This window comes from Microcebus murinus, chromosome 13, assembly GCF_040939455.1.
Source record: "Microcebus murinus isolate Inina chromosome 13, M.murinus_Inina_mat1.0, whole genome shotgun sequence".
Classification (NCBI taxonomy): Eukaryota; Metazoa; Chordata; class Mammalia; order Primates; family Cheirogaleidae; genus Microcebus; species Microcebus murinus.
The window spans coordinates 61,991,811-62,254,089 of NC_134116.1; the positions used below are offsets into that span (position 1 = coordinate 61,991,811).

At 42.7% G+C, this 262,279-nt stretch overlaps 2 protein-coding genes across 2 annotated transcripts; one reads left to right on the top strand and one right to left on the bottom strand.

Annotated features, from left to right (window-relative positions):
* The first annotated feature begins 487 nt into the window (after nucleotides 1-487).
* On the top strand, nucleotides 488-28,203 carry TMEM272 (transmembrane protein 272). The gene is made up of 5 exons (XM_020290276.2): nucleotides 488-603; nucleotides 7,400-7,480; nucleotides 15,650-15,709; nucleotides 20,238-20,320; nucleotides 24,267-28,203. Exons 2-5 carry the CDS (start codon nucleotides 7,423-7,425, stop codon nucleotides 24,630-24,632), a joined length of 567 nt encoding a protein of 188 aa, XP_020145865.2. The 5' UTR covers nucleotides 488-603; nucleotides 7,400-7,422; the 3' UTR covers nucleotides 24,633-28,203.
* A 45,633-nt stretch (nucleotides 28,204-73,836) lies between these two features.
* On the bottom strand, nucleotides 73,837-233,782 carry WDFY2 (WD repeat and FYVE domain containing 2). The gene is made up of 12 exons (XM_012782651.3): nucleotides 233,451-233,782; nucleotides 164,797-164,864; nucleotides 153,998-154,071; nucleotides 126,216-126,270; nucleotides 120,771-120,921; nucleotides 112,034-112,146; nucleotides 100,311-100,437; nucleotides 88,925-89,030; nucleotides 83,818-83,919; nucleotides 82,886-83,016; nucleotides 81,023-81,131; nucleotides 73,837-80,003 (listed from the first exon to the last, which is right to left on the bottom strand). The coding sequence occupies exons 1-12, from the start codon at nucleotides 233,585-233,587 to the stop codon at nucleotides 79,974-79,976; spliced, it is 1,203 nt and encodes a 400-aa protein (XP_012638105.1). The 5' UTR covers nucleotides 233,588-233,782; the 3' UTR covers nucleotides 73,837-79,973.
* Nucleotides 233,783-262,279: the final 28,497 nt, after the last annotated feature.

The following is a 262,279-nucleotide window of genomic DNA, read 5'->3' on the forward strand; positions in this document are numbered from 1 at the left end:
TCTGCTACTTGCTGCTTGCTTGCAAGGGCGACACAGCCCCACAAACGGCCTGTTCCCTGTTCCATGTCTAAGACGGCAGCTGTTAGAAAGTTTATTCCTGAAAGAGCCCCGTTCTGCGTCCCTGTAACTTCACTCCGCCTCCCATGTGGCATCTGGATTGGGGGCGGGGAGGGTCCTTTTACTCCCCGTGCACGGGGCAGTCCTCAAGTACACGGGCACCTGCCACGTCCCCAGCGCGCGTGGATGGCGCACCCCCACCCTCCTTCCCAAGCCAGCCCGTGCAGCCCGCTCTTGCTCGAGCGCCCCGCCACGCGGCGCGGCCACCAAAGCCGGAGCGCCCTCCCCGGCTGCTGCGCCGCCCCCTCGCGGCCGGGCCGCTCCGGGTGCGCGCGCCGGCGGGCGCCGACCCACGCGGGGGAGGGGGCGGGGCAGGGTATCCGCCCCGCGAGGGGGAGCCGCGAGGTGCTGTCGTGCTGCGGGAGACAACTCCGAAGCGAGGAAGAGACTCCGCGAGCGGCGGCGGGGAGGGCAGCCGCGAGCAAGGGGAGCCCCACCGAGCTGGCCCTGCCCGCCTCTGGGTGCGCATCGCCGTCCGCTGGGAAGGTGAGTCGGGACGCTCTGTGCAGCCTGCAAAGTTGGAGAGACACTCCTAGCAGACGGGTTCTCGGACTCATTCGTGGGAAGAGGACAGTGTGCTGCTCATTCATGCTTCCTGGAAGGGAAATGAGTGCACTGTGGAAGTGCTTGTCTTAACTGTGCGGAGAGAAAGGAAACAATCTGCGCCGAGTCTAAAGAAAATGGTTTTCCTAGCAGAGGGGACAGCGGTAAAGGAGCGATGGCCTGCGGGGCGGGGGCGTGCTATGCTGGGCTGCCAGGAACAGCTTGCGGACCACAGGGCAGCGAGTGGCCATCACAGACTGTCACCTCCGTGCCTTACCTAGTGGGTCTCTGAGCAGGTGCCTTTGACTTGTCATTTTTAAAGTGTGGTAGAGCTCAACTGAAGTACATTTTTCATTTCACGGGAGCCAAACAATGAAGGAACCCTAGGGAGGTGGTGGAACCCCTCTTGGACACAGTAGGGACACATGAATCCAGTCGCCTCCACTGGATTCATAAATGAGGGCATAGTGAGGGGAGGAAACAGCACGGGATACACAGCTACAGAGAAGGAAGGGTCGTGTCCTGAGCACCCCAAACATTTGTTGAAACGAGTCAGCAATAGGTTAACAGCTTTAAAGGAGCAGATACGGAGACGGTTAATGTCTAACATTCAATGTTTATTCAAAAGCAAGCAATGAGCTTTTCACATCTACTTTAGGAATGAGCAGTTTCATTTACCAGGGCAATCACTAAAAACGCAATCACCCCGTCAGAGATGTGTTGCTGCTTCAGGTTGGAGCTTTGGGGCAAAAATAAGTAACGCTAAATGCTGACCCAGTGCTACATGTTAAAAACTTACACACCTACACACGCAGGTTCACTGTCGATTTATGACACAAATCAGAGGTTCAACACAAAATAGTATTTTATAAATGTGAACACTAAAACTGGGAATGTTAGATATAAAAGAGTTTCTCAGACCTAATACTACTGACATTTTGGATCAGATAATGCTTTCTTGTGGGGCACTGCTCTGTTTCTTGTAGGATGATTAGCACATTTCTAGCCTCTCTTTTTCACAGCCCTTGTACCAGTCATGACTATTAAAAATATCTCCAGATATTCCCAAATGTCTCTTAGGGGGCAAATCACCTCTTGTTGGGGTGATTTGAACCACTGAGATATACCAAGTGGAATGAAAATTGAAAATGTGTTGAGAATGTCATTTGGCAATGTTTATTGATTAACTCCTTTCCTGCCTTTTATCATCACTCAGCTTCTAGGAGAGGGAGCAAGAAGGGCTATTATCACACCTTTATGGGTGCAGAAGCGAGTGTGAGACACACAATCCTATCACAGGCATACACAAGGGTGGGCTTCTAAGTCACTGTTCTCACTGGAGAGAAGGTACTTGCCCAGCCTACAACTTTAACCTCTTCCTGTTTCAAATTTCTACCAAATAAGAAAACTTTCTACCAAGTAAGAAAAATGTGCGTTTTCTTATTACACAGAATTTTTAGAAATTGACTAAAAGCTGTGTCATTACTGCCAACATTGGCATGGATCCACTCGACTGAGGTGTCCTGTATTTGAGGGACCCTCTCTCTCTCTTAGAGGAGTTGCCATTTGAAAAGGCTAGGGGGAGTGTGTGATTGTGTTTTGTGAGTTTTTCAAATTTCCACCATAATAGTGAATAGGTCTTTTTGTAGTATATTTGAATCTGTAAATTCACACAGTGATTTCAGTGAATAAAAAGGCAGATTCACTGCTAGTTTCTCAAATTGCAGCTTTCTTTGTGGGCTTTGAATTGAAATAAATCCATATTTTAGATCATAAAAACAAATTCACAAACAGGAACATACAACTGGAAATAAGCTTAGAAAGAATGTACAATATTACTGGCAATGAAAATTGTAAGTTAGAAGTATTAATTTCCACTTTTGCCTATGAAAGGAGTAAAAAAAAATGCTTTAGTCTCTCTCTAACACCCAGTGCTGGCTAGGGCGTGGTGAAACCAGCACTGTCATATTGCTGTTGGCACTGGAAATGGATACAGCTTCTTTCAAAGTCAATTTTATCTCAAAAACCAAAAAATTCCTTGTGCTTTTTAAATAAATAATGATTTATTCCAAGAGAGCTATCTAATGCATGAAAAAAAAGCAATTTTTCATGGAGAGGCATGTCTCTTAGGATTAGTTATAATAGTGAAAAGTAAATATCCAACAGGATGTGGTTAAATATAGTTTGATATAGCCTACTCTGTGGAATATGGTTCATCTGTGAAAATGATAGTTATGAAGACCACATAGAAACAGAAAGAATCCTCATGTCCAAATGTAAAGTGTTCGTTTAAAATGTGTGTGCACATCTGTACGTAACATATGTGCATATACATATGTATGTACTTAAAAGAAAAGCTCCAAAATAGTATGACTTGTTGGGCTAGAAGTTCTGCAGTTGTTTTTAATGACAGATAATTTTCTTTTCTCTATGATTGAATTTTTTTCTGCTAATTTACTTTCATAATTTTAAAGAAAATATTCCAGAAGAGAAAAATACTCCCCACCACCATCATATCATCTCTCTCTTTTTCGTTTTTGCTCCCTGGTAGACTTACTTCTTCCTGGTTATTGATGCCCCTACAAGCTATTTTTGAAAAAAAATTCTGGACTTTTGAAAAACAATTAAGCTACTTTTCAAATAATGCTTCTTAAATGTTAAAAGATTTTAAATAAGAAATTTTAAATTATAAAGGTAAAACATAGAAGCCTGAGTTGCCTAATGGATAAAACATTGGCCTCCTAAAGGTAAAACGTGCTCATGGGGAAAAACCAAGGCAATATTAGGGTATAGAGGGGAAGTGAAAATAGTCCCTGCCTCCAGCACTTTCTTCCCTACCCCAGACCTGGTGACCCCATTTCCCTGTACCTTTCTCAGCAGGCAACAGTTATTCACAGTGGCTTGGTGCATTTGCTTCTGGTCTTTTCCTATGCCTTTATGTAGACGTGCAGACATTATTACATGAGTGACATCATATTATATATATATCACCCTGCATACACAAATTGTGACAGATTGTGCTGAATCCCTTACCAAACAAGTGGCACCCATTTGCATTCTCACTGACACTATGTCCTTAGCCCTGTTTCCTTCCCTCCTCCCTAAAATCCTAAACTCTTTAATCTTTGCCAATTGGATAGGTGAAAAATGACACCTCATGGCTGTTTTAACTAACATTGTATTCCATGTAAGTGAAGTTGAACACAATATGCCACGTTTCCTGGCCAGCATTTGGGACTCTATGTGGGAATTCCGTCTTCCTTCCCCTTCTGGTGGGGTGCCAAAGCTGAGCTCTACTGTCACAGCTACCTGTCTCTTAGGGAGTGTTCTTTAGGGCATGAGAGAACTAACAGCACATCATTCTTTTTTTTAGTTCTCACCCATCTTGCCAGTTTATGAAAATAATAGGCTTGAAGGAATAAGAATTGCCTCATTTATAAAATAGATCTGATACCTACGCCTTGTGTTGCTTGGTTCTGCTGGTTACCACCTCATTGGTTCTAATATTATTACGAATAAGGATATCATTGCTTTTTTAATTGATGTTTCTACCATTGTTTGCACGTAGTGGCTAAAAAGATCAGCCAATTTGGGATACTTGAATTTTGAAAAGTCTATGTGCAGCCTGATACTGCTTTTTGTAGCAGAACATCCTTCTTCAGGATTCTCGGGAAACTACAGCATGTGCCTTGGCTTGTATCCCAGTGGCCCAAGGTACAAACGCGTTGTTATAAAGCGACACAGACAAACACAGATGGTGTCCACAAAGCTACTGGGGATTTAAAGACTGGAGTGCCTTGGGTTGTGGGTGTGAAAGAAGCAATTCGGCGTGTTTCAGAGAAAATGTATAAATCAGTGGCAACTCCGCTGTACAAGTATGAGCAGCTTGCTCTTGTTTCTCTTCCCTGTGTTACGTCCCTTCTGTAACGCAGGAGGAAAACGTTGTGGCTCATGGTTAGAAGATGTGAGGTCCACACCCACCCCTGAGAAGAAAAGTCTGCTAGCTTCTATATCGCATATCCGTACAGCAGCCCAGGTAGAGGGCGTGGGTTGTCACAGTTTGCCAGTCCTAACTGCGACAGAGGGCCACAGTTTGCCAGTCCTAAACGCCACAGGGGCTGTGAGAGCAGGGACCTAGCACACCTGGGGCTGAGACTCGGGATGACAGGCGTGTAGGCGCTGGGGACCCCAGAAGCCCCAGCAGGCCCGGAGCGAGCGGAGGGGCCTCCTCACAGGACAAGAGCCAGCGCTCCGTGTCTCACGTGAGGCGCCCTCCTTTTCACCCAAGAAGAGTGAGGAACCCATCTTCTGGGCCGTGAGGAGCCCTGACGGGCCGTACTTCTCCTGCTCCAGGTAACTGGGCTTGTCCTCGGTAAAGGAGGGTTGCTTTTTGCAGACGGGGTTTTAAGTGGCTCGGCGTATAGAGCACTCACTGCTGTGGCAATCGACCTCACCAAGTGTGGCCATCGATAATACATCTGTAAGTGGTGCAGTGGCCTTTTGTCCATGAGTCGGGGCCTACTTTCGGTTTCACAAAGATGTGTGCACTCGGCAAACTCCATTGGGCCAGAGAACGGGTCTAGTTTCACCTCGGCCCTTGAAAAAGCCACGCACAGGGATGGGGAAGGAAGCTGTTCTTTGCTCAGGGCTGCCAGTTTCCTGATCTTCTGTGTGTACGGACACCACAGCCACAATTTTTGCAAAGACATTGTGGCAAAAACAGAGCCTTGTGAAGGGACAGTAGAATAGTAGTTTGTGGAATTATTCAATCCAATCTAGCTGCATGATCTTGGGCGAGTCCTTAACTTTCTGATCCTCAGTTTCCTCATCTGTAAAATGGGGATAAAAATTCTTACCTGGTTGAGTAAGATCGTGCATGCACAGGGCCAATCAAGAAGGTACAGTGATCCCCTTGCGCAGCTCCTGCCTCACTTGAGGAAGCCTTTTCTTTCTAGGTTTCTTCCCCTTTGTTCTTGCTCTGGGGTGAGGGGAAGAGATTGTGGGGTTTGAAGTCACAGAGACCTGGTTTCACATAGTCACAGAAGCCTCATTTTAAATCCCTGTTCTGCCCCTTACCAGCTGGGTGACTGAGCAAGCGAATTAATCTGAATCTCGGTTTTCTCTGGAAAACGGGGGCATGCCTGCCCCTGGGGCAGCTGGGGGGATGAAATGAGGTAACGAGGGGAAGACCTTGGCTGGCGCTGGTGCTGCCCCTATGGCTGGGGACGGTCCCATCTCCTTTCACACTGCCTCCCCGCACAGGATAGGCCCTGCAGACCCCAGAGCCAGGCTTCAGCCATGACATGGCCCAGAAGCATAGTGACGGGGAAGAAAACCCCATGTCGCATTCTCATCCTGGGAGCCTAGAGCTCTGGCCGAGTCCCCCTGCCTGTGAGCTAGCAGAGGGTTGGGCAGCTGCAGAGAGAAACTACCAGAGGAAGAGCTGCCCGTGGTGTGGCCTCCTGGCCTCACCCGCGCCCACTGGCAGTGGAAGAAATTGCAGTGAGCTGCACTCTGCCCAGAGCCAGCTGTCCCCTTGTCATCATCCCCACCTCTGTCCCTGCACCACAAGTCCTCCCCATCCCCACCTGCCCCCCCACCCTCCGTAGTCCCTTTGGAAACTGCGCTTTCAAAGGGAGCCACGCCTCCTTGGGACAGGATCCTGGACAGGCTTTGGGCTTTGGGTAGGAAGTCAGCATGTTTGCCCCAGGCCCTGTCTGGACCCGCCAGCCCCCAGGGAGGCTCACTCCTAACAAGGAAATAGGAGGAAGTGGTAGAACTGTCCACATCCAGGCCTCAGGGACAAAGGGGACAAAGGGATGCCCCTCCTCTCCTGCTGTCTTTATATTCCACAGTGCAGGAAAATCTTGATGGGTTGGATTTTTGTTGTGAGTTTAAAATTTATGGCTGTTTCTTCCAAGGAAGGGAAACTCTTTCCCACGGTGCCAACTACCTCGCTCAGACCACACGGTCCGCAGGGAGGGCTGAAGCCTAGCCAGGCCCCTCGGTCTCAGTGCAGCCTGCTCTGGTCAAGTCCACGGCTCCCTCCCACCTCGGGCGCTAGGAGAGCGGAGCACCAGGCATGTGTCTGGAAGTGAGAGGGGCTCCAGCAGCTACACCCAGATCCGTAACATACCTCGACCAAATTTGGGCTCTGCCAGTTGCCAGCTCTGGCTTTAGGGTGAATCTTAACCTGAGTTTCCAAGGCTCTATCTGTGAAATGGAGTCAATAAAACCTCCCAGGGGGGATTGTTGTGGGATTAAATAGGAGGCGATGTATATAAAAAGCTAGCACATATGCATTGTGGAAATGGGGAAAAAAGAAAAGAAAAACAAATAAAAATTATTAAAAAAAATTGAAAAAAATAAAAAATACATATAAAGAGCTAACACAATGCCTAGCATGCTGCCACTGCTCAATGAGTGATGGCTACTCTCATCTCCTCCTCCAGGACTTGTGTCTTCCTGTCTGGGTGTCTCGGGGTGAGCCCCCTCAGCCTCTCTGAGCTGGGTTCCCTCCTCTGTGAAATAAGAGTTGTTTCTCTATATAACAGATATAACTGTTCTCACCACTGACAAGGCCACACCTGCAAACAGACCAGGGTGGACTCTGGCACCCAGACCCCCAGGCTGACCAAGGCCACCCTGCACAGGCCGCAGCTGGCACGCCTCCAGGTATCTGTTGGTACTGAGCAAATCCTTCTACCAACCTTTCTAATGGATTATTTTCCATCCCCAGGACTTTGTCAGCCAGCAAGAACGATGCCAGGAGGTCTGGAGAAGGCGTGTCATCAGTGCATTTCTAAAATCGCCAGCAATGGTGAGTCACAGTGCTAAGAAATGCCCTGGTTTTGGAGGATTTGGGGATCACATGATGAGCTAAAGCCAGAGGGGGTCATATGGACGGTCTGAGCTTGGCTCAGGGTGGGGCTGGCATAGAGATGGGGTGGACAGAGTCCTGCCCTCTGTTGGCGGCCTTCCCCTTCTACTCGTTACCTATTGATCTTAGGGATGGCTCAGAGGGCCGCCTCCCTTCGCCCCGGGAGCTGGAGCACCGCTGTGGGGGCAGGGTGGGCGGCCGTGCTGAGCCCCTGCCCCGAGGCTCTGGTGCTCGGCGGGATGGAGACACACAGGTTGCTTTACCGCCATGGGGAAAGGAGACACCACTGGCTCTACCGCTGCTCTGTATCCTCCTGAAACTGACTCCCCACCCCACATACGCATCCTACCTGTTCGTACAAGAGCCCCGACCAGGTTAGCAAGAGAGGAAGTATTGCTTTCAGGGTTTCCCAGAAAGGGCGTGTTTCCTGGCTGCATAGTAAATCCACTGGCCATTAACGCCTCGAGTGCCCTTGAAGGTGACACAAGACTGCTGTGGCCCTGCCCTAGCCGTGGTGTCCTGGATCCCCGAAGGAGATCTCCCTGCTTGTGAGAACAACTCCACCTTCCGGCTGGATGATGGCGAGGCCTCCTCGCTGTCCTCCCGCCTCTTGCCTCATTTCCTTGGCATCCTCCAGGGAGGTCCCTTGCTGCGCGACGACTTTTGGTTCCTGCAGAACAGAGTGGACGCTTCAGATCTCCCTTTGTGATCTGGCCCCTGCTTATCTCTTATATCACTTCTTCTTTCCCTTCTCGCCCTGGAAAATCCAGCTGGATGAAAACATTTTAGCTTCCCTAAAAACACCAGGTTCTCTTTGTCCCCTGGATCTTTTTTTTTTTTTTTTTTTTGAGACAGAGTCTCGCTTTGTTGCCCAGGCTAGAGTGAGTGCCGTGGCGTCAGCCTAGCTCACAGCAACCTCAAACTCCTGGGCTCAAGTGATCCTTCTGCCTCAGCCTCCCGGGTAGCTGGGACTACAGGCATGCACCACCATGCCCGGCTAATTTTTTTTATATATGTATCAGTTGGCCAATTAATTTCTTTCTATTTATAGTAGAGACGGGGTCTCGCTCTTGCTCAGGCTGGTTTTTGAACTCCTGACCTTGAGCAATCCGCCCGCCTCGGCCTCCCAAGAGCTAGGATTACAGGCGTGAGCCACAGCGCCCGGCCTGTCCCCTGGATCTTTGAAAATGCGTTTCTTTGCCCAGATTTTGCTTTCTCCCACCTGCCCCTCAGATAAAGGTTGGACCGGGCAAGAATGATCAATTGATGCTAAGTCTAAGAGGAAACGTCTATGGCAAGCAGGATGTTTGCATTGTCTTAAAGTCTAGGCTCCTAGCTGTAGGCTCCTTATTGCAAGGGAGAAAAAAAAATAATTACACAGTGTAGAAACTGGGCCAAACTTTGATCAGAGGTTAAAATTAACATCACTAACAAGGGACAGATGGCCATCACCTATGCAGTAATGAGGCCAGGAACGCATAACCTTAATCTAGACACAAAAGGGGACACCTGACAAACACAAGATGAGGAATGTTCTGTTAAGAAGAACAGAGAGGACTGTATTCTTTGAAAATGTCGACATCATAGAAAATAAAGAATGGCTGTGGAAATGTTCTAGATTCAATGGGGGTGTCTTACCAAAGACTGGGTCATTTACAATGAACAGAAATGTATTAGCTCACGGTCATGGAGGCTGGGAAGTCCAAGATCGAGGGTTCAGGATCTGGCGAGGGCCTTCTTGCTGCATCATCACATGGGGGACAGAGAGAGAGAAACGGGGTGGACGCCCTCTTTTATAACAAACCCACTCCCATGGTGACAGCAGCAATCTAGTCGTCCGCCCTCGTGGCTCAGTCACCTCTCATTAGGCCTCACCCCCCAGTGCTGCTGCATGGGGGGTCAGGCTTCCAACGTATGAGCTTTGGGGACACGTTCAAACCATAGCAGGGGCAAAGGAGATGTGACACCAAAATGCAACACCTCACCTACGTTGGATCCAGGGACTTTATTAGGTCAACCTTGAAATATGGATGGTAGATGAAAGGATCAACTTAAGAAGCTGCCACTGCACTAAGGTTAGGTGAGACGGCATCTTTGTACTTAAGAAATGCACACTGGGATGATTTCCAACTAAAAACTTTAAAACCTCAAAACTAAAAGCCATGCAGACAAAAACCTGAGTGGCAGGTATCTCCATGTTTGTTCTGTTACTCTCTATACTTTTATGAATGTTTAAGAATTTTCACAGTTAGTGTTCCTTTTAGGATTTAGGCTGGGAAAAATTGGCCCCCTTGGCCCAATCCCAAACTTCATAAAACAGTGCACTAGATGCATGTGTTTATGTTTCTAGTGCACATACACCATGGTGTTTTCCTTTCGAGTGACTTTTAAATTTTCTTCCGTATTATTTTCCGCATCTTCCACATTTCCTATAAATCTACATACTTATAGATCGGGGGAAAAGTCATGTTTTAAGAACAATCTTCAGCTATCCCCTTAGGTTGATTTGTGGCTGTCCCTGTCCACGGGTGGAGTTAGCTAAGTGTTGGGGCCCCAGAGGAGTGGCCTGTCCATCTGGGTGTCCGTCAAGGGAGCAGGGTGGTCTCCGTGCCCTAGACCCCAGCGAGCCACCTGGAGGAACTTTCTGGAGCTCTCCTGGGCCCCTGGCCCTCGGCCTCCCCATCTGGCATGTTCTCTCTGCCCAGCTCTCTCTCTGATGCGGAACATTTGCTTCCCTGCGCCCTGCCGGTGCCCTGGAGGGTCACTCCCATGACGGGGCAGCAGTGGAATCTTGATGGATGCGTGCGCAGCGTGCGCAGCGGCCTGCGGCCCTCACAGGATAGCTCAATTAAACAGACAAGCGTGGTGATCCCGGGTCATTGCACCTGTCGGGGGGGCCCGGGAAGCCCTCTTCAACTCCACATGGAGACAGCAGCAGGTCAAAGCCCAGTTTCAGGGGGACACAGGGACACAGGCCTTCCACCCAAGCCTGGAAGGCAGGGCGTGACCCTGGGTGGTGCTTGCAGCACCCCAGAGAGGAGAGAGGCTCACGCAACTCAGCATACTGAATAGAGAGTGGCAGGTTTTATTCTGCAATTCTGGCAATGAGAAATAGTGCATTTTAGAAAAAAAAAATTGTTTAATGTACTTTCCAAACTTTAAAACTTCTCTAAATAAAATTAATCTGACTCCAAGCTCCCACTTGTCAGAGTAACATGAAAATCAATCCTGGGCGTTGCGGCTCCCAGAGAATTCGGGTGTGGAAGTCGGGGAGGGGATGGAGGTCACCTCTTTCGTGGGTCTGGGGCAGGGGGTGCCCCTGCTCTGTGGCAAGGCCATTAGGAGCCTCTGCAGACCCTTTGTGCAACTTTTAAAAAGGTGTCCTCCTAGTAGTGGTGGCTTCAAGGACACACAGGTTAGGAAAGATGGTGCTTTTGGTGGAAGAAAAGGTGCCCTTCTTCCATGCAAGGGGGATTTTCCTCTCCCTTTGCTCACCCCCTTAGCCTCACAAAGGCCCCCTCTTCACTGCACCAACCGCGCAGCAGCACACACTGTCCTTGCCGTTGGGCCAGCACCGGTGCCAAGCCAGGCAGGTCAGGGTCTTTACAAGCCTGGGCGCTGGGTGTCCCTCCCCAGGCGCGCCTTGTAGCAATTCCCTCTGGGCGCTGCAAGGAAGGAGCCACAACCACAGGTCCATCAGAGAACTCCATTCGCATTAGCTGCCCCTCCGCTGCTCCTGCCCGGTCCCTCCTCCCTGGGACAGGCCCAGAGAACTGCTGTCAGTGGGCTCCAGGGAGCACAAGGTCTCCATCTCTTTTCAGGCATCAGGGAAAGAGTTGGCAGCACCAGTATGTGAGGAAGGGCCCAGCATTTCCTACTCACTCATCCTGTTCAGGTGTAACCGAAAACCTTTAGAAAGTGAAGAAAGCCGGCAATGGAGGTTTTGGACACTCTTGGAGCCCTGGAATCCCAGGTTCCCGTGAGTTCACCTGGCATGTTACCTGCAGTGAATTCTGAAACATGTTCTTTCCCCAAAGCCCTGCCTCTTTCCATCCCACACTTCTGTCAACAGCTCTACCATTCTTGTCACCCGAGCACAGCGCATGAGTCATTTTTAACTCCTTTTTCTCTTCATTCCCACACCTGGCTGGCGCTCGGGGCCCTCCCCGAGCCTTGGGGACTGCTCTTGGGGCCAAATTTTGGATCTGCCTCCTGCGTGGTCTCTGCCCCCAGCACCACCCCCAGGTTTGGCCCCAGGTTCCCAAAGGTTCGACTTTGATTATGTCACCTCCCAACTCCAAATCTATAGGAAGTCTGTTCCTAGAATCCATAAAGCAGATTAGGTGCTAAAAAAAAAAAATCCCGTCTCATACAAACTGCTGCTGACCAAGCTCCCTGGGGAGTGGCGGGAGGCTGTGGGACGGGGCGATGCAGGGTGCTGGGTCCGGGTGTTGGGAAGAGGGGTGCGTGGGAAACATGGGGCAGAGACAGAACTGCTGGATGTAGCAGGAGAGGACAGGGTGTCACCGCAGACACGGGGAAGTGCAGAGAGAAGTTTAGCTGGAGTTTATCCTCAGGCACTCTTTGCCAGTTGCCTCCTGGGCATTTGGGAGCTCAGTGGAAGCCCCGAAGGGTGGTGTTGCAGAGAAAAACTATATAGAGTCCTCTTCTGGGTTTCTGCACTTAACTGTTTAAGCAAAAGATCAGGGACACATTTGCTATAGATAGGAGACAGATTCTGGAGAGCAAATTCACCCCAAAGCTCCTCGCTCTTCCTACTGACACTACACATTTAAAATGCTTTTAATGCTGCTGGCTACCCATTAGCACCTGCTAACATGCCTGTACCTCTCACAGTCCCGGCAGCTGCCAGCAGCAGTGGTGAGAGCCATCCACAAATAAATCCACTTCCAAATGGGAGCGAGAGTCCTGAGCTGGTAATCCACAAACTGTCCTCAGGAGGGCGCCCTTCCCAACGATCTGTCTGTCTGGAACTTTCACAAAGTCCGGCATCAGTTTAGCTGTGTTCTTGGCATAAAGAATGATTTGGCTCCAACGTTCCGATTCTAATACTCTCGCACGATTGCTGAAGCGTTTTCTCCCTCGGGCCCCTCAGTTGATTTAGTTCTGTCACTCAGCTCTTTCAAACTGACTTTATAGGTGAAAACTTTTGTTTTATCAGAAGCCAGAATGTGGCTCCGAGTTGCATTGGAGTCGGTGCTTAATAAATTCGAAGGCAGAGCACTTTTAACAAGCAGTGGCCACTGCTGTCAAACTGCCGCTGTGGCCACAGCAGCATCACCAGGAAACTCAGCGTCTGTTCCAGAGAGCTCCAGTGACCGAGGGCTGGGCAACGAGACGCCCCAGGAGGCAGGAGCCGGGGAGAGGTGGGGATCCCCGATCCCTGGCTGCAGCTTGGTGTCCTTATTAGGACTGAGTGGTAAAGAATCTCTAGTGCTGCGAACTACCCGTGACTTCTGTCCCAGTGGGTCCCACAGCAGAGCCCAGTGCCAGCGTCCCAAACAGGCTCTAGGAGGACTCTGAAGAGTCTCCATCCCGGCTCACAGAGAGGCGGCTACTTCACGCTCCCCTGGGAGTTGCTTCAAATGCAGATTCCCAGGCCCTGGTTGTAGTGACTCCAGTCTGTTAGGGATAGGTGGCCACCTAGACTCTGAGAATGGTGGCCCTGAGGTTAACGGAGTGATACTGAGCCTTATTAGACCTGACTATGACGACCTGGAGGGGCTGACGCTAATGAAAAGCCCCTGAGGACAGGGATTTGATTTATTTAACACAAGTTAATGAAGACCCAAAGCAGTGGCAAAACCTGAATGCTTTTATACTGGGCTGAACAAAGACAGGCAATTGTGGAAAAGTAATCGCCAGCTCTGTGGGGAGGCTGAAGGGAGATAAGAATGATTTCCACAAGATCTATTTGTACAGAATTCTCTTGGCCCCAATTTCCCATCCTTGATGATAAGAATGTTACTTTCATTTACTATAGGGAGGATGTCTTCTATGTGGGGGTTTTATTTCCCTAGTTGAAGAAGAAAAAAGAGAGGATCAGGGTGCTTTTCTTGCACTTGCTATTTTTTTTAAATGTCTTTAGCTCAAAATAATCTGTATGCCAAAGTGGCATAGTCTGGGGTGGCAGAATACTGTCACCATTCAGTAGGAGGCTTGGGTGGCAGGTGCCTCCTCAGGTGGCTGCTCCATGTCTCTGTGTCACTCAACACCTGAGTTACACATGTGGCCAGGTGGCACCATCTGCCCCAAGCCTGTGGCACAGTGAAGGGTTCTCTGGGATGCCAATTGTTTTTTCTCATGTTTGTAACAAGCTCCAAGGACAGAAATAGAAAATGGGATTCAACAGCCCCTTGGTTTTCTACCTTTTACCAATAAGAAATTCCTTCCTTGACCCCTAGTCTAAATCAAACAGATGTAGCTAAATTAACTGAAATTTTCTCCCTAACTGGCCACACCGGCCAGCAGCACTTGTCACCCACAACCAACAGCACCTGCTACGTAATTTGCAGGCCCTGGAACAAACCAAAAATGCAGAGCACCTTGTTCAAAAGGTAAGAAAATAGCACTTGTTCAAGGTACTAAAATGTAAGCTTTTTCCTTTTTGCTGCAATCTGTCTTTTGACCTGTTGCAGTGTTTTTTATGTGCTATTTAACAGCACTTTTCCAGTAGAGGGAAATTACAATTTTAATTATTAGCATAAATTTTACCATTTATCTTGATATTATATAATGCCCTTTTTAAATGCACCCATAAGAGCATTTAACTTGTATGTGGAGCCAGGGAAGTGGCACAATTTGTGTTTCATAGCTCTTATATGTGTATTTTGTTTTTACCAAAACAGCAGAACCACTGCCCGGAACTAACTTAATTGTCTTCATTTTGCTTCTTGATGTGGGCACAGTCTCCCCACACTCTCTACCTTCTGCTTACTGATGATTAGCAAGGTCTGCAGAGAAAAGGAGCTGTGGACTGCTCTATCTTTCCCTTCCCTCCACGTCACCAAGTGCAGGGAAGTAACATGAGTCAGAAGGGAGATGACGGGGCTCCCGGTTGTTCGCGTTTCTGGGCACGCATCGCCTTCTGTCTGCGTCTGCAGCAGTTCTGGTTCCCAGGCAAACGTGCCTCTCGGCTGTCAGCGCCCCGCTCACTCAGCCGAAGACACAGCGGCTCGCCTGGCGCCGGCTTTCAGCGGTGCCGAGTCCCTCCCACGCGTCACGGGCCCACCGGCTTCCACCAACGCAGTGCGCAGATGTGGCAGCAGGGAGCGTCCCGCGGGTGCCTCTGCTGACATGCGTGCTTCACTGCCCCACCAGGCTGCACTCACGGAACTCAAGTTCAAAGATGAAATCACTTAGATTTGCAAGATGGCACCAGGAGAGCTTCACATCAGACGCTGGGCCCTCCTGAGCAGGGGCCGAACGGGTGCACGCCGGAACTCAGACGGGGCTGGTTGGAGGGGGAGTGGACATGGGGTCAGACGGCTCTACATGCCTGCACCCTGCACATCTCCTGGAGGTGAAGGTCAAGATGGGCAAGGAGGGTCCGTTCAGAGCTCTGTTATACTGTGCCCATCAGCAAGTTTAGGAGACCACCTGATATCACATGCTGGGGAATGTATAACCAAATCAATGGAAAGGGAAAAAGATTTCCTGAGGCAAATTCCTTGAGTGATAAAGTGAGCTGTCAGTGAATTTTACCCAGGGAAGAGCCATCTGGCCTGGGTACAGGTTCCCAGGAAGCGCGGGGTTGATCCTGCCTGGCTCCGTGATGCCGGAGGCTCCTGGCATCCTGGCACAGGCAGAGCACAGTTTATAAACTCCTTTTCTCTGAGCTGCCAGACTCAGAGAGGTCGTGCAGGAAATCTGGGCCTTAGCATGTTCTGCTCTCTGAAAAATGTAAGTCTCGGTTTGCACCCACCGCGCGGGAGCCCCGGGCAAGCAGCGACCCTCTCCTCCAGTCTGCTGACTCGCCACACGGGAGGGGAGGCCAGGTCTCCCGGGATGCGTCGGTAAACTGCAATGAAGAGGAAATGAAAGGGTCGGTGTTTCTAATCCAGCGCCCGCTCCTTCTTCTCCTTGCAGCCTGCTTTGTTTGCGCGCTCTTCGCCTTCCTGGCCCTGCCGCTGGCCATGGCCTTCACAGGTGAGCTGCTGCGCGCCGCAGGGCAGCCGGGCCGGACCCATCAGGCCCAGACACCTACTTGCCATCTCAGAGTGACTTGGCAAGCGTTTAAAAAATACAGATTCCTGTGCTCCATCCTGGGAAATACTGATACGGTACATCTGGGATAGAGACAGACATCTGCTTTTTAAAATCTGTCCCCAGATGATTCCGATCCCTCTAGCCCAGGTTTGGGAGCCACTGGGTTAGAGGTTTCCCAGGGTCCCTTCCCAGTCCCTATGTTCCCATGTGGAAGCCTGTCGTGAGCAGTATGAAAAATGCATCTCGTGCTAGGGTGACGTATGGGCACTCTATGCATTTTTTTTGCTTGCTAAATGAATGAATAAATACTTCCATAGGTCACATAAATTAAACAACCTCCCAATCTAGAAGTGTGAAGAAGAGGGGAGGTGTGGGAAGAGATGGGGTGGGGGAAGCTCCCCGAATAGCTAAAAATCATCCTCATGAGTCAGTGGAATTAATCTCACACTCCTGAACATTGCTAAGGGGGCCCCTGAGCTCTGCATGCAGAACCTAGCCACCCCTATTTACTCAGAGGCCCAGCAGGCCGGGTGCCCTAGGTTCCAAGCTCACAGCATATTGGGGCGAAAATTAAAAGGGCATGGGAGTTGTTGCAAAACAATAACAACAGCAATAACAACAAAACCAGTACCCTAATTGCTTAATGGATATGGGGTTTCCTTCTGGAGTGATGAAAATATTTTGGAGCTAGATAGAGGTAGTGGTCGTACAACATTGTGAATACACTAACTATCACTGACTTGTTCACTTTAAAATGGCTAATTTTTAAAAAATTTAAGATGGTGTAATCCTCCTAATTCAGCCTCCCGAGTAACTGGGACTACAGGCACATGCCATCAGGGTCAGATAAGTTTTTATTATTTATTTATTTATTTGAGACAGAGTCTCGCTTTGTTGCCCAGGCTAGAGTGAGTGCTATGGCATTCAGCCTAGCCCACCAACCTAGCAACCCCAAACTCCTGGGCTCAAGCGATCCTCCTGCCTCAGCCTCCCAAGTAGCTGGGACTACAAGCATGTGCCACCATGCCCAGCTAATTTTTTATATACATATTAGTTGGCCAATTAATTTTCTTTCTATTTATAGTAGAGACGGGGTCTCGCTCTTGCTCAGGCTGGTTTCGAACTCCTGACCTCGAGCAATCCGCCCACCTCGGCCTCCCAGAGTGCTAGGATTACAGGCATGAACCACCATGCCGGGCCGATTTTTTATTTTTTAATTTTTGTGTAGACACAGATCTCGCTGTGTTACCCAGGCTGGTCTTGAACTCCTGACCTCAAGTAGTCCTTCCAACTCAGGTCTTACCTGAGTTGGGAGGTCCCAACTGACCTCAAGTAGTCCTCCCAAAGTGCTAGGATTACAGGTGTGAGCCACCATGCCTGGACTAAAATGGTTAGTTTTTTGTTATGTGAATCTCACCACCTTCCAAAAAACCAACAATACAAAAAAACTAAAACAGTATCCTTAGATCTGTAAGACAGGGAAGCTGACAGCCTGACAGGAAATAAAAGGATAAAATAAAATTTTGAAGTGTGCAGAGAACTCAAACAGCAGAGTAGTCTGGGATTGGTTAGTGTAAGAGCAAATCATTCAACCACTTTAACGGGTCCTGACACTGTCATTATTACAGTGCAGTTCAAAAATTAATGTTTATTAGATGGCTCTGCTCTTTCCAGAAGAGTTTATAAGATAGTAAGTATACCCTGCTTAGGAAGTCAGGGGTACCCTTCAGAGTGTTGTATGCAAAATCTATAGAGTAAGAAGCTTAGGCTTTGGAGCCTGTGGTTTATTATCTTGCAAATAAACTTAACTGGAATGATTCCTTATCCACAAGGTTGCATAAATGAGACAATCCCACAAGGCCATTCTCATGGACATTTTACTAAAATCACTACGCCCACTGCAGAAGGGGATTATTGGGAAGTTATTGTTTATGGAGCAACATTGGTTAGAGAGTTTGTGTTTTGGGGGGATGAAAAATTTTGGAAATTGATAGTGGTGATGGTTGCACAAGATAACGAATGCAATAAATACCACTGAAATGTACATTTAAAATGGTTAAAATGACAGTTTTTTTGCTTAGCTATTTTATCACAATAATAAATGTAACAACAACAAAAAACCCCTGCTACATCTGGTAGCTGTTATCAACTGTACTGGGGAGAGAGTTCTAAAGACAAAAGGAATAATCCTGACACGACAGATCAGACAGAAAGAAAATCTAGAGCTCAGATAGGTCCTAAGCAATATGTGAAGAACACAGGGGGAAAGACAGCTTTTATTAAATTTATTAGGATCTTTTAAAGCCATCTGTGCACTGATTGACTCTCCTGTGAACAGCAGCTGTTTTTATTCATTAGGAATGAGCAGCTATATAAGTCATTACTCAATGTTCATTTCACAGCTGGGTTTTGAATCGAAAGGCAGTTCATACCCAAGAAATCTGGCATCAAGTTCTTAAAGGTCTTTGCGTGCAAAGGTTGTGCTGAGACTTGGGAGGCATGTCCGTCTAATAACGGATGCAGCTAAACAGCAGAGACAGCTCGAAAGCAAGCCTCTAGCTAGGCTGACGATGGGATCAACGTGTGGATTTGACTTTGCTATGGCTGTCTGCATACCTACAAATTTTTGTTAATTTCAATGGAATATGGTGTAGCCATAAAAAATGGTTTATTTCCTCTGCTTAAGTATCAAGGCACTTATGGGAAATAAAATGTCAAATCAAAGCTGTTTAATGTCATTTAAACAGGAGACTTTGGTTCTGCAGTGAGAATTCCCTTTTTGGGGCCCTGTTGACCATGTATTGGTATTAGTCAGAGAAACCTAACTGTGCTAACAGTCACAAGTTAACCTTGGAATCTCAGTGGCTTAGCACTATAGAGGTTTGTTTCTTGCTTATGCAAATGCCATGACAGACCTGGGGCCTCTCCAAGGCAATGCGATGACTTCATCCTCCAAATTGACTCAATATTGAGAACCAACCCTCTGAACCCATGGTTTCCAGGTCTTTAAAACAGGGAATCAAACCAAGGATTATGTATCAGTTCCTAATGCTTTGGCCCCACCGTGTCCCACAGCCCATTGGTCATAACTGTCACTCAGCCCTCCCATAAGGGGCCGAGTGATGCAGGGGCACAGGATGAGCAATCAGTGTCTCTGCACAGCACAGGCGTGTGTGAGAAGTCAGCGGGAGCCTGGCCGCTTGAGCCAGACGGGTCACTGAGGGAAACAGGCTTTTCTTTTTTATATTTCAAATAGATGCATCATATCATTGGTTAATAATAGGCATAGAAGATAAAGAGCTGAGAAAAGTAGAGAAAGTATTGCTCTAGGAAGAAAACTTACCATTAGAAAAGGTAGGGAAAGCCAGGCGCGGTGGCTTACACCTGTAATCCTAGCACTCTGGGAGGCCGAGGCAGGCGGATTGCTCGAGGTCAGGAGTTCGAAACCAGCCTGAGCAAGAGCGAGACCCCGTCTCTACTATAAATAGAAAGGAATTAATCAGCCAACTAATATATTTAGAAAAAATTAGCCGGGCATGGTGGCGCATGAATGTAGTCCCAGCTACTTGGGAGGCTGAGGCAGTAGGATCGCTTGAGCCCAGGAGACTGAGGTTGCTGTGAGCTAGGCTGATGCCACGGCACTCACTCTAGCCTGGGCAACAAAGCAAGACTCCGTCTCAAAAAAAAATAGAAAAGGTAGGGAAAGCCAGGCACAGTGGCTCACACCTATAATCCCAGCTACCAGGAAACCCTAGCAGGAGGATTACCTTGAGCCCAGGAATTCAAGGCCAGCCTGGGCAACCTAGTAAGACCCTATCTCTACAAAAAATAAACAAATAAATAAAGGAAGGGGTTCTGAGCCGGCTTTAGTAGTATATCTGGTTGCTAAGGATATGTCAGCACACACAGGTTTCCCAGCCTGGCATCTGGCAAGTGAAATGGTCAGTGGTGATAATACAGTGAGTGACATGAATAAAATATCAGCGGGTTCGCTGCACAAGGAGGAAGAGCTCTCTGCCGGCCCCTCCCTGCTACCTGGCCCCTGAAAGAGCCTCACTTTACCCAGTGGATGCATTTTGGAAATGTGACCCACAAATAGAGTGTTCTTTTAAACATATCGAGGAAACTGTGTATTTAAAGGGATTCTTTGTATCCTGAATCCTTGAAAACAGGAACTGTCATACATTGGCTTTTCATGAAAGCAGAGTACAGGCCATGGCGAGTTAATGCCCAGACAAAGTGCAGTGACCCCTGGTCCCTGCCGTCTGATCATGTACTTGCCACCCTTCTGCTGCCAGTGGGCTCTGCTGTGTCAATTCACTGAGCATCTGGGGAACAGGTTGGCAGTGACACATATGGTTGGCATGATTAAGATTTGGGCTTTTGTAGGTATTTTACTCATTTTCCTAACCAGGCTCTATACACTCAAATGCATTTCTCTCAAGCCTCTTCTGTTTGCCCTGCGTAGGAATGAAGTTTTTGGAGGACTGCCCTATACAGCCCCTCATTCCTCTGTATTTGCTAGTGGGCGGGATCGTCGGAACCTTAAAGGTAAAGTATATGTATCTGTTGTTCGTAGTCCTGTAACAGAGTAATCACCCCTCCCCCCATAGATGTGGAAGCGTAAAATTGAGAGTGGGGAATACATAACAGAGAGAATGGCCTGGAAAAAAGGCAAATATCTCTTCTGTCTCTTTAAAACACCCTCCACCCTCCTTTCTGAGAACTAAAACCTGCATCCCTGCCCCAGGCCAGTGGCTCAGAGGAGCAGGGAGAAAGCCTTTTGTTCTTATCCCAGGTGAGAGCCAGACCCCTAGGTGGGCCCAGGTGGGGCTTCCTCTTTGGCAGAGAAGGGAAGATTAGAATATTTAACCACAGTGGCCTAGAACTGAGGCACTCTCTTTAAAAGCTCTGTATTTCTGCTTATGGGCAGGGAATTTGGATTTTGAGAGAAGGTCTACCATTTTCCTTCCTTTGCTGGCAAAGTAATGAACTTCTCTTTCCGTCTCCTCAAACCACTTGTTCTCCTTCTTCTGATGTGGCCTCAGGGACAGGTGCCCAGCTCTCAGTAGCAGCCCTTGTAGAAACTTAGCTTGCAGGCACTGTGGAATGCATCTGTTAATTGTTTGCTACTCACACAAGAGCCAGAAACTTCCCCCCAAGCATGGTTGTTGAAGTGACTGGCTTCAGAGACATGGATCTTTCCAGATGCAGGGTATTCACCCTGGGCTGTGCCTCTTTGCAAGAGCTTCCTTCCTGCTGCGGAGTCCCACGGGTCAACAGGCTTTTGGTCTAACAGTTGATGCACAGGCGTCACTGGCTGCCAGTTATCCTGTTGATTCAGCCAGTGAATTCATGGCCTTTCTCTGCGCTTCTTTTAAGAAAGGTTTCCTGGCCGGGCGCTGTGGCTCACGCCTGTAATCCTAGCTCTTGGGAGGCCGAGGCGGGCGGATTGCTCAAGGTCAGGAGTTCAAAACCAGCCTGAGCAAGAGCGAGACCCCGTCTCTACTATAAATAGAAAGAAATTAATTGGCCAACTGATATATATATAAAAAAATTAGCCGGGCATGGTGGCGCATGCCTGTAGTCCCAGCTACCCGGGAGGCCGAGGCAGAAGGATCACTCGAGCCCAGGAGTTTGAGGTTGCTGTGAGCTAGGCTGACGCCACGGCACTCACTCTAGCCTGGGCAACAAAGTGAGACTCTGTCTCAAAAAAAAAAAAAAAAAAAAAAAAAAAAGAAAGGTTTCCTGTTGAGGGCAAGAGAGTTGACATTGATTAAGATGTGTTTGATTTAGCAGTTCATATTTTAACTGTACCCCCTAGTTCTCAGTTGACTACCATAGAATTAATTGGCTGCATTTATCAATCAACCATGAAACCCTTATGTCTGGGGGTAGGGGTGCTTCTCTGGGACTCTCAAGTTGTGCAGCTGATTTGCTCATGGGTTGTACTGACATCTGTTTAAACGGAAAAAGCAACTGAAGAAGAAAAAGCAGGGTCAGTCTAGCCTGAAGTTGAGTTTCCAAAATCCCTGGCCCACAGAAATGCCGCACCTACCGAAAGTACCTTAGGGCCACCTCCATGTATCCATGACTCTTCCCGACCATCCGAGCCCAGCTCACAGCTGCCTGCATCAAAAGCTAGAAGACACAAGCATCTGCTTTTCCAAAACGGTTTCATAAAAACAAAGCAATAATGCAAGAGAAAACAGAAGCCAGAGCACCACATATGAAATTTCATGGGGACCCATGGTCCGATTTCTTTGCCAGTGACCCTTCTGGTGCTGGGGTGCTTGAGAAGTTGCTGGCCAGTGGCGTTGGTCATGCTATTGATCTAAGACATCAAAGGAATGTCTTAAAAACTGCTGCTCTCTTTTGCAATTGGTAGCCACAAGCTCACTTCTGTCTTGGGAAATGTCTGATTTGGGGCAAACCCTTGGAGCCTTTTGTCTGGGGTTACTTCCCTGTTAAAAGTCCTCATCTGACAGCAGCTGGTGAGCAATGCTCTGAAATGTACAAACACACACGGTCCCCATAACAACATCCCCATGCAATCCACCAGGGACTCTGTTTAGCTCCAAGGAAACCCAAAGGCTCTTGGTTCAACAGGGCTGCATTTTCCCCCTCGGCCCCCACGGCGTCAGGGGAAGGCTCTGATGGTTTGAGCGCCATAGAGATGCTCAAAACAAGGGCAGAGTTTTCGGCAGTAATTACCTCTGCCCCTCCCTCCCTCCCTCACTTGACAGAGTGGAACTTTTCTTTTAGAGATGTCACTGTCCACGGGGTTTGCTCCTCTTAATAATAGCAAACTTTTCCTTTAGGAAAGCCTGCCCAGAACCCGAGGGTAGTTTATGTTAATGAATAAATGGGGGCCATAATAAACAGCATTGATCTTTTTCTCCCCCTGACAATCTAAAACTGTTTGAGGCGAAATTAAATTTCTGTGCTCATCATAGCAACGTAATACACAGTGAGTCTAAAACCACAAGAGCAGGGGCAGACAGGTTCAGGAAGTCCCTGGAGGCAGGAGTTTGCTTGTGGTGATGGCCCTTTGCATATTTACCCTCAGAATCTGCACATGGAGTCCCGGCATCCTTCGTGACGTCCACAGATGCCATCCTAGTGTCCTGTTTTATGAACAGTAGGCATTTCCTGGAGTTACCAAAAAGAACTGAGGGTCATGACCCAGTACAAGATCATGAAATGAATTTAGGAGGTTGTGACCCGCTTTTTAAAAAAATAACATAAGAAATTAGAGTGCCTAGTAAGTTTCGCATGATACTTACATATGTATACGTGTAGTGTCGGGTGAGTTGACCCTGTGATTTATCATGCACCCTGGGACACTTTGGAGAGTACAAGGGGCTCTAATAATCACCGTGCCAGGACAGCAGCATAGACCAGGACTTCTCTGAGCCAACAAGGACACAAAGTCACCCAGTTACCAGGCCCTGATGTAGAAGGTATTTGTTACCAGGAGCCGTGTTAAAATCAAGTTTCTGAAACACTGGTTTGGTGACCATTCTCTACCCCACATTCCCGCATCTTCCATACCCCTCTCAGTGGTGACTGCCACCTAGCTGGTGCTGCACGAAGGACTCTGCCCCCATTTGGAACCCAGTCAGCCCTTGCAATGCCCATTTGAGTCAGGTCCTTGCATCAGAAATCAACTCTGGACAGAAAATCAACTCTGGCTAACTGAGGAGGTAATTTATTGGAAGAGCTCACAACCTCAAAGGTTGGTGGAGGAGGAAGGAACCAAGAGGTACCACGTGCCACGGCCCTCTGGGGGCTGGTTCCTGTCATGGTGCTCAAAAACCAGTCCTGGGAGGCAGCCAGACCTGCGGACACGTGGTGGGTGGGGATACCTCCGAGGTGTGGGCCCTGCAAGGAAGGGAGACGGATCTGAGTGACAGAAACCCGAGCTGGACTCCGGGTTCCAGTTCAGATGAGGGAATGGCCGGGCTGGGGGTCAGCCTGACCTCACAGTCCCCCTCGGAGGAGGCCCTGCCCACCTCTCCCTGTGCACCAGGCTCAGAGTATGCCCCCTCTGCCAGGAAGCCCTCCCTGGATGCGTCAGCTCTAGGAGGGTGGCACTCTGGACTCCTCCAAGCTCTTACTTGCCTTTTCTCGTGGGAATGTTCTGCTTCCCAGCCAGGCTACATGTCTTCTAGTGTCCGAACCAGGTATCATTTTTATGATTCCATGTGGGGTGCATGTGCCAGCACAATACAAGGGAAAGCTGGTCCGAGCCTTGCTGCAGCGGTGAGCAGCACCAACTAACCCCTGTCCAAGCCAACGCACACCTCTAAAAGGAAAAGGCCACCGAGGATGCTGACTATGGATTTATGCCTTCATCCTTGCCGCTTCTAATTCTAATTCTTCAAACTTGAATTTCACTGCTCAGTGGCATTTCTAACTAACACCTCTCTCTTTCTCCTCCCTCCCCGCCCCCTGCCACTCCGCCCTGCGACCCTCACTCCCTGCCACGACCCAGGTGTCTCTCCTTCTGTACGACTCCACCAGGATGAGGCGGCTTCTGTCCAAGGCCGTGGTGATCGATGACGATGATGATGATGATGAGTACCCCTGGAGGCGGAATGTGCACAAGTACTACATCCACCTCATCCTCAGTCTCTTCCTCTTCCTCTGGTTCATCCTGGGCAATTACTGGGTCTTTTCTGTGTACCTGCCCGATTTCATTCCCCCTTTCCAGCAGCCTCAGGGCTACTGTGACAAAATCCTGTACCTCTTTGCGGTGGGGGTCCTGGCGCTCAGTCACACCGCGCTGGCCCTGCTCGTCCTGGGCAGCGCTTGTGTCTACGTGTGTTCCAGGGGGAGATTCGCTGCCGATGAAGACTGACAGCCACCCCCTCCAGCACACACGCTCGCGCAGTTTCCGGACAACGGCACACTGGAGGGGTAATAAAACCCTCCCTCCGGGCATTCAAGAACCCACCGATGGACATGCACTGACTAGTGGAGCAGGGGAAGGAAACGCTTGCCTTCCTGGCACTCGGGGAAAGCGCTTTTGCTGGTTCAGAATGGAACTTTGTACTCATAGGAGTCTTCCAAGGGTTTCTTTTTTTGTTTTGTTTTGGAGGGGGATAAAGTGAAGGAGGCAAAGAATAGGAGACCTTTGCATGGTGCGAGTCCCCTGAATGGTACAGGAGCAAGGCTGGTTGTAGTTCCCGCTGCTACTGCTGTTGTCGTTCAACCACAAGCACCGTGATGTCACAGAAAGAATGCAGACTTTCAAACGAGACATAGCCCAGCTTCACTTGCTGTGATGGCTTTTGGTATTAGAAGGAGAAAGGTGCTGTTTTAATGACTCCAGCTGCCTTTTGGGAAAGTGAAGAGCAATTTCTCCCAACCCCGAATCAGATGGGCTTGATCTGATGGGTGGGGACATTGCAGGGACAGCTGTAAAATCTGCCGAGGTCAGGGAAGCAGCTGCCACCTCGGGGTCTGGGCTGGCCCGCTAGCCCCGCATTTGCTAGCATTCTCCACGGGCTGCTACTGCAAACTCTTTGCTTGGCCTTGACTCTGTTTCTTTCTCTGGCTAGCTGACTGCATCTTTGTGATTTGTGGCTGGCTATGTGGCATGAGCCAGTTTTGTAGGTTTCTGGCCACACTGCATGGGTTGAGGTGCCATCAGTGTAGGGTTTTTTTGGTTTCTGAGCTTAAATATCATATGGTAGCTCCTCTTAGTGTCAGGTTAGGCTTGGGAGCCTTTTGGAAATCAAGATGCCTGGAAGTCTAGGATGACACCAAAGAGCGGCCACGAACCTGCACTCTTGCTGCTGCTGCTGAGAGCTGACGTTCGTGGGAGCTGTGGAGCTGGGTCATTGTGTTGGTATTGGCAAGTGGGGGACCCTTTTCCCAAGGGACATCCTCAGGCTTTAGAATTTTAGATAAAGACACTGCCGTGTGTCTCTCTAGGAGCAATGCCAGGGGGAGCATGGCACCTGCTTAATTGTGCTTCTCTATCAGCCACAGGCACAGCCTGTCTGTGTATTTACACGGTGCTGAGCTCCCTCCCCCCCCCTTTTTTTTGCTTTATAATAAAACCAATGCCTGAGTGGCCATCAATGTGAGGCACCTCCCTTTATCAGAAGCATCAGCTCAAACTGGGAGGCTCACTCCTCTCTGTGGCTTTCAGAGAAAAGGACCCCTGAGCCCCTTGGAGACGTGCCACTTGAGTTTGCAAGCACTCCCCAGGCGTCTGTCACCTGGAGTCACGTTTGTCCTCCCAGGTGAGAAGAAGGTGTTTGGTGCGCCCTCTGCTGGGCAAAAGAGGAACAGCCCTTTTCCTGCCCCCGTCCCTCTGGGCAGTTCCTGTTTTCATTTTCACTTGAGCCTTGGAAGAAAACCCCTAGTGTGTGGTTTGTGGATCCTGCCTCACTTGTGATGCCCAATTCCCCCATCGTGCCCCATGTTGCCCTCTCTGTGCTGGGGCTGGGGAGAGGCTGCGGGCTGGGTATGTGTGCGAGGGGCTCCCCTCCCAGCCTCCTTTCCCCAGGTGATGACTTGTCAGCCACCCCCAGTCATGTAGCCAATGTTCAAACATCTGTGAGCAGCAACGACCTGAGCCCAAGGACCCCTGCACATCTCCCGCATGGGAGCGTCTGAGGCTCCTGTCGCTGAGGCCTTGGCAAAGGTGGAAAGAGCCAGTGAAAAACCACGAGTGTAAAAATGTCTGTTAGCAGATGGCAGATATCGGTGAGTGCTTTGGCTACATCAGTAGCTATGTCTCAGATGTTAGAGAGTCCCAGTTTCTGGTAGGCGTGGATATCCCTGGAGTGTGGCAGAAATCTGTATCTTTGCCAGAGGGGGTGGTGGACGAAGTGTCCTCATTCTCACAGGTAGCCCCTTCCCACCCCCTCCTGCAATGGAGAATGTCGGTCCTAAATGATTGCTACACCTGGACCACGTTTTTGGCTTTGAGTTTCCTTGCCACCCAAGCAGGAAGAAAGATATAATGATCAGTCGTAGGCTGCACACTTTCCCAGGAGTAAAAAATTCTCCCTCTCTGGAGAAACACAGGTTAAGTCTGAAAGATAGTGTTCATGTGCATCGATTCATAGAGGGGACACAGAGTGATTCAGTGGGTGACATCTTTAGCATAGCAGGCTTCGAATGATTGTTTATTAGGGCCTCCCTCAATGGATGGAGAGATGGCTATTAGGACGCATAGTTCAAGAAAGAAGTTCTGGGGCCGAGGCAAATGGCCTACAACTGTGTGGTTCTTTGAAGTTCTGCTTAATCCAGAGATGACATCAGACTGTCTAGGAAGGGATGTACTGCATGGCCTTTAAGTCAGTGGTCTCCACCTTTTTTGGCACCAGGGACCGGTTTCATTGGAGACAATTTTTCCATGGTCGGGGGTTGGGGGAGTGGGGGTGCAGAGCTCAGGTGGTGATGCACAGCCTGTTTCCTAACGGGCCACGGACCGGTACTGGTCTGAGGCCCTGGGGTCCAGGACCCAAGCTTTAAGTGATGCCCTGTTAGTATTATTTCTCTCAGCTGGGGGGAAATTTAGGCAGGTGAGTGTAAGCAGCTCCTGGCTGTAATGGCTGGCACGGCCTGAAGAGGGCGTGCTGCACTGGTGAAACGGGCCGTGCATAGCTGCAGACTGGACATGCCCACCCAAGAGTGACCCAGGAGACGGCCATTCCTCCTCTGTGGGAACGTGGCAGGGCAGTGGCCTTCCAGGGGAAATGAACATGAGAACACCTCAACTTTCTGGATGCTATAAAAGCTCAAGGGAACAAATCCATATGACCGGAAGAGATAATCAATTGTTCCCATCCAAAAAAAAGACTGCAGCAAAGATAAGCTGTATGTTGAAGTCTTTTGATTGTATTTGCTACATTGGGCATCATTCTAGAAGTCATTCTTTGCCTGAATCTATAGAAATAACAGTTGAAAGTGGTAAAAGTGGAACCATTTCACTGGTGTCAGTCATACCAGTGGTTTCAAACCTCAGTGAGGAATTAGAACTACCCAGGATTTGTTTCAACTGCAGAATCACAGCGCCCAGGAGTCCTGCTTCGTGAGGCCTCCCTGGTTCTGATTCGGTGGGCCAGAGAACCCCACGTGTGCACTCAGGCCATGAATAAAACGTGGACTGACCCACGTCAGGCCTATGGTGGTTGTCGCCATGAGGACAATGTGATGTGAGTTCAGTCCTTCATGTTATTTCCATCTATTTTAGTATGAGAAGAGGCAAAGTGATCAATAGCTTTCGTTTTTGTATGACTGGATCTTGTGTTTCTTTTCTTTGTGGGCGTGCTGCATTTTTGATGGAATAAACTTCGTGCAATTTGTTCCCCAGTCTCTTCCTTGACTACCCTGGGGGAAGAGAATCCTTGAGATGCTTTGTTTTTTCTTCCAGTGGGTTCCTGAGGGCACACACTCTGTACACAGAAGCTGTCAACCACCAGTGGCCTGCTCTGGGCAAATTTTGGTCCATAAAACTCCTAATCCTCAGGTGGGCAGATGAGTCTGTAGTGGAGATTCTAGAAAAATGAATTAACAGGAAATCTTTCTTAGTGATTCTAGTGATAATTTCTCTTTTTATAAGTATAGAACTAAGAAGAAAACAAATCTCTCTTTTATAGAGATAGAATTTCAATAGATTGCCTTTCTTAGCCTAGTATCATAGCAGCCAAGTTATCCTGGATATCTTGGGAGACAGCATTTTGCCATTGCAAGTAGAAGTGAAATAAGAGGGGGGTGTTTTCAAATGCATATGTTGTTTTCTCTAGAACATTTCCTTTATGACATCACGTTTGGAGTTTAAAACTTACTGCATTGTACGGAAGTAAAGCTCTGCTTCATAGGCAAAAGAACAGTATTAAGGGTTTGCACATACAGCATGTTCTAATTGGGCTCCCAAAGACCTCTGTGACTCAAAAAACGTCTGTGTTCTGATCACGACGTCCTATCACCCCATTGTTGAGGGAGGGGTTCCCTAAATAGTATAAGATGGCTGAACACATGATTACCCACACTGGACACATGAGATTGACAGCAGCTTATTAATCACATAGACTCATGGCCCAGGGGAGGGGGACACAGTGTCAGCAGGGCCATGTGGGGTTGCCCTCAGGAGCACAGAGAACCACTAGGGGCTGTGGGGGAGTAAGAGGGTGCGGTAATCCTGGGATTTCATGGGAGAATGTGACAGGCCTGAGTAATGTCACAGGCTTGCAGGGGGCGGAACCCATTAGGTTGGTGACTGGGTGAGATGCAGCCAGTGCAACTGATAGGGGACTAGCCAGGAGGGGGCCCTGCCTGCTGGGTCAGGGGCATATCTGGTGAGGGCAGGAGAAGTCACAGTTAGGCCTTTGGGACCCTGTGAAGCTCAAAGATGTCAAAGCAGCCTGTGAAATGTTAGGCCTTACCATACACCCTGCCCTTTGGCATTTTTCCCTGAGTTACGTAGTCCTGGATTCAAATCTGGCTTTGAATTTTCTCAAATGCAAAGCAGAAAGGGAGATATAATCAATAATTAGATATACACTGTCCATAAATTAAAAGGGAAAAAAAAAACCCTTCTCTGCAACCATCAGTAGCCCGATTGGAGCACACTGCCTCCTTCCCGAGCTGCCCCTTCCTGGCCAGCAGCTCTGAGCTCCAGCCTTCCAATGATTTGCCCAAAATTGCCAAACTCTTGCCATCTGAATGGATTCTTCCAAACGGATTTTCTTTTACTCTTTATTTCCTCCTTTGAGTACTCCATCTTCTAAAATGTCCTGTATAGTCTATACTTTTCCATGGCCAAAAGAAAAAAAAAGAAAAAGAAATGAAAGAAAGAAAAAAGAAAAGGAAAACATGGCATAAATCAATTTACAGTTTATAAATTTGTTTACAAGGAAGCCAGTTTGGGTTCAATTCCCAAGTCACCGGGGAAAGGAACTATGGCCCAGATTCCCTTGGGATCCCTCTTGTCAGCTCAGTGCCCCCAGCAGCAGGTGTGGCCGCTGATGGCTCACACCTGCACCCTGTCTGGGGGCCTGTCCTGGCTTGACTGGAGCCAGCTGCCAAGGGGTGCCTGGGAGTTACCACTCCCCTCTCCCACGCCTAGTATCCATGGCTAGGGACTGGTGGGGCAGAGGGAGAGAAGGCCCAACCCCCTTGTTTCAGGGCAGGTCAAACCTGTGTTGTTATCTATTCTCCAGAGCTCCCACAGGAATCAGTTGGAAGCTACCGTCTTCCCTTTTCCTGTCCTCCTTCCATTAGTTTTTGTTTTCCAGACATGCTCTTCTTGACACATCACTTTACACGAAGCCCATCTCAGACTCTGCTTCCAGGGAACCAGCCTAAGACCGAGTTATTTCTCCACAGCTAGAGGCATGAGAGAAATCACTCACATATTGCCTTTTATAATGCCTTTCATTTTCCTAAAATGACTATCTTAAAGCTTTATTTTTATTATAAAAGTGATACCTGCTATGACTAGAAATTCAAACAGTGTCAAAGGGTTTGAAGTAAAACGTAAAAGATTGCAAGACCCACCTCAACCCCCAGTCCCAGTCTCCAAAAAGATTCCAGTGTTTGTTTTTAGTATGCATCCAGAATATGCCATGCATATTTAAGCATAAATATATGCATTTGACATCAATTATGTCAGACTGTAGAACAATATTCATATTCTTCTACAACCTGCTTTTTTCCACTCCTATATCATGGATGTCTTTCCATTATCAATGCAGAAATCTGCCTCAAGCATGACCAGTGTTCAAAGACTTGCTTGAAAAGGCACATTCCCTGTAGCTGGCATGCTCCATCATTTCCGGGAATCCAAGTGGGAAAACCAGTAATGTGAAAATTCATTTTGCCATGTGAGCAACTGAGAGCTCAGTTTGAGAAAATATTTGCCATCCTCCTGTCGTGTACCTAAGTAAACCTCTGACTGAGTCAGAAGTGCTGAGGAAGCTGGTTGCAGAACCTTTGGATTAAGGCATGTGATTCATCTGAGGACACACCTGTCACCAACAATGGATTAAGCTCCTGAGAGAAGAGGGGTGGATTAGGTTATATGTTCTTCCTTATAGTCCCAGGAATATGAGCATCAACAACAAAACCACATACCTGAGGATCAAACTATCCTTTCAGTATGATGTGGGTGTGTGAGCGTGTGTAACTAAGATCTATTAGTCAATGAATACAAGGTGGAGGTGGGACTTGAATATCATAGAAATTATTAAATATATTTTAAGATACATAACAAATAATAATATACCACCACAAGATACCATCTCACACCCATTAAATGGCTACTATTAAAAAAAAAAAAAAACCTGGAAAATAACATGTGTTAGTGATGATGTGGAGAATTGGAACCCTTGTGCAATGTGGGTGGGAATGTAAAATGATACAGCCGCTATGGAAAACAGTATGGAGGTTCCTCAAAAAATTAAAAATAGAAGTGCCATATAATCTAGCAATTCCACTTCTGGGTATATTCACAAAAGAATTGAAAGCAGGATCTTGAGATATTTGCACCCCCGTGTTTATAGCAGCATTATCCACAATAGACAGGAGGTGGAAACAATCTAAGTGTCTATCAACAGATGAACAAAATGTTGTATATTCATGCAACAAAACACTATGTAGCCCTAAAAAGGAAAGAAATTCTGCAATGTGCTACAACACGAGTGAAGCTGGAGGACATTATGCTAACTAAAATAAGCTAGTCACAAAAGGACAAATACTGTATGATTCTACTTATATGAGGTATGAATACTTAGAGTAATCAAACTGATAGAGACAGGAGAATGCTGGTTACCAGGGACTGGGGGGAGGAAATGGGGAGTTAGTGTTCCATCGGGACAGAGTTTCAGTTTGGTAAGATGGAAAGTTCTAGAGATGGATAGTGGTAACGGTTGCACCATCATCTTGTAACTTCATAATGCACTGTACAGTGAAAAATGGTAAATTTTATGTTGTGTGTATTTTACCACAATTTAAACATATATATGTGTATTCCTTATCCTCCCAAGCCTCTGAAGAATGACAGCATTGACCAATATTAAATAGCCGAAGCACAGGGTCACTTGGTCACCCGCGCGTACGCAGGGACACACACTCCCAGGCTGCGACTGAGGGTCCCGATGCCCACCCCCCGTCTCTGAGTGCCGCTGCCTTGGGGCTCGGGGGTGGGAGGAGTGCTGGCAGAGGGAGCCGTGGGACTACAAGCCACCCAGTCACACCCAGGAACAAATCAGCCCACCACACAAGGGGAGGGGATTGCAGTGGAAGTTCCTCGCCCCACGGAAGTTACTAGAAAGAAGAAACTGAGGAGGAGGCGCCATGGGACATCCCCCATCTTCGCAGAAAGGGCCTTCAGCGTGTGGCTCTGCACCCAGACGGTCAGGCTGGGGCCCCGGCTCTGCTCCTGTCCAGACGTGTGGCTGCGACTGCGGACGCGCCGCTCCTCAAATTCTCTGTGCCTGGTGCTCCTCATTTGTAAGGAGGCTAGGACAGGGCTTAGCACACAGTGTGGAGTGTGCGTGTTCGTTAAATAAGAGAAACTTTCCTTTCCTTCATCCTCGCTACTGTGCTGTGAGGCCTGTACAGTTACGCTCCCAAGTGGCGGGGAAACTGAGGCTCAGAGAGGTGCAGTGTCTTCTGCGAAGAGGCGACAGCACTGAATGTGGGTCTTCTGACTGGATCCCATTCTCACTGGCCGCCACGCTGGGTGGCACCTGGCCCTGCCCGCGTCGTCGGTGCCCTTGTCCCGGGCGGGTGGCGGCACCAGGCGGTGCAGGAAGGCGGCTGCGCCACATCCGGGGCAGCGCCGCGCCCCCAGCGCCTCCTGCCGAGAGCGCAGCCGAAAACCTGCTGCTTCTGCCCTCAGAGCAGAACCGGCCTGCTGTAAAACCAGAGCCCGAGAAACAGGCTTCATAAGAGTTTAAGACCAACACGAGTCACGTTTGTGGGACATCATTTTCATCATCAACGTGACTGAGGACCCATCTACCTGGGTCACTCTGGCCACGCTTTTGGCCCGTCTCACGGCCAATGCGTCCAGTCCTGGGAGGGTAGACAAGGCTGGGGAAGGAAGGGCGCTCTTTGCGTGTTTGCTGTCTGAATTAAGTGGATCACGCACACGGCACAACACCAAAGGGCACTCAGTGTGCACGGGGTCTCCCACCTCAGCTCCCCCCTGGCAAAGTTCCTGCTAGAGGCCCACACTGTGATTAGCTTCTTGTGAAAGGAAGGAAACCCTTAACTCAAGTGGCTTTGTGCTTTAGGAAGTTGGCTCGGATGGGCAACAGACAACCCTGGGGCAAGTGAGTCTGTACAAGATGGTGTCACCAAGAGAGGCGGGGAAGCCACCAGAAAGGCATCCCCACATGGTGACTTTATCAGCCACTGAGCCGGCTGTCTCTACCGTCTTCCCTGGGCTGCTTCTCTCCTCTGCGAGTGCGAACACCAGGAAGCTGTCGCCTTGGGTTTCTTATAAGCCTGTGTGATTGAGGCTGGGAGCCTGTGACACCCCTCCCTCCTTGTCATTAGGAAGAGCCCAGTTCCTTAATCCATGCACAGGCAGGGTCAGCACCTGTGCATGAGCTACACTGAGAAATAACACAGATCGGCCGCAGAGACCTTCCCCACCCCCTGCCTCATGCTCTCTTCCTTTTTGTTCCTTTCCCTCTGCTTTCATCCCTGTTCCCCACCCCCAGTTGCACACTAAACATGTACGGGGAATGGTGCCTAGCTTCCTATGGATTTATGATTTACGGTTATTCATCTTATTAACTAAGTGGCTTTGCCAGGTAAAATATTAAGGCATTATTGCCATTATGACCTTGTCTTCCATGATCTCATTGGCAGCTGGTGTTGCCATGACAACTTGGCTAGAGAAACTGGTACTGAGCGTCAGTGAAGGCGATATGAACACTGGTGTGTGTGTGTGTGTGTGTGTGTGTGTGTGTGTGTGTGTGTGTGTGTGTGTGTAAGAGGATGCAGACTTCCCATCATGTGTATCTGTTGTGCAGGAAGCCATAGATTTCTTAGTCTACACCTTCTGCTTCTCCTTCTACTTTGGTCAAAATTAGCCTCAGGGATCTAAATCAATTGGAAGGAAGCTTTGAAGGATGATTTCTTTGTTTGGCTTTTTGAGTGGCAAATTGGAACCAGGGACACATAAGAAATATCTTAGAGGCTTTCCACCCCTGCGAAATGAAGGAAGCAACCATACCCACTTTGATGTTGCTCTTAACAGTGCCTTGGGCCTAATTAACATCTTTATGTACTTATTAGACTTATATAAAGTTGGAGCTGGGAGGGGCCCAAAATATCATCTAGTCTGACCCCCTGCTTTGTTCAGATGAGAAAACTGAGGCCCAAAGAGGCTAAGTGACTTGCCCCCGTATAATGTGATACAGTGGGGAAGGGAGGAGCTGTGGACTCATGCTACCTGGCCTCAAATCTTGGCTCTGCCATGTATTTACTGTGACCTCAGTCAAGTTACTGAACTCCTCTAAGTCTCAATTTGCTCATCTGTAAAATGGGGATAATAGCAATAGTAACCTCATAGGTTACCATGAGGATTAAGTGCCATAATCCACAACGCTTGGCACATATAAGCCTTTAATACACTGTTACCCTAGGTCACACAGGGAATCAATGGCAGAAATTGGAGTAGAATCCAGCTCAGCTGGCTTCTTGACCCTCTGCCCCACCCCCCATTAACTCCATGGTAGCCTCTGTTTTGTGTATGTGTTACTTGTCATCCAAGCGAGAGTGGAAGCTCATTTTCAGACGGGGGCTGGCTTTTCTTAAAACCTCCTGTGGACGTGTGTATAGTGCAGATATTACTTTGTGGATATTTGTTTATTTGAGGCTAAACATTAGACACTTCATGCACTCATGGAACATTTATTGAATGTACACTGCATGGGCATAAGTGTAGGGGGAGAAAGGAGTGAGAAGAAAGCATAAGGAGGGAAATGAACACTTCTAATCACTTCATATGATACTAAGCTCTTTATAATGAATGTTTCTATCGTCACAACCACCTCATAAGGTAAGCATATTCATACTCATTTTACAAATAAAAAAGCTAAGACTTAGTGGTTACGCCGCCTGCCCAGGCTCAATGGCTAATTGAGAGAGCCGGGTTTCCATCTACCCTTTTATTTCAAAAGCTGTTGACACCCTCAATAGACTTTGTGGTTCAAAACAATTCCTCACCCCGTCTCTGTGAACCAAAAGCCTGTTTCCTGAGGTGGTCAGAGAGATCCAGAGCAGACTGGCACCTCTTCCATCGCTGACACAAAGCAGAGTGTACAAAGCACAGTGTGTAACCCTAGGGATCTAAAATACTCTCCCAGCCTAACCGGACAGGCATTGAAAGTCACACCAGGCTGGGTGGTTTTGCAAAATGCCACTTGTTAAAACTTCCTTTCATCACTCTGCCAGGAATAAGAGCAACGCAGTGGAACTTCAGAGTCCTGTTTGGAGAAGCAAGCTGTTCTGGGGAGATTTATTTCAAAAGTTATTCTGAAGTAGAAACACGACCACTGGGGGATGGGGGTGGGCAGTGATGCTATGTCCTAAGTAATGAGGCCATTAAAGCAGGCGGCCTCTGCACACCTTATGTAAGAGTGGCTCAGTCTCTGGGTGACTTGGGTAAGCCAGCACAGAATTTAACCAAGTGCCTGGGATTGAGGACAGCAGTAAGATCCATCTCAAGTTTGGCTTTAGGGATGGAGGTCAGATGTGGCCAGGGGTGTGAGTCCTACATAATAGGACTCCGAATGGGGCCAAATGACTAGTCTGAGATCTGAGTTCACGCAGCAACCATTCTCTTTTTTGCTTACACTGCCTGTTTATTTGAACATGGAGGGAGGGAGGCTGATGAAGATTTGGAGAAGATCAGGGGACCCTCCTTAGCACTGCCTGAAGTTGCAGAACTAGTGGCAAAAGTCTAGATTTTGGAGACAGAATTACCTCTCAGGTGGGAGCCCCAGCCCTGCCCCGTGCCAGCTGTGTCACTGCCTGCACTTCATCAACCTGACCGCACCTGCTGGCGAGGGGAGATGTACTAGGCCGCTGTGTCAACTAACACACGTAGGAACTTGGAGGATGCTAGTCATTACAATGACCCTTATGATGACACTCATTAGATGGAGAAATTTTTTTTAACATCATAAGGTTCATCTTTTTATTCCGCATTATTTTCCAGGCAACCAAATCCTGCGAGGTGCGCTGCGGGCCGCCTTCGCACCCCGGGCACACGCAGCACGGGCCCGCACGCGGGCACTCCCGCACGCGCGGGCGCCCGGCTTCCACCCCGCGGTGACTGCGGCCGCGGGAGGGCCGGTCTCCCCCTCGCCTCCGAGGCTGGGGCGGCGCGGTCCGGCCGGCCCGAGACCCCCGCCTTCCCCGGGAAGCAAACCCGGAAGCCGCGGCTCTTACATAACCCGGATGACGTAAGGGCGGGAGGCGCCGGGGGCGGGCCGGGGGCGAAGGCCGCGCAGCGGAGGAGGCCCGCGTCCCCGCACCGCCCCGCCGCGCGGCCCGCCGAGGGGCCACGCGAACCCGCGAAGGAGGCGGGCGGCGCCGGGGCCGCGGAGGGGCGGGGCGGGGCGCGCTGTCACGTGGCTCGCCGAGGCGCGGGCGCGCAGGACTGGCGGGGACGCGCCCGCGGCTCCCTCGCCGTCTCGGTGAGCGGACCAAGCGAGCCTTGAGCGACAGCGGCGCCCGCGGCCGGGCAGCCCGTGGGTGGGCGTGGGGCGGGGCCGGGACCGAGGGGCGGGGCCTGCGGCCGAGGGGCGGGGCTTGGCCGCGCCCGAGCCCGCCCCGCTGCCGTCAGGGGGCGCTCCCGTGCGTCCGCTCCCCGAGCCGTGCTCCGGGCTGCCGGCGGCGTCCGCAGCGCTAGCGCTAGGTCGCTAGCCGAGAGTCTGTCTTGGTAGCTCTCTGGGTGTGTTTTCTCGTACCTAGAGGATGCGGCGCGTGGACTGCGACCTCCTTCTCCCGCGGAAGGTTTCCGAGCCTGGGTTGCAGGGCCAGGGTGCACTGTGCACCCGGCGTGCGCTAGGGGAAGGGTGCGTGACGCTGGCCCCGGCCGGCTCTCCGCCTCATTGTGGGCTTGAGGGGCGACACTTTCCGGCGGAAGAGAAATTGAGATTTTTAATCTTAAAATGAATTAGGCTAACCAGTGGTTCTCAACTCTGCACATTAGAATCACGAGGGGGAGAACTTAAAAGTACCAGTTTTCGGGCCCCACCCATGGAGAATTTGAGTCAGTGGGGCTGTCCTGGGGCGTGGACTGGCATTTCTAAACACCCCCCAGGTCATTCTCCTCTGAGAGGTCCTCTCCTCCCCGCACTAGAGCCTTATCAGCTCCTAAGGCAGCCCGGGCAGATTCCCATCATCCCGGGGCCCAAGGCAGAACTCCTAGGAGAGGCAGGAGTTGCTGCGCCCTTCTCTTCACCCCACATCTTTTCTGGAAAAAGTTCAGATCCGCTGTAAGGCTCCCTGCTGCAGAGAACGGTGGACACAGGCGAATACTGTGGCAGCCTATTTCTTTGAAAGGGGTGTCCTCTGGCAGTGGCCACTAATTGCTGGATCTTTCCACATTACGCAGAAAGCAGCATGAAGCTTGAGTCAGCTTCTAACCCAGGGGCCCGCCCCAGGGAAAGTAGGCTTATAAAAATCTCTCCTGGGACTCTTTCACCCAGCTTTCCCCACCTTGAGGGAAGGTAGAAGCCAGGCCAAGGGGCTCAGGCCACAGCAAGTTGTGTGGGGAAGGGCAGGAGAAGGGAATTGGCCGGAGAAGGCTGGTTTCCGGGCTGTTGCGGATTGAGTGAATGGGAGGGAAAGACAACAACCCCATTTTGGTTTCAGTGTGAGGGCCCCTAGTTAGCGTTTACAGTGTTTCCCTTGGCACAGCAGAGTTTTTATAAAACCTCCCTATATTGGGCCCCTCAGCAGCAATATCCAGTCTGATTCCTAAACTTGCCCCGAACCTAACAGTTTTAAACAGACTCTTAAGCCCCTGGCAGGGGTGGACGGGACCTAAGTAAATTCCACATTTGGGTAAGTTGGGGAGGGGGGTCACTAGGCCTCCCAGCTTGCTCCCTGGCAATTCCTAGCATGTGAGGTTTAGGAAACTGCTAAGTACCACGGTCCTCTCAGCTTCAATCCAATCCCCCTGGAGGGCCTGTGAAACGGCACATTGCCAGGCCTGCCCCCAAGTGTCTGATTCTGGGGCAGAAAAGGCATTTCTAACAGGTTTCCAGGTGATGCTGATGCTGCCTGGCTGGGTCAGCCTGGGTGTTGCAGAATGGAAACCCCCCCTTTGCTTTGTCACCTCCTGTCTGGTGACCTTAGACAAGTCATTTATGTCTCTGCATTTGAAAAATAGACTGATGTCAAGAGTTCGTGAAGATAAAATGCTTCCCCCAGAAGGGGCAGGGGAATATGTAAAAGCCAAGTCTTACTATTTATAACAGATCAGGCCAGGGTGGAACATTTGGGTAGAAGGCACAGAGCCAAGGCAGAGGACAGCAGGAGGGCAGGGCGTGTCCTGCAGGCCAGGCTGGCACTGCCCGCTTGGTGGTGCTCCCAGCAGGGAGTCTGAGGAAGAGGTTTAATCCACAGGAGCCGCCCTCAGCAAACATTCACCTCTAATACGGATAAATGTGGTCTGTAGCTGGATGTCACCGAGAAAAGCCTCTCTGCTTCCTGCCGCTGAAGAGGGGAACTTCCCATGACACGTGTTCCGATGGCCTGCCCTTTTCCTGGCTCTGCTGTGGTTTGGGAAGCTCTTGCTAGTTCCCCAGTTCCCCACGGTGCCTTCCCCTGGCGAGGCCCCTAGTCCTGGCTCTTTCTGGGGAACCCCTTTGCCTCTGCCAGAAAAGCCTGTCACTGTGATTCCAAGACTCCCCTGAACTCACAGGGGGAAAGAAAATCTTCTAACTTCCTCTTTGTTTGTAGTTTAAAATGCTCTCCAGCTTTAAGAAACAATGGTGATACAGCACCTCTTGTATTTTCTTGGATAGAGCTGGAACCCATTCTACTAAGTATCTCAACAATGGAAAAACAAGCACCACATGTACTCACCAGCAAATTGGTATTAATGGATCAACACCTAAGTGGACATACAGGAAAAACATTTATTGGGTGTCGGGTGGATGCGAGGGGGGAGGAGGGGATGGGTATATACAAACATAATGAGTGAGATGTGCAACATTTGGAGGATGGTCACACTTGAAGCTCTGACTCGAGGGGGGGGCAAGGGCAATATACATAACCTTAACATTTGTACCCCCATAATATGCTGAAATAAAAAAATTTTAAGGCCGGGCGCTGTGGCTCACGCCTGTAATCCTAGCTCTTGGGAGGCCGAGGCGGGCGGATTGCTCAAGGTCAGGAGTTCAAAACCAGCCTGAGCAAGAGCGAGACCCCGTCTCTACTATAAATAGAAAGAAATCAATTGGCCAACTGATATATATATATAAAATTAGCCGGGCATGGTGGCACATGCCTGTAGTCCCAGCTACCAGGGAGGCTGAGGCAGGAGGATTGCTCGAGCCCAGGAGTTTGAGGTTGCTGTGAGCTAGGCTGACGCCACGGCACTCACTCTAGCCTGGGCAACAAAGCGAGACTCTGTCTCAAAAAAAAAAAAAAAAAAATTTTAAAAATAAAATGCTCTCAAAGTGCCTACCGATTTGAAAGGTTGGGGGCCAAGTGAGCCCAGTTTTGAACATGAAAGATATTGTTTTTATTAATACTAACAATGGTGGCAACTACTATTTTTGAGCCCCTAATATGTTCCAGGTGCTGTGATAATGCCTTGTACACACCAGCTCATTCAGCTGCCTGAGAGGCAGCTCTTATTATCCCCTGTGAGCAGACAGGAAATAAGAGCTCAGAAAGGTTAAGTTAGCACACAAGAACACACAGCTATTAAGAGGCTGAGCTGACTTAAACCCAGGTTGTTCAAGCCCTTGTTAACTGATATTATTTTTAGTATTAAGTCAACCTTTCGGGAAGGCTTTGGAATAAGAGATCTTGCTTGTCACACTAACTTGGGCCACTCACAGCAGGAGCAGTGGGTAGGGTGTTCTCTGAGCTGCCCTGGATGTTACAGGTGGTGGAAACGGGAACATTCTTCTTCTCTTAAGAACACCTGACTTGACTGAGACAAGAGGGGCTGCCTGCCCTGTGGCAGTGGCTTCCAAACCAAACCCAAGCTCATAAACATCCTTTGGCCTCTTCCCCGAGTGTCCAGGGCGTGTAACGGGCAACTGTGTCATACCAGGATGTGGGACGGGAGAGCAGTGTGGGTGTGAACAGGGTGTCTCCAAGGCAGGGGAGAAATCTCTTGGCGCTGTGAATGAGAGATACAAGCTCTGAGAACCCAGCCTGCCTGAGCGTGGGGACAGTCTGCTCTCTGGGCCACCTCCTGCCAATCCCACCATTCTGCCACCACTGCCCTCAGACAATTCATAGCCAGGAAAGTAGAGATACAAGAGGAAAGTAGAGATACAAGCGGTATCTCAAAAGGAAAGGGAGAAACAGATAAAGAACTCAGGATTGCTTTTGTCCAGTATGATGTCTTTTGTGGAAATTAGCAAAAGCCCTTCTTCTGCAGTATGCTTTGCTGTCATCTGCCAGAAAATTGTCATAAAGCAGATACAAATCTCCCATCACTGTGATCTGAATGGCACCCCCTAGAGTTGTGCAACACAGTCCTGTAGCCGTGAAGGAGCCCTGGCTTCCTCTGATGGGGTGCAAAGCTGAAATACCTCTACCTTTTTCCTCCTTCGTTCCCTACTTGCAAATCTGCCCCACTTCTCCAATTAGGTAGTGATACCTGTTCTGCGATGCAGTAAGCGTGATGCTAATGTCTCCTAAGCTTCTCCCTTGCCCCCAAATGGGAAAGAACAATCCACCTGTCAAGGGATTTGTGTGTGTGTGTGTGTGTGTGTGTGTGTGTGTGTGTGTGTGCATGCCACTTCCCAGTATCAGAGGCAGTCAGAGAGAGTTTGGATGCCAAAATGTTGGAATCTCCAAATATTTTTAAAAGTTCAGAAGACAATGGTCCAGGAAGTGTAGGCCCTGAGATGGTGTTGTTCTTGAGACCCAGGAGAGAAGCCAGGGGGCGGGGGAGGAGGAAGCTGTGTGATGCATTGCAAGAGGCAGAGGGCAACCCCGGAATTAGGCTTTCTCCCTGTAGGGGCTTGTGTTCCTGGCTCCTTGCAGCTGTCCTTTCCATGGGTCTCCTGTTTCTAGGAGTGGCTGTGAATCGGCATCTAAGGACTTTGTCCCTGATGACGTGGAAGTCCAAGTTCCTAGAATAGTCTTCTTGGTCACTAGAGGGAACAGTGGCATTGGAAAAGCAACTGCCCTTGAAATAGCCAAGTGAGGTGAGCAGCCTGCCAACCCGTATGTCCACGGAGCCCTCTGGCCAGGCTGCAGCTGGTCCACCCTGAGGAGGGCGCCTTGCGTCACCGGCAGGTCAGCAAGTCCTGGACAGCGATCCTGTGGTCATGGGCACGGCTGCCAGCTTTCTGAGCTATGCCTTGAGCTTCCAGCTAGTGGTGGATAGAGCAAGCGACTGGACTGGAGCCCTTCCCTCAGCACTTAATTAACTCACAGCAGAGCGTGGGTCCTGCCCTCTTGTCACAGGGTTTTCTGATTAAGAGTGGGGAGGGGCTCAGGCAAACTCTAGTGATCAGAATCCCCAGGGGAACTTAACGACAACGAAGAAAAAAACACTAGGGACACCTGATTTCTAGCTCATGTCTTCTAATGAGAATTTCTTGAGGGGGCTGGGGGAGAGCCTAGAGCCCACCGCAGTTGGGACGTGGACTGTGGTTAGGAACCAATGCTCCCAAAACAACTGGAGGGGGGAGTGCACTGATGTAGCTTCCTCCTTGCTGGTGTCCCGAGCCAGGTTACAGCCGCCTCCCGCTGCCCTGCCCTTCCAGGTGCCCCGTAAATCATTCAGTCGGCTGAAGTCTTCCACAGGGCAAACGCCAGAGTGTCCTGCATGACCTCAACTGCCTTGGGTCACCACAGCGCTCTTCAGTGGCTAGAAAAACTTTGCCACGTCTCTCTGGAGTCTCTTCTCCAGGAAAAATTGATGTTCTAGCACACGTCGGGGAAATAGGTTGGGGATTTATCACTTTTCAAGATGCTAAAGATGTTTCCTTTATTTTTTTTTCCTCTAAAACCAAGTTAGGCATTTTCCAGGGGAATATTATATCATTTGGAGCTTTATTTAATTATCTGCCAAGTCAGGGAGAGGATTAGCTGCATCTTAGCAACTGGGAGCACTTCGAAGTGGGGAGGATGGCTGTGGGGAGGACGGCGGGGTGGGGGGAGGGCTGGCCCCGAGGTCTGCCGGGAGCCTCCCGTGAAACACCCCATTCAATAAAGAGGCGAGTTTTGGGGAAGAAAGCAGACTCTATAATGATTACTTCTTAACTGCCGCAGCCAAGGCATTCTCCTTTAAATAGACCTTGATTGAAGATGGCACGGCATTTGCTGGAATACTATGAGGGCCATTTATGGATTCAGCATTCAGGGAATATTTATTGAGTCCCTACAACATGCTAGGCCAGTGATTGTCTACTCTGGCTGAGCATTAGATCCCCTGGGGAGCTTGTAAAACAAACCCAGGCCTGGGCCCATCATCTGGAGCGTCAGAGGCTGCCCAGGTAAGTCCAAAGTGCAGCCAGGCACGAGACCTGTGGGTCAGGTACTGTGCTGGATGCTAGGGACGGAGCTGTGACCAAGATCGATATCTCTTATCTTCCGTGTATTCAGACCCTTAACAAAATCAGGACATTATCCCAGATACTCTGTCAATCAGCCCCGATAGGCAAGAGAGAAGGTTCATCTATCACCCTTGCTATTGCCCTGGCTCATCTAACAGTGGGGATCAATCATCTGGGTTGAACAGAATAGTCTCCATCTCAGGTATTCTTTTTGTGAGCCTACATGCCTTAATTTTTAATTTGGAAAAGCTGATTTCTGTAGCCCTAGCTATAACTCACAGATGGTTTCGTTGAATTCCAGCAGGTGGCACAGTTCACCTGGTTTGTCATGATCCAGAGGCAGGTGCCAAAGGTGATATCATCCATGGGGGAGTGGGAAGAACAGTAACCAGGTGAGCTGCTCTTCACCCTCCTGCTGGGGCTTCTTGCCTCCGTGGTCAACTGTGAGCGGGCTGGACTTCTGCCCATGTCCCCTGCTGGCATCGGCAGTGGCCTGTGTTTGTGCTTCTGATTCAGAAACAGACTCAGCCAACAGGGAACTGGAGCCCTGCTTTTGAATAGCTAGGTTTGATCTGGGGTAAGTGGGGGCCCTGGCTGCCCACAAAGCCAGAGGAGGCCAGCAGGCAGGGGCCCATCCTTGCTGCAGGGACAATACACTGGACAATGGCACTGCTGGGTTGTCCACCCCAGAGGGACCTCACATCAGTGAGATGCATCGAGTGTCACTCAGGTGCCACCGAACCATACGTTGACCCAGTGGCCTTCCAGTGTGTTGGTCCTAATGAGACCTATCTTTTTTTTTTTTGAGACATAGTCTCACTGTCACCCAGGCTGGAATGCAGTGGTACCATCAGAGCTCACTGCAGCCTCGAACTCCTGGGCTCAAGCAATCCTCCTGCCTTGGCCTCCCCAGTAGCTGGGACTACAGGTGCATACCACCATGCCTGGCTAATTTTTCTTGTATAGTCGGCTGGTCTCAAACTCCTGGCCTCAAATGATCCTCCCGCCTTATCCTCCCAAATTGCTAGGATTACAGGCGTGAGCAACCACACCCAGCCAAGAGAGCTATTTTCTAACAGGGCTTTCAGACCTGCCTCTTCTGAGAGAGCTGGAACCAGGATCAGCCACATAATTTGCAGGGCTCTGTGCAAAATGAAAACGCAGGACCCTCGTGTAAAAGTTACTAAGAGTTTCAAGGCGGCAAAGGCCGAGCAGTAAATGAGGCCTGGGCCTGATTCACTCCCCAACTCGGGCTGTGCCGCTGTACAGATCGTTCTCCCGTGATTCAGCCAGCAACCGTGAGTCTGGCCCTGATGGAAAACCCTGACCCCTGCTGTCAAGTGGAGAGGAAGGACCTCGGGGCGGCCCCTCTGTCCCTACAGTCCCTCACTGTCACTAAAGAATGTCCTCATTTTATTCTGACCTCTCTCCTGGGAGCCTCTTTCTCCAGGAGACCCCAGAACTGGGGGGCCCACCCGCAGGCATGGATCGTGGCCAGAGAGAAAAATGCCCCAATCTAGAATGAAACATTTTGCGTCGGCTTTGCACTAACATTTTCGAAGCGAGTGGCTGTTCCTTTCCCCTTCTCACAGAAATCCCCGTCTGGCGCCAGCAGAGGCCTTACAGAGGCTTAGCGTGAGCGAGAGCGAGGGTCTCTAAATCTCCCCCTGATGTGTGCGAGCGCCGCCGTGCGCTCTGCGGGCTGCGTTCGAGACTGAGCGCCGGCTGGCTGCGGATCGCTCGCAGTGGCGCGGCGGCACGATGCACCGAGCATACTAATCTCAGGCCCCGGCAGGAGGAGCGTTGCCTGGATCCCAGCCCGCTGCGGTGCGGGCCACACGCTTTCAAAGGGGATTCACATGGAAAAGGGTGATGATGTGGTTCTGTCTGTAATCTCAAGCCATCCTGATACCCAGTCTCACCATCCTTAAAAGGGGGATGGAGCAAAAACGGGGGGAGGGGGCAAGCGCAGGTGCCCCGGTGGGGAGCACATGAGCGCTGGCCTGCGTCCCCTCGCTCCAGCTCGCAGGTGGAGTTGCAGGATCCCAGCGCACTCTGGAAATCTGCTCCTCTGTGTTTGTGGGTCGTATCAGCTGGAGCATCCAGGGCTGAGGGCACCTGTCAGCTGATACCGGTGCCTGGGGTTCCCCTGACTCAGTGTCTCCTCCGGGCCCTGCCAGGGATCAGCTGCCCTCCCTGTTAGTGAAGTGGCCAGGCTCCCCACTTCGCCTGGTCCCCCCCACTGGTAGGCAGCAGCCCCCACACAAACCATGTGGCATCCAGGAGGGAGGGGTGCTCTGATCTGAGTCCGGGTTCTGCACTCGCCTTGTCAGCCCGGGCAACATTCTCAGCTGTCCTGAACCTCTGTTTCCTCATTGAAAAACAAGGCAACATTACTTTTTGAGTATGTATTTGGTTGTGAGCCCTATGTTAGACAGTGTGCTGGGAGCTGGGGACACAGAGGTGATCAAGGCAGACACAGCGCTCTCCAGTCTGGCGGAGGATCCCGGCGGATAACAAGCGATCTCTCTGGAGCTGTGTGCCTGCCCCCGGCCTGCCTGATCTGCTTTGCAGCACAGCGGGGGTGGGCTGGGAGCTGATGGTATGGACCCCGGGTATGTGTTCCTCCAGCTCCTACACCAGGCCGCTTCTGCCTGGGTTTGGCCAGTGGTGGATATTAGGGGAGATTGCCAGGTGGGAGGAAGGGGGAAGCCAGGATGCTGTCTTCCCTGGTGATAGCTAAGTCTCCTCTCTGGTCCTCCTTTCTGCTTCCTGGACTCAGATCACACTGTGTTCTCCCTTTGTTCCTTGATCCTAGAACTGGCAGTAGCTTCCTGCTATTATTAATCTCTGGGTTACTTCACCAATTCCTGTTGAGTTCTCATCTTCTTTCATTGCCTGGGAAACCAATGCCTGCATTCAATTCCCTCTGTTGAAAGAGGTTTCTGTTAAGCCCTGGCTCAAATAACGTGATAAGGACAACTTGGGGTGCTCAGGGTGTCATAAGCACGTATAGTTCTCAATCAGTAAGAATAGCTATTATTATTATTGGTTTTATTATTATTATTTATGCTAATACTATTACCACTCTGAACCTTACAGTCTCTTCTACAAATCCGCTAGTTCTCTTTAATCAGTGGTTAGGCCCTGCTCAGTGGGAGCTGGAAGCCTGCAAGCTCCCAGAGCAGCAGAGGTGTGTGGTCAAGCTGTGCAGGCCCTGGAGAGGCTGGTCCTGGCTGCATGGTTAGGTGGACATCAAAGAGCAGAGGTCCCCTGGATGGGAATGTCTGGGTCAGGTGAGCAGTGGTAAGCTGGGTCCTAGGTAAGGCTTACATGGGAGTCTGAGTCTCTTGCACACACTGGCTTGGTCAGATCAGGTGTGTGGTTGTATGGAGGGGTAAACAACATGCCAAGGTAACCTTTCTAGAGAGGCTGTGCATGGCCCAAGCTTGGGGAAGGAATGCTCGTTATCGTAAAGCAAACTGCTTGCTCAGCCATCCACTGGGCATAAGGCTCCAAGGGGCTGGAAGGACAGAACCAGGGTGGACCCCTCTTTCGCAAACCTCTGCTTGTAGTTTGTTCCCATCTTGCTGCCTGTATGGAAGGCACCAGACTTTTGTCTGGCAGGTACCTCTGTGGACAACATTTTAAAAAAAAATAAGTTTTTTATTTTAGAATAGTTTTAGATGCACAGAAAAGTTGTAAAAATAATAGAGTTTCCATTTGCCCCCAGCTAGTATCCCCGCCGTTAACATCCTATCTGAGTGTGGTTCATTGGTCACAACTGATAAACCAATATTGGTGCAGTATTATTAATTCAACCTCGTACTTTACTCACATTTCCTTCATTTTTCCCCCCCTAGTTCCTGGATCTCAACCAGGATCCCATGTTACATTTAGTCATCATGTCTCTTCGGCATCTCTTGGCCGTGACAGTTTCTCAGACTCCCAAGATTTTGGTGGAGTCCTGACAGTTTCGAGGAGTATTGCTCGGGCATTTTGTAGGATGTCCCTCAATCGGGGTTTGTCTGATGTCTTTCTCATGATTAAACTGGAGTTGCATGTCTTAGAGGGAAAGATCCCAGCAGTACGGGTGCCTGGGCAGCTCCGGCCACCCTCCTGCTGTGGCTGAGGTTGCTGCGGAAGTGCCTTGTGTCCTGTGGGGAACGGTTCCACCCACACCACACACCAAGGCCAAAAACAGGGGCTTCCACTCTCCAGCGCTTCCAGGCCCACATGGATCTTCAGCTTCTCGAGAATGATCGGTTCCCTGAGTATTCAACATGAATATTAAATACCGCCTCATCCCTCCATGGTAGTTTCTACTTGGAAGAGCACATTGCTGTGCCTTTACCTTCTGTTCATCGTGAGAACTGCTCTGACATAAAGACATCAGTTTTCATAATGTCACTTCATGACTTCTGGGCCACACAGCTGCTAGATGCTGGCTCACTGGCAGAAAGGATCCCAGTTGAGTTTGGTTCAATGTCAGTAACCACATTTGTATCCCAGGGTTTAAAGAGTTAGTCCAGTGGGGCTCAGTGGCTCCTGGAGTGAGCCTTTCACCGTGTGGACCCGCAGGTTGGGATTTTTACGCATATGCACCCATTCCCAGTTTCTTTTCCTGGCCACAGCAGACTGCTGGCCTCACCTGGGAGCTTTCTGGCTTCCTATTTTGTCCCAGCGGGAGACCGATGGTTTCTGGGTCTTTTCCTGGTGCTTTATTTCAGCAGGCTCCATAGCCGATTTGTGTAGGACAGGGATTCTCTCTTCCCTGCTGCTACTTCCTTTCATTCTGAGACACTTACAGGTGCTTCCAGAAAGCTCAAGGAGCTTGTGAAATGTTCAAAGCACAGTTGGTTTTAGTTCACTTGAATTTTGTTGTTGATTTTGCGAACCTGGATTTTGTATACGTGCTTCGCAGCGCTGTTGGGTGGGAGAGAGTTTTAGGTGGTTGCGGAGAATGAAAGGATTAGGTGTCTAGACTCGGTTTGCAGTCACTGATACAGCTCGTGGCTGATGCAGGCATGAGTCAGCAGCCTGTGTCGGCTCTGGCTGCGTGAGGGCATCCACACACATTTTAAAGATCGTAGTCCTGTACAGACAATACCTTTCCTATCCTCTGAAGGCAGAGGAATATTCGGTTGGGCCAGCCTTAACCTGAATATGGTGTTTGAGATGACTATAGACTTTCTGAATCATGAAAATGTGGAGTTGCTTCTGGGTGCTTATTCCCTGAGCCTTTGTCTCAGTGTGAGAAAATAATGTGTTTTGAGATCAGTAGAAAGAAATTTTAACTACAGCTTTGGGTTCTATGGTTCAGTTAATAGGGAAACTGAGGCAGGGCACAGGACTCCTCTGCTTTATCAAGGGAATTGTGGCTGTTGCTCAAATCCTCATCTGTATGTTTAGCACCCAGATCTCTGCATCAGCGCCTTGAGGCTGGGCGCAGTGGCTCACGCCTGTAATCCTAGCTCTCTGGGAGGCTGAGGTGGGCAGATTGCTCAAGGTCAGGAGTTCGAAACCAGCCTGAGAAAGAGCGAGACCCCGTCTCTACTATAAATAGAAAGAAATTAGTTGGCCAACTAATATATATAGAAAAATTAGCTGGGCATGGTGCCGCGTGCCTGTAGTCCCAGCTACTCGGGAGGCTGATGCAGTAGGATCGCTTGAGCCCTGGAGTTTGAGGTTGCTGTGAGCTAGGCTAACGCCACACCACTCACTCTGGCCTGGGCAACAAAGCGAGACTCTGTCTCAAAAAAAAAAAAAAAAAAAATCGGTGCCTTGGGTTGGTGATAAGTCACTTACGTCCACTGATGCTCAGATGGAGATCCTGCCATCTGCCCTTGCATTTGCTGGATGTTAACAATGCAAGTTTGGATTCGTGTACTGGGTACACAGAAGAAGGTTGAAACAACCAATGTCCATTCATCATCCAGCATGCATATGACTGTGTGTACTACTGTAAGAGAAGAGGGGGCCTTAGACACGGTTCCTCCATCACAGAGTTCTGTGTCTCCTAGGAGGGTGGCTGTGTCCAGCAATACCCACAATACAAGGCAGAGTTTGATTTGCACCATAAGCAAATACTGAGGGCTGCTGAGGAAGTTGTCATCTTACATTTATCGTGTGTCTAAGGTATTAAGAGCAAAATATTGACAAAAACCCCTATATTATTGGAAGCAGGAAACTATGACATATCCATGCAAAGGTATATTATGTGGCCAAGAAAAGCAACAGGGTAGGTTTATATATTAAATATCTCCAAGACCTGTTATTAATCCTATTGTTAATACTATTATTGTTAATCAATAGCAAAAGAACTAATAACCTGATTTAAATATGGGCTAAGGACTAGAATAGACATTTCTCCAAAGAAGACATGTAAATAGGCAAAAGGAATGTGAAAAAGCTCAACATCACTAGTCCTCGGGGAAATGCAAATCAAAACTATAATGAGAGATCACCTCACACCTCTCAGTATGGCTACTATAAAAAAAAAGTGTTGGCGAGGTTGTGGAGGAACTGAAATCTTTGCACACCATCTCTAGGAATACAAAGGATGCAGCTACCATGCAAAACAGTATGGAGGTTCCTTAAAAATCTCGGAATAAAACTATGATATGATCTAGCAATTGCACTTCTGGGTATTTATCCAAAAGAATTGAAATCAGGATCCCAAAGAATTATTCACACTCCCATGTTCATTGCAGTGTTATTCAACAACAGCCAAGATGTAGGAACATCCCTAAATGCCCATTGACAGGTGAACGGATAGGGAAAATGCGGTATGTACACACAATGGACTATTACTCAGCCGGAAAATAGGAGATCCTGCTGTCTACAACAACATGGACGAAACTCAAGGACATTAAGTAAAATAAGCCAATCCCAGAAAGAAAAAAATATTGCATGATTCCACTTACATGTGATATCTAAAGTATGCAAAATTTATAGAGTCAAAGAGTAGAATGGTGGTTGCCAGGAGCTGGGGGAGATACTAATCAATGGGCATAAAATTTCAGTTAGTCAGCACAATGGATCGTACACCGAAAATTTTGTAATGAAGGTAGATCTCACATTACGCATTCTTATCACAATATAAAATTTTAGAAAGTTTTCTTATTGCAATGAAAGACACTATGAAGTGAAAAAGAAGGATGTAGAACAATGCATAGTGTTATCCTATTATGTGGAAGAGGGATACATGTATATGTGTGTGTATATATATATATATAAATGGCTTAAATTGTGTGTGTGTATATATAGTATAGCTTAAAATATTTCTGGATGATTCACAAGAAACTGTGAAAATGGTTTACTTCTGAAGAGTGGAACTGTTATTTTTCATTTTATATCATTTCAAAGTATTTGATTTTTTAAAACCATGTTTTTAAATTAAAAAGCACCAATTTGTATCTTTTTAAAAAAGGCTTTATAACATTTTTTGCTTTCCGACTGAGAACATCTTTCTACACGTTGTAGACTTGTCTGATGTCAAGAAAATCTGGGTATTTGTTGAAAATTTCAAGCAGGAACATAAACTCGGTGTTCTGGTGAGCTTTGTAAGCATAAGTGGAGGAAAAACCTCCTGTTTGCACATTTTTCATCTTTATAGATGTGGGCGGATATGTTTTTGTGTGTCTTTATGTAAGAATCTTACTAAGAATCTCTGACGGTTGGGCCTATTCGTGTCATTAAGTTTACTCAGGACTGAAGAGGCAATCTAGCATGTTGGTTAGGTTTGTGGGCAAGGGAAGGGGCCATCCACTGGGTCAGTATTGTGGGAGGATGAGTATGTTCTGTTTTTCATAAAATGATTTGTATATTGATATTCCTGAGCTCTATAGATTTGGGGGTTGATGCATTGAAATTGGAGGCTCAGGGAAAAATAAAAAGTTTAGTCCCAAAGACCACCTGCTGCAGACCAGCGAATCTCTTAGAGACAACATCAGCGTGCAGCCCCACAGAGGGCCTGGGAACTCGGGTGGAGGCTGCCCTGTCTGCTCTTCCCAGATGTTCCCCTTTGAGCTAAGCTGCTTTTCTCTCCAGATAGTTTCTAACGTGCCCTCTAATGCCATTTGGGCCGGAGAGTCTGGAATTAGCCTGTCCACTACGGCGACGGAGCATTTCAAATGTAGCCGGTCCAAATGGGGATGTGCTGTAAGTGTAAAAATTAGCAGATTCCGGCCGGGCGAGGTGGCTCACGCCTGTAATCCTAGCTCTCTGGGAGGCCGAGGCGGGCGGATTGCTCAAGGTCAGGAGTTCAAAACCAGCCTGAGCAAGAGCGAGACCCCGTCTCTACTATAAATAGAAAGAAATTAATTGGCCAACTGATATATATATAAAAAATTAGCCGGGCATGGTGGCGCATGCCTGTAGCCCCAGCTACTTGGGAGGCTGAGGCAGAAGGATCGCTTGAGCCCAGGAGTTTGAGGTTGCTGTGAGCTAGGCTGACGCCACGGCACTCACTCTAGCCTGGACAACAAAGCGAGACTCTGTCTCAAAAAAAAAAAAAAATTAGCAGATTCCGAAAACTTAGTGTGGAAAAAAAAATTATGTGCGTTATCTCATTAATATTTTTTTATCCTGATTACATGTGGAAATAATACTATTTTGCATATCTTTGGTTAAATAGAATATATTATTAAAATTAAATCTACCTGTTTCTTTTTATCTTTGTAATGTAGCTACTAGAAAACTTAAAAGTAGATGTTTCTATTGGACATTGCTGGTCTAGAGGAATTTCCAGAGCACTCTCTTGTGAATTAAGTTGCCCAGCTGAGGCCTCTTAATTAGAGATCGTTGCACAGTTCTATGGCTGAGTATATTTTGCACAAGTGCCATTTTCCTGGAAGGGGTTTGGAATAAAATGTCAGTTGAGCAGAATTGTCACTTGAATGGTGGGAAGAGCTGGGTGGTGGGGTAGTAGAGGTGTGGAGTTTAGAAATAGATTCTTTGGCCCTATTTTTCTTTATTTTGAAATGGTAACTGTAATTTCTACATCAATAATGCAGCCTGCGTGGTCAGTAAAAGAGCTCACAGAAAATGGTCTTGCAAAAAAAAAAAAAAAAAACAACAACTTTGCTACCAATACTGTGGGTAAGTACAAACAGTTTTCTTGTTTGTTTTTAGCAAAATAAAGAGACAAACATGAACCATAGAGAGATCCAAAAAATACATTGATTAACTTTTTGGGTTCTTGGTCTTGGCCTGATTACATTTGCTTTAAGTTTATCTTTATATGTATTTATTTTTCTCATACAACATTACTTTTTTAAAAAGGTTAATGGTCTTGTATTAGAGGAAAAAATAACCCTGGCATTTACAACTTGGAAGGGACACAAATTGTAGTTTCTTGAACAGCAATGTTGATGGTTGTGCTCAAGTCCACGGCCATAGCCTCCTCTGCCGGCTTCAGGTCATGATCAGAAGGTTTGAAAACAGCGAGTCCAAAGATGCTCCCATGGTAAAGGTTTCTTTTTAAAAATTTGTATGAACGGTGACGGCCTAACACCCATTTCACTCTAGTGCCATGCAGGCAACGCTAAGCCAACATACTCAGGCGTGCCACAAAGATATGTCATTGTCACCGTGGGTCGGAGCACACAGAAGTACAAGAGGACCATCCTACCAGCAGGGCTGTATCTCCGCAGTTTATCCTTCACTCATTTCTCTGCACATCACCTTGAGTTAAACCAATTTTAAATGTGTCTGTTTTCAGTAAACCAGCTATGATGATTTATACTAAACAAATCGAACTCAAACCAATTTGAATAGGCTTTGAATTTGTTTTTTCCATTTTTCATTTTTAATACAAATATGCCTGACTGTGCTCAATCATCAAGATGCATGCACGAAAAACTGGCCCTGCCCAAACCATGTATTAATCGTTAGCAAATGGAACTTTAAGGAGTCCTTATCACTAAGGTAGTACAAGTATTAATATTTATATTGTAAAACTGATGTGTAGCTTGATCTTTAGGGGACAGGAACCACCAACCAATACATGCAGATTTTGTGTGTGTGGCCAGAAGTTACTTTTGGCATTCAGTTTTGCTATATAGAAACCGAATGAATAAATGAACTTTTTTCCTTTTTTTGCAAGAGGTAAGTAAAAGATTCAATTTGATTCTTCTAGAGGGGGGGAAATGGAGTAGAATGTAGGTTTTCATTTTGCAGTCACCAACTGCATGAATCCTTCATAGTTGACTTGTCTGTCTCCTCACTACCCAGACCACTTGCTTGTGGTAAACTAAGCTTTCAGTGAGGTGGTTTAATTAAGTATTGTTCTAAGTCACAAGATGGGTGGCAGGGGCTTGGGTGGTTGTCAGGGTTGTTGAGGGTGTCCATTGCATAGCAACCCTGTTCCCAGGCAAAAACGGAACAAATGGAGGAGTAAGGTGGTGGAGTCACAGATGAAAGTACTGCTGTTGCTGATGAGGCCAGTTGAAGGGCAGGCTCAGTGGGAAAGTCAAAGGGGTTTCCTCAAACTGAACCCAAGAATTAGGAAGACTCGCCTTCCTGGTCACCTGGGACTGACTTCCTCTTCCTCCCCTGGAAGACAACAAGAGGAACAGAGCTGAGTGTGGCCAGTTCGTTGTCCCCAAGCTTACTGATGTCACTATTGAAAAGTGCACCACCTCCCCGATGGAGGGAGGAGGGCCGGGGGAGGACAGGCTCACTCTCTCCACCAGGAAAGGAGTGGGAAGAAGCTTTCTCCCCAGCCGTGAGATTGCATTTTTTAAAAACAAATACCTGGAAGCTTGCTAAGAGACAGCATTAGCTTAGTACAAAATATTTCCATCATCGACTTTATTTCAAATGTGGTATCGTTGCTGAAATTACCCAAAGTACCAAAATGCAGCATCATGCAGGGGTTTGGCTTATAACCCTATGGAATGGCAAAGACTTCTTGAGTGCCCGCGGCTGGCCCCCCAGGTGGCCACCCAGCAGGGCTGGCTACATAATTTGCAGAGCCCAGCGCCAAATGGAAATTTGAGGCTCCATGTGCAAAAATGATTAAGGATTTCAACAGAGCGACAACAGAGCATCAAACCAGCTGCAGGGGCCTTCCAAGTGCGGGGCTTTTGTGCAGCCTCGCAGGATGAAGCCAGCTCTGTCGCTCACCCACCCACCCGCCACCCGACAGAATTCTCCTCTGCGCCTTCTGCACGCTGGGCATGCGCGAGTATGGGCCATATATATTTTTCATTTCACCCTATGATGGGGGGTATTCCTGCCTATACATTACAGTTGAGGAACCTGCACTGGAGAAGGGTTATATATCTTGCCCAAGGTCAAGTGGAGGAGCCCGAATGTGACCCTAGATCGGACTACAGCACAATTCCACCCACCCAGCAGTTCCTCCCTCACCATCACTGTATTACTGTGAAATGAGTGCTAAGCAGGACCAGATGGGGGTGACCAGCCATGCCAGGGAGGTTGGGCTGGGGGGGCCCAAAGGTATTCAGTGAAGATGAAGCGGAGGGTAATCTGGGGACCTTGGCATTGCTAGGGACCATGGACAGGCAGGACAGACTCTAAAGGGACCTCCTCGTTGATCATGCAGCTGGTGACCTTGCACCTTTGTGTGGACCTGGCCTGCTTGTAAGGACCTTGCTATCTCTTCACTTTCATTTCCTATTTGTGTTAGAAACATGAGAGTCTCGCTCCAGCCTCTCCAAGAAGCATAATAAATAATTCCCGTGCTCTGATATTTATTCATCCTCTCTCAAGCAAAAGACACAGCACAATACACAAAGAGGCACGCCAGCCACGGAGGGGCAGCCGAGTGTGTCTGTGCTTGAGAGATGAGGAGATGCAGAGAGGTTAAAGTGCTTCAGCAGGACCAGGCCAAACAAAAAGCACAGACCTCTGTCTGAGTCCCGGGAAATTGCCGGCTGCCTTTCTAATATGAAACATGTTTTCCCGGCCCGATTATGTAATGTGGGCTAGGTTGTTTTCTATTTTCTAAGATTCAGCTGGGCCTCCAGGAACATTTGCAATCCCCTGCCAAACATCAGTCGGTTCCTGATTCTCCGAGGATAGTGCAAACACCAGTATTTGCAGAATTTATCACCGGATCCTGAGGGTTTGGAAGCTGGCAGATTAGTTAAATGCGAGATGCCTCCAGAGCCTGTGTGTGCACACGGCTCTTTGTTGAGATATCATAGTGTATGAATTAGATGAAGTTTGGAAATAATTCTCCTTAACCTTTCCTGGTGGTATGTGGGGTCCAGAGAGATTTTTTCATAGTTTATCCTATTACGGGATGAAAACAAGCTGCTCTGGGTGGGTCGGTGGGTGGGTGAGCCCTGGGGGTGCAGAGATCTCTTGAGACAGCTCCCATTCGGTTGCTGCCCGTGCTTTGGGTGTCCTCCAGGGCTACGCGTTTTGCCTGTTAGCATTCAGTGGCGTTAAGAGTCCGTGAAGAGTGAGGACAGATGGGAGGGAGGCGAGGCTGAGCTAAGTGCCCTGCTGGCAGCCTGCCACAGCCCGGCGTTAGCAGATTAAAACTCTCACCCGCATCTTAGCCTCTCTCACCGCAGGACACAAGCGAGGACACTGATTCTACCTCCACCAGGACAGCTGCGTCACCAATTAATTGACAGTGATAAACAGGCAGTGGTGCCTTCGCTCCTTGGCAGAAGGCAGGGAAGCGTGTGCTTCAGGATGCAGTCAGTGCTGTCACTTGACGTTCTGTGACAGGGTGGTCTCTCCCCATGGGCTGGTCGACACAGGTCCCCCGGGTCCAGAGACACCTTCACTGCAACAGCACGTACTGTGCCCTTTCCATATGCCAGCAGCTGCCCTAAATGCTTTTTTTGGATTCTCTCATTCAATCCTTATAGCATCTGTACAGGTTTTACAGATGAGGAAACTGAGGGTCAAAGGTAGTCTGAAACCAGAGCCCGTAACTCACTTCCCAAACAAAGGACAACAAAATTATAGTTGGGGCATTTTTAGTATAGGGCTGTACCTGTCAGTTGTTGCTATGTAACCAGCTACTCCGCAATCTCAGGGGCATGCGGTCACAGGCATGCATTTTCTGCTGATTCTTCTGTAGGTCTGCCGGGTGGGCTCATCTCAGCTGGGGGTCTCCAAGCAGCAGGTTGGGTCTGGAGTATGTCCCAAATGTCTTATAGCCTCCTTCGACCATTGTGCGGGCCAAGGTATATTCTCACGACACTAGCAGAAGCCTGAATGTGCAAGTAGTTCCAAACCCCTGCTGGCTTCACTTCTGCTAACATCCAGGTGACCAAAGCAAGTCATTTCACTGAGCCCAAAATCAAGCACCAGGGAAGTATATACTTCTCCCATGGAGGGGGTAAATATTGTCAAACAATCTACTACAACGGTTGGATTTTTTATGTTCCAATTCTTTGGAAATGGGTCACCTGAGTTTGATATGGTAACTACTAACCAACATACTTAATGCACAAAAACACCTTATTTATTCCATAAACATTTACAAAGGGACTACTATGCCAGACACTGCGACCAGTGGTGGAGACTGAGAAATTAAAGGGGCCGGGTGCGGTGGCTCACGTCTGTAATCCTAGCACTCTGGGAGGCTGAGGCAGGAGGATCACTCAAGGTCAGGAGTTAGAAACCAGCCTGAGCAAGAGTGAGACCCTCTCTCTACTAAAAAAAATAGAAATTAATTGGCCACCTAAAAACATATATAGAAAAAATTAGCCGGGCATGGTGGTGTATGCCTATAGTCCCAGCTACTCGGGAGGCTGAGGCAGGAGGGTCGTTTGAGCCCAGGAGTTGCAGGTTGCTGTGAGCTAGGCTGAAGCTGCGGCACTTTAGCCTGGGTAATAGAGTGAGACTCTGTAAAAGAAAGAAAGAAAGAGAGAGAGAAGAAAGAAAAAGAAAGAAAGAAAAAGAAAAAAGAGAAAGAAAAAGAAAAAAGAGAAAGAAAGAAAGAAAGAGAGAGAGAAAGAAAGAAAGAAGAAAGAAAGAAAGAAAGAAAGAAAGAAAGAAAGAAAGAAAGAAGGAAGGAAGGAAGGAAGGAAGGAAAGAAAGAAAGAAAGAAAGAAAGAAAGAAAGAAAGAAAGAAAGAAAGAAAGAAAGAAAGAAAGAAAGAAAGAAAGAAAGAAAGAAAGAAAGAAAGAAAGAAGTTAAAGGGACTAGTGTAGTTGGGGGAGTTAGACACCAGCGATTTCGGTGACCATGTGGTACGTTCTCTTTCATCCACGCAGGGAGCTAGGCTGCGAAGCCCTGGAGGAGGACAGAGAACGGCACTTCCAGGTGGATACTTCCTCCGACACGTGTGCGTTTGGTGCCAGGTGTTCTTGCTTGCCGATAACCTTCACCCTGAGCTTTACCCACGCACTGTTTTGCTCCTAAGACCTTTCAGCTCACACACCTTCGAGGTTCCCAGAGAGGCACAGTACCTGGGCAGTAGTAAGTGCTGTAGAAATGGTAGGAATGTTGTTTTAGCAGCCAGGTTCCTTAACCTGGAACTGAAGTCCTTTGGGAGCGGCCCCCGCCTCCTGTCCAAATGTTTTTCCCGTTATTTTCCGACGTGGATCCTCTAGCAGTCAGCCCCTCGTTTTTGGAACATGCCACCAGCAGCGCTACCTCTGTGCTGTCGTCCCTGCTGCTCCTCTGCCTGGAATGTCCCCCACCCGGTTAACTCTCACTGCTCCTCCCTGAGCCGGCCGGGACACTCCCCTGCGCAGAGCCTGGTCAGGTGCTTCGCCCCTGGGCTCCCGTGGCAGCCTCCGGGTGCTTGTCATGGCTCAGTAGAAGCCATCTGGGTTTTTTTTGTTTTTTTGGAGACAGAGTCTCACTCTGTTGCCCAGGCTAGAGTGAGTGCCGTGGCATCAGCCTGGCTCACAGCAACCTCACACTCCTGGGCTCAAGCAATCCTCCTGCCTCAGCTGGGACTACAGGCATGTGCCACCATGCCCGGCTAATTTTTTCTATATGTTTTTAGTTGTCCAGTTAATTTGTTTCTATTTTTAGTAGAGATGGGGTCTTGCTCTTGCTCAGGCTGGTCTTGAACTCCTGACCTTGAGCAATCCGCCTCGGCCTCCCAGAGTGCTAGAATTACAGGCGTGAGCCACCGCGCCCTGCCAGAAGCCATCTGTTGGTAGCTGGTTCCTTGCACAGAGTGTGGATGTGTGAGGGCACACCGTGCCTGGCTCTCGGGAGAGACTCTCAACCCACGTTGGCTGAACCGAGCCCTCTAGTGTGTGACTACGTGCAAATTGCCTAAACCTCTGCAAGCCTTACTTTCCACTTCTGTAAAATGGGGATAATGATACTTTTATAGACAGGGATGAGGATTAAAGAAAGAGCTGTAATGTCTTTACCCAGGGGAAATAAGCTGTGTACACAAAAATATGCATGTGAATGTTTACAGCAGCTTTATTCATAATGACCCCAAAGTGGAAGGAGCCCAGGTGTCCCTTACCTGGTGAACAGATGAACTGTGCTACTTCCAGACAACAGGATGCTATTCAGTGCTAAAAAAGGAACAAAATATCAATATACATAGCAGCCTGGGTGAATCGGAAATGCATTGGCCAAAGTCAAGCCAGTCTCAAAAGGGTGCAGACTGCATGATTCCATTTGTAGGGCATTCTGGAAACCGTAGACCTCAGGCGCTGGGGGGAGGTCAATGATGGGGGGTGGTGAGGCAGGAAGTGTGACTCCGAAGGCAGTGTGAGCCGGGGTGGGGGTGTCTGGGTGATGGAGCTGTTCCCAATCACACCGCAATCCAACGCACAGAGTTACCCCACTCTACACATCTGTCAAAACCCATCAAATGTGTATGCATGCACAATGAATATTCCTGCATGTAAAAAATATATTTAGGAAAAAGCAAAAAGAGAGGGAAGAATTGTAACTTTCAGCACAATGCCTGGCATGTGCATTTCATAGTAAGAAGTGGATTATTCATTACGATTATTTCTTGGTGTCCTCTCTCAATAATCAACGGAGCTCCCGTTAGGGGGACTGTGTCCCCTTCAGCTTGGAGTGGGGGCTAATTTCAGACCACAGGGAAGGCTCGCAGGGCCTGGAGCTCCCCATGTCACAAGCTGCATCCCCACCCCCTGTCCCAGAAGGACCTTGGAGCCCAGGTGAGGCTCTTGGTCTTAAACTGCACTGTGAAGCCCTCCTAAGGAGAGAGAATTAATAAACTCAAAGTCAGAGATTGTTTGCCCATTGGCTTTTACTTTTCTGCCAGCCATGGAAGCTGCTTCTGATGAGACACAAAAGTCTCCCAGAGCAGAGGCCCCTGGGCCGTGGAGTGCACCCCCTCCAGCCTGTGGTCCCTGTCCCAGGCAGGGCTGAGCCGGCTCTGGTCGGGCGACTGCTGTCCTAGGTCTCCCAGCCAAGGAGCGCCAAGGAGTACCAGCTCCAAACCCAGTAAGTCATCCTGTGGACCCAGGACCTCAGCTGATTGTCTGGCTGGGATTTGGTGAGTGTTTCTAAGGAGTGCTGCTAGCAGGCACTCATTCGGGGAGGTTTAAAATCAAAATCCCAGCTAAGCACCTCTGTCCCGTTTACTGAGCTGAGGCCCAGGCGCCCACACTCCAGCCCTCCCTGCCGTAAAGCAGATTCTCTCACTCGTCCTGTCCCAGGTGTAGCCCACAGGACCCCCAGGTGTAGACCTGGCGCAGCCTGGGAGGAGAAGCCCGACAGCGTGTCCCCAGCCAGCCTCTGCTCTCCAGCCCTCACTTCCCAGGCGTTCTGCAGCCCGCCCCAGCCTGGTTTTCTCCCCGGTCATGGGCGGCTCCCTTGCTGAGGTCACCTGTGACCCTCACGTTGCCAGATCCGGAGGGTGCCTGCCCTTCCCATCCGCTCCGCCGCAGCACTGGCCAGGTGTCCACGCTCCCCGCACGCCTGCCCAGCTGCTGCGGGCCCCCTCGGAGGTGCGCTCCTGCTCCACCTCCTCAGACAGCCGTGGCTTCTCTAAGTGGCCTTGAGACGCTGGCGTTGCAGCCAGCCCACTCCTGGCGCCCCCTGCTCCCCTCGCCACTCGCTATCGGGATCCCGCCCACCCAGGACCCCAGATGCCACCGCGTGCTCCGGCTGCCTGGCTCCCCAGGGCCTCCTTCCAGCCCAGATCGCCAAGACCTCGGAACTCAGGATGACTGAAGTCAAACCCTTAACCCCTCTCCCATCTGCCCCTCCAATTCGCCCTACCTCGGGGCTGGCATCGAGGCTACTCACGGGCTCAGCCTTGACGCCCCCTCGCCTCCCGTGTCCAGTCATAATCGTGCCTTTGAGCTGCCTGCGTAACCCGTCTCCCGTCTGTCCCCTTCTCTTCATCTCCGCTGCTACCTCTCTGTCCAGGCCACCTGGGCCGCCGAGATGTAGCCTAACAACAGGAGGCTCTCTGTGCCCACTTGTGGCCGCCTTCCTGCCTGAGGCTTTCTCCACTCCACAAAGCTGACAGAGCAATCCTTAAACACACAAATCTGATTTGCACTGCTTAAACTCGCCCCTTAATTTTGCATGAGTTGAGTGACTTTGGCATCAGCCTTCGAGGCTCCAGCCCCACCTTGCCCTGCCCTACCTCCTGTCTTGCTCACTCAGCTGCCGCCACCCTGGGTGAACTCACCAGCCTCAGGGCTTCTTCCATCCAGGCTGTGCTCCACGCCCCATCCCACCCCTCTGCCTGCTTATTCCTGCCTCTCATTTGGGTCTTAGCAGAAATGTCACTCCGTTGCTCATGTGGACCTGACCCCACCCTGCCCCACCCCATGAGCTCACCGCAGTCCAGCACTTGCTGGGAGTGTAGGGTAGTCTCGTAATGACACGTGTGACGCCTGGTAGTGCCTGGGGAGTGCCATGAGGGCAGGGAGCCCTCACGCTGCACCCTTCGTGCTTAGCGCTGGGCCTGGCATTTAGCGGGCCCTTGGTAAGTGCTGATAGGGTGAGTGGAACTGGATAAGGGGACAAGTTGAGGTTGGGGCAAGGGAGGACCTGACTCAGCCTCACCACTCTCTGACCCCAAACCAAGAACACCCCTTGAGAAGCCGATGCCTTGAATGCCTATTGGCTCATTTTCTCTGGAATTCTGTCCTGCTGGCTTCCCCAGGTAATCCGATCTTTGAAACCATCTTTATATGCCCTGTAAAGTCAGTGTGTGAGTCCCCTGGACTCACTATGGGATGTTTCTGTTACTGTACAAAAGGACAAGTACCAAAGGGTATTCACCCGTGCAGCTGTCTGCTCTGAAAATCTGCACCAGTCACCTCCCAGGGGCAGAAGGGCAATGATTCTCTCCAGCAGATAGGACAACTGGTGGGAGCACATAGCCCACTGGCGAGTCACCAAAGTGGCTTTCATTCAAGGTGGCTTTGAAGGTTTCTTAACGGAAGCTCCAATCAGTTTTCTTATGCTAAGTTTAAAAATCGCAATATATTTTTCTCATCCAAAAATAATTGCCTTTAATGCTATTAAAATCTATCATACTCAAATATTGTATAATTTGGAGAATACTCTGAATTTAACATCTGGAGGCTGGACTGGGTGGCTTCAGCAATGCTTTAGGAACACTAAGCGCCTCTCCTTCAACATTACCTGGGCTTGACACAGTTTTACGTCCCTTCTTAATTAGTTTATAGAGAGAGATTTGCTTCAAGTCCTGTACCCATGTAATAATCGTTCTTGTTGCCATATTTAGAAGACTATGCCCAACATAAATTCCACTCCCAAATCTTTCTCGTAATGAACCTCCATGGATATAATGAGTTCTTTGGAAGAAAGGCATTATGTAAATTAAAAATACTAATGAGTCATAATGATAATGAATTATTTTCCTTATTACTGGGAGCAGGACTAACCTTGGGCGAATTTTCCAGTAGCTGAAGGTGCCTTCCCTACACCTATGCCTGCTCTCCCCTGAGATACTCTAAAATATCTCTCTTCCTTTTTTCTTTCATTAAAACCCTTCATCCCATGAATGTCCCTGATACTAGCTAGAAAATCTTGGAGGAACTAAGTCACTAAACTAGTTCATGCTAAGATATGAATGACTGAGGGCCCCCATTAACCACTTCCAGTGATGCCCTCCCTGTATCTTTCCAGAGACATTCTTATCTAAAGAGGCAGCCGTTTCTCCTAGCAGAACTGGTGCACTTCCTCGCTAGCATGAGCTAAGTGTCTTAGGAATGGTTTGGTTACAAGTAACAGGAGCCCACTCAAGCAGATTAAACAAAAACGATTCATCAATGGGCTGCAAGGGCAGCCCTTGTAAAACTCAATGGCAGAGCACAGCTGGGCTGTGGGAGGGACGGGACAGAAGCTCTGCCGGCAACTACAGCAAACTGTTTCTCTGGGCCTGCTGTCCACAGACCCGTCACACCGCTTCCCTCCCTGCCCCACTCTGGAGGCAGCGTCTCTGCTCGTCCGCGCGTGTGGGTGAGATGCGGCTGCCACAGTGTCCGCCTGCCCTCCAGTCGAGGGTCCCGTTCCCGCAGCCTTGTGGGGAGGGTTTGACAGGCAGAGCCTGGATCAGGCGTCACCCTGGCTCAGTCCATGTGCCTACAGGGTTTAGGCTGCATGGGACTAACACCGTGCGTGGCCCAGGGCAGGGACTCGGGTGTTTGTGGGTGTTATAAACAGGATGTGTGCAGGGCGTGTCCCCAGAAGTCATCTACACCGGGCTGAGGAGGTGTTTTGTTTTGTTTGCCTAATTTGGTGGGGAACCTGGAGTGCTTAAGGAATTTGGGGGCAGGAGAGTGACACGGGCTCAGGAGTAAATGACAGGCCCCTGGTTGGATCTGTGTGAGCCAGGCAAGGAGTGCCCCAAGCCATGCCCACGGAGGGAACAATGACTTACGAACACTGGGGTACGTTCCTTCTCCCCTGGCGCTGGTCAGCGCTCAGTGTGGTTTAATGACTCGAGAAAAGGGAGATTTGCCATCAGTTTTCCATTTTGTGTGGGCTTGCTGGAGCTTCGGGTAAGTCGCCAAACCTCTGTGGGATTCTCTAATTCTAATTCCTTTAGTAACAGACACACACACACACACACACACCTCTTACGTAGACACATATCTTCCTTATCTATTTCATATCATTTTAGCAGATTACTCCATTTGCTGGCCTGCAAAACAAGGACCTCAAACGTCCTGCTGGGAGGTCGGAGGATTACGAATTGCTTGTAGCTGGAAGGAGAGCCGCCCTGTCTTCTCAGGGAGGGCAGTGCCTGCTGGCTGTGAAGAGTTCCACATGTCTGGTGACCCAGGAGGCTAGAAGTGAACAGAAACACACACTGGCTCACCTGGGAGGTAGGTGCCCTTTTTGTGGACTTGGGAAAAGGGAGATCTTTAAAAGATCTGAAAGCCCTATTGCTAGAAACTGCTGGTTCTCTAGGATTTTTGATTTTTTTTTTTTTAGCACCTACCACCTGGCTGTGCCCTAGAGGAGAGAGTATTAATATTTGGCAGGGGTGAGTGGCCCAGCTAACCCTCCTGCCGGTGACTGTGTTAACGTCTAAATTGACACAGGTGTATTCTCACAGAGGATGAAGCGGAAAACCAAAGCCCCCCACACCTCCCGGGGAGGGAGGAGGTGCGGGGGGCGCACCCCAGCCCTCCCCGACCCGAGGGGAGAGGAGTCGCCCCGGCAGGCGCAGGAGCCAGCCCAGCGCCAGCTTTCATTCCCCGCACCCGAAGGAGTCGTTTGTGACAATCCGTCAGGGCAGGCCGGCGGGGCAGACCGCTGTTGGCAGAAGTCCTTTCTACTTCTCGCAAATTAAATCACAGGGAAAGCCACCAGCGGTGAACACAAAGAAAGTGTCCGAGACCACTGGGTGGAGGTTAACAGCTGTTAGTGACCCAGGGTTCAGGAGACTGTAAAAATCCACAAACACGAACCAGGCGGGCCCCTCCAAATAAATTGGGATGTGAACACCGAAGAACGCCGTCTGGGATGAAAGCCACCACTCAGAATTACAGATGATAACACGGCAAGAGCATGACAGGACCGGGCCGCCCAGAGAACATTCCAGTCCTCACAGAACATACACACATTTTTATTTCACCACAAAACCCTCTGATCCTATGAGGTGGCCTGGCCGCCTATTATCTCCCTTCCACAAGTAAAAATAAAAAAGCCAAAGCCAGAAGTGCTACCGTGTTTGCTCAGGGTCACGCTGCTCGCCGGTGCCGGAGCCAGGGTCAGACGCAGGTCCCTGGCTCCACCTGCGGCTGGTGAGAGGCAGGGGTGCGGGCAGCCGCGGGGAGAGCTGGCAGGCAGGGACTGAGGCATAGCCCGCCGCCTGCCGCCATAGACCCGGTCCTTGATTGTCGCCTCACTTTGGGGTAAGGTGCTTTACACCTCCCCCTTTTTTAAACACAAGATAATACATGCTCATTGTTTTTAAAAATTACAAATATGTATAAGAAGAATGTAGAAATGATATTTCCACCATTGAGACATGAACACTTTTTTTTTTTTTGAGACAGAGTCTCACTCTGTTGCCCGGGCTAGAGTGCTGTGGCATCAGCCTAGCTCTCAGCAACCTCAAACTCCTGGGCTCAAGCAATCCTCCTGCCTCAGCCTCCTGAGTAGCTGGGACTACAAGCATGCGCCACTGTGCCCAGCTAATTTTTTCTCTATATATTTTTAGTTGTCCAGCTAATTTCTTTCTATTTTTTTAGTAGAGATGGGGGTCTCGCTCTTGCTCAGGCTGGTCTTGAACTCCTGAACTCAAACGATCCATCCGCCTCGGCTTCCCAGAGTGCTAGGATTACAGGCGTGAGCCACCAGGCCCGGCCCAGACATGAACACTTTGAACATTTTAATGCACCAAAGTATTAATATCATCCTTGCACGCATTTTCTCTTCATTTCAACACATCTTTCCTCACAAAAATGGAATTGTGCTGCTCCCACTGTTTCTGTAGCTTCTCTATTCCGTAGATACATTTTGAAAGTCTTTCCATGTCAAATACACTCCAACAACATTTTTCTCATTCCATTAAAATGTTATATGTATATTTCTTGATTGCAGAAATAACCATAAAATAATACGCTCATTGTAAAAATATTCAAATCCAAACAGTACAGAAATGTATAGCAGAGGAGGTAAAAGTTTAACTCAACGCCACCCTTGAGACATGAGCAGTATTGCCAAATTCCATATTTACATTTTTCCATGCACAGAGTAGACACATGTGTATATATTTTCCTTCTACAAGGTGGACCGATATACTATTTTGCAGTTTGCTTTTTCCCTTCCTGTACTCCTGTGGTGTGGACGTCCTTTCCTCCCACTCGATGCTCTAAGGCACCTTTCTGCCAATCCCGGGGAAGGGACGAACCGGCCGCGACAGCAAGGCACAGCCAGGCGCAGCACTGGGTCGCAGACGCCTCTGCAGGAGGGAGGCGCACACACCGCAGGCGCCGCTTGCTTGCTCTCTCGCGAGTGCGGGCGCAGCTGGCCAGGCCCCACGTCACCACCGTCAGGGGTCCCTGAGTGGGGTTCCCGTGGGAGCGCGCCTGGCAGGACGCTCTGTGCCCCGCAGGTGTGTGTGTTCTCACGGCCGGCCCGATCCCTGCGCTGGAGAAGGAGCACGACCCCAGAGCGCCGTGTCGACCTTTGGGATGTCCTGAGAGTAACGGACTTTGCTCCTGCTGGCAAGTCCGGGGAAAACCCAGTTATGTCGGGGACTAAAAGGAGGTGCAACGTGCCAAGAGCCACGTCCGAGACCCCAGCCTTCTCTAAAGGTCCCCAGCTGCCCTGGGAGACAGGGGAGGGGGGGCTCTGAAGGCGAGGGCGACCGGCTGCTCGGGGTGGTGGCTGCACCTCCCGGGGCCGTCCTGCTCAGATGGGAAGGGACAGGCTAATGGGGCCTGTTGTCGCCCAGTGGGTTTAAATGCCGTGACTCGGAGAAATCAAGAAGAAGGCAGTTTATGTAGCTGCCTGCTCCCTGCTGTAGGGGCAAAATTATGACACTGTCTCCCAAAATATGCCCATGTCCTCATCCCTGGAGCCTGTGAATATATCACCTTTACCTAGCAAAAGGGTCCTAGCAGATGTGATTCAGTTAAGCATCTTGGGATGGGAAGAGTCTGATTAACCGGGTGGGCTCAGGTTCATCACAGGGTCTTTCCCTGCAAGAGGGAGGCCAGAGGGCAGAGCCAGGGAGGTCGCGGTGGAAGCAGAGGTGGCGGTGTGTGGCTGTGAGCCGTACTGCCGGCTGCCTGTCGGAGCTGGAGAAGGCAGGGAACGGATTCTCCTCTGAAACCTGTAGCAGGGACACGGCTCTGCCGACACCCGGATTTTAGCCCCATGAGCCCCATCTCAGACTTCTGACTTCCAGAAATGTAAGAGGAAACATCTGCATTGTTTTAAGCCACTAGGTTTGTAGTCATTTGTCAACAACAGCAACAAGAAAACTGATATACTGCTCCTCAAGTAGGGAAGAACTGGAGGAGGCCACAAGCTTTTGTTTGCAAATCTCTATTCCCTTGATTGCAGATAACAGTCTGCTCAGGAGGAATTTTGGTTCAGAAATTGAATACTGACGATCTGCAGTTGGAAAGAACAGCGTTTAATGGAACTACGGTCTGTGCATAAAAGTAAGTAAGGTGGGTTTCCCAAGACTGCATTTTACTAAGGTGCCACGTGGGTTCTTTTCCAAGGAAGGCTTACTCGGGGCTGCACGTGAACAGGACCTTAGAAGTTCACAGCAGCACCGGAAAATGTTCCCCAACCAAGAGATCACACCCTTCTCCATCAGGGGACCTGGGTGGACCTTCAGCACCATCCTGGGAGGAGCCGCAAAAGCTGCCACTTCCCTTCTCTGCGTTTCCTCAGACCCACACAGGGGAGGGTGGAAGCCGGTGATCACCAAGACAGGAGCCTGCAGGGTTTCCGTTGCCGTGCGCAGCTCAGAGGGCATGAGGGCGGCAGGTGCGCTCCCACCCACCCCCGCTGCTCCTGCGGGCAGCCCCACCCTGGGCACTGGCTAGACGGGTGCTGCAGACACAGCTCTGGGCTCCCAGGCTCCCTTCGAAGGGCATGTACCTTCCATTTTGAAGAGCTGAAAGGGCAAGAGTCCAGATCCCATGCCCGTTCTTCACAGAGAGTGGAGTTACATAGGTCGAACATCCCTAATCTGAAATCTGAAATGTCCTGAAATCCAAAAAGTTTTGAGCACCAATGTGATGTCCCAAGGGGAAAGCTCCACACCTTTGATTTCTCTCTCTTTTTTTTTTTTTTTATTTTGAGACAGAGTCTTGCTTTGTTGCCCAGGCTAGAGTGAGTGCCATGGTGTCAGCCTAGCTCACAGCAACCTCAAACTCCTGGGCTCAAGCAATCCTGCTGCCTCAGCCTCCCAAGTACCTGGGACTACAGGCATGCACCACCATGCCTGGCTAATTTTTTCTGTATATATTAGTTGGCCAATTAATTTCTTTCTATTTATAGTAGAGACGGGGTCTCGCTCTTGCTCAGGCTGGTTTTGAACTCCTGACCTCAAGCAATCCGCCCGCCTCGGCCTCCCAGAGTGCTAGGATTACAGGCCTGAGCCACTGCGCCTGGCCTCACCTTTGATTTCTGATGGTACAACGTACACCAACTTTGTTTCATGCACAAGATTATGAAAAATATTGTATAAAATTACCTCCAGGCTATGGTTATAACATGTATATGAAACATTAATGAATTCTGCATTTAGACTTGGGATTTCATTGTGCATATGAAAATATTCCAAAATTCCCCCGCCCCCCAAAAATCGGAAGTCCCAAACACTTCTGGGCCTAACCATTCCAGATAAAGGATACTGAACTGTACTGCCCTATCTCAGCTTACTATAGATATATTGAAAAGCCTGCTTTATATGATGTCCCATTTACAGTTCTGGCCTTACATTCACCTGGTTGGGCGCCCACATTGTGGAGCCAGCACCCGCAGCTGCCCCTGGGTGCCGTGTTTCTCAGGGGGCCTGTCTGGCGCTCTGCCCACCTCCACCCCTGCCACCTGTGTGCCCTGGGTGTGCCTCAGTTTTGCTCCCTGACCCCAGACCGAATCCTGGCGGATGACTTCTCAAGGCATCTGAAAGAGCCATAGTTCTTGACAGTTTTCCCAGAGGCCCCGGGAATAAGCCAACCACTCATCGTAAATGCAGCCGAAATGGGATTCTTTGCAAAGCGTGACCAAACGGCCCCGGGTTGGGCCGTAGCCTGGATGCAGCCGAGGTTTGGTTTGAGGGGTGAAGAGTATGGACACCCACTCAGCGCCAGCCCCTGCTGGGAGCCCGAGTACGACCGTGAAGGGGGCAGTCACCACCCCTGCCCTGGCGGAGCAGCAGAGAACAGGGTCACACGGGCGACTGTGGACAAGGGAGAGCTGGGCGCAGATCAGGGGATTTGATTTCACTGGGGCGGCGCAGGCCCCAGTCAGACGTCGTCTGCTGTTCCTTCCTCCCCAAGGTGTCAGCCTCTTGTGGAGGGGGCGGACCTAGTGCCGGGTCCTACTCAGACCTTGGGGAAAGGCCGATTTCTGAGGGAGGGGAGGTCAAAGGGCCGCACACCGTGCAGTGTCCACGAGCTGGGCCGGGGCTCATCTGTGCGTCCGCTGCCAGCACCCTGCCTCGCACCTAAGGCCACCTAATCTCTCCCGCTCGCCCCTCGCTCATGTCCAGGGGCAGCAGGTGGTTCGGGGGAGCAGGGGCCCACGTGCACCTGGCCATCCATTTCTCCTTGGTACGTCCTGGCTGGGCGACACTCCAGGAATGTCGCAGCCTTTAATTGCTGAGCTGCTTATGTTTCACCTAAAAATACCTGAGCAGCCACAGGACTCGATCTCCCCAGGAATGACCTAAAACCAGCGTAATGAGGACGGAGGAGTCGCTGCATTTCCGTTCCAGTGGGGACACATTGGGACTAGAGCGGGAGAAGCCCCATCTTCAGAGGCGGAGCTTTTTTTTATGTCCAGCTTGCCCGTGCCCGTCAGGGAGGGGACGGTGGGGGCGAGAGGGGCCCTTCCCGAGTGCCTTCCTGGCTACAGCGTGTCCTGCTGAGGGCGGGAGCTGGTGACCACTGTCGCGTCCACGTCAGAGGAATGAGCAGAGGCCGAGCGAAGTCAGTGGGAGAAGCCTGGGGACCTGGAGACGGGCGCAGGCCACCTCACCACTACCCAGGTTTTTGGGAACAACGAGTGACAAAGGTAAGTGATGACCACACGGACATAGGGGGAAACATCTGGAGGCGTGGTGAGTGGCGGCTGGTCTGTCCCACCCGCTCTGTGACCGCGGGCAGCTCACCTGGGCTCCCGCGGTTTCTTCCTCCCCCAAACAAGGGAACTGAAACCAGCCGCAGCCACAGCAAACACCCTGGGGTGCACCCGAGGTGCCAAGAGCTGGTTCCCTGCTGCCCGTATGTTAACCCGCCTGTCCTCACAGCCCCTGTGAAGCCGGCACTGCTATTTTCTCACACTCACAGACGGGAAACTGAGGCACAGAGACCCTGGGACCTCCCGGCTGGCCCTGGCCCCAGGGTTTTGGGAAGCAGGCGCTCTCACGCACTGCGGCCACGACCTTTCTGAAAGCCATTGTGTATTAGAGGCCTTACCATTAGTATGTCCAGCCTTGGAATTCATCCTAAGAAATACGGATATGGAAAACAAGGTTGCTTGTCACAGCACTGGTGAAAGGAGATGCAGTTAATGAATTAGGGAACACCCGTACAAAAGACACCTGTTCAGGGCTGAAATCCCTGCTGTTGATAAGGGCCCATGGAAGAAAAGAACCGTCTGCACAAGTGAAGATTTCAAGTTCTAAATAGTACACAGTTTATCTTCATATTTTTTCGCGACCACACCCCTATAGAAAGAGGTATACGTTCGTGCTTTGTGGTATCCCTGGGGACCTCGAGTGGGGACTTGGCAGAAATGAGCCCGCTGCTGCACAGATCTGAGGAAGTTCTGCAGTCTCCTGTCACCGACACAAAAGGGACGTTCTCGGCACCGTGCACCAGGGCAGACTCAGGCTGGGCGTGCTCAGAGCGCGTGGCTGCTCAGCTCTTCACTTCCTCGTGCGAGACGCGCTCGGTTCCACCTGCCCGTGGTTTCGGTTCCAGCAGGCCGTGCCGTGGGGAGCCCCTTGGACTCCCGACTGCAGCATTCTGACAGCCCCAACATCAACTCGTGTGCTTACAAAATCCCTCTAGCAATCCCGCCACCTGGCTCTGTCACCTAGGCTAAGGTGCAGTTTGCCATCTGTGTCCCCAGCTTGGGGAGCAACGCTCAGGTGCAGACCACTTGTCTGTGGCCCTGGAGGCCGGGGCATGCAGACAATTGTCTCCGAGTGCTCCAGCAGAAGGCTTCAAGTTCCTTTTTTTGCCCATTGGTATATCCTAATTTTTCCACAATAAGTATTATTTCTGCAAAAATTTTAAAAAAATGTTTATTTTGAATTTTAAAAAGGAGGGTGTTAGAATAGATGATCCCTTCTATCTCTAAAACTCGATGATCTCAGTAAGGCTTTTAAATGTTGTTTTTTCTGGTTTCTTTCCTCTCCTTGGCTTCACAGGAGAACTATTTTGTTTCCTGATGTGCTCACTTCCGAGACACTGTGTTCCCTGAGGTCTGGGGGGAAACGGGGTGTAGCCTGCAGTCAGGGCTGGTGGCTGCGTCCCTCCTCAGGCCACTGGGCAGGCCCAGGCTGGGGCCACCTGTGAGGCAGGGCTAGGCTGGGGGCCGTGGCAGGCAAGAGCATCTCTCTGCAGCCCGGGGGCGCAGGGGTGCGGAGGGAGGGAGAGGCAGAGAAGCTTGGCAGAGGAAGTGAAAAAATTCTTTCCCCTCTTACTATACTCCTCCCTAAAAAGAAGAAAATGCTAAAATGGCCCAAGAAACCAACAGCCAGGAACCCCTGAGAGGTTAGGCTCATTTGGGGGAGATTGGCACCCAGGAGGCAGAGCCCCTGGGTTTGGTCCCCTGGGGCCTCAGTGTGGGCCCCCCACCCCGTGAGAGCCATTCTCAGGGTGGCCAGGGGGCCCTGCGGCCACTCTGCTGGTGGGGAGGGGCTGGCCTGGGTGCTGGTGTCTGGAGCCCGGGGACATGGGGACCCAACAGTACTCTCAGGCTCTGGCAGGTGACACTTTCCACCAGGCAACGCCTCAGGGGCTTTATAACAAGGTTCTTTGGAATCAGTTCTGAACAGCTTAGAGAAGTGTGAATTTCAGGTAGAAAGAGAGCAGCGTATGATCCCCTTTCATTTCTGATCCTTGCTTTGGCATTAGAAAGAAGTCAGCCTCATGAAGTCCCTGCCACAGAGAATGCTGAGCTACCCCAGCTGCCCTTCGGCCCCCACCACCTCTCCCTCCCCCCCCACTTTCGAGTCCTGCCTGCAGGGCTCCAGGCCAGGCTGGGGGGCCCTGTTCTCTGCAGCAGCCACGCAGCGCAGCCGCCACTTCTTCCAAGGTGGCTTCCTCCCTGGCTCTGCAGGCAGGAACACAGGGCTGGGGCACAGCTGGCTTTGGAGGGGCACCCTCCTTCCTGAAAGCCAGGCAGGACTATCCCCCCTTTCCCTGGGGCTGTGCCCGGTTTTGTGGACCAGACGCTTCCTCTGTCCATTGGAGTTGGCTTGGGGAAGGGCTGCACCCCTGATCTTGCCCCTCCTTCCACTGATCTTTCTGAGCTTGGTGGGTCCCTTGAAGGCTGTGGTGACCCTGTCAACAAAGGCCTGGGCAGGGCCATCCTGTGGGGCGGGGGTGGAGGCAGCTCCTACCTTGGGGCCAAGGACAGTCTGGGCAGTTTTCCAAGCAGCAACCCCAAGGGGGTGACTGTGGCCCGCTTCTCCACTCGTGGGAGCAGTGCTCTGTTCAGGTTTGTTCTCAATGGCGGCGGGCTCCCAAGGGGGCAAGCTCTGAGAGGAGGCGGCGTGAGAGTGAGTGGATGCCGTTAGAGAAGAACACTTGCCCTTGGGCGGAAACCAGGCTCTTCTCTCTGGTTGTTTCCTCCATTCTTGATGAGAACCACCTTGCTTGGGTTATTAAGAAGTGCTGGTGGCCCTGGTGGCCACGAGGATGGTTGTGCCCCTTCCCGTTGGGGGCCCCAGGCTGGGGGAGGGGGCCCCACGTGTGGCCCCCTCCCCCAGCCTGGCTGCCACCTGCCGCTTGACCCAGGCCTGGAGCCGCCTGTGAATCCAAGCCTCAGCCCCGACCTCTCTTCTCCACTAGGCCTCCCTCCGGGAGCATGTCATGTACAGCTCGGTGCTAAATCTGCGTGGGCCCTCGAGGGCGGGATGGTGTCTAACACCGGAGGAGGGGAGGGGAATGCCACCTCCTTCCCAGCAGGTGTCAGGTCAGTGACTGAGGGGCCTGAGCAGCAACAGGGACAGAGACTCATCTACGCTGCCACGGTTCACACCTCTGTTCCCTCTCACTTGTAGTTCGGAATCCAGCCTCTACACACCAGCCTCTTGCTAGAACATACTCCTTGCTGGCTGAAGAGGAGAAACTCATGGAGATCCTGGAACAGCTGGCTCAGAGATTTAACAAGGCCAGGCCAGGCCCAGCACGAGCCAGAGTCACCTTAGAAGACACCAGAAGGTGTGGGCTAGGGGCCAGGGAACAGACCCCACTTCGACTTCCCTGGGGGGCTACAAGGAATGGAAACTTGTATTTTAAAATAAATAGGACTGGGGCCACGAACAAGCTGACCTTGATCTTCTGCAGCAGGTTCTTTTCTTGTTTAAATCTCTCCCTTACTTGAGAATGTGGTTTTCTAAAAATTTGTTTTAAAATTAACCAACCTTGTCACACTGAGGGGCCTCAGGGCTGGGAGGAAGAACGAACACCCTCCCTGTGGACTCTCCCTCCTCCCCCTTTCTAGATGCCTCCAGTGTCGGGGGGCCGCTGGGCAAGCACATTTACATAAACAATTTAAATGAAGCCAAGTTTACCTTTGCTGAGAATTGGGAGTGGCTTCAATAACGCACATTGCATTCTGGCACCATACTCTGCTAAAACCTCTAAATTACACCGTTTTACCTCTTAGTGACCTTAGGGGCAGCTGCAACAAAACCAACAAGCAGATCTGGAATACATCTACACATGTTCTTGGTGTTCAGGATGAAATAACCGGAACTCGTCGCCCATACCAGAGGAAAATGCAGATGGTGCAGCTTCTTGGCGGTCCCCGAGACACTGGGGATCCGGGGCTCGCCAGCCGAGGACCCCAGGCTTGGGGCTTCTCTGGGCAAGCCTGCCTGAAACAGCAGTGTCCACCTGACAGGAGGCGCTGCTGAGCCCCCGCTCCTTGTCTGCAGGAGGAAGACAGCGCGGGCCTGGGGCTGCCCTGCCAGCCTCCCTTGGCTGTTCCACAGCATGTGGGCTCCTTGGTTTCTTCGCACCTATTTTCTTCTCCATAAAATGGTCCTCTTTTTGAAAGAGGCTTTCCCTGGCCGTGTTTGGCCTGAAGTCCTTTCTCTTTATTTGGAGAGTTTATTAAACACAGAAAAAGCAGACACATGAAAGATAAAATAAAAAGCCCTCCGTGGCCACAGCCACGTGCTGTGTGTGCGTGGTCCATGGTGAACGGTGGCTCACCTTCATCTCCCGACGGTGGCTCTCCCTGAGGTCTAGGCAGCCAGTGGTCTAGAAACTACCCCCCACCCCCAACTGGACAAACCAATAGGGGCAACACCAAAGCAGGCTTTGGTGTGTGTGTGGTCACGCGTAACAACAACGATGGCACCACAGTTGCAGGAAGGTTTTCACAGAGGTTTATTTAAGCCATGGAGGCGACTCTGCACTGAGTTGGCCACTGGGGATGGCTACACGCACGTTTTGGTTAGAGGGAAGCACAGCGGGAGAGAGCAGAGTGAACACATTCATGGCATTCAGCAGCATTTGAACGTAGGACGGCCGACAGGCATGTCAACATGACAGGAAGTTCTTGCTCACCATCCCCGCATCACATTCAGGAAGTCAAAGTCCAGACTGGTTGGTCTGGTTGGTGGGATCGTGGCAGGCAGCGTGGTGGAGGCCAGCGGGGTTTGAGCTGGAGCCACACTGGAGAAATCGTCCCAACGCCAGGCTCATTACATTCACAGCCCAGCCCCATGGGGAGAATCTCATTTCAAAAACAGAAAGAGATAATCTATACGTAACATGCCCGCTGCAGCCAGGTCCAGCTGCGGGCCGCAGCCCGGTGGATGCACAGGATGGAAGAGTCCGGGTCCCTGGTTATGAACACAGTGGCAGGCAGGCACAGACGTGGGCCAGCACCTTCCCTGTTGTCCAGTTACTAACGGTTTTTGTACTTTTCATACAAAGATTTTTTTGCGAAATGACAGTACCTTGAAACACAAAGTCATTTAAAGAGCAAGGCAAATGGTATAAGGTATAAACATGTTTTATAATGGTTAACAGTGACACTAGTGTTTTGGTCCATACTTCGTACTGGCATATGCTACTACATAAGGCTGCCGTCCATTTAAATGATAAAAAGTCTATATAAGTGAAATACTTTTTCCCTTTTTGTGAGTTATAGATCACCTTCTCATGCATCCCAGAGAACCAAGGAACATAAAAGAGAAAGAATCATAAACGTCAAGGTCACTTCTGAGTCTAACTTCTGGACCAACCTGCAGTTCCCTATCACGTCCTCTCCCAAGAAAGCCAGATACTCTTCCTGGCTCAGAAAGGTGGATGTTTTGAGGTATCTATTTTTAATGAGACGGTACCGTGATTAATTTCCACCTTCACCATCTTTTTCTAAAACCAAACTTACGAGGCTCGAGATGGAATAATCTGGAAAGCAACTCACTTGATATAGCTGAAGACAACAAAGGCATGGCGATACGGGCTCTGCCGATGGTTTAGGCTATTCCAACAATAAGATTTGTGGAATCACAGAATCACAAGATTGGAAGGGACCTTTAGAATGATGGTCAAATCTGTCCCTTCCTCCAGGCTTTAATCTCCTTTCCAACATCTCTGACCAGAGGCTATTTGCTGTCTGTAAATTCCCTGGCATGGGAAGTGCAAGGGAGGGATACCATTCCAGTTTAGGATAGATCTAATTTTTAGACACTGTTTTCATGTGTTAGACCTAAACAGGCTTCTTGGTGAAAAGGAAAATGTTTAAAGACAAAAATACAAACTAAAACCCCTGAGGGTTGGTATGTGGTCCCTGGTTGTAAAGCTGAGCTGAAGTTTAAACATGAGCACAGATATTTCTGAATTCAGTTCTGGACATTTGATACTTGGGTCCTGAAAAAAAAAAAAGGCAAATGATGCAACAGCAAGAAATAGCTGTCGCCAAGCCCTGCCACGGGGTGCTCTGGCCTCAACAGGGCCGGCTCTCCCAGGCAGTGGCTGCCTGAGCCCTTTTTATTGTAACTGAATTGAGAAAAATTGTTCCCTTCCCCTTGGCGAGTGCCACTGTGACCAGGATTTGCCACACTGTACTGAAATGATCTGTCACTTGTGAGAGCAGGAAGTGGAGGCAGCAGCTGCCGGCGTCCGTACCCAAACACGGGTGCTGCCTGTCAGTGCAATGCCACGTGCAAATAGGACAGTGCTCTCCTGCCACGGGTCCTGGTCTTGCCTTTCCCAAAGCGGAGCAGCCGAGCCCTGCCCACGCATGGCATTAGTTTGTGAGTCCTGCAGGCCAAGGGCTGTGCATGTAATGGTCTCCAGTTCCAGTGAGAGGCTGTGCAACTACAAAGATGGAAAATCAGTCACCCTGGGTCATTTTCAGGTAACAATCATAGGGATTTCCAAAGAAAAAGAAACTGATACTAGCACTGGCTACAGGGTGAGCCTGAGTCCTGTCGTGGTGAACTGTGGGCTGTCTGCCTTCCTTTGGGGCCATGCTGCAGCTGACAGTGAGACCTCCTGCTCCAGGACCGCAGCCTCGCGGTGTCCTCTGGCAACTCCAACCCACTTGTGGTCCCTGCACACCCCACACCGACTCCAGCACTCAGGCCTTTGTTTATCCTGCTTCTGCAGCCTAGGAAGCCATTTTCTCCACCCCCCCCCCTTACGACTCACTGCTCATCCTTAATACTCAGCTCAGAAGTCCTCTGAGAAGCCCCTCCTGCCCCACCTGCTGGATCAAGGCACCCCGGGCAGCTCCTGGGATGGGACCCCAAGCTCGCCTCCATCAGTAAATGAATCACGTCCCACCGAGATGACCTGTTTGCTGTCTGTGTGGCCTCTGCATAGCCTGGGAATGGGCTCAGAGACTTTGTAACCCCAGCGCCTAGTTCAAAGCCTGGTCTACGGGGGCTCTCCACAAATGGCTGGCTTGCACTAGAATCTCAAGGACCCTCTAGACAACTCAGTGCTCAAAATGGGCTTCATTTCTGTGTCTTCTGATCGTGTTAATAAATACCCACTTTCACACTAGGAAAAACTTAACATTAAAGGAGGGAAAAACAAGAATGTTTTGACAAAGAACTTTCTTTCACTTTAAGATAAAAATCTTAGTAAATGAGAGCATTTACACATATACAATCAAACTACTGTGAAAAGGCATAACCAAATTCATCTAATGAGTATTTATGTCCAGGAACTGTGATCCATAGTTTAGAGCCACCCTATTGCATAAAAACCAAAATTTGAGCCTTAAGAATTGACTAATATTAAGCAAAAATAAATTTTACTTTTAAAAAATGAATCTCAGGCCAGGCATGGTGGCTCACACTGTGATCCCAGTACTTTGGGAGGCCGAGGCAGGAGGATGTCTTGAGATCAGGAGTTTGTGACCAGCCTGGGCAACACAGTGAGACCCCATCTCTCCTGTCTCTACAGAAAAATTTTAAAAATAGGCCATGCCTGGTGGTGTGCCCCTGTAGTCCCAGCTACTTGGGAGGCTGAGGCAGGAGGACTACTTGAGCCCAGGAGTTCAAGGTTGCAGTGAGCTATGACTATGCTACTGCACTCCCTCCTGTCTCAAAAACCAAAAAACAAACAAATGAACAAATAAAACAAGTCAGAAAATGGAAAGGGGATGTTCATACGGGCAAATGCTGTCGGCGCAGAGCCTCGCTCTTACCACACCTGCCCTCACACAAATAGGGTGCAGTGCATTTCCGGTGTCCCGGATTTCCACTTAAATGTTGCCACTGGGGTGGTTTGTGAAGAAGTGTGTAGGAAGAAGTTTATGTGGATGAAGAATTGCAATAATTACCTCCGTGTATAGTACTCACCCCCTCATAACTACAGGGCTGGGGCCAAAAGAAGTGCCAAATACACTTAGCACGAGGAACAAACCCGGTTTCAGAGCTTCCGTCTCACAGCGCTGGAAGTCACTCTTCCCACGCATGCCATTACCACATAATGCTAAAAAACAACTGTTCCTGGAACGTTCTTTTAGATTCTCCTGTTGACACCTCAGCTATATCTAACTGCCCGGTATGACTAAAGTGTTTTCTACTTGGAACATTCTGGATCTCTGAAGATCTCTTCCAGTTTTGTGATTTTATGATTCTCTGAACAATTCAAACAAATGAGAAATACATCATGGTTGATTGACCTCACGTAAAATGACACGAGATTCCAAGTACTTAATCTCAAACCATTTTTGCTACTGTGGAAACACGCCCAGGCAGCTGACAGCTCCAGTAATCGTCATTCCTTTGGAGCTACCAAGAGCATGTGACTGGTTTTCTCCTACCAAACAGAGAACAGCTCCAGCCTATGACACGTGCAGTTTTGCTACTTTCCCAACATAGTCACGTTAGGCATTATTTGCCAGAGCTGCTGGATGTTTAAGCTGTAAAGCAAAAATATATGTAAAGTGCAAATCCAATAGGGTAAAACAAGAACGGTGACGGTTCACGTAGACAGGAGAAAAGCCAGGTGCTGGCGCCAGCTTCTACTCCTAAGGAATGGAGGCTCCATTTCCATAAAAGGCTTGGAAGACACCCAACATCAGCATATTATTTCTTGAGTTATAAAAATGGTGGAGACACTTAATGCAAAACTTATGGATTCACAGTATTACAAACACATACAGTTGGTTTGCTAAATACTTTTTACCAAATCCAAGCACCCACACAGATCAGGAGGAAGAAAAGGGCAGAGCAATGAATAGCTTGACAAATCTGTGGTTTTCAATCGTGATTCTCATCACCAGTGAGGTGGCAAGTGGTTTCACCCTCAGAGTGGCCCTGTGGCTGGGCTAGAGCAATGCTGGGAGGCAGATGGCTAGAGTAGCAGGTCACAAGCTGGAGCGACTATGTTGGGCACATGTGATCTAACAGGGGCAGTTGGCTTCCTGAATGAGGTCTGAACTCACCTAGCCCCAACTCAGAATCCACCCAAGGCTTGCTCGAGGGCCTCCACCACCCTAACACTGTGTTCCCCTCTTTGTATACAGGGTAAGCTCCCAGGCTCAGGGAGGGGGAGCAGAGAGATTCATTTCTACTACTGATTTCCAACACACAGTCCTCTACTAGGTACAACTTAGTAAGCGGCTGCAGGTTCTAGGAATAAACTACAAAATAGATATTTCAATATTTTAAATTTAATTCCCTTTTTAAAGCTCTCTCATAGAACTATCACAAAGAAAAGACTCACAGTAGTTAGAACAGTCTTGACTGAGGCAGGCAAGGGTGGTGTGGGCAAAGGCAGCAAAGTGACAAGTGGCTCTAGCGTCCGTGTGTGCGTGTGCATGCATGCGTGCATCCTCAGAGTTCTGGTCACATGGGCTGAGCTGGTCTGATGTGCCAGGTGACAGCTGCCATGTACCGTGGCTGCACGGGATGTGTGTACTGGCCCTGCCTCCCTGTGCTGGGGCAGCAGAGCCGTCCCAGGAGGCCCCTCCCCAGGAAGCGCGCTTGCTTGGCGTTAGGGGCGGTATCGCAGGATGGCTCGTCGTGCTTCCCCCAGTTAGAAAAGCAATGAATGATCGTGAGGGAATAAAACCAACTTCCAGGAAAAGAGGAAAAATAACAGCGAGGATTTCAATTTTCACCCAAATACACCACCAAAAAACTGTCACGTAGGAAGTGAACAAGATGCTGTGGAGGTAGGGCTTGGACCGGGAAGGGCGAGCAAGTGGCCTATGTATCTGCCAGGCTTTATTCGACCTGGTGACCCGCAGGGACTGGGGGTCCCTGGATGATCCCCAGGGATGAGGATGGAATGAGGGAGTCTACATAAAGTGCGTAGGACGGGGCAGGCACCTGGTGCAGGCTTGTTACTAATTTTAATTCTATTTTTACAGGTGAAAATCAGATTTTTAGAAGGGACATCGATATCCTGAGTTGAGTTACTATACACAAGAATATTCCATTTTATCAAGTTTGGTTGGATTCCCTCAGAAATAAGCATTCTTCAGGTTCATTTTCTGAAGTCCTCCTTTACATTCCCAACAGGAAAACAGCAGGAACTGTAGGATTCAGTACCTTTCTAGCCTCAGACCACACAGTTTTAGCATGAAAGTACGCAAAGTGTTCTGGATGCAATCCATGAAGATACGAATGTTTAAATATCTAGTTTTTAAAGGGATAGAAAATACAGAAGGCGAGGAATAGAGCAGGATTACAATCTTGCATGTTCAAGTTTAGAATTGATGTCACACAGAAAAACACATCTTAAAGATGCTTATTTTTGAAGCATGTAGGGTTTTGTGTGTGCATGTTGTTTTTAATACTATCAGGGAGGGAGAACTGTGTCAAAAAACTAAAATGTAAAAGGCTCAGCAGGCTCCAACTGAATTCTAAATCATCCAGGCACTGAGAGTTGAAGCTCTGAGTTACAACAATCTCCTTCTGTAGGGATGGTGACTCGGGAGTAGCTTTCTCACGGCATTTTTTTTTTTAATGTAGGAAAGCCAGAGGAAACTGAGGCAGAAACACAAGGTCATTTTTCTGTAAGAACATGAATGAGTCAGACATCGCACACAGATCCTTCTTCAGGCGATTCAAGAAGTCAGTTGGTGAAGCCACACAAATGATTTTCCATATCTCTCCACTGAAGAGGACATGAAAACAGAAGCGCTGAGAATAAATATGTAAAAACATACGTACTCCACGGAAAAGCAGAGAAGGTGCAGGTAGATGCAGAGAGAAGAGAAGAAAGAGATGCCGGCCACGTGACGCACACTGAAGTGAAGAAAACATGGAAACTACTTTATAACGACCAAAGTACCCTGAACACGTACTTCCCTCATTTCTCGGACATACAAAGCAACAAGTAAAACAGAGTGCTGAAAAATATAAAAACTAAACCACTCCACACAGATTTTTCAGTATACTCAAAATAATGTAGCACAGCCAGAATGTATAAACCATTTTCTAAAAAAATATCTTCTTTTATATTGTATGAATGGGTTGGAGAGTCCTCTTGCAAGTGTTCACTCACGAGGTCACCGCTGCGCGTCGGGCATCTGCAAATCCATCCAGGGTTTTAGTTTCTCTCTTACTCCTCACTGCTCTGCTTTTCCCCTCCAGTCATGACTCGGATCAGAACAACCGTTCCTAGTAAATGCCGTCTTGCCGAGTCCCACGAGGGCCATCATGACACCACTGGGGTCATATCCCACAACTGTCCAGAGGAAAAGAAGATACAGAGTGGACTCAAAGTAATTGCGTTGGGGATAAATAGTCCTTACCATTGAATTCTTCAAGTGAATTTTTTTCATTTAACAGGCAACTGCATACTACGCTAACATGATTCCCAACTCTATATGTTTTTCATCAGAAATGTCAACGTAAAGCTCAAAACATGACAATGGCAGCTTGAGATTTTGATCCAGCTAAGAGTACAAAGGCAGATTAGATCCATTTAAGGGGGAAGGGAGCTTACATTAATCAGACACTAAGCATGTGCTGTGTCCTTTCCATATCTTCTCATTTCATCTTCCAGATAATTCTACAGGATGTCTAATTTTCAAAAATAAAAAAACCCTGAGGTTCCCCAGTTTACTTTAAACTCGTTGAAAGCCAGAAGTCTGGTAGATTCCAAAGTGGGTTACTTTAACTACCTCATCCTGCTGCTGTCTCTAAGGACAGGACGGGGCTAGGTCAGGAAGGCAGAGCTCAGTATGTTGGGCAAGCTTGTGCCTCCCTGTTTCTTGTGGCCCCTTCTGTCCTGGGCCACTGCCACGGCACTGAATCTGTGTGGTCTACCGAGGTCCTTGGAGAGGCCCTGGATGGATGCTTTTGGATTAATTGATCTCACTGGGAAAAGATCTTGTTTATTATCTGTTGGCTTATTCAAGTCCTGCCCTTCATCCATGCTCACTCAATCCCATCTCCCTTGTGAAGCCTTCTCCACCAGCACCATCTCCTACTGCTGAACTTTTTTAAGATGATTCTCATCTGTATTACTCTTTTGGCTGCTGCACATGTGACCTATAATCATTTTTTTGTATAACTCAAGTAGACTATCCATTCCTTGCAGGCTGGAGCCATGTCTTATTTCTTTGTGTAGAGCCAGTGCCTGGCACAAGGCCAGGCCACGTATTAAATAATAGGTTCTCAAAAATGGTCACCTCCAAGGTGCCTCACATGTTCTTGGTGCCCGCCAAAGATAAAAAGCTTTTTAATAAGATGGTGTCTTACCTTAATAACCTTGTCAGTTCCAGAAGTCAGTAACCATCCTCTAGTTGCATCAAAATGCACATGCACAATGTTATGTTTACTGTCATGGAAAGTAGCCGTGGGTGCACGTCTGCAAGGAGCAAAGAAAGTTTCCAAGAGTGAAAGGTGCTGACATGAATGGAGGAGATCTAGGATGACATTATGTTCTAATTTTTAGCCTAGTGGCTAAAATTGCTTCAGTGTGAGAAATGCTCCTCAGATCTAGCTTTATTCCCTGGTGACCTGTTATGATTAAAAAAAAAAAAAAAAAAAAAAAAGCAAAAAGATTCTTAAAGTCTCTAAAATGGAAAAGAGATGAAATCTCTAAAAGTCCTTCTGGAGAATGTGTTGCTCTAATGGAGTCTGTGAAAATCTCTTACCTGTGCTTTTGAGAAATCTTTTAAAAACCATAGTGTTTTTGCTAAGTTTGGGCTCAGAAGGACTTGCCAGTAAAATAGTCTACCTTTGCCTATTTAATTATTTAAAAAAAAAGTGTGCTTGATAAAATGCCTAAGATACTACTAATTGTCATTCTACTTGGAAGGCCATCCACATCCTTCCTTCAGTAGTAGAACTGCAGACTCAGTTTCTCTGTAGTATTCTAAGCTTTAACAAGCAAAACGAAATATAAACAAACATATTATTTGCTTTGCAGTTTTCAGTCTATGTGGGTTTCGTTTTAATAAGAACGCCTGTCAACTGCTGAGGTGCTCTAGGGGCAATGAAAGTGCTTCTGCCAAAAAGAGGTGGAAGATACAGTGCAGTGGGAAGGGGACAGGGACACAGCCAAGGGGATGACGCTCTCTCATCATGCTTCCAGGGGTCCCCCTAGGCTGCAGGGGGCTCTCTGAAGGTGGTTTTCTTCTTTCTTTTTTCCATAGGTAAATCTGTAGGACAGATCTTTAGTATACTAAAAATGGTCACTTTAAATTTTTCAAATTAAAGATTTAGGCTTAATTTGCAAGTCCCTTAGACTACCTGGATGTGTGTCTTTATCTATAAAATGAAGAATCAAACTAGAATATCTCTAAGGTCTCTTGCAGTTCTCTAATTTAATGAAAAGAACTCTCATTAATTTCATCATGTATGATGAGTGGAATATAATCAATGAACGTAAATGCTTACTCATGCAAGGGCATCTTGATTTATATTTTATATGGAAAAATAATACTTAAAATGATTTTACTGTAATTCAAGGTGCTGGGAGGATTGGGGAGACAAATTACCTAGGCGATGCTCCTATGACTCACTAAAAGGGAAACCTGTTGCAGAATATTCTATTGACATCTGGGGGCAGCTTTCAATTATCCAACATAAAAGGGACAACACAGATTTGTCCCATCCTCCAAAGTACATGAGGTGCAGTAAGCTAAGGCCCCAGGCTACTTGGCAGGTCTAATCAGCCTAATCAGTGGTTAGGCAACTGGGAATGTTTGTCTCTTAGGTAAAGTGGCTTAGCTCTTCCCAGAAAATGAAACCTTCTAGAACCTGAAAACTGATCCAACTTCTGTAGTAAAGATACTAGTTTGGGCCAGAAACTGTGCCCCTGCACTCCTGGGCAAGTCTCAGGTAAACGAGCAGACAGAAGAGTTTGCTCCGAGAGCATGTATTTTAAATGCACATATCTCTGGGATTAGGAAGAGCAGAGATGAATTCTTTGAACATATTTTCTCCTGTATCTTGCAAGATAACACAGATCTCTTGGCGGCAAAGGCAGGCTTTTACCACTTGCCATGATCTATGTTCCAACCCAGCAGTATCGAGAACAATCTGAGGCATGGCGGGAGCTCTCAGGTTAGAGTCTCTCCCTAACTTGCAGCAGTGTGTGCAGGTGCTGGAACTTACTCTTCATCTGTGATGGCCTCGTGGCAGCTGTCGCAGACCCTCACTTCAAACTCGAAGCCCATCAGAGGGATGGAGGAGCGCTTGGAGCTGCACTTGCCGCACACGGCCTTCCCGCACTTGCGGCAGTGGTGCTGCGGGGAGAGAAAGCAGACACTCGACAATGTGGCCCCTGCGCCTCACCCCTCCCGGCAGATGCTGGCAGGGTCACCAGGTGAAGGTGCGGGGCGAGCATGTTCTAGAGAGCTCAAAGGAACACAGCACGTGTCTCTCGTCTGGGGCCCTGTCATTCAGAATGAGGGCTTTCGGGAAACACCTGTGACTGGGCCACCTCCCCCTTCTCGGTCTTTTCTAGAGGGACCACCCAGCAGCCAGGTGACCTTAAATCTGGGTGCACTGCAGAAGTGCCACCTTAGGGCTGATGCTGCTGGATGAAGGAGAACATGGATAAAACCAGAGTCAATCCAAGGACTACACTTTGGCCATGCTCAACCTAGCTGACCTAACATTTGATTTCCTTAGGGAAGAACAAATCGAACCATGGAATTAGATTGAAAATGCTGTATTATAAGTAGACATAAATAATTCAAACTAAATTGGAAGGAGGGAAAGTAAAATAATTAAGGAGAAATAAATACCACTTATATAATTTCATGGTTTGGCTATGCATGACACCTCTAATTTTAAGGTATGTTTCAATAGATGCCACTAGAATTCTAAAATCGGCTCCCTTTAGCTACTTATTGGGAACAAATCACTAGAAGGAATGAGCTACAGTAGACAAAGGGAGTAAATTAATAAATTGTGTGCTCACAAGGCAACCACAGGATAATAATTTACCCCACCATGACTCCTGCCCAGAGGTGCTATTTCTTCCAAGATCACATGGTTATTTCCACACAATTACACTTTGATGGAGCATCCATATCACTCACCTGTCTTAGGCCAATTTTCTTACTGTCCCACATTTGCTTGAAGTTCCAGAAGAAAGGCTGATCACACTTTTGGCAGGAATCACTGTCCAACCATTCAGGGGTCTTGTCAAATAAAGCAGAATGGGTCACAGTGAGAAGCAGTGAGGACAATGGGACCACCGCTCCTGGTGAAACTTATTGAATCAGGATGTGTTTATAAGAAGCAGAGGTGTGATTTCTTAATCATTCAAAAAATTTTTACTGAATGCCTACTATTCTCAGGCCCTGGGGATGGGATGTAGCAGTGAATAAAAAGAATCTCTACCGTCATGGAGCTTGTAACGTATCAGGGAAGACCAGACATGAAAATATGATTAGTATTAATAATAATTATTTCCATAAGTACAAGTGTGTGAAGGCTAAGAAGGAGAAGCCCAGAGTGCTATCTGTGGCAGAGTAATTAGCAGGAGGTTCCGATCCAGGCTGGGGTCCTCTGACAAATAGCAGGACAGCTGAGACCTGGGGAGGGGTGGGGGGGGTGATGGCTGGCGTGCAGACAAAAGAACGAGGGCTGTGGCCCGAGGCAGGGGTCTTGGCAGCCATGTTGAGGACGGAGCACTCTATCTCACAGTCTCTGATTGTGTGCAATTTTATTGCTCTGATTGTGTATAAGGATGTCTGTTGTGTACAAGGATATCAACCTAATGATTGTGCACATTACACACACAGCCACCTGTGTTAGAGCGATACAACTTGGCTACAGTAAACACTCAAGGACTTGTGCACTGTCTGCTCACAGCAGGGCTTCACAGGTTTGAGGCTCTGCTCCTTGCTTCATGAGTCACACAATATTCTGGCTTTGCTCACTCTTTCCTGGCCCCATCATGAGACTCTAAATTATGGCAGAAAGGTTTTAAAAGTGTGTCTGGCTTAAAGTTATTCTTTAGCAAGTGTTTACAGATTATGTATATAGTGACTCTGCATTTGCTTCCAGAGTTCCATGTCCAAGTCTGTAGGATTCATCATTTGGCAGAGGAATTCATCTCTTTCCATACAGCACAGAACCCAAGGGAACCTTAAAAGATACATCCAACTCCATGGTTGACCAAAAGTGAATTCCAGGGAACATTTGACTCATAAGACACTTATTATAAAAGAATCCTGATATCAAACAAGTTTGAGAAAAATGGTAAACACAGCCCACCCCCTCTAGAGAGTCACAGGGGATAGGAGGACAGCAAAGGCTCTGGAAGTCTTTTTCCTGTTGATGTAATCCTTTTCTGAGGAATACCTGCTATGAAACAGATTTTGGGATTTAGCCTCTTCTACCTTCAGGCAGAAATGAACCAAAAATTACACATTAAAAAAAAAAAAAAGTAAAAAGGTGACATTTTAAGAGGTCTATTCTCACTTTATTTATTTATTTATTCATTTTTAGAGTCAGGGTCTTACTGTGTCACCCAGGCTGGAGTGCAGTGACACAATCATAGTTCACTGTAACCTTGAATTCCTGGGCTCCAGCGATCCTCCTGTCGCAGCCTCCCAATAGCTAGGACTATGGACTTGTGCCACCATGCCCAACTATTTATTTCTTTAAAACCAAAGAAGGAAGCCTTGACTTACTTTGTAATTTTCATGCCCTATTCCGTTCAAAGGCAGATTTCATAAAATAAATTATTGATCTAAAGAAAATTTTATCCCCAAAAGACTTATGTATGCTTTGATTTTTCAGAACATCTATGATGCAGGAAAATCAGGAAGATTTACAAAAAAAGAAAAACCTCAAAACCAAATCTTGTTAGACAAATAAATCAAGTAATGCTTACAGTATGTCATCAGATTGGGCTAACCAAGAACTTCTAATGGCCCAAAAAATCCGAATTAGCAACCTATTTCCCAGGGTAAAAAACATATTAATATGCTGTTCCTTGGAGAATGGAGGGGGCAGTATTAATGTTTGCTTATGGAATAATTTCTCAAATATCAGCTTATTACCATTAAAATTAGGTAGTAGAAATTAACATGTAAAGACATGGAAAATGCTCAATATATAATAAACTAAAAAGGAAAAAACATAGGTTATATAACAGTAAATACAACACAAATTTAACAGAGACTAGAAGAAGATATTTACAAAGTCTATAACTAAAAAAGAGCCCCTGTCAACATCTACAATATATAAAGAACCCCTGCAAATCAATAAGCAAAGGATAAAAAACAACTGAAAAATTGGCAGAAGACACAAAAGTCATGAGCATGTAATTCATACACAGGGAAGCCAAATGGCTAACATATATGAAGAGGCTCAGATTTGCTGATAAGCAGAGAATTCCAATAAAAATGAGACAATATTTTACCCTGTCTCTAAAAGAGCAAAAGCAGAAAGAGAGTAACAATAACTGTTGCTGAGGATTCGGGGTATCAGGAAACTCCCTGTCCTCCTCTAGAAGTAAAAATGGGTACAGCTTTTTGGTTATTTAGCAAAATCAAGAATACACCTTCAATCAATCCCACTCTTGGGTCTACAGCCCTGAGGGAGTGACACACAGGCCTGTGAGGGGACATGTACGAGAAGGTCATCTGGGCACTGTGTGTGGGAGTCCATGGCAATCTATGTGTCCTATTCCTGGGGAACAGAGAAGTAAAATATGACTTCTACACACTATGGGATGCTATGTAGGAACACCCCAAAACACACGTGGCAGGGTGGGGAGAGCTCAAAGAGGGCTCTGTGGGAGAAGCTGGAAACAGACTTGTAGTACAACATCATTTATGGAAACTTTAAAATACACACACACATACACACACACACACACACACACACACACACACGGAACACAAAGAAGCATGCATGTTTAAGACACCTATCAAATGCATCACAGTGGGTATCTACGAGGAGGGAATTGGGAGTAAGACCAGGAGAGGGGAAAAAAAATAAATCAACATGTGTAGTATGATTCCATTTTTTGTTAAAAAAAATCTTACGCCCATGCATATGTGTAAAGAAAAACCTAAAGACGATGTTTGCCAACATGTTAAGGGTGGAATTTCTCCATGGTGGTATTATGAGCAATTGACTTGTTTTCTATTTGCTAATGAGCATTCTATAAGTTTTCTACAAAGAACATGTATTATATATAATATATACTTAAAAATGATTAAAGTTTTAAAAAATGAATTTAATGGACTGCATAAATACTTGTTTCGCTTACAGGCTGTCACACAATCTGCATTCAGCCACTTAAGGTCTTCCACTATCTGCCCTTATCTTTCAGATACTTGCCATCCTCTCATCTCCGACTGCGTCTAAACTGCTCACGAGAACTAATGCACTGTGTGCAACCTTTCACATTCACCTTGTTCTTGCTCTTGGTGTTTCTTGGCCTGCAAAGCCCACAATGCTTTGCCAGAGCATGTCCAGACTCTATCCATTTTCAGCACCATGTCCTTCCATAAACCTTTGCTAAGAACATTAGCCACAATGATAACATCCCTTCCAAAATACTCAGCACTTAGGTCTTATCTTAGATCAACTGTAATTTTACCATGTACCATTTAATAGCATGCTGAAGTTTTCTCCTACATGGCTTTTCTTGCAGAAAGTCTGTCACTACTTCAGGTTTAGGGACTGCTTCATTATGTCTCAGACCACAAAGGTGAGCACCACACAGCACTTCTCATAACCAGGAAGCAGCTCCACAGAGACTGAGTTGCCAAAAACAAAAACAACTCAGGAGATTTCTGTTTATAAAATGATACTTGCAAAAAATGAATGGAACCATCTCCACTGCTTAGAGCTTTGACTCACTCCACAAGATTTTAAATCAGTCAACAAGTATCCGGTGCCCATATAGTTGCATGTCCAGAGGCAGAATTTAATCAAGATGCTCAAAAGCTATGCATCACCGCTTGGTTTCATCTCTGGAAACCACATGGTTATTCCCATGTGAGCCTCTGTCCATAAAGGGTGGAGGCTACTTGCACTGAGGGCAAAGAATCTGTTTGTTCTCCCTTTCCCTTTTGGTCAGTTAGGCCTGGAAAGAAGCCAAGACAGACCAGATGTGCTGTCCCTAACTCAAAGCAGGCTAGCATGTAAAACCCAACCCAGGACACAATCACTGGTCTCACTGGGGCCTGGTTAGCACAACCAGGAGATCATTGTACCCATCCCCTGCCTTTATGCTCATGGTGCCAAGTGGACTTTTTAACAAGCAATATCTTATAGTTCCCCACTTCCTAACAGTAATGATCATTTTAATTAGTTACTAATAGAACTCCCATGGATTTATGGTCTGAGCAAATAAAGCTTTAATCTTCCTAAGCATTTAATTACTGGCATTTGAACAGCATTACATTGTGGGTAACAGCGATTACTCTCTTGAAATGAGACTCGGGTGAAGACATGGAAAGAAGGTGCCTTTTCAAAGTGTTGCTTTTCTAATTCTTGCATTCTGCAAGAATTAAATTAGAAGAATGTATACTGTCAAAGGAAAAGTCTACCCAGAATAATTCCAGGGTAATGGGAAAATGGTTAACTTCAAAGTACTTGTCAAAGGAGATATTCAGTAAGTTGTTAAGATGCTCAAAGATCAAAAAGAAAACTCATAAAAAAAATTTTAAATATGTGCTTAAGAAAGACAAAAGTATAAAAATTTAACTGTGTGCTTTATAAAGACCAAATATATATTTATATCTGGGAAACTGTTTAGAATGTGATTCATGAAGAAGCACAAATTATTTCTAATAACTCTATTAATGCCAAACTACACATTCTTACTTCATCTCAGCCACCAGTTCCCTCCATCGCATAAAGAACGTGAGTTTTCTGGTTTTGTGGGGCATTTTATACCAAAGGGCTAATCACCGGAAAATAGATGGTTCCTTTTTCTCACCTGTACTTCTGCTGTGAATGGTGTAACAGATTTAAAGTCTAAACAGCTTAGTCTCAGTCAAAATTCTTACAAAATCTCCATCACATTAATGTTGCATGCTAATTTGTGAGGGGTAAAAAAATAGAAACAGTTTTTATGCTATAATTTTTTAATTCTCTGACATTACATGTCTTATTTCATGGCTTAATCATAAAGGAAATAAGCAATAAGCAGGAGGGGAGGTGGAGCCAACCTACCTCCTGCCTCTCCACGTCCATGTTCCAGACGACGATCCCTCCGTCACCGCCACAGGAGATGAGCTGCCGCGTGTGCTGCGCGTAGGAGAGGGCCTGCACTTTGTCACTGCGAAAGAAACCCAGGGTTTCAGGACGGCAAATGAAAGTACCAAAGGCAGAAACCTCAGCAAAATCAGCCATGTGCACACTCGCCCCTCAGCCCCAGGTGTAGATCATAGAAACCCGACGGAATTGCCAACATTGCTAATAATGGTCAGCAGAGTATCCAGGATTTAAAATAAGTCTTTAACATGCTCAGGCCCCAGGACGAGGTCGTCTTTGCCAGTTACCAACACTTAAGGAAAAAAGCTGATTGTTGAACTGGTGGCAACTTCTTACCAGTTCCTGCCTTCCTTAAATAATGAATATTTGTGGCACATGTTCACCGTTCAAGAGTCGTGATCTTACTTTAAAAAAAATTATCCTTTAAGAGCTTTGGAGGCCACCCATCGACATGCCCTGTGGATTTTCCTGATGGAGGCAGGTACGCTGTCACCCGAAGTGTGCCCCTCCCGGGTGGCTTGAACCCAGGCGCGCCTTTTCTTGGCCCCCAGAGCGAATCCAAAGCATTAATGGACTTGAATTTCACTGATTCTCTGTTTCTCTGGCTTTTATTCCTTCTCTCCTGATCTGTGTCTTATTTTTCTTTCTAGTTCATGCATGGCTGACAGGCTATTCCCTCTTGGTGGCAAAAATGATGGAGAATTCAGTTTTATGGTCTGACAATTTGATGATTGCTAACAATGGATTATAGAGATCTATTCTCTACTGGGCGAGAGAGAACAGGGTATCTGGTTTCTTGGTCACTTTTGTTTGGATGTTTGTCTGTTTTGAGCTCAAATCAATTAGGAGTTTTGTGCCTACTGGGAAGAAGAACAGTTCTTTGATATTTGGACTGGTGATTTTTTTGTGTTTCTATGTCTACTTCTATAGTTAAAGTTGTAAAACAAAAGTTATTAAGCTCTGTATGTCTAATGTCTATTATCCAGAAAGCCCTTTACCTCTTGTTGTGTATGGAATACTTTCCTATTTCCACAGGGCGTTAATAAATCCGATTACAGCACCTTTTAAATTTAAAAAACTTGTTCTGATTGGCTTATAAGCAAGTGCTTATATAAACTGAATACTCTTTATATTCATAGAAAATAAGGAAATTGAACTTCTGATGTACTAGACTTAAAATTAAAAATTATTTTTATGAAAACTGCTAACGAACTCAGTAACATTTTAAGACTCCAAATTCATAAAATTAAATCTCATTTGGCAAATGAGACTAGTCGGATAGGTTTTAAAAAGCAGTTATAGGCTGGGCATGGTGGCTCACGCCTGTAATCCTAGCACTTTGGAAGGCTGAGGTGAGAGGATCGCTCAAGGTCAGGAGTTTAAAACCAGCCTGAACAAGAATGAGACCCCGTCTCTACTAAAAATAGAAAGAAATTAATTGGCCAACTAAAAATATATAGAAAAAATTAGCCGGGTATGGTGACACATGCCTGTAGTCCCAGCTACTTGAGAGGCTGAGGCAGAAAGATCGCTTGAGCCCAGGAGTTTGAGGTTGCTGTGAGCTAGGCTGATGCCATGGCACTCTAGCCCAGGCAACAGAGTGAGACTCTGTCTCCCCCCCCCAACAAAAAAAGCAGTTATATCTTTTTCTGAGTTATCAGTGTTAAGTATAAAACAAGTACACATTTTATTTCACGTGGATTTATTTCTCCCAAATTTATTCAGGATAACTGGTTAAATAAGCTCATATTACCCTATATAATATTTCAGATTACTGAAAATATAAATTTGTGTTCAATTAAATTGAATAATTATTCTGACAAACTTTTTATGTAAACAGTAGTTATGTTTTATAGCCTTCAGGTAGCTTTAAACAGACTAATGTTAACTTGAGCTAATTGATAGATAATTGTTAGATAACTAGATAATTTCTAAGAAAGTTAGAATACTGTAAATTTGATTACAAAGTATAATATTAAGCTTATATATGTTTGCTTCTTATTTTTATATGCTATAGTGAAGCTATACTTTTAGGTTGTGTCAATGAATGAGTTCATTTTTTGCTACTTTAAGGAGATGTAAAAGTAAAGTATGTCACAGTGTAAATTTCAGTTATTTGTGTTCATGAGCTTTGCTAGTCTACCAAAATGCGTGTGTGTGGCAGCTCTCAATTGTTCCATATCCTACCTCTTCCCAATTTTCTCTATGAAATGTAAATTAGCATGTTGGTTAATTATTATAATTCAAATGGGTGTTTGAGACTACACCACTTGCAATAATGAAAAAGAAATACAACTGTGTATGTACATCTGTTTTTGAATGAAAAAGAATGGTTTTGACTTAAAACAGTGGTTTTAGAACTCTTTGATCTCAGAATCCCTTTACACTCTCAAAACTTAATAGAAGACACCAAAGAGCTTGGGTTTAAATAAGTGATAACTATTGATATTTATTGTATTTTAAGTTAAAACTGAGAAATTTTAAAAATATTGACTCATTTGAAAATAGAAATGATAAATCCCTTCAATTTTAATATAAATCACATATATTTTCCAAAACAAAAGAATTTTGAAAAGAAAGATAAAAATAATATTTTTGCAATCTTCTAACATCTAGCTTAATAGGACAGCTTGATATTCATCTTTTTCTGCATTTATTATGGTATCACTCATGTAGTGGCAAGAAAACTCCACAGTATATTTTTGAAAGAATAAGGGTGAAAAAGGCAATCCTGAGGTGTCAATTTGTTCTGGAATATGAAAGAGAGAAATGAAGGACAAAACTTGGAATGTGAATTTTATTTGCTTTGGCTTAAAGTACATGAGTCTGAAAAAAAGCTATAAAATGTATTACATTGTTGGCAAAGTTCCCTAGGATTTGACGGCTTGCTTCCTTAAGCTACTGATTAATGCCTTTGACTACAATGCAAAAAGGATGTTCTTTACCTTCTGTGGAATCTGCCTAGTTAGCAGAGATTCTGTGTCTCACCAGGATTTATTTTCAGTGCTTTATGTTGACTTGATTAATGTCCTTGATTATTTAAGGAAAAAAAAAAAGAACAAAGGGTCCTCACTTGTGAAAAGAGCTAAATTCCTTAAAATTGCGTTATTTTCTATGTTTATTTTAAAGTGCTGTCTTGCTTTGATTATATAGATAAGCAAGTATTTTCTTTTTGAGCACCTGTGCGCCTATCTTACCCAAGGACCTAAAACTCTTCTGACAATTCTTTTGGTTTTGTCTTTCCAAATTGAACCCTGTATGTTGAAAAAATAAGATAAAATTTTTAGGATGTGTTTCACACCTAAAACTCTCTTTAAGATTTCCCAGAGAGCTCCTGGAAAACCATAAAGATTTATCCCTTCACTTTACAAAAAGAGAGATGCTTTAAGTAATTGCATTTCTTAGATGTGTTACTATTGAAAGAGTGGCATGGGAAGACTTGTCAGATCAGAAGAGATGCTCAGCTTTCCCTAGGTTAAGTCAGTTTAAGAAAAATGTTATTAATGTAAATATTTCAGATGTATGTTTTACTGGAAGACCATGGAGACTTGCCAATGCATTATTGCCTATATTTTTATCCTTAGGGAAAATACTCATGAAAACTCTTAGGAAATAGTTATGTAGGGTACCCCAAAAGAAAATGTTATTCTCTCCCATTCTATTATTGATCACAGTGACAAATTAACCATTAAATCACTTAGTCTCCATAATCTACAGATAATTTTTGTATGACTCCAATCCTTGCCTGAAGGCTCTGCTATAGGCAGAGTTTCTGACTTTAATAAAGGACCGCCTCAGAGTTTCATGGAAAGGGAGTATATATACTAGGTATTGAAATATTGATATTTCAAAGAATAGACTCTTAGGCACAGGCTGCAGAGCTAACATTGCTTAGATCATTTTTAATCTGTGCTAGTTGATTTCTGGAGTCTTTTTAGTCTGGATGCAGATGGCTTCATGAATGTGGACTGCTAAACCGAGAGCCATCAGAACAAAATTAATTACAGTTCATTCACAGGACTGAATGAACCGAAGAGGGAAATTTCATTCCAGTTATTTGTCTGGAATACTATTGATGTTTTAATGTTCTATTTTCTGGATATATGAGGATGCCTTTTCTCTTACTTTTTAAGCTATCTCTAACCTACAATTTAGTAAACTCTGCTTGTATAAACTAAATCAAAACATTTAAAAATGATATTCAGTTCTCATTGCCCAGAATTTAAAAACTGTTCCTGAATCTCCTTAATTTTCATAGCCATATAGTTGTTTGCATAGATTCAATGAGAATCTATCCACACGCTGGAAACATGCAAATCAATTGTACAACCAAGCACTTACCAGGAACGTCATATTTGGGAATGATGCTCATTGAATCAAGTATGACTGGCCACTTTAAGAGCTCGCGGAGCCAAGGCCTAAAAGGGCCTCTCAGAAAAACTGGTCTGGTGCCTGGTTTGCAGGGTCCTGGCCTTACAGGTGGTAAGGAAGGTACCAGGCTAGGAACCTAACAAATGCTGGAAACCTCAAGGAATTCGACCGAGGTTATAAGTACTGAAGTTATGAAATATAGAGGAGAGTTTCTTGGCCTTCGTTTTCTAGCCTTGGGATAGCAAATAACAGAGGCTTTGAAAAGTTCAATCCAAGATTCCTTATAAAAACTTCCAGGCAGAAGTTAATTTTGTGGGCTTAACAGTTGTCGAATACTGTGTGGCTCCAGATACATACGCAAGGCAAACGCAAGAATGCCTATATGTGCTGGGTGCGGTGGCTCACACCTATAATCCTAGCACTTTGGGAGGCCGACGAGGGTGGATCGTTTGAGCTCATGAGTTGGAAACCAGCCTGAGCAAGAGTGAGACCCCATCTCTACTAAAAATAGAAAGAAATTAATTGGCCAACTAAAAATATACAGAAAAAATTAGCCGGGCATGGTGGCACATGTCTGTAGTCCCAGATACTAAGGAGGCTGAGGCAGGAGGATTGCTTGAGCCCGGGGATTTGAGGTTGCTGTGAGCTAGGCTGATGCCATGGCACTCTAGCAGGGCAACAAGAGTAAGACTCTGCGTAAAAAAAAAAAAAAAAAAGAACGCCGATATGGTTAATTAATACTCTTACTGTACCAATGTAAATAATTAGGTCAAACCTTGTGAGACCAGCCTTTTTTGTGATCAAGGCTAATCACTGAGATTATCATGATCACAGGGAGGAAAGGAGGAAGAGCTGTTGGGCAGACTGTGAAAGATTTGAAATGGGCAAAAAGAGTATATTTTCAGGGAAATATTAGGTATTGTCAAACACACCCTTCTTGGGTTTATCTTATTCTCTAGGGGTTTACATCTTTCTATATCTTTACCTAAGCTATTTTATAACTCTGTAAGTCATAAAAAACTGATATTATTACAAACAAGGCTTGTCCATTGGAGACACAACTAATCCCCACACACCCTACCCCACCCATGGGAGAAGGCAGTTGTGCACCTGCTTACAAACTTTCACTCTCCCTTATCTACATATGTGTCTCCTCTTTGGATTTTCCTTTGGACTGACTGGAATGTCTTGCAGGTTTCCTTATTAATTAATGACTAATATAAAACCTTTGAGATATATTCATTAAAAAAAATCCAACTGTTTTCTCATTCTCTCCTGGTTGTAATTTCATACCTAAAGCATGCAGTGCTGCTATTTCTACACTCAAGGGCAAGAAGGAAAATCTATCCTGTTGAACAGACTCGTAACTCAGTGATTTGAACTCCATTTTATTTGTTGAGGCATCTTGATATACATCAATGATCTTGTAAAACCAAAATAAGCTTCAGAAGGAACTGCTCTGCCATTCATAGCTGGCAGCAACATTCGGCAACAAATACATAATTTATGGGACTCCAGTACCATTAATATTCCAACACAGAAGAGTGGAACACAGTGATGAATGCTGGATTCCAATCTTGATAATAAAGCTGCTCAGGGACTTCCTGTTTAAGGATTCAAAACATAACCACCTTGCAGTTAAAAACTAGGTGATGGAACGTGCCAGGTTCATAGATTAAAGGCTATAAAGAATGAAAAGATACCTTCTTACTTACATTCATGTTTCATCTGACATCACTGTAGCGTTTATACTAGAAAGCACTTCAAAACCAGTTATTATTTCATGGATGAGAGCTCCACGAACTGCACTGCAAATGCTCTTACAAGTGCACAAAAACCCCACTTTTCACAGCCACCGGGATCTGCCATCTATAAATACTACACTCAATGCGATGACCTCATTTCCTTTCTCACCAGTCCTAGTGGCAACATATGTCTGTCAGGCCCAGCTATATAATTGGAGGGGACCAGTGCAAAATGAAAATACAGAGCGCCTTGTTAAAAATGTATTAAGAATTACAAGACGGTGACAGCAGAGTATTAAACCAAGCATGGGGCCCTTCTAAGAATGGGGCCTTCTGTGACTGCACAGGTCACACGCCCATGAAGCTGGTCCTGTGTCTGATGCTTAAGGGAGAGGGCAAAGAAGCCTTTATCCTCTTTAAAGAAACAGATTCTCAGACACAGGCTACTATCTGCCCAAAGGTCAACTTAGGACCCCTTCCATTACCCCAGAGTAATAGGGACTTAAATATATATCATCTTTCATTTCTTTGATGAAAAGTCTAGGTTATTTAATGAATAACTACATTAGTCATGCATCTGCTACCAGACATCTTACTCTCCTATATTCAAAGTCTTCCAAACCTCCAAGGACCAGAGAAGGCCCATGAGCAATCCACATAAATGAGGCCTCCCACTGACAAAGTCTAGGGTCTGCCAAAGAGACCCTAAGAAGGATCTGCCTCCCCAGGGATCCTTGGGTCCTGGCCAGTCTGAAGCTGAACTCAGGGACCCCTCTCTGGGGGCACTGGTTTGAGCACCAGTGACATTCTGCTGTTTCCTAGCTAGGGAGGAAATTCTGATTAGGCCCTGCCTCTGTTCACTTGCATTTCCTAAGCCACTGTATTTTAGTTCATGCTGTTCTCTGTTTTGGGTAACCTGATCCTGAGAACTAGAAGAATGTCTTCATCTACAACCATCCAAATCAAGAGTGACTCCCCCCATAGAGGTATCCCCCTTTCCAGTAAGACTGGCAAACTGTCCCACCTTCACCCATTTCACCCTTCTAGCACAGCTCCACCAGGACAGGGTGGAGCTGTTTTCTTACTCACGTTGTGTCCTACAAGCCTAATACAAAGTCTGGTATGTAGCTGCAGCATAGTAAACATTTGTTGAACAAATATGAATAGAGGAATTAGACACATGTGACACTATTTCCATAGGAAATATGATAAATAGAAACAGCAGTCATATCCAAATGGGTGGTTTTTGATTACGATTCTTATTTATAAGAATAATTTTAACAACTGCCATTTACTAGGCCTTTACTCCTGGACTGATTATTTGACATGCATTATATCATTTATATTTTTAAGAAACTCATGAGGATTTTTCTTTCCAGTATTACCTTTATTTTAGAGAGGAGAAAACTGAGGATCAGAGAGAGGCAGTGCCTTGTCTCAGAGGGCTGGCCCCATACGGTCTGGCCTGCCCCAGGCCTGCCCACTGGTGACCACACTATACAGCCCCTCTCTCTTTGACGAGAGTCTACCCACTATGAAAACTCTAACATCTAATACTTTGATCTATTATGTGTTTAGCTAAATAGCCAGAAATAAAAAAGACAGTTCCCTAGTACTACAGTGGGAACCACTCCTAAATCTCACAGATTTGCAGGCAGGGAAGTCTTCATTTATATTGATCCTTGCTCCCTCCCCCAAACCCAGAAGCTGAGTGCTAGAATTCTACTCCTTTCATAACTTGAAATGCAATTTACCTGATACTAGGGGAAAAGCACAAATTATCTCAATGTCTATTTACTTACAAATAGCCCATTTCTTTATCCAAAGGCTTTGAGGATGCTTATAATAAAAGTCTTACGCATGGTAAGAGTACTGAGAAAGACATCAAGAGCTGGGATTTTGGAAAGTGAAAGCAGACACACAGGCCAGGAGAGCCGAAGGTCATGGCTGTTAACCAAGCCTCATACACCCGCTGAATCCAGTCTTAGTGCAGGGTCCCAACACAAGGGACAGCACAGATCTTTGCCAGTGCTTTAGATCAAGTTAGGACTCTAAGAAAATACTATTAGAAAGAAAAATTATGGTCATAAAGTTGGTCATAAAATGATAGGTATTATGTAAGAATAAAAAAGGATCTAAAAAGGCCAAGTACCATTATTAGATATGACCAGGTGGGCACGAGACAATAAATGTCCAGGTTTATGTTTCTATAATAACTATCAACTAGTAAGTGATACTGGAAAACATAACCAGTACCTGAAACCAGAACCTTTTCTTTTCCTTTCCTCCCACGGAGCTAGCACAGCACACAATCACATTCCACTTGCTACAAGGAATAAAAACAAAATGCTTTAAACCCAGATAGCATTGTACAGAAGTGTACTTTCTTAGCTGTTTTTCTCTTAGACTTGAAAACATTCACTGACATCAATCAATTCCTTTAGTGCTAAAGCTTTCTCTGTTTTGATGGCATTTTTTCACACCAAATCAAACGAGTCATAAAAATGTCAGATTTTCTGTTGCTGAAGGATGGTGAGACGCTGCAGAACCTGGAACATGTGGAGCTGTCCGCCAACATGATGGCTGGACACTTCCATGCCAAGGAAAGGCTGTTTCCCTGCCCTGCAGAGGCCAGTCTGCTCTGCCCAGGTCCCCAGCTCACCAGTTCCGTCCCTGATCTGGGACTCTGACTGCCACTAGTCACCCTGGTGGAAGGGGGAAAACCAGGAACTGCAAAAGCACACCAGCCCCAAGCAGAAAGGAAACAGAAAACATCGCTGGGCATGATAGGGACCAGGTGTCATTTGATGTTCATGTTTGTACCCCAGTGCCTTGCAGAGAGCCCTGCCTGTACAGAAGGTTCTGCGGAGCTCTCTGCTAGACTTAGCTAAGGTTTGGAGACCTAAGTTACCAGGTGGGGTCTTTGAGGACAATACCTCAAAATTCTCATGCAAAGAATAACTGCCTTCTCTCCTTTACAGGGTAATGGTAAGATTAAGTCTGTTTTAAAAGCTCTTTGACAAAATATTAGGTGCTACTCAAAAACAAGAATCACTAAGCCAATCCAGTGGCTGATTTCCAGAGTGAAGGAATGGTCGCTGCGAAAGTGGCCCCATGACTTCTCCCTTCCCGCTGGGTGCCTGCTGCCCCTTCTTTCTGCACCTTCTTTGTGAAACTCATCCTGCATCTTCCAGCAGCTCCAGCGGTTTCTCTATCCCCACGCCAGCACTTAGAGCCACTCTAACAGATGACACCACCAACAGATGCTGAGGAAGTTTAGTTCTCCTAGCTCTGTGATACCAGGCAACCCCTCTCAGGCTAAGACATGGTGACAGGGCCCCTCACAGAGCTTGAGTTATGTATTACTGAACTCAGGTTGAATAAAGCACCAGGTAAAAAGCTCTGCCCTCTTCCCATGGAGAGCCAGTACTGCCTGGTGACTCGATCTCAGCGCCTGCCTCCCTGTCCAAGTTCCAAGGGCGTGACTCCATCAGCACGGACTCTAGGAGGGTCTGTTCCATTTTGTAAAAGACAAGTCTGTTAAAACTGGAAGGCCTACTGGTTAAGGTTTTATTTTCCTAGGACTGAAAGACTGTAGCTACACTTCACAGCTTTTTCTTTCTTAAAAAACTATGGGTCTGTGTTTCCCAGAACCACATTTTACATGCGGGCCGAGGGCCCGTAGCACACGGTGAGGCCGGTGTTGAGCGCAGGTGCAGTTTATCATCTTGTGGATGAAATCGCGCAAGATTGCTTGTAGTCTTTATTGACCACTGTGTAAAAATAAAACTAGCTAGGAACTAAACTGAATGAGTCCAGCAAATATTATGGTCTTCATTCAAAACCTGCATTTTATTTCTCTGAGAGAGTCTGAGTTGGCAGGAATCACTTGCAGATTAGATAATAATTGTTATTAAACAGAACTATGTTTTGGCTTCTTTGTTTCTTCACTTACATAGATGATGTGAACTCCCTTTACAGGACCTGATGGGAGTCCCCTTGTCATGGAGATAAACATGAGGGAATGATTCTTCTAGCAAGCTGCTGACAAGGTCTCAGTGCCACCCTCCCCCAACCCCCCCAAGCCAGGAGTGGCCCTAGACAACCATTCTATCCTCTAATGTGAGAAAGAAGAGTTTAACAGCTACTTTTCTGACATGAAACTCTAAAATTAAAATAATTATTTGTGCACAGGCCCTCTAAAATTTAATTAGTTCATATCCAACAATCTCAAACTCGATTTAACTATTTAGGAGAATATTTTGAAACCAATGTTTCCAGGCAGATTCACAGGAAAAGCTAATGCTGGTTAAAACCACTTAGTTCATGGGAGCATTCCAGACATTTGTCTATGATGTCTAGGATCACCCTTAATATCATTTTGAAAACTTTACATGGAAAAAACAATGCCGATTAGCTGTAGAGTTGTAAGGCAGATCTATTATAAATAACATTTTTCTGCAAAAAGCTGGAGCTTTGTCCCCAGGGACGGTAGCAGCACACAGTAGGGCGACTCGCAGTGTGATCCAAGGGTCACCAGCAGAGTTGCCTGGGGGGCTTCTTGACACCACACAGAGTCCCACAGCTCCTGACGAGCACCTAGAACCTTACAAGACAGGACCCAGCAATCTCTTCACAAATGCCTCAGTAATCGATGTGCCCAGCAAAGTCTGAGAACTGCTCCAAGGAAATACAAGGCTTTCGCTGCTCTTCCTGTCAGCCTCCTAAAACCCATCCCTTAAGGAAGACAAGCCTGATAGGAATCAAGGCAAGCACTCGATAAATATTTGCTGGAGTACAAAATGTACTGTGTGAGGATATTACCTCTCCCCTTTTCCTCAAGCTGCCAGGAAGCTTGAAGTCACATTTGAACTCAATTATAGAAATTTGGTAGGCCTTCATGGCTTGTATTTTTAAGCTCTTTTTTTCTTACTCTCAAATTTTCACTCTTGTATTTTCCCTGGGTCTAATTTTTATCTTTTATTTATTCGCTGCCATTATTTTAGTTTATGGTTTTTGTAAGCACTCTCGAATCCTCTGTGGAATAAAATGGGGTATAAATATATAAACCCACTTTCATACAGATATAAATCAAAGTGGCTGATCTTTGTGTTCCTGGCATGTTCCTTCCCATGCTAAACTCCTGCCACCGAGACCAGGCCACGCTCCTTTGTTCTGGCTGTCGGCTGGGAATCTTTCCTCAGAGTTCTCTATGAAAGCAGCCTTACTTGTGTCCTTGGAGCTCGATGGCCGTTCCTTTTCTCCCTCCGATGTCCCACATGATGACGGAGTGATCTGAACTGCCTGAGAACAACACCCGCTGCACTGGGTCCCAGCAGAGAGCGGTCACCCCACCTGAGAGGACAGACACAGCCAGACATCAGCCACAGGGTAAAAGTGTTACTCGCCAACGAAATGTCAGTGCAAAGGAGCCAGGATCTAGTACAGTTCCTGGCATACAATAAATTTTTGTTAAAAGCACAAGTAAATAAGTCCCAAGAGGGAAAAAAATTGGCTCCAAGAATAGAAATCCCACCCTTTTAAAGCATTTTTCCCTAAAATTTAATGCACCACAAAATCAACTACTATAAAAATCAAAGAGAAATGAAAAAGAAAATTAATTGGCCTTCAAAAAATAGACAGCATTCTAAGAAGAATGGAAAATATTGTACTGGAAAATACTAATCGTATTTTCTTAATTGCTACCCACCTGCCACCCTGACAATAACAGCTGACAAGTGCTCCATTAGATTTTTTACTCTTGACTATAAGATATATATAACCTACAATATCAGATTTTAAAATTATCTTTTCTCTTTAGGAATTTTAATTTACAGATTCAGGAAAATCACTTACATTCTTAAGTGTCAGTTTCTTCAACTGTAGAATGGGAACTGTGATAATCCCACAGCCACTATGGCCATTACTACTAATGATAATATCTGCACAGCCATTACCTACTTCACAGAGTTGTGGTGAGAATTGGATCAATTACAGAGGACCACTCTGTGAGCTATAGTGCATAGTACAGATGCTGGTCACTAGATTACTCTAGTGATGTGTCTACAAAACATTATGCCAGATTTTCCTACATGGTAGACCCCTTGGAGGTGTAATGAAAACAGCAATAATTTTTTGCCAAATAAGATGAGCACAAAGCATACAAATTCTTAAAAATGTCAGAAATCCTCATTTTTTTACATTATTAAAAAAATATTATAGTCTGAAAAGAACACAAAATAGCTTCTCATTTGTTAGAATCTGACATTTTTCTTATTTAGATGATCAATTTGTTACAATGAGGTGCTATACTTTAAAAGCTTTTAGGGAAGTTTCTCTCATATAATTGTCTCAGAAGATTTCCTTATGTTCTTTTCCATAGGACTCTGCTTGGTAAGATTTTTTTTTTTTTAAAAGATCAAAAAAGGGAAGAAAAACCCCCAAACAAAACTCCACTATTCTGGATTAGGCTCACTAGCTTCTCCCTATACCTGCACCCTACCCTGCTGGTATACACAGCCCTTCCCTTAGTGCGTATGCGGTTTACTACCCCCTGAAGCTCCAGCCTTTAGCCCCTACCACCACCATCCACCCCGCAGCAGCAGCCAAGCACAGTGCAGGGTGTGGACAAGTTCTAGTATTGCCTACTGAATGAATGAAAGAGCAGATGAATGAAAACATAAAAATCCCTTTATCTCCACTTTCTGCAAATCCTTGCTTAAATGCCACCTTCTTAGAGACACTTTCCTTGACCAGGCTCATCGCTCTTCTTGTTATTCTGTTTTGTTTTACTTGATTGATTATCTATTGCCTCAATTGAAGATAAGCTCTAGGAGCGCTACAGCTGTGGGTTGTCCACTACAATATCCCCAAGACCTAGAATTCTGCCTGGCTTATACACAGAAGACAGCCACTAGCAGGCATGGACAAATGACTGAATGAAGTAAGTAAGGACACAAATGAATGCCCATGGCCTTAGCAGATGAAACAGGCATATGATATCTCTTTTCTGGCTGACCAGTGATGTCACTGTGATGTCACTATTCTATCACTTGTACCTTTTAGGCCAGGGAATGTACTGCTCAAAGAGAGAGTCTCTGAGATATTCTAGTATGATTAGTTAAGCCACTGTGATTAGGGGGACAGATAAGAGAAAGGTGATGGCCGGGCGCAGTGGCTCACGCCCGCAATCCTAGCTCTCCCAGAGGCCGAGGCGGGCAGATTGCTCAAGGTCAGGAGTTTGAAACCAACCTGAGCAAGAGCGAGACCCCGTCTCTACTATAAATAGAAATAAATTAATTGGCCAACTAATATATTTAGAAAAAATTAGCCGGGCATGGTGTCGCATGCCTGTAGTCCCAGCTACTCGGGAGGCTGAGGCAGTAGGATCACTTGAGCCCAGAAGATTGAGGTTGCTGTGAGCTAGGCTGACACCATGGCACCCACTCTAGACTGGGCAACAAAGTGAGACTATGTCTCAAAAAAAAAAAAAAAAAAAGAGAAAGGTGACAAATGTATGAATTCCCCTACATGTAAATGGGTCGCTCAGGTTCTTTAAAGCATCATGTCAGATTTAAATAATGGTGGGCACTGATAAAAAGAGTGATTAGAAAGCCTTAATTGACTCAATTAAAAACACTTAATTAGAGAGGCTGTTCATTCTGTTAGAATCAATAATGGAAATACTGCAACAGGGCTTACAATGTACAGGTGACTGATACTTTTAGATTCCCCCATCAATATACACCTACACATCTACAAACTCTGCGCCATGAGGAGCAGGCCCTCTGTCCTTCTCTGTTGGAGACTATGGGATGAGGATGGTTTACGGTGAAGGAAGTGAAAGTTCAGATATGGATTATGAGTGCACAGGCTCTGGAACCATTATCTAGGCTCAAAGCCCAGCTCTACATTTTAAGGTATATGACCTTGGGCAAGTTATTTAATGTCTCTATGTCTCAGAAGTCTCATGTGTAAAATAGAATAGATAATAGAACCTAACCCACAGTTTTGTTGAGATTAAATGGGTTAATATATATAAGCATACAGAATAGTGCCTTGCACATAAGAAGTACTCAATAAACATCAGTTATGATTATCGTACAGGAGGCCTCATCTATACAACCCCTGTGAGGGTGTCCTTTGTTTAGTCAGCCTTAAGGCAGTGGGCTTCCAGCTCTGCGCATGTCTCTGTTGTTACCAGATTGAACTTTGTCGGATTATAAATCTGTCCCCAACAGTAGACACTGGATTCTGTATCTGTGTATCTGAGCATGGTGCAAGTGCCTGGTACACAGGAGGTGCTCAATACATGCTGACTAATCTGACCTGCTGAACTGGATGGCAGAGAATGGGAGGGCGATAAGCAAGAGCATTCAGGAGAGCCCTCCCATGGGGTCCAGCGGGAGGGCCGGGTGTAGGACACGGTGGAGCAGAGACAGAGGAGAGAAGCGCCCCAGACACAGCTTTCCTCCCGAGGGAATTCCCGTGTCTCTGGCGGCCGGGGCTTCCGGAGGAACTCTAGTTCTTTCTCCTCAACACTGGGCAGCAGGGAAAGCCCGTCACCTTCCGCAAGCCTGCGCTCCATGCGGGGCAGACTCGTGCACCTCACACCCCAGCCCAAACTGTGCCACAGTGGAGGACTCCAATGTTTATAGTTTCCTGGTGTTTATATTTTAAATGACAAAAACCACTTCTTCACATTTCATTTTACTTCATTTAACTTCATTTCAGGTTAAGCCATCTTCCTGCTCCCTTTCTGTATTTCCTTCTGTGCTTCCTCCTTCCTTGGACCTCTCCCATATGCCCTACGGGATAATTTTTAAATTAAAATGATTTAGTTCTTAAAAATCAAGGGTTCTAGTTACTCTTTAATGAGTACAGAGCTTCTGTTTGGGATGGTGAAAATGTTCTGGAAATGGATGATGGCGATGGTTGCACAACATTGTGATGTACTTAATTGTCATTGAACTGTACACTTAGAATGGTTGAAATGGTAAATTTTATGTTATATTATCAGAATAAAATTGCCAAAATATTTTTAAAATAAAAGTTTTTATAATTATAAAATTTATCTATACTATAATATACTCTCAAAAATGTAAATGTTAATGGCTGGCTAATATCCTATCATATACTCGTATCTTAACTTATTTAACCTATTGTTAGATTTTTGTTGTTGCTATTACTGCTGTTTTTTTGAGAGCCAGGCTTTTGCTGTGTTGCCCAGGCTGCAGTCAGTGGCACGATCATAGCTCACTGAAGCCTTTAACTCCTGGGCTCATGCAATCCTCTCACTTCAGCCTTCTGAGTAGCTGGGACTACAGGCACATGCCACCACGCTTGGCTAAGTTTATTATTATTATTATTATTATTTTTTGAGAGAGAGTCTCGCTTTGTTGCCCAGGCTAGAGTGAGTGCCATGGCGTCAGCCTAGCTCACAGCAACCTCAAACTCCTGGCTCAAGCAATCCTCCTGCCTCAGCCTCCCAAGTAGCTGGGACTACAGGCATTTGCCACCATGCCCGGCTAATTTTTTGTATATATATTAGTTGGCCAATTAATTTCTTTCTATTTATAGTAGAGATGGGGTCTCACTCTTGCTCAGGGTGGTTTCGAACTCCTGACCTCGAGTAATCCACCCGCCTCGGCCTCCCAGAGAGCTAGGATTACAGGCGTGAGCCACCGCGCCCGGCTATTATTTTTTTGTAGAGATGGGGTATTGCTGTGTTTCCCAGGCTGGTCTCGAACTCCTGGGCTTAAGCAATCCTCCACCCTTGGCCGAATTTCTGATTAGTTAGCAGAGAATCTCAAATGTAGGACTGAATGAATCAAAGAGTATAAACCATTTTAGAAATTTAATACATGTTACCAAATGCTCAGCAAATTAATTTTTTGAGACTTTTACCACATACCTTGCAAAAGTGAAAGACTATATGAAATAGTTGCAAAAATCAGAGTTGGAAACTGCTGGGTCTGTCTTTACCAGACTGTGAGATCAGTGTAACTCAGTGAGAGTGTCACAAAATACTCTTAACAGAGAGATGTACAGGGTAACATGTGGCTAAAGGAGAGCCTAAGAAAGTCCTCAGACCACAGAGCCTCTTGAATAAAATATGTGACCTTTTGATGCAGCATTTTGCTCTAGGTTGAAGCAACAAGGGTTTCTGTAAGGCTACATGTGCTCCATCCTAGACTATACCTTCTTCTGGAGAACCACAAGTGTACATCCAGCTGGCTCCTTGCCACCACCCCAGGAACGTCTCTGAGCGTGTTCAGTTCAAGTGCTGTGACACCCTTTCCCAGACCTTCTCTACCTACAATGCTCTGAGTTTCAGTCAATGGCCTCACCATTCACCAAATGCTCCAGACAGAGGCCGGAGAGTCCCCACTGCCCCAGTGGTGCTGGAATCGCCAAGTGCTGCTGACCTCCGCGCCCCAACCAGATCTTGAATCCCCCTCCTCCTGTCTCCACACACACTGCTGTCCTCTAGTTCAAACAAATGTCACCTTTTCTAGGGACTCCAGCACTGGGCTCCTAAATGGTCTCCCCACATCCATCTTGTCCCCACTCAATCTACTACCTACTGCTGCGCTGGTGACTTGTTAAAATGCAAACCACATCATCATCCTGTTTAAATTTCTGGTTTCCCACTGGTTTCCCACCACCTGAAAATAATGCTTGAAATTTCCAGCACTGCTTGTGAGGTCATTTGTCTTTGTGTAGTTGATCACATTTTCCTACTTGAGACTTCCTGGACTTCCCGGACTTCATGGCTGCTACTGTGTTTTCCCGAAAATAAGACAGGGTCTTATATTTATTTTTCCTCAAGAAAACACCCTAGGGCTTATTTTCAGGGGATGTGTTATTTTCCCCTCAAAGCCTCCGCTTGCAGCACGCACAGGATGGCCGAGACCTGACAGGGGGAGCCGACCTTGTTGGTGGGGCTGACCGCACCTTTCTGGTCACCTGCGGGATAGTAGCTGTCATGATGGGGCAGATGAGAAGGGCTGTTGGTCTTCTTTAGCGTTCGGAGACAAAACGCATGGGTTATGCAGATACGCTGCATAGCCACGCCCATCACTAGGTCTTATTTTTGGGGTAGGGCCTATTATTGCTCAAATGCTTAGAAATCTTGCTAGGGCTTATTTTATGGGTAGGTCTTATTTTCAGGGAAACATGGTATCTCCAGGGCCTGGAGTGTTCCTACCATCTGGGTAACTCCTCTTTCTCTTGGGAAGTGTTCCTTTAATTCTCTGCATGAGGAGAGGCCCTCTTTTTTCTCTCTCTCTCTCTTCTCTTTTTTTTTTGGAGACAAAAGTCTAACTCTGTTGCCTGGGCTAGAGTGCTGTGGCATCAGCCTAGTTCACGGCAACTTCAAACTCCTGGGCTCAAGCAATCCTCCTGCCTCAGCCTCTGGAGTAGCTGGGACTACAGGCATGCGTTACCATGCCTGGCTAATTTTTCCATATATTTTTAGTTGTCTAGCTAATTTCTTTCTATTTTTAATAGAGACAGGGGTCTCACTCTTGCTCTGGCTGGTCTTGAATTCCTGACCTCGAGTGATGCTCCTGCCTCGGCCTCCCAGAGTGCTAGGATTACAGGCATGAGCCACCGCGCCTGGCCAGGAGAGGCCCTCTTGCTACTTACTTCCAAAGTAATCTCTCTGCGTGGTACCAGGGCTTCATAGTACCTGCTACTCAAGTTTGGATGAATGATCTGCAATTACTCATATAAAGTATGTACTCTATGCTGGACTAGAAGTTCAATAAGGACATGGATAAGGCTTGTTTTATTCACCTACACATAGCCTAGCCCCAGCATATACAGAGAAAGCTGATGATGATTTGTATTTTATATGAACTGCATTAGTGTGAGAATCTTCATTATAAACAAAAATTAAAATTCTTGACTATCTGAACTTGCATCTTTGCACTGAATCGTGCCTTTCTTGGTTTGTTTATTTTTGTTATGGTTGCACTGTTCCTTTCAATAATTTTCCTAACAGCTAATGAACAAGTCTGTATTTAATTTTTGATTAATTAACATGCTCTGGCAGATTTACATTCAAACCCTCCTGTTTCAAATATGTTCCTAATAAAAAAAATTCTTAGAAGTAAGAGGAAAAAAGGAGATTTTATCGACACTATTAATTTAGATGGCCAAAATATGATTTTCTTCCCCTTTGTACAAATCAGTTTCTTTTTTGATAGAAATACATTCTAATTTCTGCAGAAAGAGCAAAGAACTATGATACTTAGCATTTAGCTCCAGAAAGAAAACCAGCAGAGGGAGCATAAGAACTTAAAACTAGTTTCCTAAATCCCTACAGATTAGAAAATGTTATATTTTGGCCTCTGGGCATGACTATTACACCAATTCCCTTATTAACCCCCATGTCCCTATGACCTTCTGTGCTGTGAAGAGAGTGACGGGGTGAAGGGCTATGATGTTGGACACATGCCAAAGAATTACCTGCTTCTGAGTTTGGATCTGGAGTGTTTGAGATCTCAAGACCACTCTTTAATGGATCTAGGTTTACCTTAAGGTCTTTGATTGGGCCTTACAAAAACCCCTTTCTCAGAACTGTGTCTGGCTGAGTCTGGGATCGTCCAGGGGTCAGAATGGGCCTACGACGTAGGGAGAGCTCACCACTATACCCGAATCACCATGGACTCTCTTAGACGTCCTTGCTCTGGCTTCAATGCATGAGTTGTGCTGGAGTCAGATTACTGATGGACAGATACCACTCTCAGGAATAGTAACAACAACAAGTTAAATATCTGACTCGCTACATTCGCCTTCCTGTTGGTGACCTTCCCGGGCCATGTCCTGTTTTCCTCAAAGCTATTTCTTTTTTTTTTTTTTTTTTTTTTGAGACAGAGTCTCACTTTGTTGTCCAGGCTAGAGTGAGTGCCGTGGCGTCAGCCTAGCTCACAGCAACCTCAAACTCCTGGGCTCAAGCGATCCTCCTGCCTCAGCCTCCCGAGTAGCTGGGACTACAGGCATGCGCCACCATGCCCGGCTAATTTTTTTTTTTTTTTATATATATCAGTTGGCCAATTAATTTCTTTCTATTTTATAGTAAAGACGGGGTCTCGCTCTTGCTCAGGCTGGTTTTGAACTCCTGACCTTGAGCAATCCGCCCGCCTCGGCCTCCCAAGAGCTAGGATTACAGGCGTGAGCCACAGCGCCCGGCCTAAAGCTATTTCTTGATAAAAATGAACTGAGAATGCTTTAAACTCTTGGAGAAAGATAAGACGCAATGCCAAAGTAATATTTAATATTAGGACAAGCCTGCAAAACATGAGATCTTTGAGCCACACATGGCTGACAGCACAATGGTTAGAAGCAGCTACTGACCCCTTTCCTGACCTCGAGGCAACAATATATCACATAGAACTCAGGGGACTCCCATTAGCTACCCTACAGTGAGTGCCTGAGTACCGAGGACTGGAGAAGTCAGCCTGAAAGCCACCTTGCCAAAAGCGAATCTGGGAACATCAGGTCCATCATCAGGCTTGCTGAGTGTACCTCCTAAATTTTACCTTGAGTCTGTCCACTCCTTGCTTTCCCATTGCCACTGTCCCATTTCAAGGGACAGTTCTCGGCCAGGTGTGGCTGGCTCCGCCTGTAATCCTAGCACTCTGGGAGGCTGAGGTGGCGGATTGTTTGAGCTCAGGAGTTCGAGACCTGCCTGAGCAAGAGCGAGACCCTGTCTCTACTAAAAAAATAGAAATTAGCTGGACATTAAAAAATATATATATATAAATGTACATATATATAAGAGTGTGTGTGTGTGTGTGTGTGTGTGTGTGTGTGTGTGTGTGTGTGTATAAAATTAGCTAGGCATGGTGGCGCATGCCTGTAGTCCTAGCAACTCGGGAGGCTGAGACAGGAGGATTGCTTGAGCCCAGGAGTTTGAGGTTGCTGTGAGCTGGGCTGACGCCACAGCACTCTAGCCCAGGCAACAGCGTGAAACTCTATCTCAAAAAGAAAGGACAGTTCTCTACTAGCTTTCCAATTACACTCTCTACTGCCAGAACAATTTTTTAAAATCCAATTAGGTTAACTTCTTTTCTTCAAACTTTTTAATGGCTTCTCATTGACGTCAGGAAAAAGCCAGAGATGAGCCTCTGAGATCTGAAGTAACCCTCGTTTCCTTTCTGGCTGTCCCTCTACCCCGCCTTCCCTCTCCCTCCCTCGTGCCCAGCGTTCCAGCCAAAAAAGTGTGACTAGCAGCTCCCCGGAGCACCATGCTGTTGCCAATGTCCGCGCCTTGATCCATGCTGGTTTTCTCTGCCCCGATTGCTCTTCTCCCTTCTTTTTTTATGAACTCAACACTAACTTATCCCCAAAGACCTTAGGGCAAGCGACATCTCCCTGATCACCTCCCACCCCCTTCCAAGTGAGTTGCTCAGTGCTCGCTCCCCACCCTACCTTTGCCACCCAGCACTATAATTACACTGGGTGGTGAGGAATGTGAGGACAATGACTGTGCCTTTTATTTCTGGGACTGGGAGTAGTGGCTGAGGTCAACAAGGGAGAGCACGGAGTGTAAAGAGAAGAGGATGTTGGTCAGAGCCTGGGTGTGCCACAGACCGCAGGGAAGTTGCAGAAAGCCATCAGAAGGGTGGAAGGAAGACTGGGAGAGAACGTGTCACAGAAGCCAGAGGCAGGCAGTTACAGCAGATATTGTGGCAGAATGGCCACAATATTGAATGCTGCTGAAAGGTTAAGGATGACAAGGTTTAAAACGTGTCCTAGCAGGCTGCCGGTCACCTCAGGGACAGCAGTGTAAGTGGAGTAACAGAGACAAAGCAGACTGCAGGGAGCTGGAAAGCAAATGGGAAGTACAGGATTTGAAGCAGCTGGGGAAATTCTATTCTCTTAAGAAACATAGCTGTTTGCTACAACCTGGGTGAACCTTAAGGACACTATGCTGAGTGAAATGAGCCAGTCACAAAAGGACAAGTACTGTATATGATTCCACTCCTGTGAGTCACCTAGAGTAGTCAAATTTGTAGAGACAGAAGGAGGATCGTTGCCAGGGATGGGGGGCGTGGGAGTGGGGAGTTATTGTCTAAGGGAACAGAGTTTCAGTTTCACAGATGAAAAATGTTCTGTGACGGTTGCACAACAATGTGAATATATTTAATGCCACTAAAAAGCACATTTAAAAATGGTTAAAATGGTAAATTTTGTTATGTATATTTTACCACAATGTAAAAAAAAAAAAAGAAGGCTTGCTGTTAAGAGAATAAGATGGAAACTGCTACAACAGAACATGGGATTAAGAGGGCTTTGGGTTTTTTTTTTTCCTCATCTGCAAGTGAGATTAGATGGTTTATTTTTTTAACAGAGAGGCAAGCAACTTGAGCATGTTGATAAATCGGGAAAAGTGAGTTAGTCAAAAGGGAGACAAAGGGAATAATTCTGGTGTGGAGGCACTGAGGCAAGCTCCCATCCCTGGAGATGAAGGAGAGAGGAAAAGTTTATTTGTTGGGGTAGGAAGGATATAGAGTGGACAAAATATATAAGCTTCTCTCTGACAGCTTTCGAAGAAGGCAGGGATGAGTGAGGAAGGGACTTGGGGAGGGTGGTGACAGTCTGCAGGGCTACTCAGGGCACTGGGAGAGGGGGTGACTGCGGAAGAAGGTGGCCACTCTCACTCAGAGAACTGAGGACTTTGCGGAGCTGTGGCCGAAGTGAGGCATCAATGGGAAGGAGGGTGATAGAGGGGCTGAGATGCTGGAAACTTCGGGGATCAGGACCAGAATTCTCCACAAGGGTAAAGGGCAGCTGGAATGGAGGAAGGGTGTAGAAAACTGGAAGATGAGGAGGGTGAAGTCAGCAGTGAACCACACAAGTGTAAGGTTTCTGAGGTGGGATGGTTCTGGGCTTGGCCAGGGTGTAGGTGGCTAAAAAGAGAAATTCAATCAGAAAAGACCAGCATCCTACCCACTGGGCAAGTCTCTATGTGGTCTTCCTCCTAAAGGCACAGATAATTAAGATGGCCTTTTGTGAATCTGTTTCCTTGGATTCAATCTTCTCTTTACTATCTGTTTCTGATTCCAGCATTCCATTTTTTCCTTCAGGAAAGCCCTTATAATCTGAATACTACCCAGTTCTACATCCTCTTTCCCCTGCTTTTCTTCTTACATGACATCTAAACTCAGTATTAGCCCTGTTCTACACTAAATCATGGGTTGGTAGTCTACAGAAAACATAAAAGCCCATCAAGAACCATGACAACAGGCAGTGACTCATTTTCCATGGTCAACATTGTCCAGAGTCAATACCACATGTTAAAAATACTAGCAGAAAATTAATCATCATCATCTATTCAAGTCTTTCAAAGACCAAGCATGAATATTTTATATTACTTTGCTTAAATGACCCTGAGTAGACTAGTAACATAAAGGGGACCTTGGGTTTTAAACTAAAAAGGACCCCAAAGGAAGGAAAGTTATAGAGGAACTTGTCTCTTTTTCCACAGCCTAGCTACCCATGATGAGTGTATTTTTCTTTTCATTTGTCTTGAAAGTGGGGACCCTTCTTGCACAGCATCTTCTCACTCCAAGAAGGACAAGGTCAGACTGAGGCAGCTGTCCTTTTGGCCTTCGGAGCACTGAACCATTGCCACAGCTTCAAACAATGTCTCATTAATGTATGCCAACATTGGCTTTCTCTAGTGCAATATGACAAAAAACCAAATCACCAACATTTTCAAAATAGATTGGTTCCTCTTTAGTTTGGATTACATAGAAGAATTTTTGACATTGTGTTTTACTGAACCATTGTGAAATCAATTAAGCATATCATATGTATCTTTGCAGAAGCACAAACTGTACTTTGCCACTTTCAAAACAAATCAACTGAACAATAAGATACGCAGCAGGCACTATCTCAGTGTGGTATCAACACATGATGATTTTGCTTTTAATCCTACCTGTGTGTCCTCTGAAGGTTGTGACCAGGGTGCAGTTTTCTTGCTCCAGTTTGAGGATTGTGACTTGGCCTGAGTGGTCACCAATAAACACATGCCGGGTTTCAACATCAAATCTATCATGTAAGCATTAAGGATTGTTTCTCAGAATTGAATGGGCAGAATTTACAATGAAAAAAAAGGCATAAATGTAATAAGAAATGTACAAATCCCACCTGAGGAAAACTTGAAGATAGTGCTAAAAGACACAAAAGTGGAATTAACAAAATAAAGGATATGCCGTATTACTGGACAGTAAAATTTAAGATGCTATATTATTGGATGGTAAGACTTAGAGATGTCACTTCTCACTACATTTGTTTATAGATTTAAAATAATCCATATAAAAATATCAACACATGTTGTTTTCTAGAGCTAGGTATGTTCATTCTAAAGGTATATGGAAAAATAAATAAGGCAAAAGAGCCATAAATATTCTGATAATAAGAATAATATAATATGTGACAGGAGAGGTGAGTTGTACCAGATATTAAAACATGTCATAAAGTTTCTTTAATTAGAAGTGCGGTACTGGTGCATAAATAGGCTAATGGAACAAAACAGAAAGTCCAAAAACAGGCACAAAATCACATAGAAAGTATCTGACGAAGGTAGCTTTTAAATGAATAAGGAAAGATGAATTTTTAAAAAATTATGTTGGCAAAAACCAGATAGCCATTTGGAAAAAAATAGGCTCTGTATCTCACATTGTATATCAAGATAAATCCCAAATGAATTAGGGATCTAAATGTGGAAAAGGAAAATGCAAGTTCTAGGTAGGCGAGTCTCTGCATAACCTTGCAGTGGGAAAAGCCATGCCTCAAAACACAAACAACAAATACTATAAGCAAAGCCAAAAGAAAAAAATGTTTGCAACTTATGTCACAAAGGGCCCAAATCCCTAATATAAAAAGAGTAATAAAGAATAAAAAGATCACAAACTTAACTTAAAAATGGGCAATATGTGAATGGAACTATGAATGGATAGTTCGAGAACTTGAAATGAAAATGGTGCTGTGCAAAAAAAGAGTTAACATAGCAGACCTGACTGCTATCCTTTGAAAGGCTCCTTACAAAGCTGGCATAGTGTCTGGGAACTTGGATTTTTGGGAGCGTTCCCACCATTAACTGATAAGAGTGGCTCACTGTGCCTTAACCAGACAAACAACACAGCATATCCTGAATACCTGCTTTCCTTCTGGGAGTCTGGAATTTTGGTACATGCCAAATACAGGCTGCCTATGTGACCAGCCTCCAGTAAAAACCCTAGGCATGGAGTCTATAGAGAGCTTCTCTGGTTAACAATGCCTAGCAATCCTATTTCTAGAGATTATTCCGGTACACCAGCAAAAATACAAAATGACGCATGCCTGAGGCTATTCATTCCATATTATTTTAATAGCTAAAGTTTGACAATAACTCAAAAGTCCATCAATAGGGGACTTATTGAATTAGCTATGCTATATCCACACAACAGAATATTATCCAGCTGGGGGAAAAAATGAAGATTTCCATATACTGACATGAATATTCAGGATACATTCTTAAGGGGGGGGGGAGCCAGGAATATAAGAGTTTATAAGCTATACTACCTTTGTGTAAGAAAGAGAGGGAAATATAAATGTGTGTGCATGCACACGCAGGGATGTACTCATATTTAGAAAAGGAAGCGGTGGAAGGACTAAGATCTAATGGAAATGGCTGCCCATGGGTGGGGAGAGAATCAAGGTGAGGGAACAGCAATGAAAGTGAGACTTCTCTCTTGTTAGAGGTCCCATTTTGGAATCCTGCAATAATATTACATATTAAAAAATATATAAAATTAAAAGAAAAAAATCCCCCAAATTGAAAATAAATTTAAATAAATGAAACTCACTATAAAATTGGTGACATAACCACACAGTTAGATTTATTTCAAGTGACTTTAAAACACAACATTTTGAATCTACATCCTTGGTATTCTAAGGACAGAGAGAGCTGCAAAGCAATCTAAAATTCTTATTCAGTAGTCTTATTGTTATTTTAACATTGCACTTACTATTTTGAAACCATTTAAATATACCACAGGATAAAGCAAATAAGGAATTATGACAGTGTTTTAGGAACCAAGATTTTCAGCCCAAGATAAAAGAACCAGTACAAAATTGAAGAAGTAAAAACCCTGTAATGTTAAATTTTAATGAAAAATATATGAAGTGATGATTTATTTTTTTTGAAAGCACATACACACACACCCCATATATATTTTCTGTCGTCTCTGAATATTATTCCTCACTAAAAGAATGGCTGTTTCCAGGACTGGGACAGGAAAGGTACAAGATGAGCTTAAGACATGTTGTGCCAGAAAGCAAAGAAGCTACCAAAGGCAAGTGGGCTTATCTCAAATAGACACAGCAGTAGGGATGAACAGACAGAGCGCACAGGTTGTCTAGGGCAGGGAAACCCTTCTGTCTGATACTGTAACACGGTGGAAACATGTCATCACACATTTTTCCAAATCTATACCATGAATAAGACCAAGAGTGAACCCTAATGCAAATGATGGATTTGGGGTGATAATGATGTGTCAACGTAGGTTCATCCATTGTAACAAATGTACCCCTACTCCAGAGGGGGATGCTGGTAACAGGGGAGCTGTGCATGTGGGCACATGACGTATATGGGAAATCTATACCTTCTGCTCAATTTTGCTGTGGGTTTAAAAGTGTTCTAAAACATAGCCTTTAAATAATAAAAATAAAAAAAGACATTGGGATCCCTTTGATGGGGCTGGCCAAAGATGGGATAACTTGAGCATAACATTAAAAAATGGCAATTTACTGAAATGTACTGAATAGATTATTTAAAAACAAACAGGCCGGGCGCGGTGGCTCACGCCTGTAATCCTAGCTCTCTGGGAGGCCGAGGCGGGCGGATTGCTCGAGGTCAGGAGTTCAAAACCAGCCTGAGCAAGAGCGAGACCCTGTCTCTACTATAAATAGAAAGAAATTAATTGGCCAAATAATATATATAGAAAAAATTAGCCGGGCATGGTGGCGCATGCCTGTAGTCCCAGCCACTTGGGAGGCTGAGGCAGAAGGATTGCTTGAGCCCAGGAGTTTGAGGTTGCTGTGAGCTAGGCTGACGCCATGGCACTCACTCTAGCCTGGGCAACAAAGCAAGACTCTGTCTCAAAAAAAACAAAACAAAACAAAAAAAAACCCAAACAAACATTAAGGAGTTCATAACAATACTCAAAAAGAAAAAGAAAAGATCCCTACTGGAGGTAACCAGGGCACTAAATCTCTACTCTGAAAATTAGATATTAAAGAGAAAGAATTAAGAATGTGTCCTGCTTTTCTTACAGTAATTGTACTCCTGGGTAACCAAATAGCCCTAGTTAATAAGGGTAAGTTCTACTTTAGTAGAATTCTAACTAATACATGGGAAAAATACGATGGGATTAGAAAATCACCATTTTGCCACCCTACTGAAAGAACTGATTCAGAAAAAACTCAGGAATAGATGAAACCATTAAAAGAGAGGCTTTCTCACTGCCTTTTCCTGGGAAAAAATAAATAAATAAATAAATAAAATAAAAAAAAAAGAGAGGCTGGTAGGGAGGACCTCACTGCAGGGGTCGACTGTCACCACCTGAACCACTGATTAACCTCAGCATAACCTGAAGGGTGATAACCTATCGTCAGGAGCCTGCTGATGGGAAGCAACACGACGCCCACAGAGCAATCACCAAGTGTTCTTACCAACAAGTCAAATCTGAATGAAATCAAGATTTTAGGGGCAACTCCGTTTACAGACAATATGGGAGAGAGGTAGGTAGAGGAACGAGTTAAATGATATCATGAAGAAAAGAGATCAATTTAGAATATGGGACAGTCTGTAGGAGAACTGATTTAATGAGGCAGTGGCATAAAAAAGAGTGAGGAGGCACTAAGCCAGGTGAAGAAAGGTTTAGAAGACTTGACAACCACATGCAATGCGTGGACTTTGTCTAGATCCAATTTCAAACAAACCCACTGCACAAAGCCATTATCAAAACAATCACTGAAATCTGAAAATGGTTTGATTATTCAACAACATCAAGCAGTGATATTAATTTTTAGGTGTAGTAATAGCATTGCGATTATTGAAAAAATGATCCATATATTTTCAGTGAAGTATGTAAGGATGAAACAACATAAGGTATGGAATTTGCTTTAAAATATTCCAGCAAAAAAGAAAAGCACAAAGGGATAGGAGAATCAACAGTCAATGTGAATGCTGGGTATCTGAGTGTCCATTATACTATTTTTTTCCAATTTGGTGAATGTTTTGAAAGTTTTCATAATAAACCGTTAAGAATAAGGCATAACAAAAAATTATCATCCTCTTCTAACCAGTTATCAGACATAAGTAAGATAATTACTAAAACTTGTAAGGAAAAAGATCACCTTAAATTTATCATGAATTATAAGAACCCCACCCCCCACAAAAAACAGACCCAATTTGATACCAATAGTCTTTATAACTATTAAGTAAATAATAGTATTCGCTTTAAAAATATAATTCAACAAAAGGTTATTTAGAACAGAGTTGAAATAAAATTATAGTACAACCTCAAAGCCACAGTGACTGGCATTAAGTAGGATAGGAAGAAATTGAGATAACCTTAATAGCTAGCTTTTCAGAACTCTTCACTTGCATGGGAACAAATCTAAGAGATTACATTAGGTAGGAGAACACTGCATTATACAGGGTGACATTTTGTAAATATCTCCAACATGAATAAAATCCTAAAATAAAAGGTACTTGAATTATTTTTGTGAAAACAGGAAAAATATGATCAAAAAATGGTCAAATAACAAGCCACTGACAGGTGAGGCTAGATAAAGTATACACAAATTTAAAAACTAGCAAGTGAAGCGGGGAGGCAAAACATTTCTATTTCCTACCATCTATTTTCCACGGGACTTTGGAATATACCTCCACTCTACTGTATCTACTTGTGCAGAGGACTAGCTGAAAAATTTAATACTCAAGTTCTAATTCTGGTTCTGCCAGAGAACAGTCATGTGACCTTGAGAACTAGGTCTTTCGCTCTTGCTTCACATCATCATTTCAAAAGTGAACATAGGAATGTGCAGAAGCACTTTGTAAATTCTCTGGACCTGCAAATCTAAGATATTTTCTTCTTTTTCTTTTCTCTTTCTCTCCTTTTCTTCCTTTTTGCTTTTGTTGTTAGTACTATAGATCACTTAATATTTGAAGCTTCAGATCTTTAGCTAAAACAACCAAAGAATTTTAGGTTATTCGTAAGTTGATAATTTAATTTGTGAACTAGCCAGTCTCTTTGTGTTTCTTCATTTTCCCATGGGTATTTTGGGTATTTTCAATGCATATTTACTTCTCCACTAAGAGGCCTGAAAGAAGAAAAAAACAGGCTAAATTCAATCTGATTTATTCTGTCACTTGTTGGTTTGGCTGAATGAGAGAGATGGGAGAGAATTAGGTCTCTAATCTATACCATTAGCCATATAGTATGAAGATAAATAGGTGTACTGATATTATTCTGAGACATTTTACGCTGTTCCACCAGATCTTCTTCTTCCTTCCTTCATCACTTAAAAAAAACCCAAAACCCCACTTTTAAATATGGAGGGTGGCAGAGGGAAATAAAGGAAAGATGTAGGGGTGGGAGGTTTTTATGAGGAAATATGTTTAAAAGCTAATTGAAATGTGAACCCTAACACTGTATGGCTTGCCTTTTAACAATGTGCCCACAAGCCAGCTCCCAGAAAAAACCTCTAGCACTGGAAAAGTCACATGGTTCCTGGTCCCTCTGGCAAAAGCACAGAGCTGTCATGCTATCAGTGTTTAGCAATGGAAAAAATATACAAGAGCAATGGTTGGCACTGTGGCTCCAAAATCACAGCTAGCAAGGTAGAGCTAGTGGAGGTCAAGGAATCTTCTTAGGAGGGCCTCTCTGTAGCATTGCAGCTCCCTTCCACCTTAACAGTGAGGTTGGCTGGGTGGGCACTTACAGTGGGAACTGAAGCTCAGAGGTTACACACACACACAAGCTTCTGATACCCAATTTTATGATTATCTGCTTCGTAAATCACACAGTGTGGCGAAAGGAAATACTCAGAAAATGAGTATGACTTTTGGATATGCCTAAAGAGCTGGTAGCTATAAACTTACATGAAAGACCACCACAGTCAGGGCTAGTTTAATTCTGCATTTGTTTCTGTTTTTCATTTTCAGGTAGTTTAAAAAGTTTGCTTCTTGAGGGTGAGATCTGTATTTTTTCCCACAGTTCTTGGCCTGGCTAAGTGATACAGAAGATGTATAGAAAGTATTTCACTAGGCTTGGCTAGCGATACAGAAGCCAGCATAAGACCAGATTATACTGATGGCAACAGTTCTTTCTCAAAGGAACAATGCAGTATATGGTTTTTTTAAAAAAAAAATCAAATCCAAGGTAGAAGACCTGGGTTCTGGTAGGGATTTTCCTACTTACTGGCTGGGTAGTCTCAGATGAGCCATAGGGACTCTTTTTGGGCTTCAAGTTGGTTCATCCATAAAATCTTCTTTTTGGGCTTCAAGTTGGTTCATCCATAAAATCTCTAGCTCATCTGCTAGAGACTGATTTTTTTTTTTTTTTTTTTTTTTTGAGACAGGGTCTTACTCTGTTGCCCAGGCTAGAGTGTAGTGGCATCATCATAGCTCACTGCAACCTCCAACTCCTGGGCTCAAGCAGATGCTCCTGCCTCAGCCTCCCAAGTAGCTGGGCCTACAGATGTGCACCACCACATCTGGCAAATTTATTTTAATTTTTTATAGAGATGAGGAATCTCATTATGTTGATTGGGCTGCTCTTGAACTCCTGACTTCAAGCAATCCTCCTGCCTCAGCCTCCCAAAGTGCTAGGATTACAGGCCACTGTGCCCAGCCTGAATTTTCAAAACAAGTATTTAATTGATAAATAAAAATTGTATATATTCAAGGTATATAATGTGATGATTTGATATACATATATTGTATAATGATTAGCACAGTCAAATTAATTAACACATGCATCACCACCCATAGTTACAATTTGTGTGTATGTGTGGTAAGGAAGACTGAATGTTTATGCACCCTCGAAATTCAAATGTTGAAACCTAATCCCCAATGTGATGGTATTTGGAGGTGGGGCCTTTGGGAGTGATTAGGTCAGGAGAATGGAGCCCTCACAAATGGAATTAGTGCCTTTAAAAACAGGCCCCAAAGTGTCCTTTGCTCTTCCTACCCTGTGAAGACACAGGAAGAAGACAGTTTTCCATGAAGCAAGAAGGGAGCCCTCACCAGACACTGAATATGCTGGTGCCTTGATCTTAGACTTGCCAGCCTCCAAGGTATGAGAAATAAATTTCTGTTGTCTATAAGACACTCAGTCTAAGGTAATTTGTTAGAGCTGCCCAATGGACTAAGACAGGGGGGTTAGAGTGGATGATCTCAAAGTGCCCCATCCACTCTTACACTCTAAGGAATCATTAATGTTTTGGCAAGAGAGTTCAAGTATTTCAATTCGAGCACTATGCTCATCCGAACTGGCTTGTAGAAAGTCAAGTTTGGAGTTTCTTTTATTAACAGGTGGTATGACCCTCTGAAAGATAAGCTGATCTTGCTTTCCATTCCTTATCAACCTTGCCTCTGGTCTTCTTGGGAATTTGCCACTTTCATAACCTTCCACAGTGGCCACTGTTAGTTTCTTTACCTTGCCCTTCCAGTGAGAAAAATAAGAGTAACATTAGCCTATATACACACAAAAATATCCCTCCTGCCACAGGGCTGCAAAAGGCCAGTAATTTGCTTTGTCAGGTTGTTGAGAATCACTGAACAGGCATTTTATAAATACGGAGATGAAAGAAACTAGAAAGCAGGTCTTACTGTTTTTTCCTGACAAGTGATCTGTTTCCACCTACTTTCTCATTCATCAGCAGGTGGAGAGACTAAGAATCTCAGGGTCCTTTACGTTGTAAGGACAATGGTAGCATCATCCACCGATGCCACACACTGGTCAACACAGCTTGTTGGAGCCCAGTCGGGCAGATGTGAGAATTATCTGGTATCAGCAGGGATTTACCCTGAGCACATGGACCCTGGCAACTTGGGAGATAAGAATACCATTCCACAAATCCTGGAAGAGTCTCATGCCTAGAAGTAAGCTAGAACCTTATCAAGAAGATACCTGCTGACCACTCTAGTCCTGCCGGCATGGTAGCCTCTCAATAACTATCTTTAACATGAATAGGAATCCTGTGGTTCTTTTCCCAGGCGTCAGTAGGAACGTTCACAACCTTAAATATGTGTAAATTATGTCTGTACAAAAACCAAAGATTATATTTCGGTTATGGTTTCATCTACATGTACCATAATTCTGACAGCTGAGGTTCACAGATCTGGGCTGTGTCCTGTCTAGATGTCAGACCCTGTGTCACAGTAGATACACAACCTGCCCAGCTGTGTCTATTATTTCAGGTGAAAATGCCTCACTTCACTCCACTAACATGAGGAACCTCAATGACTTGTGCTTCCGGAAGGTCTATGAGTACCTTCATCACATAGGGCAACTTGGCAAATAACAACAACCTTTCAAGATGCACATGACCCAAATTTCATCAATCAAAGAGGTCAGCAGCTAAGTTCCCACCAAGATATCTTGTCCCGCAAAGGATACTGCAGACCTGAGGCCACGGCACTGGTGCGATAACCTCCCAGGCGTTGCCCGCTCTCAGAGCAATGCCAGGCGAACTGCTTGTCCTGCCCTGTGCTCAGCACCCACTCCAGCTCCAGGACAAACAGGATCATCGTCACTCTGCTCTGATGTGCTGAAAATCAAGAGAAAAGAGAACGACCTATAAGTATCCTAAGGAGGTTGGAAAAGCATGGTCCACAGGGGTGTATCATTCTCTTCTCCCTTCCCCAGAATAAGCTAAGCATTATAACCATGTCAAGGGCGGGGTACAACAATGGTTCTCATCAGAGCCTGGGGTATGCTTCTATAGGCAGGCGTGTCTAAGTTTTTTTACGATTTTTAGATAACCATCCATCTCTTCCCCATGCTCCCTCTACCCAGCTTGTGCCAACTCAAGGACTGTCACAGAGAACTCCCATTACCAAGGGCCTGGGCCACTTCCCTCAGACAGGCTCAGGCTACTGGACTAGAGCATCAGACCCAGTGTGACCACAAAACACACTGGGAACAATGCTCATGTAATCCAGCCACTGTGGTTAGTGTATGTGTACTTACAAAAAATTAATAAAGACCATACTGTTCTTTTTTTGATGAACCCTGTCTTATAAACCCCTAACAACGTTCTAGATGAACAGCTTTCTCTAAGAAATTAAACGCAGGGAAAAGAGGACAGAATTATTCCCAAGTGCCATATAAAAGAGAATGACATATCCCTTATGCCAAAGTGTGTGTGTGTGTGTGCACGTGTGTGTGTATGAACGATAATGAGTGTAAATTTCCTAGAGGTGTTCATATACAAGGGTAATATTATCATAATTACTGCATCACATGATTTCAGAGTTAGAAGAGACCATTCCTATCACCTCACTGATCTCCCTATTTTACATATGGGCAAAGTGAGGCACAATGAGGTTGAGTAGTTTGGCCATGGTCTTGTGGCTTCTCAGTTACTGAATGAAATCAGGCAAGAGGATTTTGGCTTGCTTCTTCTTATATAACTCCAGGCAGTGAGGTGCAGGGCACCTGTGGTCACTGAATAGAGCAGATTGAAATAAACAAAAACTGATATGCTGCAGCCTGGACCTTATTGGACCCTGCTCCTAGGGGCTGGTAGTCCGGTGGGGCACGGAGTTTCCCATTTTGATCATGAAAACAGAGTTAGGCAGTATGGATGGATGAATGCGGCTCTGCTGGCAATAACAATATTATCTGCCAATTGCTGAGTATCTAACAAGTGCCAGGTACTTAAATAATATTCTCCAGCTTAATCATTGTACTGACCCTGTGGCTGATTCCCTCATTTTACAGCCAACCCAACCTTAGCAAAATGGACCTTTTAGATTGGCTATCATGTAATACAATCAGAACCAGAGTGAAACCCACAGGATAGTCATTCAACAAATGCCGGATGTTTTAAGATCTGCTATTTGAAGCGTGGAGAATCTAAGAGGATACGAAAGCAAAACTACTATGATTTCCCAACTCTACATGCCTGCCTTTCAGAGTACCAGCCACCACCAAGATCAAAATGTAGGCTTTAACTAAAAGATGTGACTTCTTGGAGAAATTCTTGAAGATCTTTTCATTTCTGTGTCATCAATGGTCCAATTCAAGTTCCACCAGTGGCAGAATAAAAACAAACTCCCAAATGAGTCCAAGTGTACCCAAGTGTATTTCAGGCAGAAAGTGGCCCCTAGCACTTCACCCTTCTTTCTCCTGAAGGGGACTCTGGCCTTCTAACTGTCACCTTCTAAGTCCAAGTGACAACAGCCCTAGACAATAAGGGGTGTTAACCTGCTGAGTGGCCTTCATGTGCCAGAGGACATAGAGCCAAGAAATGTTAAGTGGCTTGCTCAAAGCTACATAAACAATGGGTGACAAAGCTAGAACCCAAAACCCCTCATCTCTGCTGTCACATTCGTTTCTCTTTCTCAGTGTCAGGCTGCCTGTGACTGCTGGAAAACTCAAACAAAACAAAACAGAAAGCCCCAAACTCAAAGCACATACTCTTTCTATGGTGAAAGAATCATTTTATTCAAAAAGAAACACTTCAAAGATACATACTTATCACTAAGCTTCAGATCAGAAGCTTATTTAAGAAAATGGTGGGCTTGATGTCTGGTACTTCTTGAATAGGAGTGATGAGAGGCTACATCCTTGCTTTGATCCTGATCTTAAGAGGAAAGTATCTATTTTCTCACCATTAAGCATGATGTTAGCTATAGGATTTTGGCAGATGTTTCTTTATCAAGTTGAAGAAGTTCCCCTTTATTCCTAGTTTGCTGAGAATATTTTATTATGAATTACATTTTATCAAATGCATTTTCCACATTAAGTGATGTGATATGATTTTTCTTCTTCAGCCTGTTGATGCAATGAATTATATTGACTTTTTAATATTGAACTAGCTTTGCATATCTGGAAAAAAATCCCACTTGGTTATGTTATATAATTCTTTTTATAGATTGTTGGATTCGATTTGCTAGTTTTTTTGAGGATTTTTACATCTATTGTCATGAGAGATACTGGTCTGTAGTTTTCCTTTCTTGTAATGTCTTTAGTTTTTATTAGGATTAATTTTTTTTAAATTTTATTGAGATAAAATTCACATAACATAAATTTCACCACTTCAACCATTTTAGAGTATAAAATTTGCTGGTTTTTAGTATAATCACAATGCCATGCAAGTCATCATAGTAGTGATAACTACTATCTATTTCCAGAACATTTCCATCATCCCAAAATTAAACTCCATATCCCAACTCCCCCTCCTCTCATCCTTGGGAAACCACTAATCTACTTTCTTTCTCCTATTCCTGACATTTCATATAAATGTAATCAAGCAATATGTGGCCTTTGGGTTGTGGCTTCTTTCTCCAAGCATAAGTTTCCAAGGGTTATCCATACTGTAGCAGGTATTAGTACTTCATTCCTTTTTTACAGCCAAATAATTCATCGTATGTATATGCCACATTTTGCTTTTCCATTTATTCACTAATGAACAATGAGGTTATTTCCATTTTTTGGCTATTATAAGTAATGTTGCTATGCACATTTGTGTATGCGTTTTTGTGTGAATACCATCACACTCCACACAATGATGTTTTGATCAATGATGGACCACATACAGGATGGTAGTCCCATAACATTATAATGAAGCTGAAAAATTCCTATTGCCTAGTGACGTTACAGTGCGACACATTAATACATATTTGTGGTGATGATGGTATAAACCAACCTACCGTGCTGTCAGTCACATAAAAGTCTAGCGCATACAACTATGTATAGTACATAATATTTGATAATGATAATAAGTGACTCTTTACTGATTTATGTATTTACTATACCATACTTTGTATCATTAATTTAGAATGTATTCCCTCTACTTATTATTTTTTAAAAAGTTAACTGTAAAAAAGCCTCAGGCAGGTCCTTCAGGAGGTATCCAGAAGAAGGCATCATAATTGCAGGAGATGAGAACTCCATTTGTGTTATTGGTCCTAAACACCCTCCAGTGGGACAAGATATAAAGGTGAAGGACAGCGATATTGATGATCCGGACCCTGTGTAGGCCTAGGCTAATGTATGTGTTTCTCAGCATGCGGGCTTCTCCATGGGACAGCTCACAACATAGCACTGGCTTCCACCAGGGAAAGAAAGCAAGAGAGCAAGAGGGGGCGAGTAGGATGGAAGCCCCAGTCTCTTTGGGCCTAATCTTGGAAGCAATATCCATCACTCGCCATATTCTAGGTCTGGCACACACTACAGGATAGGAGCGTGAATACCAGGAGACATTACCATCTGGAGCTATCTTAAAGGCTATCTACCAAAACATGCCATATTTTAAATAGTCCTAAAGGTACAATATAATATCCCAAATCTGAGACCAAAATAATTTTTAAAAACTTTTTAAGAAATGTTTTTTATCCACATGTTCTGGTTAACAGAGAAAATAAAAAAAAAAAAAAAAAAAAAAAAGAAATGTTTTTTAAAAATTGATCCATAATAATTGTACATATTTATGGGGTATATGTAAAAAAATGTTTTTAAAGAACAGAGGCTCAGGTCAAATAAAATAGGAGTTGGAGATATGTTTAGGCTGGAAAAGAGAAGTATTAATATAAAAAAAAAGACTGAAGGAGGAGAGGAAAGGACAACAGTAGGAACTGTCATTGCTGTTTTAAAATAATTGAAAAGCTGCCATGTGTAAGAGAACTAAGTTTTTGTGGCTCCGACCATCTGGACAAAGACCAATAGGGGAACATTCTAGCACTTATCACACAACATTTGAATGGCATTTACTTGTCACCATCCTCCACTTGATTATAAACTGCTTTATAGACAGACACTAAACGTGTCTTGTTCACTATTACAATCCTCAGTTACTGGAATACAGTAGGTACTCAATAAATATTTGATGAGTGTGAAAAATTAAAGAATAATATAAGACTTGAGAGAAATGAATTTATTTCAGCTCCAAATCTTAAAGTACAGTACTTAATGCTTAGAATGTTCCAAAATCAGAATGGTTGCTATGTCGCTAGAGATATTAAAGGAGAGGCTGGATGATCACACAGGATGAAATGAGGTCAAGAGATCTAGATGAAATTACCTTGAAGTGTTAAAAGGTCCACCACAATATTGTTGGTCTGGATAAAAAAATCCCTTCCAAAAATTGCTCCTGAGCTATATTAAGAAAATGGCCCGCCAATGTTGAAGACACCATAAAACCATAGTTCTTTCCCTTGGACATTATGAATATTCTGAGAATTTCAAACATTTAACCAAATATGAAATGAGTCCCATATAAGGCAGCTTTACACTGGCCCCACGTTCCGAGCCTGCTGCACTGCTAAGAAGCAGCATGATGCAGTTGGAGGACAAAGGCTGTGGGTCTGGGAGTCATGCTGACCACTCTGGCTCTACACTTGACCAGCGGCAGGACCACAGGCAAGTTACCCAGCCTATTTGTGCCTCAGCTCCTTAATTCAAAAATTGAACAACATTCACTTCTGGGCCCAGCTTGGTAGCTCACACCTATAATCTTAGCACTTTGGAGGCCCAGGTGGAAGGACTGCTCGAGCTCAGGAGTTTGAGACCAGCCTGAGAAACATAGTGAGACCCCATCTTTACAAAATATACAAAAATTAGCCAAGTGGGGTGGCATGCGCCTATAATCTCAGCAACTTGGGAGGCTGGGGCAGGAGGATCGCTTGAGGTGAGCCCAGGAGGTTGAGACTGCAGTGATCTATGATAACACCACTGCACTCTAGCTTGGGTGACAGAGCAAGACCCTGTCTAAAAAAAAAAAAAAAGGGTTGCTCTGTTTTGTTCCCGACCATTGTTAAAGTACTCTCTTGCGGCAGTGAAAACCATCAAGAAATATTTTAAAGTCCGGATAATGAAAACACTCCTCTCACTCCCTACCTTGATAGTTTTTCACAGGAGTCATCTTGTTATAATCTTCTGACAAAATAAACTCCTGTAAAAGAAAAGAAAAATATTAAGCAAAAAGAAATTCTTCAAGTGGATAACTATGTTTTGATAAAACCAGAATGGATAAAGTAAATTATCATCACAGCTTCAACTAACATTAGTATTTTGCCCATTAATTCAGCATTTTTATGCCTCTTTAAAAGTGACAATCATAATTATGATCCAATGCAATTACCATAATTTTTGCCTTATAATTCCTTTTTGTGAGCGTATGCAGGAGAAGAATACTGGATCAAGTTCAGAGTCTTGACCCTGGTCAACTTTATAAATAAACTTGATTTAAAATACTTTTCTCTCAAGGGTGCCACAGCTAAAAATTTGCAAGGCTCTCACCTGTGAGCAATTCTTTTCTAAAGAAATAAATTAAGCCGGGCATGGTGGCTCACGCCTATCCTAGCACTCTGGGAGGCTGAGGCGGGCGGATTGCTCAAGGTCAGGAGTTCGAAACCAGCCTGAGCAAGAGCAAGACCCCGTCTCTACTATAAATAGAAAGAAATTAATTGGCCAACTAATATATATATAAAATTAGCTGGGCATGGTGGCGCATGCCTGTAGTCCCAGCTACTCGGGAGGCTGAGGCAGAAGGATTGCTTGAGCCCAGGAGATTGAGGTTGCTGTGAGCTAGGCTGACGCCGCGGCACTCACTCTAGCCTGGTCAACAAGCGAGACTCTGTCTCAATAAATAAATAAATAAATAAATAAATAAATAAATAAATAAATTAGATGTTTTAAAGATTCCGTTTGTACCATCAGTAATCTATTTCATGTTACTTACTATAAGCTACTCATGGCTGCATCTTAACCATTCCCTGTATCCCTATGGCACCTTGCACAGTGTCTTGGCACAGCAGCAGGGGATCAGTAAATATTGGTCAAACAGACAAGTAGAAGGCACCTCTCAATCTGATGAGGTTAGTTTGGATGTTAAATTTACTGAAAAAATCAGTTTCTATCCAGCACATCGTAGTCTTCGTGGGGATACGTTAAAGGTGAGTGTGTATGGTTTCACCTAAGCGTCTACATATATGCAGTAGAAGTCAATCAAGTGTTTCTGGGACCCTGCCAGGTTTTAAGTCCTTTAGCTTCTTTCAAATGCAAAATATCCATATACCCTTAAAAAGTAAATTGTCAAACATAAGGAAAGCTGCAAAGTCTAAGAAATCAATGCCTTCATCTGAGCCTAAAAATGAAACAATGAATATTTTCATACCATTTGGAAACATCCAGAATTTTTCTTTGATGACTTTTAAAAAATGGGAGAGAGGACAGACACAGAAATTCCTGACTTGCTGTCTGGGTGTTTACTGAGTTCATATAGTTTGTGAAATTTTCTAGAAGCAACTAATCATGTTATTGTTTGTGTGGTAATTGTCGCAAAGGTAAAGTAGAAGGTGACATAGAGAACATCAACTCAGCAACAAAGTTTCTTTGGTTATGCACTTTTCTGGCCCGGTTCTCTTTATGAAGCTTGTCTACACGTGGATGTTCTTCACCATAATTTTCTCAGTAATAACAATGTTCAACTTGTCGCTTTTAAAATTCATATCATTATTCCCTCAAGGAGTGGCATTATATCCACTTCTCATTTCTGAAGCGTTGGACTCACACAATTGAATGGAGTGGAGGAATTTTTAAAAGGTAAAGTAGCTTGCCCATAAGGAGCGTACAGTGTGGGTAGGGAAACCTCACACATGTCTCAGCATCAATTCCCTGTTGACCTTTAACCCCAGGCAAGATAACTTTGACCCTGAGCCCCACACTTCAGAGGATCCCCAACATCATAACACACAAATACATTTATTAAAAACAATGGTTATTTGGGCAATTGTTTAGAGTTCATATAGTTCATGTTATTTTGAATATACTGAAATAGTTCTCTAGCTTGAGCAAAAGACACCTGAATTTCTTCTGGAACAAGGCAAGGTATAAATTAAAACAATCTGATGCAGGTTTGCATTTAGGGTTTAATACATACATCCAAAATAAAATTACCTGTTCACTGAATTGACAAACCTAATTTTTTGTTCATTTGTTATTCCTGTGATAATAAAAACATAGAATCATGGAGAAAATTTGAGAGATTTTTGCCAGTTTTCATAGTTTTAATCATAAAAACAATGTTATTCTAAGGAACATGAGATGGATAAACATTAAAAAGTCCCTTGTGATTCCATTTCTCAGAGATAAGTATTATGGAAAGTATTATTGTAATAATATATAAATAAAACAAAAAGTTACAACTACTTGACAATACTTTTTTTCTTTTTATAAATCATGTATATCATTCCATATGAGAACATACTTATCAACTTCATTCTTTTTAATAACTGCACAGGATGTACTGTAATGTTCTTTTATTGATAAACGTTTATTTTGTTTCTAGTTTTCCTTATTAAAAAGATTACATTAAATATATTGTGTCTTCAGATATCTCTAGCAGTATTTCTATAAAAGTTTTAAAAGTAGAATTGTTGGATTGGAGGGTATGACATTTAACATTTGATAGATAGTGTCACTTGTCTGCTATTTTATACTTACTACAACAATATTGCAAGAAAGGTCTTTGCACATGTATTCATATAAATTAATATATAGAAGAGATTGTTGGCTCACATATGTACACTTAATGTTTTCATAAGCACTGCCAGATCACTTTCCAGGAAGTATACAGCCATTTATTTCCTATTCACCGCTACTTTCATATGATAGCATATCTTCCCGTATCACATCAGCACTGAATGCTATTCATCTTTTTAATTTTTGCCAAACTGATGTGCAAAAAAAAAAAAAAAAAGCATCTCATTGGGCTTTAATGTGCATTACCCTGTTTATGAGCTGGAGAACTTTTTTATATGTTTGTTTACCATTTTCATTTCCTATTCTATGAATTTTCTGTTCAAATCCCGCTGTAGTTTGGCTCCCTAGAAAATAGAGCCTAAGGCATAGTCTCAGTCTAATGCTTTAACTGGAGGTGCAGTATCAGCAGTTTAACAAAGTGAAGTACAGAAAGATGGTGGTGAGCTATCAAGCTGGCCTGAGTTTCATGAAGAAGCCCAACTGGTTCTCTAGCATACGGGAAGTCTTCGGACACACAAAACTGAACACCAAGTTTAGGAAGAGTCCACTGGAAGGAGGGATGGAGTAAGAATTTATCTGCCAGCTCTCTCCCATCTTCTTTGAATTTTGATCATAGCTCCACGGGAGTTTAGCTTCCTCCTCCTTCTGGGAAGGTGTATTAATACTACCTCACCCCATTTACTAGTTGACCACTGGAGTAGTCAGACCTTTGGCCTTGCAGTGCTGTGTTTCATACAACTCAGAAAGCAGCAGAGGAAACAGAGACTTTGGGCTTTGGCCTCAGAGTGGAACAAGAAAAAATCAAAAAAATCTGAAGCAGTGTGTGTGATGTGGCTTAGGCATATCCTTTTCCCCTTTTTACCAATTGCATTTGTAATTTTCTTACTGAACTGTAGAAACCCTTTGATTGTTAGGTATAGAAACCCTTTGTTTAAGATGTGTATTGACAATATTTTCTCTCCTAATGCTCTGCTTTGAATTTTATTTATTGATCTTTTGTAGTATTGAATTTTTTTATTTTTTAATAAACAGCCACAGCATTATGAGTTGAAACTTTGTTCTATCTTTTAAGTTTTAATTTGGGAAGGAATAATATTTTAATTGTAATATGTCTTCCATGAGAAACATACTCAGGTCTTTAAATACAATTTTTCTTTACTAGAAATGGATGGAAATTTTGAATGGAAACTTGAATGGAAATTTTTTTCCATTTCAATTTCTAAAGAGTTACTGTTCATATATACTAAAAATAGCTTCTGGTTCAGATATTTTAGTATGCTATCATAGCATTGAATATGTTATTTGTTGTTGACTTTGGCAAACAACCTAGACTAAGTTTTACGTAAAAAGATTATTTTAATATTCATCTAGCTACATTTTTTTAAGAAGAGATATTTGGAAACATATAGGCTTTATGTTAACACAATTTTTATCTATAGTAATTAAATCACCTTATTTTAGTTTTATCTGGAGTTTTTATTAGGAGTACCTACTGAATTTAATTAAATGTGTTTTGGTATCTATTATACAAACTTTTTTTTTCAAAATAAAACTTTTAATTTATAAAAGTAATTGACTATTCTGATAAATTTCCTAATACTGAGCCATTCTTAAATTCCTGAAAGAATCCAAACTTGTCGTGGTATATTCTTCCTTTAGTGCATTACTGGATTTGATATGCTAACATTTTATAAGGACTTTTACATACATATGTTTACAAGTATTATTGGTCTGTAGTTTTCCACTGTGGTGCTATCTTCACTGGGTTTTGGTTTAAAGATAGCAAAACAGTGGTTAAGAGCTCCTGGCACTGGAGCCAAATTGTCTCGTTTAAATCCCAGCTAAAGCACATAACTAGTTTTATGATCTTGGATGAGATGCTCTAGATCTCTATCCTTCACTTTCCTCCTCTGTAATAGCCTCACAAGACTGTTGAGAAGACAGAGTTAACAAAAAATGCATTTAAAGCAGTGCCCTGCATATAGTAAGCACTCTGATAGTTAAGTAAAATAAATAAATGCTACCTTTTGTAAAATGAATTAAAGAGCTTTCCTTAAAAACAAACAAACAAACAAAAAACCCTTCCGGAATATATTGAACAACTCTAACTGAAGAATTAGAAAGAATTTAACTTTTCAAGCTTTTCCCGGGCATATATACAAACACATGCTACACATGTTTGTAGCTCTCCTGTTTAACTTGATCAACACTATCACAAGAGCATTTCTCATGTCATTAAACATTCTTTGAAAAATAAGTTTTAATGGCTATCACATTGGAAGGCAATATAGGATTTTATCTAATTAGTCCCTGACTGTTACATTTCTAAGACACAAATGTTTTATCATAAAAATAATGAGAATGAGAATATACTTATAAATAAGCTATGTCTATTTTTATGATTATTTTCTTTGGATGGTTTTCTAGAAATAAAATTGTTGACATAAGGTGAAAATAATTCTAAAACTCTGGATAAATATTACCAATATTTCTTCTAAATGGTTTGTGCCAATTTATGTCCCTTCCATTAGTGTAATATAGAGTGCCTATATTATTTAATTCCAACCAACATGTATATCCTAAAATTACTACTATTTAGATAAAAATAGAATTTTAAAAAATTTTAACACTTTAAAGTGTTGACTAGCCCTTAGTATTTCTTTTTGTGACTTTTCTGCTATCTATAGGATTTTAGTGTTTTTCTTATCTATTTGTATATGTTTGCCATAAGGGATATTTTCCCTAATGACTTCCATTATTTCAAGCTTACAGCATTCTTCTTTGTACATAGTTTATACATGTCTACTCAATTTACTTCTAGTTTTTGTTTTTCTTTATACATTTAAAGATGCTTCAACCTCCTGGAATTTATTTTAGTATATGACATGAAGTGAGGATTAAAATCGATCTTTTTCTTAAAAGCAAACCAACTGCTTCAGCACCATTAATTTAATAACTTTTCCCATCCACAACTGACATATAGTGTCTTCTTTACCATATTGCATATTCTTACATATAATGGAGTCTGTTTGGGGGGTTATCTAACTCTGCTCTACTAACTGCTATTCTATTCCTCCGCCAGAACCAAAATGATTTAATTACTGCAGATATAAATTATGTGTTAACATAAAGGCCATGTGTCTCTGAATTTCTCTTCTTAAAAAAAAATGTAGCTAGATGAACACTAAAATAATCTTTTTATGTAACAAAAAGGAAAAATCACATTAAGAATTTTAATTGGAATTGCATTAAACCTATAAACTCAGGAAGACAACATTTAAAGGTCTTTTTTATGTATATCAGTAAATTTTTATGACTTTCTTCAACTAAGTTTCACATATTTCTTTTAAAAAATTATTTCTAGATGTATGTGATCCCATTCTGTGAATGGGATCATTTTTCTATTATTTGGCAAACTCTGAATTATATAAAAAAGGGGCAGATTTATAGATGCTGACTTTGAACTAAAACTGAAAAACAGTGATATCATAGTTCCCGGGAGGCTCACTACTAATCCACTTAAAAATTTGATTTGTAGCAGCTGGGGTGAGGGGATCAATCTTGGATAGGGTACTTGGCTATGGTGATATTTAACACACTCATAACTCCAAAGGTAGAATGAAACATCATTCTACTCCTAAAATTTAGAAGGAAAGGAAGAAGGTTTCTTTGATGTTTCAGATGAAATTAAGGAAAAATAAAAAAAAGAAAAAGAAAAATGGCAAAACTATGTAAGCTGCAATATAAATGGTAGCCAATGCTTTGGGCTGAGGGTGGGAAAAGAACAGAAACAGAGAAAGCTATTAAGCTTCTTTGTAGATTGGTCAACGCCTTTTCTACTCATCTTCATTTCCTTGAATTCCTATGAAAACCAAGCCTTGCAGAATGAATCAATCAGACAGTAACATCCCTTTATTTGGGCAATGCTGTATTAAAAAAAAAGTTTCTAGCATGCTCCATCATTAAAGAATGTACAAAAAGGGCCCATGCCTTTTTGTGAATGCACACACCACTCACAACTCTTGTGGCATGTTTTACAAAAACAGTCATTAATTTCTGTTGGCTTATAAAAACATATCTGTCAAGTAGATATACCACGTTTTTTGTTTGGTAACCGAGGTCACCCTAGCTGAGTCAAGTTGTTACTCAGCTTTTTGTCAGTCTAAGTAAGAGGCCAAGAAGCAGCACTTTGTGCTGTTTTCACTCAAATGAAAGGTAAGATTTTGTTTCCTGGTCATCCTTGGGCTTCTGCACATCACAAGTTCTCAGGATGTTTTTGGATCCTGTGAAAGGCAGGAAGTAATGGGAAAAAAGACTAGGGTCCACAGTGCTGCGGCTTCTGGTTCCATCCAGGGTACTGGGCATGGCAGGGTCACAGTAAGGCCTAGGTGTTGTGTTATGGTTTGAATGTCTGTGTCCTTCCCAGAATTCATGTGTTGAAACTTAATTGCCAATGTGGTATTATTAAAAGTTGTAGCCTTTAGGAGGTGACTAAATGGAATAGGGCCCCTTCTAAAAGAGGTTTGAGGAGGATTCATCCTTTTTGCCCCTTCCATCCCTTCTGACACAGAGGTCCTCCCCTCGGAGGACACAGCCTTCAAGGTGCCATCTTGGAAGCAGAGACTGGGCCCTCACCAGCCACTAAACCTGCTGGTGCCTTGACTATAGAATTCCCAGTCTCTAGAACTAGGAGAAATACATTTCTGTTGTTTATAAATTACCCAGTCTATTTTGTTACAGCAGCAGGAATGGACTAAGACACACAGGAAGAAATGAAAATATCTGCACCCCACACAAAAATACCTCAATTCCATATACATGTTGAGACAGCAACCCCAAAGTACATTACTGGCCAGTGTTTTCCTATTTCTTTCTTTCTTTTATAAAGTCATGTTCAACCACTGCAAAACATAATAACTTTGAAACAATCAATAATAATTTAATCAGAAAGCAATGAGTTTGGTTCTTTTGCTGTTTCCATAGTCACCTTGACTCTCCACTTTGAGTTCACCAGTGAGGAAATAATACACAGTTCTAAGCACTAGCCACCTGCTCACCTACTGAGTAAGGTTCAGTGAAATAGATGCTCAAGAATGCCAATAATAGAACCATGGTAACTTCCATATTTTTTTAAAATCCACTTTTTAGTTTCTTGCTTTATTTAATTTTGCCAATGAGCTCTTATTTCTTAAAATATAACACTACTTTAAGAATAGAAATATAATCTAAAATTAGATGATCTGTTACTGATTCTTTGTCATGTTTGCTCCATGAGAAATATAAATGGATTTAATGTTTGGTGGGTCCAATTTTTATGAAGAAAACTAACTTATAGTTATAGTCCCTATATAGATTTTTCTCTCCTCTCAGAAAAATAGATCTCAAACCAACCAGCAAGGTCATCCAAAAAATAAACAGGAACTCTTAATTCACCCCAAGTGTGATAAAGAATGAAGGAAGAAATAAAATCCTCTAACTACCCAGCAAAAGTGTCATATAAAAGTACACAGCTTTATGAGGTAATGTTATTTGTGTGCCTATGCAAAGCCATTACTTAAGAGAGGATTTATTTTTACTATGGTAAAAAGCATATTTGTCATTTTAACCATTTTTAAGTGTACAGTTCAGTAGTGTTAAGCATATTCATGTTGTTGGACAACCAATCTCCACAACTTTTTCATTTTGCAAAACAAACTCTATACCCATTAAACATCAATCCCTTCTCTCCTCTCACCCCAGTCTGTGGCAACTACCTTTCTACTCTTTTTGATTCAATGATTTTGACTACTTTATATACTTCATGAGGGGAATCAGGCAGTACTTGTCTTTTTATGACTGGCTTATTGTACTTAGTATAGTGTCCTCAAATTTCATCCACAATCCAATGGGCTTTCCTTCTTTTCTAAGGCTGCATAATATTCCATTGTATGTATTCACCACATTTTCTTTATCCACCCATCTGTTGATGGACACTTGGGTTGCTTCTGCCTCTTGGCTATTGTGAATAATGAATGCTTTAATGAACAAGAATGTTCATTAAGTATCTCTTCAAAGTATCTCTGAAAAATCCTGTTATCAATTCTTTTGGATATATACCCAGATGTGGGATTGCTAGATCATATGTTCATTCTATTTTTAATTTTTTGAGGAACTTCCATACATAAGAGGGTGATGAATTTAAATTCAGTGTTTGAAAAATATGACTATCTTTAAAACTGCCTTCTTTTTTATTGCATAGTTTCAAGATTAACAGTCTCCTTTTTGCCTTGGCTACGAGGAAGTTCAGAATCAAATTCCAGTCTTAATCATACCAACTATGCTGGTCCTTATTATAACCAGCATCCCTGGGTTATTCTAGGTTTTATTCAGCTCTTTTGGTTACAAGGAACTCAAGCCAGTAAAGAGAGAATTTACAGGAAAGACAGAGGCTACAATGAGAAAGGCCCAGGCCAATGAAACTATACTAGCCACCCTCTGTCTCAGGGCCTCTCTTCTGGTATCCCTTACTTTTTTTGTAAGTGCAATAATCTATTACCCTTTCTCAATCAGCTGGTCTCTTCTGACAGCTCAGCTTTTGTTCCCTCATAACTGGAGCTTGTACATGGCCATCATGGCACACAGAGAATTTCTAGGGCAGTAAGACTACTCTGTACGATACTGTAATGGTAGATGTCATGACACATTTGTCCAAACCCATAGACATACACTACCAAGAGTAAACCCTACGGTAAACTATGGACTGGGGGTGATAAGGATGTGTCAATGTAAGTTCATCAGTTGTAACAAATGCCCCACTCTGGTGGGGGGTGTTGGTAGTGGAGGAGGCTGCACATGTGTAGGGACAGTGGGTATGTGGCAAATCTCTGGTTCTTCTTCTCGATTTGCTGTGAACCTAAAACTACTGTAAAAAACACAAACAAACAACACCTCAAATCCTATAAGAATGATGCTAAGAAAGACCCTCTAAGATTCTTACGTCTCTTACTTATAGCTGTCTCTATACTTTAACAACCAGTGGCCTGGAACTTGCATCCCTCAAGTTGTCTTTTTGTTTAAATCAGCAATTCTCAAACTTTTTGGTCTCAGGTTGCCTTAGTCTTATAAATTATTGAGGACTCTGAAGAGCTTTTATATATGTGGGTTGTACTGATTGATAAAAAATATCATATCAGAAATTAAAACTGAGAAAATTTTAAAATATCCATTCACTAAAATAACAATAAATTTATTACATGTTAATATAAATATCAATCTATAAAAAATAACTATGTTTCACAAAAGAAAAAAATGTAGTCAAAAAGTAGCAATGTTTCCCATTTTGGCAAATCTCATTCATGTCTAGCTTAACAGAAGACAGACACTCACTCTGCTTCTGCATTCAATCCGTACATTTGTTAGAAAATGAAAGTAAAAAAGGCCAATAACATCTTAGTATTATTATAAAAATAGCTTTCGCTTCGCAGATTACACTTTGAAAACTACTGGTATCAGTGATTGACCTGACATTAGGCTTTGCTTAATCTTCATTTCAGATTCTGCCAGTTTACCTACAGGGTTCAAATTATTCTTGTTTGTTTTATAATTATGAAAAGAGGCTTCACTGGCTACCAAACAATGGGACATTCTCTCACCCAGGAACTGAGAAAGAAGGTGCCTTTTTCCGCTCCTGTCATATGTCCAGTGACCCTAATCTGTTCTGACCACATGTGTTTTAATAAGTGGGGGGAAGGAATGCTTTTCCTGCAATCCCCCAGCCTTAGCTCCGAACTTGGTAAGAAACTCCCAGTCACATTTCTAAGACTGGCATATGTCATGACACATGGAAGCATCTGAAACAAGAGAACAAAAGATAACTGGGATTTGTGCAACGACAGCAGCTGAGAGCCTCCCCGGATTCAAAATATCACCTATAAAGAGACAAATACAGGCTTACAAATGCTTCTTGCAAATTCTTATTCAAATTCAGGTTTACACACAAAACACACAAAACAAAGCAATGTCAAGGTCTCTCCACAGATAGACTATTTAATTGTCTGGCTGCACCCCCTCCAGTTTGCCTGGGTGCTTCGTGGTTTACCTGTCATCATCGTTTCTCATCAATGGTAGCATGTTTTTGTGTTACCCCCAGTCCCTCAACGCTGACTGCAAGCAACCAGATATAGTTGGCCTTTTAATAATATCTCTCCCAAGAGAACAGAAGGGAGAAGGTAAAAGAGAAAAGACACATAGGTTTGGATGCAACCACTTCTAAGACTGCCTCTGGCAAATTTCAGAAGCTTAAGGACAAATGCTCTTGGAAGTTATTCAACGAATGGGGAATATCCTGCTCAAGGCCAAAATCTGAAGCCAGAAAATTGATGTATCATACATACAAAGAAAGCCACTAGCAAAAAACATTCTGTGCCCTCATCAATTTTCATGAACAGTAAAAGAGACTGTATATTTTAAATAACATTTATACACAATAAAAATTCTGCTATAATATTAAACAGCAAATAACATGAGATTGGTTTAAAGTCTAGTTGCTGATATTTATTTTTTAAATAGAAAAAACAGCTCAAAACTTTTCAAGAAAATGATGCTGAACAAAAAAGCTGCTTGTTGAAATTGCAAATTGCTTATGCCTGATGTCATGGTATTTGGCCTAACGGTTAAGGCTGGAGACTACTGTTCCTACTTAGGAAAGCAGCTAATGAAAGAAGTTTGGATCTTTGGTTGTTACATTGTGGATTTCCTCGAGGTGTAGAGTTTGTAAGGGGTCTTAAAGATTACCTAGCATAATGCCTCATTCTTTAGATGGAGAAACTACAGTCCAGAGATACTAAGGGACTTGTCCCCAGGTCATAGGCTTAGTTGGTTGGATAGCTCCGGCTTAAAACTTGGGTCTGTCTTTTGATTTTTTTTATCCACTGATATTTTCACTCATGCAAACCTCAAAGAGCCTACTCAAAATGATATTGAACCCCAGGAGAATGTCTCATTGAATTTCCATGAGCAAAGGAAAAAATCACAGTACAAATTCCGAAGTTCTACACTCTTTGGAGAATACAGATGACAATACATCAAAAAAAGAAAAAAAAAAAAAAAAAAACCTGAAATAAAGATAAGCACAAAGCACCACATCTCACTAATGCCTCCATCATGATTCCTTGTTACCCAAGCCTGACACGTGGAAGTAGGACCAAGTGGAATGTCGGGGACATTGACCAATCAGAAAAGACACAGCTGTAGACAGCAGCAATTGATGTGTAATGGCTGAACATGAGCTTGGCTTCGAAGTTATTTTTTGCCAAGTACCCCATTTCCCCACTCAATTTCTCCTACACATTCGGTCATTAGATTCGTACCATCCTTATTGAACCCATGCCCGTTCCGATGCATTTATTTCCAAGTAAATGGCAATTATCCTCAACAGTGACCTGCACATCCCTACTTCCTAGCCTTTGATCTAGTCTCTCCCTTTCCCTAATCTCCATCGCTTTTCAAACCTATCCCTCTAGGTAAGATTGAATAGTCTGCTTTCATATAATCACCCCAGGCAGAATGGATCTTTCCTCTCTGAATTTCAAGAGACTGTATAGCTCTCTGATGCTATTGATCATAGTCTGCATTAAATTAGAGCTACCTATGACCAGATTATTTTATCTTTACTTATAGATTTTAAGGAATGAAGTTATTTTCCTAATACATGCATCTCCCATATGTCCAGCAATTTGCCTAATATACAATGTATGAGAGGTAATCCATAAATATTTATAAATAAATAAATAATATTCATTATTTTTTTAATCAAACCAAGATTTTAATTGTACTAGGATCATAAACAGTCTTGCCTCAGGGCCTTTGTAGCAACTGTGACTTTGTCTTAAACACTTTTCCCCAGACATCAGTGTGACCCACTCCTCCAATCTTCAAGTCTTCTGCTCAAATAACATCTGTTCAATGAACCCCAATCTGCCCATCTTTTAAAAATTACAATCAGTTCTCTCTATCCCACCCTCATATCCTCAATGCCCTTTACTCTGTTTGATTTTTCCCCATAGCACTTATCACCTCTATGACCTTCTAACACATATCTCTTTCATATGTTATCTTTCTTATTTATATAAACGTTACTAAATGCAACATAAACATGCAGAAGGATTTTTTCGGTGAGGGAGGGTATATTTTGTTCACTGATGTATCTCAAGTAACTAGAACACTACCTGGCACATAGCAAGTGTTCAACATATATTTATTAAAAAATTGAATAAAGGAGTTATTTTAAATACTATATTAATTTACATGTAGTAGTTCTTTGTTAATATACTTTTGAAATATATGCAAACAGTAATATATAATATACTGTACAAACATTAAGCATGACTTTTTTTCAGTGATGGTGGCAGTTAATAAATGTGATATTTATTAGTTTATGTTTTCATTTAGATAAACCATCAGAGAAAGATTAAATAATTTGCTCATCGATGTCTCAATTAGGGGTTTAGTGTTACTCATAGTAGGTTTGAATGAAAATGTGTGCAATTATCAGACATCCAAATAATAAAAGAAAAAAGGAAGCTTAATTGCTTAGCCTAAAAAACTTAGCCTAATTGCTAAGTTATTACTTTCCCTACTCAATGCTGAAAAATAGAACAGTATATACCTTTGACTCAAATCTCAGGACTAACTGATGTTTTACTTATTACGTCGGCAGAAAATACAATAACATGGTTGCTTTTCAAGCTGTTTATATCCATGGTCTCCATGCCTGAAGTGTTATAATTATCTCTTTTTCTGGATTTAAATTCACAAATGTTCAGTCCTGAACACTATTCAAACAAATACATACACATTTAGCAAGTAATGAACAAAAAAAGACAGCCAACAATACATGTAAAATCCAGTCTTATTAGTCACAAATGGTGCTCACAAGAAACAAACTAGTTTAAAATAATGAGCATAAAAAAATTTTTTTTTAACTTGAGGCGACAAATAATTGTGCAAAAAATAATACTCTTTAATTTCAGAAAAAATTATTAACCTTATCAAAAAGCACATTAAAGTTCATCTATTGCTGAGATGAATAGAATTTCTGCCATAAAAACAATAATTCCTATTTACTGAGGGCTTACTGACTGCCAAGGCCTTTATATAAATTATTTCACGTAACACATAATCCCATGAGGCACAGATTATTATCCGCAGTCAGCAATGAGTAAATTGAGGCATGGGTGAAGTTAACCAACTTGGCCATGATTCTCCAGATAAGAGATGGTAGAGCTGGAATGCAAATGTAGCCCTCTATGGTGGCAAAGTTCATACCTCAGCAGCCACAACACTGCCCCTGCTAATATATGAAGGCAAAGTATGTTAATAATGATTTCCTACAAACTCCGAGTAAGCTCTACCTGACAAAGAGAGGGAAGAGAATAAAACAATTGCTTCCTCCCTATCAGTTGTTGGGAAACAAGGGCTTCTGCAAGGATGACTGTAAGAATGAAGGTGAAAGGAGAAATAACTTCTGGATGGAAACACACATGAAACTGGTTTGGGTCTATTCATTCCAAAACTATTATTGGGGTTCCAGTTTGCACAGGCTCTCTACTGGGTATTGGAAATGCCAATGCATATAGTGTCTTTCTTGCCTTCAAGTTGCTCAGGCTAATAAAGGTAAAAAAAAAAAAAAAAAAAAAAGGAAATTAACACATACTAAATTTATTAAGTATTATTTACCAACACTTATGGGGACTACAGTTGGCTCTTGGACAACACGGGTTTGAATGGTGCAGGTGTACATACATGGATTTTCTTCTGCCTTTGCCACCCTGAGACAGGAAGACCAAGTGCTTCTCTTTCTCCTCAGCCTACACAGCATGAATATAACAATGAAGACCTTTATGATGATCCACTCACACGTAACAAATAATAAATATATTTTCTCTTCCTTATGATTTTCTTAATAACATTTTCCTTTCTCTAGCTTACTTTATTATAAGAATACAGTATATAATACATACACAAAATATGTGTTACTCAACTGTTCATATCATCAGCAAGGCTTCCCATCGACTGTAGGCTGTTAGTAGGTCACTTTTTGAGTCAAAAGTTATACCTGGATTTTCAAAGTGCATGGGATCAGCACCTCTAACTCCCACATTATCCAAGGATTGACTGTATACATGTGTTATCTTATTTCATACATAATTATGTAAGTGAAACATACCTGTACACTAATGGTATATAAATAGTTAAGTAGAAATTTGAACTAATGAGTGTGAGAATCCTCACAGAGTCTTTTAACCCTTCCCTGGAGTAGGGCAGGCTTCTCTTAAGAATGGGTTTGGGGTGTTAAGCTAAGACTTAAAGGTAGTAGAGGAGTTCTTGGGGCGAGCAGGAGGTCAGTGAGGGATGACATCTACTTCTGGTAGAGGGACTCCATATATACGGGCATGGATGTGTGACCAAAAACAGATTTGATGTTTGGTAGGAGAGTTGTGACAGATGAGGCTGACAGAGAAGGGAGGAATTAAGGGCTCTGAACTTTATCCTTCCAAAAGTGGCTGAGAGTCTCTATACAGAGCATGTGTGGACCTTTGCGGATCTGATGGCAGAGCAGCTGGGGGAACTAGACACAACAGGCAGTAGGACCAATATGATGCTTATTGCTATAATCGAAGCAAACCTGCAAGACACAGAAATTTTAAAAGTCCTAGTGGGAACAGAAAAAAGGAGACAGAGTCAGGAAACAGTTCTAAGGTTAAGTAGTGGGCCATGGACACTGATTACGGTGCGGTTTGGGGGAAATGTGGGTCATGTTTCTGGCTACGGCTACTCAATGTGATGCCATTGACCGAAGGAACAGAGAAGAGCATATTTGGGGGAAAGAGAATTATTTCTATTTAGAATATGCTAACTTGGAGTGCAGTCTCAGGCTCAGGAGAAGGGAATCGCTCACAGTCTTGAGAACTGTAGGTACAGGATAATGAGGCCGAAGGAACAGATCACGAAAAAAGAGAATGCAGCAGGAGGGCAGAAGCTTGGGGAGCTTTGCATCTAAGACTCTAACAGAGAAGGAAGAACCAGTAGAAAAATCTGGAGAGAACTTAGGGTTTTAAGAAACCACATGAAAATACCCGACCATGACACCACTCAATCCACTGGAAGGCACCTTTCCAGCTCCTCTCTCTTCCTACCTATAACAGAAAAGCTCTGAGCTAAAGAACCTTTCCTGATTTGACTTCTCTCCAAGCCAGGAAACCAGCTGGGCCTCTGTGACTGCTGCAAATGAAAAAGCTGAGCTGTTCTTTGTGCCAATATGGTTAACAGTCTTTTTGCAACTGTGCAATTTGCTCCAGTGAGCTTAAGGTCTAATATGGATGGTTTCTTCCCACACTAAATGAGTGTGTATTTAGAAAAATGTAAAACATTCACTGGTAACTTATTCCTCCATCTGTAATGAGGTGAAGCTGGAGATGAGTGGGGGGTGTGGAGCCTGCATTCAAGGCTTAGTGTGAGAGGAGCAGTAAATAAACAGGGAGGAGCACGCATCTTGGGAAGAAAAACTATTGAGGTTACCAGCGCCCTGGCTCACGGTAGCATCCAACTGCAGCCAAACAAAGACACACAAGCCCAGCACTTGACCCCAGAGACCAGGGCATACCTAATACCACTCCCCTCTCTGCTAATATAAGCCCCTAGCCAGCAAGAGGGCAGCCTTTTTCTAAGACTGCCTCAGATCACAGAGTAGGTGGAGAAGCACCAGGTGACAGCAATGCAGCAACCGTAAGGGCTATAAAGGAAAAACTGCTTCCTCCATGCATTTTGGCTCTAGTGAGTTTTCAAGCTGTACAGCAAAAGAATAAATGTCATATGGCTCTTTGGAGGGTATTTTTCACAACTCTGCTGTTGTCAAGGTTCTCTTGAGAGGAATGCCTTCAAAGGTGATTAACATGGAAATGCCAGCCCGTCCAGCCTCTGAACCTCACAATATAAATGACAGTGACATGAGAACCATGATCCAGCTCTAGTCTGTACAAAAGAACTCAAAGAAAAAATTAGCAACATATTTGTGTATACAGAGAATGTTCTCAAATTTCTGGATGGAAATGGTTTAGAAAAGACTTTTTAAGAACAACAGACTGATTCCTACTGTTGGAAAAAGAAAAAAAACTATAGGGCCACAGACAGCTCTCTGGACATTGGCCTTTAACATCCAGATTCCTAAGGAAATAGAAAACAATGTAACTCCTGATGGCTGGTGATCGTCCCCCCTCTCACACTCTCACTCCACTAAAACAAGGGAGTAATTTATGATGAGAAATTTGCTACATCTTCTCCAATCATCCAGTTGGAGCATCTCCAGTAATCTGTACATCTCTCTAAACCCCAAAATTTTTGTGAGGATGATGAAGATTAAAATGGCAACAACTTGGACAAGAAATTTTTCTGCAGAAAAAATACTGTTTTGACAGTCCATGTTTGCAAATCACTGCTGAATTGCTGTGATGAGGCAGCAAAGACTGAAGATGGGACCAGAAATAAGCTGAATCATCCTAAGGAATATGTCACCACAAAGACACTTCCTCCCCTTGGAACTAGCCTACTGAATCCTCATGACAGATTTTAATCAAACCTTCCCAGTTACCGCAAATGGGGGATACTACTACTGCTGATGACAATTATGTTGACAGGAGCTAATATTTATGGCACATTTGACATGTACAGGCACTGTTCTAAGAGTTTCACATGTATTATGTCAGATAATCCCAACAACTCTATGAAATGGATACAATTATTATCTCCATTTTACAGATAAGGAAACAGAGACAGAAAGTAAAGCAACTTGCCCCCTGTGTGACATAGTTTAAGGGGATACAGCTGTGATTTGACTTGGACATTCTGATTCCAGAGCCTGTGCTCTTAACCTCCATAAATTGTCAACTCGTGAATAAACTATATTCATTTGTTCACTCACTCATTGATTCAGTCTATATATATTACAGAGCACTTAAAATTCATGGCCACCAGGGATGTAACAGAGTCAAACAAACACAGCTCCTGTCTAGTGGAGCTTATGCTGAATATACGTATTAACTAAATAAATACACCAATGATTATTCCAGGGGAGAGAGACACTATTAAGGAATAAGGTTCCTAAAATAAAGGGAAAGTAACCTGGAACATAATACACTCATCAATTCTCAGCCATTGCCTTTCTGAAGCATAGATGTGCTACATTGATGAGGCCAAGGTAGCTCTCGTAGGTAGTGTGTAAATAATTGCAATCCACCACTCACCCTCCTGGATCTCCTCAGCACCTAATTTATCAGAACAGTCTGCGTGCTCTTATGGATATTCATGCTATAGGATCAGCCTAAAAGTTGGATCAAGAAGGCCTTCAAAAATTCACAATTGTAATAGAGGTGCCACAAATTAATCTCATGTTAAAGATTGCTCTTGGCATTGGCATTTACTGTTATTTGACCAAGTTTTTAGATAACATGTGGGTACTGAGCAAAAGATGACAGGGCTACATGTACAGTGACATAATCAGGGCAGAAAGTTTGTCCTTGAGAGGTCTATAATCGACACAAATGTTGAAGGTGCAGCAACTCACACAATAACAACAAGTGTTTTGTTTTGACAAAACCGCCTTTGGTGAATTACATAATATAAATAGTAACCAACTGGCATGTCAGCACCCTAGTACTATTTTCCTGCTAAGCAGAGCTCCAACACCTATAGTATTAAAAAATATATATATTGAAGTTCATTGTAACTTACTGGCACAAGCTCAGAAGAAAATGACTACCTACCAGCCTATAACATGAACTCACATGAGAAAGCTCAGTGACTCAGAATGATGAATTGATTCAGAAATGGTGGTGTCATACGGTAGAAACCATGGTATAATGACAGAATCATAAGCTAATGTAAGTAACAGTGGGGTTACGTAAGTTTAAAAGAAGAGACGCTATAGATTCTAGTCTAGGCCCACATTTCTCTTAACACAAGACATCCTGAAATTTTATTCAAATTCATCCGCTGTTGCTCTCATAATTAAGATCATAATCAGTATCACACTAGAAATCCTGGAAAGCAGGGAAATTCCAGAAGCAATATCAACTCTTCTATAAGTATAAAACCTGGAGTGTATCACAATGATTGACAAGCAGGAGTCTGCTATAGCAGTGCTGTTTCTAAGCCAACTGAGGTGAAGATTTCAAAAGATTTTCTCTCCAGCAGAAGTGGTCTGACTGTACACTTGCTTGGGTATAGCTGAAGTGCTTTATTCAGAGGCTACTTGTCATTGCTGTTGAATGTGACCTCACCATTTGGGTTCAGTCCCTGTTGGCTCATTATAACCTACAGTAATAAACAACTTATCCAAAACACCTTGTTAGAGTAAATGCTCAAATTCCTCCCTCCTCCCTTTTAACAATGGCTAGATGCACATAATAACAAGAGCTCATATACACTTCACCAGTGAATACCCTAGGGCAATGCCTGTACTTGGGCTGTCCTAGTTGTATGAAGAAACTGGCTTGATATAATACAATGAATATTTGTCCAGGGCTCTAGGAAGTCCTAGCTCTGCCACCACTATCTTGACATGTGAGCTACCCAATCTATTGCTTAATCTAAAGGAGAGTGCCACTAGATGCAGAAGAACTAAGGTCTCTTTCAATTTTAATATTTTCTTATCACTCCTAAGAGAATTTTGAGTCATCTTATTTTAATATCTTTGTATAGTTCTTGAAGACATCATACTTCACATTCACAAAACTGTTTCCAAATCAAGTTTAACACTGGTAGGCAAACACTATACATACAATATCACGAGGTATACTGAGTTAAATAGTGTCCTCCCAAAATCATGTTCTCCTAAAATCTCAGACTATGGCTTTATTTGGAAATAAGGTCTTTCAAGATGTAATTAGTTAAGACGAGGTCATACTGGATTAGGGAGTGCCCTACATCCAATGACTGGTGTCTTTATAAGAAAGCCATATGGGCTGGGCATGGTGGCTCACACCCTAGCACTCTGGGAGGCAAAGACGGGAGGATCCCTTGAGCTTAGGAGTTGGAGACCAGCCTGAGCAAAAGCCAGACCCTGTTTCTACAAAAAATAGAAAAATTGGCTGGGCATCATGGCGCGTGTTAGGGTAGAGATGGCAGTGCACATGGTTTTGAGAAAGATTTCTCCAGACAAAGATCAGGATAGGAAGAAGAGATTTATTTACTTTTCCCTGAGGGGGAAGGGAAGAGGACTAGCACCGAGGTGGAAAGAGGAAGAATGTGCTGGCCCCAAAAACCAGCTATTGGGATTTCTAAAGGAGGCTGTAAAAATGGCAGGGTATAGTGGAGAAACTGCTGCATCCTCTCCTTTCTTTCTTCTTGGTGGCAGGTAGGTAACGAAAACTGCACGGATGTCAAAGTCCAAGAGTTGGCGCTTCTGCCTTTCCTTAAAGAAAGGATTATCACAAGATATGTGACTCAGTCCTCCAGATAGGGTTAAGGCTTGGAGCTCACACCCTGCTGTTCCCTCAGAAACTATTTAGGCTATAAAAAAGCGGATTCTCAAAAAAAGGAAAAAAACAACTTTGAAAGAGAGAGATTTACATCTCTTTTCTGTCCATTCAGCTCTTTTCAGAAGTTGTGCAAAACAGAACTCCTCCAGCATGCCCATGGAGGATTGATCTTTAACTGTTACTGAGGAAACTGTGGGATTCGGTATTTTCCTATTATTTTTGCAAGGCCCGCCCCTTTCTGCACATGTCTATAGTTCCAGCTACTCATAAGGATGAGGCAAGAAGATGGCTTGAGCCCAAGAGTTTGAGGCTGCAGTGAGCTATGATGATGCCACTGCACTCTAGCCGGGGCAACAGATCAAAACTGTCTTAAAAAAAAAAAAAAAGAAAGAAAGAAAAACTATATGAAGACAGAAAAGAAGGTGATGTGAAGGTGTGGGCAGGAATTGAGGTGACCCATCTATAAAGCCAAGGCATGCCAAGGACAGCCAGCAACCACCAGAAGCTAGGAATAAGCAAGGAACAATTCTCCCCTGCAGCCTTCAGAAGGAGCATGGCCCTGTCAACATCTTGATTTGAGGCTTCTGGCCTCCAGAACTGTGAGAGAATAAACTCTGTTGTTTTAAGCCACCCAGTGTGTGATACTTTGTCACAGCAGCCCTAGGAAACTAATATACCAGGTATTGATATGCTGTAACCGGTAATGACTCATCTTATTCTCCCGGAACTACACAAGCTCTGTTACAAACACTATAATATCTTGGACCTTGTGAATATAATAAAACACTTACAGTCCAAGATCCTGGTTTCAGAGGATCAAAACAGCTCTGATGATTCTTGGATTTCCTTCTAGAAGATGCTAAATATCATACTTTCAAAGAGGTAATTTCTACTTTCATTTGAAAAAATAATATCCTTGAGGCTTCTGCAATGGAGATATACCTTTTGCTTCCCTGTTACAGCAATAACTGTCTGCCTGAGTATTTTCTATGACCTGTGATATAGCTATACTATCTATGAGGTTCTGCCAAGACATACACCGTCATAAAGTCCATCACATGACACAATTTCAAAACATGTCCTAAAGAATACTTCTGGTAAAACAGATAAAAACAGTGATATTCTTGTAAAGTATACTCAAAAATTATAAAATATGAATGATGTGAGAAGGCATATTCCTTCAATAATCCCCAAAATTCATCAGATTTCTAGTCTAGTTAAAAAGGAGGCAATCAAAGACTTAACAACATATTTTATGGTCCCACGAACTGTCAGGAACACATTATATTTCTACTTACATTTCTTATCTGCTTGCTTAATGTATATCTCTATGTATTCTGTGTATGAATTTCAAGAAGCAGTACATGAATGTCAAATTCTTCCATGTGCCCAAACTAGTCACTTCAACACAGGATCTGCTCATATTGTGTCAACTGTTGAGAGCATATTTACCCTGCCAGCCTAGTGCCCAATATTGTTTTTAGCATCCTGATGAGATGAGTGGAAATGGCTTCTTTCCCTCATTCAACTGACATTTTACAAAGCATCTACAGTGGCGCACAACTCTGTTAGGATACAAAGCTGAAGCAGACGTGGTCTTTGCTTGTAGGCAGTTCACAGCGCAGGAAGGAGACAGACCCATAAACTAAGGAGAATGCCTAGGCTTCAAGGCACACAGGCAGAGTTCCCATGTCAGCTGAGCTGCTTCCTAGCTCAGTAAGCTAGAGAAGGTATGTAAACCCTCCAGGCTTTTGTTTCCTTATGTAAAATATGTGAATAATACTACCTATATCATAGGATTATTATGGAATGCTGGATGAGGCATTATATTTAAAGCAGAGTGCCTAGTACATAGTAGCTGTTCAACAAATGTTTGGTTTTCATTCCTTTTTCATTCCCTTGGATAACCCATGTGAACTAACAGTAATATATACTGTAAAAGCATAATAACCACAAGAATTACCAAAACAACAGCAACAAATCCATACATGGTCGATATCATTATTTTTTATACAACAATCACCATTCTGAATGATAACAGTTGTACAGATCAATCTTCTCCTCCCATCCCAAACTTCCCATAACACATAGATGAGATTAATATTCAGAGAACAGAGATTTTATAATTTTGGAGCTTTGTTCAAAAAATCTTTAATGGGTATGCATTTACCCTTGGCAAGATATTAATAAAAATTTTGGTTCCGTAACAATTTTGATGAAGAAGAAAATACATATACATCTCTATGACTATCCTACAGCCATTATTCATTAGGGTTGGTAGAAATTAATTTAATGGAAATTCTTTAGTTCTGTGCTGACATTTCCTCAGCTCAAGGTCAGGAGGATCGCTCAAGGTCAGGAGTTCGAAACAGCCTGAGCCAGAGTGAGACCCCATCTCTACTATAAATAGAAAGAAATTAATTGGCCAACTAATACATATAGAAAAAATTAGCCGGGCATGGTGGCGCATGCCTGTAGTCCCAGCTACTTGGAGGCTGAGGCAGTAGGATTGCTTGAGCCCAAGAGGTTGAGGTTGCTGTGAGCTAGGCTGACGCCACAGCACTCACTCTAGCCTGGGCAACAAAGTGAGACTCCGTCTCAAAAAACAAACAAACAACAACAACAAAAAAAAAGTGTTATTCTTGTAAAGTATACTCAAAAATTATAAAATATGAATGATGTGAGAAGGCATACTCCTTCAATAATCCCCAAACTTCATCAGATTTCTAGTCTAGTTAAAAAGGAGGCAATCAAAGACTTAACAGCATATTTTATGGTCCCCTTTAAATACAGTAGAAAGTCTTGGGTTGGGATTAAGGGGAATTTTCCTTGGTAGGGATTTAGTTCCTTTATGTAATGCTAACTACTCATCCTGAGTCGAGGCTTTCACAATTCCCCATTAAACTTCTTTCCAAATTGGTTGATTTCTCTGCAAACATTTCTTGCCCTTTGTTACCTCCATGTTTTCTTTCCCCATGCCATTAAGTTAGTCTGAAATACCTTATCTTCCTATCATGGCTAATCAAATCTGAGACTGTCTTCTAAATCCAGCTCACATCCAGTCTCCATAGAGCTCTCCCAGAGCACTGTCTCCCATTCTCTTCTGACCTCACTGCCTTGCCAAAATCACATTCACTGGTGTACTGCTACTTCCGCTGTTATTTGTTTACTTTGTGTTACTTATTTCATAACTTCATTTTTCATGAAAATGAAAAATGTCTCCACAACTGAATTATAAACTCTTTGAGACCAGGAGCCACATTATGTTAGAATTGAGCATACTCTTTTGTACATAAATGAAACCTAAATATATGTTGTTTGTTTAGAATACATGAGATACAACAACTGAGAGTTTTAAGTCCTACTTCAGCATGAATAGCAATTAGCACGATCAGAGTACTTTCAATATTAAAACAGAAGATATTACTGAAAACTCAAGATAAATTAAACTACTTGCAGATCTTCTTTCCCTACAGAATTGTATAAACATTTTGAGTAGTACTAGAATTATACAAATAAACTTATTTTGAATAGTAATAGAATTGTACAAATAAGCTATCATAGAATTTAAGCAAGTGCTTATTACAACCAGCTTTAAATAATAACAGTGTTTATACTTTAGTCAATAAACTTATTTAACAAATTATTCATTGAGTTCCTAACTTGTACAAGGAATCACACTGAGATCTGCTAGGAGAAGAAATGAATAAAAGACTGGCCAAGGCCTCAACACCTAATACTTTAATGGAAGAGAAAGGCTTAACAAAATTTTACAAAACAAAAGTTAAATAAGCAATATGATACAGCTAACCCTACTGAGTATTGCGTGTGATTGATTTCAGCTAGTAGGGTTCAGTAACCAACTGCCAAAAATAAAATAAAATGATAACATTTGAACTAGGCCTGGAAAGATAATTAGGACTATGTAGACCAAGATGGCAGAAGATGATTCTAGGCTATACACTCATAAAGGGCAAAAGGTAGAGGTATGAAAATATATTCTCACCCCATCTTCAGTCTCTCTCAGTAGGGAATCTCACCTGCTACTTCATGGGGAAAAAACAAAAAGCATTCCTCTCCTACATCTCAAAACATATTGACATTTCTGTTTCTCTTTCCCTTCTAACTCAAGGGTCCTCATCCTTTCCCACAGCTAAATTTTCCAAATTGTTCTGACCCTCTCACTGTTTGTCTCCTGTCGGATCTTGTTCCAGTGCTCAACCTCTCTCTCATTCTCTTTACGATCAAATTTTTGAAAGAATGGTGTGTATTTGCTATCTCTACTTCATCTCAAATTTACTACTCAGTTACATAAGTATACCTGTCTCTTAAATCTTATACAATGTGTTCTTTTTATTCAGTAAAATAAAGTGAAATAAGGATTTACTTTCCAATTTCATCCTTTCTTAGTTAACCAGTGTTTGTTCTCAAAATTTATTTGCTATATTCAAGAACCAGAGAATATATAGTCTCTGACTACAATTTCTCATGTCTAGAAAGTAAATTATGAAACAGCAGAGACTAAGTATTTTCAGTAAAGAACCTGTTATTGTCGTGATCAATGAGAATCCTGAACCTTAAACATGCTGTCCTCTCTGTGTTATCTTCCTCTAACTTAGCACTCTTTATAATTCTTCAGACAAGAATAGTAGAATGTGCAATTGATCTTCCTCAGCAACATAAAGGAGGAACTTTCAAGGAAATTATTTCACACAAGTCAGGGTCCTCAATCTTTCTCAGAAGATCAGAGTAAGATAAGGTTTGATATCTTGACACCGTACTGACATACCTAGAGAAGAGACAGTTCCAGTGCCTGATTGATGTGCTGGTTCTTTGGCAGTTTCATTTACTAAAGGAATAATGCCTAAGATGGTTTCTCCTCTTATATACAATAAATAGCTAGAATTCTCCATAACTTACTTTGCTCACCTTTCTTACCTTCAAAGCCAAATGTATCAGCACCCATTAATCACCCACATTAATATCTAAAGTGCAAAGAACCACCCATATGTTATATAAACCTAAGTCTTTTCATAGACAGTGAGTGTTACATACACTGGTCTGTGAACTACTGGACAATAGATAGATCTCAGCTCATCTTTTCAGACTTCCTTTGTAAGGGACACTTCAGAAGTTCATTGAATGATCTCCCTTTGTCTTTTAAAAATAAATTTACTCCCTCTCTGGGAGGCCGAGGCGGGAGGATCGTTTGAGCTTAGGAGTTCGAAACCAACCTGAGCAAGAGCGAGACCCGTCTCTACTATAAATAGAAAGAAATTAATTGCCCAACTAATATATATAGAAAAAATTAGCCAGGCATGGTGGTGCATGCCTGAGGCAGGCTCCCAAGTAGCTGGGACTACAGGCAGAAAGATTGCTTGAGCCCAGGAGTTTGAGTTGCTGTGAGCCAGGCTGATGCCACGGCACTCACTCTAGCCTGGGTAACAAAGTGAGACTCTGTCTCAAAAAAAAAAAAAAAAAGAAAGAAAAAAGAAAAAGCTATGGTGGCCGAGTGGTGGCTCACGCCTATAATCCTAGCACTCTGGGAGGCCGAGGCAGGCGGATTGCTCCAGGTCAGGAGTTCGAAACCACCCTGAGCAAGAGCAAGACCCCAGCTCTACTATAAACAGAATGAAATTAATTGGCCAACTAATATATATAGAAAAAATTAGCCAGGCATGGTGGCGCATGCCTGTAGTCCCAGCTACTCGGGAGGCTGAGGCAGGAGGATTGCTTGAGCCCAGGAGTTTGAGGTTGCTGTGAGCTAGGCTGATGCCACAGCACTCTGTCTAGCCTGAGCAACAAAGTGAGACTCTGTCTCAAAAAAAAAAAAGTTACAAGTCAAGTTAAACTATTAAACAACATAGGGTCTTATCCTCCAATCTTGACAAATACACTTCCAACTACCTGAAGGTACAGGTTCAAATTTAGAATTCTTAAACTCTTTGAAGTTCCATACCATAATGTGCTCACATGGGAGTAAGAGAGGAAACTAGCAGGCCCAACTCAATAAAAAGTCGTAAGACCTGAACCAAGGTCTCTGACAAAACTCGGAAAACAGATGCAGTGAAGAAACTGGTTAAGATCAAGAGGAGCCAAGACAGTAACAAGAACAACATCTGCTTGCCCTGGTAGCTCATTATACCCTACTTATAATGTATTAGGATACTAAAAGAAATTCCCACCAGAGCCATGACAGTTTACAATTACCATGACAACCCCTACAAGTTACCTTATATGGTAAAAAAGAGGAGGAATTGCCAATTCCTGAAAATCTCCACCCTTTTCCCAGAAAACCTATGAGTAATCCACCCCTTATTTAGCATATAATCAAGAGATAGCCAAAATAGAGCTCACCAACAATGTACTCTGTTTCTGGGGTAGCCTGCTTGCTGTTTGTTTCTTTAACAAATGCTGCTTTCATTTCCAACTTAAGTCTTGCACTTAAATTCTTTCCTGCATGAAGCCAAGAACCTTCTTGGCCTTCTAGCCTGGACCCCAGTTTGGGGGTCCACTTTTTGGCGTTAGAAGGACTAGCCCATTCCCTTCTCTTCCCATTCTCCAGCTCTGTGGACACCTTGAGAGGTCTTGCACACCTCAAACTGCTACCCCTTTGCCATCCCTCAGGCCTAAGCAAATATTCACTGGCTTTATCCTACTAAGGACAGATCCAGAAAAAAGGCCCATACAGACTCTGGAAGAAGGCTCTGTGCTGTTTGGGGCAGGAAATTCCAGAGTCCTGGTAAGCATAGGATGGGGTGAGAGAGAGAGTGAAGGTGTGGGCTAGTCACATCCCCTTGGCCCCTCAGATTCTTCACCCTATGGGGAAGTGTGATCAGAGTAGAGCCTTCCAATTTACCAGTCCCAAAGCAGGGTCCTGCTTGTCTAGAATTAAAAGCAACACTGGATAATACCAAATGGAGAATTACCGGATCAGTCTTGTTACTAGTTAATACATTAGTAGAAACTAAATACATAAAAAAAAATTAAGTAGATAGATAAAACTCAAAATTCCAATTTCTAATAAGTTCAGTTCCCTCAAGATCTATAATCAAAGGATCTAAATTCATTTGGATCTACCCTACAGACTAAAGGTAGATTCTGTACTTTCTTTACAAATTCATACAAATTTATAAAATTCTATTCAGATGCTAGAGGGAGCTGAGAAGACAAGAAGCAGAAGGAAGAAGGGAAGGAAGAGAACACGAAGTATCAAAGACAAGATCACACATACAAATATAAGAGAAAGTGTTTTCTTCCTGTTCTGTTGCTGGTGTCTACAACATAATTAACCATCTGATTAAAGCCACTAGTATCGCAGCTTGCTCTCACAAAGCCAGATTCATGCAGTTCACTCGTTAGCTTCCCAATTCCCCTAAACTAGCCATTGTGTGCATGGCAGGTCAAGCTGAATCTCGTCAGCATTTATGTGGACACTGATGACAGCTCTCCTTACACAGAATCTCTTACCGTAATATGCTGCACTACAACTTCCACTTTACTTAACAAGAAAATGATTCTGTTAATTTGAAAAAACTAATAAATAATTCTCATCACAATAAATATACATACTTCACAGGAAGGGAAGTATTTCAACTGGAAATCTTATTTATGTGTACTTACTGAGATTGTACCATTGTCTAGACCTATGGACAGTCTTCTTGTTTCCGGGTTAAAAGACATGCATGAACATGGAGCTGAAAGAAATGAACATGTTGATGAAATTAACAAAACGATGATTCTCATCGATTTAGGAGTGCCTAACTAGCTAAAAGTGTGGGGCTATTTTCCCCCACTATTTCTTGAAAAACAGTTCATTTAACTCCCACTCACCAAAAAATAAAAACAGTTATTTTACAACCAACCCTTAGTTTTTCAGTTGTCTATTCAATGAATATAACAAATAAGATAGTTGATCTCAAACTGGGCACGTTCCAAAGAGCTTGGTCTCAGCTTGTTGTCAGTATTGGGTCTAACTTTACTGAACTAGATTAACGATATTTTGCACTGTATAATCTTTCTGTTACCACTCTTTCTGTTCCACCCTGATTCTACCTTAAATAGAAACAATCTATCTTTTCTGAACTAGGAAAACAAAAGAAAGATCTTGTTATCTCCCCAGCCTCTTCAGCCACATACATACACATATACACACTAGTATAGAAATCTACTTTTTGATTCAGAATTAATTTGGGGCATATGAACTACAGGGAGTTTTTTGCTTTTGACATTCAGGAGGTATGCTGAAGGCTGCTGATTGAAAACGACTGAAGATGTGTCTCAATCTACAAGAGAAACAACTCATCATTAGGGCTTGACATTGTAGGAAAGAGACCAGGTGAGTCAGCACACCCAGTTCTGGACTGGGACTCCCTGTTCTGCAAGACTGACTGGTTGAGTACACCTGAGCTTAAGTAAATGAAGCTTGCCCAGAAGCCACGTGTGGCCACCAAGTGCTTACAAAACAGTTGCTTCTAGGCCCCTGCGTTCTCCTCTAACCTATGCTTGCTCCTAAGAATGGAGGCCTTTTGACAATGTACCCCATGCTAAAAGTTGTTCTAAAAAGTCCAGCACAATTTTTAAATGTCTTCCCCCAACCCCCGCATATTCACAGTAGCCCTGTAGATCATGAACTACTAGTCTTCATCATAATCACAATCAGCATCAAATATTTTTATTTCTATTTTTCGCAGTTGTTATTACATGTCTTACCCAAGGTCACATACAAAAAAGTTGGAAAAGGTTCAAAGACCAAACACATAGTCTCATTTTCAAACACCCAATTTATATTATCTTTAAACTATAAAAGAACTTCAAGTTCTATTGACAGAGCCACTTCAAAAACACATCACTTAGTACCATTTTTTCATTCTCTATCAAAGGGCCCTGAACAAAAACAACAAAAAATCTTCTAAACTGTATAAAGTATTTAACTTTTTTCTAATTTTCCATCATGATAGAATCAGAAAATAAAAGCATACAAAAAAAAGAATTTGTCCCCCAAACTTACAACAGTACAACACACTATCTTCTTTCTGGTTATCCACAAAATAAAACTGGAGTCCCAAAGATGCACTGCTGAACAAAGTAATCACATTATATTTAATGCACTGCCCTAAGGAAGTCAAGTGTTACTTGCCCTTGGCCTATACACTATGTCAACACAGTTTCTATACGCATGCCAAAATGCCAGGTCTCATAATCCCATAACATTAAAATCTAATGATTTCATGAAAAATTATGTTAGCTGAAACAAATCAAAAGAAAAAAATACATCGATTACAGCTATGTAAGGTACATACACACATAAAAGAAAATTATAAATGGGGACACTAAGCATAGTTCTTCTGTTCGAGTGACAAGATTATTTCTATAACATTGTTTTTAATGTTATTGTTTTGCTGTTCCTATTAAAATTAATTTTAAATATCTAACAATATTTAAACATGAGCATATGAAGCCAAACTCAATTGCAGTCCCAAGGGGCTACGCCAGAAACAACCTTATCATTTAGCTGCCTGCCTGACCATCTAAAAGTATTTTCTATGTGATTTCCTTTGAAGTTCTTATCTGGTTTTGCTACAGTTAGAAAACTCGCTGATCTTTAAATGTGATTTAAAAGACTTTTTCACAACATTGCATAGGCTACCCTTAAATCTATGTTGCTATTTCTTTATTCCTTGTCCCCTCCATTTGCTATATTTCTTGTTATTCTTTCACGAAAATTTAGAATGCTTATTACGTTCCAGGCATGTGCTACAATGATATATAAGGCATTACTGCCGCCATCAAGGAATTTACAGATTGTGAAACCAACTGTACATAGGAACTGTAAGACTTGATTTCACCTCCTTGATTCAAATCACTTTTATATATAGGAAGAAACATCACCAGAATTCAAAAGCAAAAGACTTTTCATACAAAGTAGCATAAACAAAAGAAATTTTAACAGAAATTCTGCTGTTCTAGAACTCATCTGCCTGAACCAAAGATGTTCTAGACAGGGGAATGCCAGAGTTAGATAGCATGAGCTCCCAGGTGCCCCAAAGGCACTATTACCTCTTCGAAGAGACATGATGGAAAAACACCAGGCAAATGTGTGTGTGTGTGTGTGTGTGTGTGTGTGTGTAGAGAGAAAGGCTTTTGGTAGGTTAGTCTTAACGATGTTCTCAAACCGTTTCCCAACTGTGACATGCCCATAGAACAGGACTTGGGTTGGTTACCCATAGCCTCTGGCTGGGCCAAAGAGCCAGAAAGTGAATCCAAAAGCATACCGATTTCCAGATTTCTTGTTACAGTAAATAACTTTCCTTGTGAAGGTCAAAGGAAAAACAGATTAACACAAAGATCCTTCTAACCTCAATTTAGCAGAAATTAACAAAAAGCAACTCTATAGCCCACACAAAACAGTTTTCTAGCCATGCAAGACAAATATTAAACGGGCAAAACTGTCTGGGGAAGGATAATGAGATACAGTAAAGTAAAGGTAATTATGACTAAATGGTAAAGGGAATCCTTTCACAGGAAGAATGGGGGAGACAAACAAAATATGATTTAAGCACAACATTTGTAGCTAGGTGGCGAAAAATGGCTACAAATATTTGTTATGCTTCACAAACAAGAACTCTGCTTTAAATGCTGTAAAACTAATAATTTATAAGGCAATAAATAAATAATTGGTCTCTCTGATGTCTAAACATGCAAGTTAGAAATGAACTGGTTAGGAGACTGTTCTTTTCTCCCACCTTGAAATTGCTCTCTCCAAAGAGTGAGTGAAGTGTCTGACCAGAACTATAAAATTATAATACAACTGCTGACTTCCTCTACCAAAACTGTATCCTTGAACTCCAGATGAAATAAATACAGCATGATACAAAATGTGAAGATTTATAAGCCTCACCTTTAACTGTTTTTCCCCATGAGAAATAATAACCACACAGAGTAAGATTTGCAGGGTGACCTGCATTTGCCAAGACCTCTTATATATGTCATGCTATATGCAGCTGTCCTGAGACTGCTCCTATACTCACCCAATAACTGAAACTCAAGGCCTTGACACTGGTCTTATTGATGTTATAGTTTAGTTTCCTATATTTTTCCCTATGTTTTTATTAAAATGTAGGAAAAAATGATTCCAGTTTCTTGATAAAATAGTATAGGAATCATTTCCATGCTACCTGAATAAGATTTCCCATCTACCTTTTTTGTCTCAAACTAATGACAGTCAAAAGAATGTACTGGAAAAATTCTAGAAAGCAATGAAAAGCACAAATAAACTAGAAAAGAAATTTGTACAGTCTATGAGTAATGGGACCTCTTATTCTCTTTTATTAGTATCAGGACTTTGGACCTTGATGGTCTGTCAAAGTCTCACCTTTAAAATTAAACACTTTCATAACATTGAGTGTTCGGTAAAATGAAAGCTTTGTCATTTAAGGCAGTTATTCAGCTTAAAGTTCAGGGAAAACTAAAATAAAGAGAAACTCCAGTATGGGTGATTATATTAATGATCATATAATTTGAAGGGGGAAAGCTCAAGAGATATGAGCTGTAGACAAAGGTGACTCAAGAGACCGATTTCAACCTTAACAGAGTCAATAACTAAATGGATTAGAGAGAAAGTGACTATTTTCATTTCTGATATTTTTATCCAACAATTGGTATTTTTAAAAAAATTGCCCTTGCTTATTTAAAAAAATGTAGTTGAGAAGAGACAGTCTCAAAACACTTCCATTTGGGGGAAAGTTTCCTAATTTCTATTATACCAGTAATTTATTCGTTTTATGACTAATTTATTTTTGTCCTTTGCTGACCAATTGAACTTTGCTCAAATAAACACAAGTTTCACTGAAGGTTAAGCTTGGATTTCAATCACAGTGCTTTACAATGCTAAAGGCATTATTTGGCAGGAGGCACTAATCTTCATGAGAGGTTCTGGTTGGAACTTTAAAACTAAATAAACAATGATACTTCTGCAAATATAACTTCAGGTGTTATAGGCATCCCCGTGAAGTTATATGTCAGAATTCCACAATAAGAAGGTCTTTAATAGAGCTTCCAATGAGCAATACATCCCTATAAAGCAAAGATTTAATTCATGGATACTATTTCACTCAGCCCTGTTTGTCATAGAATATTATTTATCATAATAGATTTATAATATTCAACCTCCCATGCCTTATTTCATTAGCATTTCTATATTTAGGACTTCGATTGTTTAACACTAAAAAGCACTTTTCATTTAAATCAAACATTTATGTACTCCACTAAAATTAATCATTTTGTTTTCTTTTAATCTAGTCTGAGTAACATCAGCAAAGTTACAGTGAATTAGAAGTGGTCACTTTTTCTCCCAGACAAGTTTTAAATTATAGTAAAGTGATTTAACTACAGTAAATTTTAAAATGCCCCGTCAGATGAAAATCAAATAAGAGTATGCTAAATAAATGCTGTACTTAGATTAATTAACATCTGGTATAGTCAATTTGGATAACATATGTTTTCCTTCTTTCCATTAAAAATCAAAAGTTCCTTGGATACCTTTTCTTCTTAGTAAATACAGAATTAAAATATCATATTATATTATGGTTTTTAAAATGTAAATAGTAAAAATAATAAGTTGTTTTTATTTATTTTTATTTTAAGAAAAAAAAACATTTTACACATGGTTTTATAATGTAACCTATACCAAAAAGAAACCAACAAATAGAGCAATACATTTTACAACCAGAAGCCCAGAAATTATTTGAAATAAGGTATAAATTAAAAACAGAGTGAGCAGTTTTCAGTTATACACATATCTCTCAGTCTGCCAAGAAACTCTCTCAATTGAGTTAAAAAATGTTTAAAAGTCCCTAAAACAATCACTACTTTATAAAAACAGAAACTTCTGGGGACTGAACTTAAGTATAAACAGGTATTTAAGAATGAAAGAAGCCACGCGTGGTGGCTCACGCCTGTAATCCTAGCACTTTGGGAGGCCGAGGCGGGCGGATTGCTCAAGGTCAGGAGTTCGAAACCAGCCTGAGCGAGACCCCGTCTCTACCAAAAAAAAAGAAACTTCTGAGTTCATTATTTTAAATACCTTTCTACCACTAATCTGTCCACATGAACTTTTCCCCAAAACTCCAATAAACCCAGCAGATGAGTTAGGATAAGCACACAAACCACCTCTACAGTCTTAAGTTGTCTAAAGTCTGCTTCACCAAGGAGAAAACTAACGTTTGCAATTTACATACAAAATAACTCATTTCCAGTCCAGATATAAAGCATATGACCATACTAATCAACTTAATTTTCCAAATCCCCAATTTCAAGTTACCTGTTGATTTAAGACTACAGTCTCAATAAATGGGAAAAGGAAACCAACTCACCCACAAACTCACAAATTAGTCGATTGTTCCTAATAACTCTGGGATAACATCAGCAGTGATAGTATATATTGTTAAACACCAAGAAACTAAAGGTATTTTACAAATAGTTATTTGACATATTTGATAACCAAAATATTTTTGCAAATTTGAGAACAAAGAAAACAGTACATCTGTTAGGCCTCAAAGCAGAGAAAATGTAAAGGACTTGCCCAGAATGACTCAGCAATAGACAGCCAAAATGAAAATCAAATTCCAGTTTCCTCCCAGGCCCCAAGCACAAGTTCTAACCTACAAGCTATTCTGAATACTCCAATTTGAAACAAAGCATTGGGGGGGGGGTGAATTTAATGTAAACAATAGACTATGTTCAAACGTTCATCTTAACTAAGATTATTTATTTAATGTATTTCCCACTTCATTTCACAAAGAGTTTGAAATGGCTTAAAAATCAGGTACAATAAAACCAAAAAACAGAAATAAACAAAAAGTTACAACTATGGTAAAAAATATATATATATAAGAACAGGAAGAAAATTAAACCAAGGATTTGCTGGGAAACTTAGTAAATTTCATGCTTCACATTATCCACAAGGACCAAGTACCAAGTCCTTTGTGCTGTTTCTCCCAACCTTTTTCACCTCATGATACACACAGAAAATTATATTTGTACAGCCAGTGAAATAAATGGAAGAGACTAACCCTTCCTTCCACCCGCCTCCCATGCCTCTTCTCAGCTAAGCAGTCAGTTCTCAGGGGATTGTAATCCATGTGGACCACATCAGTAGGCTCTGCCTTCAAGAAAGCAAAGTGTTCCCAGCCCCCTTATCTAAAAAATATTGCCCCTTCATGCTTTTTCATAAAAGGGGCGCTGTGAATTATGGTAGACAATCACTCCAAAAACAGCTATAAAGCATTTCATATAACATACACATCAGTATAAGAAAAGGGCACAAGGAATGAAGGCGTTTCTGCAGAGGGCTGACATAAAGGGGGAAAACCCAGAATTTAGATAAATAATCAGACTGAATATCCTTCATGCTGTCTACCACAAAGAGCTTCTCTCTCAATCATGCTTTTAATAAAAACCGGGAAGCTGAAAATGATGTGATTCAATGAGGACTTGAGTCCCTATACTTTAAGCAGTGGCTGAGCAGATGGAGAGGTGGCCATACTTGTGAGAAAACTGAGGGGCCCAACCACAACTTCCAATGGGTGCAAATGCCATCTCACCAGGCCAAAGCAGAGAGCCAGGAAGATGATGAAATTGGTCATTTTATTGCTGTTAGGTGTGCCTATTTATTTGTAACTATTTGTGAAAAAAATGCCTTCTGTTTGGCTTTGGGGATAAATTCACAAATACTTGGGAGCCAAAGTAAATTCCACTTGCCTGCTGTGGCAACAAACAAAAGAACCCACAGAGATTTTCCACTTCTCTGGTTCCCACAAGCCTCCCGGTCAGGTGTTTGGCAGCCATGTTGATCTACTGATTCTCCACACCCAGGGGAGAAGTGGGCAGTAAAGGCCCAGCCATGCCACCCAATCCTCTCAAAGAGTAAGAAAAATCTCCAACACCTGCCACCCTACCTCTTGCATGAGATTCCTCCCCACCTCTCCTTCGTCTGATCCCATGAACAGCAGGCCTAGTTAGTAAATGTGAAATAACTCAGCCACGAAAATAGGAACACCAGTGCTATTCGCATGCTTTTTCTCTGTAGTGTGATACAAATGTGGTAGTTAAAATGGGATCTATTAGAACCCTGGAACAAATAATCACATTTATGGCTGCAACTGAAACTTCAACTCTGTACCCTGAGGAAGATCCCTCTCTGGTTTACAAGCTCAGGCAGGGTCCCAGGTGGGTAGGTAGTAAGTTGATACTGTCACAGACAATTAGCAGCTGCTATGTGAGATATACCAAGAGAGTATTCTTTTTTGAAAGACTGGTTGATATGGAAAGGCTCTGATTTCTCATTCGTCCATAAAAATTAGCTAGTTTATAGGAAACTACAAAAGAAGTCAGCAGTCACCCTCAAATTCTCCATAGAGAGCAAGCTTTAAAATGAACTTTCCTCAGGGAAACCCTGTGACCAAGTGCCCGTGATACCTACTTCCCGTGTTGTAACACTCAGCACACATCATGGCCAGGACTCATTTAATATCTGCCTTCCCCAACACACTATAAACGCCATGAAAGCAGACATTGTCAGCCATATTCAAGCACTATAATTAAATGGACAAAATAAGGAAATAAGCCATATTTTAAATGTGCAGAATATTTTTTTCTTTTCTTCTGTATTTTCAATACTACTTATTATATACTCATATAAACACAATATGGTCATATCTGCCTTGTGCTAGCCATCTATAGCCTACAGATATATTGTACTTTTCCCCTTATTTTGTAACTAATGCCACATAACCATTATTTAAGGATCATACTAAGTAACCTCTTAGTAAAAACAACTTTCAATAGAAAGGACTGCAAAATAGATTTGGAAACTCAAATCTATTTCAGGTTCTCTAACTGATGGAAATGTAGCTTATATCCTTTTGCAATGATTCTGCCTCTTTGAGGTTAAATAAAGTTTATATTCTTGCTAAGAGGTCAGTTACTATATCATCTGAATGCATAAGAGTCTTAGGAACATAAATACCAATTTCTGACCAACTGTTATGAATGTAGCCTTTTTTTTTTTTTAACCTCTACACAGTAGTGGAACCACCCAACAATGAAAAGTACTGAAATCATCTTGACCATATGTACTTTGTTTATCTGCAAATCTCTGGCACCTAGGTCAGTGGCCTGTGTACAGTAGGTATGCAGTAAATATTTGATTGGCATGTGTATTTATACTTATATATGCATAAGGTTTCACACATCAGCCCTATATATGCATAAGGCTTTACACATGTTCATGGTAACATTATATACACAGATCATCAACATGTTGGCTATAATGTCACAAGACAAACTTTATACACTCACATCACCTAGAGATTTTATTAAAATGGAGATTCTGATTCAGTGGCTCTGGGGTGGAACCTCATAGTACATTTCTATTAAGTTCCCAGGTGATGCTGAAGCTACTGGTCCACAGACCACATTCTGAATAGCAAAGTAATCCCTTTTGTACCCCCTTCAGTAGAATACCATAGGCAAAGCATATAAGTAATTAGAAGGTCCTCTTTCTCAAAGTTCATGTTCAGTCCTAAGGAAAATAGATAATAATGTCCTCAGGGAAACTCATCTTTATTGCCAACCTGAATCCTTCAGTAAGTATTTATTGCGCACCAATGCCAGGTATAGGAGCTACAAGCAACCTTTAGTCATTCTTGATGAAAATGCAACTAGAGGCTTCTCTGTATTCTCAGTGATATTCAGATAAAGAAATTAGAGAATGGCACCAAAATCTGTATGTATGTGTATACAGGGAAGGGAGTGGGTAAGCAATCACTTAGGATCCTGTGCCTTCATGAAGTTCCTATTAATGCTCATCTCAGAAAGATTCCTTGCTTGCCATCCCCAAATCCCCATCATTTCACCCAGGTCTGCCATATATGAACACATACACACACACACATATACACATATATATACACGTGTGTGTATGTGTGTCCTATAGATCTCTGAGGCCAACTTCAAATTGCTGGATTATAACCCTTCTCCATCTCTTCCAGCTAGATACTGTATCAAATTTGATAAAGAAGCCAGACCAGAGGACTGGTTATATCACCTGAAAATCAGAAAAAAAATCAGAGAATTCCCTTCCTTTTCCATTTACCTAAACCCTCATCACTGCCATGGCTTAAAAAGAAAGTTCATCTTGAGCCCATTGCGTATAACAGTGTCTTCCAGAAACAAAACAGGTAAAGGAAGAATACAGCATTCAGAATTATAAGAAGTTTCTTCACAAAAAAGGGGCAGAATACTCGGTTCAGCTTCATGCTTACCATCTACTTAGTACAAAAATCTAAAGGCATGCAAAAGCCTCAGAGAGAATTTGAAGATCATTGAAAACCATCACATCCTTAATAATTCATTTGTTCATAAACAGGCAAAATTGTTGTTTGAATTATTACAGTATGCCAAGGCATAAACATGAACACATTTACAATTTAGCATGAATTTATTTTGGCTGTATATAGTGATATGTACTTCTGAAACTGGGATACTTATATCAAAGGAAGAGGTACACACTGCAGCAAGCCAGAGGGTAAATTAGCCCAAACAACAAACCTAGGAGATTTTTCAAGGGTGTTAATTTTAATTAATATTTGATGGCAAGGGACTAAGGGAAATGATTAATACAACTGATAGTGCATTTAAATAATCATTTTACACTAAAATAAACATGAACAAGGATGTCTAAAACTTCATTAATTTTAAAAATGAAACACTAAAAAGATATTTCCTGTTTTAGGGGAAATTTAGCTAGCTCTTCTCTATCTATGGGGGAACTTCTTGGTGGAACAGTCTAAGGATCACTCATACCTATCTTTTAAAAGCATATTTGGAAGATTTATTATTTATCAGTGCAAGGACATATTTCTCAGGTAAGATCTTACGGAAATGAGATTGACTTCTAATTAGAATGTTTCAATCCTAAGCAAATACTTTTGAGAACTGAAGGCTGAATGCCTTGACTTTGAATAAATGATATGAAAATAAGGCAAGGACAAATTTACTTCACAAATGTAATCACTGGACAAAATTTGAATGTCTAAGGACACACTATAAAATAGTTAAATAGAAAATTGGAAAAGAGACAGAGACTGCTGTAATCAGACAGTCTATGTGCTGTAGTCCTTCTTCCATTAATCTTATTCAGAAACTATGAATACAGAGTCAATTTCAGAACAATTTTCTTACTTTACATAGTGAAAGCCTTAGAAAAATCTAAAATGATTTAATATGATACTTTCCATTATAATGAGAATGCCAATCCTAGTATTCTCTACTCAAGAAGAAAAGACAGAGAAAGCAATCTGGGAAGGAAGGAAAGTCGGGGTGCATGTCTGGTTTTTCAAGGCAGAGATGCAGATACTTACACGGCATTGCATGGTATATGCTTGGCCAATACTGTCCACTGTCTCTCTTTAACCAAACACGAACTGTCCTACAAGAGAAGAAAATGTGTGCATGAAATCACATTGTTTAGTCATGGGAAAATGCTGCTACAGATACAAAGAAAACAAACCTCCTAATATTAAATATGTATATTATATCTTAACTATGTAATAGATATACACATATATCTTAGCCATATTATAAAATGTGTATGCATATATATGCATACAACATATACCTCTCAAACGAGCCTATATTCCTTACATTTAAGGCTTCTTTAGAATTACATATGACTCTTTAAATATATCCTCATATGTGTGTCTATATCATGAGAGTGCTTGAAAATTATTATTTTCATTGTTCTTATTTTGCCTTTCCAAGCATCTGACCTTTGTCCTAGTCTGGGGTCATTCATCTGCCTGAGGAACTATTAGATTTTACTAGTGAAGGAAGTACAAAGAGATGAAATGAAATAATATGCAGCATCTCACACCAACAGAAGGATTACATAGTAAGTTCATAGTCTTGCAAACCAAACCATTACCTTGAGAGGTACAGTTTTCCCAAATACGCTCAAGCAATAATAAGCTCTGAGACTCAGATTTTCTGAGCTACGGGGGCAGCCATGGGGCCCACCATGGAACAGGGTGATACTTCAGCAAAGGCTGTGCATGAAGTTCCAGGCTATCAGCTGGATAGAGACAAGCAGACTCCCAGGAGAGTTCAGAGGGCAGAGACCAAAGAAACCAAACCATCTGGGCAGCACCACTAGGTTCTGACCAACCAGAAAGGCCTGACAGCGAGTTACACTAGCCATGACATTATTAGCATTTGCCAGCAAGGCAAACACAACTAAGAGGTTAAAAGTTATTACCCTGGAGACCAGAAGAAATAGTGAACATCAAACAGAGGGAAATGGTCAGTTTCCCACTGCCAGGAGACAGGCCACACACCTCACCCCACACCCATAAGCCATCCCAGAGTAAAACGCAGACCAAGAGACTGACCATTTTTATCTCAGAGAGAGTTTTAACACTACCTAAAGAAACTATTTAAGTCATCATACTGGACTAAGTTTTAAATCATATTGGATATCCCTACCCAACAGCTAATCACTGGTTCTCCTATGGATAAATAGCACAAAAAAGACTGGAGCACCCACAGACACAATAAAGAATGCCATTTTCTCTGCTCAGCCGCAAGTTGTATTGATATGTGGTGATATGATGACATGTACATGAATAATTCAGTCTTTCTGATCAACCAGCCTTATTTGTAAGGTGGACAAATATAATGGCAAATAACTTAAAAGAAGTAACTCTATAAATATATTACTCATATACAAATCAGTGTTCACTCTTCTCTTAAACAAGCTCTTTTTACAATTTTTGCTAATACAACATTGTAATATCAAGATATTATCTCAGTAAGAATCAATACAAGAGTGACATCAGCGTAGATGGTGGAGTAGGACACTCCAGGAATCAGTCCCTCCACCAAATCAACTACTTAGGTGGCAAGAACTGTTAGCCCCAGCACCATGGCAGGTAGTCATGGAGACTGTGGCTCATGTTCCCAGAGGGCCTACTGATGTCTGAGCGGGAAGCTTGTCTTTCACAATTTGGAAATGTATGTTTTGATTTGTCTGATAGTTCACTGAGAGACTTGGGCAGGTGCTGGCTATTGTTTCAACCCTCCAGGGGTGAAGGGCTTCCCAGTGTCTTTCAAAGTAATTTAAAGAAACAGAAATGTTTTTCCTTATTGGATCCAAGCATTTAAGAAAATCACTGATGACCTCAGAGATAACAGAACAGAGACTTCAGTGATCAGAGCAACAAGGAATATAGTATTTGCAAGAATAGTTTAGAAAAGTCACCAAATTAATAAGTAGATGACTATAACATTCAATAAGAACAGCAATCCCTGAAGAGGAAGGAGAATTGATTTCCAGAGTTATTGCATTACAGTATTCAAAATGTCCAGTTCTTAACAGAAAATTTAAAAGTATACAAAGAAACAGGAAAATGTGGCCCATTCACAGAAAAAAAAAAAAGTTGACAGAAACTATCAATGAAGCTGTAAATGCCTATACTGAAAAAGATCACAAATCAACAACCTAATTTTGCAATTTAAGGAACTAAAAGAAAAAAAAGAAGACCAAACAAAATCCAAAGCCAGCAGAAGAAAAGAAATAATAAAGATTCACACAGAAAAAAACAAATTGAAACTAGAAAACCCAAAATCAATGAAGCCACAAGTTGGTTCTTTGAAAAAAATCAACAAAAGTAACAAACCTTTAGCTAAACTGACTAAGAAAAATAGAGAAAATACAATTAATTTAAATCAGAAATTAAAGTGAGGACATTATTTTCTACCTTACAGAAATTTAAAAGGATTATAAGAGAATACTTATATACCAGCCACTTAAATAATCTAAATTAAATGGACAAATTCCTAGAAACATGCAATCTATCAAAACCAACTCAAGAAAAAGTAATCTCAACAGACCAACAACAATTGAATCAGTAATCAAAAACTTCCCAAGAAAGAAAAGTGCAGGATCAGATGGCTTCACTGATGAGGTCAACCAAATACTTAAAGGAGAATTAAGAACGATCCTATTCAAGCTTCCAAAAAATAAGAGGGAATACTTCATAACACATACTATAAAAGCCAGACAAAGGTACCACAAAAAAAAACTATAGACTCATACCTCTTATGAATATAGATACAAAACTCCTCAACAGGCCGGGCGCGGTGGCTCATGCCTGTAATCCTAGCACTCTGGGAGGCCGAGGCGGGCGGATTGCTCAAGGTCAGGAGTTCGAAACCACCCTGAGCAAGAGCGAGACCCCGTCTCTACTATAAATAGAAACAAATTAATTGGCCAACTAATATATATAGGAAAAATTAGCCGGGCATGGTGGCACATGCCTGTAGTCCCAGCTACTCGGGAGGCTGAGGCAGGAGGATTGCTTGAGCCCAGGAGTTAGTTTGAGGTTGCTGTGAGCTAGGCTGATGCCACGGCACTCACTCTAGCCTGGGCAACAAAGCGAGACTCTGTCTCAAAAAAAAAAAAAAAACTCCTCAACAAAATACTAGCAAACTAAATTAAACAGCACATTAAGAGGATTATGCACTATGACCCAAGTGGGATTCATCCCAAAGTACAAGGGTAGTTCAACGTAAGAAAATCAATCAAAGCTATACAGCATATTAGTAGAATGAAGAAAAACACGTGTGCACACACACAATCCCCTCAATAGACACAGAAAATACATTTGACAAAATTCAATAATCTTTCATGAAAAAAGCACTCAGCATATTAGAAATAGAAGGAAATTTCCTTAACCTAATAGAAAGCATTCATGAAAAATTCTTAGCTAACATCACATTCAATAAAGAGTAAAAGCTTTTCCCCTAAAAACAAGAATAAAGATGCCCACTTTTCCTCCTGCTATTAAGCATTTTTGAAAGTCCTAGTCAGAGCAATTAGGCAAATAAAAGAAATAAAAGGCATCCAAATCGGAAAGAAGTAGAACTATCTCTAGTTGCACATGACATGATTCTACATAAAGAAAATCCTTAAAGACACACACACACACACACAACTACTAAAGCTAATAAATAAGTTAAGCAAAGTTTCAAAGTACAAGATCGGCAAACAAAAAACATCTGTGTTTTCAATAGTAACCCACATTTTTAAAGAAATTACAGCCCTCCAAACACTTTACATATACATTTCATCCTTGCAATACCCTATTAAATAGATCTGCTCACTGTATATACTGTCTTCCTTATACCAACTTGTATTAAGGGCACTTGATAAATTTTTATATCTAAAAATAAAAGCATAGTTGACTCTTGAATAGCACAAGTTTGAAAGGCCAAGGTCCATTTATATGTGGATTTGCACCCCAGAGACAGCCAAAATCAACTTTTCCTCCTCCTCAGCTTACTCAATGTGAATACAATTAGGATGAAGACCTTTATGGTGATCCACTTCCACTTAATAAATAGTAAATATATATTCTCTTCCTTAGGATTTTCTTAGTAACATTTTCTTTCCTCTAGCTTACTGTATTGTAAGAATACAGTATGTAATACATATAACATACAAAACATGTGTTAACTGTTTGTTACTGGTAAGTCATTTGTTCTATTCTCTTATCTCCTGGAGGTACAATAGCAGTTTAAGAAGGAAAAAACATATAGCATTTTAGAGGTCAAAACTACAATTTCTGTGGCTAGGAATTTCCTAAATAAATGTAAAGTCCACTATACAAAGCCTAGAAGTAAGTTTTAATTTTTCTGAAAATTATATTTTAAAAGCAACATGAAAAGCTTTTTAAAAAAATGTATTCATTTTTTATTTCAGAATATTACAGGGTACAAAGGTTTAGGTTACATATATTTCATTTGCACCAACGGAGTCAGAGCTATAGGCGTGTCCATCCCCCAGACAGTGTGCACCACACCAGCTAGATGTGAATATACCCATCCCTTCCTCCCCCCTCCCACCTGCCCGACACCCGATGAATGCTACTTCCATATGTGCACATAAGTGTTGATCAATTAATATTAATTTCATGGCGAGTATACGGGGTGTTTGTTTTTCCATTCTTGTGATACTTCACTTAGGAGAATGGGCTTCAGGTCCATCCAGGATAATACAAGCGGTGTTAGTACACCATTGTTTTCTATGGCTGAGTAGAACTCCATGACATACATTTACCACATTTTATTAATCCACTCATGCATTGACGGACACTTGGGTTGTTCCCACATCTTTGCAATTGTGAATTGTGATGCTATAAACATTTGAGTGCAAATGTCTTTTTTTTTTTTTTTTGAGACAGAGTCTCACTCTTCCCCGGGCTAGAGCGCCCTGGCGTCAACCTAGCTTACAGCAACCTCAAACTCCAGGGTAGCTTACAGCAATCTAAAACTCCAGGGCTCAGGTGATCCTCCTGCCTCAACCTCCCAAGTAGCTGGGACTACAGGCATGCATCACCATGCCCGGCTAATTTTTCTATATATTTTAAGTTGTCCAGCTAATTTCTTTCTATTTTTTTTAGTAGAAACGGGGTCTTGCTCTTGCTCAGGCTGGTCTCGAACTCCTGAGCTCAAACGATCCTCCTGCCTCGGCCTCCCAGAATGCTAGGATTACAGGCGTGAGCCACCACGCCTGGCCCAGATGTCTTTTTTATAATGTCTTTATTTCCTCTGAGTAGATGCCCAATACAGAGGGCTGACTATATATGGCCACACAAGGTCCATCCCCACCCCCATCCTATCCAGAAAAAATACAGGCTTTTTTCTATATTCTGGCAATCTTTAGGAGTCTGGTTATATTAATGGAGACAATGAACAACAGGGACTGGAACAAGCTGCATCTTCCAAGACAGCCAGAATCTAGAAGTTAGAAATTCTCCCCCACTGTCCCACAAGTGCACTTGTACACATTCATTCACTGACTTGTTGATTTATTAATTTACTTGACATTTATTAAGCACCTACTAGGTACTAGTACATGAAATGCACTGGAACCACAAAGGCAAGCAAGTGCCATCTCTGTTGTCAGGAAGCTCACAGAGCACTGGGGGAGACAGGTCACAGAACATTACAATACAGCAAGTTAAGAGCTAAGGTAGGGAGACACCCATGCTGTTATAGAGCACATAGGGGCATCTACCTGACTACAGAGCTGGGAGGTCAGGCAGTGTCAGAGAAAGCTTCTCAGAGATGACAGAGTCTGAAATGCAGGATGAACAGGCATCTGCCAGAGGAAAGTGGGAGCGTGTTCCTGATGGAGGAGCAGCACCAGCAGCCCTGGAGGCAAGAGCAAGCAGGAGTAGTGAGAAATAAGGGCTGAAGATAAGGAACCAGTCACAAAACCACAACTGGTTTTGTTTGTTTGAGGGAGGCCTGGAAAACACCTGGTTACCTTGAAGTAACCGGTTTGGAGGATGTGGGCTATAAACCAGGTGAAAAAGGAGGACTGGCCTAAAAGAGAGACAAGAACAGAGTTTAGAGCATTCAGGAAGGAGAAGCATCACGGTTTGCGGGCCAACCGGATGTGGGGTGCCACGTGAATGGGGGTGCCATTCCTCAATAAGTGATTCTGGGAGAAGGTAGTGGTGAGTCCATCTTGAGCATGCTGAATTTGTGGACAATCCAGTTATGGCTGTCGCAGAGTGAACTGTCTCTCTGGAGTTTAGGGGTGAGACTTGGGCTGAAAATTAAGACTTGGAAGTCACCAGCATGTAAGTAGTAGCTTCAGTAACTAAGAATAAAAGAAGGCCAACAACAGACACAAACCCCTGAATAACATCAGCAGCTAAGGGGTGTAGAAAGAAATACATCTGCAAATACCTTAGAGTGGGTCAGCAAAGAAATAGAAGAAAAATGCTTCTTTACTTCTCAGACACAGAATGTGTCCTGAATTTGGGTCCAGAAAATAAGGTCATCATAAGCATACCTAAGAACTGAACCAAATTCACAGTGAAAACGTGCCTACAATAAAATGTTATCTATATAGGTCACTTTTTTGAGAGAAAAGGGAAGGTTGGGGGTGGCGACAAACAGTATACCACAGGTTGCTAAGCTACTGAATAACATAAGACGGGGCGTCTACCCATGTCGAAATCCAGGCTTTTAAAAATGTGCCCTAGAATGATGCAACCTTCATTAGTTACCATAGCAATGAGCTTCATTTCCCAGGGGACAATTGTTATTTTTGCCACCACTGAAGTAACTTGGGGTGGGGGCTGGGGGCAGTGAATCCCACCATGTTTTAAAGACCCTGAGTTTCCAAGGAATACTTTTCTAATAGATTACATGCTGCAAGAGCAATACAAACAGAAGGAAGACAGCCCTCAGCAATCTGCAAACTAATAGAAAAACTTTGAGCAACAGGATGCCAATCAACATCTTTTTGTAGGTTTTACAGTCATTTGTTTATAGAGAAAAAAAATGCTCCAATGCAGAGAATGTTGCAGAGATTCTTAGAAAACACAGCTAAAGATTTTTTAAAAGCTTATTTCTCTATGATTATTAGACTTCTCTGATTATTTGTAATAAGAAAAAACTGACAAGTTCCCAGCAAATGCATTTGGATCACATATAAATAAATAAACTAGACTCAATCTTCTACAATGCACCGTGTATCTTTATATCCAGGATTTCTTGACCATAGACAGAAGCTGCTGTCTGGAAACTAACTGGAAGTGTAATTAAGGTGGCCAGGGGTTTAAACAGGGACTCAAGATGGTGCTGTCCAGCCTCTGGTCCCTTCTGCCAAGTAGCTCGTTCCTCACATTAACAACCCTGCTACAAGACCTAAACAACTTTATTGAATCACAGACACCTGGATATTTTTTTTTCCTAGCTGTAGCATACAGCAATCAGAGGCTAGAGAAGAGGTGTGGCTGTCTTATGTTTCAACACTTTGGGCTTTTAAAGGCATTCCTGCTTTTGAAACATCCACAGACATTCTGGTCATTTGCAGTCATGTGTATCGGTGAGGTGTTCTTACTACAGCTGAATTCCCCCGGCATTTGAACCAGCTGGGTCCTTCCTCTTAATCCAAAGGCTGTGAGAGCCTTCACAATTTAGAATTTTAAAAATTACAATCAAGTGACAATATTTTCAGTATTTTTTTTAAATCTATAAAATGAAGTCTCAACATGAGGTTAAATGGACCCATATGCCAGGTGAGAAATTGCAAACATAAAATACCTGGAAATTGTTGTCTTATCAGTCAATAGTAAGAGCTCTGGGAGAAGAAAGGAAGCCACAAGGCCTTCATTCTGAATAGTTTTTTTTTTTTTTTGAGACAGAGTCTCGCTTTGTTGCCTAGGCTAGAGTGAGTGCCATGGCGTCAGCCTAGCTCACAGCAACCTCAAACTCCTGGGCTCAAGCGATCCTTCTGTCTCAGCCTCCCAAGTAGCTGGGACTACAGGCATGAGCCACCATGCCCGGCTAATTTTTTCTATATATATTAGTTGGCCAATTAGTTTCTTTCTATTTATAGTAGAGACGGGGTCTCGCTCTTGCTCAGGCTGGTTTCGAACTCCTGACCTCGAGCAATCCACCCGCCTCGGCCTCCCAGAGAGCTAGGATTACAGGCGTGAGCCACCTCGCCTGGCCATTCTGAGTAGTTTTACTACTAATAGTACTATTCAGTGTCTGCAAATAGTGTCCTTGCATTGTAGACTTGATTCTTTATATTTTGTTTTCTTGGTAATTTAACTCTTAGTGGCTAATGCTTATGCACAGCTTTGTGTCCTTGCATAGCTGTGAGTTTTATACTTCCCAGACACCCTCTGTCTCTCACCAGTGTACATGCATATCCACTTTCCCTTATGAGCATAACTTCCCTATGAAACCTTCCAGACACCTCAGGCAAAACTAAGCTTCAGGATCACACTGTACCTTGCACAGGGCTACATCAGGACATGTCACATTAGCCATAAACAATAGTTAGCAAGTCCTTCTTCCCATGACACAATGAATTCCTTGAGGACTTGTAAAATGTTTACCTTTGAATATTTTTATCTTTGATTTTTTTAAATAACTACAATATTTTCATTTTTTATCACATCCAATAATTAGGAAGTGCTTTTAAATGGTTATAAAAATACACAAAAGAACGAAAAAGGAATGGGAAATAAAAGAAAAAAAGATGAGAAAAATGAACACTCTCCATGCAATGGTGCGGAGGAACCCATCAGGAAGCCACTTGGAACAGCCACACGGCAGATCACAGAGGCTGGACAGGGGCCTGGTTATCAGCCATGCCATCTGTTCCTCACCCAGAGTCCCTCACAGGCCAGAGAAATGCTGAGTACAAGCCTTGAACTGTCAGCCTGAGCAATTCAACAACATGAGAGTGATCGTCAATATCACCCAGTAGGAGGAATCTGGATGATATCATTAAAGGCATAATATAGATTTAAATCTTGCTCTTGGCTCTATTCACAGCAGGAGGGCATGGTTTGTGTCTTCCCACTCGGGCTATATTCCTGCAGCCTGCTATGGTGGCAGGCCTGTGAGAAATAGGGACTCAATGAAATAGTAAACGGAAGGAGCAGTGATTCAGAAGATGCCCCTGGCTGCTGCTGTTCTGAATCTGTCCATGGATTAACTGCTCTCTCCCAGGGTAGTCATCTTAAAACACAGCGCAGCTGGGGGGAGGGGTAAGAGGGAGTTACTATTTAATGGATGCAGTGTTTTTGTTTGGAAGGATGAAAAAATCCTGGAACTGGATGATGGTAATGGTTGCACAACATTATGAATATACTTAATGCCACTGAACTGTACACTAAAATGGTCAAAATGATAAATTTGGTGTTATTTTATGAAAATAAATAAAAATAAATAAATAGAAACACTATCTCTCTAAAACTGTAGTCTTCATAGAGTTGCCAAAGGTGCAGCAATTAAAGACAACTGGCCATGATTGGCCCTGGAGCAGGTCTATAAAAAGCATCCTGGCTGAGAATGTTATTATTAAAATAAAAATCCCAAGAGGCAAGAAAAACAGATTAGATACAACCGAAGAGAGAATGTATAAACTAAAAGATAAACACAAAACAATGTAGAATATGTTCTTCACAGAGAAAAAGGCACGGAAAATATGAAAGGTTGAACATGAATGATAGAGTGAAAAAGATTAGAATGAAAAGGTCTAAGACATATGCAAATGGAAGGAATAATAAGAGCCAACAGTTGAGAGATAATGGCTCAGATTCTTATGGAAATTTTGAAAAATACCAATCGTAAAATGAAGACAATGAACAACAGGAAATTATACCAGATCAGATCAAAAGTTATCATTTCCTTTGCCAGATGAATCAATCACACTGTGATGGTGACTATAACTCAACTACATTCCTATTTTCCTGAGATCCTGAAACATCAAATAAGGTATTCTCTAGGAATGCAAACGGAACTCATTGGAGAAAAAGAGGAATCCAATTATGCATCATTGGATCATGACCATTTTTTTTGCTATCTATGTTCTCATAAGAAACACACCAAGCACATTTTCAATACCATCTCTTGTATCTCAGTGGTGACTAGACATGTTCCGTGGATAAGATGAACCCATGTTGGATAGAACACGGTTTTGGGAAATAACTTCCATTAATGAAATTAAATAGGGCAGGGCAGAAAACAGAACGCCCACCCATTCTACCTATCCCTTCTCCATTTCTCTTTCTCTTTCTCTTTTATCTCTTTATTACCACTCCGAGGTGAGCAAAACAAAGTTACAATCATCCCAAGTGTATGTGTGAAAGTGTTAGCTAGGACTCTAGAGGAATTAAGTAACTTGATTAAAGTTATATAGGAAAATGGTGGGGAAAGCCACATTAAAACCCTATTGTCTTAAATACAGTTTGTGAGCCTTGATTGGCTACTGCTTTGAATAAATCAACTGTAAAAAGACATTCAAATTAGGGAAATTTGCACATGTTAAATGATATTAACAAATTATTGTTACTTTAGTTCTGTGATAATGGCATTGGGTATGCAGAACAAGTTATCCTTTATAGATATATATTGTAGTATTAATAGGTGAAATAATATGGTAATCTAAAATTTGTTGAAAGCAAATCCCAGCACCCCTACTCAACAAAAGGTAGAGGGGTATATATATGAAACAAGATTGGCAAAGGTTGATAACTGAAGCTAGGTGATGAATATATCACTATTTTTGTGTGTTGTATATATCTGAAATTGTCCATAATAAATTATTTGTAAAAATCTTGAGCTCTTGACTCGTATCAACAACTGTATATAACTATATATGACAGCCTCTGCTGGGAGCACAGAAAGATTATGAATAGAAAAATAGTAGTGAATATTAATTCAAGTAGTACTGAACACTTTCATCATCCACTTAGCAATCTGAATTGGTTTAATATCCTTTATTGGTATTAATAAATAGTTCAGATGAAACACCCTTTATTTCTAGATAACGAATTCTGGGCCTCTCAAATGAAAGAACAACCTTGAATGGGTTATGCTTTTAAAAGTTTAAACAGCTGAGGCTAATTATCTACCTTATATGCCCAAGTGTTTAAAAAAAATTGGCACGGAGTGTCAGAATAACCGTGCTAGAAATTTTTTAACAGCTCTCATGTCAAATATTCTCAATATATATTATGGTAGCATATGTCAATAATAAAGGAAACAATAGCATATGGACTTCTTTGAAGTTAGCAGAGTGGATGAAAATGTCTACTTCTGCAGTGCTTAAATATATTTCACGGTGACATTAAATTCTTACTATTGAAAAACACTAAATGGCATAAAATAATGAGATTCCATATGAAATAATCTACATTATTTTGAACATCCACTTACTTTCCTTTATGACAAAGAGACTGAGTTTCTAGATGGAATCATAAAAGCCCTTATGCTCTAGCCTATTTTAAAAAGTAAGACTAACCATTTCTCACAAATTTTAAATGCATCTGACATGCTTTCTAGGAATACAAAAGAGGTACAAAACAGAAAAAATCAGAGGCGTAGCCAAGAAAGCCGACTAGAGACATCGCATGTCAGATTGTCCCAGCTGGAAGGTAGTATATTGCACTGAAGAAAGCAGAGAGCAGTTGCAGCTCAGGTGTGGATTGCGGGGAAAGACAGCACAGATGTCTGGGGACCCATCTGAGAAAAATGGCGAAACTGGGAGAGAGGAAGATAGAAACGAGAAGACAGTGGCATGGACCAAACCCGGAGAGGCTCAGAGCCCAGTGAAAGGGTAAAGAGGGCTGTCCCTCCCCCACCTAGCTCTTTCAGTAGTAAGTGGGAAACAGAATATATTGGTGGTGCTTCTACCCTCCACTAGTCCAGGTATGGCAGCTAAATAGGAATGGCTTGATGAAACAGCAAACCCCAAGAGTTAGGGTGTTAAAAAGGGACACTCCACAGGAGAGCACCACGAGAGACCAGAGTGCCCGCTTTCTTGCACATGGACACTTCCTCCTCAGTATCTCCTTCACTCACTGTATCAGAGAAAATAATTTTGGCTTGGGTGGCTGGTAGCAATGCTCCCTTCCCCCACATTGCAACTGTGAGAATATTCTTAACTGAAAAGCACATGATCGGCTGCTTCTCTAGGGCAGGTGCATATTCCCAGCGAGCCCACCACTGAGAGCCAGCCACTGTAATTTGCAAGCTTCCTGCCTGCCGGCCTTCAGTGGGATCACGTGCTGGGAGCTTGGACAGGTGGGCCAGACCTGATCCCCGCCAGACATGAGAGTGGTGCAGGGAGATGCAGGGGAGAGATCTTGGTCCTAGATTCGGGTGGCAAGGAAGCCCTCACAGACTTATCCAACAGGGGAGTGTGGAGGGGCACCAAGGAACAAGGATATTTGAGTGCACCCATCCTCCACCCCCGCTGGAGAACTGCCATATTGGACATGCCATATTGGTGCAGCATTTGAAGTGAATTAGTCTAGCACCTGGTTCCCATGCCCCCAAATGCCATGGCTGAACAGGAAAGCAGTCCCTCCCCTGACTCATTACAATAGGAAGTGCAGCTAGAGCCAAGAAACTCTCAAGTGGCCACTTCTCCCCAGTGGGAGCATACCCCTGGCAAAGGCTCCTGTGGACAAAGAGGCCTACCTTTCTCCACTTGGGGTCTTGTGCACAATTGGGGACCCCCCTACTCGGCACTGCCCCACAAGACGCAGGCTAGTAGGTCAGACACACGGACTAAGGGATAGAACCAGGGCTGGTCTCAGGAAGTGAGAAAACCCACACAGACTGTTTTCATTGGAGAGTGCTGTGGAGTTTCAAGGAACAAATAGGGAGGGTGCTCACCCCACCCCACAGAGAAACTGTGTTGGTGGACAAGAGTGGAAAGAGCCTGGTCCAGCGCCTTAGCACTCAAGCAATCAGGCCCCTAGCTCAGGAACAGACTTCCCGGCTTGGAGAGATTGCCCTGAACTTCATACCAGCAGCTCCGGGTAGGAGCCCCATAAGCAACCTCTAAGCTTCGCTGAGGCTTAGCAAAGTCTCTCAGGCTTTCACAATCCAGCCACAACTGTCTTGCCCCTCCCTCAACCTCAGGGGGAATAGAGACCAAGCAACTCCCTGGGAGCTACAGGGTCCCTCCTAAAGCTTGAGGTATTCATGTGGCCCACCTGGGGGACCAGAGCTTATCACAGGCACAAAAGACCATCTCAGCAGCTGAATCGTCCATGCAAACTTCACATAATGATGGAGGAACAACCCTATAGCTAAGCATAGCACCTTCCAATGTAAGCAAATAGGGAGCTGCTTATCCACACTCACAATTACTACACACCAGCTCAGAGATTAAGCTGGGGGACCTAACTCACTACATACTGTTGGAAAGAGGTGAAGACAGCAGGTCAGAGGTAAGTCAAGAGGTTCATCAATCCTGTTTAAACATCCCATAGGCAACTCAGGACCAGCACCCCTCTCCCTGGCATTCTCAGGGATCAGTCTTTGGGCAACCAGAGGCAAGCATGTAAGCCAGGCCTAGCATTCTCAGGTCTCAACCCAGAGGCCAGTTGAGAAGGAATCAGTAAAAGAATTCTAGAAACATGAAAAATCAAAATCAGAGTGAAAAGACACCCCCAAAAGAAAATAAAAACTTCTTACCAATGGATACCAACTGAAATGAAAAGATTAAATTGACAGCTGAAGAATTTCAAATATGGATTGTAAGAAAGCTCAATGAGGCTGGGCACGGTGGCTCACGCCTGCAATCCTAGCACTCTGGGAGGCCAAGGCGGGCGGATTGCTCCAGGTCAGGAGTTCGAAACCAGCCTGAGCCAAGAGTGAGAACCCATCTCTACTATAAATAGAAAGAAATTATTGGCCAACTAATATATAGAGAAAAAATTAGGTGGGCATGGTGGTGCATGCCTGTAGTCCCAGCTCCTTGGGAGGCTGAGGCAGGAGGATAGCTTGAGCCCAGGAGTTTGAGGTTGCTGTGAGCTAGGCTGACACCACGGCACTCACTCTAGCCTGGGCAACAAAGCAAGACCTGTCTCAAAAAAAAAAAAAGAAATCTCAATGAAATCCAAGAGAAAATAGAAACGCAACACAAAGAAACCACAAAAACAATGCAGGAAATGAATGAAAAATTCACTAAAGAAATTGAATTATTTTAAAAAACCAAACAGGACTTCTGGAAATGAAAAATTCATCCAAGGAAATACAAAACATAGTGGAGAGCCTTAAGAATAGGCAGAAGAAAGAATCTCACAGCTTGAAGACAACACCTTTGAGTTAAACAAGTCAATCAAAGCAACAATGAAAATAAATAAATGGGGCCTGATTAAATTAAGAAGCTTTTGCACAGCCAAGGAAATAATCGATAGAGTGAATAGACAACCTTCAGAATGGGAGAAGATATCTGCATGCTATACATCCAATAAAGGGCTGATAATCAGAATTTACAAAGAACTCAAGCAAATCAGCATGAAAAAAATCAATCAACCCCATTAAAAACTAGGCAAAAGATGTGAACAGAAACTTTTCAAAAGAAGATAGATTAATGGCCAATGAAAAAGTGCTCAATGTCTCTAATCATCAGGGAAATACAAATCAAAACCACAATGAAATATCACCTAATGGCAGTAAGAATGGCTTTTATCAAAAAAGTCTCAAAACAATGGATGCTGGCATGGATGCGGAGAGAATGGAATACCTATGCACTGCTGGTGGGACGGAAAACTAGTATAACCTCTATGGAAAGTAGTATGGAGATACTTCAAAGAACTAAAAGTAGACTTACCATTTGATCCAATAATCCCATTATTGGGTATTTAGCCAAAGGAAAAAAAGTAATTTTATCAAAAAAAAACATTGGGCGGAGCGTGGTGGCTTATGCCTGTAATCCTAGCACTCTAGGAGTGCCAAAGCAGGAGGATCACTCAAGGTCAGGAGTTCAAAACCAGCCCAAGCAAGAGTGAGACTCTGTCTCTACTAAAAATAGAAAGAAATTAATTGGCTAACTAAAAATATATAGGAAAAATTAGCTGGGCATGGTGGTGCGTGCCTATAGTCCCAGCTACTCAGGAGGCTAAGGCAGGAGGATTGCTTGAGCCTCTGAGTTTGAGGTTGCTGTGAGCTAGGCTGATGCCACGGCACTCTAGTCCGGGCAACAGAGTGAGACTCTGTCTCAAAAAACATTTGCACTAGAATGTTTACTGCTGCACAATTCACAATTGCAAAGATGCGGAATCAACCCAAGTGCCCATCAATACATGAGTGGACTAATAAAATATATGTGTGTGTATGTGTATATAAATATAGATATTTATATACACATACACCATGGAGTGCTACTCAGCCATAAAAAAATGGTGAACTAATACCTTCTGTAACAACCTGGATGGAACTAGAGACCATTCTTCTAAGTGAAGTATCACAAGAAGGGAAAACCAAACACCGCATGTACTCACTATTAAATTGGGATTCATTAATCAACACTCATGTGCACATATGGTAGTAAAACTCAACAGAAATCAAGCAGGTGGGAAGGGGAGAAGGTAGGGGTATATACACACCTAACAGGTACAATACACACTATCTAGGTGATGGGGACACTTATAACTTTGACTCAAGCTGTACAAAAGCAATTCATGTTACCAAAATGTTTATACCCTTGTCATATTCTGAAATTAAAAAAAAAAAGAAAAGAAACCCAGAAAAATCAAAAAGACAATGATACTACATCTTTACTCAGTCAAATAAGCATACAACAGTAGCTACTGCCCTCTACAATTCTGCTTGATATAAAGTGAGGATTTAGAATACATGGTTGGAAAAAATGTCATGTTATCTTGTAAAAACCACAGTATACAGATATCCCTTCCTCCTATAATCAGCCTTTCTTCCTGTGGGTTTTTGAGATACATAATATATACTCATGAATGTTAATCAATCCCATAAATCAAAATCACATTAACTTCTTCCACACTGAGCCTTTCTCTTAAGCTTCTATAGAATTGTGCACCAGTGTTCCTTGACATATCAAAGTATATGGCATACAAAAGTGCAGATGAACCTACAATAGCAAAGTTTCTTTATATGTTGGCTGGAAAAAAGTCTATTACTGGAGATAATTCATTATGTCTTGACCTCCCTTGATTTTAAGCTGTGCAAACAAAAATGCTTACAGGTAAACTCATTAAATGCACAGAGAAGCCATAAAAATAGAACTTTCTGTTTATTAGTCAACACTTATTTTTCTTTTTGTGGGTAAAGTATGGTAAAAGCAAAGCTGTAACTAAATTATTTTCTAAAATTATCTTCAAGTATTCACCAAATTGCAAATAGATTCTGAAATTCATAAGAATCTTGAGCTAAGGCTGACAAGCCACACACAGTCCCTCCACCAAAGGCCATTCTGTAATGCAAGCATGATATGTAAATTATTGTTCTATATGATATATAATACATCAGTATCAAGTCACTCAAAAAACAAAAGTTCAAAAAGCTTAGCAATGCTCAATATTTGTACAAGCCAGCATTCTCCCAAGGAGTTACATGCGTAACAAAATGAATTAAATCAGCATTTTCTCACTCACATCGTGCAGCTTTTCATGAATGGGTACTTATGTGTAAAAATGGATTAACTCTCTGATCTCATTTTAATGAGTTTCTGTTTTTGAGGGACTACATTGCACAGAAACTCAATCACTCTACTCTATAGTCATTTAAATCAATCCATTTAAGAGTCTTGAGCAACACACTGGCTTGTACTTATTTGGGCATACTAAATTCACCAAAATTTAAAGTCAGATAATAACTTAAATCATATAGTTACCTTGTCCACCCAATAGGTTGCTAAGCCCTGTCAAGTCTATCTCCTTAATGTAACTAAAATCTGTCCTCTCTGCTAGCTACACTGCCTTAGTTCACAATCTCATCAATACCCCTTAGAGGCCGGGCGCCATGGCTCACGCCTGCAATCCTAGCACTCTGAGAGGCCGAGGCGGGAGGATCACTCAAGGTTAGGAGTTCGAAACCAGCCTGAGCAAGAGTGAGACCCCATCTCTACTATAAATAGAAAGAAATTAATTGGCCAACTAAAAATATATAGAAAAAAATTAGCTGGGCATGGTGGCGCATGCCTGTAGTCCCAGCTACTCGGGAGGCTGAGGCAGAAGGATTGCTTAAGCCCAGGAGTTTGAGGTTGCTATGAGCTAGGCTGACGTCACGGCACTCTACCCCGGGCAAAAGAGTGATTCTGTCTCAAAAAAATAAAAAATAAAATAAAATAAAATCCAAATCTATGTCGCAACCTTCAAAGATTTGGGGATCAAGTCCAACCCCATGATCTACCAGACCCTGCAGGATCTGACTTCTGTCTGCTTCTCTGGCCCTACCTACCCCAGCTGCCCAATACTGGCCCATACTCTACTAAACCACTCTTAGTTCTCTAATGCAGTAGCTGCCAAACTTCTGGATTTCATAGGTCAGGAAAAACAACTAAGAAGGTAGTAAGTTTAGAGTTGCGAACTTTTTATTTGCCAAGAAAAATGATTTCAAACAAAAATAAAATCTACAATTTGCTAGCATTTTCATTTTACAAAAAGTTAAGAAAAACATGGTCTTATAATTTTAAAACTTGAATAAATTTAATTTTAGAAATGAAAAGCTCACTGCATTGTCTTTTTAAAAAAAATTTCACTGCACACTGGCAAAAACTTTTGCATGAACTTGTTCAACAAAATCACTGTCCTAACTCATCATACCTTTAAGTCCCTGTGCATGCTGGGTCTGTTCGCCCCTACCCCCTGTTTACATCTGCATAACTAGTATATCCTTCAACACTCATTTTATAAGGCAGGGAAATCCTCTGCAAATTTTAATGTGCATAAGAATAACCTGGGGATCTTGTTAAAATGCAGCTTTCGGTTACAAATACTTTGTGTTATGTTTCTTCTAGAAGGTTTATGATTTTAGGTTTTACATTTAAGTGTATGATCTGCTTTGTGTTCATTTTTGTACGTGATGAGCTATGGATTGAAGTTCATTTTTTCACATGTGGATATCTAATCATTCCAGCACCATTTATTGTAAAGACTATTCTTTCTCCACTGGGTTGCCTTTGCTCTTTTGTCAAAAATCAATTAACTATATATGTGTGGGTTTCTTCTGAACCTTATTCTGTTCCATTGACCTATCTGTCTAGGCAAAGCTATCTCATGTGTATCTAGATGGCTCATGATCCAAAGACAAACAGCACTCTGTCAAATGAGAGAGAACCTGCAGTATCCTAGACCTCCTCGATGTTTGCCTGTGTTTTCCTTCCCCTGCTTTACTGTATCCTTTGTCTTATTAAAGCCTTAGGTAAATATACTTTGTGAAGTCTTGTGAGTACTTTCAATTAACTGGCCCTGGGTAATTGCTGCAATGATTTTGCTTTCCATGATTTAAAAGACCTTTCTCCCCACCAAGCCAAAGAACTGGCTGTTTTCCATCCTGACTAAATGGGTCAAGGTCAATTCCCTCTTTACCCTCTCTGCCAGGATGCACCTCCCAAGTTATACCGATCATGGCCTACAGGCCTATTTTGGTAATAACCAGTTAACTATGGCCAAGATAACTAAGATAATGGTAAAAGAGGGCATATTTTAATCTAAAGCATGTTTAAAAATCAGAATGTGCATGCCAGCGTGTGAAATGCCAGTGTGCATGTATGAATGTAGGTTATAAAGGTAGCTGAAGCTAACTGACATATTGACCTGAAAATGAGCAAAACCCAGCAAAAACCAAAATCTTGTAAGAAATATTACCAACTAACAGATAATTGCTGGGCTTCCTGATACACATAAAGAGAGACAAAGTTGTGCATCCAGCATATTGACAAAAAGATGATGAAACAAACTTCTGGTGGGCATTCCTTCCATTAAGAGAGTCAAGCCAGATTAAAGTGTATGTGGGCACTTTCATAGTCTGAGAAGAGAGTCACACTTTGGGACTACCTAGATATGGGGAACCAGAAGAGAAATGGGGAATGGAGGTATGGTTAGAATAAAACTGCCACCTTTCCTTCTACTAGTTGGGAAAGTTAAATAGTAGCAGTAAAAGGAATAACAACATATTGAGCATTTGTTATTTTAAGACACATTGTGCTTTACTTGCTTTATATTCATTTAATCTTCATAAAGGTCTAGGAGGGAGGGAGCTCCTGTTTTCACTTCCCTTTTAAAAGTGAGGAACTGGGAACTTCGGTGTGAAGACACTAACCTGTCTATGGTCCCCAAGCCAGGGAGAGGAAGTACCAGGAGTTACTACCAGGCAATCTGACTCTGAAGCCTAAGTCTTCCCATGAGACTATTTCTGAAGCCATCAGAATGCTCAGAGAGAGGAATAAATCAGACTCAGAGGACAAAAGGTGAAATGGAGGAAGTCTGGTGAAAAGTTCTCACTATTTAGACAACAGAAGACAGAAAGCCAAGGAAAATGGCCTATAGGCATTTACAGCACTTTGCACAGTGCATTAGTTAGACTTCTAATTTATGCCTCCAGGTATAGGAGACAAAAAAACATGCTGCTCTGTGAAATTCTGTTAATTACACAAAGCTCCTGCTCTTTGGCTGGCATGGAAAATGATGATCGCTTCATACTTCTCACAACTCCTGCCATATAAAAGGTTTAGGGTGGTTTCCTGTTAGGGTGGAGAGCTTGGCATATTTCCCTTCCTTCTCCTCCAACTCTGACATTAGAATGAAATCCACGTAACCCAACTGTAATATACCCACAATTGCTTTGATCAGTACATAAATGTTTTAGCAAAAAAGTCCTCTTTGGGCTGGGCACGGTAGCTCATGCCTGTAATCCTCACACTCTGGAAGGCCAAGACAGAAGGATCACTTGAGGTCAGGAGTTTGAGACTAGCTTGAGCAAGAGCGAGACCCTGTCTCTAACTGAAAACGAAAAAATTAGCCACGTGAGGTGGCATGGACATGCAGTTCCAGTTATTCGGAAGGCTGAGGCAGGAGGATGGCTTGAGCCCAGGAATTTGAGGTTGCTGTGAGCTAGGCTGACGCCATGGCACTCTAGCCTGGGCAACAGAGCGAGACTTTGTCTTAAAAAAAAAAAGTCCTCTTTGCTCTATTATAGTTATTTTTTGGTCCTGAATATATGAGAGAAAAATTAGCCTTTTCCAATCTTAAAGTGCTAACGGGTACTGTAAATTTACATAAGCTTAATTGACTCTTACCTAGACTCGTGATGTATTTTAAAATCTTTGTTTATGAAAAACGCTAAAGTACTACTTTTCCTTCATTTTGATAAGCATATTCAGTACTTATGAACCAGGACTAGTACTAGATACACAAAGAGGGTAAAAATGGGGTCCCAAGTATCCAGAGTCAGATTTTCACCCACTATTTCTTAAACACACACCTCCAGGGTTTTGCAAGGCTACACTATTATTTCATTTTTTTAGAGACAGTGTCTCACTCTATCGCTCAGGCTGGAGAGCAGTGGCCTGATTATAGTTCACTATAACCTTGACCTTCTGGGCTCAAGCAATCCTCCCACCTCAGCCTTCCAAGTAGCTGGGACTACAGGTGTGTGCCACCATGTCTGGCTAATTTTTTTAATTTTCTATAGACACAGGGTGCCACTACATAATACCCAGGCTGATCTTCAACTCCTGGCATCAAGTGATCTTCCCTCCTCAGCCTCCCAAAGTGCTGGGATTACAGGTGTAAGCCACTGTGCCTGGTCAAAACTACACTGTTAGTTCTTAGTGTTGTTAAAGCCCTGTAATAGTCTCTGCTTGGTAATAAGGTAGAAAGATCGTGACGGACAAAGAGAATCTTTATGGTTTTTTGATCTCCAGTTTTAGAAGCTGGACTAAGAAATAAAAAAAGTCTATGTTGCACATGGCAGATTTTAAAATGTAATAATAACAACTAACATTTATTGAGCCCTTACTCTGAGCCAAGCTCAGTTTTAATGACTTTATGAGAATTATTTGATTTACTCTTTACGATGGTCCTCTAAATTGGCACAATCACCATGTCCATTTTAGAGATGATGAACTAAGGCACAGAGAGGGTAAGTTAATTAATTTCTAAGAGGTTAAGTAATTTACTTTGCCAGAATTCAAATCTAGGCAGCCTGTCTCCAAACCCCATGCTCTTAAACAACTATTCTCTCCTGCCGCTGAAGAAAGGCTAAAATAGCATGGCAACATACCAGATTAAACAGAATGACCAACAGACATGCTAAAAGCCCAGAAACAGACCAAACTACATATACTAATTAGCATACTAAAAAGTTATTACAAATAATGGAGGGGACAAATCAATTGTACAATAAAAGATGCTGTCCTATTATTGAATTATTTGGTCCCCAAAATTTCAGGTGGTTCAAAGAATTACACATGAATATCTAGAACCAAGATGATACATGTGACTCCCTCCCCTCATCATTTCTTGCTAAAAGAATCCAAATAATTCAAATAGGAAAAATTCCCCACCACTGACTGGCCACTAAACAAGCACCCCATCCACAAACCTGAACCCTTGAGAAGAGTTAGTGGGAATGGTTTAGCAAAGGGCACAGCGAATGGAGACCCCAATTAGCAGCTGGTTCCCAAAACATCCACAACAAAACTGCTGCCATTCATCAATCATTGACAGCCAGACTCCCTACTGAGTACCATAAACTGTTAACAAGCTTTAATATTATTATATACACGAATAAACTGGTGCTCAGAAGTTAAACAAGGTGACCGATGCTATATAGCTAATAAGTAGCAAAACCAGGATTCCTCCCTACATATAATAAAGGGGCCAAATCCACCAAGATCTCTTCTTTAGAGCCTACTGACAGCTCCCGGATTGGAGCAGAGACTGGAGAACCAGTCGTGCTAGACCTGACTGAATGGCTGAGGCCAGGCAGCTATTCAGGGGGAAGGGAAACTACCCCAGCAGACCTCGCACTGCCAAGGCAGACACAAAAGGGAGACTGTTCCTGAACAAAGGCAAAGTCCACCCTGCAGCTGTCTCCCACTGCCTACAGCTCCAACTCTACCCACACAAACTATTAGAATCCTAAACTGCTGATAAAAAAATTTTTGCCTTTTTTTAGTGAAAAGAACTGAACAATGACCTACACAACCTCTGACAAAGCATATTTCAGTTGCCAATATTAAACAAACCGAACCTCGCTTGACAGATGAGCAAACAGAGAAGCTGGCAAACTAGACGGGAAAAGACTCAGTATTTCTGGAGAAGTGGGAAAATATGAATAATTAGGGTAACTGCAAGAAGCAAGGCAAGTTTGCAAATTTTAAAATTTACACTCTCAATGAGATTCAAAGGGATACCACATCACTGACATAAAAGTTATTATGAAGAAAGATACAAATGAGCAATAGGAAACACTACATCAAAGTAAAAAGGAAAGCTGGTGGCCTCTAGAAGAGAGGCAGTGAAATGCAGACTGGCTACTGCAGAAAACCACACTGTGCCTGAGAAGACCTGCTAAATGCAATCTTCAGAACTCACAAGAAAGTCATTACAAATGGGAAATTATGAGTGGAAAAGATGCCACCTGAATGACATATCTGTAAGACACCAAATATGTATATAACAGGAATTTCAGAAAGAAAAAACAAAATAAAAGGAGGAAATGATCATTAATGAAAAGTAGTACGTAAATAATGGGAAAAAGCAGAACTTAAAAAGAGGTTTTTAGACTGAAATCATTCTTTCAGACCTTGGCAGAATTAATCATAAAAAAACCATACATCCAAGGAGAATTTTTGAATGTCAGAGAGAAAAAAAGTCCAATAGACATCTGGACCTCCACCAAGACGAAGAAAATAAAAAGCAATATGAATGAGGTGGACATCGAGCTTCTCATCTACCACACTAAGTGCTAAAAGATAAAGGAGTAAGGTGTATAAGACTGTAGAGGGAAAAGACTATGACTCAAGAATTCTATATTTAGATAAATTATTAATGTCATAACTATCATTATTATAATAAAGCAGAAGAAATATATTAATACACACAAGAAGACTCAAAAATATACTTTCCACATATCCTATCTGGAAAAATATTCTTAAGGAAGGAAGGGTATATAATCAACAGAAAAAATAAATTAGAATTAAGAACTCAAGAAAGTAGAAGATATATAAAAGCATAAAAGAAATAGCTGTGAGCAATAAAGCTAACAAAACTACAGTGGTCTACATAATGCATGCTAATGGTGTTGAAATCAATGCAAATATTCGGAAAGGACACATGCAGTAGTATAATGTAAAAAAAATAGTATGAACAAAGAGTTCCCATTATTTCAGCAAAATTCAAGAGGTAAGGGGAAGGAAGGAAGAAAACATGCTGAAGCACTCATATGGCTTAAGGGAATTCCACATAGAATGTTCTAATGATAAACAAATCAGTTCAAATTTTAAACGTATCCACAGTAGGAACAAAGATTGCACAAATAACTCCCAAGTCACAAAGAGAATTGTTTTCCTTCTTTAAAAAAAAGAAAAATTTAATAAATAAAGCAAAATAAAACTCAGAAAAAGGTAAACAAAAAGAAAGCATACTTTGAAAACCTAACACAAGAAGACAAGAATAAGACCAAATATTCAGTAAACACTAATGAGTTAAATACTTTTAAAAGAGGAACCCTCATAAACCGCGAAAGAATAAAATACCACTATCTTCCTGGGTTATTAAATGAGGCAATGTGTGCAAAAGCATCAGGCATATAGGAAATTGTTCAAAAAGAGAATATAAAGAAAGAAATAACATTGCAGGTACTGTGGAGAACCAAACTTTTTTTAAAAAAATTAAAAAAAAAAAAAAGGAAATCCTTCCAGTCTAAAACACCAAAAAAATTCCTTCAAATAAAAATTTGTTTTAAAGTCTCATGATGAGCTGGCAAAAAAATAAAAAAAAAAAAATCCTCAGAAATCAAAAAGATGAAAGTGTATAATCTTTGAACCAAAATCCCACCTGTAGAAATTTATCCTACATTCACATTCTATAAAAGTAAAAAATTATACATGGGAATAAATAATAAATTCAGGACAGTTTTCTCAGTTTAAGATGTTTTCTTACACAGTCTCACAGAGTTTTTCTTTCTTCTATTTGTATAAATTTATGGGGTACAAATACAAGTTTGTTACATGCATAGATTGTATAGTGGTAAAGTCAGGGCCTTTAGGGTATTCATCATCCAAATAACACACATTGTACCTGTTAAGTAATTTCTCCTGTCATACCTCCATGTCTCCATTGTTCTATCATTCCACACTCTGTGTCTAAGTGTACATATTATTTGGCTCCCACTTGTAAGTGAGAATATGTGGTATTTGTTTTTCCTTTTCTGACTTGCTTCACTTAAGCTAAGGGCCTCCAGTTCCATCCATGTTGCTGCCAAAGACATTTCATTCTTTTTATGGTTGAATAGTATTCCATTGTGTGTATATGCCATATTTTCTTTATCCAGTCTTTCACTGATGGATGGACACTTAGGTTGATTCCGTATCTTTGCTATTGTGAACTGTATTGCAATTAACATATGAGTGCAGGTGTCTTTTTGATAAATTGATATTTTTTTTCCTTGGGTAGATATAACCAGCGGTGGGATTGCTAGATCGAATGGCAGTTCTATTTTTAGTTCTTTGAGGAATCTCCATACTGTTTTCCATAGAGACTGTACTAATTTACATTACCACCAACAGTATAGAAGAGTGTCCTTTTCTCTGCATCCTTACCAACATCTGTTTTTTGTCTTTTTAATAATAGCCATTCTGACTGGTGTAAAATGATATCTCATCATGGTTTTAATGTGCATTTATCTGATGATTAGTGATGCTGAGCATTTTTTCATATGACTGTTGGCCATCAGTTTAAGATGATTTGATTTGGCTGGGAGCAGTGGCTCACGCCTGTAATCCTAGCACTCTGGGAGGCCGAGGCGGGTAGATTGCTTGAGGTCAGGAGATCAAAACCAGCCTGAGCAAGAACGAGACCCCATCTCTTTACTAAAAATAGAAAGAAACTAATTGGCCAACAAAAATATATAGAAAAACTTAGCTGGGCATGGTGGAACATGCCTATAGTCCCAGCTACTCGGGAGGCTAAGGCAGAAGGCTCGCTTGAGTCTGGGGGTTGGAGGTTGCTGTGAGCTAGGCTGACACCATGGCACTCTAGCCCAGGCAACACAATGAAACTCTGTATAAAAAAAAAAAAAAAAAAAGATGGCCGGGCGTGGTGGCTCACGCCTGTAATCCTAGCACTTTGGGAGGCCGAGGCGGGCGGATTGCTCAAGGTCAGGAGTTCGAAACCAGCCTGAGCGAGACCCCGTCTCTACTAAAAATAGAAATAAATTAATTGACCAACTAAAAATATATATACAAAAAATTAGCCGGGCATGGTGGCGCATGCCTGTAGTCCCAGCTACTCGGGAGGCTGAGGCAGGAGGATTGCTTGAGCCAGGAGTTTGAGGTTGCTGTGAGCTAGGCTGACGCCATGGCACTCACTCTAGCCTGGGCAACAAAGTGAGACTGTCTCAAAAAAAAAAAAAAAAAAAAAAAAAGATGATTTGGGCTGCAAATAACAGACTACCCAACTAAAATTATTTCTGGCTGGGCTTGGTGGCTCATGCCTATAATCCCAGCACTTTAGAAGTCCTAGATGGGAGGATCACTTGAGGCCAGGAGTTCAAGACCAGATAAAATGATTTCAACAAAAAAAGATCCAACTTAAAAGGACTAAGAAACAGGTAGTTCCAGGTTGATTCAGTAACTCAATGTCTTTAATGGCTAAGGCTCCATATTGCTACTCTATCACCATGAATGTGCTGAGGACATCGATGAACACGAGGTTTATTAAGATTGCATATATAAAATAATCTTTATTAAGATCAAAGAAAAAAAGAGTTAAAGGAAACATGTTCATAGTGGCTGCTCCAAGATTGTGGGCTCACAGGTGGTTTCTTACCTCCTGCTTCATATACTGTTTTTGTACTTCAATATTTTTCATAAGAATGTAATATCAGCCAAAAAAAGAAAAAAATGCATATATCAAGAACTAAAAGAGAAGTGTTACTGAAGAAGAAGAAAGAGCTCATTTACCCCTTGGCCTTAATGACATAGGTACTTTCTCCTTGTTTTCCAATGAGAAGTCTTTCAAGTTGATTTGTCATGTGCATGAGGCTTTTAAATTTTCCACCACATGCACAGTAGTTTTGTATAAAAAGGAAGTTATGATGTTGTTAATGATTATCCTCTATGTAAAGTGTAACACTGGATTAGAATTGAACAGTTCACAGAGTACTTTACATGCCTTTATTTCATTTATTACTGATTATAACCCTTATAAATAGATAGGGAAAATAAAACTAGGTAAATAGATCATTTTGCATAGAACTTTGAAGGTTTAATAATTACCATCCTCTCCCAAAGTCACATTAAACTGGGAAACTTACATACAATTGACATCCTCTTTTAATGCATCATACTTCATAAAGTTAATATTAAGACAAATCCATGGTAGCCAGGTGTGGTGGCTCATGCCTGTAATCCCAGCACTTTGGGGACCAAGGCAAGAGGATCACTTGAGGCTAGGAGTTCAAGAACAGCCTGAACAACATAGCAAGACCCTCTACAAAAAACTAAGAAAAATTAGCTGGGCATGGTGGTATTCACCTACAGTCATAGCTACTCAGGAGGCTGAGACAGGAGGACCCCTTGAGCCCAAGAGTTTGAGGTCACAGGGAGCTATGATGACATCGTTGCACTCCAGCCTGGGTAACAGAGTAAGACCCTGTCTCAAAAAAAAAAAAAAAAAAAAAAAAACAGCACAAAACAAACAAAAAATCCCCAACAAATCCACAGTTAAATTGCATTAATTTCCAAGGGGCTCAAGTTCTTTTAGATGTTTAATTAATACCAGTAACCATCTGTGCTCCAAGTCTTCTGTAGTCAAAATGAATGTTTAGAGACCAAATCAAGCTAGGAGAAACCCACACTATCCATTTGGTGTGCTTCAGTGAATTCTTTCTGTTAACCTTCCCCACTTTAGAGACGGAACAGCTTGAGAGACTTCCCACATAGAGTATCACTTATCCACTAGTTTCATGGGTATCTTCCAAGACTGTCTTCTCCAGAGCTTAAAACTAAAAATTTGGGTCTCAGAATGTCAATTCAAAGTTGAAGGGCATCTGAGAAATCATCTCATCTAACTTCTCATTTCATACACAATGAAACAGTCAATATACAGTTTAAAACCATCAAAATGAATGACAGTTCAAAAACAGGAAGAAATGTTCCATGGAGCACACAAAGATGTCTTCAGAAGAGGCCTAAACCCTGCAAGACTTTTACCCTGCTGCTCAATCTCAAAGTTATGATCCTATTTTTAAAACATTGGTGAATTGGTTTCCAAGGCCCTTTTTAGATATTACAAATCCTCCAGTAAGAAAATTCCATTCAGTTAAATATGATGTGCAAAGAAGCTAATTGGCATCTGCAATGCATCAAGGGCTCTATTAGGTCATCCTGCCTCTTCTTCTCCTTCCACAGGAATAGAAATTAATCTCTGCCTTTTTTGTTATTGCAGTTGTCTTTAGTAATGTGATATGAAGCACTGAAGAGAGGAATTTGGAAGCATCCAATTGTAAACAAAAAACTCAACTAAAATAAAAATTTTTGTTAAAGTTTCTTTCATTTTGTTTTAGACCCCGCCACATTAATCACATAACTTATTAAATGTAATATGCTTCATATACAAAACTGAACAAACTAAAAATATCTAAGATGTTAAGCATCCATCAAAATTAATGGGTTGAGCCCCACCGGTGGAGAAAGAGGAAGGAGCTACTCACTGAGTCTTGCACTGTGACACTTCCTGTACTCTTGTGTATGCTGCTGGGAATGATCCTTACAACACTTCTAGTAAGTAGATATTTAAAAACTCTAAGGCAAGAGGATCACTTGAGGCTAGGAGTTCAAGAACAGCCTGAACAACATAGCAAGACCCTCTACAAGGAAATGGAGGCTTGGGAAGTTATGTTGCTCAGGCTTCACGGATAATAGTAAGAAAAGCTGGAATTTGAACCAAACCAGTCTCACTCCAAGCCCTGTTTTCTTTCTACTGTGCAAATGCTGCCTCAAGTACTTAATGGAGAAAGGAGAAAGATCCAGCTCTTATCGTTGAAGAATGTATGTTCCAAAGGCAGACCTGGGCCTCATTTCCTCACTTTTTAAAAGTTCGGGATTTCAAGTGAAATTTAAAATATTCTTTCCCCTTCAGCATCTATCTGTTCTTCATATCCTTGTTGTGAGGCCACGCTTGGCTGCCAGGGTGCTCTGGGGCCACCCAGCTATGACTAAATGGTTTGAGAAAAATTCTTACCTGGACTTATTTATAAATATATAAACAATGTATGACAATATTGAAACAATCAAACAGGAGCAACTCACTAAAGTGCTAAGTATTAAATGCTGCATCAGGTGAAAATTCCCTCTTGATATCAGTTTCCTTTTCCAGGTCCTGGCTGCATCTCATGCCTGCCCTGTCAGCATTGCACACTCAGCCAGGGTTGGCAGCGCTCAGAGCTGGCTAATCTTGGCTGAATTCCACGTGATTTTAGTTGGCCTCAGTAATATTTCTGCTTAGCTCTCAAGTCCAGAGACACTTACTCTGTAACTGACTGCTGTTTTTGCACTGAACTTCTGAAACCCTCCAACTTGACTGACTCTTATTAAGAATGGGTACCAAATTTTAGTGGTGGCTGCCTTGAGGTCAGGTGGAACAATTTTCCTTTGTATATTATAATTATCAATTTGTTTTTTAAAAAGACGTATCACTTTAAAGATGAACAGATACAGCTTTTCTCTTTTATTACTAAATGGAGCTACGGGATGGTTACATTCAGCTTTAAAAAAGAACAAACTAAAATTTGAGAATATGAGTTTTGCACCCCAACTATTATACCCATTACACACACAGATGTGCGCACATACACTCTTAAGTGAGGAGGAAACTATCATATACCGATACTAGGAATGTGTGTGGCTTAAGTGCAATCAGATATACTGGACCAGAAACGCCAAGTCAAGTTTGGATTATGAAAGCCTATCTTCCTAGACCTTACCACCTCCTACCACCCTGCCACCATCATCCTGGTCACAGCCGCTGTCACCTCTCCTACTGTAATGGTCTCCTAATGGTCTGCCAGCTTCTAGCCTCATCCACCCTGCCCTGTACCTACTTGACTCTCCAACAATTGTCAGTTGATATTATTAAAACAAATTAAGTCTTTTTTCTGCTCTGCTCAAAACTCAGCAGTGGCTCCCCATTTTACTAGAGTAAATGCCCAAATCTTCACAGTGGTCTACAACACCACCTCTCACCTTGAGACATCCCCCTGACTTCATCTCCTAATACTCCTGTCCCTTAGAAGATGCATACCCAGACTGCCCCATAGCAAACCCCCTCACTTCCTTCAAATCTTTGCTCAAATATTGCCTTTCAGTGAGAACTACCCTGGCCATTCATTTTAAAAAGGAGAAACTTCACACCTACACCCCTAAGACCTACATTCCCAGTCCTTAACCCTGTTCTGTATTTTTGTTCATAGAGCTTATCATGCTCTAACATACTCTTTACTCATCTATTATGATTATTGCTTATTATTTATTTCTCCCTATGAGGATGTAAGCTCCGCAGTAGCAGGGATCTTTGTTTTGTTTACTAATATTATCCCCTGCCTGGAATAGTGCCTGGTTGCAGAGTCAAGGACTCAACTAATAGTTGTTAAACACATGCTGCATTAAAGTCAAATAAGCAAAGTGAAAGAGGCCTGGTAGTACAGTCATATCAAGACGCCAACACGCGAGAGTCTTGCCACTCCCAGCAATGAATGGAACCAGAAAAAGCAAGCCAGCAGCAGTCACAAAGACGCAAGAGCAATGGCTCATACCGCAGTTCCCACCGCAGTGGGAACAGAACTATAAATAATCAGGTAAGGCCCAAGACGTAGAGTTCGAGTAGCTCAGATCAAATCTGAACTCCCACTTTTAGCAAGTTCATTTTATCAGAATCCAACAGTAATTTGTCCTCAGCTGCCCCAAGAAAAGTGTGTACCTGGAGCAGCCTCTGATTAAATATGAATCAGTTTCACCATCTGCTGGTTTCTCCCAAGCTGATCCTTTCACAACTCCTTCACCTTTATCACATTAGGTCAAAATAGAGTTTAATCATTTTTTAATTTTTATTTTTTTTAAATAATCAAAAAATATTTCTCTTTATTTTTAGTTTTGGGAACAACTTGTATGGACGAGTTCACTCATTTTAAAGACAGTTCTTAAAAGGAATGTTGGGCAACAGTGGGAACGTTAGTCTCTGTATTATGACTCTTTATTTTAAAAGCGTGCTGTGGTGTGAGGGCAGGTATAGTGTTGGAGATGCTGAAGAAATTACTTCTAGAGATTAAAGGACCTATGCCTTTTTAAAAAAATAAAAAGAAAGAAAGGAAAAAGAACTGCCTATAATTATAATTGCCTATTGTGAAAAGACAGAAATGACCACAAGGTTAAGAGGTCAGGAACCACAGAATACCCCAAATTTCTAGCAGGAATGACAAAAAGTTGGAAATAAGGTAGCTTCCCAGCATTCACAAGATGTGCATTCTGATATGTGGCACACTGGAGTAGTCACTGATGAGAGAGTGATGAAATCTGAAAGATTTAAACCATAAACATTTGTTGAGAGGCAGGTTACTCGTAAAAAACACACAAAAAATATCAACATCTACAGCCAAGGAAACTCACAGGTAGTTATTGAAAAATGGGGAAGAGATTCCTAAAAAATTGAACTTTTATCTTAGGCAGTATTCCAGGACCTTAAAATATTAATAACTCACTGAATCCTCACAACCACCGCTATGAACGAGGTGCTATAATCATGCCCATTTTAGAGATGAGGAAGGTAAGGCACAGCAGTTTTTCAAGTCCCTGTCATTCTCCCTGCTCCTCCTCCAGGTTCCCTTTCATCTTTCTAGTACTATTTCTCTTACTTAGGTTGTCCATGCATCCCCTCTGCCCAGGACTGCCTTGCTGAATGCCTTTTGGCCTTGCCTAAATATTAACGGCCCCTAACTTCACTTCTTTAAAAATTGTGGTAAAAGAACACATAACATAAAATGTACCATTTTAAAAGTATACAGTTAGGGCCGGGCGCAATGGCTCACGCCTGTAATCCTAGCACTCTGCGAGGCTGAGGTGGGCGGATTGCTCCAGGTCAGGAGTTCGAAACCAGCCTGAGCAAGAGTGAGACCCTGTCTCTACCATAAATAGAAAGAAATTAATTAGCCAACTAATATATATAGAAAAAATTAGCCAGGCATGGTGGCACATGCCTGTAGTCCCAGCTACTCGGGAGGCTGAGGCAGTAGGATCGCTTGAGCCCAGGAGTTTGAGGTTGCTGTGAGCTAGGCTGACACCAAGGCACTTAGTCTAGCCTGGGCAACAAAGAGACTCTGTCTCAAAAAAAACAAAACAAACAAACAAAAAAACTATACAGTTAAACCTACCTTCACTTTTAAAAGTATCTCAGTTTGGACGATAAATAATGATATGATCATCCTTCTCTTCCCTTACTCTACTGATAACTGCTACTGATTATCAATAACTACAGATACTGTAGTTATCTCATAACTACAGTTAACTGTTTACTTACCTGCATGCCCAACTGAATTGGGAGCTTTTTGAGAACAGTTACTGTGTACCCTGTGTTTTTATGTTTGCAACACTGCATAGTGCCGGGCATATCATTAATAAATGTTTAATAAATGAACAAATGAATGGATGTTATCCTAAAATCCCTACTGGTTCATTTTCATTTTACAGAGGTTCAGAATTTGAAACCTGTAAACTGCTCTAGCTGCATCCGAGATGGATGATGCAGCTAGAGAGCTGGCTTGGTCTACAAAATGCTGTGAATGTGTGTTGCTGCCCAAGTGAAGAACATGCATCTACCCCGCAGCGGGCCACCACAGGAGACAGTAGCTACAAGGAAATGTGCGTGGGCTTATAAATATTTGGACAGATTCACAAAACTGGCATAAAGGACAATAATAAAAAGAAAGAGAAACTACCTAAAGGAGTAGGACTCAAAACACAGAGAACAATGTGCTCCTCTTAAACATTCTTTTAAAATTCAAATATTATCTTTAGGGATACAAATATTGTAAAGCTCAGCACCAGCCAGCATATGGCCTCCTGAAATGACTCATAGCACAAATGTGCTTCAGGTTCATTCTGTGCTTTTTTGAAAAGAGAACTAATAATGATCTCCAATTCCAGTGAAATTTTATAAACTTAAAATGCAATGTGTAATATGAAGCTAAACAACCCATCTATCCCCTTCTCTCCTCCGCCTCTATTACACACCATATCTTTCTAAACCAAGCTAAATTGAGCAAAAAGATGAAACAAAATTAAGAACAAACGATGGAAGTGTAGTTTTTAATCAATTCAAAAACAGAAAATCCCACTGCTATAATGGTGGAAACTGGGACTGTTTCATCATAATAATACTTAAGTTCTTTTTTTAACCCTCCACCCAAACGTTAGAGTCATTATTAGTACCATCTGGCTGTTCCAGTCCAGTCTAATAGTAACTATATTTTTCTGACAATGACTGCCATTTGTACCTGAGGGAACCCAAAAGGACCAATGTGGCCAGCCACGACAATGCATCTCTTAAAACTTTCAGAGAGCTGAGGCAGCTGCCACTTTATTACTGGTAACTCTGCTTAAGATATGAAGTCCCCTGAAGAATCTTTAAATTCAAAATAGTCTCAACTTCTTTCAGGTCTGCTTCCCCAGGTAATTGATACACCTTTAATTCTTCAAGATTTAATGAAGAGACTATTTTCAAAAGCTATTAACATATCTGTATTGAACATACCACCCCCAATCTATCAAGGGTATGTGTTTGCCTGGGCAAGGTGTCTGTTACAGCCGAAATGCAGGAAAAGGGGAGAAGAGGGGAAAGTTTACCCAGGGTTTACCCAGAACAGATGTATTTTTCTAGATCCCTTTAACTTCAATAAACATATTAAAGCCAATAGGACTTGATTGCAGAGTCATGTCTTTTATATGTAAGGGCAATTCTAGTCTGATAGGATGAGGAAAGAGGGAAAGCCTGGCCCAGAGGAAAAGAGGACTAGAGGACAGCCAGAGATAAGAGAGGAAACAGATGAGTGTGTCCACCCTTCCATCTTGGAAGGGGTGCTCACAGGGTGATTGAAATACCAAGGGCAGGAGGGCTTCTGCCATGCTTCCCATTTAGGGTTCTGGGAAAAGATTGCCTCACTGGCCACACCATACCATTCCCGGCTCAGCCATATCAAAGAGGACTCAGAGCCACAGCAAAGTCCCAACAATAGCTGGGGTTTATCTTTCCTCTGCGGTCCTGACTTTTGTTTCCCCAAGACCCAGAAAATCCTGCCTGGATGGGGCAGAGGCGAGTGAGTAGTTGCAGATGGAGTGGGATGGGTTGAGAGCCCACAGGGGTAAGGGGAGAGATGGCACCACTACAAAGGCTGCAAGGGACCAATAGGTCAAGAGTAGGGTGAAGGATATGGCAGAGACCCAGAGAGGAATCATGCTGAAAGAGCTAAAGTGAACTGGAGTCCGCCAGGAGCACCACCAGGCATGACCCAGTGAACACAGGCAAGGGCCACGCAGAGTCTTCAATAGAGGACACTAGGGAGGGATGTCATCCTCAGCCATCTTCAGGCCAGAGCAGCTGTTCCATGGCAGAGCCAAGAAGGACCCAGAGGTCACTAGATGGGTCCACAGATTTCATCTGCCCACAGTCCACCCCCTTACCCAGATGCCATCTAAGTGAGGAAACATGAGAATCAGGGCACTTTACATTTTTTAAAAGGAGCATTTACCTGAAACTTTTTAAAATTGTTATATCAGACTAATTTTATCAGATTAAACCATATTTTAGCAATTCTTCTCCCCCTGTATTTCTATACTGGGAAGGAGCTTATAAGGAAGACCAGCCTAGATTATCAGAAAATAAGGGCTATTAAGTTAAGTTTGGCCTAAGGCTGCCTCCAGATATATTTTAAGTTTAGCCTAAAGGTTTCTTCATACATAGTGAACTGTAACCTTAAATTGATGTTAAACAGACTGCAACATACTCATTTAACGAGTAGCCAAATCCCAGCCAACCAAAGGCAGCCAACTGTTCAAAGCAGGTTCAAAAAAGGCAAATTTCCAACTATAACCAATCCAGCTGTTTCTGTACCTCACTTCTGTTTTCTGTCTTTCACTTTCCATTTCTGTCCATAAATGTTATCCAACCATTTGATTTGGCAGCTCCGGAGTTGCTCTGAACCTATTCTAGTTCTGGGGGCTGGACCGAATGGCGTGGACCATTCTTTGCTCAAATAAACTCTGCTAAATCTAATTCGTCTTAAGTTTTTCTTTTAACAGGACTCATTCTCTCTGCCTGAGTGTTCCATAGATAACCATTGTTTTTCCTGACCCTTATTTTAATTGTCTACCATAGGAGGTAGAATGAGGAAAAGAGTCCCCAATTGTATTTGAAGGCTCTCACTTCCATTATCTAATTTTGGATGGGGCAGGAGGGGAGACTCTCCACTAAACATATTCTAGAGTTCTTCTTCATTTACCTGTTTTTGGAGGTAGAGGAAGTAGTTCTGAAGAATGATAAAAAAGACATAGTTGTGAGAGATGGTCAAAGAAAGAAAGTGAGGCACAATTTGCTTTTTCCTACTTTGAGCCCTGTAGCTCACCACTACAGTAATAGCATTTTTAGAGCAGCAAAAGGCATCACGTATTTTATTCACTTTCCTGGCCTTTCCAAAGGTGGATGAGCTCCAGCAGTCTTGTGATTGCTACTTGATGAAAGATATGTGGCACTGCCCATTCCCTCTTCAACACACCCTTCTCCACAATTCACAATGGCGACAGGCAGGGAGGAGGCACTCTAAGCCTTTATTGTTTTACATTGGCAAGCCTCCCATCTTATAGAACTGAGATGTTCTGTGTTCAGGGAAATTCCAGAAACATTCTGTGAGAATATGTGTTAATAAGCTACAGGATGTGATGCTGTATGACAATGAGGGTTTGCAGTGGTGTCAGGTGGGTTCACTTCATACCAGGTAGACAAGCTGCATCATACTCTATTAATTAGGAAACCCTTCTAACATCCACTGAACATCCACTGATTGTTTCTAAATCATAAAGTTCTCTAGATTAGGGACCAAGTGATACATCTGACTCTGTGTGCACTCATTTATCCATTCATTCATCTCCTTACAAAGGCATTCATTTAACTAACTTTATTCTTAACACATTGTGCAACAACACTGAGGACGCATGGTAGAACAACATATTCCTGCCCTCAAGAAGCTCAGAAGCTAGGAGCAGAGACAGACTAGTAAAGCATCAAACTGTCAATTATCAAATTGACTATCAATATCGTTGCTACTAGTATAAGGAACAAGGCAATCTGCTAGCACAAAGCAAACTTCTAGTAAGGTAACATATAATAACATAGTGCTGGCACACAGTCCGTGCTCAAAAAAAAAAAAAAAATTAATTCTCTTCCTTGTCCTCTGTTAAGACAGTGTTAATACTAATACTCTTAAGAAAGTGCTGCCACAACTTAGCACTAAACACAGAGGTCCTTAGGGTAATAAGACAAAATTCTGTCTGTTCTTAACAAGCATCCCAAATTTTGGCATTAAAGTGTATGTCACATCAAAAAGAGTGTGACTGCTCTCTAAATAAGATTTTGATTTCTATAGTCAGAAGAAGGCTGCAGAACAACGGCAGGTGAAATTAACAGTAAATAGAAGCACATGGGCAGCTTCATCTTTTATTAAATAAAGCAACTTCTTTAAGGGTGTTTCTAGACAACGGCTAAAGGCGTAAAAAAAATAAAAACAATAAATCAAACAAATTAGGACAAAAAATTTACAGCCTACAAAGTTAGCCTGTATCTCAAACAGATCAGGCTGTGAACACATTACCTGAAATTTCTTGAGATTCAACCCATCATTTATTAAAGTGGCAGGATGGATTTTCTGCCTCCTCTTAGATTCTAGGAGAAAGGTTTATCTGTCTCGTAGATGTTCTACCTTGAGGAGTCTAAGGACTTGAAACATTTGTTCATTTATAGGAAAACTGAATGGAACTTTTGGTCAGGAGGTGACTGCTTGGGGACAGTGAGACTAAAAAGACTGAAAGGATTACAGGGGAAAGAAAGAAGATCAGAGAGGGAGGAATAAATTCATGTGCCCGGATAAGAACAACTTTGTACTAAATGACAGACACCACAATAAGTATAGAATTCTGGGCTGGGCACGGTGGCTCACGCCTATAATCCTAGCACTCTGGGAGGCCGAGGCAGGCGGATTGCTCCAGGTCTCGAGTTTGAAACCAGCCTGAGCGAGAGCGAGACCCCATCTCTACTGTAAATAGAAAGAAATTAATTGGCCAAGTAATATATATGTAGAAAAAATTAGCTGGGCATGGTGGCACATGCCTGTAGTCCGAGCTACTCGGGAGGCTGAGGCAGCAGGATTGCTTGAGCCCAGGAGTTTGAGGTTGCTGTGAGCTAGGCTGACGCCATGGCACTCTAACCCAGGCAACAGAGTGAGAGACTCTGTCTCAAAAAAAAAAAAAGAATTCTGCACTTGGACTTCATGCATATAGGGACTGTCTAAAAAGATTTCCTTTCTCATAATGGGATGTACCTTCCCACTCAACCAAACCCTACAAGTACAGCTAAGGAATAACTGCTATAAAATGCATCTGATAGCTAACATACATAGGAAATTATTATTAAACAGGCTGTTAAAGTCTTGTTAGAGTTAACACTAAGTTAGAGTTTTGTAAAAGCACACCAAAAGTTCCACACAAATTTTCTTTATACTGAGCACTTTCTTCACAGACAGTTGGAATAAACATGTTTGGGAGATAGGGAGATTTTCAAAAAAATTAAGAAAAAGTTTTACAAAATCTCACCCATATATATATAAAAATGTTTTTATCTTTCACAGGTGTATCACAATGACATGAACTCAATAAATACATGTTGATTCAATAAATATGTATTTCTTAAGAAATTCCTCTAGCTTAGTGTAAGTTACTGTATCTATAAAAATTCTTAGAACTATGTGCCAACCACTGTTCTAAAAGCTTTACAGGCCAGGCATGGTGGCTCATGCCTGTAATCCTAGCACTCTGGAAGGCCAAGGCAGGAGGATAGCTCAAGGTCAGGAATTCAAAACCAGCCTGAGCAACAGCAAGACCCCCATCTCTACTATAAATAGAAATTAATTGGCCAACTAAAAATACATATAGAAAAAGTTAGCCAGACATGGTAGCACATGCCTGTAGTCCCAGCTACTCGGGAGGCTGAGGCAGAAGGATTGAGCTCAGGAATTTGAGGTTGCTGTGAACTAGGCTGACGCCACCGCACTCTACCGAGGGCAAAGAGTGAGACTCTGTCTCTAAATCAATCAATCCATCAATCAATCAATAAAAGCTTTACATATGATAATTCATCACACAGTACCCCTTTGAAGTGCTGTAAGAGCCATCAGGGTGTTCCCAAATATCCTGATTCCCCTCCCTCTGAGCTTGGTAGGATGGTATTTCCCAATCTCCTTAAATTTAGGCACAACCATGGGACTTGCTTTGACTGATAAAGTGTAGGTGGAAGGGATGTGTGTCACTTCTGGGAAGAAGTCATTAAAAGCCAGTGCAGGATTTCCCAAATCCCTTCCCGTCATGGTGAGTGGCAATGCTTGGTGAAGCTTCAGCCTAAGGGCTCTGTTAGCAAAGTACAAAACTCTCAAGAGTCATAGCGATGAGTAAGAAATAAATCTTGTGGTTATCTGGTGTTGCAATTTAACCTAGCCTGTCGTGACCAATACCAGTGAGTACGAGGTAGTTCAAAGGAAGAAGACAGCATTTCTTTTCCCATATTCTGTAATTTAGATTGTTCATTAATACAGACTCTTTTCTCTCAGCCATATCATTTGTTCCCCACACCCAGAAAATAAGTCATGAAAATCACTATCTGCATTTTGAAAATCATAAATTTATATATTCCTTTATTTTTAAAAATTTCACTTAAGTCATTACTGTTTAAAAAACAGGTAATTTATCCTTGCAAAACACACACACAAGCATACACATACACAGAATAATTCGCCTTTGCAAAAAAATTCAAATACGCAAGCATAAAAAGTGAAAAATAACCAGACCTCTTACCACAACTCATTTATCTGCATACGTAGATTTATTTTTTTATAAACAGGGAGAGGTGTCACAAAAACAGTATACATATCATTAATACTTTGCAACTTGCTTACTTAATAGTCCATAGACAGCTTTCCAGTTAATAACTGTATGATCATAACATAGTTTATTTAACCATGTCCCTACTGATGGACATTTTAGCTTGTTCCACATCTTTATTTAATTGCAATGCCGCAATAAACATCTTTAAAATTACGCTAATATTTCCCAAGCATAATTTATCCCAAGAAGTAAAATTTATCCCAAGAAGTAGGCCTGTTCAAAGGGTCTTTGTTGAAAAACCACATTGACAGGTACTGCCAAACTGCTTTCCAAAATAATGGTATCAACAGTATTCTCAATAGTATATAAAAATGACTTTTCTACTTATATCCTTACAAAACTGAATATTATCAATTTTTTAAAATATGTACCAAACTGGAGGCCGGGCGTGGTGGCTCACGCCTGTAATCCTAACACTCTGGGAGGCCGAGGCGGGCGGATTGCTCGAGGTCAGGAGTTCGAAACCACCCTGAGCAAGAGTGAGACCCCGTCTGTACTATAAATAGAAAGAAATTAATTGGCCAACTAATATATATAGAAAAAATTAGCCAGGTATGGTGGCACATGCCTGTAGTCCCAGCTACTCGGGAGGCTGAGGCAGAAGGATTGCTTGAGCACAGGAGTCTGAGGTTGCTGTGAGCTAGGCTGCCTCCACGGCACTCACTCTAGCCTGGGCAACAAAGCCAGACTCTGTCTCAAAAAAAGAAAAAAAATATGTACCAAACTGGGAAACAAAAAATGGTGTCATTGTGTTTCTTTTAATTTGAACTGAATTATTTATTTCCAACTTTTTTTGACTATATATATTCTTTGGAGAAATATCTATCAATATTTTTTATTTTTTAATAGGGCTAGCTTTTATTATTATTTATTTATAAAGGCTTTTTATTTATTAGGAATATTAAGAATTTTTAATCTATGTCGCATATATTTTCTCCAAGTGCTCACTAATGAATGCTGTCTTTTAATACATAAATTTTTTTATTAATAAGGTTAAATCTGTCAAAATTTCCCACTGTAATTTCTGAGTTTCAAGATACAGTCCTTTAATTGTAAGCTTAAGTCAATGGAGAGAACACATCCACAAAGAAAACAAGTAATCCTGCTTTTTTAGCTCTTTAAATCCACTGTGAGCTTACTTTATTTTTTTATATAAGAGTGTATATGAGCTATATCTTAGAGTACTGTGGCATTCAAAAGCAACCAGCACAGCATCCAGTGTATAGCAGGCTTTCAATAAATGTTCATTTATTTTACTCCCCCTGAGTCCCATTAGTTTCGAGACAACAGATGTATATAATTCTTTTCATAATATTTTCCAACAGAATTCCAATTGTGCTCAGGGTGACAATGTGTCCACCCCAAAAAACTACATTTCCCAGCCTCGGGAGCAGCCAGGAGTATAGCAATTCGACACAGGTCTGGTTAATGAGATGTAAGCGGAAGTCACCGAACTGAGCTTCCAGGAAGCTCTTTGAAAGAGAACTGCGCAGCTGGTATATGTCTTTGCCATCTGCCCTCCTCCTTCCTGCCTGGAAAGCAGATGTAATGCTCACTGGAGAGCAGCCATCCTGAGACTTCAAAGTAACAAGGATCACTAAGGATGGCTGAATGGAAAGGCAGAAGCAAGCATGGGTCTTTGATGGCTTCATTGAGCCACTGACCAACCCTAGAATGCCCACCTCTGGACTTCTTGTTACAAAAGTAAAATAACCCCTTTGCTTCTTTCACTCATTATTAATGAGTCAGATATTCCATTTACTGCAGCAGAACGTAGTATCTAAACTATATGTCAGGGTGCAACCCAACATGTTAATATGAATTTTTTTTTTTGAGATGGGCTAGAGTGTTTTGGCGTCAGCCTAGCAATCTCAAACTCCTGGGCTAAGCAATTCTCCTGTCTCAGCCTACCAAGTAGCTGAGATTACAGGCACACCTGGCTAATTTTTCTATTTTTAGCAGAGTCAGGGGGGGGGGGGGTTCCTCACTTTTGCTCGGGCTGGTCTCGAACTCCTGACCTCAAATGATCCTCCTGCCTCAGCCTCCCACGGTGCTAGGATTACAGGCATCAGCCACCGTGCTTGGCCCTTAATATGAATTTTTAAATGCCCTGTTTCATGGCCTGAGATAATCTCTTGAAAAAAAGCTATGCTAGTCTGAAGGGCAAGTTCTCCATTCACAGATATATTTAATTTTAAAGGGAGAAATCAAATCATTAAGCACTTCAAATAGAAAATTCAAGAGCACCCTTAGGGAGAAGTCAGTAATCAGCAACATATGGTATTACCTGTGCTAATCTTGGTGTTAAATTACCCTTATCAGGACACCACATGGCTCGTTTTAGCTGTGACATAAATTTTAGGGACATAAGATTTTTCAATGAAAAATGAAATTAGATTTTTATTTTTGTCATTAATCAATTCCCAAGCATTTGGGCTCACTTGTAGTTTTAAATGAAATTAAGAAAATATTCCAGAAGGTGCCCAGTAAAAGTCCCACCACTGTCCAAGATCACATTCTTCAAAGTATTTTATTAGATAAGGAAGGAACAGAATAAGCTGAAGGATCTATTTAACCACTCTGTTGCTGGGAAGAACAGTCTCAAAATTTAGTCCTGTTTTAGTCCTCATTTCTCCTCGCCAGCCCTCCAAACCTGAAGGAGCAAAAGGACTGGAAGAGGTGCAGATTCTGCTCTCCTCGAAGGTCCTTCCTAATGTGGCAGTCACTTCAGCTTGGGAAAGTGGGGGAGATGGGAATTATAAACTGTAAGCTCCAGGAGACTATCTTAGTCATCTTTGCAACTTCTTCTGTATTTTTTATTTTTATTTTTTAGAGACGGAGTCTCACTGCATTGCCCAGGCTGGTGTGCAGTGGCTATTCCCAGGCATGACCATCGCACACTGCAGTGTAGAATTCCTGGGCTCAAGTGATCCTTCTGCCTCAGCCACCAGAGTAACTAAGACTACAGGTGCATGCCATTGCACCCGGCTGCAGCTTCTTGATCAGCCACCAATGCCTCCACCAAGAATAATTTTCTTTTCAAAAATACCTAACCCTCCCTCATCAAAGTTCCCTTCATGTGGCATTAGATATTTTTAAATTGAATTCTTCAACTATGAATAAACTCCCTTACTCAGATTGAACACTGTCCTGATTTGCCTCTGTAATAAAAAGGAATGTACCACATGCTACTGATCACAATCTCTTTACCCTCTACCTATAGGGGAAAAGGAAGATGGAGAGAAGAATGGGGTGGAATACAGGGAGGAGAGTTAACAAAGAATGGCCGTGCACAGAACATCATGTACATGGTCAACCATAAACTTTCCATATTAACAAAGAATAACCTCCAAAGCCAGACATACTCCCATCCAGTCCAGTGGGTTCCTCAGTTATTATTTTAATTCTTCCTTTTACAAATGGACCATATCACTTCTCAAAATTGAATACACTTTTTGAAATACGTACCTACAAGCATAGGCAGAGTTTAACAAACTTTTTGAAAAGTTTATCTACAAAACAGAAAAAAAAATTACTTTAATTGTAAAGGGACTTCTCTCCAAAGTGTTAAGTTGTAGATTAAGTTCTAATTACTGCCAGCCAAATACCATAGGTAACCAGATATCAGTAAAAATTCCAAAGCAGTATCTGTCATAGGTAATTACCAAATAATTAGAAATTGTCCAAAATGGATTTCAAACACAAACATCTAAACTTGGTAATTCAGTTCCCTCCTACACAGTGGAACAGGAAGGCCACCAGATTAGGAATCAGTATATGTGTTTTAATTCACCTGGCTTCCATAGTGAATTCACCATCAAATGATGATCATTCCATTTAAAGCTCTATGAATCTCAGTTTCCTAGCCTACAAAATTGCAATAATGTTACCAATAACAGGATGCGCTCAACTGGAATAAGGAAAATTTACTCTCTGGTAACAAGAAGTTAAGCATTAGGATAGCTCCAGGGTTAATTTGATAGCTAGTTCTTTCCATCTTACTCTTCCACTATATTCAGCATATCAACTTATTTTCAGGCTACCTCCCATTAGGGTCACAAGACTGTAGGTCCAGATGGTCACATCCAGTTATGACAACGGGCAGCAGAAAAATAGAGGTGGTTTCTTCCCTGCGTATACCTTTCAAAAAGGAAATGAACTTTTCCTTCCCTTTTTTCCCTCCTGATGTATTTCCTTCCTTACACCCAACAGACTTGACCTCTCATATCACTGGCCAGAACTGGGCCACATGCACAGTCCTAAACCAATCCCTGGCAAAGAGAATGAACTGACTGTAACAGACTTGGACTAATCATGATTTAGTCCTGAGTCACGGGGCGGGTAGGAGTGAACACCTGAATAAAACTGGGGTTCAGCCAGCAAGAGAAAATGAAGTAGATAACTGGGCAGATAATCAACAGTGCTGGGAATCTATTACTTCACAGTATTGCAGACAGGATCATGATAAAGCATGAAAAAAGCTGCAAAACATAAAATGCTTTATAGATGCAAGAGATTAGTATTCATATAAGGAGATATGTTATATATTGAGGCAAAATCTCAATGATGAAATAGATTCACTGAAAATAAAGGACATTCTTTAAAAAAAAAAATCACATTAGCAAACTATAATGACCACCATTCAAATCATAATAACAAAATGTGAGGTTCTGAATTATGAATATATGCATTCTTCAAATATATGCATATTGACCAAGTAAAGCATTAGCAATAGGTTTGACAGCCAATACACACTTCTATTCTGCATTCGGGAAATATTTTCTGAGCACCTACTATGTACCAGGCAGTATTTAAGCCCTTGGATACATTAATGAACAGAAGGAAAACCCTGTCTTGTGCTTACACTGCACACTTAACTGCATTACTACTTTTGAAGACAAGTATTCTTTTTTTTTTTTTTTTTTGAGACAGAGTCTTGCTTTGTTGTCCAGGTTAGAGTGAGTGCCGTGGCGTCAGCCTAGCTCACAGCAACCTCAAACTCCTGGGCTCGAGCGATCCTTCTGCCTCAGCCTCCCGAGTAGCTGGGACTACAGGCATGTGTCACCATGCCCGGCTAATTTTTTATATATATATATCAGTTGGCCAATTAATTTCTTTCTATTTATAGTAGAGACGGGGTCTCGCTCAGGCTGGTTTTGAACTCCTGACCTTGAGCAATCCGCCCGCCTCGGCCTCCCAAGAGCTAGGATTACAGGCGTGAGCCACCGCGCCTGGCAAGACAAGCATTCTTAATCACCAACATATGTTGAACACAAATTAGCAGAACACATATAATTTTTCCATTTGTTTTAGAAAGCTTTTATTAATTAACTGTGAAAGTGAGTTTTGGGAAAAATACATTCAGGGAAGAGATGGAAGGTAATCATTTTAAATTCTCCCAAAGCTCATCAGAAGCTGCCATCTAAAAATGGACAGCTCATATTACTACCTAAACAATAGATAACTGATGCTCAAGAAATCAGGACTCCTAAAATGCAACATGTAATTAGTTTAATTTAAATTACTATGTTTCAAAATTATAAAATTTATTAAAATAAAAATAACTTTTCATAAATCAGATCTACCAGCCTTCTGTTCATAGCTCTCTCCAATACCCATTCTGCCTACTCTTCCATATTGCAGCCAGGCTATCATTTTTATTTTTCACACTGGCATTAAGCAATATAGACACAAAAAATTGATTTGCAAATTTTAGAAAGAAATTAAGCAATTAAGTTTTCTGAGAAAGGCAATTCCATACCTTCTCACTGTAACAGTGTCAAATATTTTACTTATAAGTATATTGCTACGCTTTTCTCCTTTATAATTTGTTATTTTTATTTCTAACACAGAAGATTGGCCTCTTAGAATAGACCTTGAGAAGAAACACATATAATTTCAAATAACTTTGGTTTCTGTTTACTTCTCCTACTTCCCCATACCACCCAAAAATAAAATCATGCATCTAGGAAAATAAATTGACAGGTGCTCACCAACAGAGTAAAGGATGAGTTAACCAGATTCCTCTTTGTTGTTTTTCACCCCAATTCTGTATGAATGCCAAAAAGCACAGCCACATTTCAGCTATCATTTCTGAAAATGATACTTACAAAGGGTGTATTTAATTGTTTTTATACTGTAGATATTGATGCTATTTTAGCATCAATGTTATTTTAGCATTTTTGGAGGAGGGATGGAGTTGATACTTTAAATACAGATGTCCCAGGAGCTACAGTCTTGCACAGAGCATTGCTTATTCTAACATTAAATGTCCCAAACTCTCACTTCATTTTTAGTTCTTATATCCACTTTCTATAATTTTTCCAAGGTCAACTGTCAATTCTTGACTATAGTATTATGAATACCCTAGTTAGCCCTTTTCACAATTCTAAGTTTTTGAGGGCTAAAAAGCCAAATGACCAAGGTTTTTGATGCTATTTTAGCATCAATATCTACAGTATAAAAACAATTAAATACACACAAAATACATATAACCAGAGAACCAATCATAAGAGCAAAACCATAATGGTCATTTTCCATGACCGTCATCCATTAACAGAGAACAAACTTGACATTATACTTTCATCTGGGAATCTTACAAATTTTCTAAATAAATGAGTGTTCAGTAGGGCTTTTTAAAGATTCACTGTTCTTAACTCCTTTACAGAGATTCACTCAAGGTCATACCAACTTTTCTCTTTCTATTCACAAAGATACATGATTTCCTAGATCTTTTAAATAGCAAACAGAAAGGATTACTTTGTGTCACAAAGCTACTTCCCCTGTTCCCATTAGTGTGTGCAAGACAGCAAGAGGGAACCAAATGACAAACTCATTACTTTCCCTTATTCTTTTGATTTTAACTTTTTTCATACTTCCCAAATAACTGAAACTTTACATTCACAAAATGATCAATGAAAGGAATCAGTTAGCTATTTGGACAAAAAAGCCAAATAAATTTGAGAGGAAAATAGCAAAGATAACTCTTAGTCCAACTCAGGCGGCATTCCCAGCTCAAAGCTGTTCAGGTGGGGGATGTGATCTCATCTATGCATACTATGCAAACCATCTGCATGTATTCACCACCCCAACCCCAGAACCTTGCTGAGCCTTTCAGCCATTTTTAGTGCTACCCTCTGGAATTGGGTATAAGGCAGGAAAAAAAAGACAAGAATCATATGTGCCTAAGATTGAATGCCATCCTTGACCAATCAGCAATGATCAGAAAAGACTCCTCGGATGAGTTTACATAAGAGAATAGACCAGGAACTAGAACTTCAAGCCTACTCTAAATCAAATCTCCTGGGAACTTCCCTTAGAATCAATTTAGCTTTTAAAGATGAAGATTGAGGCAGGGCGCGGTGGCTCAAGCCTGTAATCCTAGCACTCTGGGAGGCTGAGGCGGGCGGATTGCTCGAGGTCGGGAGTTCGAAACCAGCCTGAGCGAGACCCCGTCTCTACTAAAAATAGAAAGAAATTAATTGACCAACTAAAAGTATATATACAAAAAAAAATTAGCTGGTGCATGCCTGTAGTCCCAGCTACTTGGGAGGCTGAGGCAGAAGGATCGCTTGAGCCCAGGAAATTGAGGTTGCTGTGAGCTAGACTGACGCCATGGCACTCACTCTAGCCAGGGCAACAAAAGTGAGACTCTGTCTCAAAAAAAAAAAAAAAAAAAAGATGAAGATTGAGTTGCTTAATGCATCATATAATGCATGCATATATTTGACATCTCAGCACATTGAGGCAATCTCTTTGATTAAATTTTCAAAGTAACATGCAGATGTCTTTTCAAACACTGTTTGCTTTTCATACTTTTATGGAATTCTTTCTAAGATATTTTTCTTTGTCCCTAAATATAAGTTAATGTTTTTTTCTTTTGGGGGGGTGAAGCTGATACTTTAAATACAGATGTCCCAGGAGCTACAGTCTTGCACAGAGCATTGCTTATTCTAACACTAAATGTCCCAAACTCGTACTTCGTTTTTAGTTCTTATATCCACTTTCTATAATTTTTCCAACTGTCAATTCTTGATTGTAGAATTATGAATACCCTAGTTAGCCCTTTTCACAATTCTAAGCTTTTGAGGGCTAAAAAGCCAAATGACCAAGGTTGTTTTAGAGTTTTATCCAAAGTAAAGAGCAGGAAATAAAAAGTCAGAATAGCGTTTTCCTCTCGGGGGCTGTTATCAGTAGAGGGCACACAAGGTGCCAGCAATGTTCAACCTCCTGACCTGGATGGTAACTATATGTGTGCTCACTTTTCAGTACTGCACTTAGCTATACATTTATGCTTTATGTGCTTGTCTGTAGATTTCACAATTTTTAAAAAGTTAAAATAACAAATTATAGGCCAAAACTTGAATATGAAGATAGACCATCCCCCACCATCATTTCAGCACATGTGTACACACACAGCAACATTCCCTCAAGTAGCAATTCCATTGCTTGCAGTTATATTTGTAGATGATAGCCAATGATACTTGCAGAAGAGAGTTCATTTCAGCATTGTTTTGTAATAAAGAAAAAGGGGAAAGAAAGAATAGAAAAAAAAAAAATTCCTGGAAACAACCTAAATGCCCCCTAGTAGAAATACCTAAATACCCCCTTGAATGGTATTGAAAAAGAGGGGTCAAGTTATTCTGTTATGAAAATATATCCAAGAATATATTTAATTAAATGAGCAAGTTGTAGAACAAAACATGCAAATCTGATGTGATCTTATTTGTATAACAATGAGAGCATGAATGTGACTATTCTGAAGAAATGAATGCATGTGAAAATATTAAGAGTGGTAACGTAGCCGGGCGTGGTGGCTCACGCCTGTAATCCTAGCACTTTGGGAGGCCGAGGCGGGTGGATTGCTCAAGGTCAGGAGTTCAAAACCAGCCTGAGCGAGACCCCGTCTCTACCAAAAATAGAAATAAATTAATTGACCAACTAAAAATATATATACAAAAAATTAGCCGGGCATGGTGGTGCATGCCTGTAGTCCCAGCTACTCGGGAGGCTGAGGCAGTAGGATCGCTGAGCCCCGGAGATTGAGGTTGCTGTGAGCCAGGCTGATGCCACGGCACTCACTCTAGCCTGGGCAACAAAGTGAGACTCTGTCTCAAAAAAAAAAAAAAAAAGAGTGGTAACGTATAGAACACAGGAATAGTTGATAAGGAAAAATCGGGGATTTTACTTTCTACCCTTTGATTCCATTTGAATTCCTAGCCAATAACTACATATTTCTTTAAAAGTAAATATATATATATATATGCATATATATATACACACACACACATAATTTTCATTTGCTGCTGTGATAAACTACTACAAACTTAGTGACTTAAAAACAATACAGGCTGTGTGCAGTGGCTCATGCCTGTAATCCTAGCAAGTTGGGAGGCTGAGGTGGGAGGATCGCTTGAGCTCAGGAGTTCGAGACCAACCTGAGTAAGAGTGAGACCCCATCTCTACTAAAAATAGAAAAATTAAGCGGGTGTTGTGGCATGCATCTGTAGTTTCAGCTACTTGGAAGGCTGACACAGGAGGATGACTTAAGCCCAGGAGTTTGAGGTTGCTGTGAGCTATGATGATGCCACTGCATTCTACCTGAAATGACTGAGTGAGACTCGGTCTCAAAAAATAAATAAATAAACAAATGTATTCTCTTAGAGTTCTGAAGGTCAGCAGTCCAAAAAGGGTCTTAAGGGGGGTAAAATCAAGGTGTCAACAGACCTGGCTCCTTTGAAGGCCTGGAGAAAATCTGCTCCTCACTTCCTCCAGCTTTCTTAGAGACTACCGGCATTCCTTAGTTTGTGGCCACCACACCACTCCAATCTCTGCTTTCATCTACACACTGTCTTGTCCTCTCTAATTCTAATCCTTCTGCCTCCCTCTTATAAAGACTTTCACGATTACACTGGGCTAATCCCAATAGTCCAGGAAAATCTCCCCATCTCAAGATCCTTAACTTCATCATAGCTACAAAATCTCTTTTACCATGTAAGACAATATAATCACAGTTATCTGAGGACTGGAACTTATGACATGTTGGGGTGCCATTCATTATTCAGCCTACCACAACAAGTATATGCCAAACTGTTGTGCCTCTAGGCCCGAGAAGATTTGCCCTGTAAAATGTGGATTCAGACAAAAGACCACACTCAGGGATCCAGAAAGCCACATGTGGCCCCACCCCTGCTCTAGGCTCTGAGATGTGAGGGTAGGACAGCAGGGAAGCAATCTCACTCTTACACTTCTGTATTACTTTTAATTTCTTACATTGAATGTTTTATCATTCTAATTAAAAACCCAATAGACATATACCATATTTTATCAACTCTTAAGGTACCATCAATTATAAAACACATTATTTTATGCGTGACTCAGAAAAAAAAACAACACTAAATTATGATATTTCCTATAATATGATGGTGGATTGTTTACAAAAATGCCCTCAGCAATCTCTCTCATCCCAATATGTGCACCCCTCAGCAACATGACTAGACTGCTCCTCCTACCAAGAGGCAGAGTCTATGCCTTCATGCCTTGACTCTTGACTTGGCCTCCTAACTTGCCTTGGCTAATGGGACCTTAACAAACATGATCCAAGCAGAGGCTGGAGAAGTGCTGGCCTCTCTCTTGCTACTGCTTTTGTGCCATGTGAACACATCAGGCTGGTCTACCAGAGGAATCAGACTATGTGGCCATGCCAGCCACCCGAGCCACCCCGAACAACTCACTGAAATCCTGGTTTCAGAGATACTTAAAGATCAAAAAATGTGGACCTTACAATCAAGGAAATATGCTATGTTATAATATCAGTTTTTATGTATCTAAAAGGTGATTCTAGGAGGAAAGCATACATATTTTAGGGAGCAGAGTTTTTATGTCATATATTGGCTGCTAAAGGTTATATTTGCTAACTTTCTGGTTTTCAGTTACATTTCATACAGTTTAAGTCATTGAATAAATGCTAGCACTGAAGGGATACTACTTTCTACCACAGGATATTACAGCAAGATAAATTATTTTGTCCATTCCATGGGAAAGAAACTAACAACCTCTAGAGTTAAATAGTGAAAAATTATTACTTTTTTATTCAAGTAGGTATTATGAATCATAAGTTAAGTGTCACAACACTGGCAAATGTCTCCTCATTTTACTATATAAAATACATAATTATATTAAAAACAGAATATATAGTTATAGTATATATAATATATATAAGTTCCAGTACTTATTATATTTGTAATTGTTTGACCAATATGATTCTATTTACAAAAAGATTCTATTTACCTCTTACTACAATACTGCATTTATAGGCATCTTGTGACCTTCCTGTTCATATCCCATTGATACATACAAGATATATTTGTTAACAAAAGGTCAAATGCCTGCTTCATTGTAAAAGGTAAATTTTCTACACTGTTGCTTAAAAATCTACTTATGGATTATCATAATGGCTACCATTTACAGAGTGCTTGTTTCCCAAATATCTAGCTATAAAAACAACTAACCTGGGTATATCACTGAAGGTAAACAAGCAACAGAAATAACAGCCTCATCCCTAGGTAATTTCTTCCCCAAATATACAAAGATTTATATAAATTCTTAGATCATTCATTTAATACACAGTTACTGAGAGCTTGCAATGTGCCTGACCCTGGACTCTAGACTAGGGACACAAAATTCCCACCAAAAAACATCTAATTTTTTTTTTTTTTTTTTTTGAGACAAGGTCTCATTCTATTGTCCAGGCGAGGGACAGTGGCATCATCATAGCACACTGCAACCTCAAACTAGGCTCAAGTGATCCTCCTGCCTCAGCCTCCTGAGTAGCTGGGACTACAGCTGTGTGCCACCGTGCTCAACTGACTTTTCTATTTTTTGTAGACACGGAGTCTCCCCTGTGTTGCTCAGGCTGGTCTCAAACTCCTGGCCTCAAGTGATTTTCCTGCCTTGGCCTCCCAAAGTGCTGGGATTACAGCTGTGAGCCACTGTGCCCTGCCCTAAATTTATGAATTAGAGATACTAACTGAATTAATGCATTTTTCTAAAAGTCCTATGACATGCCAGGTACCCTACATACAACTCCTGACTGTTAATCCTCACAAGTACCATGACATATTAAAAGCAACTTAACCTCTCTGACAGACATCACACAGCTAGCAAGTGTAGGGGCAAGTGGGATTTAATCCAGGTAAGCCTATTGGCTTTTGTCACCACCCAACACTGCCTTTTGCCATCTCTGAATTATGTTTTTTTTTTGTTTTTTTTTTTGAGACAGAGTCTCGCTTTGCTGCCCAGGCTAGAGTGAGTGCCATGGCGTCAGCCTAGCTCACAGCAACCTCAAACTCCTGGGCTCGAGCGATCCTTCTGCCTCAGCCTCCCGGGTAGCTGGGACTACAGGCATGCGCCACCATGCCCGGCTAATTTTTTTTATATATATATTAGTTGGCCAATTAATTTCTTTCTATTTATAGTAGAGACGGGGTCTCGCTCTTGCTCAGGCTGGTTTTGAACTCCTGACCTTGAGCAATCCGCCCGCCTCGGCCTCCCAAGGGCTAGGATTACAGGCGTGAGCCACAGCGCCCGGCCTGAATTATGTTTTTTGATTTAAAGTGAGAAGAGACTAATTGCAAGTTATGTTAGAATGAAAGATAAGAACAATCTCATAGAGTAACAATGAAAAAGCAATTCATCTACATAGTCCTCAAGTCTCTCTGGGTTCCAAGCCTTGACGTTCACAAGGCCCAGCCACCTTCCTCCTGTCCTTGGTTTCTAGGAGTTAGCCTGTAGGCTCATAACAAACTCCCCTTTCCTTAGGCTTTTGGGGGCATTTCCATTTCTTAACTAAAAAATCAAGACTCAGTCTGATTTATATTAAAATGGCCTCTCCTCACAAGTTTCTGGTTGATAGTGGTGGGGTCATAGTGACTTGTTCCTCTCAACACATTCAAGGAATAACCTTTCAGTGGAGAATCTGAAGAAGAAATTTCTGAGGGGGCAAGATGAGGGAGGCCACTCTAATATAAATATTCTTTCTAACTGGAAACCTTGTCAATAAACACTATCATTAGCATGCATTATTTTCAAAAGAAATTAATATTTCTAGCACAAAGAGCTGGCTCCAGCTTGCAATAATATTGTGTTTGGTCTGTAGAGTTTAAAAGTTAGTTTTTTTGCTAACTTTAAAAATTGAAAGATTTCACAAGAGCCAGATTCCAGAGTGTATTCTGAAGCAAAAAACTACTCCTGGAGTAAAGCCATGTGAAAGCAGAGTGTGTGAGGAAGTTGCCATGGGCCATTCAGTTCTCCACAGGCTCATCAGAGGTTACACTAGACATGAAGCACATGAATTTCAGGAATTTGAAAAGAAGCCACATACACGTAACCAATGTGAGAAAACCTTCAGTGATCACCACTCTTTTCCTACACATGAAATTCCTCACCCTGGAGAGAAACCCTATGTTTGTAAGAGATATGGAAAAACCTTCATTTCTCTGCAAACTCTTCAATGACACCTGGTAATACACACTGGAAATGGACTTTATAAATTTAAGTTTTTGTGGGAAAGCTTTTGATTATCCCAGTATATTTCTTATACATAAAAGACCTACATAGGAGAGAAACCCAGTAAATGCAAGCAATGTGGTAAAGCCTTCAGTTGTTCTAATTACATGTGAACATATGAAATAACTCACACTGGAGAGAAGCCTTATGAATGCAAAACATGTGGTCAAGACTTTAGTTATCCCAATTCTGTTCAAAAACATAAAAAGACTCAACACTGGAGAGAAACCTTATGAGTGTAAGAAATGTGGAAGATCATTCACTTGTCCATAAAGGTTGGAGACATGATAATGCACACTGGAGCAGGGCCTTATCAATGTAAGATATGTAGGGAAAGCTTTGATTTTCCCAGTGCAGTTCGAATACATGAAAGAACACACACTAGTGAGAAACTCTGTGAATGTAAGCAATGTGGGAAAGGCTCCAGCAATTACAGTTACTTTCATTTTATTTTATTTTTTTATTTTTTTATTTTTTATTTTTTTTTTATTTTTTTTGAGACAGAGTCTCACTTTGTTGCCCGGGCTAGAGTGAGTGCCGTGGCGTCAGCCTAGCTCACAGCAACCTCAAACTCCTGGGCTCCAGTGATCCTTCTGCCTCAGCCTCCCGGGTAGCTGGGACTACAGGCATGCGCCACCATGCCCGGCTAATTTTTTTATATATATATCAGTTGGCCAATTAATTTCTTTCTATTTATAGTAGAGACGGGGTCTCGCTCTTGCTCAGGCTGGTTTTGAACTCCTGACCTTGAGCAATCCGCCCGCCTCGGCCTCCCAAGAGCTAGGATTACAGGCGTGAGCCACAGCGCCCGGCCTACAGTTACTTTCAAATGCACGAAAGAAGTCAAACTACAGAGAAACTCTATGAATGTAAACAATGTGGTAAAGCCTTCAGAAATCCCAGGTCTGTTCAAAACCAAGAAAAGACTCACATTGGAGAGAAACCCTATGAATTCAAGGAATGTGGGAAAGCCCTTACTTGTCTTGCAAGCCTTTCAAGACACTTAATAATGCACACTGGAAATGGAATTTATAAATATATGTGGGAAAGCCTTTGTTATTCCCAGTTTATTTCATATACATGAGAGAGAAACCATATGAATGTGAGCAATGTGGTAAAGCCTTTAGTTGTTCCAACTCCTTTTGAATACATAAAATGTCTTACACTGGAGAGAAACCCTATAAATGGCAGCATTGTGGTAAAGACTTCCATTGTTCAAAGTACACTGTAATAGGTGAAAGGACTCCCATTGCAGAGAAACCATATGAATGTAAGGAATGTGGGAAAGTTTTCATCGGTTTCATTTCCTGCTGAAGACTAGAAAGAATTCATACTATTAATATGTGAGAGAAATCCTATTATTGTAAGAAATTTGGAAAGCATTCTGTTGTCCAGTTTCTTTAAAACACAGGAAAGGAGAGTGGAGAAAGAACCTGAGAGTTAACTGACTTGGAGTTAAGAAGAGAGACCTATGATAGGAAAATAAAATCCATAGTTGGGAGCTGGATCTATGGACTATGTTATGTCAATGTTGGTGACTTTGGTAACTAGATTTCCCAGAATCCATTCTATTTATGAGCCCATGACAGAATTCACCAATAACATGTCAGACATGAAGAAAGCATTAGTCACATTTTAGAGGGACTCTGCTGAAAGACAGATTAATACTGGCTATGCAGACACCTGCTTTCCACTCATTTTCTCAGTTCTTTGTCTTGCCAATCAAAGTATTCTCAAAATCACTTGAATTCCATTTTCTCAGGGATATAGATTTCCAAAAATGTCTACAAAAGCTCCATATCAGAAATCCATCCACAGTTTGGTTTAATTTCAGGCATTATAATGTGTCTCTCAGGCTAATATTCAGAATATCTCTGACACGCTGATTCCTATAATCTATAGGTTGAATTGGTAGAAGGCATGAGGGTTCTCAATAGAATTTCTAATGGAATTTGTGTTTGTTTTAGTTGCACTAATTGATATTCAATGATATCAGTCATTTGTATATATTGAATGCTGTCAGGATATGAACTTTATTCTACTCTTTCTAATCAGAATAGCTCTTACCTAGAGGCTAGAAAGAATAGAATGGAGGCAAACTTAATGCATGACAATTGTGCTCAAGAATGAAATTTCTCTGTAATTATTTTAAGAATAGCAGAGGGGCCTAGTCTAAAATGTAGAAACTTCAATTATAGCCAAAGACACTTAGAAAAGTGTCTATGACCATTGCAAACTACTGAGAATGCAGTAATATTAAGAATCAACCTTTTGTTCATTTATTAATAATCAACAACTTGGTATATAGTGTATAGTTCTTCTGGATCCAATACTGATACTGATCTATGCTTCCATTGATTTAATAATTACAAATTATTGGTCAGGCATAGTGGCTCACGCCTGTAATCCTAGCACTCTGGGAGGCTAAGGCAGGCGGATTGCTCGAGGTCAGGAGTTCGAAACCAGCCTGAACAAGAGCGAGACCCCAGCTCTACTATAAACAGAAAGAAATTAATTGGCCAACTAATATATATAGAAAAAATTATCCGGGAATGGTGGCATGCCTGTAGTCCCAGCTACTCGGAAGCTGAGGCAGAAGGATCACTTGAGCCCAGGAGTTTGAGGTTGCTGTGAGATAGGCTGATGCCATGGCACTCTAGCCCAAGCAACAGAGTGAGACTCTGTCTCAAAAAATATATATAATAATTCAAATTTAAATAATTCAAACTTAAAGCTGTTGGAATGTTATAAATTATTCTGAGTCTTAAGAGAAATGTGGCTATGCAGTCTGAAGCATGTGGCATGCAGATGTAACTTGTGCCATTTTTCCTATAAATAATGAGGAAGACTAAGCACACCAGAGATAAGATCACCTCAGATCATTGGCCCTCCTCATGGAGTAATAAAGTAATCTTTCCTGGAATGTAGCAATCTGTAATCAATCAAATTGCTATGGTGTATGCACTGGTCTCGTATGGAAAAGGCAATAATCCTCTGGAACGTCTCTGTCTCTGCCTACATATGTGAAACCTTATCTTCTCGACTTTGGAACATCAACCACATTCATTTGGAGTCAGTGTTTCCGGGTGGGTATCCTCAAGCTTTGCACTCAAATAAAGTCCTTACTTAATCATATTTTCTGAATTTCATTATTTAAGGTTGACAGAACCTTTTCAGACTGAGTGGACTTTACTTTCTCAACCTTCGGCCTATCTACATAAACATCAAAGGTCCATTCTCTACACAACTGATATGACAAAAATTTCACAAATGGAAGCTCAACAAGAAAAATAAGTCAGAAAAGTCACTCTGCAACCAAATTCCAAACCAACTTAATCCATTCAAACAGCATGTTAATACAGCTATCTACATATTCAGATTAAGCATAACTAACCTCCCTCATTTAATTTTTACCTTCTAGAGAAAATTTATACATTCTTCAAAATTGTTTAAGAACCTAAGCTTTGAAATATAAGGAGAATTTATTAAACCATTCAAATATAAATTCAAAAATATTCCAAAAATCAAAATATTAATATAATGAAATAAAATAGCGATTCCCAACACCTCTTCTCTCCCAGTGAACATACAATGGACTACTGAGATTCTAACAGCAAACAACGGAAACTGATTCTGGGAAAATATTAATCCAGGTGTACAAAATAAAAATCAATAATGTAATTTTAAGTTATTCTAGAGTTAGCATTTAAATGGATTTAAATGAAGTAGCAGAACAAACAGTCATACCCAGGCTTTCCTGACTCCAGGTCCCCGACCCCGAAAAATGCCTCCAGAGAGGGAACTGAGAGAGATAAATGATATTCCTAATTTACCAATAACTACCTTCATTTATATATTTACTGTGTACATCAGGATCTATTATAAAAAGTGTCTTAATTTTTAATGTATTGCTTTTCTCCCTCTGCCCCCACCTCAGCTTTTAGAAACATGAGCTTTCTGGTTATCTTTCAATTTCCTCTTTTCTTTTTCTTCTACAAATACCAAAAAAGGTCTACCTACTTTATTTTTAAAAGGGGAAGCCTTTCAGATTTTGTTTTGTTTTTTTTTTAGAAACAGGCTCTCACTCTGTTACCCAGGCTAGGATGCAGTGGCATGATCATAGCTCACTGCAACCTCAAACTCCTGGGCTCAAGCGATCCTCCTGCCTCAGCCTCCCGCGTGGCTGGGACAACAGGCATGAACTACTATGCCCAGCTGCCGTTCGGATTTTAGAAGACTCCTTGCTGGAGTCTCAAGTGCTGTTTTCCCACCAGTAGGCAGCCCAGGCAGGGTGGCCTTCACCTCTCATGAGTGGGCTCAGATAACCTTAGCCCAAATAGGTAGAGCAGGAACAAGAAATCCGTAGGAGGGAATTTCAAGGCTTGGTACAGCTACATCTTCCGGTGTCAAGAGAAGCTAGCAATCTGGATTGTTATGTGAAATCCACGTTTATACCTTGCCTACAAATCCAAAACTTCTAAAAACAGTATGTGGACCACCTAAAATCTTCCCAAGGGCATCTTCAGTCTGCTAATGGTCAGTTTAAAATGCCCAGGCTTCCAGTTGAGAATAGTTTAGTTAGAGCTTTATCCCTCCCTAAATTTATTCCCTATCAAAAACATGTAAGATATAGCCCCTGCCCTCCAGTGGGGACAATGGATACTCCATTTTAGAATAAGATACCAAATGAAGAGACAGAGAAGCCTGTGAAGGAGAATATAGCGCCCACCTACCACAGACCCCTCCTGACCACTGGCTGTCGCAGAGCAAGTTGGAGAAGTAGTGGTAAAAGATGAGAGAGATAACCTTACTTTTCTATATCCAGAGAAGACAGAAAGGAGCTCAGAACTATATGAAAACAAACAAAAAGTTCTAAAGCCCAATCTGTGTATATTCAAGGTGACTCTTAAATAGTCTCCAGGGATTAGGGGTTGGGGAGGGGGGTAAACTCACAACTAATGGACGCAGTGAGCATTGTAGAGTGGAAGGACATGCCTCTAATCCTCGCTTGGGCAAGGCAAAGACATAAAATGTAACCAAGATGTTTGTACCCTCGTAATATCCTAAAATAAAAAAATAGTCAAGCCTTAATGGAACCATGCAAAAGAAAAAGCTCACCTACCTAGCTCACCTGTGCTGGTGTCACAAACAAAAAAATAAAACAAACTTTTACTGAGCATCATCTATGCTCCAAGTACTGCAGGTGCTGCAGGAAGACCATCTGATGTAAACCTCCCAACAACCCTCAGAGGAATCCTTATTCCCAATTTGCAGATGTGGAATCTGAGACCGTGAAATCCTAAAGTTTAGGAAAGAGCCAGTATCTGAAGCCAAATTATTCCTTTCCCATTAACTCTCTGACCTGGACAGAAAGATAAGGGCTAATATTACAGATACATGATGGCAAGCAATAAAGAAAAACTCACTAGCTACAATAATTAAAAGTGGAGAACTGGTATCAAAAGAAGCAAAAAGATCCCTAAAACACAATAAAAGCCATCCATAGGAGGCCCTGTCAATTATGAGAATTTAATTTTGTGATGAAGATAATTTCACAAATCAATATAAAAGAAAACATAAGCACATTCAATAAGTAATGCTGAAATAATTAACAGCAAATTTTAGAAAAATTAATTTATACTCCTCAATTTACACTATCCAATGAAATACATTCCAAACAAATAAGTTATTTTTTCATCAAATTATATAGCTAAAAACAAAAATGAACATTCAAAGGATCTCTGGGGAAAGAATTACTTTCAAAAATTAGGAGTGATGGAAGAAATTTCAGTTATTTTTTTTTTTTTTTTTTTTTTTTTGAGACAGAGTCTTGCTTTGTTGCCCAGGCTAGAGTGAGTACCGTGGCGTCAGCCTAGCTCACAGCAACCTCAAACTCCTGGGCTCGAGCGATCCTTCTGTCTCAGCCTCCCGAGTAGCTGGGACTACAGACATGCGCCACCATGCCCGGCTAATTTTTATATATATATATCAGTTGGCCAATTAGTTTCTTTCTATTTATAGTAGGACGGGGTCTCGCTCTTGCTCAGGCTGGTTTTGAACTCCTGACCTTGAGCAATCCGCCCGCCTCGGCCTCCCAGAGAGCTAGGATTACAGGCGTGAGCCACCGCGCCCGGCCAGAATTTTCAGTTATTAAAAAAAGGATAGGCCAGGAGTGGTGGCTCATGCCTGTAATCTCAGCACTTGGGGAGGCTGAGGCATCAGGATCCCTTGAGACCATCAGGAGTTCAAGACCAACCTGCATAACATAGTGAGACCCTCTCTCTACAAAAAAGTAAAAAAAACATTAGCTGAGCTTGTTGGTGCACACCCGTAGTCCCAGCTACTTGGGAGGCTGAGGCAAGAGGATCACTTGAGCCAGGAGCCTGAGGTTACAGTGAGCTATGATCACACCACTGCATTCCAGCCTGGGTAACAGAGCAAATCGCTGTCTCTTAAGAAGAAGAAAAAAAAAGAGGATACTTTTATTTATTTTATTTATTTATTTATTTATAAATAAAAGGACTAGAGCACACTAGCAGGTCTTGAACCATCTCTGCAAGGAAGTTGAAAGCTGATGTTTTACCGAAGGAACCACTGAGCTAGAGCCAGCCCCAATAGCTAAATTTAAAAGTAAATGTTTTCTATATAAAATGAAAAGGCAAACACCAAAGTATAAGATATATATCTGGGTATATATTAATAATAAGCATGGGATTAATATTTTTACTATATCTATAGAATATATGTGTGGGGCGCGGTGACAACGCCATTACAAGATGGCGCCGATTTCCGGTGGCCCGCCTGTAGTAAACAAGTTCAGCGCATGCGCAGAGTAAGTCCTGGCCCGTTCTATAAGTATGCATATGAAGGATCTTAGCTTGGCCTATCAGTAATAACCCTCGAGCGCTTTTAACCTATCCCCATCACTTCCCTCCTTCCTTAGAGTATATAAGTGTGTGAGAGCTTGTGCTCAGGGTCTTCCGTATCATGCAAGTTTAAAGGGAACCCCATTAAAGCACGGTCAGAAGAACTCCGGTTGCCGCGTCTTCCTTGCTGGCGAGGCGGGCGCGACATATATGTACAAGAAATTGTTAAAAATCAAGAAAATTTGATGGAAAAATGGACAAAAAACAGGAACAGATAATTCATACAGACAAAAATATATAAACAAGAAAACAGAAAAATATTCACTAATCAGTTAAAAATACAAATTAAACATCAATGAAGTGCTACTATTTATCAAGCAAATTATGAAGAAAGATTTAAAAATAATATTCATGGCTGGTCAGGTATGGCAAAACTAATATTTTCATATGTCATACATCACCATAAATATTTTTAAATGGCACAGACCTTTTGGAAAGCAATAGGGCGATCTTCTTATAATCTTTCCTAAAGAAATAATCAAAAACTTCAGCTATTCAGGGCTAAGAAGACACCTACATACACAACAATGTTCATCATAACATTTATAAAACTGAAAATAATCTAAATAGCCAACAATAGGGGATGGATAAATTATGATGTATCCGCTAGATTACCAGTATCTTGAGAGCAGGATACACCTTGCTCATGATGGGATACCCAGAGCCAAGTACATACAATACAAGAATCAAATAAATATGAGTAAATACTGAAGGAAAGGAAAAATATACAGCCACTTAAAATGATGGTTAAAAACTAGGCAGCTGCTGGCACAATTTTAAGTGAGGGCAAGAATATAAAAGTGTATGATTATAATCATATTTTTAAAAACTACATTAGAAAAACTGCCAGAAGAAAATATATAAAATACTAAGTCATTATGCTAAGAGGTTTATGTGTAGTTATTCTTCATTACAGTTGTATTATCTTTATTTAAAATGTAAACATATTCCAGAGGGATTATTACTATGATTACTTAAAATTTAAACGAATCCTTAGAAATTGGAGAAAAAATAACGAATTTAATAATTAATGGAAAATGCATAAAATCTCCAAATAGCTCCACATCATAAGTAAATCGCCCAGCTAAAAAGAAAAACATAGTCATACAGAAAGGTTAGCAAATGACATTTATAATTTAGATGAGATGCATCATTTCTGAGTCCTGACTCAGTAATAAATGAACATATCACAGGAAGCCAAAAATGCAGCCACTCAAACATCTGCTCAATTTGCTACACTCCTAGTTTTTTCTGAAATCCCTCTGGCTCTAGGCTAAAAGGTTTAGAATATTTATCTATAATCACTCTGAGAATTTCAGAAAGGCAGGACAGGTGAGAGGTGGGGTAGGTTGGTGAGGTGTAGGTCCCTGAATTGAACTGCATTTCCACCTTCTAGAAAACCAAAAGTACATAAAGAGAGAAAAGGAGGGCACAAAACTTTAACAGTTCTTCTAAAGCACTATAGTACTTCAAACTGTTGGTCACAACCCTTTAGTGAGTTGGGAAACTAATCAAAAGGGTCACAACCAGGATTTTAATTTTTTTTATTTTTATTTTTTTTGAGACAGAGTCTCACTCTGTTGCCCCGGCTAGAGTGCCATGGCATCAGCCTAGCTCACAGCAACCTCAAACTCCTGGGCAAAAGCAATCCTACTGCCTCAGCCTCCCAAGTAGCTGGGACTACAGGCATGTGCCACCATGCCCGGCTAAATTTATATATATATAGTTTATATATATATATTACTGGTCCAACTAATTTCTTTCTATTTTTTTTAGTAGAGACAGGGTCTCGCTCTTGCTCAGGCTGGTCTTGCACTCCTGAACTCAAAACGATCAGCTCGCCTTGGCCTCCCAGAGTGCTAGGATTACAGGCGTGAGCCACCACACCCAGCCTGCAACCAGGATTTTAAAAGAGCAACAACAGAACTGAAAATATCAATGTTCACGTTACATTAAAAGGATATCATTTCATAAAACTTTTCTTTCATAAGCTTAGACATGAAATCTTAAAAAAAAAAAAAAAAACTTTTCTTTCAGTTATGTATATATGTATATGTGAGAGTATGTGAGTCTTGAGTAGCATTGCTAAATATATTTTTTATTGTGATTTGTGGTCAAAAAAGTTTCCAAAGTATTACTCTAGACAACCCAGGCCCTAATGTGAGTGCCAGCGAACCACCTAGAGCTAAACTGTTTAGTATTTGAAACTACAGGATTCAGCTAGAAGTAGGAATGTAGTAAATCCAGTTCAACTGGGTGTTAGGTGCTGATACAAAACAAATACTTCTTTAATATTTCATCCAGGAATAAATAATTGCTGCCATCCAAAGGCTCAGGGAAAGCATCGTTTTACAGTTGACGGTGCTGACAGTTTCACACAAGCATGCTGCTTTTTTCCCAGTGCACACTTCCCTCCACTTGAGATTTTAGGATAACATGGTTGCAGAGACTTTATACTTACATAGACGGTATGTGGGCACATCATAGTACCAGAGTCATAGCTAGGAAATCCAACTTGCTCCTTTTCCAGATGGAGAAACTGAGGCTTAGAGAGATAAAATGCCCTATGAAATGCCAAGGTCAATGCAGAAGAAAGTTGAGATAAGACTCTCAGTCCCAGTTCTTTTACAAAAATCCTTAAATTGAAGGTACACTGGACCACAAAGCACCAATCCCTGCCAAAAGACAAATGGATTTTTTTTTCTTTTTTGGTCTTATTGGTTAGTTTTTTATACTTCTGAATTAATTTTTACTAATGACTAAATGAAGCATTTGGATGAGGAGGCTCCCTGCCCTTAAAAAAAAAGAGTTAATGAGACTGCATGCTAAAATTGCACAAAGAAAAAAGAAGTGATTTTTTTTCTGTGTGGGAATTTCTAGGTTAATTGTGGCACTGTCCTTGAGAGACCTGTTCATATAAAAATAAGCAAGGGTTGCCTCCTTTTGAATTCTTTCTATTCTGACACTAGTTGAGAAGAAAAGCTTAGCTTGATGGTCATTCTCTTCTCAGACAAGTATATACCAGATATTATTTAGTTTAGTGTTACAGATAACAACAGATTGCTATGTGCAAATCTTAAATCACAATTTATTGTGTGATTTCTAAATGCCACAAAGTGTTTTAATTTCTCCCAAACTATTATTTTTAATGACATCAAGATGATTCTCAAAAACAAACAGAAAAAAAAAGTCTCTCTCTCTCAAAGCAAAATGCAAAGTAAAAACAGACAGCCAGGGAAAGATGTTGTGCAAGTAAAGAGTTGCGTTTCCTTTTTTTTTTTTTCAACTTAAATCCAGTAATTTATTCACTTATTTGATAAGCACATATCAAGACACAATGTCAGTATTATTCTAGGCACTTGTGATAGATACATAGTAATTAGCACAAGACATAACATCTGCTGTCATTAATCTTAAAGTAAAAAAAAAAAAAGACAGTGCTCAAGTGTTATATTTTTTGCATTAAGCATTTTTCTATATTTTCTCATTTAGTTCTCATAACAACCTTATGTGGGATAGTTACTATCATTAATCTCATTTTATTTTATTTTATTTTTTCCAGCATATTATGGGGGTACAAATTTTAAGGTTTCAAAAAATGCCCTTTTTCCTCTCTTCCCCACAAGTCTGAGTTTCCAGCGTGACCATCCCCCAGATGGTGCACATCTCACTCATTATGTATGTATACATCCCCTCTCCCCTCCCCCATCCCACCTGCCCAATACCCTATTACTGTAGTACCTATGTGTCCACTTAGGTGCTGCTCAGTTAATAACAGTTTGCTGGTGAGTATATGTGGTGCTTGTTTTTCCATTCTTGGGATACTTCACTTAGTAGTATGGGTTCCAGCTCTAACCAAGAAAATACAAGATGTGCTATATCACCATTGTTTCTTAGAGCTGAATAGTACTCCATGGTATACATATATCACATTTTATTAATCCACTCTTGGGTTGATGGGCACTTGGGCTGTTTCCACAGCCTTGAAATTGTGCTGCTATAAACATTCGAGTGCAGGTGTCTTTTTTGTAGAGTGTCATTGGATCTTTTCGGTAGATGCCCAGTAATGGGACTGCTGGATCAAATGGTAGATCCACTTGTATCGCTTTAAGATATCTCCATATTGCTTTCCACAGAGGTTGAACTAGTTTGCAGTCCCACCAGCAGTGTAGGAGTGTTCCTCTCTCTCTTCATCCACGCCAGCATTTATTGTTTGGGGACTTTTTGATAAAGGTCATTCTCATTGGAGTTAAGTGATATCTCATTGTGGTTTTGATTTGATTTTGTTTGGAAAATATCATCTCTCTAAAGTCTTTTCTGGGCTACTTAAATCCTATGATTTTTACTTATTTGTCCTTTTTCAAAGTAAGTTTAGTAATACTTGAGGTATCACAGATTTCATGATCTGAGAATCACTCATTTTAGGAGTGTCAGAATTGCCACCTTAACATTTTCCATAGTATTGCAATATCCAGGTTAATGCACGCTGATTAAGATCTATGATGTCCTAGACAGAATCTGGTTTAACAATATAAAAGTAGGAAATTCATAACCATTAGGAGCTTTGGGGTCAACTGAAGCCAAACCTCCTCTAGTGAGCCTTCTTCAATAAACTTTCCAAAAGTGATCTTTCCTTAAAAAGTCAGTCTGTTTCTGACCTTTAGAGACACAGAGCAGCCTGTTTCCAGACAGATTCCCTGGCATGAAGACTGCCTCCTGTTCTGAATTCAGAGTGAAGGTCTAATTTTCAACAATTACACAGGATAAATTCCCTTTTTGGGGCCTTGAAACCAACAATTGTTATTAACAAGTGATAAGTCTCAAGTGCACAGTTGAAAATGTATTAATTTCATGCCATTAAATAGAAATTTCACATATTCAAAAATTAGATGAATTTTCAGATGGATTCTAATTTTGTCGACTTCAGAGACCTCACTTCATCACTCTAAGACGTCCTCAACTTTTAGAACTCTGCTTGCACTGTAAGAAACACTTTGATTTGCACTTCTTAAAACAAAATTTATGCAAATGTTATAAAATACATAGCACATAAAACTCTATCAGGAGCTCAACTGAACTGAGCCAAGGTCTAATAATTATTAGTGAAACTAATGGTTGAACCAGAGAACTGAAATAGTGAAATTTTCACAATGAAAAGAACTAATCATGGCTGACCTCGTGGCGCAACGGTAGCGGGTCTGACTCCTGAAAAGAACTAATCATAAATGAACTAATACTATGAGGACTTGTAAAATGAAATGAAATTTTAACATATCTTTTCAAGAAATAGTCAAGTAGTCATGGAATCATAGTAGTGCAAAGTTGGTAAAAAGGCTTCTAGATAGAAAAAAAATCCAACTCCTCTCTTGTCCCAGCCCATTCCCACCCCCATCCCATGTTGTATTGTCACCCTGGCCTGAATTAAATAGCTTTGCTCATGGAAACTCACAACTTCCTCAGGTCTATTCCAAATTCAAATAGGTGATCACCAGACAATGCTTAATTGATACAAGGAAAATATAGTGAACATCTTCTTCCAGGAGTGGGGAACCTGAGGCTTTGGGGCCTTCTGGATCCTTGAGTACAGCCTTTTGACGGAATCCAATTTTTACGGAACAAAACTGGGGATCAGATCTCTTTATATTCAGATAAAAATCTGACCCCCTTTTGCCAAGTGCATGGGTTCTGCCCCCAGGGCTTACAGAGAACACAGCTATGTTGCATAAATTGGTCCTGAATAAAGTCAGAGGGTAAGAAGGCAGTTTTCCACACCCTTTCCCCAGTATCTTCCTCCCCTAAAGTTTTCTCTCCTACATCCTCCTCCCCCATATGCAACCACCACACACAGGTCTTTTGATCCAGAAAAGGAGTCCCAAATTCTTGCACCTAAGAGTTTCAGTAATTTTTGCTATCACTGTTACCCTACTGAAGACACTAAGTTCCAGATTCCTCAAAGTGTGAAGACACTTAAAGCTGAGTTCTAAACATTATAGTGCTTCTCAATAAATGGGAGTTTTCTTTCTCCCCTACCTAGAAAGCCCTTTCCTCCACCCTAGCTTTTTCACTCACATGAACTCCTACTCACCTGCAAGATCCATGTAGAAAAGAGATCAAGGGTCTTCTCTAACCACCACAAGCACAGGAAATTCTTTGGTAACCCCAGAAGTACCTGTCTTCACTCTTAGCTGATTCCTGGGTAAGGAACAATTTCCTATAATTGTCTAGGTAGAAACTACCTAGTTACTGAAACTCTCTGTATAAGTACAAATATTGTTGACCTTTGTTAAGATATGCATATAAAGGACTTACTAAGATAAAAGTCTGGATGGTACCAGGTCCCACCTGGAGAGAGGTCCCTCCTAACTTTCATCACTTGAAGAGGCTGCCACTAAACAAAGGAGCCCCTGCTACGCTGCAAATCTAGTCATACATCTTGACCAAAACAGCAGAGATGTCTGAGAGGAAGCTCTTAACCAAGGTATGCTAAAATGGCATTCACTCAGAAAAGGTAGTCCAAAAAGAAGCTGGGAAATTAGGAGCCTGAAGTATCAAAGTTTGGTGTGTCCTTTGGGGAAAGAATCTAGCTACAACCAAAGCAAAGATAAACTCAGGCAAGGTGAGTGAGTTCCTGGAACAGACTCTGTATCATGATAGCACCAGAAATCTTTACTTGTAAATCAGATTGTTTTTATATTCTTTATGTTCTCTCCTATAATATTGAGGAAGGTTCCAGGTTGTCTCAACTGCGCTAAAATGAACTTGAAGGCAAAAGTTTTTATCCTTATCCATTCTTGAGCTTGAAGGTTTGAGTATTATCAGCCATTACTGAGGGCAGTTTTAAGGTAAAAACAGTAATCCAAGTGAAAGAATCCTCCAAAGGTAGGTAAAATTGTGGGGACAATAACGACTATGGAATCCTGTCATTCTTCGAAAATTCTTTTCAATACTAAATCTTTGAGGTAGTGGCAATACTTTTCTAAAAGTTCACCCCACTAAATTGTAAGCATCTTGAAAGGACCTTATTTTAATCACTGTCATGGACACAGGTAACTGGAACACAATAAGAACTGGAATGCTTGTTGACAAAATAAATGAAGCAATGCAAGGACTTTCAGAGTTTTCAGGCACTCTAAAGGCCACCAGTCTAATACTTTTCCCATGAGTGAACATTTGTCCACATAGGCTTATAGGTCATCACATAATTCATTCAACAAATATTAACTAAATGTCTACAATAGTTACAATGTGCTTTTAAGAACAGCAGAAAAAAAAAAAAAAACAGATCAGTCACTGATACAACCAATGTTTTTGAGGGCCTACTGTGTGCCAGACACTGTTAGGCCTTAACAATATTACAATGACCAAGACACACGAAGCTCCATAGGGAGCTCATAGAAGAGAAGATGAAAAGGACCTTCAATATATACTGTATGATACTGTCTAAAGTAGAAAATGTTAAGTGTTTCAAAGGCACAGATAAAGGCAATAAAGGAGTCAGAGGTCAAAAACAGAAATGAGGGATTCATAACAAGGGATTCATAACAACTTACGGAACACTGCCATTCAGGTATGGGACATTATTAGTGGCTTCATCTTAGAGTTCAGGAATGAAGATAACTAGTTTGTAGCCAAAGCAGTCAATGGTAATGGTTTTGTAGGTTTTGATGAAAATCAATATTCTATTTTCATTTCTTTAGCATTATATCAAGTGACATCAACATTAGATTTTGAAAAGAACACAGATTAATTCTTTTAATGAAACCAATAACTGAAACTGAGCTCTAAATAACAAAGTTATTTTCATGTTTGAGTATATGACCCAAAGAAGCACAGATTTGTAAATAATAATCCTGAACTAATGTGTTGGCCTTACTTATCTAACAGTAACTCTAGATAATAATAATTTCTGGTAAAATAATTTCTATTATTTACTTTGTAAACTAGGAAAGTAAGAATTAGGCTAAGATATAGCTAAACATTGCATTTCTTTTGTCCTGTAATCAAATGAAATTTATTCTTCAGTTTCTTTCATACGTTATACTTTAGTTTCTCCAAATACTTTGAAATATATCCCAGTGAAGCTATTTCCTCAAAGGTAAATGCAATGCAACGGGAATCAGAAGTTTCAAAACTAAAATTAAAGGAGCTGAGATTTCACTGCCTTTGCCCTTCTCTTACTTGATTCAATGAATTTACTTATGAATTTTCTACAGCAGTTAGGAATTGATCAGTCCATCACCAGTAGTTAGAGACTGGGAAAGGACATCTACTAATATATCCCTTCAATATATTTTATGGAATATATTCCATAAAAACAATTTCATAGCAAAGAATTTTCAGGTCCAGAAGCAGTCTTTTTTAATAGAATTTTGTCTCTATGAAAAAAATCAAAATTCTCTCATAAGACTTCACTATGAATTTCAAAAAGGCTCTTACATCCATGTATTCCATTCCAGCCGTGAATTTTTGTTCATTGCAGACTGCCTGCCATTGGTGTATGTTTACAATGTTTTCCACTGGATCTGCATAGGAAATCAATCAAGCGCCATTTGTATTGAGCATGATGTAGACAAGAACATGTCACTAACATACTCATCCTAGTTATACTAAAGAACCTAAAATGTGAACAGACCTATCAAGCAAAATTTTTGTGGCCACACTATATGCAAACTGCTGAAATGACTATAAAGACAGTAATGAACACTTTGTTGCTTTACCTCTGCCGTTTTAGGAGTCACCAAGGAAGAATATTCTCTACCTCAGCATGATTTCAAGGTATATTTTAAAAACCTAACTACTATAAAAGCTCCTTGTCATGTACTTCTACAGTGTTACATTTTTTAGAATGCTTATAGATATCAAAGTAACAATTCCTGATAAATGACCATAAGTACTACATTCAAGCAACATTTCTCTACTAATTAGCTTCTCCAGTCTCATTTCTGCATATTAAAGGCCCTTTAAGTTAAAAGCAAAAACGCAAAAATAAGGAAGAATACTGAAGGCAGAACAACTAGCTTCACTTCTGCAAATTAAGCAAAATTACACGAAAATAAAGGAAGCAGGCAAAGGGAAGGAACTCAAGAGCTATTTGCAGCAGTGATCCGTTGCAAGTTCTAGGCGCTTCCCCTAGAGCTCAAAGAGATAAGAAAAAGAGGGGAAAGGAAAGAAGACAGTACGCAGAAGCCTAAAGTTATTCTTTTCACAACTTGGGAGTATTCAATGAATTCATTGTAAAATGTCTGGGATATCTGGATTCGGTTGGAACGTCTGGGAAAAGGGAGTGGCATTTGCGCTCTCAGTTTGGAACCCCAAGAACCGTACCAGAGAGTACCCGAAGCCCTCAGTTATCTTGCAGAGGCGTCTCAGAGCATCTTCCCCAAGCACACACCTGAAGGACCAGGCGGCGCCCCCCTCTTTCCTCCCGACCTCAGGGATGAACCAAGGTCCGGAGTGGGGCGCACCGTTAGCCTGAGGGCCACCGGGCTCCCGCAGCCGCCACCCAGCCCCGGGCGAGGCCAGAGCGCACACCGCCGTCCCGGCTCCGCTTCCCCGGCCACGCCGCGGCGACAGCGCGCAGCTGGACACCCGCACCGCCGGGGTGCGCGTCGCAATAAAACTTAGGGGAGCACGTCTACACTCGCGCCGACGTGGAGGCACAGCCCGTGACGCGGACTCGGGGACCGCCAGCCCGTCCCGCCCCTCCTCGCGGCCGAGGGGCGGCAGTCCATACCTGTCCTCCGAGACGCTGATGACGCCCTCCTCCTTGGGCACGATTACGGCCATATTCACCACCTCCTGGGACCCCTCGACCCGCTGCAGCAGGATCGGCTTGCGGGTCAGAGGCTTGGGTTGGATCTCCGCCGCCATCGGGGGAGGGGGCGCGCCGGGGGCGCCGCCGCCAGCCGCGCCGCGGGGCCGGGCTGAGGAGACCGCTTGGGCACGGGCACAGGTTGAGGCAGAGACTCTGGCTGGCGGGACCGGGACGCCGGCAACCGGCGATCATAGCCTGGCCGCCTCTCTCGGGAACGACTCTGCGCTCCCGGCTTCGGCCACCAGAACCGCCACGACCCGGGCTGCAACCCGGCGCCACTACCAGAGCAGGGGGCGGAGAGCCCGGGGGGCGGAGCCTTTGTGGGCGGGGCCTGCCGCAGGGGGTGGCCGCTGGTGGGCGCGAGGGCGGCTCCACTTCCGGGAGGGTGGTGAAAGAGGAGGGGAAACTTGAAGCGGGAGGCGGGGCGCTGGTGGCTCAATGCGCGTGCGTCAGCCCACCAGCTCCTCTGCAACGCCTGAAGCCAGACGGAACCGCTAGGACGCATGCGCTTTCCGTTGCCCACGGTCTTCCACCTTCTCTACCATCCACATGCAGTGTTCAGGCTCCTCCCCCTTTAATCTCCCGTGAACGCGCGGGTACACACCCCTGGGAACGCGCTTGCCAGAAGCCCCGCCCCCTCCAAATTCCCTGACAAGGGGGCTGAGGTGGGGCGGGGAAAACAGCGCCCCAGCACGACCGGAAAGAGAAGAGGCCCGCAGAAAGGAAAGAAATGCAGCTAGCTGAGACATGGCTGGGCATGCGCGCGAGCTACCTGACTTAGCGATCTTAACAATGAAGCGCGGCGGGGAGGCAGTTACTGCTCCCAAGATGCATCGCGCCTAGCCGCCAGTAGCACCCAGTGGCCTCCTGGGAGTTGTAGTTTCGTGGCGCCTGAGCCCCGTTGTCCTGGAATGACCTATCGTCCACTTTTCTGTGCTCCGGGCCTGGGGAGCTCAGTGGCCTCCCTGGCCAGGGGCTGAGTCAGGGGCCGAACTGGCCTCGAAAGCGGGGAACTGAGGAACAGCCCTAGGCTGAGCAGTACGTCGCCACTCCCTGGGTCAAGCTGCTGCGCTGAATAGTGGCGTGTCAGGGATGGGGAAAGAAGAGAATCTCATACAGGCACCTTTGAGGGACTTTAGAGATCATCTGTAGCATCAATCCCTTCATTTTCTTAGATGGCTAAATTACTAGCACAAAGTTACTTAAGGACCAAGTTAGGGCTAAACACCCACACCCCCGCAAGACTTGAACTTAGGTCCTGCCTGCTCCTAGTCCTGCTTCTTTCCCTTCTCCAGCGATCCAGCCTTTTTAGTTTGCTCCAGAGACACTGGACAACGTTACCGTGACACAAGGCCTGGCATGTGGGGTTGGTCATTATATGATAACCCCCACTGAGCTTTCCCAGAGCTAAGCCAGCTGAGGAGTGGTCATGATCTATGTGGTGTGATTGTGCTGGCAGGATTCTGGAAGTCAAAAAAGCAAGCTGGGCAATGAAGCGGAGGCAGGCTTTGTGGAAATGCATTTCTAAAGCAAGTTTTTGGCAGCTGAGGTGATACGGTGCAGAGAACTTGTCTCAAAGCACACAGGGCAACTCTTCACCACCTCTCATCTTCGCAGATATTCTGTAAGGACCTTTAAATGGGGATTCAGGTATTTTTCCAGCTTTCGGACCTAAGACAGGCATTCTATTGCCCTGAGTCAGGTGCCCCATCTATTAATGGGGCATGACACCTACTTTGGATGCTTGTTGTGAGGCTTACAAATGACATTTCAAGTGCCTTCATGTTCAGTAGGCCTCCTACCGCTGGCACTTGCACCTTCCCTCAGGGTAACATCTTTCGCCCTCTTATAGTTATGAAGGAGGTGGCAACTGGCTTATTCCCAAGCTTTATGGGAATGAGAACCTGAGTGGGATCACCACAACATTGACTCTGACCTATATTCTAAAGAGCTAGAATCTTTATCTCATCATTCACTCAACAAATATTTCATAACTACTCAGTGGTAGGCAATGGGAACACAGATTTGAATGTGGACTTCTCAGGGATCTCAGGCTATGACAAGGCAGTGATGATGGCAAGAATTGTGATGAGGGACACATAGGTTGAGGTACACAGGAAAGTACCTAACCTGACGTGTGGTAGAAAGGGTTGTGCAGGAAAAGCTGCCCAGAGTAGGTATAGTCTAAACTGAGTCTTGAAGTGTGAGCAGGAGCAATCTAGTTATATGAGTTTGAAGAGTACTGGGGAGAGGGGATGAATAAAGTGCCTAGAGGCAGGCATGGTTGTTAGGGAAGTGAAAGAAATTCAGCTAGAGCAGCCTACTGAGGCTTACAGCAGAGAGAGATGAAGATGAATATATTACAAGACCTGAGTATGGACCATGGCCTGATGCACCTTGTTCATGGTAGGAAGGGATACATTCTGGGCACCTGCTATATCACCCTCAGTTTGGATGGGCACTCAAGGAAACCATCAATTACAATACAATGTGGCAGCTGTCATAATGGAGGTACTAGGAAGTGCAGTGAGAACAGGAGACCCTGACCTGTGTCTGGGTGGTAAGTCAGGGAAAGTTTTCTGGAGCAGGAAGAGCTCTTCTGGAGTTTGGGAGTTGCAGTTGCAAAGAGAGGAAACAGCATGTGTGAGAGGTTAGAAATTGGAGAATGCGTAGTGGAATTTCTAGTAGCTGAAGAACAAAGTTTGAGGGGGAAGGAAGGTCAGGAGACAGGGCTGGAAATATTGGCAGGTGGCACATTAAGGAAGATGTGCAGAGCTTGAATTTTAATCTTTCTGTGATGGAGAACTGTTATATTCTCAGAGCATATCTGTATTGTACCCAGCACAAGATCAGGCTTCTAGAATGATATAAGAGACATCTATTGCCTTTGGGGGTCATTATTGGAAGAGGAAAGAGATGAGAGCTGGTAATTGTAGAACACTCACTGTGAGCTACATACTGCAACATTGTATCCTCATAATTGTATAATTATAATTGTATTTGGACCCTTAGTCCCTGGTAACGAAAACACAACTGGATACAAAAAGAAAGAGAAAGATTGCTATTGGTTTATGCCATAGAAAGAGAGACAAAGTGCCTTTCCTATTGTCATACAGTTATAACAGGTGACAGAGGTTGGATTCAACCAAGTCTGTCTCCTGATCTCCAGGTTCATTTATTCAAATATTCCCATCCCAGTGATTCTTGGGCCTGCTGGAAGACTTCTGATCCACTGAACATAACACTTTCCACTATCCAATGTAGTCATAAGATTACATGGTATTATATGTAATAAGCTAGAAACAATGCCTAGTACCCAGTAACTACCAGACAGGGTTATCTCCTTCATGTTCTCTCTTCCCTCCTTTCACTGTTTAATTCCCATAGTCCATCATCACAACAGCCTCTTGCAAACACCTTTAGCATCCTTGCCCCTCTCTCATTCTTGGCAGGCAAACCCCCAATCCTGACCACTCCAACTTTTCACTTACTTCATACCTGCACTGAACTCTGCAAGAGAAAACTGCACAAACGTGCTGATTGGTCTCACTCTAGATTCACAACTATGTGTCTCTAGTAAATCTCTTATCTCTCTTCAAAGTAAAAGCAATCAAAAACTGACTCATCTTCATGTCATCAAATCTATCAACCCATAATCTCTGCCTTTCTTCTGTAACAGTGGAAAAAGAGTCTGCTCCTGTTGAAGGCCAGAGTAAGTAAACCTCTCTTTCCTCCTTAAAGATTCCTGAAGCTATGCACTCTCTGTGTTGCACCATTCTTTTCCTTTTCTGTTGGATCTTTCCCTATGGCATACAAATGTGCACTACTATCTCCCATTTTAAAAACAAAATAAACACAAAATTCTCCTGGCTGCAAATCCTCCCCCATTTCTCCATTCTTCTTCTTAGGAAACTACTCAAACAAGTTGTCTGGATGCACAATTCCCGTGTCCTCATTTCCCATTCTCTTTCCAACTAATCTTAAGAAAGTTCCTACTGGGGTGGGGCATGGGCAATATACGTAACCTTAAAATTTGTACCCCCATAATATGCTGAAATAAAAAAAAAGAAACTTCCTAAATCTACAGTCCACTGGAACTGCTCTTGACAAGGCCAGACAACCTCTATCTTGCTAAATACAGTGGCCATTTCTTCACCCTCATCTTAATCTGCTTCTCACAAGCATTCAGTACTGTTGACCACTTTGCCTCAAACTCTGCCTTTGGTTTCCATCACACCTCACTTTTTTAGTTTTCCTCCTAGATGTTGGTACTCCTCACTGGCTTATCCTCCTGGACTTGACTCTTTGATTTTTTATTGCTCTAGGACTCTGTTTTGAGGCCTTTTCTCTTCTTTATCCACACTCTTTCTAGGTGATCTTATCCCCTTCTGTATTAGTTTCCTCTTGCTGTTGTAACAAATTGCCACAGACTTAGTGGCTTAAAATAATGCAAATTTATTCTCTTACATTTCTGGAGGTCAGAAGTCCAAAATGGGTCTTACTGGGTTTCAGCAGGGTTGAATTTTTTTTTTTTTTTTTTTGAGACACAGTCTCACTTCTGTTGCCTGGGCTACAGTGCCATGGCATTAGCTTAGCTCACAGCAACCTCAAACTCCTGGGCTAAAGTGATCCTTCTGCCTCAGCCTCCCAAGTAGCTGGGACTACAGGCATGCACCACCATGCCCGGCTCATTTATATATATATGTATATATATTTTTTTAAGTTGGCCAATTAATTTCTTTCTATTTATAGTAGAGACGGGGTCTCGCTCTTGTTCAGGCTGGTCTTGAACTCCTGACCTTGAGCAATCCACCCACCTTGACCTCCCAGAGTGCTAGGATTATATGCATGAGCCACTGTGCCTGGCCAGGGCTGATTCTTTATGGAAGCTCTGAGGGGAGAATCCATTCCCTTGCCCTTTTCAGCTTGTCAACAGAAAAAAGCCAAACTCTGTAAAATAATTTTAAAGAGATTTATTCTGAGCCAAATTTGAGGACCATGACCCCGAGCCACAGCCAAGAGGCCTTCGGCAAGTGGACTTGCTGTAGCTGGATTACAGTTTAGTTTTATACATTTTCAGAGAGACAGGGGTTACAGGCAAAGTCACAAATCAATACATGAGAGGCATACATTGGTTTGGCCCAAAAAGGTGGGATATCTCCAAGCGGGGGCTTACAGGTTCTAGGTGGGTTTAAAGATTTCTTGGCTGGCAATTGGCTGAGATAGTTAGACTTTATCTAGAAGACCAGAAAGGATATGCTTATTTTAAGATAAAAGTGTGAGCACTCTGGGAGGTCCAGACAGGAGGACATTTTTAATTTATGATAGGTGCCTGCTAGGATGCTTTAAGGATGCCTTAAGATGCTTGAAATTTACGAATAGACATATGCTAAGATGCTTGAGTAAGATAATTTGAATTTATGATAGGCATCTGCTAGGATGCTTGAGTTACAGTAGGGGCTTCTTATCTTTTAGGTGATGTTAATGCCATACCAGAATCAGGTTGGGAAGTAAACCACCGCTGCTTAGTGGGAATTTACCGTTTGTCAGCCTGACCCAGCTGGCCTCCTTAGGAAGGAGTTTCTAGCAAAAGAAAAAGATCAGAATTCAGTCCTCAAGCTCCAAGTGGCCACCTGTATTCTTTGGCTTGTGACCTCCTCCTCCATCTTCAAAGTGCATCATTCCAGTCTCTGCCTGTGTCACCACGTCACCTTCTCCAACTCTAACTCCTCTGGCCTCCCTCGTACAGGACTATTGTGATTACATGGGGCCCACAGAGACATCCAGGATGATCTCCCCTTCTCATGATTCTTAACTTAATCATGTTTGCAAAGTCACCTTTGCCATATTTATAGGTTCCAGGGATCGGGATGAAGACATATCTGGGGACTCATTATTCAGCCTACCACAGAGGTTTTAAGTACCATCCATATGTTCCTGACTCCCAAATTCTTATCTCTACCTCCAACTTCACTCCTGAATTCCAGACTCATAATTAATATCTACTCTACTTTGTCACTTAGCTCTTTAATAGGTATTTCAAGTGTTCTCAAACAGTATATTTAAATCTACCCCATCAGTCACCCAATCACTCAAAACTAAGTTCCTAGGAGTCATCTTTGAGTCTTCTCTGTTCCTCACAACTCATACCCAAATCATTAGCAAGTCCTGGCAGCTCCACCTCCTAAGTGTATGACTTTTCCCAGTTTATACCATCTCTCCCCTTGTCCAAGTCATCATAATCTCTAGCCACTACCACAGTAGCCTAACTGGTTTCTTTGCTTCTTCTCTTGATCCCTTCTCACCAACCCCATACAATCCATTTTTATCACAGGAGCCAGAGTGGTTTTTGTTTTAAGATATAAACCAGATCACGTTTCTCCTCTGCTTAAAACACATCATTGCACTTGGGTCAAAATGCCTCTCAAGTCTCACCTCTCCTCCTGCCCAGTACCCGCCACACCCTGGCTTGGAAAGTCCCCAGAATCACCAACCTCCTTCCTGCCGGTGGCCTTTGCACCAGCCATGTTCACCTGCTGGCTACTTTCTTCTCACCCTCCAGGCTTCAGTTACTTTAAGAGTTGTACCTACCACCTCTAGGCCGGGCAGGCTTGGTGGCTCATGCCTGTAATCCTAGCACTGTGGGAGGCCAAGGCGAGCAGATTGCTCAAGGTCAGGAGTTCAAAACCAGCCTGAGCAAGAGCGAGACCCCGTCTCTACTATAAATAAAAAGAAATTAATTGGCCAACTAATATATTAAAAAAATTAGCCAGGCATGGTGGTGCATGCCTGTAGTCCCAGCTACTCAGGAGGCTGAGGCAGAAGGATTGCTTGAGCCCAGGAATTTGAAGTTGCTATGAGCTAGGCTGATATCACAGCACTCACTCTAGCCTGGGCAACAAAGTGAGACTCTGTCTCAAAAAAAAAAAAAAAAGTTGTACCTACCACCTCTAAAGGACCCCACCTCTTTGTAATAGTCACTGTCACATCACTCTGTTTTGTTTTACCTCTGCCCAAAATAATCATGTTTGCTTCTTATTTTTTCTTAGTGTCCCTCCTCTAGAAGAGAAACACCAGGAGGGAAGGGGCTTTGTGTGTGTGCCATTTTATTCCTAGTCCTTAGAATAGTACCTGACACATTAGGAGGCATGCTTTAAAAATGTGTTGAATTGACTAGAAAAAAGGCAAGTCCAGATTCGTTTAACTCTATTCCATTAGAGCATAATGGGAAGATTGAAATCTGAAATTTGCCCTAATTCCTGGAATGGGGCTCTCATTGGGAAAACACACACAACTGCAAGTGATGTCCAACAGGAAGATGATAATACCAGTATGGTAAAGGCAACGGGTTGGTAATTGGTATCCAAGAGAAAGGCCTAGAATGAGATAAGTGAGCTGTCCTAACAGACAGATGAGAGGGGACAGTGGTTATACATAGTAGTTCTAAACTTTTTAGGTCACAGAGCTTATTAAAAATCAGATGAACATTATGGTTCTGCTGGAGGAGGACACATGTACCCATGAACAGGCTGAATTTTACATGCAATTCCAGAAGGCACACAACTGTCAGAAACCCAGGTTGAGAACACTTACCTGCTCTAGGAAAATTTTAGACTACTTAGCCTGTCTCCCCCGCCACACACACAAGAAAGGGCATTCTGTTGGGAATTAAGGACAGAAAGGAGTAGACTTTTAGAAGAATGATTTTTAAACTTCTTTGTTTGTATGCCCCTTTAAAGAGTTTTGAAAACCTGGCATCCCCTTGCAGAATTTCAATATAAGTTTAAATATTTTGGAGTCTGAATTCTAGTACCTCGTAAATATGAACATTTATTGTAAATATTTTTATGCTTGAGATTTTTTTTTTTTTGAGACAGTGTAAGATACTGGGCTATAAGGACAATGGACACCTTCCAGCTTCTGTTTACTGCTTGTTTGCTAACCACAAGGCATTATGAGTACATTATGGGATGCAGAGGAAAAAGACAAAGAATGCGGAAACCGGAGTCTCTCAGCTAGGACCCAAAACAGGTTAGAGCCTATCAGGGGCAGAATGAAGTAAGAATCATTATGGGGATGGATGCATGATCAGTGTGTAAACAACTTAGTTATAAAAGGGTCACGAGCACACAAAGGAGGGTCCTTGCCCGAAGAAGAAGCCACTGCACTGGCACTCTGGAGGCTCGGACCCTAGCTCGAGCTAGACAATAAACCTCCTTTTGATAATTACAGCCTCTGTGACTCTGTCTTTCTGTCCTGCGGCCCTGCGAATCTCGAATATAACAACAGGATCTCATTCTGTCTGCCAAGCTGGAGTGCAGTGGCCTCATCATAGCTTACCTCCAACTCTTGGGCTCAAGCGATTCTCCTGCCTCAGCCTCACAAGTAGGTAGGACTGCAGATGGACACCACCATGTCTGGCTAATTCTTCTATTTTTTGTAGAGATGGGGGTCTTACTCCTGCTCAGGCCAGTCTCAAACTCCTAACCTCAAATGATCCTCCTGCCTTGGCCTCCCAAAGTGCTAGGATTACAGGCATGAGCTATTGTGCCCAGCCTTTGAGAATCTTTTGATGTACCCTATAATATTATTTGAAACAAAATATATATAAAACTTAAAATTCAATAACTTGTTTAATATACTAAGGTCATAAAGTTCTAATTTTTAAAAGTTTCTTCTAGATTAATTGATCATTGCAATTATTATTAGTTCACAATAGGTAAAACAACATAAATATATCAAATGTATATAAAATTATTAAACATAAAAGCTAAATTTTTAATGAAAATGTTTATTGAAGATGAACAAGACTAGGCTTTTATATTACTCTGTATCCAAAACAAAGAATAACTTATTACTAGAATTAAGCATGATTCAGGATCAATTCTATTCTGATATTTTACTTTGTACAGATTAGGGCTAAGAAACCTCATTTACATAAATAGATGGGAATGGAAAGAGTTTTGTTACAACAATGCCATTCAATTCTTTGGACTCTTTTTGAATTACATGTCAAAAGTTACATAGTTGGGAGAAAATTTTTTCAAATCATATATCTGATGAAGGTCTTGTATCTAAACTACATAAATAACTGTTACAACTCAATAATGAGGACTGAACTCTAATTTTTTGCTAAAAACTCCTTCCTAAGGAGGCCAGCTGGGTTAGGCTGGCAAATGGTAAGGAGGCCAGCAGGGTTAGGCTGACAAACAGTAAATTCCCACTAAGCGGCTTTTGTTAACCAAAAGAAGCAGTGGTTTACTTCCTGACCTGATTCTGGTATGGCATTAACATCACCTAAAAGATAAGAAGCCCCTGTCTTAACTCAAGCATCCTAGAGGATGCCTATTCTTAAATTTAAAGCATCTTAAAACATCCTAGCAGGCGCCTATTGTAAATTTAAAGTGTCCTCCTGTCTGGACCTCCCAGAGTGCTCATACCCTTATCTTAAAGTAAGCATATCCTTTCTGGTCTTCTAGATAAAGACTAACTCTCTCAGCCAATTGCCAGCCAAAGAATCTTTAAACCCACCTATAACCTGTAAGCCCCCCCCCTTCGAGATGTCCCACCTTTTTGGGCCAAACCAATGTATGCCTCTCATGTATTGATTTGTGACTTTGCCTGTAACCCCTGTCTGTCTGAAAATGTATAAAACTGAACTGTAACCCAGCCAGGGCGAGTCCACTTGCCCAAGGCCTCTTGGCAGTGGCTCCGGGTCATGGTCCTCAAATTTGGCTCAGAATAAATCTCTTTAAAATTATTTTACAGAGTTTGGCTTTTTTCCGTCGACAATAATAAAAAGACAACCCAATTTTTAAAATGGGCAAAGGATCTGAATAGACAGTTCTCCAAAGGAGATACACAAATGGCCAATAAGCACATGAAAAGATGCTCAACATCATTAACCATCAAGGAAATGTAGATCAAAACCACAGTGGGATAGCACTTCACAACTACTAGGATGGCTACATTTAAAAAGATATATAACATCACATATTGGCAAGGATGTGGAGAAATTGGAACCCCTTCATTCACTGCTGGTGGAAATGTAAAATGGTACAGCCTCTTCGGAAAATAATCTGGCATTGCTTCAAAGGGTTAAACAGTATTAGCACATGACCTAGCAATTCCACTTCTAGGTAAATACCCAAGGGAAATGAAAACTTAAGTTCATACAAAAACCTGAACATGAACGTTCAAAACAGCTTTAATCCTGTAGTTCCAGCTACAGGAGGCTGAGGCAGGAGGATTGCTTGAGCCCAGGAGTTTGAGGTTGCTGTGAGCTTGGCTTATGCCTTGGCACTCACTCTAGCCTGGGCAACAAAGTGAGACTCTGTTTCAAAAAAAAAAAATTAATAAAACAGCATTATTTATGATAGCTGTGAACTAACATAAAATTGTAAGGCTCACACCACCCCCCACCTTACTGAATGGACCCCTTCATGGCCAAAGGAATATCCTAAAACTAAATTGCCTGCCAGAAGGAGGGAGGTCAGACGTGACTCATCATGCTCCCCTCCCTTCTTGGGGACATCCTTTGTAACCCACTAATAGGCCTAAGGGTATGCAAGACAAAGCTGCAGATCCTCAATTTACACAACAAATGTATGTCCAGTGTGGCTTATCTCTGATTAAGAGCTTCTTATCTTAAAACATTCAAGCCTCTAGATAAAGCTTCCTGTCTTTAACCAACTACAAGTCAAAGAATTTTTAAACCAACCTATAACCTGTAACCATCCCCCCCCTTCGAGCCAAACCACCCCCCACCTTTTCGGGCCAAACCAATTTATGCCTCCCACGCATTGATTTATGACTTTACCTCTAAACTCTGTCTCCCTGTAATGTATAAAACCAAACTGTAACCCAGCCACAGCAAGTCCACTTGCTCAAGGCTTCTTGGGAGTGGCTCTGGGTCATGATCCTCAAATTTGGCTCAAAGTAAATCTCTTTAAAATTATTATACAGAGTTTGGCTTTTTTTTTCCATTAACATAGCCAAGAAGTGGAACTAACCCAAATGTCCATCAACTGAAAAATAGATAAAATGTGGTATATCCATATAATGGGATATTATTCAGCAATAAAAAGAAATACTGATACATGCCGTAACATGGATGAATCTTGAAAACAATATGCTAAGTGAAAGAAGTCAGTCATAAAGGACTATATATTATAAGATTCTATTTATATGAAATGTCCCCAATAGGCAAATCAATAGGGACAGGAATCAGATTAATGGTTGCTAGGTGATGGGGTGGAGGAGAGAATAAGGGGGGTAGGGACCACAGCCAAGGGGTATTAGATTTCTTTTCTTAATTCATAAAAATGTTCTCAAATTGATTGTTGTGATGGTTACACAACTCTGGTTACAGTCTAAAAGCATTCAACTGTACACATTAAAATGATAGAGGCCGGGCGCGGTGGCTCACGCCTGTAATCCTAGCTCTCTGGGAGGCTGAGGCGGGCGGATTGCTCGAGGTCAGGAGTTCGAAACCAGCCTGAGCAAGAGCGAGACCCCGTCTCTACTATAAATAGAAAGAAATTAATTGGCCAACTAATATATATATACAAAAAATTAGCCAGGCATGGTGGCGAATGCCTGTAGTCCCAGCTACTTGGGAGGCTGAGGCAGGAGGATTGCTTGAGCCAGGAGTTTGAGGTTGCTGTGAGCTAGGCTGACGCCATGGCACTCACTCTAGCCTGGGCAATAAAGTGAGACTCTGTCTCAAAAAAAAAATAAATAAATAAAAATAAAATAAAATGATAGAAGTTGGCCGGGCATGGTGGCTCATGCCTGTAATCCTAGCACTCTGGGAGGCTGAGGTGGGAGGATCACTCAAGAACAGAAGTTCAAAACCAGCCTGAGCAAGAGCAAGACCCTGTCTCTACTAAAAATAGAAAGAAATTAATTGGCCAACTAATATATATAGAAAACATTAGCCAGGCATGGTGGTGCATGCCTGTAGTCCCAGCTACTTGGGAGGCTGAGGCAGAAGGATTGCTTGATCCCAGGAGTTTGAGGTTGCTGTGAGCTAGGCCATGGCACTCTATCCTGGGCAAAGAGTGAGACTCTGTCTCAAAATAAATAAATAAATAAAAAGTTATAAAAATAAATAAATAAATAAAAAATAAAAAGTTATGCTATGTAAATTATAGTTGTCTATTATCCAAAACTATTTTTGATCACTGGCTGACAAATTATAATTATTGTCTCCATCAATTTTATTGAAAGAAAAGTATCGGGAACCACCAGACTTGTTTGTGAAAGAGTTTTTCACACAGTCATTTAAATAATTTATTTTCTCAATTTCGGGGAGTATACAAAATCATATTAGGTCACTATTACTTTTACCCATTACTCTTCACTTACAGGCACTTCATTTACTTAGGCCCCATATACTATTATAGAGAAATAAGTCAGTTGTTTAGAACTCACTCAAGTGAATTTGCTTGCTGACTCGATTATGCATTGGCAGGTCCCACGCATGCTTACAGAATCCCTGCGGCATGAAAATCCTGGTCCCTTGGCCATGGTGAATGATGCTTCTCCAGAAGATATCTTTTAGTTACAACCAGGAACATCACACAAACACCCTTCCATTTTGTCTTCCTCCTCCTTTCCTCATTCCCTTCCCCGCTGCAGGTACACCAGCTCCCTCAGCCGCACGGTTTTGTGGTTCTGAGGCCTGGCTGCATACCAAAAATGCCTGAGACCTTTCTAAAAATGCAGATTCTTAGAACTTATCCTGAGCTACAGACTTTGGTTTTCTAGAAGCTTGTCCTAAGAATCTGAATTTTTCTCAGGTATTTCCAGGTGATTCTAATGCAGATGGCCCTCATACCTTGTCTAATCTGGGAACCATGGACCTGGGAATGCAGTGGAAGGGCGGGGAACATCTTTCATTTCCTTTTCTTTTCCAGTTAGAGGGACTGACCAGCCTGCTTGCTTTTCCACTGTTGGCAGCCAGACCAGTGTCTCTTTTCTGTGGCCCACTGAGTAACAGAGCACAGCCTGTGGCTTCTCCCCTACCCACCTGTGCTGGAAGCCAGAGCAAAGTTTTTGCAAGGCTTGTCCCCTAAGTCTTCCTCTTCATTTCCCCAATCCCCCCCACTCCTCTCTAACCAAGGCAAGTATGTGCTAACAATAGGTTTTCATGTACACTAGGGGCTAAAGTAAGATTCTTCTATCTATTTTTTTAATGGGCTTTATTTTTTTAGAGCAATTTTAAGTTCACGCAAGTATTGAGCACCAAAGTACAGAGTTCCCATGTGTCCCCTTCCCCGCTCATGCATGCTATCGACTCCCCACCACAGGGGTGCATTTGTTACAATCAATGAATCTAGGTTGCCACATGATTATCAACCAAAGTTCATAGTTTACATTAGGTAATATCCCTTGGTATTGTGCATTCTATGGGTTTTGACAAATGCATAATGACATGTGTCCACCATTGTAGTATCATACAGAATAGTTTTTTTTTTTTTTTTTTGAGACAGAGTCTCACTTTGTTGCTTAGGCTACAGTGAGTGCCATGGCGTCAGCCTAGCTCACAGCACCTTCAATCTCCTGGGCTCAAGTGATCCTACTGCCTCAGCCTCCCGAGTAGCTGGGACTACAGGCATGTGCCTCCATGCCCGGCTAAATTTTTGTGTATATATTTTTAGTTGGTCAATTAATTTCTTTCTATTTTTAGTAGAGACAGGGTCTTACTCTTGCTCAGGCTGAGTTCGAACTCTTGACCTTGAGCAATCCTCCCGCCTCGGCCTCTCAGAGTGCTAGGATTACAGGCATGAGCCACTGCGCCCCACCCAGAATAGTTTCATTGCCCTAAAAATCTTCTGTGTTCCATCTATTATTCATCCCTCTCTTCCACCAACCTCTGGTGACCACTGATTTTTTTAATATTCTCCACAATTTTGCCTTTTCCAGAATGTCATATAATTGAAATCGTATGTTTTGTAGCCTTTTCAGAGTAGCTTCTCTCACTTAGTCATGCATTTAAGATTCCTCTATTTTTGTTTTGTGGTTTGATAGCTCATTTCTTTCTAGCACTGCATAATAGTCCACTGTCTGGATGTCCCACAGTTCATTTATCCATTCACCTGCTGAAGGATATCTTAGTTGCTTCCAAATTTTGGCATCATTAATAAAATGGCTGTCAACATTTGTGTACATGTTCTCATGTAGAATAAGTTTTCAACTCATTTGGGTAAATACCAAGGCATACAATTGCTGGATCTCACGTAAGACTGTGTTTAGTTTTGTAAGAAACTGCAGAACTGGCCGAGCGTGGTGGCTCATGCCTGCAATCCCAGCACGCTGGGAGGCAGAGGCGGACGGATTGTTTGAGCTCAGGAGTTCGAGACCAGCCTGAGCAAGAGCAAGACCCCTGTCTATACTAAAAAAAATAGAAAGAAATTAGCTAAACATTAATAAAATTTTTTAAAAAAGAAAGAAACTGTTGAACTGTCTTCCAAAGTCACTGTAAATGTGCATTCCCACTATTAGTGAATGAGAGGTAGTTTTATCTAAATTTTAGAGGAAAACCAACTCTCCTGGAATTTTCCACAGAGGAACTAGGAAAGCAGGGTAGGATGAAGTGGGAGTGGGAACCAAACTTAGGCAAATGGTGTAAGGTTTGCTTAGGGTAAAATAGTGACAAAAAGAGGGAAGGAAGTGAGTTGACATTTCTGTGCTTTCTCATTACTAATAACTTCCATGCCACCACAGACCCACCCATACGCTAGCCCTGAACTGGGCTGCAGGGAGGCCAGGACTGTGGCTGGTGAGATCTATTCCTTGGAAGATGGAGAGCAGGGGAATCTCACACACATTTGGTTAAGAGGAAGTGGCTCTGTTATTCCTAGAACATGGTGCTTCTCAAAAGATGTTTGCTAACTGAAAGCACGAATGAAAACCTCAACTCCTCTGTTTGCCATGTAAGGGTCTTAAATCTATTAGAGTCCTTGGTTAGCTCAAGGAAAATCAGACTAACTCACAATCCCAAAGACATTATCTTTATTCATTCATGCTTCCAGAAAATATTTGTTCAGTGCCTGCTACGTGCCAGGGAGTGGGCTGGGTACTGGATGTGATTAACTGTCTTGTGAAGTCAAGGGTGGAGCTTGAAGTGGCGCACATCTTGAGTTTATCATTGGAGGGCCACTGGCTCTAGGGCACAATGAGCAATGGGAGGAGAGGAGTTGGTGGGATAAGCATTTGGTTTAAAAGTAAAGGCCAGGCCAGCCCGGTGGCTCACGCCTATAATCCTAGCACTCTGGGAGGCCGAGTGTGGATCGCTCAAGGTCAGGAGTTCAAAACCAGCAAGAGTGAGACCTCGTCTCTACTATAAATAGAAAGAAATTAATTGGCCAACTAAAAATATATAGAAAAAATGAGCCAGGCATGCTGGTGCATGCCTATAATTCCAGCTACTCGGGAGGCTGAGGCAGAAGGATTACTTGAGCCCAGGAGTTTGAGGTTGCTGTGAGCTAGGCTGATGCCACAGCACTCTACCCCAGGCAAAGAGTGAGAGTCTGTCTCAAAAAAATAAATAAATAAAGGCCAGGTTTATGCTGAGGTTCTAGAGCATAATTATGTGGTCAGATCTGCTGTCAGTCTTCTGCCTCATAATGTTCAATAGAATGTGTGAAGCAATCAAATGGGATAATGGAGATTGCCATTAAAGTGGATAATGGAGATTGCCCACACAAAATGGTAAAATGTGGGAGGATGAGATATATTGCCAGTTAGGCAAAATGATTTATTCACTTAGGCGGAGTCAGTCCCAAACTGTCATATGTAACCATAGTTGCTTTACTAAGGAGTGGACAATTTGTATTTTGTGACAACTTTGGGGGATAATGTATTTTTCAACAGACACCTGCCTTTGGTTTAATTTTCCACTTAAAATTATACACATGAGGAAGATAAATGACTCTGTTAGCACAGAATGAGATCATCTTTATCCTTGAGGACCTTGATCGAAGGTCGGTGGTTAATGACCAAAATGCTAATGTTGTCACCGGAGTCCTGGCAGAATGGCATCTGAAACTCTTTGGATATATCTGATGATACTTTTTAAAAGTTTTCATAAGCATCAAGGGTTAACACAACATAGCCATTCTACGGATGAACCAGCTATTGTTGTGTATGGTCAGGCCTCATCGAGGTTTTAAGGAAAAGCACCTCCCATCCTCATACTCCATATTATAAGCCCTTTTTAAGCAGAGACCCACTCTTCCTCCCTTTCTGCACTGCCCCAAGTGTCAGGCACAGTGCAAGGCTTGAAGAGGGAGTAAGTAAGTAGTAAGTAGAAAGACTGATTGATGCTTAATATCTCTGCAGAATAGTTTCCAGTGAAGTAGAGCAGAGAGGAGTCACATGCCCGTGTTTCTCCTATCAATAGAATTTACTTCGCAGTTAATACTGGTGGCCACAGAGATCAGGACAAATGTTTGTTATGAAAGATGCCTCCTCTTGAGTAAAATTGGTTAGGATCAGGTTAATTTCCCTCAAGAGTAGCAGACACCAAGGGAAAAGGGCTTTTGTGCCAAAGGAATTAATGTTATTCTTTTTCTTAAACTGCTGTTCTGTCTCTAGGGGAAAAAAGCAAAAAACAAAAACAAAAAAACCCTCTAAGACAGTAAGGGAAAAAAAAAAGATTGCATCCACAGACAAATAAAAGAGCTCACTCGGAGTATAGAACAAATTGAAAGTCCTAAGGAGAAACAGAAACAGGTCAAAATATTGTTGATAGTCCAAATAGTACAAGCCAAACTTCGATCTCCTATATTAAATCCTGGAAAAATTCTATGGGCTTCTAGAACATACATCTTTCCTTCCAGGGTATACAATTCTAAAAAATTTATATCCTATATCATGTGTTCATGAATTAAGTATTTTTTAAAAGATGATTATCTTTTGAGGTTGCTTCCAGCAGGAACTAGAACCGGCACCCTTGAATGAAATGCTGGGGAAATGGACATGGCTCAGGTTCCTCCCTGGTCTTACTCCCTCCAAGCCGTCCTTCTCACTGCTGCCAGAGTAATGCTTCTGGAACTCATGGTCCTAGCTCAGCCTAAAACCTTTGAGAGCTTTTCATGCCTCTAGAATAGAGCCTACAGGCATCATTTAGCCCGAGCGGCCTTCTTACAATCCCATTTCCCACCTTCTATTCCCTCAAATCCTAAAGTCAGTGATTTTAGTTGCAAATCATTCATTTGACCTTTCAAACAATGAAGGGAAGACCAGCAGCCACTCAATCAGAGTATGGTCAGGTTGTCAGGTCCATTTCCATGCAATTCCCTTATCCTCTGGTTGGCTTCCCTCGGCGTAACTAAATGGAAACCAGCAGCTCTCAGGTTTACGCTGCTTCTTCCACGTCCTATAGCTGTGAAGGCCTAGGCTGCTTTCCGACCGGACATACCCAGCCCTGAACCAACAGCCCTGAGGAATGCCACGGCCACTTTGCTAGGCCTGGAGGACATGCCTCTTTGAGAACCCACTGTCGCAAGGCCAAAGCCAATCAGAGCCCATTTCTGGAGCTGAGTGTGAGGTCAATTATGGTCAACTCCACGGCTGGGAAATTTGGAGGGGAGGAGGGAACAGATACTGAATAGGCATCTTCAAAATCCAGACTACTTACAATTCTTTTATTCTATGGTATACTGCTCTGCCCTCTTTCTGGAATTTCTTTCCCATTTTATCTGTCTAGAAAACTCTTATTCTTCTCTCAACCCCAGTTCAAGCATCTCATCCTCTATAAAGCCTTTGGGATCTCTCACCCCAAACAGAATAGATCACTCCCTCTGTGTACTGTTCTTATACCCAGTACAGCATTAGGGTTAGGGTTTATTGTCTTTTCCCATTGTTCAGCAATTGTTTGTTTGTTTGTTAGAGATGGGGTCTTGCTCTATCACCCAGGCTAGAGTACAATGGCATGATCATAACTCACCGTAACATGGAACTGGGCTCAAGCGATACTCCCACCTCAGCCTCCGGAGTAGCTGGGATTACAGGCATGAGCCACCCTGCCTACTTGATCAATTGTTTAACAGATTTGCAGAAAGTTACCTTTTTTTTGAGACAGAGTCTCACTTTGTTGCCTAGGCTAGAGTGCCGTGGCATCAGCCTAGTTCACAGCAACCTCAAGCTCAAGCGATCCTCCTGCCTCAGCCTCCCGAGTAGCTGGGACTATAGGCATGCGCCACCATGCTCAGCTAATTTTTTCTATATATATTTTTAGTTGGTCAATTAATTGTTTTCTATTTTTAGTAGAGACGAGGTCTCACTCAGGCTGGTTTCGAACTCCTGACCTTAAGCAATCCCCCCCCCCGCCCCCCCCCCCTCAGCCTCCCAGAGTGCTAGGATTACAGGCATGAGCCACCACGCCCGGCCGAAAGTTAACTTTTTGAGGACAGAAATCTCACCTTATTTCTCTTTACTCTTGGCCCATATGAAATGTCCAGAGTATGAGTATCCCTTGAATAAATTCTGGGTTTTATTAATTCTACTGGAGGCATTGAACACATCAAGTTGTATGCTCTCTGTGTAGGTGTGGCCTTCTCTGCATCATCAACTCAAGAAAGAGGTCCCCAAAAGGAGTAACTGGAGACTAGGGTACAGGCGGATGGGAAGTGCCTCTTTGGTCTTGGTCTCTTGCTCTGGATTTAGGGGATCTAAGGTTCTTTGAGGGTTCAGGGCCTTATTAGTCACTAATGATACCCTCTGCCCTATGAAGACAGGAATCAGGCAAGAGGCTTCCCTGTAGGAACCTCAAGCTGGCAGCCTGGCCAGCCAGACTGCCTAATTGCATGTTATGTTCTATGCTTACATTACCTTTATTATTCCTAATCAGAAAGTGGAGAGCATGCCCTCAATAATATTCTCCCTCGCCTCACAGGTCTGAGAAAAACACACCACTTTTTACCTTTCCTCAACTTACAATCTCTGAGGGCGAAGTAAAGACTTAAACATTTACAAAATGTGCAATAAAATTATTATCATTATCAACAATGTTTAAACACACATGTCCTTGGTAGGGCATGGTCTACGTGGCAGAGAAACACAGAAAGCAGCTGAGTGATTTCAGGGAAGCTGGTAATGAATTCGCAGATGAGAAGTGCTCTTCGGGTAATAGCATGGGTGAGAACAACGCTCATATTCTGGAGGGTCCTGGGATGCATAGAGGAGAAGACACGCACTGCGTTAGATGCTAGCATCTGGCATTAGAGTCGCAAAGGCACGAAAGACAGGCTCGATGACCTCAGTGAAGTCACCTGTAAAGGTACTAGCTAGAGACTATTAATAAGCATAAGGTAGTATAGTATAAATGATACTCGTGTGATGGCACAGCAGCCACGTTATTTGACTGATTACTGAGGGAGTGATCAGCGTGGAATGATATTAGTCAGAGCAGGCTCTTGAAGGGGTGAGTCACAGGTGTTTGAACAAGAGGCTGATATGATGTAGATGGTACTCCAAAAATATTATCTTAGCAACTGGGTAGATGGGGGAGCACAAAGCAGGGAGACCAGGTAGGAGGCAGTAATGCAAACGAGGTGTTGGGAGCCCGGACTAGTGCGTGGGCTGTGAAATGTAGCTGGAATGGTTTCGAGCAGGCAATGCAGCCGATTGCATAACGGCGTGGGCTTTGCAGACAAACTGACTCGGGCTCCAATCCTGGCTCCACCACTGACTAGTTGTGTTACTTGGGTAACTAACCTACCTTCTCTTCTCTCTTCTCTTCTGCACGTCCATTCCCTCGTCCACAAAATGCAGGAAATAATAATACATTAGTAGGCATTTGTCATTTTTGAGGTCCAGTATCTGAAAATCCTTCCTGGTTTGGGTGAATCCCAATGTAAGTGGGAAACCACAAAGGGGAAGCTATTTCTCTACCTGCCTCTGGCAGCTAAGATGTAGGCACATGCTCTAAGCAGGGACGGTTGATGCTCACCCATCTCTCCGTACTTAGGAGTAGTGATGCAAAGGCACTGTGGGCAGTTTGAGAATTTTCAAGGCTGCTATGGTGGACATGAGAGTCCAGAGGCATGGTGGAACAGTCCTGAGAAACTGTGACTGAGGTAGGATCTTGACTCTGTCCTCTGCTTCTTCCCTTGGCTTCTACCTGAGCCTAGTCCTCCACTTACCTAGGGATGCAATGAGTTGCGCGATACACCCCTAAAAATTTTTCTTTTCTGCATAAGTTACCTACTGTTTGCTGTCAGGAACCCTGACTAGAACACAACCTCACAGGGCTGTTCTGAGGACTGAATAAGACAGTGTATGTAAAGCCCTAAGCCGTGGACCTGCCACAGTACATGCTCACTAAACAGTTGATCTAAGAAAAAAGAAAGAGAGCATTTGCAACAGAAGAGGCACAGACTTTGAGAACTGATTAGATGGGGAAGAAGATAAAAAGGAAGGACGGGGAAGGTAACGTGGAGTTTGCAAACCTGCCTTCCACATCGCGGTTCTGCTGCTAACAAGAATACGGAAGCTGACAGAAGGACACCAGCTTGAAAGGGGTTTGGACAGTGGTGGCAAAGGTACCAGCCTCTCAGGATGTTGACTGAGAGCACGGTGTTCTGCCGACATGACAGAGTCTGAACTTGTTAGCCTGGCCCGTGGGGTACCTCGGAGCCCTGTCCCAACCTGCCTTTCCAGCCTTAGCTCTTACCACTCCCTGGAAGGGAGCTGATGCCAGAGTCAGATCGAGCTGCTTGGTAGCCCTCGAACACACCACATTATTGATAGTTCGAGCTTCATTGTTTTTGCACACTGGGTCCTGTTTGCCTGGAATGTCCCAGTCATCCTCCTTCGACTCCAACTCCTCACTTAAGACTCAGTTTACCTCTTTCCTCCTCGACGAAGCCCTTTCTTTTTTCTTTTTTTTTTTTTTTGAGACAGAGTCTCACTCTGTTGACTCAGGCTAGAGTGCCCTGGCGTCAGCCTAGCTCACAGCAACCTCAAACTCCTGGGTTCAAGCGATCCTCCTGCCTCAGCCTCCCAGGTAGCTGGGACTACAGGCATGTGACACCATGCCTGGCTAGTTTTTTCTATATGTTTTTAGTTGACCAATTAATTTCTTTCTATTTTTAGTAGAGACGAGGTCTCGCTCTTGCTCAGGCTGGTTTCAAACTCCTGACCTTAAGCGATCCTCCCGCCTAGGCCTCCCAGAGTGCTAGGATTACAGGCGTCAGCCACCAGGCCCAGCCAAGGAAGCACTTTCTAACTCCTCCCAGGCAGCGTTCCCCTTCCCTCTTCTGGGTTCCCACAGAATGCTGTTCATGCCTCTCTGAGGGATCACATTTTATTCTCATTTTCTCTTTGTTGCTCCTTCTCTGTATTGTCCCAGACGTCAGGACGGGGTTCAGTCGTCCTCGTGTTGCCATTGCCCAACGTCCCTGGCACATGGACAAGACTTCACAGGCTCGTTCAGGCTAGTTGTTAAATACTCAGAGTATTTCTTTTTGTATTTGGTTAGAGATAAAAAGGTATAAGATAATGAATTTGATTCAACAGTTCACACGCAAGTCAATCTTGTTTATTATCTGTTAATGTGTCAAGTAATAATTAGTGTTCCTTACACTTCCTGGCTCCTAAAAGGCAGAGTTCGGTATTAATTCACTTTGTACAAACAGGATTTTACACCGACATGTACAATAAAGTAATTAGAATCATTTTTGAAGTGCTGGTTTTTTTTTTTTTTTTTTTTTTTTTGAGACAGAATCTCACTGTGTTGCCTGGGCTAGAGTGCCGAGGCATCAGCCTAGCTCACAGCAACCTCAAACTCCTGGGCTCAAGCAATCCTTCTGGCTCAGCCTCCCGAGTAGCTGGGACTAAAGGCGTGAGCTATCATGCTTGGCAAATTTTTTCTATATATTTTTAGTTGGCCAATTATTTTCTTTCTATTTTTAGTAGAGATGGGGCTCACTATTGCTCAGGTTGGTCTCGAACTCCTGACCTTGAGCTATCCTCCTGCCTGAGCCTCCCAGAGTGTTAGGATTATAGGTGTGAGCCACTGTGCTGGCCTGAGGTGCTGCTTTGATGTAAGCAAAGCAACATTGCTAGTACACTGAGAAAACCCTGGCTGTGAGGAGCCAACTAGCAGCCTGGGTTAGGTGTCTGTGTAGATATCATTCTAGCTCTGATCTTCATGATTCAATCAAGTCACCTTTCCCAAATAGGGACCCCTAAATGAAAATAAATATTTCCTTCATTCTGGCCTAGTCTTTTTTTTTTTTTTTTTCCTTAACAGATAGGGTCTTACTCTGTTACCCAGGCTGGAGTGCAATGGCACCATCATAGCTCACTACGGCCTCAACCTCTAGGGTTCAAGTAATTCTCCCACCTCACCCTCCTGAGTAGCTAGGACTTCAGGCATACACCACTGCGCCTGGCTAATTTTTAAATTTTTTGTAGAGATGAGATTTTGCTATGTTGGCCAGGCTGGTCTTGAACTCCTAGGCTCAAGCAATCCTCTTGCCTCAGCCTCCGAAAGTGCTGGAATTACAGGTGTGAGCCACCAGGCCTGGCCCCCAAGTTAATCTTAAGCACAAGGGTCTAGAGGAGCATAGCCATGAGGCAAAAATTGGGTTATTTCATTTTCCAATGCCCTCAGAAATTAGTCTTTTTTATTCGACTAAAATGATTTTAGAAATTTTATTTTTAAATCATTTTTAAATAAATAATTCAGTCCTGGGTTCAAAATTTAGAAGTGTCCAGTGTAAAGTCACCCTAACTCTTATTCCCCAGACATCCTCCTTCTCTACCCATGGGCAACCAATGCTATGACTTCCTTCTGCATTGTTGCAGAAGAAATATTTTTTTAAGAAATACTTTTTTCTCCTACTGCCTTTTACACAAAAGGTAGCTTGGTATACGCAGTTCTGCATCTTGCTTTTCTTCACTAAACAACTTCTATCTTGTAGATCTTTTCATATAAGTATATATCAGTACATATCTTTTTTCCTGGCTGCATGGTATTCCATTGTAATCTGTTAAGCCATTTCCCTGTTGATGGACCTTTAGGTTTTTCCAAATCCTTTCTATTTTTATTTTTTTAATTATATATATATATTATCTTTTCTTTTTTTTTTTATGGAGGCAAGAAGGAAACTGAAAACAATCCTTTCTGTGTTATAAATAATTCAGCTGTTCTCTTAATCTCCCCCCCTTCAAATTTCCTACCCAGTTTTCGCCTCCCTCATCTCAAAAAATACTGTTTCTCTTATCTCACAGAGAAAACAGAGGCCATTAGATAGAAATTCCATCAATGTCCCGCCTCCCATTCACTTTGTACTTTATGTTCCTTCAATATTCAAGCAATGTATGTTTCTTACAATGTGCATGTTCTCTCTTGCCTCAGCACCTTTCTGTATGCCATTCCCACTCCCACTACCCTGGTTTGCCTGGGAAACCTCTATTAACCTTTCAAACCCAGGTGTGATTATCATGCCAGAGGGAGTTAATCAGTTGCTGTTGTGTATTATGCCTGTACCTTGCTCTTCTCCCATGGTTGTACTTATTATGCTTGTTTAAAATTTGTGTACATGTCTATGTTCCCATAAGTCTCTGAGCACCTTGAGAGTTAATTCATATCAAGATGCCCAGCACTTAGTATAGAGTTTGGTAGTAGAAGCTTCTCAATAAATATTTGTTGAATAAATGAATAAGTAATGCGGAGGAGATGTAAGCCTACGCTGTAATGACAGCTACTTGCAAAATAGTAGAACACGTCTTCAGCTTTGCATAGTGTAATGGAAACAGCATTGGACCAGAAATCAAGAGACCTAATTCTCATCCACGGAAGCAGGAAACTTTTCCAGTATGTTCATTGCTGCATCCTCCATCCCTAGAAGGAGGGCTGGCCCTTAACTGGTGCTGAGAAAGAAAGAGGTTTTGTGTCGTATTTAGATTTTAATCTGCTTAAGATGCCTTTTATTTCAAATAGTCTGTAGGGCAAAAGCTAGAATCAGGGGGTCTGTAGCTTTCAGACTAACAAGAGAACACACTCAATACACAGTCATGAGTAAGTGATTGTAATGCCAGTGGGCTTACTAACAGCTTAAGTTGAATAAATACAACCAAATGGCCTTCACAAATATATTTTATAGATTAAATTACACATTTCCTGTAGCCACAGGTTTTTCCAAGCTTAGTGTTAATCACATGCTTGATTTGGAAAATGAAACAAAAACCTTAAAGTTAATCATCTTGGACAGGTGGGGGCCCTTGGCTCCTATCCTGTGGACACTGATGGAGCAATAATGTGACAGTCAGAGACAGAGCCACCCCAGATTTAAACTGAAACAAGACCTTTACCCAACATGGCCTGTCTCCTAACAGGGTGCTGTATGCATTGCTCTCCTGCTCACCTGAATGCAAATATTCCCCTCCCTCTCTTCCTTGTCTTACTGAGCAATAGTAACACACACAATAATGTCAGTTCTCCATCAGTTTATGAAAATAAGACTCTTTCATCCTGATGCTTCTGTTCCCATACCAAGGTGGCCCACAGATTATTCTTAAACCAGCACTGAATCAAAGCTTCACATTTACAATTTTTATTTCCATGGTGTTCACTAAATATTTGTTGATGATCGAACAAATATTTTGCCATTAACAAGCTCCGTAACCTTGGGCCAGTTTCATTGAACTTTTCTGGACCTCATTATCCTCATCTATATAATCAAATTTGATTAAGTCATATTTTTCAAATTATTTTTAATAGTTTAAACCCTTTCTTCAAAGAAAATCTTATACAGACCCCATCACACAGAACTGAAGGAAGTGGGGCTCGTCTGGGTGAAACAGGTTTGGGGGACCTAAAACTCCTCCTTTGTCACCCCTGTTTCTTTCTGTTCCTGGGACACTTAGCTAAGTATCCAGGACCCTCTGAGGAACCATCTGTAAAAACCACTGGATTAAACATAATTATAAATATAAATAACATTGACTCTTAGACTTGTAAAAAAAAACCTTATAGTCAACTGAGGTGCAGAGAGTCCCAACGTGCAGCTTCTTAATTCTCAGGGATTAAACGAGGTAAAACCACTCATGCAAATTAAAACATGGTTTCTTTGCTTTGGATGATATCACATCAATCACATCAACTTAACCATCAATTGATTACTTCATGCTACGCATAATTGGAAATTGTATATATCTTTGGTAAATTAACAGTGAACATGAATATGTTAATAATGAACAATGAACATGCTAACATGGACAAATTACTAATGAACATATTTTAATAGATAAAATTTCTCAACATGTGAAAATAGGGGAAGAATAAAAGTAATCCTGGCTGGGCACGGTGGCCCACGCCTGTAATCCTAGCACTATGGGAGGCCAAAGCGGGCGGATTGCTCGAGGTCAGGAGTTCGAAAGCAGCCTGAGCAAGAGCGAGACCCCATCTCTACTATAAATAGAAAGAAATTAATTGGCCAACTAATATATATATATATATATATATATACACACACACACACAATTAGCCAGGCATGGTGGCACGTGCCTGTAGTCCCAGCTACTCGGGAGGCTGAGGCAGGAGGATCGTTTGAGCCCAGGAGTTTGAGGTTGCTGTGAGCTAGGCTGACGCCACGGCACTCACTCTAGCCTGGGCAACAAAGTGAGACTCTGTCTCCAAAAAATAAAAGTAATCCTCAGGGAGTAAAAAGGGTAAGAATTATGATGAATCCCATTTTTTTCCTTTTCATACAATTAAAATGAGGCAGGGAAAGGTCACCTGGCTTGCCTAAGCCCTTACAGCTTCCTTAGTGGCAGATTCTGCAATAGGACCTGGGACTTGTCATGTCCCGCCCAGCGTTCTTTTCCTGATCATGTTATGTTTCTATATAAGGTTAGAATTTTGCCTTTCTGTGTCTGGGATCCATGGCCACAATGCTACAGAATGATAGCGAGTCCACATTATCTCAGCATTCATTATCTGAATCCCTGAAGTTTGAAGTTGTGTAGTAGACTAAAAGCCATCATAACCCAGAAATGTTTACTTATCAAATGACTGCTTATCAAACCCACTCCAATAGTCATCTCCATTAAACATTAGTTTCTCTTCCTCCATTCCACTGTAACTTCTTTGTCAGGTCTTTAGCTGAAAACTGGATTTTTATACACATTGACAAATACACTGCACAGTAACCATAAAGTGCAATTGCATATCTTACGAAAGGTACCGGGTTTACGAGACTGATGAAAGCAAGCCATTGTGCTTAGTCCATAGTGAAAGGGGAAAATACAGGTGAGATGGAAGAGGTAGACAGGGCCGGATTAGGGAAGCCTGGTGAGTATCACTAAGGGTTTTCATTCTGATTACGATGGGAAGCGTTGGGAGGCCTTTAATCAGGAGGAGTGACAATCAGATTTATCTCTAAAATGTTCGTTTTGTAACTGGCAAATACACTAAAATAGATGATCTTGCAGTCAAATTTCTATGATTCTATCCCACAGATACATCTCCTCATGTATCTGGCTATTCACTGCATTATTTGTAAGAGCAAAAAATGGACCTGATTGCGATGTTCAAGGAAAGGGACCTAATGAAATAAATAAACAATGGTATGAGATGCGGCTGTAAAAACAAAATAAGGAAGATGTCTATGCACTGATACATATGGAAAGAGCTTTGGGACATATTGCTAAGTGGAAAAAAAAAAGCAAGATATAGAACAGTGTATACAGCAGACTACCTTTTATATAAGTAGGTGGGTGAAAATATACTTAAATATGCTTGTATTTGCCTTAAAACCCCTAGAAGGATTTATACACACACATACACAGATGGAAGTGATTACTGTTAAAGAGTTGGAGTACGGAGTACGGAGTGGGTGCAAGACTTCTCTGACCATATCTTTTTATAGAGCATTATATTTTGAACCATGTACATGTAGAACCTAATAGAAAAACATTTAAAAATCACTCTGGCAGCTCTATGGGGTGGAGATTGTAGGGACATAAGAGTAGCAGCTGGAGCTCACACCTGCAATCCTAGCACTTCGGGAGGCCAAGGCAGAAGGATTGCTGAAGGCCAGGAGTTCAAGATCAGCCTGTGCAACACAGTGAGACCTTGTCCTTGCACCTGTCGTCCCAGCTACTTGGAAGGCTGAGGAAGGCAGGTTGCTTGAGCCCAGGAGTGCGAGGCTGCAGTGAGCCATGTATGGTAGGGCCACTGCACGACTGGGTGACAGAGTGAGAGCCTGTCTCAAAAAAAGTTTGAATCAAAGTTTTTTGTTATTTACTATGAAATGTAAACGGCCTTCTCTAAGTGGCCTTTTCTATATCCTGAACAAAGTGCAAATGGACCGCTAGAGTTTGAATGTGTCCTCTCCAACATTCACGTGTTGAAAACTTAATGGCCAGCATGAAGGTATTAACAGGTGGTGCCTTTAAAAGGTGATTATGGCCGGGCGTGGTGGCTCACGCCTGTAATCCTAGCACTTTGGGAGGCCGAGGCGGGCGGATTGCTCAAGGTCAGGAGTTCGAAACCAGCCTGAGCGAGACCCCGTCTCTACCAAAAATAGAAAGAAATTAATTGACCAACTAAAAATATATATACAAAAAATTAGCCGGGCATGGTGGTGCATGCCTGTAGTCCCAGCTACTCGGGAGGCTGAGGCAGTGGGATCGCTGAGCCCCGGAGATTGAGGTTGCTGTGAGCCAGGCTGACGCCACGGCACTCACTCTAGCCTGGGCAACAAAGTGAGACTCTGTCTCAAAAAAAAAAAAAAAAAAGGTGATTATGGCTCCATGCTCATGAATGGGATTAAGGCGCTTATAAAAGAGGCTTCATGCACCCTTTGGCCCTCTTGCCTCTGTCTTCTGCCCTGGGAGGACACGGCACTCTTCTCTGGAAGAAGCAGCAACAATGAGAGCAGCCCTCACCAGACACTGAACCTGCTGGCACCTTGACCTTGGACTTTCCAGCTTCTGGAACTGTGCAAAATAAGTTTCTGTGCTTTATAAATTACCAGTCTATGGTATTCTGTTATGGCAGCACAAACAAATTTAGACAAGGACAGAATCCTGCAGTGGCAGAAACACAGGGAAACAGATACAACGTAGACGGTTTTTCTTGGACAATGAGTTCCCATCTTTATTAACAGAATAACTTTCTATATTTTCTGGATTGGTAATGGCAGGAGGTGAAGAGTAATAGTTTTTTTTTACATTAATGCTCTAGAAGTTAAATAAATGTTAGTTGGTAAAAATGGAAAACTCTTTCTCTTAAGAATTCTGCCTTCAGCTACTAATTTTGCTCTCGGGCATTTATTCTGAGTAGGACAGACTTTGGAAATGTCTGCTTATGTTAACATAAGCAGGGTCTTACTGGCTGTCTTATTTGCTGTGATGCCCAGTGTCTGAGCTCGGGCTGCTATAACAAATTATCAGAGACTGAGTGGCTTAAACAACAAACATTTATTTCTCATGATTCTGGAGGCTGGAAGTTTGAGATCAGAGTGCCAGCATGGTTGGGTTCTAGTAAAGGCCCTCTTCCTGGTTATGTCCACACATGGCCTTTCTTTGGTGCATGTACGTAGAGAGAGAGAGATCTTTTGTCTCCTCCTCTTTTTATAAGGACATGGAGGTTCCACCCTCCTAAACTCAGCTAAATCTACTTACCTTTCAAAGGCCCACCTCCAAATACCATCACACTGAGAATTAGGATTTCAACATGTGCATTGCAGGGGAACACAAACATTTAGTCCACAGCAAAGCACCCA

What these genes read in the sequence shown, in the direction of transcription:
- TMEM272 (XM_020290276.2), top strand. Translation starts at nt 7,423, where the DNA reads ATGCCAGGAGGTCTGGAGAAGGCGTGTCATCAGTGCATTTCTAAAATC. An exon ending in TTCTAAAATCGCCAGCAATG is followed by an intron (nt 7,481 to 15,649) that starts GTGAGTCACAGT and finishes TTCTCCTTGCAG; the next exon opens with CCTGCTTTGTTTGCGCGCTC. An exon ending in GCTGGCCATGGCCTTCACAG is followed by an intron (nt 15,710 to 20,237) that starts GTGAGCTGCTGC and finishes TGCCCTGCGTAG; the next exon opens with GAATGAAGTTTTTGGAGGAC.
- WDFY2 (XM_012782651.3), bottom strand. Translation starts at nt 233,587, where the DNA reads ATGGCGGCGGAGATCCAACCCAAGCCTCTGACCCGCAAGCCGATCCTG. An exon ending in GCCGTGGCCTCAGGTCTGCA is followed by an intron (nt 112,147 to 120,770) that starts GTATCCTTTGCG and finishes CTTACATGATAG; the next exon opens with ATTTGATGTTGAAACCCGGC. An exon ending in GAACTGACAAGGTTATTAAG is followed by an intron (nt 80,004 to 81,022) that starts GTAAGACACCAT and finishes TCCTCTGGACAG; the next exon opens with TTGTGGGATATGACCCCAGT.